We start from the raw sequence: 288,358 nt of genomic DNA on the forward strand, positions 1-288,358 counted from the left end.
ATCCAGATGTACCAGATAGCAAGGAGCTCATGGTCTGGTGGAGGAAATCATATAATCAAACAAATGACTTGATAGAGTGGTAAATACTGTGGGAGAATTATGTACAAGGGGCCTAGTGAGCACAGAAGAGGAGGTGCTGGACACATTTGGGAGGGCTGAGGAACAGCCAAAGGAGGCTGATTTTGACCTTTTTTAATTGAAGTATAGTTGATGGGCAATATTATACTAGTTTCAGGTGTGCAACAGAGTGATTCAGTATTTTTATTGATTATACTCCATTTAAAGTTACTATAAAATATTGGCCCCATTCCCTGTGCTGTACAATACATCCTTGTAGCTAATTAATTTTATACATATAAGAAGGCTGAATTTTTGAAGGGCAAGAGGGAACTTTTAGAACAAGGAACCCCATGAACAAAGGCCCCCGAGCCACGAAACCCCATGGCCCTGGGCCTCTGGGGAATTAGAAGTCATTGTGTTCCACACTTTGGAGCCTGGAGTACAAGACAGAGGGTGCTGGGCGTTGAGGTTGGAGATTTCAGCAGGACCAGGTCACAGGAGGGCTTTGCGAGTAAGTGTTGGGGATTTGAGCTCCACTAAAGGTATGTAAACACAAGACACAAATCTCCCTGCTGATTTGCCCTGAGAATGCCCCGCTCGTTACCTAATCCACTGGTTTAGACTCGATTTTCTAGGAAGCTATGGTATTTCAAAGGAACTGCCTGATCCTTTTCTAGACAAATGTCGTGCCTTTTGGAAGTAGCTTTCCTCTCTAAGTAATTTATACTTTTCTTACAATGTTTCAAAGCATCTACCATATGGTATTTCTCCCAAGTGAGAGATTATTACCCCCTTTATTTGGGGGGGAGTTGAAATGAAGTCATCTGTCCCCTGGAGTGACAGCTGTGTGGGGAGGTGTGCTCTCGGGGGCAGCAGGCCGGTGCTCTGAGCCCTGCCCGGGCGCCTCCTCCGCAAGAGGCTGTCCCCTCTTGGCCGCCCATCGCTCCCTTCCCTTTTCCCTTGCTTCCCAGTATATAAGAGCATTTTTGCCACGATGAGCTCTGGCCTTGTTCTGAATATTTTAGGTGTCAAACATCCTGTTTTTCTCTGAGTAATGTGACCCTGTCAGTGACCCACTGCATTTCAGAATGACATCATGGGATTAAACTGAGAATGGTGGAAGAGGAGCGATTATGAGCATCTAGGGACCTCAGCTTATCCCTTTACCTTTCAGCAAGTTGGGAGATGCTGAACAAGAAGTCTGCAAATGCGCGATGGCATTGCAGAGGGCAGAGGTCACCAACTCTGGACTGCGGGCCAAATCCAGCCCACAGAGACAAGCCGGTCTGAGCTGTTTCTGCAAATAAAGTTTTATTGGCACTTAGCCATGCTCACTGGTTTGCAGACCGTCTGCTTTGGTGCTGCCAAGGCGGAGTTGAGCCTGTGTGACAAAGCCCACATAGCCCATGAAGCCGAAGATAACTACTCTCTACCCCTGACAGGGAAAGTCGGCCCAGCCCTGCCCCGAAACCCTCAGGGAAAGCGCATCTGACTTTAGTGGCCTCTCCCAGCCCCTGGCCCTCCTCCCCAAACACCTAGCACCACAAAAAAGCAGAGATGGATTTTTAACAAGCATATCAGCGCTTTCATAGTTCTTAAATGACATCAGAACTTTGACATTCAGTAACTGAGTGTTGCCCTTACAAGAAGTCCCCTCGGGAGACTGCACACATCTTCCGACACGGCTGCCAGCACGCGGGCCATCGAGCGGGCTGCTCCTCGGAGCCAGGTTATGCGACACCTGAGACAACTCCCTTCACCTTTTTTTGGACCCAAAGCAGTACAGCCTTGTTGGAACATCTGCCTCATGGCCACAGATCAAATGTTGACCGATTCTTTTTTTCAAAAAATTCAATCTAGCACTCAGTTTATCCCAAGGAATTGGCTGCAGGTTCTGAAGGTAATTTCCTAAAAGGTGCTCCACATACGAGGTCTTCACAGGCAAGATGGCCTCACCCACGGCATTGGGAGTCAAGGTTATATGATGGAAACACCTTTGGGGATTTTGCTGCATGTTTTCTGCACTTGGGCCATTTGATTTCTCAAAAACTGACACACTCAGCGGGCAGCTCTCTCCTCCCTCTTTCAGGACTGCTTCCCCACTGCAGACGCCTTCCCCATCTGTCCCCCATTTCCCCATCTCTTTTGCTCACAGTGGATTTCACTGTGGTTTGGTACATTGGACCCATTCGGCTAAAAACAGCCTGGGCTCAGGGTTAAGGGCGTCCTTTGCTCAGTTCCATTTCTCACAGCCAAGTTTGGATGGGAAAGTGTCCCGGGGGTGCCGGGATGTGGTGTGCTGTGGGTGGGCCGGGGGTTGCTGGGAGAGCGTGGAGGCAGTAGGCATGGCAACCCTTGGTGGTCCCACTCGCCTTCCAGACCGCGGTGTGCTGGGGCGGGGGGCGGGGTCTGGTGCTTGGTGGTTTCTGCAAACCATGAAATGCCTACTTATTGCTCCACATTTCTGCTTTCTCATTTTCCTTTAAGCTCATTCTGGAACAGGGATAGTGTGTGGCCAGCCCTAGGGCAAAAAGATAACCAGTTAAGCAAGTTGCTTTTTCTGTTGTCCTTTCTTTCTTTCCCCCACCCCCAAGAGCCACTGCCTCCCACACAAAACGTCTCCATTTCCTGAGCTCACAGTTGCTTCGCTGACTTCCGCACTGCTAGAGCTCAGGCACGGGTCTCCTAGGGGACTTTCTCAGATCCAGGTTTTTCCTTCTACTTCTCATTAAAGTAAACGCACTTGCGTGCTGGAGTGTGATCCAGTGGATTACTGAGAAGCAGGGAGGATTAGGCTGGAGCCACAAGTGGAAAGTCCTCCTGGATTCACATCCCACCCCGCCCGGCCTCCAGGGTAGGGCTGGCCATTTCCAGTTGACGCTCTGTTAACAAACACTCCATTGCGGGGATAGTCTGGGACGCTCTTTGGATCTTCTGAGATTTTCTTGTTCCAGGGACCAGAATTCTTTTTTTAATTTATTTATTTAATGGCGATACTGGGAATTGAACCCAGGACCTCATGCATGCTAAGCATGCGCTCTACCACTGAGCTATCCAGGGACCAGAATTTAAAACAGCCCTGGGTGAGGAGGGCGGCCTGGTCCTGATGTTTTAGAGTCAGGCCTTTTGTGTCAGGGGTCCCCGGGAGAGCTCATCGCACTCCCCAGAGGTGGTGCGGAGAGAGAATGCTGGTCACACCATGTGTGTCTGCACTACAGGTTTCTTCATTAACACATGTGGCCTTGGCACATATGATGATCTGGCCCCACTGGACCCTTTCAAGGGTAAGAATTATGTCTTCTATTGTTTGACAACATCACACAGGGTCCCTTCGACCGGAGGACACATCGTATGCACTGAATTACCTACAACAATATATGAAACAGCAAGCAAATGGGACTTCGGGGCATTTGGTTTTACATTTTGGGTCCTAGTGTCTACTCTGACAGTGCTTAATAATCGAGTGGTCTTTGGGTGTGAATCCTCTAAGGGTCGAATCCCACAGGACTTCCATCAATCAGGCAGCATTTGAGGGAACTTGTGCTTTGTTCATAAAAAGTCTGGCATAAAAAGTCTGGTCCTTGGGAGGTGTCCAAACTGGCATGGCTCGCCACCAAGGGGGGAGGGGGGAGGAGGCTCTTCACGAGAGAGTGCTTTAGTTTGCAGTTTTAAAAAAGGAAAGGAGGTGGCTTCAGAAATGTTTGTGGGACTGCTCAGAACCTCGATTTTGATGCTGAGTGAGGGGGAAGTTCTGTTGGCCAGGCCTCCATTTACATTTGCTTCTTAGTATTCACAGAAGTGAGGAGCTCAGTTTAGTAGGTTGGACACGTTCCTGTAGCCAGAGCTTCTGGAGGTGGAGTCATGACTTTCTGTTCTTGCTGTTGGCCGCCTGAGGGTGGAGGACAGGAAGCGGGGAGGTGAGAGGGTTGAAGACAATTTGAGGCAGGGTGGAGATGGAATGATGGAATGCAGGGCTGGTTGGCCAATAGTCCTCTTCACTGCCCTCCAGCAAAGCTGAGACTGTTCAAAAGGGCCATTAGACATCCAGGCAGTTCAGTCCTGCCCTAGGTCTCTTCATTCGCCAATGGTTGGCTGATTTTCATGATTATCCATGTGACATCTGTGTACCAGGTCTCACTTGTCACCAATTAATCAGCCTCCAGCACCTACCAGAAGTTCTGAGAAGCCACCCTCTGGCAGCCCCTTCCTTTAGCAGGCCATGGGGGGCCCTGGGAGGCTATTTTTCCTTCTTTCCATACCAAAGATCTGCCCCATTTGGAAATCAAAAAAAAAGAGCCTTCCCCAGCATCCTCCTCTCATGAGTGCCCGAGGCAATTCATGCTGGAGAATGGAGGCCACAGTCCTTAGGGAACCACTGATGCCCATCTAAGGCCCCAGCCTGTGAGGAGGCTACACAAGCTCCTCTCTTAGCTTACAGCTTCCTCTTGAGAATTTGAGTCATTCATTCATTCGTTCGTTCATTCATTCATTCACTCATTGGTTCATTCATTCAATTCATCCAAATGTATTCAGCCCACATTCAGCCTACTATTTGCCAAGCTTTAACCTAGGTGCTGTGCTACAATGTGGGGCAAAACAGGCCAAGGTTCCTGTTCCCATGGAGCGGCTGGTCCTGCTGGGGGAGACAGGTGATGAACAGACAGAAGGGAAACACACAAGCAAGGACAGTATCCAAGAGCAGCGAGTGCAATGCAGAGAATGAAAGTAGGGTGATATGATAGAGCGACTGGGTGGCTAGCTCTGCTGGGGTGATCAGGGACAGCATCCATGAAGAGATGACCTTGAACCTGAGATCTGAAGGATGAGCAGCCAGACTTTTAAAGACGAGGGTGAGGAATATTCTGGTATAAGGATGAGCTGGTGCAAAGAGCCTACTACGAGCTAGCCACATGGCATACAGAAGGGCACAAAAGACAAGAGGTCCCTGCACTCCAGAGCTTCTAGTCCAGATGGAGAGACAGAAAATAGGCAGTGACCATGCAGTCAGATCAATGCTATGACCAGAAGAGTATGTAGAGAGCTCTGGAAACAGACCAAGGACACCAAGGGCTGAGTGTGAGGGTCAGAGTAGGCTTCCTGGAGGAAGTGGCATTTGAGCTGTGACATGAAGGATGAGAAGTCAGCCAGGTCCACAGGGTGAAGGTGAGGTGGGGAGAAGGAGGGACAACATATGTGAAGGGCCCATGCTCCCAGTGCATAAGCACATCTGAGGGACCAAGAAAAATTCACAGAGTTTGAAGGATGGGGAGGAGTTGTGGCAGGGGAGACCAGAGAGGTAAACATGGACACGTTGTGGATTTGGGATTTGTATTCCGATGACAATGGAAGGACCATTAAACAGTGTTGAGCGGGGGGGAGACATAATCCAATTTATGCTTTGAAAAGACCCTTGAACTGGCTGCAGTGGGGGGACTGGACTGTGGGGGAGCAAGAGCAGAGGCAGAAAGATCAGTTAGGAGATGAGTCCTGCCATCCAGGTGAGAGATGATGTCGGCTTGGCCGGGATGGCAGATGGAGACAAAGTGGATGGAGTCATGAGATACTTAGAAGGTAAGACTGACAGGGCCTGATGAGGGATTTCCAAATGAAGGGGGGTGAAGAAGAGAGAGGAATCGATGGTGCCACCTGGGTTTTTGGCCAGAGTAACTAAACTATGCTGGTGCCATTTAAAGAGATGGGTGAGAGAGAGTCTGAGATCTGGTGATGGGGTGGAGGCAAGATGAATAGCTCTGTTCTGGCCATTTGAGTTTGAGGCAACATCTAGCAGGCAGATGGAAGTATGGGAGTCTGGAGCCCAGAGAAGAGTCCTGGCATGGGAAGGGCTGTCAGGAGGTAGATGGAGTTGTGGTGGTGGAGGCCATGCCAGTATGCCAGTGGGGAGGCAAAGCCAAGGGAAATAGTCAGAGACAGGATGAAGGCGGAGACAAGGAGAGGATCAGAGACTGAGCCCTGATGTCCTCATGGCCACATTTAGAGGTCAAGCAGAGGAGAAGGAGTAGCTAGTCAGATGGGGTAAGCCCAAGGTATCTCCACAGCAGCTGAGACAAGAAAGTGTTTCAGGGAGGATGTCTCATGTTGCTGGCAAGCACCGAGGCGGAGACAATGGAACAATTGTGGACTCGGGTGCAGGAGGTCACGGGTGCCCTTGACCGGAGCTGTTTCAGTAGCGGCCAGGGGCTGTGGCAGCCTTATTGGAGCCAGTGGAGATTAAAAAAAAAAAAAAGGAGGGGGATGTGAAAAGGTGGAGATAGAGCCCGGAGGAAAGGCAACATTTTGCAGGTTGGCGGGCAGCCCAAGGTAGCGTTACTCTTCTGCTGTCTGGGAACGAAGAATGAAGCCTCAGTGGGCTGTGTGGGGGCGGGAGGGTTCACTTGGGTGAATTCTAGGTTCATTCAACACATAACACCCAACACTCTCCCAAAGGAGAAGAAAAGTGGCCACACTACCAAAATTGAGGACTCACAACTGGTTTCTCTCTGCACTTCACAAAAACCCCCTTCACAGAAACCCTCATCACCAGCTGACACGGGCTCACCCTTCCCCAAATGCATTCTGCTCACCCAGCTTTCCAAATGTTTCCTAAAGGGCCCTCCTGTCCACTGAGAAGGCGGCACACTCATGGTAAAAGTCATTCGTTCTTTTTTTCATGATTTTTCAACTGCCTCTTATTAAGTGCACTGTGGGCGTCCTGAGAATAAAGCATGGGACAAGATGGAGTCGCGGAGTCTGGATTCTAGTGGAAGAGGCAGACAATAAGGAAGAAAATAACTAGATAAGCATGATCTTTTCAGACAGCGATGACTGCATTAAAGAAACACAGCAGAGTAACGGGATGCACGTGATGGGAAGGGGAGGCACCAGCTGCCAGAGTGGCTCATTGGACCCGAGCGTCCAAGAAGAGTTCTCTGAATGGGAGACTTCCAAACTGCCAACAGAGCTGCACTTGTCGCCTTCCCCCCAGTAGCAACAACATCTGCTGGGGCTGCCACCACAACCACAATGTCTTCTACTAATACGTCCATGGCCACTCCAGTGTCCACCCCTAGCCTCTCAGTTCCTTGACCCTCTTTCCTCCAATGATTGTGGCAACCCCACCCCCCACCTCAGCTGCTCAATTCCATGATCACACCATAGACCCTTGTCATTAGTTTTTCTACCCAAATCTTCAGTGTCTCCTTGCAAGGCTAGATAGGAGACTAGCACCTCCTATCTGTCCAGCTCCCCTACAACTATCATTTTCTGGTTTTTGGCTTTTTGGGGGGTTTTCTTGGTGGGTGGTAATTCAGTTTATTTATTTATTTATTTTAATGGAGGTACTGGGGATTGAACCCAGGACCTTGTGCATGCTAAGCATGCACTCTACCACTGAGCTACACCCTCCCCCACCTCCCAACTATCTTTTGACCCATGAGACTTGTCATCCATTGATCCTACTATTTTTTCACTGTCCTTCACCCCATTGATGCCCCTTCTCCCCTCCTTACAGAGTTTGCATTCCATACTCCACCACTGTAATCACTCACTTGTATGTGCTCCAACGTCCCGCCCTTCTCACACCTCTGTACTTACTTGGCAAAACCCCAAACCTGGTTAAGCTCACCTCTCTCCCCTCTCTGCACCTGCAGCTGAATGCTGGCTGAAGGAAAACACAAAACCATGATATCTGGTCTCACTTTAAATTCAAGACCACTAACCACAAGTGGGTCCTTGGAGTTGCCTGGCAACCAAACTATTTTTCCTCAACATTCACTCTCACGGAAGCCCATGTCCCATCTACTCCTCTCACCTCAGACCTCTGACATCTCTTCCCCCATTTTCAGTCTCAGTAGGTGACCTAGTTTTCTATTTTATTGAGAAAATAGAAGCGAGCCGCAGATAAAAAGGAATTCCCAAAGCTCCCACAAGCGTATCAGTTACATTGGAAGAGGTATCTGTTTTCTATCTAAGGGTAACTCTTCCATTTCCTCCCTAGATTCTCACCTGCTATCACCTACTCAGAGACACAGCTCTGACAGTTCCCTCCTCTCTTCTAAATCTGCCATTTCCTGCTCTACCAGATCATCCCCTTCAGTGATCAGACAGGTCTCTTGACTCACTTCCTTCTCTGGCAACTGCCCCATTTTTCATTTTTCTTTTTCATTTCACACTAAAGCTCCTTGAAAGAGTTGTCTATACTCACTGCCTCTAAGTTTTCTCCTCCCATTTGTATCCTCCCTCCCTCCCTCTCTCTCTTGCTCTCTCTAGTTAATCTATCATCCATATATGAAAAAGATGCAGAAATATGGTTAGCAAGGAATGCACAAAGTTCTAGAAGGCAGTGGAAATGGAAACTGTACCAAGTTAAGACAAAATTTCCTCCCTTGAACAGTGGATCAGTACTAGCATGCAAGAGGAATATAAAAATATTGTAATAAAAATCTAACCTTGAGAATTCCTTGGAATGTAATTCCATGGTTGTGATGAGACTTCCTGAGATATACAATCAGAATTCCAGTTGTACCAGCAAAAATTTCTAGACATCATAGGCCCAGGAATGTATAAGCAATACTTTAAGATTCTTCTATTGGATTTTTTTAAAGGCTATTTTTTGCAGCAGTTTTGGGTTCACAGCAAATGCAGAGGAAAATACAGAGATTTCCCACATACCTCCTGCTCCCACACATGCATAGGCCCCCGCCATTGTCAATACCCTTCACCAGAATGGGACATTTGTTACAACTGATGAACCCACATTGACACATCATTATCAGCCAAAGTCACTGCAGAGTGAAGTGAATTGCTCAGACTCACACATCTGGTAGGTGCTAGAACTCCAAGTCAGGCTTCCATAGGGTCACAGTGTGGCAGCTCTGGCCTCCTTTCAAGCTGCCTTGTCTCAAAAGAGTATTATGCTACGGGTGTATCTGGACTCTCAATGCCAACATGTAAATGGGACCAAAATAATGACGCTTACATTTTAGAAGCTGTCCACAAGCAGGCTGTGCTCTATGGGTTTATTTTTCTTTCCTGGTTTTGCATTTTTGGAGCTATAGCCACAAAGGACCAACATGGTCCTGCTCAGACTCCAGAGCTGACAGAACTGATGCACGCATCAGTGGGAAAGAACAATATGATGGGAGTGGGGGATGAATTCTGTTCTGGAGTGAAAATTGTCTACAGCAGAGCCAATTTATCATGTCATATCATCACTGAAATCATCACCCTGCTGCCTGCCAGCCCATCACACGCTTTGCTTCGGTGGCTTCCTTACTGCTGTTTAAGCAAAAGAAATATGCTTGCTTCTAGCTTTATTTGTTTATGTAATATTTTATACTGCTTTAGTAAGAGGCTGTGTTTTAATAACATTATGTACTTGATAGATAGTCACAGATACTTGTGACAACATTTTTGCAGCTGTGTAATAAAAATAAGCATTGCATTCTGGACAGGGTCAGATTGACGAATACTGGCTGCCATAGTCCTTTAGATTTGATATCAACTCTCCTAAATTAAATACAGTTAAAGCAAAACCACTTTATTGTGAGCAGAAAAATCTGGTGGATTTTCTACATAGGTGGACTTAAGTTTTTGAGGGGCAAGAGGAGTGCAGTTGAAGAGAATGTTCCCCAAAAGAGCCATACGGTGTTTTCTCTGCTGCTTCACAGAGGCAAGATTTTCAAATGGGTGGCCCTGTAAATGGACTAGAGAGTCTAGACAGCAACTGAAACTGATGTCTCGCTTCTGAAAACAAGATGCTGGGTGTTGACATTAGCTGGGTCTTATAAGAGGCACCTCAGGGGAGTTACAACAAACTTACTTTCTATTTCTGGTCCATTTCTAGTTAAAATGTGTGATACTTTACCTTGACTGGCATCCTTACTGACCACTTTTAAGAGATTGCAAATGGATAATAATGACTGAACATGGGTCAGCATGTTTCCTGTCTTGTTATCTTTGCGATTTCACCTTCCTTCTGCTCCGTGCCATTCTTGGCTTCTGTACATCTGGAAAGAGGCAGCACACAGCAGGAGGCCCCTGAGCACTGTCCAACCCGAAGTCACGCAGCAACTGCTTAAACTCTCCCATGACAGCCAGCTCTGTTTCTTTTGCAAAGCCCCAGACATCAGACGTCTCCTTCTTAATACAGAACCCAAGTCAGTTTCACCATCACACCTACCGCAGATTCACCTCTGCCCTCGGGAGTGAACAGATTGCCCTCTTCCATATACCAGCCCTCCCAATATTCAAAATACAAGCCCTTCCATGTTCCTCCTTAGTTGTTTGTCTCACGTTCTTCCATATATGGCACAGTTACTTCTCATTAGCATCCTAACTCTTGGCCTCTGGTTCCTCTTAAATTTGTCAACAGCTTTCAAAAAGTGTTGCATCTGGTCTCTAAATCTAATTCCAGTCACAAAGAAAAGAACTCATTGGACTTTTGCTCAACTTTAGATTGTTGTCTTAGTGAGAAAGATAATTCCAAGGCTTTATTTTCCTAGTTAAGAGTTCTATCTCTGACCCCATTTTGTCCTACATGACAGAATTAAGACCCACAGAGATTTGAAAATGATGGGCTGGAACCAACAAGATGAAATATAACAGAGACTTTGCTTCTGCTAAAGCCGCTTAAATTACATGCACTTTTAAAATTGCCATGTCACGTGGCTGATCATATAGAACTTGTGGTCAACTGAAGCCCCCAAGTGTTTCTCCATGGTGCCAAATCAGGTCTTCCTCATGCTCTATTTTTAAATTGTTAGACATTAAAGATCATTTTGTTGGTTTCAACTCATTCTCCTAGCCTGTCCAAATCGTTTTATTATTTTAATTTTTTTTATTAAGGTGTTACTTAAGTGCATAGGTCTTAACAGTACAGCTTGATTGATCTTTACGTGCATGTGCGTGCAAAGACACACACACACACACACACACACACACACATACACACACATCCCTGTAACCACCATTCATATCAAGAAACAGAACATCACCAGCAACCCGAATGCTCCCTCGTACCTCTTTCCAGTCAATAACTCCCATCCCAAGGTAACTACTATCCTGTTTTCTAACAGGATTAGTTTTGCCTGATTTTGAACTTCATATAATTGGAATCATACAGAATGTACTCATTTGTGAATGGCTTTTTTGCTCATCCATTATGTCTGTGAGATTCATCTATACTGGTGCATATAGTAGTAGATTATTCTTTTTCATTGCTAAGTAGTAGTACATTGAATGCACGCACCTCTATTTATTAACTCATTCCCCTGTTGATGGAAAGTTGAGTTGTTTCCAATTTCAGGCTAATACAAATAAATGCTGTTATGAACATTCTTGTACATGACTTTTGGCAGATAAGTAGATTTATATTAGGTGTAAAACTTGCTCAGTCATAAAGGACTTGTATGTTTAGCTTTAGTATATGCTGTCAAACAATTTTTAAAGGTGAATGTGGTGATGTGGGTCTGTGATGGCTATTTTAATGTGTCCTTGGCTAGGCTACAGTTCCCAGTTATTCAATCAAAGACTAATCTAGGTGTTGCTTCTAAGTATTTTGTAGATGTGATCAAAGTCCATGATCATTTGACTTGAAGTAAGGGACATTATCCTAGATCATCTGGGTGGGTCTGATTCAATCAGTTGAAAGGTCTTGAGAGCAGAGCCAGGGATTCCCTGAAGAAGAAATTCTGCCTCTGGACAGTAGCTTTGGCTCATGACCGAGAATCCTAGACTGCCCTTCCTATTGGTCTCCTCTGTGGATTTCAGACTTTTCCAGCCAGCTCCCACAATTGCATATGCCAATTTATTTCAATAAACCTCAACATATATTTTATACTGGTTCTGTTTCTCTGAAACCTTACTGATACAGATTTTGTACCAGGAGAGTGCTGCTGTGACAAATACCTAAATTTGTGGCAGTGACTTTGGATGTGGGTAATGAGTGGAGGCTGGAAAAATTTTGAAAAGCATTATACAAAAATCCTACATTGGCTTGGACAGACTGTTGATAGAAACATGGATGTTAAAGATTCTGCCAGGGAGGTATCAGGAAGAAGTCAGGAGCATTGGAGAGAAAGCCTGTATCATCTTAGAGAATTCATATGTCATCACAAAGAGAATGTTGGTAGGATAATTTATCCTCTTCATTTTTCGAATATAGATACATTAAAATGTAATTCTAAAAAATGTTCAAGTGGTCCACAGGAAAGCAAGAAAAAAAGAAACAGAACAAAGAGAAAACAATAAAGTGGCAGACTTAAGTCCTAATATATCAATAATTATATTAAATTTACTGAGTCTAAATATATCGATTAAAAGAAGGAGAATGGCAGAGTAAATTAAAAAGCATAACCCAACTGTATGTGCTCTACAAGAAACCAACTTCAAACACAGCATAAGTAGGTTGAAAGTAAAAGGATAGGAGAAGATATATTGCACACTCATTAATTTTTTAGAAAGTAGGAGTGGCTATATTAATATCATATAAAGTAGACTTCCGACAAACAACAAAAACTTACCAGGTAAAAGAGGAAAATTACATAACAATGAAAGGATCAATCCACCAAGAAGACACAGTGACCCTAAATGTGTATTCAACAAACAACAGAGCTTCAAAATATACAAAGCAAAACCAGATAAAACTGAAAGAAGAAATAGAAAATCCACAATTGCAGTTGGAGACTTTAATATCCTACTCTCAGCAATTGATAGAAAAATTAGGTAGAAAATCAACAAGGATATAGAAGAACTCAACAACATCATTAAGCATCAGTATCTAATCGACATTCATAGAACACTCCACCCAATAACAGCAGATTACATCTACTTTTAAAGTGCCCGTGGAGCACTCATCAAGATAGACTCGATCTCTGGCCATAAAACAAACCTCAACAAATTTAAAAGAATTCAAATCATACAGAGAGTGTTCTCCAGCCCCAACAGAATCAAACTATAAACCAGCTAGAAACTAGAAATGAACACAAAGATAACAGAAAAATCTCCAAACACTTGGGAACTAAGCAACATAGTTCTAAATAATCCATGGGTCAAAGAAGGAGGCTCAAGGGAAATCAAATAAAACATTGCACAAAATGACAATGAAAGTACAACACATTAAAATCTGCAGCACACAACTGTCGTAGTGCTGAAGGGAAAATTATTACAGTAGATTCATACATTAAAAAAGAGGAAATGTCTCAGATCAGTAAGGTAAGCACCGTTCAAATTGAAATGGAAAGGCAAGACCTTAGAAGAGCTTAAAATAAATTTTGAAAAAGACTGAAGTGGGAGGGATCGTTCTGCCACCCAGCGAAAGGCTTACTGTGTCGCTGCCGTAATCAGGTCAGTGTGGTACGGGTGGAGGCATAGACACACAGACTGGTGTTTAGCTGGAGTCAGGCAGGTGTTGTCAGAAAGGTTTTCCGTTCCATTAGGCCACCTTTCTCTGGTCCTTTGTATCAGGAGAGCAGGGCCTTCATGGAGATTTTCTTGTCTGTGCCTATTCGTGGTTCCCGGATACAGGCTTTCCCAGCCCCCGTCCCGGCTGTACGGGAGGCAACGGGAAACCCAGAGAATGCACTGCCTTGTCATTCTTGAAGTCCTGAGGTCTCTAGCCAAGTCGGCCTTCTTCTTTTCACCTTTTCGAGTCTTCATATGTTTGTTTATGTCCAGAGTTTTCTCGTTGTTAGAGAGGCTTTTCCATCTTGATTGGACCAGGAAATCAGATTTCTTTCTAGGTCTTTTTGAAACCTGATTCTGGCATGCAGGGTGTTCAACCATCCCTCCCAAGCTGTGTGCCCCTTTCAAAGTCAGTGAATTTGCCCTCTAGTCTTTCTTCCAGTTACTGATATGAAATGTTGAGCAGAACAAGGGATAAGGAGTCTGTCCTGGTTTCTCAGTGGTTGTGCTTTATTCCCAGTGTATTTCTGGCTTCCTACAGTTTTCTGACTGACACCCCCAATTCTACATATTGGCTCCAATTTGTCTGTTCCATGATTATCCTGTTCCTATCAATTAACTCCTGGTCCAGCACAAAATAGCCCTGCCAAGTAACCACCATTTACAGGTAAAATATATTTTAAAAAAAGCTCTTGCTTACATGAAGATAATCTGATGATGGTGGCTGTGTACATTAACATGTGGGAACACCATTTGACTCAGAGGATTTTCTTCTCCTTCCTCACCCTTCTCTTCTCTGAACTCCAGCCAGACCTGGAGCATAGAAACAGTCCAGACTGCCAAGGAATGCTCACAGGGGATGCATCTTTTTTTTGTCTATGATTATTTTCAAAATCTGTCATTTATGATGAATTACCATATGCCAGACACTGTGTTAAGAACTTTGCTTATACTGTCTCTAATCCTCACAGTAGTGCTAGGAAGTAGAGACTAATACTATAATCATTTTTTCAGAGGATGGAAGTAAGGCACAGAGAAGATAAGTAACTTTCCCCAAGTCACACAGTCAGGATTTGAACCCAGGTCTCTACAAGAGATCCCAAACTCTTCTTCATGATGTTATACTGCCTTCCCTAATGACTTGGCAATAAAGAGATTTAATCGTTGACTTGGCTTAATAACCAACCCAACTGGCTCTACTAATTCACCCGAAGCCATTGTCTTTCATTGCTGCCTTAGGGTGAATGATAGACTTATCAGGGTGCCGTGGGGCCAAGTGCAGCCTGGGGCTAAGGATGGGAAGGGGGCTGGCTGGAGAGTGAGACAAGCTCAGGTTTGGGGTTTTTTTTTTTTTAGCACTGTAACATTTTTTTTGTATGTTTCAACTTTTTTTTAACATTTTTTATTGATTTATAATCATTTTACAATGTTGTGTCAAATTCCAGGGTAGAGCACAATTTTTCAGTTATACACGAACATATATATATTCATTGTCACATTTTTTCGCTGTGAGCTACCATAAGATCTTGTGTTTATTTCCCTGTGCTATGCAGTATAATCTTGTTTATCTATTCTACAATTTCGAAATCCCGTCTATCCCTTCCCACCCTCCGCCCCCTTGGCAACCACAAGTTTGTATTCTATGTCTATGAGTCTGTTTCTGTTTTGTAGCACTGTAACATTTTTTAAATGTATTTTTTATTGAAGTATAGTTGATTTACAATATGAGGTTAGGTGTGCAACATAGTAGTTCAAAATTGTTATAGATTATACTCCATGTATTGTTATTATAAAATAGTGGCTGTATTCTGTGTGCTGTACAATATATCCTTGTAGCTTATTTATTTTATACATAGTCATTTGTACCTCTTAATCCCCTACCCCTATCTTGCCCCTACCCCTTCCCTCTCCCCACTGGTAACCACTAGTTTGTCCCCTAACCTCGCCTGTCAGTAACAAGCTGTTTGACTTTGGTGGAATTACTTGGCCTCTCTGAATCTCAGTTGTGTCGTCTGTCATTGAGAGAGTTGGAATATCAGAGGGTGCACGTGGGTGTCCTGTGGGCTGAGTAAGGCCGACAGATTCGTTTTGTTTGGGTAACTCAGTGTTACAAAAGAGTTGATTTTAAGCACCTGTAGGTGAGACACATGCTTTCCAGATCGGTGCAGGCTCCGCCTCGCTCTCAGTTTTCCCCTTGGTGGCTGCACTCTTAGTTCACCTGTCAGCTCCCAGAGGCATTTTAGGTTTTGGTCACTGGCCCGGCTCCTCCTCTCAGCTTCCTGAAGACATGTCCAGCCCTAATCTTCCATGGATGTTACGTTCATTGCAAAGTGAGTAAGTCTAGCCTCGCAGGCCCCGCCTGATAAAGGGGAATGAATACCAGATTAGGAATCAGAAGGGTTCTAGGCCCGCATCCGCTGGACACGGACACAGCTGGGCGATCTCAGGCAAGCTAGCTAACTCCTCTGATTTTGTTCACTTATGTGTGAGGTAACATGCCCCGCTATGCTCACAGTGCTATTGTGGAAACCAAATCGTACGAATAGTATGAAGATAACTCTGAAAACCAAGCAACCACCCAAATGTGAAGGATTAGTAATCAGTTACTACTGCTCTGCTGCCAATAGACACCAGCACAGCAGTGCTGGCTGATCACAGTGAGTACCATCCCGATGCACTGCGGCGTCCATTCTGATGGATCAGTACCTGCATCAGGTCAGTTGTTCAGTATTTTGAGTATCACCCCAGTGGTTGCCTGGAAAGAGACAAGGACACCATTGTCTAAATACAAACCTGTTGGATATAGTTTATAATATTTCAGTGCAAGAATTTATGCACACCTAATTTGACTTGCTCTTTCTTCTGTGTAAGGTCTGAGGCATTTGAGAAGGGCTAGGACAACATTGTAAAATGACTATAACTCAATAAAAACATGTTAAAAAAAAAGAGAGAAGGGCTAGGATTCTGGACAAGTACGGGGACTCAAATGTGGTTGAGGCTCACGAAATGTCAATGTGGGCTATTGAACATAAGTGAAGCTCCCTGTCAGCCTGAGTCCACGATCTTCTTTATTTTGGAATGTGGTCCTGTTCTAAGGCTCAGCAATGCTGCCCACCACTCTGCTGACTCGTGCTGTTCCAGCCACTCTGGCCTCCATGCTGTTCCTCAAAAATGTCCAGCGTGATACATTCTCATGGCCTTTGCACTGGCTGTTCCCTCTGTCTAGAACACTCCCAGATACCTGCATACCATGCTCCCTTTTACTTCATTCAGGTTTCCCCCCAAATGCAGCATCTTCTTCAAGACTCCTTTCCTCACCACCCTCAACAGACACCTCCCCATCCCTCTCTCTGTCGCCCTAATCAGCTTTATTCTCATGTAAAGGCTTTATCACCACCTGACACGTGTATTTGTGTATACGTCTCCCTCCATTAAAAAGTGATCTCCAAGGAAGCAGAAGCAGAGATGTCTCCTTTGTGAGCTGCTGTATCCCTGGTACCTAGAACAGTAGGTGCCCAATAAATATTTGTTGAATGAATGAATGAGTAGACAGTCTAGCTGAGTAGAGTGGTAAACCTTCAATTACAACGCAGTGTATTCAGTGTTAGGCTGTGTTTTTACCGGGTGTTTAGGGACCCCTAGTCTGCTGGTAGGTGGAGTTGGAGTAAGAATTATTAATAAAAGCTTCTTGGAGCAAGTAACATCTGAACAGAATCTTGAAGAATGAATAGGAGTTTCCAGGTCTAGAGGGTGGGGGAAGGATTATCCAAGGAGATAAAACAGTGCTGTGAAGTCATATAGACCAGAGATCTCAGAAAGTTCAGTAGTTGTGTGACAGAAAGGAAGAAGTCGGGGAGAGAAGGAAGGATGGAGGGAGGGAGGGAGAGCGAGAGGAAGGGGTGGAGGGGAAAGGAAGAGGAGGGAGAGAAAGAAGGAAGGAAGCCCATACTTTTAAGAAGCTCAAAATGTAGTACTAGGAGATAACCAAGTAAACAATTGCAGTTTGGTAAAGCCAGTGGTAGAGATAGTTTCAGGATCCTGTGGGTACCCCTAGGGAGAAGTCCTCCTCCTGTGAAGGAGGCAGGAGCTGTGGAGTGAAGGCAAAGGCTTGCCAGAGAATCATTCATTTGGCAGACAGAAGAGAGCAGGCCCGGCTGAAGAAGTTCCATCAAGTCTTGCAAGGAAAGGAGCGGTGAGCGAGCAGCAGCAACGTGGGAGGATCAGAGTGCACTCTGCCAGAGAGGAGAGCGGTGTTTGGAGGCGTGTAGGCATAGAGACCATCAGCACCACAGTAAGGGGTCTGGATGGTATTCTAAGAACATTGGAAGCCATTGGGGGAATTTAAGTAGAGAGAGGGGAGAATGTTGCAGATCTACAATTAGCTTCTAAACCAATCATTTCTAGCTTCTCTACAAGAATCAATTGAAAATCAGATCAAGCCTGGAGCCGGAAGACCAGTTAGAAAGCTGCTGTCAGTATCCAGGTGAGACTTATTACGGTGGCCTGGACCCCGGCTACTCAAAGTGTGGTCCAAGACCAGCAGTATGTGCATCACCCAGGAGCTTGTCACACGTGCAGAATCTCAGGCTCCACTACATACCTGTGCAATCAGAACGCACTTTATAATACGATCCCCAGGTGACTGATGTCGTATTAAAATTGAAGAAGCATCAGCCAAGACTAAATAAGGATGGAAAGGAGGGTACAGGCATGAGAGAGCTATTAAGATGGAATAGACAGGACCTAGCATCAGATGTAGTGATCCTTTCAAAATGAACATATTTCTCCAGCTGCTGACATTTCCATTTTTTCATCCGCTAGAGCACCCACTGACCGCGTGCTGTCTTGGACTGGGTTCACACCACAGCTGAGGAGCCAGTCTCTTTTTGGCTGTGGAACTATCTGTAGACAGAAAATTGGTTTCTTTACAGGAGCCCCAGCAGATGGCCCCTGATGCAGCTCAAAATCAATAAAATATAAAATAGAACAGTGTAGGATAATTCCACATTTTTTTTTTGTTTTTGCCAAAGCAGATTTAGACTCCAGCTGTTTCAATCATTTCTTTAAGTCTCTTCAAAGACAACAGTTGACTTTCATTTAGAAACATTGGAGGGGAGAGAGGAATTGAATTACCTTGAGATGTTTTGAAAAGTAAAATGTGATCTCTTTATTCTAGTTGCAAAGGACAAAAGGTATCCTTGCCCTCATTGTGGCTACATATCTTACAAGAAGGAGTTCACGGGGTTATAGAACTGTTGTTTAAAATACGGGGAATTGGGGGGGGGGTTGATCTGGAGCATCCTTAAATGCTGGAGGGTCCAGAGAAGAAACCCTCCCCATGAATAATGATTCCCATATGCCATTTTAAGAAGGAAACTGACTTCACCCATGAGTCAATATGTTTATTCCTATTAGATTAGGATGACAGTTACTTCAGCTGCTGACCTCTTGTTTCTTTGTCCTCTGAAAACTCCAAGGAAAGCTGTTAATTAACGAAAAATAATACTCCTCATTAGACCATGGCAGCCATGGTGGAAAAGCATGGGACACCTTACTAACTTCGTTGGGAGGAAACTTATTCAGACACTTATTTAGCAAAAATCTGTTGAATGCCTACCAAGTTCAAGATACTGCGCTAAAAGAGTTCTTAGCTGCAATCAACAGAAACCAACTCTGGTTAACCTAAGGAGAAAAGGAATTCAGTGGCAGGAATTCAGGTAGCAGAGTTGACAGGAAGGCTGGTGAGCCAGGCTTCGACACTGTCTGAGACTGCGGGATGCTCAGGGGTCAGCGTCCCAGCCAAGCTCACACCCCAGGAACGGACTGGACACTGCATCCTGAGACTGTCACCATCAACCACCACCAATGACCACTTGGATGCTGCCATTAGAAGGAATTTGGAACTGTCCCTTGCTTGTTTGCAGCACTGGCTCCAGATTCAAAGTCCTGTACAAGAGTCCTAGGTTGATTGAGCCTAGGGGGGACAGGGGGAGTGGTAATGAGTGCCCTGAGCTCTCTGCTTCCACATCTGATTTCCAACCAGAACTCCCATTGCCTAAACTCAACCAGAAATCAGCCAGCAAAGGGGCTCTGGGGATGCTGTCTACAGGGATCAGCTTTCAGGGTCAGGGAAAGGCTGATAATGAAATGGGGTAAGAGGTAGAGAGGTAAAGGGAATAACCAACACACCTTCTGACTGGTCACTTTGCTTCTACTCTTCCCAATGCCCCAAATCTATTCTCCACAGAGCAGCCAGAGTGATCCTAAATAATGCAAGTCATGCCTTGGGCCTGTTTAAACCCCTCCAGTGGCTTCTCATCACACACACACAAAATAAACTCCAAGCCCGCCACCATGTTCTATATGGCCCTACCTCTTTGACATCATCTCCCACCACTTTCCCTTTGCTCACTAAGTTCCGGGCATGTGCCAAACTCATTCCTATCTTAGAGTCCTTGTATTTGCTATCCCTCTGTCTGGAACATTTTTCCCTGAGCTCACTGCACGGCTTCCTAATTATTCAATTTAAAACACTCCTTAGAAGCTCCAGTGGCGCAATTGGTTAGCACGCGGTACTTACATAAAACACTCCTTAGTCCAGCCACTTTCTATCACATGACTTTCTTTTATTTCCTTCGTGGTGCCAAAGGATTTTGAGACCACCATTCAATATCTGAGTTTCATTGGAGATGCTTATGTACTCATCCAAGTAGTGATGTCAATGAAGTAGCTGGATATATGAAGTCTTTTTGTTGTTTTTTCAGGCTTTAGGGCTTTATTTTTTTATTCTGATTGAATTTTAATTTCATTTTTAGTTTATAAAAATTTATTAATATAAGTTTAGTGAATTATATACCTCTGCATAGCCAATACCTCTATCAAGACATAAAACATCTCCATCACTTTTGAAAGTTCTTCCATGCCCCTCCCCTGACCCAATGTTCTGATTTCTATCCTATAGATTAGTTTTGTGTGTCGTTGAACTTCATATAAATGAAGTCATATGGTGTATACTCTTAAGTTCAATGCCGTATTTTTGAGATTCAACCATGTTGTTGCATATATCAGTAGTTTGTCCCTTTTACTGGAGATTAATATTCCAGTGTATTAATTTACCACAGTTCTCCATTTTTCCTGTTGGTGGATGTATATTTTGGTCCTCCACCCCTAGTTTTTAACTATATAAATAAGGCTGCTGTAAGCATTCTTATTTGAGTCTTTTTGCAGACATATGCTTATATTTATTTTTGATAAATACTCAGGAGTAAAATTATATGGGAAGATATATGTTTATAAGGATATGCTACATAGCTTTTCAAAGTGGTTTACCATTCTATATTTCCACTAGCAGTGCATGAGTTTACCAGTTGCTCCACATCTTTGCTAGCAGTTTATGCTGTCAATCTTTTTTATTTTAGCCATTCTAGAGAGCATGAAATTGTATTTCATTGCAGAATTAGTTTGCATTTCCCTGATGACTAATAATATTGAGAACTTTTTTTTTTAAATATTCTAGCTGGAATTCCATTAAAGCCTCTGGAACTCTTTTTTTTTTAATTTATTATTTAGTGTTATTATCTTTTTTGCAGGCGGAGGTAATTAGTTTTACTTATTTATTTATTTGATGTAAGTACTGGGGATTGAACCCAGGACCTTGTGCATGCTAGGTATGTGCTCTACCACTGAGCTATACCCTCCCCACCCCCAGAGGCTTCTCATGTGTTTATTGGCCCTTCATCTACCTTTTATTGTAAAGTGTTGAGTCTTTAGCCCATTCTTCTGTTGGGTTTTTTTGTCTTTTGTCTTTTATCAGTTATATGTATTGTGAATATTTTTCCCAATCTGTGGCTTGACTGTTCATTTTCTTAATGGTGAGTTTTGATGATAAATTTTTAATTTTGATGAAGTTTCATTTATCCTTATTTTTTCTTTTATGTCAGTGCTTTCTATGTCTTATCTAAAATACTGTTGCTTATCCCCAGATCATGAAAATATTCTCCCCTATATTCTTCTAGAAGCGTTATAGTTTTTAACTATATCTAACTGCATTTAGGTACATGATGCATCTCAAATTAATTTTTAAGTAAGCAGTGAAGTAGGGTCAAGGTTCATTTTTTTTCCTTAAGAATATCTGTCTGTTCCCAGTACCATTTGTTGAAAAGAGTGTCCTTTCCCTATTTAGTTGCCTTTGCATCTTTGTTGAAAATCAAGCATATATAAAACGGGCTCTCTACTCAGTTCCATTGATCTATTTGTCTATCTTTATGCCAATACCACACAGTAGATTTAGAGTACGTATGTATTAATTCAGATAGTGTGCATCATCCAAAGTTTTTCTTTTTCAAAATTCTTTTGGCTAGGTCCTTTACATTTTCATATACATTTTAGAATCAGCTTGACAATTTCTACAAGAGAAATTTTTGGGATTATAAATGGGACTGCATTAAATCCATAGATCAATCTGGGGAGAACAGACATCCTAGTAATATTGATTCTACCAATCCATCAACATGATGTACCTCTCCATTTATTTAGGTCTTCTTTAATTTCTTTCAGCAATTTTTTTTTAGTCTAGAGAGCTCAAATGCCTTTTATTACATTTTTTCTGGGTGTTTGAAGTTTTTTGGATGCTATCATAAATAATAATGTGTTTTAATTGTTCATTTCCCACTTTTTCATTGCTAGTGTATAGAAATACAATTAATTTTGTATATTGGCCTTGTGTCTTGTGACCTTGCTTAATTTATTAGCCCTAATGATTTTTTTAGATTCCTTAGATATTTTTCTATACACAATTATGTTATCTGAATAAAAAATTTACCTCTTTCTTTCTAATTTATATACTTCTTATTTCTTTTTCTTGACTTATTGCACTGGTTAGGGCCTCCAGTATGATGTTGAATAAAAGTGATGAATGGACATCCTTGCCTTGTTACCAATATTAAGAAAAAGTACTCAATATTTTGCCAGTAAATATGATGATATATAGATCTCAAAAAGAATACTCTGGCTACCATCTGAAAAAAAAGGGCTCAGTGGATAAGAAAGATAGTGGATAAGAAAGATAGAGATGGAAATTTGTGATTCACAATTTTGGATAGTATTTAAAGTGTGAGTCCTGAGGAATAATGATATTTAGAAATTGGGTAATAACAAAATAAGAATAAATCAATAGGAGGACTGGAAAAATGAAAAAGATGCCATCAGAAGATCAGAAATAATAATAGATATTATTTATTTTTTATTTTTTAACATTTTTTATTCATTTATAATCATTTTACAATGTTGTGTCAAATTCCAGTGTTCAGCACAATTTTTCAGTCATTCATGGACATATACACACTCATTGTCACATTTTTTTCTCTGTGAGTTATCATAACATTTTGTATATATTTCCCTGTGCTATACAGTGTAATCTTGTTTATCTATTCTACAATTTTGAAATCCCAGTCTATCCCTTCCCACCCTCCACCCCCCTGGTAACCACAAGTCTGTATTCTCTGTCTGTGAGTCTATTTCTGTCCTGTATTTACACTTTGTTTTTGTTTGCTTGTTTGTTTTTGTTTTTTAGATTCCACATATGAGCAATCTCATATGGTATTTTTCTTTCTCTTTCTGGCTTACTTCACTTAGAATGACATTCTCCAAGAGCATCCATGTTGCTGCAAATGGCATTATGTTGTCAGTTTTTATGGCTGAGTAGTATTCCATTGTATAAATATACCACCACTTCTTTATCCAGTCACCTGTTGATGGACATTTAGGCTGTTTCCATGTTTTGGCTATTGTAAATAGTGCTGCTATGAACATTGGGGTGTAGAAATTATTTATTAAGTTACTATTTACCATGAACTATTCTAAACACTTTTCATGTATTATCTTATTTACTCTTCGCATAAATAGAGAAAGAGGGGGATCCAGCAAAACACACTGATGGAGAACCTTGAAGAAATTCCAGATGTGAGATGTCACAGGAACCAAGAAGAGAGATTGTTCTAAGAAACAATGACTGACTTCTGGATATCACTGACAGACAAAATAATATAAAGACTGAAAAAAATGTTCCTTTGACTTGCCAACATGGAAGTTGGCTGCCTCAGGGAGAGTGGTTTCAGTAAAGTACAGTCTGGAAGATGGATTGGAATGGGTTGAGGAGTGGATGGGTGCTGAGGAGGACAAGGCAGTGTAAGAAGATGGTTCTTCGGAGAAGCTGGGCTGTAAAAGGGTCAGGAAAAATAGTATCTGATGGAGAGGGCTATAGGATCACAGAGGGATGTTCATGCCCCCAGGGCTCCTACAGCACTGTCCTTCTCACATTTCTTCCAAATTTGCCTTTATCCATACTATTCTTTCAATTGAAGTATAGTTGGTTTACAATGTTTGTTAATTTCTGATGTATAGCATAGTGCCTCACTTATGTGCGCGTGTGCGCGCGCGCATGTGTGTGTATATTCCTTTTCCATACTGTTCTTTCCACATGCAAAGTTCTTCGTCCACGCTTCTCCACCTGGCGAGCTCTTATCCTTTAAGATTCATATCAAATCTCCCCTCTGTGAGGACTTCATTAAGTCACAGTAAAGTGAGCCACTTTCCCCACCTTGTCCCTAGGTGCCATGTACACAATTCTATTAGAACACCCAGTGTGTGGATTATAATGTAATCATTTTGTTTACCATCTGTCTCCCCTATTGAACTATGCCTTCCTCCAGCACAAAGGGCAGGTCTTACTCATTTTTGCTTATTCCTTTGTTAAAAATCCTCCATTGGAAATGAGTGACTGGTTACACAGTTGTGGTCAGCTTGTGAGAATTCACCAACCTATACACTTAATACATAACAAAAAGGGTTTTTTTAATGCACAAACAAGAAGAAAATAAAATACTGTTTCCCTTCCCCACTGTCTTCAGATTAAAATGTAATTACTGATTCAAAACTGTGCTAGGTTCTCAGATGATCCCAGCAAGCACCTTGTGACCTCCCTGTCCCTTTCCAGCTCTTAGTCTGTGCTGGCTGGGGTCTGGAGAGATCAAACACATGTCCTGCTCTGGGACTGCAGTTTCCAAAATGGTCAAATCCTTGCTTGGCTCTGTAGAATACTTCACAAGGAGTTTAAAAATGCTGGATAAACAAAGAGGATGAATTTATAAATGTTTTGGACTGCATGTTACAGTTCTGTTAATATATTCTGGAAAATAGCAAGGTCTTTTGCAACAATATCTTCATGTTTCACTTTCTGCTTGTGAGCAATTATCTATACATTCCTGTTGGGCCACATGCCATTAACCAAAGTTCCAAGAAACTGATTTCTGGACCAATGCGACGGCATGTTCTACCTACTTTTTCAAGGTTCAAAACAAACTTTCATACGTTGCTCCAAAAATAAAGGAGCAAACATCTTATGTCTTTATTTATAGCATTGGAGTGTATTACTCACACTTAATCTGTGTTTAGCAATCTGAAATGTGGCCTGAAGGGTGTTTGAATTCCTGGAGCCCTTTCACATTTCCGGACTTCAATTGAGTGAGACGAACACACTACAAGAGTAGCCATCTGTAAGCAGGGAAAATCAACCCATATTAAGCAATTAGAATTAGAATATGACTTGTGTAACAGTCCAGTTTTGAAGTCTAGCCCTGGCTAAATGTCTGACTTCAGCTTAATTGTTTAATTTCCCTGCTTCTTAAGCTCTCCATTTTATAAAATGAAACAAATACTATAATCTTTAGGATTAGTCATTTGAAGGACTATGCTAACAATTGTAGAGCTGTTTGCTAGGAGAGAGTATGATTACTCACATGAATCACTTTATTTGAAGGAAAGATAATAATTTTGTTCTCTGATTACAAACCTCCTTAGGTGTTCTTATGTAGAAGTCTTAAAGAAAATATAGGGACTTAGGGAACTGTACAGTTAACATAGGTGAATTTTACAGCATGTAAATGACACATCAATAAAGCTGCTTTTGAAAAAACTTCACTTGTCCACTTCAGCACAATGTCCCCAATCTAATAGGACCCACGAGAAAAATTTCTCTCAGGTGTCTATACCAGGAAAGGCTGGGCTTATCCTGAGCAAAACTATGGTTTCTCTCTACAATACGAACTTGGTCTTGCTTCCTTCTGTCCTTTGTCCACCAGGCAGCCCAGATGGAGGTTTGAGACCCACTTGTAGCATTTCAGCATGCTGTTTTACCTTGACTCTCAGTTTTTATTTTTTTTCTTACCTGTATTTTCCCTCAGTCATGAACTTTATTGATTTTTTTTCATCCCGGTATAATACATGGATTGACATGACCCCTATCACATCCTCTTTGGAAGCAGGCAGCACATAACTGACCAAACTACTACCCTAGTTACTTATTAGCAGAGGAAGGCAGTACGAACTTAACAAATACTACTTCATGTGAAGAACACCATCCTTAACTATTTTAGAGAAAGTGGAGGAGGAATGGACTCACGCTCCACTTGGTTTACCAGGTTACTTGGTCATAATAATCTCCAAGAGGAGGTCTGCATATTACCACTGTGTTCAAATGTCTAGTTGGACATCTGTGAAATTTTTGAAGCCGAGGCTAATTTATTATGCTTTCAGACTTTTCACATTTCTCACTGACAACCTGTGCCCATCTGCCCGAGGAAAGTTTACAGAGGGAGAGACCAGTGTGGACCAGAAGGCCAAGGAACAGTAGACTGCAAGCAGCTTTTCTCTTTGCTCAGGGCATTTAGAATTAGAACCCCGCTCCTCAGCGTGGGCTGGAGCCGGCCCTTATCTGTCTCTCCAGGCTCTTTTTCTTCCAGTCTGCCTTTTGTTCACTAGGTCACACTGGCCTCCTTTCTGGAAATGACCAGCTTTTTCCCATCTTGGAGACTTTAGATTTTCTGTTCCCACTGCTTGGAATGTTCTCTCCTCCGTTCTGGGCTTGGCTAGTTCCTCCTCACCCATGGGGCCTCCGCGGAAATAGCGCCTCCTGGGAGAGGCCTTCTCTGACCACGCTTTGTGTCTTTCATTGTAACCTCCAATTAGGGTAATCCTTTTGTTTACTTGTTTGTAGTCTGTTCCCCTCACTACACTGAAAACTTCTCAGAGCGAGGCTGTCTTATTCATATGGAAAATGTTGACCCTCCATAGTAGTACAGCCCACCCCGCTCCGCAATGACTTTTCCCACGCCTCCCTATTCATCCCCATCATAGCACTCCTTACAACCCGAAATCTTCTTTTGTTGTTTTCTACTTTACGGTCTGGCTCTCCCTACTAGACTGTGAGCTCCCTGGGAGCAGGGAACGGGTCTGTGTTATTCGCTTCCACATCCCCGGTACCCAGCACAGGCCCTGACACTGGATCAACGACAGAGCCTTAGCATCTGTGTTTAGGGCAGAACACCACGGTCACCTCTTCCTGAGCACTGCATGCTTTTAACTGTCTAGTCTAAAATTGCAGTGGTGTTGGCTGTTGATTCCAAAGGTGTCTTAGTCTAGGCTGCTATAACAAATGACCGTAGACTGAGTAGCTCGTGAACAACAGAAATTTATTTCTCACAGTTCTGGGGGCTGGAAGTCCAAGGTCAAGGTGCAGAGAGATTTGGTGTCTGGTGAGAGTTCTCTTCCTGGTTCACAGAAAGCCATCTTCTCGCTGTGTCCTCATATGGCAGAAGCGGCCAGGGAGCTCTCTGGGGTCTCTTTTGAAAGGGCACTAATCCCATTCATAAGGACTCCACTTCCATAACCTAGTCACCTCCCAAAGCACACCCCATACCATTGTATTGGGGGTTACGATTTCAACAGATGAATTTGGGGAGTGGGACATAGAAACATCCAGTCTATAACAAAAGGAGCAAGAATAAATGAGAGGTGATCTTCCTATTCCTGTTGTGCACCTAAATCATGGAGGACTTAAGCACAACCTTTGAATGGTATCACAAGAATGCTGAAATGCATAAGCAAACATTTAGGAGACTGGAAAACTATTTGTGTTCCTTAGAAGCTGTGCTGTTGAGAAACATATTTTATGCTTTGTGTGCTCTGTGAAAATACAAACAGTCCCTCATTTTTGAGCATTCTCCCAGCTCTTAATTTTTAAAATCCTTTTCGTGTTACAGAAGTAGCAATGAAAACAAACCAGAAAAATCCAAGCTACATCGACCAGCTGACAAATTCCCGAGATCAACCGGGTTAACTGTTACAAGTTGGAGCAAACTGGGAGGTTCCAAAATTTTGAAAGAGATCTTTGAGGTGGAGGAGCTGTTGAGGGTTGTGGTGGGATGGACCCTGCTTCACACCTTGTATCCCACCGCCGCTAACATTATTCTGGTCTTTCTTGCCTGTATCATGTGTCATGCCTTGGTAACTTGTATTCATGCAGTTAACAGATCTTTTTTATTTTACAGTTACAGTATCATGTCATACTCAAATAATAAAACTCTAAACTTAATTGCCTAGGGATTTGCAAACACTGCACATGGATGAGTTGATTTGGTCTATAACCTGCCCAGCAATTGCTGAGATGGTGGGGTTTATACAGAAATCTGCCTTGCTTGTGTCTTTTACCACTGGTACTTTTGCTTCAAGTTAAATCTTCAGAGTTCCCAGAGGATTCAGGAAGTGGGCTTGCAGACTAAATGTACTCTCAGTTGTTTTCAGCTGGGGCGTAACCAACATCTCTTTCGTATTTTCTGATATATTGATGCAGAACTCGCGTGGCATTGCTTATAGACAGTTGTATAGCTTGATACACTACTTCTCAGGCCCTGAGCCTCTTGAGCTATTGCTTTCTCAAATTCCAACTAAGTCCTTGGGGACTCTGTACAAAATTCTGTTAAAATACCTTGTTTGAGAATATCCAGATCATGATATTTCACCTCTGCATGTGATCCTGGTCTATTTGCTAAAGATAAAGAGAATGGAAGCTTGGAAACCTGAAAGCTCTTAGGTCCAAATAGAACAAGCCCTATCCACCATCCCCACTGACCATTTACATGGGGATACACATGGCGGCATCACAGATCTTCTCTGTGCTCCTGTAGCGAGCTGTCACTCTGCTTTCCGTAAGATGAAGTGGGTCTCACTCTATTCTGTCTTTTCCTGGAACAGGAGGGACAAGAGTGATGTAGCTATTGTTTGGTTGTGGTCTTAGGGAGCATTTGTTTTAGAAATAAGCATCACCTTAGGAATCAGAAAGAATGCAATTTGGCCTTGCAAAACTATGTCAAGATTTATTCATTCCTTCACTCAACAAATATTTATCGTGCTCCTACAGGTGCCAGCCACTGTGCTAGACGTTAGGAATACTGCAGTGAACAAAATACACAAGGTCCTTTCTCTGAAGGAGATGACATTCTAATGAGACTCCTAACAGAAAAAGGTCTTCACAAATATGGATGCAATAAATCTGGTTGAACACTTGTTTGCCCGACCAGCCTAGTGCAGACTCTTACCGCTTGCCAGAATTATCACACTATCCTTCTAATTCAGTGTCAGCCCTCTCCAGGTCAAACTTCCTAGCACATCCTGGGCTAGATTTTTAAATAATTGCATAATTTAAAACGTGTTCATAGGAAGGAGGGTATAGCTCAGTGGTAGAGCACATGCTTAGCATGCACAAGGTGGTGGGTTCAATCCCCAGGCCCTCCTCTAAAAATAAATAATAAACCTAATTATCTCCTCCCCAAAATATATGTATTCATATATGAAAATTATAAAAAATGAATAATTCAGAATCAAATATTGCATAATGAAAAGCCACAGTCCCTCTACCCACATTTTCTCACACCCTACTTCTGTGCCACAAAAGCAAGCAGTTAAATACTTTAAGTTGTTTCTTCTAGTAATTATGACTGCATTTCTTTAAAGTATGATTTTATTGGTATTTCTAGATTCATCCGTTTCAGACATTACCTATTGACTTTTTATTGTGCTAGAAGATCACTAAATAGATGAATAACAATCTTACACTATATAGTAGTGTTGTAATTATATTTTAAAATAAAACAAGCATTTACATCATCATCACAACTATGTTAATATCATTTATTGTGGAGTCAAGTAATAGGATTTTTTTTTCTGTCTTGTAATATTTTTTTTTCTGGAACCTCTAATTACCTTGTATTTTGTTTTCTTTTACCTTATGTATCATCCACATATCCTAAATTCTTTATAACTTCTCCATATATTAGATATTCCATCAAGTCCTCTTTTTCACCCCCAGAAATCACCTTCCTAGGGTCTCCCATCTTCCCACACTGGTCTACACTTCAGGTCTGCTGCACAGCTGTCATCCCAAAACTTCCCCATGCCATTCTCCCAGGTGGGATCCGGTGTCCTGAATCCCATTTCTTCTCCAGTCTTGTTTAATTTCCTCCCTTTGCTAGAGCATATCTTCCAGTAGTTCCTAAGATGCGCACAAGAGAGTTTCTGATCCTTTGCTTTTGCAACGAGTTCGTGGTTGAAAATTTAATTTTTCCTCACATTTTTTATGACATGGCTCAACGACCTTCTAGCATCTAGTGTTCTTGAGCAGTCTAACACTGCGCTGATTCTCCTTTGTATCACACGTAACTGCTTTTCCGGAAGGTTTCAGATCTTTTCGTAAATCCCTATTGTTCTGATCTTTCAGCCTCCTCTGTGCTGTGCTGTGCTGGGTGTCTTCAAGTCATGAGCTTTTCTAGTCCTTTTGCTCAGATCTCCTGCTTGAGAACGAGAGGTGTAGATGGTGCCATGTAATTCAGGGTGAGGGTTGGGCAGGAGGAGGGGACAAGGGTATCTGTCTAAAGCACAGTTCTGCTCAAGTAACGCCCCTGCTCAAAAGCCTTCATGCTTCTTTCTAGCCCAGTGAGGCAAGTCCAAAATCTTTAGCATGGCATTCAGTGCCCTCCAGGATATGACATAACCTACCTGTCCTGACTTAGGGGGTCCCTAAACCATGGTTTTCACCTCCTGGCCAACTGGGGTAATTGACATGTCCTAAACACAGTAGGTGCTTCTCCCTCCCATTGTTTCTGCTGTGCATTGTTACCCCCATCCTGCCCTCCCCACCACGCACAGCTAGAATGCCTTTCTCATTGAACTACTCCTGTTAAGATCCCCCTCCCTTTCAATGCCTCAAATGATGCCACCTCCATTAAGAATTGATCTTATCCTCATCAGAACCTGTGGTACCTCTCCGGGTTCAGGCTTCAGTCTCTTCCATGTGTTATTGGTGCACATATACTGTACTGAAAACTCTTTGTGACAATACCGGTGTAAAATGTAGGGTTTTGGGCTCCAAAGTCACCTAGCACACTATATGGCATCTAGTAGATTCTCTATCAATATTTGTGAAATAAATAAATCTGCGATCTTTGGAAAGGTAGAAGAATAACATCACATTTTAACAGCTTTATTGAGATATAATTCACATGCCAGACAATTCACCCATTTAAAATGTATATAGTCCAATGGGTTTTAGTATATTCATAGAATTGTGCAACCATCACCACAATCAGTTTTGAAACATTCTCAACATCCTAAAAAGAAACACTGTAGCCATTAGCAGACATCCTCCCCTCCGCTGCAACTCCCTGCCCTAGGCAGACACTTACCTACCTTCTGTCTCTAATTCTGGACATTTCATACGAAAGGAACCATACATATGTGGGGTTTTGTGACTGCTTTCTTTTACTTAGCGTGTTTTCAAGGTTCATCCATATTGTACCACGTATCAGTACTTCATTCCTTTTTATTGACGAACAACATTCCATTATATAAATATACCACACTTTATCCATTTATCCATTTAACATTTGCCTTATTTCCACTTTTTCGCTATTATAAATAATGTCCCTATGAACATAGTATGTATAGCATGTGTTCACATGTTTTCATTTTCTTGGATGTACACCTAGGGGTAAAATAGCTGGGACATGCGTTAAGTCCACGTTTAGCTTTTTGAGGAACTGCCAAACTATTTTCCAAAGCGGTTGCTGTTTTTCCACGAGTAATACGTGAAGGTTCCAATTTTTTCACATCCTGGGGAATACAAGTTATTATCTGTCTTTTTGATTATAGCCATCCTAGGAGGTGTGGACTGATATCTCGTTATGGTTTTGATCTTCATTTCCCTAGTGGCTAAAGATGTTGAGCCTTTATTCACGTGCTTATTGGCCATTTCTATATTTCCCTTGGAGAAGTATCTATTAGATCCTTTGCCAATTAAAAAAATATTTCTATTTGTGCAAAATACGCAAAACATAAAATTGACCATCTTTACTATTTTTAAGTGTACAGTTCAATGGCATCAAGTAAATTCACATTGTTGTGCAACTATCATCACCATCCATCTCCAGAACTCTTTTCATCTTACAAAACTGAAACTCTGTACCCATTAAACAACACCTCCTCATTCCTCCTCCCCTCAGCCCCTGGCAACTGCCATTGTATTTTCTGTCTCTATGAATTTGACTACTCTAGGTACTTCACATAAGTGGAATCATACAATATTTGTCTTTTTTGACTAGCTTATTTCACTTAGCATGATGTTCTCAAGGTTCATCTATGTTGTTGCATGCATCAGAATTTGCTTCCTTTTTAAGGCTAAATAATGTTCCATAGTATGTGTATACTACATTTTGTTTATCCATTCATCCATCAATGGACACTTGGATGCTTCCACCCCTTGACGGTTGTAAATAATACTGCTATGAATGTGTGTATACAAATATCCCTTCAAGAGCCTGCTTTCAGTTCTTTTGGGTAGATAGCCAGAAGTGGAATGGCTGGATCATGTGGTAATTCAATGTTTAATTTTTTGAGGAACTGCCATGTTGTTTTCCATAGTGGTTATATCATTTTACATTCCCACCAACAGTGTACAGAATTCCAATTTTTCCACATCTTTCTCCAACATTTGCTTTTTCCTTACTAAAATTAATTTTCACTTAATTTCTTTCTAGTTTTATTGATATGTAATTGACATATAACATTGTATTAGTTTAAGGTGTACAACATAATGATTTGATATATGTACACATTGCAAAGTAATTAGCACAATAAGTTTAGTTGACATCCATTACCTCACATTGTTTCAGTTTTTTTCATTGTGATGAGAATTTTTAAGATCTACTCTGTCATTGTGGTGTTGATTTGCATTTCTCTAATAATTAGTGATTTTGAGCATCTTTTCATGTGCTTATTGGTCATTTGTATGTCCTCTTTGGAGAAATGTCTATCCAAGTCTTTTACCCATTTTTTAAAATTGGGTAGTCTTTTTATTACAGAGTTGAAAGTGTTCTTTATATATTCTGTATACGGGTACCTTTCCAGATATATGATTTGCAAATGTTTTCTCACATTTTTATGTTGTTTTTTCACTTCATTGATGGTGCCCTTTTGAAGCACAGAAGTTGTCAGTTTTGATGAAGTCCAATTTATCTATTTTTCTTTTTGTCCCTTGTACCTTTGGTATCATATCTAAGAAGGTTTTACCTAACTCAAGGTCATCAAGATGTACTCCTATATTTTCTTCCAAGAGTTGTATAGCTTAGCTCTTACACTAAAGTCTTTGATCCATTCTCAGTTAATATTTGTATATGGTGTGAAGTAGGGGTCCAAGTTCATCCTTTTGCACGTGGATATTCAGTTCTCCTAGCAACATTTTTTAAAGGCACTGTTCTTTCTCCATTGAGTTGTCTTGGCACCCTTGTGAAAAATTAATTAATCATAGATGTTTATGGGTAAATTTCTTGACTCAGTTCCATCCCATTGTTCTATATGTCTATCCTTATGCCAGTATCACACCATTTTGATTGTTGTAGCTTTGTAGTAAGTTTTGATATGTGAGTCTCCCAACTTTATTCTTCAGTATTGTTTTGGCTATTCAAGAATACCTTTGATTCCATATCAATTTGAGGATAGGCTTTGCCATTTTTTTTTTCAAAAAAATCTGTTAGAATTTTGATAAGGGAGTGCATTGAATTAGTAGATAAGTTGAGGAATATTGCCATCTTAACAATATTTAATCTTCTGTTCCATTACTGTGGAATATCCTCATTTATTTAAGTCTTCTTTAATTTCTTTGTACAATGTTTTGTACTCTTCAGAATACAAGTTTTATACTTTTTTACATTTTATTCCTAAGTATTTTATTCACTTCGATACTATTGTGAGTGGAATTTTTCTTAATTTTATTTTCAGATTGTTACTGTGACATTTTGAATAAGAGCTAAAAATTCACCACAAGCAACCTCTAAGTTAAAAATCAAAGATGGTTCATATTTTTAGGTTGCTGTTTTCAGGGTCCCAATGTTTTACAATGGTCTGCACAGTAACAAAGCTTTTAAAATTATCTCATTAGTATGTTTTGGTAATGCGGAACTAATTGACTTCACTAGTGGATTTAATATTATAAAAATTCCAAGCCAGCCCCATCCTGAGAAAAGTTAATGTGAAACTGCTTACTTGCCTGCTAATAAATTATTTAATATGCTTCTTGAATGAACAAGTATTTCTATATAGTTTTTTTTTCCTAGAGGACATGGGAAATTCCTGGGTGCCTGTATGAATCTCCTTTCTTTAATGAACTGAGAATCTGATACAATGAAATTAAACTTTTTTCACAGACCAAGTTCAGGACTCTGCTGTTAAAGTTCTGGATGAATTCTGGATTTTGCACTAGAGATAATTTCACACCAAGCTCTCACCTATGGAGGTTAGTCTCTCCATCTCTCCTCCACCCTGGCTTTAAGACATCACAGCCAGCATACTCGCCTCTCCTTAGGTCTTCGGCTCCCCTTGCTCTGTGCTTAATTAAATAGTGAACAACTTCATCAAAACATCTAGTGTGTTGGTCAGAACTCAAGTACACTGTGAATATTAGTTTCTTTCACTTGAAACAATGTCTTCTTTTGATCTTAAAAAGGCTTCTATGCTAATGAGGGGTTTTCAGTGTTTACCCAGATTTTGTATCAACTTTTAAAAAGAAATTTCATAGACTGGAGGCATTTGAGAAGTTGGAAGGAAATTTAGAAAGCCAGGACAGGGTCCATGAGCCAAAGTCAGCCTGTAGACATGTTTTATTTGGCCCCTGTGGTATTTTAAAACTATTTCGATTAGTTGCCAACATTGAAAAATCAGGCAGTTTCACGTAAAAATCTGAATTTCTGGCTTTTCTTGAAGAAGTGGGTAAAGCTGGCTGTGTCAGGCCCGCACAGCAGCATGGCACATGAAGGGGCCACCAGGCGCGGGTTGTCAGGTCCTCCCTGCGTGACCCATCTGGCCCCAGGTGACCTTTGAGTCTGTGACTCCTGAGCTAATTCCAACGCCTCCTGACATTTAGAGAAAAGCTTGGAGAAATCATTACTTGCTCAAAACTAGTCAACCGCTAATGAGTTATCAATTCCTCACTTTGTCTTGACTCAAATGCCAAGAGGATTATTCATAAACAGATGAAGTTAGGGAAGGGCTAATGATTCTAAATGTTCAAAGGGTTTTCTTTGCTGGAATGGCATCTCTACAGATGTGTTTGGGCTTTTAAAATATAACTAAGTGACAAAGGCGCTCAAATGAGCCACAGCTAAGCAAAGATCAGTTACATCGAAAAACAATAAAATGTGCTCTGAATCATTACTTTTAAAGCCTGTCTCCCAGTTGAACTCTGACCTCCTTTTAAAAGTTTTCTTTCATTTCTCTCCTCTTCTTCTGAGCCCCTAAGATGTACTTATAGACCCAGGTAACAAGCAAGTTAGAATTCAATCTTCCGTTCATGTAACAAATATTTATTTGAGCACATGTGAGATGCCAGCGGCTGTTCTAGGCACTTGGGCTGGCACAGAGGACAATAGACAAGAGTCGCTCGTGCAGCTTATGTTCTAGTGGGAGAAAGAGACAACAGGTAAATAAACAAGCCCAGTTCTCATAGTTCTGGGCACTATGATGATAGAAACACCGGATAATGCGACAGCGACCCGGAGGTGGGTACCGTATCCACAGGTGGGTGGGTACTATACCCAGAGGGTAGTTAGAGACTTGATGACAAGGAATCATCCATATGAGGAGGTGGGGGAAGATGGTTCTAGGCAGAGAGAAAAGCAAGCACAAAGGCCCTCAAGTGGAAATAAGCTTGATGTGTTCGAGGAAGGGAAAGGCCAGTGTAGCCAGAGCACAGGGAAAGAGGGGGACCTGGTAGCACCTGAGATGGAGGGGGAAGGCAAGGGCCAGGCAGGTCATGGCAAGAGGTCTTGATTTTACCCAATTTTAGAAGCCATTGGAGGGGTTTCCATGATATTGACCGTGCTTATATTTCTTCAGAGTCTTCCTCAGCAGACCGCACCACGCTAGGCATTTAGTAGTATGTAAAAAAATACTAATCAATTCATTGGCCAATTGATTATTGAGTCAGAGACCCCAGACAATCTTCTAGAAGCAGGCTGTCAGTGGGAGAGCCTGGTCCAGCAGGGCTTAGGAACGCCCTCTTTGCAAGAGCCACTGTCCCTAAGGAGAAACCAAGGGGAATAAAGCATGAGTTCTTTAGGCTTTACATCTCACGTGGTGTCATGAGAATGCTGTAATACCTCTAGGGAGAGGCGAACAGACCTGCAACTCAGCCCCACAAATGAGAAAGGAGACGTTGTAATTGGATGTCATCAGTGTCCCTCCTCTTGGGTATAAAAGATAGAAACAGGTCTCTTCTAAGAAGGGTAGTGACCAGCTGGGGCTCCAGTGTTTGGCTGTGGCCAAGCCTCTTAACATCTGGCCCTCAGAGGACTGTGGGTGGCAGTGGCTGTGTGTATTGGTGTGTGTGTGGTGGGGTCAGGGGTGGCCTTTGGAATCTGCTCAGACCTTTGAAACAGTTCAGAAGTTAAGACAGAAACCTCCCAACAGAGATCAGAGAGACCAGAGCTGCTCATATCTGATCATTACTAAATCATATCTTGAATAAAAACTAAAAGGGTTCCACCAAGAACTCCTTCCGGCTGGGGTCTCAGAGTTCTGAACCTTCCATTCACTAATTTATTAAAAGTGACAGGGAGAAGGGAATCTTGCCAATGTATGATCAAAAATCCCCTCCCCTACAAACAATTATGTAAGTCAACAGTAAATCATGGTCCAACATTGCTTAAAAAAAATTACATGCCACGGTGAGGAACACATAGATGAAAAGAAGTCAATCTATGCCAGCGTAGTGGAGTCAGAGTGCCTGGGCTTGAATACTGGTCACCTCTCTTAACGGTGTGACCCTTGGCAAGTTGCTCAACCTCTCTGAACCTTCAGTTTCCTCACCTATTAAATAGGATAATAGGGTTACTGGAAAGACTCAATGAGACTGTATATGTATTGAATTTGCAGCAATTAACAATGTGCTTTCTGACTAAGAAAAAGTGATGCCTTAAACCAACGATAATTTCAGTCACTGTCTCCTACTTAATAGCCGTCTTCATGGTGAGCTTTGTAGCAAAGCACATCTTACTCATTTCCCAAATATAGACCTAACTCCACCGAGAAAGGCTCTCACTTCTAAATCATTCCAGTCTAGAAAACAAGTCAAGAATTCATTTGCCTCTATTTTTGTTCAATTTCGCCAAAACCCTTCATCAATAAACAACATAAATCATCTAGCTCTTCAGAATTCAACTGCTGTTAATAGTCTGCCAACTCTAAGCTCGATTTAAACCCAGGCTGAGAAAGCTATGTGTATTCGTACCATAAGCATATATATATTTGGACTAAGAAAATAATTACATTGACATGATTTAACCCCAGACAGAACAAACCTCCCAAGCCTAAGCTGGCGCTTCCTCGCTGGGTCTCTTTGGCCTTCTTCAGCTCTCGGAATTCTAAAAAGGGAACATTAGGCTACGATGCCTATGTCCGCATCAAAAAAAAAAGTTTTACAGTTATCAGTGGCTTTCAGTTCTGAAATAACAGAAAAATGGTTGACTATTACAGTTAAATATTCTGAATAGGTATGTGCTTTTTTGTGGCACTGCCTTTTCACCAATGATATCGTTTGCTCTGAAACAGTGAACAACTGAAAAATTAATGGATGAAAAGTAATGTTTAATTAACTTGTTTTATCAGACACCATGTCCACCGCTATATTTAGCAAGTGAACTAATAGAGAAAGCTGCTGCAGAATTAGTCAGCACATCAGCCTGTTAAATATCAAAGAGCAGAGGAGGACTTTTGTCTCAGTGTTGAACCAGAGACTGAAAATGCATCTAATTTTAGCATTTCCAGAGAAAGATAAAAAGATGTGATACACAATAATCAGGAAAAATGTCACACACACACAGCCTAAGTACACGTTCATCAGAAAAGAAATACCCAGAAGACAGAATTCATCATCACAAGTAAATTCTTTGAAATAATTTACCATTAAAACAAAGACTCCCACCTACACAAGAGGTCATAGGGACTAATACAGAGTATTGAGTCAGTGGCAGGGTTTTTTCTAGAAGCAGTTTTATGTGGTCTACTTTAGTATTCAAGGACTCCAGACTATCATGACTGCAATTGAAGGGAAGAATTACAGGAATAAAGGAAAAGCTTTCTTTTCAGGGTGAGTTTTTATTTTCTACAGAAAAGCTTCTTTTCTTTTGAGAGTGTGTATCCAGGTCCAGGGAGGGGAAGGAGAAAGTGGATGAGAGGGGCACTCCAAGTCATCCCAGCAACCCGAATATATTTTAATGGTTTTATTGTATTATGAAGGCAAAGTTCACATTCTTAATAAACATAGTGGAAAGGAAAAGAAAGGGAGCTTTGATTACTTATGATCATTTCCTTAGTTTATTTTGGTATCCCAGAATTCTAGACCAGTGCCTGGCACATAGTAGGCCTCAATAAACAATTGTTGAATAAATGAATAAATGGTTTCATGTGGAGATGCTGAAGTGAGCATATGTATAAGTCTCCTCACATTATTCCAAACACATAGGAATGATCTATGAAGTCTTTAAAGATCTACTTAAAAATACATAATGATCAAATGTGAGAGGAAAAATGGCATAGACATAAACTACAGTGGTAAGACATGGGCAGCTGGGGCCAGGACTTCCAAGTCCATAGAGGAATGGGGCCAAACATGCCCAGAATGTGGTACAGGACTGGATCCAGGATCCCAATGTGAAGCCATGGCCTACGACCATTCTCCCTGCAAGCAATGGCTAAAAGAGCTCCAAGTACCCACCGGGATTGGGCCAGGATCTCCTGTTTGCCCCAGGTAGGAGATGAAGCAGAGAAACTCTAACATGAGACCTGTACCTGGGTTTGTGCCACGTGGATATGGGCATTAGAACTGCTAAATCCTGCAGGAAGGAGCCTTGAGCTGAGCTGCTCGTTAACTCAAGGAGCCAGACCTGAGGCAACTGAGAAACCACCCCCATCAGGGATGGGCACGTGGAAGAAACTCCCTATAGAAGACTAGCTCCCAAACAAAACTGTGCCATTTATGGGAAGTTGGGCAGCATGAAAAGTGGCCAACCGACCCAGTATTGGAGGAAATGAAGATAACGGAATGATCTAAAAAGAACTGTGAAGCAAGGTCGTGTAAAATCTTCAAAGACTGTATTATATTTGCAAGACACCAAATACCATATATGGTATGCTACCTTTTGTGTAAGAAAGAAAGTGAAATAGGTATAAGCTAATGTCTGAAAATGTATTTTGCAGGAAGGATAAACCAGAAATTAAGGAAACTGATTGCCTAAAGTGAGAAGATGGGAGGCAAGAGAGGGCAATGGGACTTCACTGAGTGTGCTTCTGTATATTTTGTCTGTTAGCTACATTAATATTTTACATATACAGGAAACAGAATTGAATTAGTATGAGAAAAAACTAAAGTTCAATATAAACAAAAAAACTAACCTGAGTATGAACTCATGATTTTAAAACATATGTATCTACTAAAAAGGGCCTAGGGGCAATGACATCCCAGTTGCAATGAGCACACAGTGCCTAGATCTTATATTCTAAATACCACATGCGTTGGTTTGAGTTCTCTGCAAACAGGCACTGGGATGGAGTTTGAAGTACAAGTTCTTACTAGGGATCAATAAATGCACAAAGATGGGGAGAGGAAGCAGGATTGAGAAGAGGAAGAAGATTGCAAGCCTGACAAACTTCAATCAAACCAACAAGGAGCTCTGAGCTGGTATTTTGCTCCAAAATACCTTTCCTACATCAAAGTGAAAAGCTGAGCCTTTATCCCCCTGTCTCACTAAGTCTCTGGATGTGGGCTGCCCCAGGAAGGGCATGTCCATGGGTGAAGCAGTTTTGCAGCTGAGGCAGACCCCGAAGGAGCTGACAGCTGGAGGCTGCCCACTGACCACACTCCCTACGGCTGATCAGTAAGTCCTTTCCTACAGGGTGATGTGGACAGCACATCTCCCTGTCTACCATGCTGTTCCTCACCAAAAGAAGCTTGATCTCCTTGAAGAAGTGGCTCATTCCATGTTCAGGGCAAGGAATTTACAAAGTGAGCCTGGAACATCTTATGTGAAAGAGCAAAGAAATGCCCCAAATTTAATAGACTTTTATAGAAAATAAAAGACGCAGGAGCTGGCTAGAAGGGGCCCCCACTAGCTAAATTTCAGATAATGTCAGTATCAGAATGAATAATAGCAGAAATGAATTACAACACATTGAATAATAGTAAAGAACCTATGAGTCCACACTAATACTGGAAAGACAGGTCAAAAGAAGTGGGAGGAGAAGGGAAAGCTCTTATTTACAGGATAATTCCGACCAATAAATGTAGAAGAAATGACAGAACTAGAAAGTCATTTTATAACCACCACACTAATGACTGATTCAGGCAAAAATCATCAATGGATGCTCAAACTATCAGATGAAAGCATGTTGAAGACTAGGATATTCACACTGTCTCAGAATATCACTTCACAGATTTCTTATTAATTACAAGGGGAAAAGGAACCCTTACAATGGAGAAGTATGGTGGAAACCACCTGAACCAAGTGATCAAAACTCCCATTTACAGTGATGGGACAAGCTGATGTCGTGTACCTTCTGATGTAACGCACTAAGAACACATCACTTACCCTGTATTCCTGTCAAAATATAAACAGTCAGACAAATCTAAATCGAGGGGCATTCTAGAAGAAAAACTGATCGGGACTCTTCAAATTGTCAATATCATGAAATTGAAAAAATAAGGCTGGGAAATTGTTCTAGATCAAAGCAGACTAAAGAGACATGACACGCAGTGCTGGATTCTTGATTGGGTTCTGGATTTAAAACAGCTGTAAAGGATATTATTGGAACAACCAGGGAAATTTGATGATGGATGCAAATTCAATGATATTTTTATAACAACGTTAAATTTCCCAAGTGTGATCATTGTAGTGGGGCTATATAGGCATACACCCTAGTTTTTAGAAAATGCATGTTCAAGTATTTAGGGGTAAAGTGTCATATCATATGTAACCACAAGTACCAGACAGTGCAGATAGACAGATAGACACATACATATATAGATGGATATAGACATCCACACATAGATAAAGCAAATGTGGAAAGATAGTAACAGTTGGTGAATTTTGGTGAAGGGTATATGGCTTTTCATTATACTGTTGTTGCAACTTTTCTAAATGTTGTCCATATTTCAAAATAAAAAGTTGAGGAAAAGAAAGAATATAAACAAAAACCCCACAAAATTTCCAAAGATAAAAAAAGAGAAATTAGCATACATAAAATTATGTATTTTGTATTTTCAAAAATAGTAGATTTTGAAATCAGAACATATGATCATAAATCAATTGAAAAAAAGAAACCAATTGAATAAAGAATAGAAAATCGATACAACAAAACGAAAAGATGTTTCTTTGAAAATATTAACAAAATCGAAGGCCTTTATTTAGAATGACAAGGGAAAAATAGAGAAGACTCAAATTCCTAAAATCAGAAATGAAAGAAGTTACATTACTGCTGACCTTACAGAAATTAAAAGGATAATAAGTGAATACGATGAACAAATATAGGCCAACAAATTAACCAAGATGCTATAGAAAAATTCCTAGAAAGACACAAACTGATAAAATTGACTAAAGAACCAGGAAACCTGAAAAGTGCTATAATAAATAAAGAGACTGAATTAGTAATTTTAAACTTTCATACAAAGAGAAGCCTAGGACTAGATAGCTTCACTGGAGAATTTTTATCAAATATTCAGAAAAGAATTAAGACCAATTCTTCACAAACTCTTCCAAAAAGTGGAAAAGAAGGAAACCCTTCCTGACTCATTCTGTGAGGCCAGTATTGCCCTGATACCAAAGCCAAATGAAGACATCACAAGAAAGAAAAAACTATACGCCTGTATCTCTGATGAATATAGATGCCAAAATCCTCAATAAAATACTAGCAAACTAAAGTTAACTATGTATAAATATATAAATAGTATTATACACCTGACCAAGTGAGATTTATCTCAAGAATACCAGGTTAATTTATTTAACATCAGAAAGACAACTACCGTAAGACAACATATCAACCGAATCAGTAGAATTGATAGAGGATATCTACATCAATGGAATAAAGGACAATACACTCAATATACTCAGAAAAAGCATTTGACAAAATCCAACATCCCTTCATGATAAAAAACACTCAACAAACTAGCAAGAGAGAGAAACTTCCTCTACAAAAAAATCCACCACTAACATAATATTTAATGGTGAAAACCTGAAAGCTTTCTCTGTAAGATCAGCTACAGGATAAGGATGTTCATTCTTAGCACTTCTACTCTGCTTGGTACTGGAGGCTCTAGCCAGTGGAATCAGGCTAGAAAGAGAAATAAAAGGCATCCAGATTGGAAAGAAAGAAGTAAATCTATCACTACTTACAGATAACGTGATCTTGTATGTGAAAGATCCTACAGAGGCAAGAAACAAACCTATTAGAACTAATAAATGAGTTCAAGAGAGTTGCAGGGTAGAAGATCAATACGTACAAATCAACTGTAATTCGATACCCTAGCAATGAACAATCCAATAGTGGGCTTAAGAAAACAATTCCATTTATTACAGCATCAAAAGGATAAAATGCTCAAGAATAAATTTAACCAAAAAAGTATAAAACCTATATTCTGAACACTAAAAATACTGTTTAAAGTAGGCTTAATAAATGGAAAGACACCCCGTGTTGATGGATTAGAAGACTTAATTTGTGAAAAATGACAGTACTTACCAAACTGATCTACAAATTCAACGCAATCTCTATCAAAATGCCACGTGGCTTTTTTGCAAAGATTGACAAGCATCATTTGTCGTTAGGGAAATGCAAATCAAAACCACAGTGAGACACACTTTACACACACCAGCATAGCTATACTAAAAAAGACAGGCAGTAACAAGTGTTGGTGAGAATGTGAAGAGACTGGAACCTTCATATTGTTACCAACGGGAGTTCTTGGCCTCCTTAATCAATAGAAATTGACAGGAGGTCAGACGGAAAATTCAGGCAAGGATTTATTAGGACTCGTGCTGCAGCGGGAGGGGACGAAAACCGGTAACTGTTTCCCTTGCTCACTCCCTGAGGAGGAAGGGGGGTGAGCTGGTTCCTTAGATGGAGTGAGGGTAGGGGCGGGTCCAGGTTCGGGCGGGTCGGGTGGCTTGGGTGGTCTGCCCACCCCCTTGGTGGTGCTGTGCACAGGGATCATGAGCAGTATCGTGTTTCTGCTCCTGGTACCCTGCTTTTGCTCCCTACACCTCAGAAGTGGCAACTGGGTTTTTGATCTTTTTGTATCTTACTGTTCATAACTCGCCCCAACTGCGCGTGCGCAGTTATTTTTAGTCCCTTATTGGTTTCTTTGTATTCTGTTGCTCCCTCCCAGTGCAAATGTTGCAGACCAGGGTCCCAGGTCCCAGGTTCCAGCCTGCCTCAGTACATTACTGGTGGAATTGTAAAATGGTGCAGCCGCTTTGGAAAACAGTTTGGCAGTTCCCCAAAAGTTTAAACAGACTTACTTACCATTTGACCCAGCAATTCCACTCCTAGCTCTGTATCCAAGAGAATTGAAAACATATGTCCATACAAACAGTTGTACACAAATATTCATAGCAGCTTTATTCACAATAGCTAAAAAGTAGAAACAACTCAAATGTCCTTCAACTGATAAATGGGTAAACAAAATAGAATGGACAAACAAAATACCCATGCAATGATCAGAAATAAAAAGGCTGAACCTTGAAAACATTATGCTAAGTGAAAGAAGCCAGACACAAAAGGGCACATATTGTATAATTTCATTTACATGAAACATCCAGAATAGGCAAATGCCAGAACAGGAGAATGAAAGTGGATTAGTGGTTGCCAGGAGCTGGAAGGGAGGATGGAACATGACTGGGGAAGTGACTGCTACTGGGGTTTGTTCTGGGGTGAAGGAAATGTCCTGGAATTATTAGATAGTGGCGATGGTTGCACAACTCTGTGAATGCTAGAAACTAATGAATTATAGACTTTAAAAGGGTGAATTTCATGGTAGGTGAATTATACCTCAATTAAAAAACAAACAGGCTTTATTAAGGCTATAATGGCAGTTATATTGTGATAAATATATCAAATCAACATATTGCAATATACAAATGTACCAAGTCAACATGTTCTATGAAACAAAACAAAACAAAAATTGGAACTAAAATCACAAACCACAAAAACACCAGACTTGGGGGTGGTGGGGGGAGAAGTTGTTTGGGAGAAGGATAGAGATGCTCATTCCATTGGACTAAATGATCTAAAGAGAATGTATAACCTCTAAAATGATGGTGGCAGGGAGAGAAGGAGAGGAATAAATAAAGTCATGATGTTGAGTCAAGCAGATAAACAAAAATAAGTTGCAGAATGATACATACTAATGGTGCCGGTAGTGTACGTTAAACATAAAATCAAACCAAAACCAACTCATAAGAGTGGTTGATTCAGGAGAGAGAAGGGGGTAGGGCTGAAGGCAGTGGCCAATATTAGATACTTAACTGTAATATTTAATGATCTAATTTTCCAAAAGAGAGACTTAAAGTAACTATAAAGTGTTAACGGGTGTTAATTCAGAGTGGCAGGAGCATGAGTGTTTGTAATATTATTCTTCGTACTTTTCTTATTTAAAATGTCTGAAAGTTTAAAAAAAAATACAGAGGAAATATCCTGAATTCAATTTTCAGCTCACTTTTATTGATTTCATGTGTAATTTTGAGCAAGTCATATAACTTACTTTCTAACATGATTTTTAGACTGTAAAAAATTATCAGTCATATTTGTGTAAAAATGGGCATATCAAGGTGAAAAGGTGGAGAAGGAATTTAATATTTGCTGAATACCGACCTTACATTATACTAGGTTCTTTACATGTGATATGTAATTTAATTCCATCCTCATATTTATCCTGTGATTTAGATAATGCCAGTCCCAAATTGCAGATGTGGAAACTAGGATGAGGAAATTAAGTCAAACTAGGTTATGAATATCACTGGGGATATGCAAAGAATTGCAAGGGGTCCATAGGCACATTCAGTTGTACGGAAATCAATTTCTAGACGTTCAACTTCCTACCATGGATCTCCGGAGAACACTGTATCTCCTGCAAGTGGCTGCTCCTTTCCCACCCTGTCTTTGTCAACAGCTCTTCTCTCATTTTACAAAAGAAAAACATTCCTCTCCCCTACCCGCTCCCCCCCCCCCATCCTGCCCCCTCGGTCACTAATCTGCCTTTCTTAGGATCTCTGGGTACCTAAGAAAGTGACCAGCCAAAATAAGGGTATTGGTGTGGAAAGATGAATGACCCTAATTACTGCTTAACAAGACCTTTTGCAATACAGGTGGTTTCTAACTCTTGGCTTTCAACAAAATTGCTGAAGGATCTCATGGAATTGTCGGCTAACAAAGCATTAAAATTAATTTTTGATGATAGATCACAATGGGATTTTGGGTACACAACTCAGAAGAAATACAAAGAATTGTATGACAGTGCTGTGAGAAAAATTCTCATTTCTTTCTAACACTTTCTGTGACCAAAGTTTCTTGGTGTTTACATTTTTAAAAAGTAAAAAAAGAATAAAATAAAATCGATACTGAACCCTATGTCATTCTAGCAATAAGTACCATTTATACACAAATGCATGAACTAATTAAGAAACACCTCATCCATCTTTAAGATACATTTCCAAAACATTTTACACTGTATACTTAAATTATTTTTCAAATTTTATAAAATAGTTTTTTAAATCAATTATGTATTAAAGATAATTCCATGCAGAAAACTTTTTTAAACCCATAGGGCCTTATGGTGATGGGAAATTTTAAAACTTCAATTTAATTGCTCCGGCTATTGGTGGGAATGTAAATTGGTGCAGCCACTATAGATAACAGTACGAAGGTTCCTCAAAAATTAAAAATCGAACCACCATATGATCCAACAATTCCATTTCTGGGTATTTATCAAAAAAAAAAAACCCCAAAACACTAACTCAAAAAGATATATGCATCCCCATGTTCATTGCAGCATTAACTGCAATAGCCAAAATGTAGAAACAACCAAACTGTCCATCAATGGGTGAATGGATAAAGAAGATGTGGTTTTATATATACAATGGAATATTATTCAGCCATAAAAAAGAATGAAACCTTGCCATTTGCAACAACATGGATGGACCTTCAGGGTATTATGCTAAGTGAAATAAGTCAGACAGAGAAAGATAAATACTGTATGATCTCTTTTCTATATGGAATCTAAGAAAGAAAACACACAAAAAAGCTAATAGATACAGAGAATTGATTGGTGGTTGCCAGAGGCAAGGGGATCAAAAGGTAAAAAGAAAAGATTAATTTTAATTTATGTTTATATGTTTGTTGCAGAGAATTATAGAGAGAGATCAAAAACCGATTTATAAGCATAAAATGTTATATTATGACAGTCTGTGGGAAAAATGGAATGGAGATACGAGTTTAAGGAGAAAAAAGGAATGACATAAAATTTCCGAGTGTTAAAGATATTCATCATGTATTTTTAAAACAGCCGATGGTGGGTATGAAATGACTATTGTATTCAGATTCAATTGGACAGACTCAAAAAGTGATGTAACCATGTTATTTTAGAATGTCAATATTTCCTCTATACTAGAAATAACTTCCTTTGTAACTAAACACGCAATGAAAAAAGTTTAGGTATCAACCTACAATATGTGAGAGGGTAAATAGGTTTTCAAAATTATTTTAGGGAGCATGTGAGCAAAACGTTTTGCTTTAAATTTTTTTGTTATTGTTTTTAATCTCTTTTATTTTTCTTTTTACTATAGTCACCAGAAAAAAAAGTTTGAAGACACCTGAGTTTATAACTTGCCCTAGGCCATACAAGCAACAGGTGGCCAAACTCACTAGCTACACAGCAGTGATGAAGGCAGTTTACTTACTTCAAGGAGCTGGAAACTTCATAGGGGAGATAAGCTGTCTTGACAAAATCTTTAATACATTAAATGTAATACAAGCAAGAGACATTTATGAAAAATGCTATGAGAAAAGGGAGAGGTTATTTTTAGCTGGGGTATCAGAGATGAGCCTGAACAGATTCTGGCATCAGATAGATGGGTCTTTGTAAAATGGGTACAATTTGGACCAGGGGAGAGAGAAGATATGAAGGCTTAATTCATCCATCCATTCATCCAAAAACTATTAACTAGACACATACCAACCAGATACAATAAACGAGCCTTGAAAATATCCTGATTGGTATAAACAAAGTGTAAAAAACATCTGGGAGACATCTGGGGAATTCTGAATCCTAACTGGGTATTTGTTGACATTAAAGGATTTTAGTTAATTGCTTTGAGGGACAGTGAGGTGTGATAATGATATTGCACTCATGTTTAAAAAGAAAGAAGAAAGTTTTTATCTCTTAGCAATATTTACTTCAGTATTTCTGGATGGAATGATACGATGTGCTGCATTTGCTCTAAAATAGTCCAGGGTGTGTGTGTGCGCGTTGGAGGAAATGGCTAGGGGAATGTAAATGAAACAAAATTGGTGTTGATAATAGTTGAAGCTGGGTGTTGAGTACATGTCAGTTCATTACACTATTTTCTCTATTTTGCATATGTTTATATTTTATGATGAAATATTTGTAAACAAAATATTAATTTAATGCCTATCATGTTCCAAGAAACTAAACATATAAACAGGAAAGTCACATCGCCTGCCCTCAAGAAGCCTATGATCTGGTGGGGCAAAGAGATCCCCGGAATCAACAGGTTTGTAAACGATTACCTGCCGTACTCACAGTTATAAACCACTTGCCATGGGAACACCTAATTCTGACTGAGTTGGTCAGGGATGACTCAGAAGAGGAGGTATGGTTTGATGGTTTCACAAGTAGGATTTACAGGACTTGGTGACCTATTGTAGGTGGAAGAAGGAGTCAAAAGAAATGGAAGTTTTAACTCGGGCACTAGGTGGGTGGCATGACATTAGTGAAGAAAGGGAATACAGGAAAAGAAATAGGTCAGGGTGGTGGCAGGCATCAGGAAGATTCCTATGGAATGTAGAGATTTCCAGGAAGTCATTGAAACTGTGTTCTAGGCAGAAGGAACAAAGGTCTCCAAGAAGGATGCACAGGGTGTGTTTTAGACCCTCCTAGACCCCAGGCTGATGGCCCACAGGGTCTGAGAGGAAAGAGGTGGGAGGTAAGGCTGGCCGGAGAGGTAGACGTGCTCACTCGGAGCTGGGCTCCACCAATGCCACCATGTGTGATGATCGTGAAATGGGGCAGCTGTCAGTATGCTTGAGGCCCCTTGTGGAAGGAGACACTTGAACTGCGTGCGTTCCTTTGATAGGGAAAACTCATGAAGATGAAAGAGTAAGCATCACTTTGAAAAAAATCACTTACTAGAAAGAAGCAGCCACTTTGGACGACCATAGTAAAAGTGATTAACTCTCTTTCATTGTTTTGGAAGTATGGTGTAGTAGTTTGGAGTAGGGGCTCTGGAGCCATGTTGCTTGGTTTAATCCTGGCTCCAAAGTTGCTTAACCTCTTTGAGCCTCAGTTTTCTCATCTGTACAGTGGGGATAATAGTATCTAATGTGAAGAATAAATAAAATGATGCATGTAAACTGTCTGGTATATAATACACATGTTCAATAACTTAGACTCATCAGTCATAATGTACTTTTTGAAGAGAAGGCAAAGGATTTGATTACTTCATATGCTGATAAATGCTTCATATTTCCTTCCAAGGATGCTTTAAATTCTGTTGAAATCTAAGACTCTTCTTCTCATGCCTATTTCATTACTCAAACAGAAATGAAAAAGATCAGATCTGAGATCATACCATCTGATTTTCGTCTGTTTAATTTGTTTTTGCTTCTTGATGCTGAAAACATTAGCAGAATGTAGCACACAAGTTCACAATTTGGGCAGCCTCCTTCCTTTTATCCATTTTGCTTATTCTGCAATATAGTCCCCCACATATTTTAAGTGGAACAATGTGTTTCCATGAGCCATAAAAGTTGAGTTCAAATCCAAGGAGATGAAGTGTTAAGAGGCAGACAGGACTGGCCTAGGGTGTAGACCAAGCGTGGGCAACGCGGGAGATCTGTGCCTTGCGCCTAGTCTAGGAACACATCCTGGATATTTGCAGGAGGGGGGAAAGAAGTGAAGGAGGTGGGAAAGAAGATGGGGGGCAAAAGAAGGGGGAAGAAAAGAAGGAAAGATGGAGAAAGGAAGAGGGGAGGAAGAAAAGGATCTTATGAAGAATGAACCACAGCTAACACTGATGAGTGCTAAAGGATGGCCAGAACTTACCCTGGGAGAGGGCCTTTCATCTGGAGTCCTTGATCTTGGATGCCTCTTGGCTATCTGGGTGCCAGACGCTGGGCTGGTACTCTCTTCCAGGAGTTGCCTGCAGCAGAGCTAATTGTTTAGAACCTTCTTGGGATCAGGGTGGGGCTGATCGATTTCTTTTCCTAGCAAGTATGAAGCCAGAGCCTCTCTTTCCATCCAGAAGGACCAAACTTCAGTGCTTCTGAGCGCTTGGAATGGGAAAAGGAAAGGGCCACACTCCTGGTGCTAGGGGGAGAGGAGGGAACCTTGCAAGGGCTTATGTTCTCTCCTAAGGGAGGCCAGCGACCCGTTTGTGCACCACGGGGGAAAAGAGGAGTCATCAGACAGGATTTGTCTGATCTGTACGTGTATGGCTGGCCGCCCCCTACCCAGCCCTCTGATCAGCATACACTATCACGGTCCTTACCGTAGAGAATGCTCTTCAGCAGGTGTAGGGCTCATCCTCCTCATGGGACCTGGCTGTCACTTCCTCTGGGCTACGCGGGGGTGACTCCATTAGTAAGCCTTCTTTCTCATCAGCAATCCCTTCCCTACTGATTATTCCTAAACACTCTCATCTCTCAAATTAAAAAGAGAGAAAGGAATCTTCCCTTGTCCCTACTTGTCTCTCCCATTCCACTCCACTTCCGTTCCCCTTTACAGTGAAAGGTCTCAAAACAATTGTCTGTACTATGCTGTCTCCAACTCCAATTTCCTCTCTGAACCTGTTCCATCAAATCCTTTCACTTCCCTCCACAGGCACCACCCTAATCTAAACCACCATCATCTTTGATAGGGACTGTTGGGAAAGCATCCTCACTAGTTTTCCTGTTTTGATCCTCAGTCTCCTTTGAACCTTTCCCCACATAGTAGACCAGGTGGTCTTTTAAAAACACAAATCAGACCTGGAATAATACTAAGCAGCAATAAAAGAGAGCAAACTATGGATACACACCATTTGGATGACTCTCAAGGGAATTAAGCTGAGCGGAAAATAACCAACCCCCAGAGTTTACATACCGTATGATTCATTTACATAACATTCTTGAAATGACATTATAGAAACAGAGGACAGATGAATGGTCACCAATGGCAGGGGACTGGGGGGACTGGGGAGGTGGCTGCGGCTACAGAAGAGCAACAGGACAGATTCTTGTAATGATGGAACTATTTTGTATCTTGATGATGGTGGTGGATTCATGAGCCTACCCGTGATAAATCTGTAAAGAATGAAATACACTCACGAGTTTAAGTAAAACCAGGGAAATCTGAATAAGATTGGTAGACTGTTTTAAAGTCAATATTCTGTAGTTTTGCATTGGGGGAAACTGGGTAAAGGGTACATAGGATTTCTCTGTATTATTTCTTACAAATGCATGTGAATCTACAATTATACCCAAAGAAAAAAGAAACATAAATCAGATCATGTCATGCTCAGGGGGAAAGCTATTCATTCACTTGCCTCCTATCGATTTTGGAATAAAATGGTCTGCACATTGACTAGGATGCGATCCACAATCTGGTCCCTGCCAACCTGTCCAGGCTGATGCTACTCTCCGCAGCTCTCCTGGTGCCAATCACAACCGCCACCTCTTAGTTCCAAGGCGGCAAGATTTGCCCCCTCCTGGCTTCCACACGTCTGTTCCCTCTTTCTGGAGGGCTTTTCCCTGGCTCTTCCTATGATTACTTCTTTCATAACTTTCAGGGCTCAGCTTAAATGCCACCTCCTCCTTTCCTAACCACACAATTTGCACCCTCTCCTTTTTCTGCACAGGCCTAATCCAAATGTGATTGATTATTTTCTCACTTCCTGATTGCACCACTAAATTGCAAGCTCCCAGGGAAAGGTGGATGGTGTTCTGCCTGACCCGTTCTGTATGCCCAGCGCCCGGCACAGTGCTTGGCACACGGTGAGGGCCCGATAAACCAAATGTTGAGTGAATGAATGAGTGGCCACGTGCCGCTTTACCATCAGGGCTTTTCTGAGCGACGTAAAACCCTCTGGATGGTAGCACTAGGCTCATGGATGGAGCTTCTTTCGTTCCCTCCGGCTGGTGACTAAGGGAAGGGTCGCCAGTGGATCCTTCGGCGCTGCTCAGAACCGCGGGGTTCCCGCAGTATGAGGCAGAATCGGGGTACATTCCGGACCTGGGTGCCTTTGCAGGGGGTGCGCAGGTTAGAGGAGGCCCCTGATGAGGCCACCTTCGCTTGACTCTCTTTGTTGCTCCCATCTCCCGGCCCGGCCGCGGCTGCCTGCAGTGACTCGTGACTCCCCGCCAGCCTCGAGGGCTGCGGCGCGAGGGAGGGGAGCTCCAGGCGCCCCCAGCCCTCCCTCCCCTCGGGCTCCGGGGAGGGAGCCGGCCACCCGGGTATACGCTCGCCACCGCCTCCTCGCAGCCACCTTCCCCGCGCGCCCGCGCCTTGCAGGCAGCGGGCTGCTCCCGAGGCGGGGGCACGTGGCCGCGCGGGGTGCGTGGCGCTCCCGCCCCGCCCCGCCCCACCCCGCCCCACCCCCGGCCGGGCCAGCTCCCGCGCGCGCGCTCGCGCCCCGCACCGCAGACCCCGCGGGCCGAGCCCGGGCTGGCGCGCGCCCCGCCCCGCCCCGGGCCAGCCGCGCCCGCCCCCGCGCGCGCGCGCCCTCCCTCCCCACCTCCCCCGCGCGCCCCTCCCCGCCTCCCCCGCGCGCCCCTCCCCTCACGCCCCTCCCGCGCCCTACATCCACCGCCCAGCGGAGGGGGCTCAGTCCGCAGCCGCCGCCGCCGCCGTCGCCGCCGCGCCTCGGCTCCGGTGCAGGCAGCTGCCGCCGCCGAGACAGCCCCGCGGGCGAGCATCCTCAAGCAGTAAGCCCGCTTTCTCTCCGCGTGTGCGTGCGTGTGTGCCTCCCGCCCGCCGGGCCCGCGTCCTGGGAGAACGGCTGCCCTCCTGCCCCGCCGCCCCGCCCGCCCGCCCGGCCTCCCGGGGCCGGTACCTGCGGCCTCGGGCCTCGGCCGCCTAGCCGGGGGTGGGGGCTGTGGGCGCACCGGGTTGCGGGACGGCCGACCGCGGGGTCCCCTCCCCTCCGGTGCGTGCCTCAGTCTCCCTCGGGCTTTCGCCGCCGGGGTGGCGGGCGGAGGGGACCGAGAGCGCCGGGAGGTGGGGGGAACGGGCAGGAGGAGGGGGGTCTCCCTGCTTTACTCTGCGGAATGTTGGGGAGTGGGGAGCGAGAGAAGGGAGGCCCTCGGTTTTCACGCCGAGGATGGCGGGCAGTGGGGGGGTGGGGCGAGGTGGGGGCACCTCTCCGTTTTCTCAGCGAGGATAGCTTGCGGGAGCGGATGAAGATGAAGTGGGGGGCTCCCCTCGGTTTTCCCTTCGAGGATGGCGGGGTTGGGGGAGGGAGGGAGGGAGGGGAGACCTGCCTCGGTTCGCACAACGGGGATGGCGGGGGTTGGGGATGGGAGGGAGTGGAGGTGAGGGGGCTCGCCACGGTTTTCTCGACGGGGATGCTGGTGGGGAGGGGTTCAGAGGAGTGGGGGTGGGGTTCAGAGGGAAGGAAGAGGAGGGGGAGGGCCCGCTGTGGCTCTTCTCTCTAAGGGGATGGTGAGGGGTTGGCGAATGGGGGTGGGGAGAGTGGGGGAGTTCAGCTCCAGCGCGGAACCTAGAGAAGCAGGAGGAAGATTCTATCACGTGAGTTAAGCCTTAGAAGGTGGATTTTTGAAACTGCAGGGTGTGACCTTTCGTCTCCAAAAGCATGAAATCCCTCCGAGGTGCCGTCTGTTCTAGGCTCTGGGAGAGAGGTTTCTGCTTTCGAAGTTTCTCTTTCTCTCCCATTCCTCGCGGCCTCTTAGGCATCCAGGACTAGGTAGAGGTTTGGAAATCAGCAAGAGAAGACTGTGTGTGGTTCGTATTCAGTGCTATATATATATATATATATATATACATATATATATATATATACACATACACACACTTTTTTTTTTGCATTTGGGACTGTACGAGTTTCTCAGGTTTGTTTTGCTTGCCCTTTACAATAAAAACCCTGTACCAGCGAGACCCCTTGGGAAAAGAAGAGAACAAGGTTTATTAAGGGGACTCCAGGTTTGGTTTTTGAATTTCCTGAAGTGCAAGTGATACGTCATTGTAGCATTTTGCTTGGCTTTCAGAAGAGGTAGAAATAGGATAAACGTATGTCTTTGCTGGAAGTCCCCTATATTCGTTTAAATTATTCCATCGGGATTATCTGAGCCCCCTTTGATTTGAATTTGGACTAGATCCAGTTTTCCTAATTGGAGCCATCATTTTGTAATTGCCTGTAATTCTTCCCTGGGTTATCAAATCTATGGCAAGCTTATAGAGCAGCAGGAATAATTTTTTTCCGTTATCTTGATTGAGACGGTTTTAATGTAAATTTTATGTTGTTCATTGGAAATGTGAACATTTGCAGAATAGCATAAGTTTAAATTATGAGCCCCCTTGGAATTTTTCAGAGCCTTTCCCTCCTCAGCTCATCTCCAGGAACACAACCCTCCCCATTCTTTACACTGAAGAAGCAAGGGCTTCTGGGATGGTAGCTTCGCCTTTGGAAACTCATGCGTATTTGCTTCAGAAGAATACCTATTGAAAAGGCTTAGGCCTTTAATGTGGTGAGGCTATACGTGCTTTCCTATTTTGGTTACATACAGTGCCATTCTAGCCTTACCTTTAGTCTCTAAAAGTGCTTATTTAACGTTTTTAATAGCAAATATAATCTTTATGCATCAGGAAATTGGTCAGGTCATGATTTGTGCAAACCACCTGCCAGTAAGTATACAGCCTAAGACTACCGTATAGATTCTGTAACCGTATATGGTCTTTGAAATTCTAAGCTACCGTTCCCGTATTGAATTTTTGGAGGAAAGGTTTTTTTTTACCTCCAAGTCTAGATTTTTGAGTGAAACTTAAAAAAAATTGTGTAAGATTTAAATTGGTAAAATTCTTCTTGTATGATACCAGTAAATTGAAGCTAATTTAATATGTATCAAACTAATGGACCACTTAAACAAGATAATTTATTTGTTTACTGGAAATGATAGGCTAGAAATGCTTTAAGTGGAAATAGAGATTTTGGTCTCAAAGATGGATGAGAATGTGTTTAAATAAACACTATTCTTTACACCATTTCTAATGTTAATGTGCTACTCATTGTATACACAAGCAAGGATCAAAAATGATAAATTAAAAATACGATTTAAGTCTGACTTTTTTTCTCTTATGAATAGAATGCTGGGAGTGGTGGAATCTTTACAGAGAAGCATGTGATGGTGGTGGGCTTTAAGTTTCTCTAGACAAAAGGAGTAAATGGAGTGTCATTTACCCAGCTTTTTGTTTGCCCTGTGGGACTGGAGGAGGGGAAAGAGATGAAGCAATTTCAAAAATTAACAAAAATCTGATCAGATAGCTTTCTAAACATTCTTAAAGATTTTTCTCATATCCATTTGAAAAGTAAATCAAGCCTCTGCCTACAAAATGGACCCTCACCTCTAAAGTTTTGACATTTAAAAAAATAAGCATTCATTGAAGGACAGCCGCTAACCATCTGAGGCTGAAGGATCCCTGTCTTCCTGCTTCCCACGTCCAGGTTCCCGTTTTCTCCTCTGGTGCCCGCAGATTTGGCTTTTATAACCTCGTGGGAGCAAAACAAATGTCTGTGCTTGCTTGAGCTTTAGGCCTTATCTATCTGCTGCTTTCCCCAAGTTTTGTCTACAAAATTCTTTGGTTAATTGAACTTTCCGGTTGTTTGGATTTGGAGTAAAAAGGAGTAGACTCTAATTGATTTCTCTTAAAAGATCTTTTCAGCTCCTTTTGGATGAGAGCAAAGAAAGGTTTATTTATTTATTTATTTTGTCAATGGAGTACTTAATTAAGCACAATATATGACCATTTATTTACTCAACCAACATTTACTGAGTTACCGCCTCAGTTGGAAGCTCTGCTAGGTGCAGGGTGCCCAGTGGGTAAGAAATGGCTCCTGCTTTCTGGTGTGGTTATTGAAGTGAACATACACAGTAAGTTTGTTGTGAATAATCAAGAGTTGTCCACGATCTTCTGGACTGGAACATAGCGCTTTGTGTGCAGTGAACATGCTTCACCCGTGCAGACAGGGGAGCCGGTTCTTCCTAGGGTATTAGTCACTGCATGAATTCCATCTCACCTTCCCAGCTAAGAGATACTTTGTCATTTTGGGTAATTACATAGTTTATAAGTCATCTTAAGGTCAGTGGGCTTTTAAAATTTTATGTAAAGTAAATAGGACGTAGCAGATTTCTTGATTTTAAAGTTCAGCATTTTGTATCACTATATAGAGTAGTGAAAAGGCACCCAGGCCAGCATTCCTTCCTGTGGCTTAAAGCAGTTTCTGACGGCAGATTGGGCCAAAATATTTGTCTTCCTGTGGTCAGCTTTGAATTATGGACACTAATGAATGATGGAGCCCAGAGGAGCGGATAACGCTAAATGGTAGGGTGAGGAAACCTTTGTCCTCCTGCAGGGCTGCCTCACGATACCTATGAGATTTCCCATCTGTGGATCGTGCTAGACCAGTGGTTTGTAACTGGGGCAGTTTTGCCCCCTAGGGGACATTGAAAAATGTCTAGAGATGTTTTTGGTTGTCACAGGTTGGGGTGTGGCCAGGTGATGTAATTTCCTCTACAAAACACAGTGAAATAACTTCAGGAGAGTAGACTGACAGTGTCTTGACATGACCTAGTAGTTGGCTGACTAGTCTTAAAAGTGACTAGTTTCTGAACATTGACCTGAATAATTAAAAGACCAATAAAAAATACCCTTCATGGTGCTTTCTCTGCGCCCGGTATTATACATGTTGCATAGTCTCTTCAATTTGTAAATGAGAAACCAGGCCCAGAGAGGTAAAGTAATTTGCCCTAGGTGTCACAGCTGGTCAAGGTTGGAAGGAGACACAAAAATTAGGTCTGTGTTACTCCTCAGAAGTTCAGCATGTCGTACTATCTCCCTTGTGACGCACTCCATTCAAAATCTTACTTAACAAAATTAAAATTACCACATGTCCTATACACCATTGAGCTTGCTGGAGAGTAATTAAAACCGTAAACGTTAAATTTGATCATACTTGGAGTAAGTGGCCAGGAGTAGGGGGAGAAAGGGAACTGACGTTACTTGAAGGCCCACTATAGCTCTAGAAAATACGTGAGTTGAATTTATACCTGTGAGGTCATTTGATCCTCATGGCATCTCTGCAAAGTGGTTATGGTGTGCGGCGCACAGTGAGGTTGGTGTGGGGTTGCTGAAGCGGGTGAGTTGGGGAGCCTTCTGCAGAGAGGTGAGTGGGACTGGTCCTGGGTGAAAAGTGGCTTCATAGGTAAGTTGTAGATGATGGATTGTATTTAGGTAGAGAATGGAGAGGTGAATTACTATACATTCCTCACCTGATAAGAATTGGGTTCACCATGGAGTTTGTTCTAGAGATCCGCCCTAACTGAGCCTGCGTTGTCATTTTGGAGAACTTTATTTTCTATCTTACTTGGAATTTTCAAACACTGGTCTGATGACAGTGAAGCTGGAAGTTCCCTAATTGTGTTTACATCCTTTCTGTGGCTTACCTTCTACCTTTTTTGGACTGTTGTATAGAACTTAGCAATGACAGCATTTAGTTTTGTAGTCTTTTTCTACATTTCTGCAATTTAAACATTTGTTTTTGCTGTAGAAGTTGTTTTTATAATAAACGTCATCAGATTCATCCTTGTGTTTTCCATATGGGGGTGTGTTTTGTTTTGACAGCTAAATATTTATTTTAACTTTTGATGTGTTGTATTTTAGAGCATAAAAAGAAGAAGAAGAAAAACCAGCCCAATAGCAATCAAACTTTGTCAGGCAAGCATTTTGTGTGTGTGTTGGTGGGGTAGAAGTTCCTCATGTTTCATTTCATTTACTTTAAATTGGAAAGGAATTTTCACCATGATTCTCAAGGTCCAGGATGCTGGGGGAAAAAAAGAAATGCTATTTAGATAAAATTTACGTTTTGATTTCCACATAGGACTGTGAGCCATAGATTCTAATTGTAATACTGATGTGCTGATTCCGACTGCAGCAGCCAGCCACTTGGGCCATCAACCACTGTGTGTGGACATGCATTGTGATGCTGCCCTGATTTTGTACCACCTTGCCATGATTTTAGAGTAGACTCAAGAAAGATCTGATAAAATTTGCAAGAATGCACTAATCCTTTTGAAAATCTGTTATTTTAATGATAAGAGAGGTACTTCTTCATTGTAGGGAAACTCGGGAAATACAGACAAGCCTGGAGAAGAAAATAAAAATTATTTATAATCCACTACCCAGAAATTAGCAACAGTGTTTTGTATTTCTTTTAAAAATGCAGTGATTTGTTTTAAATGGTGGATTCAGAGCCTATTGCAAAATCTCCAGCTTATAAGTGTAGTCTAAGTTTAAAAAACTTTTTTACCAGAAGATCTTATGAATTATTGTTGCATCTCTAGGTGGCAATTATGGTCACGAGGAATGAAGTGGGAGCTGCACCCAAGAGTAGAGAGTTAGAGAACCATCCCGTGGCCTCCTCATGTAACCTCCTTAAGATTCCTCCTCCTCCAACTTGAATAGTAGAATTTCAATGCTAGAAGGGGCTGTCCGGACCCACTCCCCCTTCAGTTTACAGAAGGGAAAATCGAGGCTCAAAGAGATCGAGCACCTGATCCAAGGTCACGTGATGTATTAATGTCAGAGTTCCAGTTTGAAGTTTTCGGTCCTCCATATGTAGGTAAGGTTTTATTTTCTAATTAAAAACTTCACAGCCAAGAAGTTTTTGTTGGCCTGTCTGTCAAAAGATCAAGTTATATGGTAAAAGTATGTTAACTATAAAAGGCCAACTTTTTCTTAATTTCAGAAAATGCTCAGAATAGTTATGTGCAGGTATTTATGATGTTATTTGCTTTACTGAAATCGAACATTTGTGGTGGGGAACCTCTTCTGATCTCTAGCCTTTAGTTTCATTTCTTCTAGCCGAAGAGGCAAGTTTAGGTACCAAGGTTTATCAAATATGCCTAAGGTCACAGACATGCAAAACGACTTGGTTAGAGTCTTTATGCATCCTAGCCTGGAAGGCCCCGGTCGGAGCTGTTGCTGCATGAAAGTATTTTCTCCCTTTCTATAGCGAGGTATCTGTTAAAATTGTGGGGAAGAAATTTTAAAGATTGCATTTGCTTCCAAACTTAGGAAATTAAATTGTAGCAAATGCTGGCACATGCTCATGTGCACTCACAGGCAGGGTTGTCGTTTTTTAATACAGCACTATTAAAAATAAGTTCCTCCACTTTACTCCCTTTCTTTCTTTGCCTTCTTTATTCTTTCTGTAGCTGTAGGGGGTCACTCTTTCTTCGTGTCTCTTTTGCCCATGTGTCTGTTTCATTCTTAGGGTAACTTTTTTTTTGGTCCATTGCGCTCTGCCCACTTTCCTTTTTCTGGGCTCTCAGAGTCATCATGTTCGTCTTCCCCTTCCCCGGTTTGCCAGTATTCCAGTTACCCCAACCCGGGCCAGGTCCGTTTTTCAGCCTGGGATAGGCAGGGAAGCTGCTCTCCAGAGCAGGGGTCGGGTGAGATCTGGTGTCACTTGATACAGAAATGTCACTGTTAGCATTGAATTAAACAAATACATCCAGAGATTACAGAGGCTGCGTGCGTACACATGTAAACCTGCGAACGCAGAATTGTCCCTTCTCTATGGCCAGGGCCCCAGCCAGTGCTAAAGCTACATGAAATAGCGAATATGGATACTCACTGCCAAGGGCTTACTATTTGAACAAATGAGAAAATTGTACCCTTGCCTAGGGGTGTGTTCTTAAATAGTTTTTGCTCCTGTTCCTCATTATTGCCTGCTAATGAGTATGTGCACTGTCAGCGAGCCGCCAGCTCTTCCCAGCTTCCTGTAGTACGTTGGATTCACTTCTGAACACGGCTTTCGTCTGTATTTAAACCAATGAGATTGCTTGCACTTCATTTTGGAACTACGGTAGGTACGAAATACACGGATAGAAGATACGTGTGTACTTTTTTTTTTAATGCAGTGAAACCTAGAAAAAGGAAAGAGCGATCAAAATCAGTCTTGATTGACGGTAGTCTGTTTTTTGTAGGATTTATATTTTATTTACCCACATAAAAACTCGGGATCTTACTATATTCGAGACAGAAAATGTTCCATAGTCATTCTAATCACAAGAATTTGAAAAATCCACAAAGTATCCACAAAGTTTTAAATGTACTTTTAATACTAAGGAAATGGTAACTGAGAATGTAGACGTTTTATCATCAAGGTTGTTTTGACAAGGATGGCACAAGACTAAATTTCTGTTACTCGATTGATTAACAAGTTTTGTTGCTCACTTTCAGTTTTAGAGTGCAGACGAAGCTGCTGGGTTCTGTCAGATGACAAATGTGTGATTTGTTCAGAAGACATTAAGGATTGGTTTTTCAGTGAATGTCTGCCACGTCGAGTATTATACTTTATTCTTGTTCGGGAAGCTAATTGCCAGCGCCTGCCTATAGACATAATCAGGCATCTGCACTTCCATGTGACCGGGCAAACTGAAGTAACAGGTGTTCCCCCCAGGTTTTATAGAGGCTAAGGAGTACACATAGGCACGAATTCTAAATTCCAAAAACATTGATATCACTAAGCCATAGTTGTGGATTTAGACATTTGAATTAACAACATTTTATGTTTTTTAATAGTTTCTAAGAAATACTCTGTAAATAATGGTAGTTTCAAATACTTGAAATGTTTTTTTTTAAAGTCCCCAGGAAGATGGCTTCTAGAAGCTAGGGAGTCACTTGAAGTTCCTTGTCAAGATTCTACATCTCCAGATGCCAACGTCAGTTCAGATTTTCAAATTCCAGGCCCTTCCCTTCTACGCCACAGGTGACAGAGTTTTCCAGTGTAGTAAGCACACCTAAGTACACCAAGGAAAGAAACAAAACAGCCAAACTACTAAGAGGTGAAAGTTGATACTTGCATCTACAGATAAAGCAGTTGGCCTTTGTTAGAGGAGCCACTTTTAAAATGTCAACTTTTCTTCCCAATTTATTAAGGAATAATTAACAGATATAATTGTATGTATTCAAAAGCCTGGTGATTTCATATGCATAGACATCTCATGGAATGATTATCAAGGTGATTTAATATCAAATTTATTGAGTGTCATCTACATACAGTAAACTGCATCCACTCAAGGCATACAATTTGATGAGTTTTGACGGATTTGTAGACCCATGAAACCACTGCCAGCATCAGGAGGTGGAGTATTTTTGTCACTCCCCCAGAAGTTTCCTCATGCTTCTTTTGCAATACATTCTTCCCCTGCCCCTGCCCCTGCCCCCGCCCCCGGGCAGCCCTGGTCTGCTTTTGTGTGAGAGCTGCTTTCTAACTTAGAGTGGAAAGTTTGTGACTTTCTCTATCCAAAGACCAGGTGTAAGTCTAAAACACAGTCTAAAATCATATTGTAGAGAGAGTCCGGGTTTGATTTCCTACAACTTCTTCCCCAGTATCTAAAGATGAGTCCTTAAGAATTTTGCCTGCAAGTAAACCACAGCCTCCTGACTGTATAGTCTCGTTACATAACTTGGATTGAAGGGAAATCACAGCCAAGAGAGAAACAATTTGCCGAGGAGGTAATTAGGCTTGTTTGTTTATTTTTAGAAGAGGTACTGGGATTGAACCCAGGACCTGGCGTATGCTAAGCATGCACTCTACCACTTGACTTATACCCTCCCCCACCCGAAACAATTCTGATAAAATAGAAAGGCGGTGTATGTTCTTCTGAAGAAGGAGATACAGTGAGATGTCACATCCCCCCAAGGACAGAACAAATAAAGTAATTTGAGCTCTGCTTCACACTTACTCATAAAGTTAAAATGAAAGGATGAGAAGAAATGTTTTGCACGTATAGATCTATACCTCCAGCTAGTGTATTTATATAATCATTCTTCAGGAATAATCCTATCCCTAGAGCCTTCCAAAAGATTTGAAACAGGTTTCAGAGGGAATTTTCAGTCGACAGAAGGTGTACCATCTTCATACACTTAGGTGCAAAGCCCGCTTTTAACCTGCCGAGTGTTGCTTTCCCATTGATGTATTCAGTTGAACAAATGATAAGGAAATTTAAGGGCTGTAGTATTGAGATGCAATTTGACCCTTCTTCACTCACCCTCTCAAAATAATTCATGTCACTGTCCATTTATATCTAGCTGGCTGTCCATCCCATTGCTGTCACTCTGTCCTGCTCTAGTCCCCACCTGCCACTCCTGATTTCTGCTGTTTCTGCCCTCTTCTGTCTTCCTTTCCCGGTTTTCTTCCTCCTCATCTTTTCTGTCTCCTGGTGCCGCTCCTCTTACACTGCTCTGCTTTCCCAAGACAAAGCTGTTTGTATAAACATCTCCAGACTGAGTCATCAGCAAACTAACTCCAACACGTCACATACCATATTGGAGGCTGTTTCTCTTACTTTTTGTTTTGTGATCCAATAATTTCCTCAGACTGCTTTTCAGTTTGGGGCCACACTGGAGGTTTGAGAGTTGTTGAAAGGTTGGTTTTCAGATAATCAAAGTTGAATATGTTATTGGTGGTCTTGGAAACCATAAATCATTAAAAAGAAAGGAATGATTTACATTACAGTGCACCTATGAAACTACCTTTCACAAAGCTGAAGCAATTAAAATTGTTTTGGGGTAAGGTGATTTATTGTTTCTTAGAATGTACTGTAAAATTTTTTTTTTAAAAAAACCTTCAACATTTGTCAAAATCTATTGATGCACAACACAGAGTGAACCATAATAGAAACTTTGGACATTATGTGATAATATCAGTGGTGGCTCATCACCTGTGAAGGTAAGTTACAATAATGTAAGATGTTAATGGTAGAGGAAACTGGGAAGAGGGTATTGTGCAGGTGTGTGGAAACTACTTTCTGCTCATTTGTTTTGTAAACTTCCCGCTGCTTTTAAAAAATCTATTAGTTAAAAATAAACTTTCATACATATGGGATTCAGAATACAATGACTATGTTAGGTACTTTTTATTATTAACTTGTAGATAAAAGTGCAGTATTCATTTTTAAGTACTAGTAAAGTAAGAGAAGTGCTTAGTCATGAGTCATATAACTTGTACCACTGGCCCCCTGAAAAGGGAAAGGATGAGCTGTCAGGAGAGCTGCCCAGTGCTGCTCACCACTGTCTGGTTGCACAAGAGTTGCTGGGCCGGTCAGTGTGAGCACTGGGTTGGGACTTTCTTTGTCTGCCACCATTGGGGCGTTGTGCCATCTTTGTGGTGGAATGGAGACACAGACTTGACAAATTCCCTGCCCTACAACCTAGTTAGCCCTCTTTTTGATCCTTGCATTTGTGGTATCAGTAGCAACAGTGACAATTGGTGAGCTCATGCCAACTCTTGGAGCCAGTATCCAGGTCAGAGTTTGATTGCTTTGGGCCAGAGGCTATCGCATGGCTTGTAGTAGCATAGACCTGACACCAGAACCTCTGGGCAGTTACTCAGCAGGGCTGGTGGATGGTAAACCCATGTGAAGAGATTAGGTCTTTTAAGGTCTTCTTGTAAATGGTTTCTGTATATTGGAACTGGGTGATTATGAGCAACTACAAATACATGCTGCTTTCTTGAGTTGGCTGTGAAAACAGAACATTCTATGTAGGCATTAGTAGGCGGGGGTGGGGATCAGGCCTGAGAGGGACGTAGAGACTGAAGGAGACAAGCTAGTGTGGGGATGATGTTAAAGTCATTGGAACAGAAGAAACTGCCAGAGCGTACAGAATTAGAACATAGATGAGGGCGGTCACTCAAGGAATGGGTGTCTGGGGACGTGGCTGTTCATGGAGTGTGTCTGTCAGGTCTGTGATTAGACCCAGGGTCAAAAACTTCGTATAGTTACCTGAAAAAATATCAGTAAAGAGGGAGTGAGTTACAGAGTTCACCTACTTAACTTAGTAAATTTTATTTTGTATATCGGAAGAAACGTTTTTGTGTATGGATTTGTTCTGTACATGCATTGTTATACTTGTTATTAGACAAGCTTTCACGTATTTTTTTCTTGAGTCACTGCTTGATTGGTTGACTGTACATGTGATCCTACCTCTATTGGAAGCAGGAGATTTTCACAGGGGGAAGAGGAACGGGGGAACAGAAATAACCTCTCCCTGAGTCCCAGTCCGTGATGGAGGCCGGGGATTCCAGTTAGGCTGCAGGATCACAGGTGCCTGTGGGCCAGTGGCGAACCAAACGGTGACACTGCCACTGCATTCCTGGTGGTCACCTTCACAACTGCCATCACGTTCTGCGAGCTGTCTTGATTGCACGGCAGTCATGTCTGTCATAGAGACGACTAAAGTAATGGTCTGACCACATCATCGTGTATTTGCACCACAGGTGTAGACAGGCTCGGCCGGTCAGTCTGGAGGCCTGGCTCAGTCCTGGTCCTCCCGACCAGGCTGCTGGAAATAGCTGGAAGGCCTGCGGAGGTGCCGTAGCGGTGGCAGGCAGGGCGGGTGTGTGACACCATCCTCGTGTCCCTCGCTGCTCACCCAGCTGCTGCTCGCTGCCCTTTGGCTCCTCTTTGTCCCCCTCCCCTCTGTCTCCCCTGTACCCTTAGTTCAGTTACTTGTGAATTTTCTGTTAAGGAACAAGGAAAGAGGGTCTCAGCACTAAAAAGCTGGGGGACCCTCGGCTGAAGCAGTCAGACTCCCGGAGCAGTGCCCTTCAGACGAGCTTCCTTCGCGGCCAGGCTCCCCCGGCTGTGCAGGCTTGTTAGGGGTAAAATGGAACTTAGGGTGCTTTGTAAAGTTCCTGACAGGCGACTTGAAAGTTGATTTGTGTCACCCTGTAGACTTACCATTCCTTCCACTTTTAAAACCCCTCTGATTTTTCTCGATGTGTTTGTTATTGTCGTATAGCAGACGCTGGCTGCGGGCGCGCTGATGTGGAAGGATTTACTCTGTGGCTAGTTGATTGGAGCAGGGGTGCCCTGTTGCCAGCGTGTAAGGAAGCAGTTCGTGGAGTGCTCTACCCAGCTTATACAGTAGGAGTCCGAGCACTTCACCAAATGTAGTCAGCAAATGTTTATTGAGTGCATACTCTGTGTGCAGGGCCCTTTGCTAGATGCTGTGGGGCATGTTAAAAACAAAAGCAATCTCTTTGAGCGAGGAACATCTATTCTAACTGGAGCCGCTGTTAGAGACGCATTAAGGATGTTGTGGAAAGAGTCCTGAACTGAGGGGGAAGGGAGAGAGTCAGGAGTTTGGAATCCTAGCCCAAGTTCTGCGAATAACCATCTGGTCCCTTGGGCAAATTACTTGCCCTCTCGGGGTCTCAGTTTATAGAAAGGGAATCGGGCTGGATAATCGCTAAGACATTCTATAGATTGGTTCATAAACAAATGGGTTAAAAAGCTAAATAACAGTAGAAGGCAGTAATAGATTCCAGAAGATGGTACTTTCTCTTTTGCCAAATCGAGTATACATCTGATTGTATTACACATATATGGTACATACAGTTGTACTGTGTACTTACACTAATTACAACTGGAGACCAGCATTTCTCAAAGTGGGGTCCTTGGATCAGCAGCATCAGCATTACCTGGGAGCTTCTTAGAAATGCAGATTCATGGGCCCACCCTAGACCTGCTGAATCCAGAAGCACTGGGGATGGGGCCCAACACTGTGGTTTAACAGTCCCCCCCGCCCAGCAGATTGTGATGCTCACTAAATTTTGACTACAGGCTGTGGGAATTTGGGGTGGTGGTTCTCAAACTTGGCTGCACATTAGATTCATCTGGGGGAACTTGGGGTGCAACCAGACTCCCCAGGTGCAGCCAATTTGAGAATCACTGGTTTAGAGGAGGGTGGCATGTGCGAAAGCACCTGCTATTCTCCAGTGGTGACAAACCTCCGAGGCGGGGAGTCAGCCAAAGCCAGAGTTGAGTATGGGGGAGGGGAAAAGTGGGTTTGAAGATGATTGGAAGGCCTTGGATTTCATGCTAGAAATTTGGCCTTTAGATTATAGTGGAGGAAGGTTTTGGGGAAAGGGAGTGATACGTTCAAAGTGGTATGTTTGCAAGATTATTTTGGCAGCTCTAGGGAGCACATGCATAGTCAAGAACATCTATGAAGTAGTCTAGGTGTGAAGTAATCAGGGGCCCCATTACAACTGTAGAAGTGAGATTATAAGGAAGAAAAAGTATGAAAGCTCTTCTGCAGGACAGATGGCCAGGATTCGGTGATGATTGTGGGGGTCAAGGCAGTGTTAGAACAGTCTTTGGCTCAGGAGTTCCTCTCTTCTTCTGGGACAGCCAGCGCTTTCCAGATGCAGCTGTCAGGATTGTCACGTTCTATGGGTCTGAACTCATCCTTTGTCCCTCGTTGCTTTGATTTAGGAGTTCTTATTTGGGGGGGCGGGTATTCCCCAGTGAGTTATAGAAAAACACAAATTATAGTCACCCATAAAGCTACCCACGGTCATCATAGCAGGGGAAAAAAATCCTGTTTCTCTTGATGAAGGAATGCTTGGAGTTGTGGGAAAGTTATAAACTTGGCAATGACTAATTCAAACCTATCAGTCAATTAAGTGAATTTTTACTTTATCATTTGTTTTATTTGGGAGCTGTTGTAGTAGTCACTGAAAGAACATCAATCTCCATATTTTTAAAACAAAACAAAACAAAAATACCATTGAACATTAGGGCAAAGGACAAGAATTTCAAGATTTTACCTTTTGACTTTAGCAAATATTTGCAGCTCCATTTTTCTTGCTGGATTTCACCATTTGATTTTTTTTTTTTTGCATTCCTGTTTGTTCCTCATGTCCAGCAAGTTTTGTTTTCTCTATTCTGTTATTGATGGCCTTTTTATTTGTAAGTATTCTTAATGGATTTTTGTTTTTCTGCTTTTCTTTGGGCTTATAAAGAGCAATTAGCCAGCGGTTATGTAAAGATACACACAGAAAATACCTAGTCTTTTTTTTTTTTAACATTTTGACTTCTTTCATCCATTTCTTCCCCCTCAACCCTGCCTCTGGCAACCATCAATCTGTTCTCTGTATCTTTGAGCTTGCTTGTTCTTTTTTCAATTTTAGATTCTGTATAGAAGAGAGATCATACAGTATTTGTCTTTCTCTGACTAATTTCACTTACGATGCCCCTAGATCCATCCATGTTCTTGCAGATGGCAAGATTTCCTTCTTTTTTATGTCTGAGTAGTATCCCATTGTATACGCATGCACCACAACTTCTTTATCTATTTATCCACTGATGGATGTTTAGGTGGTTTCCATATCTTGGCTGTTGTAAGTAGTGCTGCAGTGAATATGGGGGTGCAGATATGTTTTTGAGGTAGTTTCTTTGAATAAATACCCATAAGTAGAATTGCTGGATCATATATTAGTTCTATTTTTAATTTTTTTGAGGAACCTCTGTACTGTTTTCCATGGTGGCTGTACCAAGTTACATTCCCACCAACAGTGCGTGAGGGTTCCCTTTTCTCCACAGCCTCTCCAGCACTGGTTAGTTGTGGTGTTCTGATGAGAGCTATTCTTACGAGTGTGAGGTGATATCTCTTTGCGATTTTGATTTGCATTTCCCTGAGGATTAGCGATGTTGAGCATCTTTTCATGTGTCTGTTGGCCATCTGGATGTCTTCTTTGAAAGAATGTATTCAGTTCTCTGCCCATTTTTTAATTCGATTTTTTTTTGGCATTGAGTTTTATGAGTTCTTTGTATATTTTGGATGTTAGTCCCTTATCATATGTATCATTTGCAGGTACTTTCCTCCGCTCTCTAGGTTGCCTTTTCTTTTGGTTCGTCATTTTATTTGCTTTTTTTGTTTTTTGTTGTCCCACTTGATTATTTTTGCTTTTGTTGCAAAAGTATGCTTGATGTTTTAGTACTCCAGTTAAAAAAAGCACAATTTTTAAAAATTTCTTATCCCTCCTTTGTGACCAAAAATTCTTTAAATTTGCATCCAGAAATGGCCCATTGAAAGAGCTCCTTAGTGCTTATCCAGGGCCTGGGGGGGCGTGCTGCTCACCTTTCCTCCTTTTGTTAGTTTACAGGTTGTGTCATATCTGGAAGGAAAGACCTTTTATTACTAGTTTGGAAACTTATAAAGGCAAATTCGGTATTTTAAAGGGTTACATATATTTCAATGCAAGGTTTAACAATGGCTTACCTTTGGTAATGCTGCACTATTTGTAGTTTTCTGAGGGAACTAGAAAAAGAAATCTATGGAAGAATCTAGACAGATCACAACTTGAAATGTGTAGTTTATCTAGAAGATAAGATACCTTTTAAAAATATAACCTATCTTTTCCCAGGTAGGATAAAGAGTCGTCTGTTTTCAAATTGTGAAGAATATTATATCATATAAAAATAAATGTAGGAACTTATGTGGAAAAATGATCTTCTAGACATAGTATAGAGTATATCATACTCAGTCTTTAATATAAGGACACAAAGGTAGATTTAGTTCTGTTTCTATAACATAATATCCTTTTGGGTTTTATTTATTTATTCAGTTAATGTGTTGTTAAAGATTTGATGATGTTGCAGATCTTAATGATGTTGAGATTATTAAAATGAGGCATCTTTCATCTGAACTGTTTGTTTATAACAATAAATAAATTTGCTGGATAAGAGCTACTTTGTCAGTCCTTCTGCTAAAGTGGCCATCTTGTTTGTATTTCTCCCTGCGTTTTACGGATTTACGTATTTCAGATGCGTTTTGGACGATGCATATGCCAATGTTTCTGAAGATCATAGTAGCGTAAACATCTGAATGGAAGCAGGATAAATGAGTCTGGGCTGCCCGCCCGGTACCATCACAAGTGTACCTCATTAAGAAGGTATTTGGGGTTCACTGCTTTCTGGTTTCTGAGGTAGGAGAGAATATTCTGAAGGACATGATTAAGGCATGGTTACCATGACAATCACATTCAAAGAATTTAGAGGAGACAATGAATCTGTGGGGCTCATCCATTTTGATTGATTCAACCGGTCTTTTAGGTTCATTCAGACAGCTGCTGTCTCTGGGTTTTCTTTTTCCACATAATTCACACAACTGATTGGTGATTTGGGGGTAATTGCACCTTGGCTGTCCGTAGTGATAGGGTCGCCGGTGTCTTGTGACCAAAATACGGTGGCTAGACCTGAAGGAGAATGATTGTGTATGTTAAATGTCACTAGGACGTAGCTGCTGGCTTCTGGAGTAATATAAATGGTTTGTCTAATTTCACTTATGAATTCTGTCAGGGTGGGATAAGATTAACGTGATTTATTTTGCAGCATGACTGACCCTTAAGTGTTTGGGTTTTATTTTGGATTACTTTGCTGTCATCACATTTTACCCACTGTCTTTGGCTGCTGCTCTGTTTTTCTTCTTTGACTTGCGCAATATCGCCAACACGATTTGTGTCATGTCTGGTCAGAGCCACAGTCGCACACAGCACATCTGAAAGTATACACAGCTCTACCTGCCGTGAGGGCCTTTATCCTCCCAACCCCAGCTAAATGTTAAGTGGCACACGCTAGCACCGACAGCAAAGCGAAATGGAGATACAGATGCTGTTAAAATCTTGCTGTACGTTTTTCTCTTTCTTGGTGGGCTGGTTTTAATGGTGAAACCATGAACTCTGGAACCAGACTCCTCTGGCAGGGGCCCAAGTTGGACCCCAACCAGGGAGCTCTGCCTGCTCAGCCTTTAGGCCTTTCTCTCTTCTGCCCTCTGGAGGGCGTCGGGGAACATGACATGCAAGGACTTCCTCTGGAAGGGAGAGCCTGCATCTTTGAGTTCTCTAACCTCCCCTGGCCCCATCAGGCTCCTCAAAGCCTGAACTTGTAGTGGTAGGGAGCAGACAGAGAGAAGGCAGGGAAGGGGTCTTAGGGCGGAAGCTATCCTGGTTCTTTAGAGAACAGGGTTACTTCAAGTAGAGCCCTGGATGTATTGAATCCATCTCCAGGAAAAATCGGTTCCAATGGGGTGGGTAAAATGAACCAGTATAATAGTAAGGCTAGAGGGTGATGGGTTCAGGTTTGAAGTTTTAGTTGGGCTGGATCTAACTAGGGGTATATTTGGGGCCAAGTATCTGTGGCAGCATATGAAGGCATTATCCAAGTTTGATAACAATTTCATTCTGCGCCTGCAGCAATAGTCATGATAATTATATATCTGATATTCAGCTAGTACTTTTCATGTATAAGGCACTAAGCACTTTACAGGTGCTGGCCCCTTGCCACTGTCAGCCTGTCTGTGAGGTAGCTGACCATTATGAGGCACAGAGTGGTGGTACAGCCAGTGTAAGGCAGGGCCCGCATGTGACCCCAGGCCGTCTGACTCTGGCACCCTTGCTGTGAACAGCTGTGCCATGCTGCATTCTCTCTGCAGCTGCATGAAAGGGTGTGGCATCTTCTAGAAACAGTGAGTTCCAGATGAGTGGGGTGTGGGCGGTGGGAAGTGAGGCTGAGCAGAGCCTTTTGTAGATACGTACCATGTCAAATCCTGGGAGCTAGAGAAGAAATAAGGCATTTCTGCCTTTGCCACCAAGAAACTTCAAGTCCTGTAGGACAAATGAGGCATAGCATGAAACCAAGGGTACATTATTCATATGGTAGAGTAACAAAATATTATCTCTATTTAAGTACTGGTGGGAAGAGGACTACAAAGTATTCCTTGGGGGCTAGTCACTTTCAAGCATTCGTGTTTGAAAGTTAACTCTTTGTTGCCAGCACTGATCTGCCTTTCTCTGGGCTTTTGACCTGGCAGACAAGGACCCTGTCTCTGTAGTCGGCAGACTTGTCCATTTTGAGTTTGGAAGAGATGTCTTCAACTCTGACAGCTGTTATTAAGGTCTCTAAACAGATGAACCCACTAGTCTGTTGAACTAACTGGACCAGCTGCTTATTTTTGTTTAAAAATAATCTCAGCGGGGAGGGTATGGCTCAGTAGTAGAATGTGTGCTTAGCATGCTCAAAGTCATGGGTTCAATCTCCAGTACTTCCATTAAAAAAAAACCTAATGATAAATAAATAAATAGACTTAATTACCTCCCCCTGGTAAAACAAACTAAACTTGCAAAAAACTCTCTAACCACTGTTTTCTGGATGATGGGCCTGGAGCTGATTGGTTGGGGGCTGGGGGCAGTGATGAGCCGGGTTATAATCCTTGGTTTGTGTCTGCCTTATTTCATCTGATGGATACTTCTCGAGCGCCTCCTGTGTGGCAGGCACTGTTCTGGCCATGGGACCAGAGCAGTGAACAGAGCAGACGGGGCCCTCTTCTGGGGGAGCTGTCTTTTTCTCAGATTTCATTTGCTCGTGTACATTTCACAGTTGATATAAAAGTGCCTTTGGTGTGAGTTTCAGGATTTGACACATTGGGGATGGTGCCATGATCACACTTCCTTTCTCCCTAGCCCTAGCCAGTCCTTTCTGAATAATTAGGGGCGGGGAGGGTGATGATGTCAGCGTGCCCGTAGGGAGGCCTCGTGGGGAGGCCTCGTGGGTGCAGGGAGGGTGGTGTGTCAGGTGTACTGTCTTTGTGTCGGCGGCAATGGGAAAAGCATAAGGTATACCTGTTTCCTAGTCATGCAGAACCATCCACGAGGGGATGAGCCTGCATCCTAATCCTGTTGTTGATTGGAGATAACTTCAGCAGTCGCAAGGCACCTCATCTCCATAGCAACACCTCTAAATATTACTCTGGTGACTTGTGCTCTACATTCTGTCTGGATCTGAGCCCTCTTGTGGCAAAATATTCTAAAGATGTTAAAAGAGGGGGGAAAAAGTCTCAACTAATAAATCTATTCTAAACGACTGAGTCATTTGTTTTGATTACCCGGGTGATTGCCAAATGTTAATTTAAAACTGAAATAGGCCATGAGCTCACCCTGCTAACAATGCTGAGTGTTTGAACTAATACAGCTTGATAATGAGGGGCCGGATCCACTGCTGGGCGAATGTTATATGATAAACAGACATTTGGGGAAATATGCAGAACATCTTGGCAGTTTTCCTTTAACTTTAAGGGTTGTAAATACAAAGTAGAATGTGTTACCATGAGCCATATCAAAGGAAGGTGACTTTTTTTTTAGAATATCTAACTCTCTCCTGAAAAAGTAACTTTGTCTCTTGATTCTCCTTTTTTCTTCACGTAGGCACGTCAGAGGCTGCGTTGTCAACTGTGTCCAGCCCTCACTGAATATCCCATTCTCCACACATCCAGTGTGAGGTGAGTCTTTCTAATTTCCACGAATTCCGACACTGACCTCCAGCCTTCTGGTTTGTGATGTCCACGTTGACACTGTACAGTCGACTTAATAAGCAGGTTCATTTTAATTGACCCAACCAATATCACAGCTTACCCTAGATATTAGCTCTCTGGGGAACGCCTCTTCCGGAGAAAACCTCACATTTGCTCTTAATTTGGGGGCATGAAAAGTGTGCCAAGCACAGCAGCGTGGTCAGAATGTCTGCTTGAAAACCCCGGCACGGGCAGTAGGGAGCAGGAGAGCCGCTTGGGCGGAGGGAGGAGAAGGGAGGGGAGGTGGCTCTAGGCTGACCCAGTCAGTCAGGGCTCAAGATCACCCTTGATCAGGGATCTTGAGCCTCAGGGTGACACGAGCCGAGGTGTGGGGCTGCCACCTCACAGTCTGCTCATCTTGAGCGTTTCCATTGGGTTTCAGTAACGTGGGCCAGGAGATCTTTTTCTGAGGACGACTGAAGTTCCCAGTGCTGCCCTGTGGGTGTGAGCAGCGGGATGGGCGAGGCTTTCCACGTAACATGCCCTGGACGGGCATCCTCTGGCCTCTTTTCTTTAGCCTCGGCGGCCTATGGATGCTCTGTGATGATTCCAAGTTACTGATTTCTCTCTCTTGAGAGATGGGGGACATTCATCTTTGAAAATAGTGGAAGGAGGGACTCTCCAAGGTGGTTCCTCCAGGAGCACAATGTAAGGGCCGCAGCCTTTCTGCTCTCTGGGCCTGGATCTCCACGTGCTTATGAGACATTTCCAGTTTCATCCATCAGAAGGTTGCTGCATGTCTGCCTCCCCTGCACCTCGCCCCGCTCCATACGCAGTCCCTCCGCACATTCCGGGCGGGGCCTTCTGTTTCGGTTAGGGTTGATGCTCACAGGTGGTGAGAGGTGCCTTGATGTGGAACTCTTCAGGGATTTTGAAATATATATATTCAAATACCTAAATATATTAAACCCTAAAAAATGAAAAAAGGGCAGCTTTTTAGAAGTGTTTAATCTGAATTTGATACATTTCATCAATTACAGTGGTGGTCGGCGTTCCTTCCCGGGTCCTGGGGCTTTAAACTGGCCCTGTGACAAAAGCTTCAGCAGTTTCTCTCAGCTGCCAGCCTCAGTCATCTCTTCCATGTTCCGGTTTAAGCCCTGGCATTGCTCCCATCCACAGCTTTTACCTAAAATAAGGATTGTTTTCAGACTTTGTTTTCTGATGATAAAAGCCTGTCTTTAAATAAAGCCTCAAGTCTGACCCCAGTAGAGACACTAAACCAGAGCTGCTTGGCTCAAGGAGGAGGCCATGACTTGCTCCTCCTCTGGGGAACCCTAGGGCAATCAAAAAGTCATGCTCCATCTAAAGAGCAGAGATTTTTAGCTCTGTGCCCTTTCACAGCTCTTACTTTTATTTTCCAAGGAAACAGAGACTAGATTGTTTAAGACCACATACAGAAAGGTAAAAAAACATCCTCCCATCCCCTGAGTTGGAAATGCTGGCCAGGTGAAACTTGTCCACTCCCATGTGTTGTTTGCCCTTAGTAATTCCACAGCAATCTGCAACCGTGACAGATTTTGTCTGCAGAACACTTTGATAGAAACTGTGTGTACAAGATTGTATTCTTAAAGTGGAACATTTTAATTAAAGTGGTTTTGTGATATTACGAATATCACAAATCACGAATGACGTCTTTAATTTGACCAAAACTTAGCATCTTTGGGTTTTCTTCTAGATCAGTGAGTTTCTCAGGTGAGTTAATGAAATAGAATCTATTAAGTTCTGTTTCACCATGACAGAAATATATGGGATTGGTGTAAAAGAGTTCCAGAGTCACAATGCAGTTGTGTCTTGTGATCTTTCTTCCTTTCTTTCATTCATTCATTCATTCGTTCAACTCTGCTATACACTAGGTCAGGAGTGTAAGAGTGAGCAAAACAAAACTAGCGATGCATTTTGGTCTGGTACCATTCTTCAAGTGTAGGACATCCCTAAACTGTTTTCCCTTTTGCAGATGAGGAAACTTAAAGTTGATTTTCCTTTTTTAATTAAATTACCCAGTATTGAGTAGACCAATATGAGTTCAGGGGTGCAAATCGAGGTCCCTGTGTCCAGCCCGCTCCTTGGGCCTGTGAATTATGCCACCTCTGAGTGAGCACGTGCAGATGATAAAGGATGCTGTCATTTCAGGGCTGCGGCTGGGCCTGGGATCCGAATGCCTGCAAGACGAAAACAGATGTAAACTGTGTATTTCACACTCCATTTTTTAGAAGTTTATTTGGAAAAATTGGATAGTTTGGGAAGACAGACTTTACAGTTTCCACATGAGAATTTTTTTAAAATGAAAATGTGTCCCATTTTAGGTTTAGTACAACATTTATCACAGGTAAACTTTATAATTCATGAACTTGAAATGATTCCATTTGGCTACCCTTCAGGGATGGATTTCTTTGGAACAGAAACTTGAACACAGCATAATTCTTAATGCATCGTTGAGCTGGGTACTCTTAAGTGTTTCTGTAGTAGTGACAATATTGTTAATTAATGAAACATTTACTTCACATCTAGGAAATATTTGTATCATTGACATATGGTCACTTTCATTATTGACTTGGCAGTTTTTAATATTCACAAAACAGAATTTTGAAATGCAGTAGCCATAGTGATTTGATTTGCACCATTCATACTGATGTGACCTCTCTTCTTGGTGCACTAGGAGAAAGCGTGGAAATCAGCACAGATGGGTCACACAGGCTTAAAGGGTTTGGAAATCATCAGTCCAGAGCCAAGGTCTCAAGCTGGTGGGCTGGATCTGGCACACAGGGGTGTTCTTTTAAAATTCTGAGTGAATTGCCAGCATTTAAAATTTGAGAGATTTCACTTTTTAAAAAAATCTAGATTTTTAGCTCCTCTTGAAATATCAGAAGATCTAGCAGCATTGAGCCTGCATTCCTGTTGGGCAACATGAGGCTGGAGCCAAATAGCTGCTAAAGATAGCTAAAGATAGAACATGAACTCTGAAACTTGCCGCAGTCTCCACCACTCTCTGTTATCTCCTTGACACTAAGGGCAAGGGTCGGGTGGCATTACTCATTGTAAGACCTGCTGGGCACTCATGTGCATGTGCGTTTTCAGCCCCTTGTCTAGATGAAATTGCAACTGCAGGGTTAGAGCCATCTTTCCTCTCAAAATATCAGTATGTGAATTTTCAGGTGCATGATGCTGGATGCTGTTCATTTTGAGGGGATGCCTTAAAAGGGTTGAGGGTAAACATCTGAAGGGAGGGGTACCTTCTGATGGTGCCTGGTTCAGAGAAGGAGCATCAGCAGAGGTTGGAGGAGTCCTGGGGTCTCCGTCAGTGCTTCTCAGCCTTCAATGTGTAGATTCTGATGCAGCAGGTCTGGGGGCAGGCCCGAGATTCTGCAGTTGCAGCAAGCACCAGTTTATACCTCTGCTACTCTGAGGACTCACCTCTGAGTGACAAGGGGGCTCTTACCCTGAAGTAGTCCTAAGAAAAAGCAGTCATGCAGTGATGGGTCTAAATATCTTTTCCTTTGACCTGAGAAAGAGAAGGAGATCATAAGCAGGCTAATTGGGGATGAGTTTTCATGATAAACCTGACATCACTCCTAGCTGTAGTGGGGGTAACTTAAAATCCATCATTTTTAATACAACACAGTGTGTATAAAAGACAAGTCCAACTTTATTTTTAAATCTTGTGTTAAGTGCTGCTAAGAAAAAAGCTAGATATGTTAAAGCCCAAATTTAAATTTTACATTTTATAATTATAGGATATAATTATAGGATATATTTGTGAGACTCGTGGAAAACTTCCAAGACCACAGAAAATAAGATAATTATCAAATTCCTGGAAATATGATAACCTTATAAACTATAAAACGATAGAACAAGTCAGAAAGGAAGAGATCAACAGTAAAATATATAAAAATTTGCTAAGAGAGATCAACAGTAAAATATATAAAAATTTGCTAAGAGTAGATCTTAAGTGTTCTCACCACATGCAAAAAAGGTCGCTGCAAGGTGATGGATGTGTTAACTTGACTGCGGCAGTCGTTTCACCGTGTCTATTCGTGTCAAGCCATCACATTGTATACCTTAAATATCTACAAGTTTTGTAATTATCCCTCAGTAGAGTTGGGGAAAAAAATGATGAAAAGGAAAACATGCCAGGAAAAGTTTGTGGTGAATTTGACAAGATCATTAGTTTCTGTATTATGCACAGAGCTCATATAGGTTGGAAAGCCTGGCAGATGGTAGATGGTCCATAACTGTTGGCAGAATGAGTTCTCCAGTAGGTAGACAGGTGGAAACGTTCACATTGTATCACAGGTAAATAAATGTATGGGAAAATGTTTGGCCTCACTGGTATGCAGAGACAAGCTTCTTGAAACAGCAGTGAGGTGTATTTTTCATCTATTAAATCAACAAAAACAAAAAACCCAATGCTAAGACGGTTACCTTGGAACCAATAAACACTCATTGCTGGTAGCGTTGTAACTTGGTGAAAAGCCTTTTGGAACATTGTTTGGCAGTAGATGGCATCAAGTCACACTTGATCCAGTAATCCTATCTGGGGAAATATGTTCTAAGAAACAAGTTCTAAGAAAAGAAAAAAGCTGTGTTATGGGAATTCATCACAGTTATTTGTAAGGACAAAAAATTAGAATTTAAATATCCAGCATTAGAGAAATGGTTCATTTGTTCAACAGATAGTTTTGGTTAAGTAATTTTGCTGCATCTGTGTAGTGGAATTCCATGAATCTGTTCAGAATTATAATTTTGATGCCTACAGAGCAGTAGGAAAGAATTTGTATGATACAGCCTTACTGAAAAGTGCAGGATGCAGAACTGTATACATGTGCTGTGGTTAGAAGCTTGCAAGGTGACAGGTACACACGGACAGGAACTAGAAGGCACCTGGGCAGATGTAAGTAGCCCTGTGTTTGAGGCTTTACTCGTGTTGTTGTCATCCTGTGGTTTGTACATTTTAGAGGTTGAGTGGCTTAGCTTTTAGCCACTTAAATCAACTCCACGTTGCAAGCAGCGATGTTCCGAGGGTGACATGATAGGTGTTTAGTAACTGTGAGTGAGACACCACGAGATGCCTGCGTCGAGCCTAGACGTGGACATCAGATGCCGTAGCTCCTTCTCGCTGGCTCGGCCCCACCATTCCGAGCCCCCATTTTCCTTTCTTCTTCCGTTTCCGGTGATTGGTGGGGAGGCATCTTGGCGTCCCACAGGGCAAAGTGTAATGTCTGTGTCAGAGCTTTCCATGAACCCCGCCCACTCCCCACTTTCCCTGCTCTCTGTATACTTCTCTCCTTTAATTAGGTCACTTACTTCATGTCTGTTTTTCTTGTTTGACATGGTTTCCTCTGGCTGTAGCGCCACATATTTTCCCCATATGTCATTGCCTCTGCAGCTTCGTGTTGCAATCGCTTTTCAAGGGGAACAGAGAGCACATTACCGGGGCGGGGGGGTTGGGGTGGCTCTTGACTCTTTGCCTGCCCTTTGCCGGCATGAGCGTTCCTATTTCTTTTGGGCCTAGTTCTGTTTGGTTTTGTAGTCTTCATCGTCAGTTATGTTTGGACTGAGAGATACTTAACGTAAAAATAATGGTAAGTCACAGAGATGTCTGGCAAAGGTGCAGTCCGTTTGTTAAGGTTGCTGGTTTATTTATCTCCCCTGTCTCTATGGTGACTAAATCCGGGGCTGGGATTTAATGGACTTAACTTTGACCTCTGGTACATCTCCCAACTTTCCCAGCCTCTGATACAGAAGGAATTCGTTTTCACATTAAGAGAGAAACTGCCTCACTTAGAGAAAGGGTCCTAATTGGACTCTTGAAAAGTGGTATCTGCAAAGTCTTCGATTCTTATGCTATCTTCGATCAGAGCTGATGTAGCACTTGTGGAGAAAGCTGAGAAGTCTTTCAGATAGACGTGCACACATGCTTATGAAACACGCATACACACACATGCAGCATTACCAGTGGCCTCAGGAAATAATTTTCTTTTCAGTGAAAATAAAGCATGGTTTAGTTAATGTGAATGAACTTGTCTGTGAGAACTTGTTGTAAGAGAGTGTTTTCTAAGAGTATTAAATCAATGGGAACATTGATTGGATATTATAATTTTTTAATTAAAAAAGTCTCCTTTATCCATTCCAGTATTCTAAGTTTAGATAGAAAGAAATATCTGAACTATATTTCAGACGTCAAATATATTACTGTGCCATGGAGGTCCACATGGCAAAGGTTAGGTTTGACTGGGATTCCCATGGAAGAAATTAGATTTGGACGTAGGAATTCAAGCCTGGTGTTGTGTCCACGTGCAATTGATGGGAAATGAAGACGTGGATGTCTGACCTCTCAGGTAGCTAGAGCCAAACCATTTTGAACTTCAGTTGGTTTAAACGATCCTTTAAAACGTTTTATCCTCTTCCATACGATGCTGTGAGACTTACAGGGATAGTCCAGTTTTAGAAAATTTAATAACATATCCAAAATAAAGTCAGTGGTCTACTTGATTTAAGGCTAGGGTACACTGTGTTAGTTTCTCTATTTGCAGGTCCTTCCATCTTCTCCACAAACAAGCTCACATTTGTGAATTTTCTTTTAAAACCAAAACAAATGATTAACTAAAGGATTGTATAACGGCTGAGACAATGGAAGCAACTGAAATGACCTTATACCCTTATTTCTTAATAATATTAGTGTTCAGGTTTGTCATCAAGTTCAGTTCCAGTCCAGTAGGAACTTGTGAATCCTTAGTATTTTTATTAAGACTTTTTAACGTCATAAAACTCAGTGGATGTGGAAGTTGCTTTAAGATTTTCTCCATTGTCACCTTGTGTATTAATAGGACACATACTTGAGAAGCCAACAACAGATGTGAGACCAATGTTGGATACTCTTTCAATTCTGGGTTGCAAACCTTGCTCGTGCGTCTTATAACTGAGAACTTCGAAACTCTGTGAGATTAAGTTCAGAGCTAAATCATACAAGTTTTATTGTGTCAGTACGTAAGCATTGCTGAGGTCAAAGCTGTTACAGAAATCAAAACGGTAAGGTATGAAGCCCTCATCAGTGCTTGAGGGAGAGCGGTCCTTTCCCCTCTTTATTGCCATTGTCATCATCCTTATCATCATATCAGCCTTGTGCGTTGAAAACCCAGCGTGGAGAACTGTGCTACCAATAGTTATAATTTATTTCCTCATATCTTTAATTGTGAATATTTGAATTTTGTTCAAACAGCTCTAGGGGTCAAATCCATTTAAATTTTAAAAGGATGAAGTATATAAAAATGTATTTAGAATAGTAGCTTCGTTTTCCTATCCTGTCAGCCAGGTAAGCCTCACGCTTTGTATAGCATCTCTCGCTGAAGGATATGCATTTATTGGGTGAACAGTTAGTTTCTGTAACAGTTCCTCACCTAAGTAGAAAAGCGGTGGTCCTTAGGTAGTTTGCTGAGCATTTGTGGTCTTTGCAGGTCTGTGGACATCTCTTAAACCATGTGATATGTGTGTGTGTGTGTGTGTGTGTGATATGAACATTTTTATACCTTCTTCAGGGCTATGAATTAATAATTTAGTTAAGATATTCCACATGTTTCTCAAAACTAGTAGACTTTTTTCTGTGGATTCTGGTGAGGAATTTGTGTACTTAGTTGTGAGTGTACGTGGTTAAGGGGCTCACAATCCATAGTGTCTTTCGCTCACTAAAGTGGTTCAAGTGCTCACTAATTGGGGAGGATGAGTTCCACCCTTGGCATTCTGCTCATGTGATGGGTCTGAACCTGGAAGCAGTGCAGCATGTTCCATTGTTTTTAGCCCATCCTTTATGTTCCCAGCTGTGTCCTCTGTATTGTCAGTCCTCGTAGATTTGACACAGGATCTTGACCCAACTCCTTTGGTCCCCTCTGGGGTGTTCTCCAGTTTTGTTACTGGGACAATCGAAGGCACAAATAGAGCCGGAGATTTGGTTGGGGTCACTGTCCTAAATTGTACTCTGCTTCTCCAGGAAGCTCCTTGGAAACAAGAATTGCTCCTTGGAAACAAGAATTACTGATGTTTTCTCTGGTGTCCTCCATATCATTTATTGTTTATGCTGTAGGCTTTTGCTAGAGATACAATGAATTGAATGAGAGACATTTTATCAATTACAAACCATAGCATTACCGTGGTATTACATAGGACAGTCTCAGGATCTTCGTTTGCTCACCCCTCCCCCCCGCCCACCGCCCCATTCCTGTAAAATCAGTATTCCTGACATCACGGGGGCATATTCTCAAATAGAACAGCCCCTCCTACCCCATACCTTATAGGATGGCATCATATTTTTCCAACATTTAATTATGAAGTTTTCAGGCAGGCAGAAGAATTGAAGTTATACAGTGAATACTCATTCCCCAGCACCCCGGTTCTACAATTAAACATCTCACTAAATTTCCTTTACCACATAGCCCTCTGTCTGTTAGTCCATCTTCATTTCTTGGATGCATGTCACAGTAAGCTGCTGACATCCATGCGCTGTGCCCCTAAACACTTGAGCATGCATATCAGCATGTGGTTTTGGTTTTGACATTTTTAGACCTGCTAACAGATTTGCTGAGAGTCTGTCCTGAGAAAAGATGGTAAGTCGAATGTGAAATAAGCTCCATTTTGAGACTCGCCGGAGTTTTTGTATCTAATGACCAGCAAGTGTACAAACACTTTAGATCACTGCCCCTTTTTTCCTGCATTACACGGTCACATTCTGTGTATTGTTGAAACTTGAAAGGCCAGCCTAGGAAATAGAGTTGAGTGTCTTTGTTTGTATGAGTAAGACTGGAGAGTTGGGGCTGAAGATAGTGGGGCAAAAGGTTCCAGTTAGATACTGTAAGAGATGGAGAAGGAGATTCAGAATCTGAAAGTTGCCAGCTTGATACCACCGCTTACACAGTGAGCCTGGAGAGGGTGTAGAGGCTGTTTATATTACATAAGGGTTATGGATTTAATAAACATCAACATTACCAATATTGGTTTTCACATTCTAGTCCGTGAAACCCTAGAACTCACAGAAATACTTCAGAGGTTTCACCAACATTAGAATTAGAGTTTTTAAAAGTGTATTGAACTATTTGACAAACACTAATAAAATACACCAGATGTACTCAACTGGCTTTTGTAATAAATTTTAACATACTGTAGAACACTTACTGATTGACTTCAAGTAAAGGTTATTGAGGTCAACTTAAAATAAAATTCTGAATAACACTTATCTGCCATCCATCAAGGCCAGGATAATATTTCTGTTGTGGGAATAAAGACAAAAGGTCTTCAGTGAGACCATTACACTAAAGCCATGGTGTTAAGGCATTGACCTGTGAAAGCTGAAGTTACGTTTTGGTTTCCAGTTACCATGAGCACTTACCCATCTGTTATATTTAGATTCTTTTTTTCTGGTACCTTTAGGACTCTGGAAACAGATGAGTATATGCTTTCAACTTGAAACAACCATAAAAGGGGAAAGGTCATCAGGAGGCCCTCAGGTGGGGCTGTGGGAATGGATTAGGGAACCTTCCAAAGGGCTCTCTCTTGGCCCATAGCTCACACTGCTCCGTGTGAGTCTGCACACGTACGGGGGCAGTGGTGCAGTTCCTCAGGAGGTTGTCGGAAAGGCTCTGGCCAGTTTCTTTCTCAGAGGCCGTGGTACTCACTTTGATCCCTTCACTCTGAATTGTACCACATCCTGTGCCTGTAGTCTAAGCCAGGACCTGCTTATCTAGAGCTGCAGTTGATTTTGAAAATGTTTGCTTATCTATATTTTATTTTCTCCTAACATCTTTTTAGGAAGATTTTCAAAGTTGAAATGGTTTTGTCATGAACACCTGCATGCTCGGCACCTAGAGTCTGCCATTAACATTTGACTCTTCTTGTTTGATCACATATTTAGCTGTCCCTCTATCTATCCATCAATCCACATTCTTTGGGGAAGCATCATTCAAAAGTCCACAATCAATGCTGGAGAGGGTGTGGAGAAAGGGGAACCCTCCTACACTGTTGGTGGGAATGCAGTTTGGTGCAGCCACTATGGAAAACAGTGTGGAGATTCCTCAAAAGACTAGGAATAGACTTACCATACGACCCAGTCATCCTGCTCCTGGGCATAGATCCAGAAGGAACCCTACTTCAAAATGACACCTGCAGCCCAATGTTCATAGCAGCACTATTTACAATAGCCAAGACATGGAAGCAGCCTAGATGTCCATCGACAGGTGACTGGATAAAGAAGAAGTGGTATATTCAGCCATAAAAACGACAACATAACGCCATTTGCAGCAACATGGATGCTCCTGGAGAATGTCATTCTAAGTGAAGTCAGCCAGAAAGAGAAAGAAAAGTACCATATGCTATTACTTACATGTACAATCTTAAAAAAGGCAAATGAACTTACTTACAAAACAGAAACAGACTCACAGACATAGAAATTAAACTTATGGTTACCAAAGGGGAAAGAGGAGGGTGGAGGGATAAATTAGAGTCTGAGATTAGCAGATACTAACTACTATATATAAAATAGATAAACAACAAGTTTGTCCTGTATAGCACAGGGAACTATATTCAATATCTTGTAGTAGCCTATAATGAAAAAGAATATGAAAACGAATATATGTGTGTATATGTATGACTGAAGCATTGTGCTGTACACCAGAAACTGACACACCATTGTCAACTGACGATAAACTGTAAAACTGACTTCAATTAAAAATAAAATAAATAAAATTAAAAGACATATTTTGGGGGGAAGCATTTCAAAGTACATGTGATAGATTTCACCAGTTAAATAATTTCATATATTTTACACACTTTGAGTCTGGCTTTTTAAACATTGCACAAATGTGCCTAAATTGGCATAGAGTCCTGTGAAAGAAGATACAAATGCTTTTTACTGGGGAAAAAAATTAGGAGTCTTACTTTAAAAGTAGCAGATTTTCTGGAATTCTGGCATTGAGTTGGGAAAGAATACTGGCTTATTTTTAAATCTGAACTTTTTCGTGACTCAGGCATTGCTGATTCCTGATGTGGGGGGGGGGTATACTTGTAAATTTTGTTTTCATCGTTGAGACAAGAACCAGATAACTTACAGCTCTTACGGAGAGGCAGCAGCACCTTGAAAAGTGTTACAAAATACATCAAGTGTTGGTCACTCTGACAAAATCTATTACATTTGTAAGACAGAAGAGCAGTTAACTGAGAACTAAATTGGTCTACGATAGATTCCGTCCCAAACCCTTGTGTCAGGGTATTAAGTGCAAATTATTTAAAAATTTAAAAAACCCTCTTGGTACAGTTGGAGCAGTGAGACCCTGTGGAGATGAAGGATCTTAGAGCGCAGCTTTTGCCCCTTTTGATGCAGAAAGCACTCCCTAAGTTCCTGCAAAGCTGTGTTGTCGTTCCCTTTATTCTCAGTCCCCAGAATCGTGTCCAGACACTCGCCCTTGGCCCAGGGGGTTGGCTGGATATATTTCCTTCTGGAAGTGTTCGCTCTCACTCTTGAGTTAGCTGGCAGGAGCTCTCTGGAAAGCATTTCCAAACAGTTTTTCTCCACTCCCTGTAGGGGCTAATCCTATAGTTTCCACTTTAATTCCAGCTGCTGTTGCTTGGGTAGAAGAAGATCTCTGCTGTGTTCCCAATCTCTGGACCTTCAAGAAAATTTAATGTTTAAGAACAAAAAGTTAGTATAGAAAATCTTTGGGGCAGGGATTGGGTGGAGGATATGGGTGAAGAACTGGGTGATTAGATATATTTTAAACATGTCAGTAGACCATGAACTTAAACAATTATGTGTAGGGAGTTGTAAAAAGTTAAGCAACGCCCTTGGACAGACACACTACTCTTTAAAACCCGTAAAAAGCCCTTGGCACCATGGAATGAAAATGTCCTTTGGTCTTGGAAGAGACCATTAGGTTGCAAAGGTTTTGATTCCTCTACTACTGACTCGCTCTTTGATCTCGAAAGGTGGCTGACTTGTTCTGTGATGGTTTTGTAAGCACAGATAATAAAACGGATGTACCATCTATAGTATAATACAGACTTTGAAAACTACACCTAGTTTCCATTATAGGTGAAGTTTTTGAATTGTAACATTAATCTGATTTTTTAATTTGAAAACAGTTGTTTTGTGTATGAATACTTTATATTCTGTCGTTTGTGTGAACGGTACCACCCTTAAGTAAATGGTATTTCCACAGATGAGTTAGAAGGGTCACTTTCTTACTGCAAAACGTATGTTTAAAACACACAGAAATTGATTAGACTATGTACCTATTGCTAGCAGGAAGATGGAAAGTTTTCTGGATTTACGATTAGGACAGGTGACAGTGTGGACTTCTATTCTTAGTTTGACCTTGTCCCCTCTCTTATGGCAAGACACTTAATATTTTTAACGTCTCAGTTTATCCATCTATAACACCTGCAGTCTTATTTCATGAAAACAGTACCTGGTTTGTATTTGATAGCATTTGAGGACTTGATGTAGGAGGCATTGAGGTTCAAATTACTGTGTAGAAATTATTTGTATGTTGAATGATAATCTTGACAAATTACTAATTACTACATTTAGAAAGTTACCACTCTGGAGGGAATTGATATTTGATATTGTTGTCCTGTGTGGTCTAAGTTACCATCATAACAGTAGGAAAATAAACCCTATCTTGGCTGTGTTACAAAGGGATTAACTCACTTCTTCAAGTTGTTACTAAATCTCTAGCCCTTTAGACAACAGGAATAAAAAGTGCTCCTTGTTTTATTTAATTTTTCTGGAAAAAATTCTTCTAACTAACCTTGGCTTATTTTTTTCTGTTGTTGAGAGCTTTCCAAGTTACTCTCTTTGTAAGGAATGAAGGATAAACCACGTCAGTTTCTTAAAGCAACTAAAATTACCCTCTACAAATAGCCAGAGGAGTATGCTTTTGATTTTTAGATCAAAGCAAAGAACCAAGATTATGTGGAGCTTGCTTGTTATACATTTGTTCCCAGCTACTTGTGCCCTTGCAAAGAATGAAATATTAGCTAAATATCAAGAGGATTAAATAGCTAGACCCCAAGTAAAGCTAAAATACCCATGGGACTGTTTTCTAAATTCTGTTTCCTTGGAAGTTTAGGCTTAACATGAGGGAAGGACATTCCGTGGCGTAGCAACTGTCAGTGTTTTCACCACGATCTGCTACTAGATTTTACAGTGTGTGGTGTATAAATGTGTTTGTGTTTATTGTGAAAATTTTGTTAAATCATGTGAAAAATGAAATCCACTTGAAAAATTTGAAGACACTATCTACTTAGGTACAAAGCCTGATTTATATATATATATATGATTTATATATATATATATATACACACACACGTATTTCTTTTACAGAGCCTTTATTTTGGTATTACTTTTTAGTTCATACAGTTCTTGGACACATGATTTGATTCGGTTCCTAAAACAATTCTATAGGGAAAGCAGGACAGGTATTCAAATCCCCGTTTTATTGATGTGGAAGAAAAACGAACTTGGCCTATGAACAGGTCAACAGAGGCAGAGAATCTATGTGGGGTTTTTGATTCCACGTCTATGGCTCATCCCTTGAGTTACAAAACAAAGAAGCCAACAAAAAGTTCACTGTTCTTTTCATTAAATAATGCAGAACTTTTATACTGTTGTCTCCATTTATTTTCACATAGTTAATTTGTAATTGGTTTTGCATTTGCTAAAGCTTTCCGAATTCAGTGTCCTGTTTCACAGCTCCTGAATCAGTCTCTTCTCTGTACGTTTCCTTGTTCGGTGTGATGATTTGCATAGCTTTTACTTAGCATTTATTTGGGACATTAAATGAGTAGACAGTTTGAGGTGAATTCGCATTAATTCGGTTTTGTGGCGTTTAATACTCCTGGCCCTCCAGGCTGAGTGGCCACAGCACAGTGACAGAGGAGCCCTGCTTCAACATCTAACAAAAACCCCCATTGACACGCTTTTTAGTGTTTTGCATGTATTATGCTGATTCATAAACATTAGCCGCTCTTCCTGAAGCCTGAACAGTTACTTTTAAAAACGTTCCCTGTGAGATTGGGGTAGGGGCGCAAGTGACATTTCTTTTTCTCGTTTGTCCAGAGAAACGGGGTGTGATAATCTCAGTTGGTAGATCAGTGACAAATGGCTTCAGTTAGTTTTGCGACCTTTAAAAAACGAGTGGGCATTTCAGAAAAGACTTGACTTTTGAGACGACAGACATCAAGCTACTCTTCTGCTTTAAAGGAGGAAAACTTGCAGGCTTCGTTTAAAGCTCTGACGCGGACGGAGTTGAAAGCCCCCTGACGGACTCCCGCAACGACGGAGGGGGCGGTGTGCCTCCAGGTGCGGGTTAAGGTCAGACGGGGCACCGGGTCTGCGGCAGCCACGTGGCCTTGTGCCCAGCTTGGGTTGCCCCGTTATAATCCTAGGCTGAGAAGCCACTTTTCATTTTTTGTAAGTAGATAAAGAAGAGAACGTGAACATCTGAGAGTCAAGCGCCATGTGTACTTTATAGCCTTCCAGCCCGATGACGTGAGGACAGCAAGTGCCTCCTTCCCTCCGAGAGGCGTCGTGGGCCTGCCTGGCACTGAAGTCTGACTCAGTTTATTGTTTTGTAACTCACTGGCCAGGCATTGTGGTTTGGTGCAAAGAGCACCAGACTTGGAATCAAAAGCCACTTCCTGTCTGAGTGGCTTATTAGCTGAGGGTAACCTTAGCATAGTTGGCATGGAATTTCCAGATGGCATCTTCTCCGCGGGAGCAGAAATAATCTGCCATTTCAGTAAGCTTTGCTGGCTGCCGCTTGATCCACTGGAGATCCCTTCATCCTTCTCCTTTTTCTGTCTCGCTTTCCTGGTTCTTCAGTGCAGCTGACCCTTGCTGGGTGTGAGAGGAAGGCAGTCTGATTCAACTCATGGATTACTTTTATTTAACCGATTCATTCCATCACTTTAAACTTTATGTATTTCTTATAGCATTGTTTGCAGTAACAGACTGGAAACAACCTAAATGTCTATCGGTGAGGAGCTGTAAATTGTGGTATATCTACACAGTTGAATACTATGTACATGTTACAAAGTGGAGGCTCTTTGTGTAGTAACAGGGAAAATTCTAGAAAATACATTAAATTGAGAAGGCAAAGTGTAGAAGAGTTTGTATAGTTTCTCACCATGATGTTTTTAAAAAGGGAAAAAGAAAAAAATGTACAAAGCTTCCTATTTTTCATATGCCCAGTATCTCTGGAAACATAAGATGACACCAGTACCATTGGCTACTGATGAAGAAGGGGAAACAGGTGCCTGGGGATGGACGGAGGGGCACTTTTCACTATGTACTCTTCTATACTTTTTCAAAAATAGATATTTTTAAAATAAAATAAATCCAGACACAAAAAAGGATTTTCACAGCAGCATTATTCATAATAGCTAACAGATAGAAACAATTCATGTCCATCAGCTGGTGAATGAATGAACAGGGCGTGGTGTGTCCATACGGTGGAATATCATTTAGCTGTGAAAAGGAACGAAGTCCTCACACATCTGCAACGTGTGTGAATCTTGAAAACACACTAAGTGAAAGAAACCAGCCACAAAATGTCCAGAATAGGCAAATCCACAGAGACAGAAGGTAGATTAGTGGTTGCGGGGGGCTGAGGGACAGGGAATCGGGAGTGACTGCTTATGGCAATGGGGTCTGGTTTTGAATGATTAAAAATGTTCTGGAATTGATAAGGGTAATGGTTGCACAAATTTATGAATATACTAAAACCCACCAAAGTGTACATTTTAAAAGGGTGATTTTTATGTTGTGTAAATTGTATGTAAATAAATAGAATAAAAAACAACTTGGTGAAGTCATGAACATGGAAACTTTAAGAATGACTGTGAACATACAAAATAAGGAACAACTTTCTTAAGTTTCCACCTAAGAAATATTTCCGTTGTAAGACGTTTGACGTGGTATCGCTGATAACACTGGAGGACTTTGTGCCCTTTAGCTCCTTTCACTGACACCTGCCAGTGATCTTTTTGTTTTGTAGGGGAATGTTTTTACCCAAATGAAGCCCTGACTGACAGAATTTTAAGTAAAATAAGTGAACAAAGGATTGAGCTATTGTGGCGACAGGTCTTCCCCAGTCCCTGTCACAAGGAGTGAAGGTTACGGGAGTTTTTGAAAGAACCTCCAAAACTTTTGGACCAGTCTGCCCTTGGTCTCCTCACAGCTGATGTCAGCACAGCCCCTGCCCCTGTCCTGCCTCCCCGATGAGCCAGTGAGCTTCCCCGTTTCTTTCCTGGTATTCTCCTGGGTCACGCCAAGTCACAGGGTTTAAGGAGCCCTTCCTAATACTAGGGGGTTAGCTCTGCAGCTCTGGGGTGAGATTGGTGCACCTGACAGGGCAGCCTCTCCCCCTGGTTGCTCACTGAGTGTTCACAGGAGCTGGGCCGTTGCGGACTGTTGCGCAGCAAGACACCTGCCGTCACAGCATCTGGCCCCATCCATGGGCCAGTCAGATAACAGTCTCCTGCCAGTCTTCCCAACTCCAAGTGCTGTGAGCCGACCCCATCTCGGGGTGGGCATCAGAGTTTGAGCACAGTGTCTTTGGTCGGGGTTGGGTAGACAGTACAGACCGAGGTGGGGTGTATGGCCCTCCCCTCTGGGCTGTCCTGCTGCTGGAGGCGGGTTCCTCTGAGTCCCTGGGACTCTCAGAATTGCTCTCTGCTGCCCCAGTCGTTCCCAGGCCCATAATCCTTGCAGCTGGGCTCTTATCTCTTTTCCACATGTCCCCTGTGAATTGGTAGTAAACTTGAAGCTAAATTCCTCTTTTGCAGGAATCTGCTGCTTGGGACATCTGCATTCTTAGAATGTAACTGAATAAATAATCATACATTGTGCTTGCTGTTGCAAGTACTTACCACTGTATTTCTCATGACAGCCCTGTTCAGGTAGGTACTTTTGTTACCTGCATTTTCGAGATGAGCCAATTGAGTCATAGAGAAGTAAGATTTGCTTGGTCACAACCAGTAAGTGGTGGTGGCAGGATTTCATTCTGGACATCCTGGCTCCAGAGACCATGCCCTTAGCCGCTCTGCTGTGTCCCTTGGAACTTTATAAAATAGATAATCCCATGTTAAACTCGGGCAAATTCCATGTTATTTGTCTTAGAACAATTTTGGTTGTTCATATAGTCTCGTATAAAATTAAGACTTGAGTTTCTTTCGTGGAAGCCTTCACAAATAGTTATGGCCCAGTCTAAAGCATTTCATCTGAATTCCACGAATGCAGTAGAGTCATCACCAGTGCTTTGTTTGGTTTTCCATACCTTAGACAACCTGGTCTTGTTTCCACTCGCGCATTTCTTCTCTTAGATTATCACACTGCTGGAAAGTGAACCCGAAGTGTTGGGGTTTGAGGTAAATGTGATACAGTCTTCCCGAGCGCGTGACCTTCAGTGGCTTCTGCCACTCCAGCCGCAGACTCCTGCCCGGGCTGTGCTCGCGGGCTCCGCGTCCCCGTCGTTCTGTGTGTGCACCTGCTGCTCGGCCTCCCAAGCTCCGAAGGCAGTGGCTCGTTTCCGGGGGCCCCTCTGCTCCCCCAGCAGCCGGGCCCTTGGCTCCGCATCAGTGCTGCTTCCCAAAGGCCTCGCTGTGGCGGGAGAACCTACAAGGTGGTTCATCCACAGAGCGTGCGGCCGCCCCTCAGTCTCCACGGCTGGGACCCAGCGCCCAGCCCCTGTCAGTAAGGAGCAAAAGTCAAGGGGCCGGAGCCCCAGTTCGCATACACTGCAGGCTGTGCAGCGTGACTGGGCACCGAGCCGCTGGTGCCATGAGGAGGTCATCCCCGTCTCTGGGCCTCGGCCTCCCCGTCTGAGAGGAGGCGGTAGGACTGGATGTTCTCCAAGTCTTTGCGAAGGTGGAGACCCTGCTGTTGTGCTCTGTCCTCCCCACGCTCGGACTGACAGGGAACACGAGCTCCCCTTCAGGGCTGTCACAGCCACACACGACAGGGTCACACTGGCCTTTACTCTGCTCTGGCCACTGAATTTTCCCATAACACTGCCTGTCTTCACAAACAGAATGGCTCTTTCCACAGAAAGTTCTTCGTGTTTGCTGTTTTAGGTCTGAGTCTCCGTGGACCCACCCTCCTGGGTCCACCTGCTTCACATCCGGGTTGAGACGTGGCTCAGGCAGACCAGTCATGGTCCTCGGGGGGGCTGGGCAGATGGGGACCGACCGAGTGAGGCCTTCACCTAACATCCCTTCAGTCCTCCAGAAGGCCAGTTGCCCCTGCCACGCAACAGGCAGCTCTACTGCCTGACAGAAATCGGGGCTTTCCAGCTGACACCCAGGTCACGGCTTGGTGTCTTTCCTCCTCCTGTGCCCCCACTGCCACTTCTGTGCACCGTGACCAACCCCACAGAACCACTCGTGTGTTTCCAACCTGTACCCTGAATTCTGGGGCTCTCTCCTGTTTTGGAGTTGAAAACACCAGTGCATACTAAGTTAATGTAGTAATTCCAGTCCTTTGACAGATGAAGACAGAATACATGTTACTAATTGAGATCTCACACCCAGAAGCAGGGCTCGTGAGGTATCATGGTCACATCTCTGGCCAAGGCGGTTGGTCCCAGGTAGCAGCGTTAAGAATCAGGAGATGGCGGGTTATTTGGTTCGCTGTCCTTTCTTGTTGTGGGGGTCATGGAATGTTTAGCTGTCAAGCTTGAAATGCCCATAACAGGTGGGCTTGGTGAATGCCAGGACTTAGCATGATTGAGAGGGTGTTTTGAGTCACGGCACATGGCAACATGGAAATAAAACAGATATATCACAAGTGGGTGGTAGAAATAGACTGGAAGAGAATTTTAACACCTAAAATATGACAAAGATTTATCCCTGTGAGCTCAATTTCATGAAACATTCATTTTCATCTAATCTGATATTTGTCCTACATATTTCCTTCCAAAAGTCTTTCTGATTTGTTTCTTTCTTGTATCATTTTCTCTTTAGTCTCTCTTTTAAGCATCATTTCAGATATATACTTTAAATTTGAGGTCGTGATGGTTGCTTACTTTGAAAGCCACTTGTTCAGTGTTGTCCTGATGGTGATTTCTGGTTAGAAACCCACAGAAACATCTGCTGGGGTGGTTCCTCCATCTTGGTGAGAGTCTAGTGGCAGTACAGGAAGGGGCAGACTCTGGGGACAGGAGAATTGAAAACTGTTACTAATCATGGAGTGACATTTTCAAAAAGCAAATGGCAGAGGCCATGGCACATGTTTAAATGCTTAATCTCTGAGTATCACAAGGAAACTTTTTCAGCCCTGGTGAATTGTGAAACTCACAGGTCTTCACTGGACTGAATTAGCATCTTCAAGGCACTTGGCTGTTCTCAGGGTCTTCTGTTTCATGAATTTTCTCTCATTTGTAACAGGTCTTCCCCTTTCATAACCACCCTTTCCACCACCCTTTCCTTCCCTCTGAAATTCAGAGACCCTTTGCAGGGGGAAGAATTCCAGGTTTGCTTTTATTTGGATCTCACATAAGATAATCGGCCCTCATGTGGTTGGGGAGGGTGAGGCTCGTTTTAGTCGTTGACCGGTGTGCCCTGCATGGTGACACTTCAGCAGTGACTTTGCAAAATATGGCTTGTCAGTAAGAAAAAGTACTCTTCCCACCCTAAAGATTGACAGGAACATGAGATGGCTGAAGTTGCACTAGGCTTTTTCTGGCAGGAGCACATAGGACAAGAAATACTCCAGAGGGCTCAACATTGAATCACACCAACCATGGTGCATGACCGGGTGGCTTAATCTCACGGTTGGAATCCCTCAGATTGTTGGTGGAGGGACGGTAGCCTGACAAAGTTACGCTGAGAAAACGCTTGCAGTGTATCAGTTTCTTAGTAGTTAGGCATGAGGAGAAGAAGAAGAATGTAAAAGAAAAATGAAGATGAAACCTCTGAAAGAGCCACGAAGACTCCGCTCCAGGTTGTCCCCAGCCTCTTGCCTCCGGCCGTGACGAATGGCCAGGAGTGATCTGAGGCTGTTTTCAGATTTCTTCAGTAAAAGAAGACTACGGTAAAGAAGGGTGACCCCGAGCCAAGCTGTGAGCGTGGAGCTCCCAAGCTGTGGGCTAGCTGGGTCACTGAATTTGCCGTGTTTGACCCTTAGGTTGCACCACTTTGAACCTTGGAACGGTGATCCTCCAGGGGTGTTTCTGAGGTCGGGATTCTGAGGTTCGACTGCAGGGCAGGAATCCCAGTGAACATGATTCCACCACAACCTCACCATCAGCCCTGTTTCTCTCGAGGCTTGACAACTGGGATCCCATTAAAGGGACTTAGCTACTGACATCCCAGAAGAACCTGGTTATAAAGTGGGAGATAACAGTACTCCTCTTTCCCGCACCATCTCTGCCTCCCCAGCCCCCCATTACTTCCCTGACCGCCCAGAATCACCACCTCAGAGGGATCGCAGCCCCTTCCCCTTGCATCCCTCTGAGCCATCCTTCCACGCTACCCTGCCCTGCAGTGTCCCTTCCATCTCTCCTTTCTGCTCTGGGCCCACTGTCCTGTTTGCTCTCATCCAGCCGGTGGCCCCGCCATCTCAGCCAGCCCAGCACGGTTCCCGTCCAGCGGACTCCCCTCCTGTGAGAGCCGGGCCGCTCTCAGCCTCCCCTGCACCGACCGCAGAGTGGCTTCCTCAGCCCACGCCACCCCCGCACCGTCCTGCCTCTGGAGCAGCTCTGTTCTCGGACCTTTGCTCACCTGGTACCTTTTCTTGGAATCCCTCTCCCCTCCTCTGTGTGCCACCATCTTCCTCATTCTTCAGGGACCAGGTCACCTGTCATCCCAGCCATCAGGTCTTGTCTGATATGCTCTCTGCCTGTGACAGACCTCAGTGCCACTTTGTACCTGTCTGGTAGCCTCCACCTACCGTGCTGTGGCTTGCACGGGACTCACTTTTGTGTATTGATCTGGGTAGACTGCGAAGGAAGGACTGTCTTTTATTTCTTATTCAATGGAGGCGCTGGGGACTGAACCCGGGACCTTGTGCGTGCTGGGCCTATGCTCTCCCACTGAGCTACACCCTCCCCTCGTCTCTTACTCTTTGTGACCAGCAAAACTGTATTCATCTTATAAAATAAAGGAGTGGATGGGGAGGTGGTATCATCTACAGGTGGAGCCAAAGGTAGGTTTGGTGCAGAATAGTTGGAAGACAAGAGTGTGTAGATAACCTCTGAAGTGAACGGTTCTTAGAAGTGTGCATGCAGGAAGGAGCTTAGGCATTTTGATGCCCAGCACTCACTGAAGAATCCTCCTCATGTTGACTAGAGTGGGAGAGGCTGGAAGGCCTGAAACATGGCCTTCAGACGCTGAAGAGATTTGTTCATCAAACACCAGCCAGCTCCACCGGTAGTATGTAAAGGCGCTGTGTCAACAGTGCAGTGATTATTAAGGACGTTATCACACGTCGTACTGTTAAGTGTGTAACGAAGGTGGCTCAGTTGCTGATGAAACCAGTGACTGTTCCCGTGTCTGCTAAGTAACCGTCAAGGTTTCGGAAGCACTGATCAAAAAGACACGACAAACCTATCAGCTCTTCTGACTTAGAAATTGATTTTTGTCACCTCACAAAGGGCCTTCTCTGTTTCGGTTTTGTGAAAGATGCAGTTTTGTGACTCGAGGACAGGGGCAGTAGGGACACATGTCAGAGCAGGCAGTGGTCCTGCCTCACGAAGTTTCTAGGAAGGCAGGGTTAACCTAGTCAGTATGAATTGTGGGATAAATGCTCCCAGCTCACACTCACTTGTCAGAGTTGACTCGTTAATTAATGGTCAGAAAGTAATTGGCTAGTTTTTGTGTTTTCCCGTGTGTTCCAGGCAAAATAGATTTAGGTTTTTTTGGCTAACTTCGCAAGTGGTCAGCCAGCTAAGAAACTACTCTCCTTGTTCCAAGAGGCCACCTCCTGATGTGTGGCAGGAAACCAGGATTGACTTCCTGGAGGAGAGCAGGAGGGGCGTTTAAAAATACCTTAGCTCTACCTAAAAATATACCGCACTAAAATCCCAAACTTAGGGTTTGTAAAGGTTAATCATTTCATAAAGTAAAAGCATTTCCTCTGGGTGAAAAGTTTAAGTTTGCTTTAGGGGTGCAGCATTGTTCAAGTGGGCCAATCTCCCTGCGTAGTGCGGCCAGCCTAGATAAGAAAGAGACCAGGGAGGCAAGGGGCGAGCACAGTGCCATTTCCTTTCTTTTCCCAGGCTTTTCTTTCTTTTTTTTTTTTTTGACATTAACATCTCATAAATCTGCTGGTGACATCCTGCCTTTCGTTGTTATGTCATTTCCCAGCGAACTAGAAGTTACTGACAGTTTCAGCTCTCTTTTAGAATGACTTTTCATTAAACGTTTGAAGAGCATAAGAATCTTGAAACTTTCATCCATCCATCCATGAATCCATCCATGAAGCATGTATTGCTTCCCTGCTGGCTGCTGTGAGTAAGTAGGAGGACGAGTGAAGCCCAGCCCTCGGCCGCAGGCTGCTGGGGAAGATGCGGGAACAGGCCTGGAACCAGCGATGCGCGCTAGACAAGACAGCGGTAGTGAGGTTCCCAGCCCGCTGCCTGACCCAGAGTCAAGGCCGTCTACTTCCCTTGCAGTTCAATGGTGGAGCCATTTTAGGGTTCCAGGTGGAATTGTGTTTCGGTGTTATGAGGCTTCAGTCACGCTTTTTGCATCTTTTTAATTCATGTTTTCAGAAAATAGTTATTGTGGGGAACCAGTTGGGAAGAGGGTAGAGAGGGCGGGGCCCGGGAGCATGGTTGTGCTGAGAAAGTGCTTGGGGCAAAGACTTGAAAGGAGCAGAGGAGCGACCATGGAGGCTCTGTGCTGCGGGAATTGCTGGGGGACCCCAAGGTGGGGGCATCTGGAGGGCACAGGGCCAGCGAGGAGGCCGGAGGGGGATGGGGCAGGGCTAGAGGGCCCTTTCCCAAAGCTCTGTCCTGACTACCGGCCTCCAGCCATCGGATAGCCAGTTGAGCTGTGACCACAGGCCAGGTCGCCATGGTTTTGTGGATGTTTTTACTTTTATTGACCCTGACAGTGAAAAAAAGAGCTTGTGTTTGTGGGACAGAGCATCTCCCCGGACATAATAGGCAGCGCGCGTCTGTCTCTCTGTCCTGCCCTGCTCCCTCTGCCTCCGGGAGATGTGAGGCTGGAATGGCTCTTTCCAGTATTCTGCTAATCTCTGGTACAGTCCCAGGAACACAGAGATCATGCTCTCCAGCTCTACGTTCGTAGAGTCTCCTCCCTTTTAATTACTCTGGTAACGTAAGTCTCTCTTATAGTTACTTTTATCATTCGCAGCACAAAAAACGAATTCTTCAGCGGACCGAATGCAAGCTCTTGAGGCATATAAAGTGGACTAATGAGGGTGGCTCAGCGTTAAGGTATGCCAGAGCTGAGTCCAAATTTTATTCCGGTACAGGGATCACTTTCTATGTGGCCTCTCTGGCTCTGGAGCTAATTTGGATGCTGAGTAGCCCCACAGGTATTTATATGTAGTGTTTGGTATTTTTACTGGGTCCTATTCTTCTCCCTGGGATCACCTAAAATGGTTAAGAATTTTCTAGTGGGATTAAGGTTGTGATCTCTGGGGAGGGGTGGGCCATCTGCTCTCGGTTATTTTTGTGTTAGCCGCTTCCCCTTAAATGTATGTTCACAACTGAGCCACAGCCTTATCAGCTGGGGTCGAGGGAAGATTGATACTAGGTGCTGCTCCTGAACTTGGTCTCTGAGCCATGGCTTCCCATAGACACTCAGGTAAAAGCTTCTGTTCTTTATCTTCTGTCGAGCACAGTTTTATTCAGGCAGTGAATCCATCCTTTGTCGATAATTTTGATGAAATGATTTTCGTCTTGTCTAAATAGTAAATAAGTCACAGCTTGTCTCTGTTCTGTCTTTGCCTTCTTCTAATGCCGTTTCTCAGACAAAAGATTATCCTTACCTCAAATGAAATCAGCAGTTTGAGTGGCTTATTTTTTTAAATATTTAAATATATTACTGTATTGTACATTTTCCAGGACATCGTATGAAGCTGTGAAAGACTGTGTGAGAGGAAAGAGGTTTTCTTTGTTGCTGTTAGGAATTTTTTTTTGTTATTTGTAAGATACAAGTCTTCATTTTGACAGTGCTTTAAGCGGAATTTAAAGTGTTTAGAAAAGGTCAGTCGAATGTTGAGCTGGAAGGAGGAAGATTTAGAACTAATGAAATTCCATACTGACATAACCACATCTTCTTTTCTGAACCATGTTTTTAGTCTTCCTGAAGCAGTGATCCTTTTGATATGAGATATAGGTTCTTAATTGTTCTTACCAGAAAGGGGGGCAAAGTTCAGACTCTAGACCATGATTACCACTTGTTTTATAACCTGACATTGAGGAAGCCCTTTGGCCATGGACAAGACTCCTCAGGACAGGAGCCGAAGGACTGAAGAGAGGCCAGTTTCCCCACAGAGCCCAGTTCTCCAGAGTCAGCCTGCTGCCCCTCTCGGCTCCGCAGCCAGGAATGTCGCTGTGGCCCTGTTGCCCGCTGCCTGAGTAACAGCCCTTTCTTAGCAACCGGGCACTTTGCCCCATCTCCCAGCTGTCAGATTAAGGGACGGAGTAATTATCAGCGGCAGTCTTTTGGAAGAATTATTTTCGAAAACTTGTAATTGCGTGTCGATGTATTAACAATGGGAATACTTTGGGAAATTTCTGTTTTGTTGCTTTAAAAAACAAATGTGCTGCAGTGGAATGTCCTGCTTTGAGGAATCAATACGCAGTGTCTTCCTTGTTCCCAGGTGTTCAAGAGCTGGGAACCCCCCCCCCACCAGAGCCATTTTACAAACATGGCCCCACATGCCCAAGGTTGTGGTCATTGGCCAATATCCCCGGTCCCTGGGTGCACGCAAACTAGTCAGCTGTACCCCTTGTTCCTGTGGACCTTGAATGTGTGTTAACTGGTGAAGTAATTCTCCATTTTATTTACTAATTAAATGACGGAATAGGGAAGTGTATTTCAAAGGGGACACATTTATGACACGCCCAACCTTGGGTTTTTAAATTGTACCAAATCCCGGTATTATTCTTAGATATATAAATCCAGAGGCTATAACTGTGACTAAATTAGACAAATTTCTGACACCTTCCAGATGATTTTGAAAACCAGAACTGTCATCTTGTGTTGCATTAGGTTCCTAGGTCCACAGAAGCAGATGAGAGAGGGGACCTCCCAGAGAGAAGCCACTGTGCCCTGAAATGGACGAGCAGGGAGGTCACAGTCCGTTTTTAGGGACCGTCCGCATACTGACGGGACGTTTCAGGAACAGGACCTGACCATCTTGTGATGGGACACTGACAGTCTGCCGAGCTCTCTAGGTTCCTTCCTTTACCCTCTGGCCTTTCGCAGGGAGTGTGACCCTACGCCCTCCCTGGGCAGGGATGGATGGGACCAGTGGGCCGGCAGGACAGGCACTGGGGATGCTCCAGAAGCAGCCGAAATGTGGTCAGAAGGCCCAGTCGATGGGGAGACGGGGCGTTTAGCGCTTCATGTGACCACGAGCGACCACCGGGCCCACGTGCGGTCCCCAGGCTCAGGGACCTGAGTGTGGCCTTCTGCGCGCGGTCGGTCTGGAGGGGAGGGCCCTTTGTGACTCGGTGTGCTGTGTCCACCCCTCTGCCGCACAAGCCTGCCTGCTGCGTGGTCACACGCCGGGTGACGAGCACAGTGGTGTGCTGGACTGAGCGGTTAACAGACCAGGAATCACCCACATTTTCCCCCATTTGAGTTGCAGTTCATTGTTTACACTGGACAGTATCCCACTCGGGGAAAGCACCTGGTTAGAAAAATGCTACTTAATTGTAATATTCATTTTTTTCCTTAAATTTTCTTATTTTGAGCCACTTGGATAGGAGGGGAGGGAAATGAATATTAGCAAGAAATACATGAGAGAAGGTATATAAAACAGAAAGAAGATTATTAAAGACAAATTGGATCCTCCCTGATGAGAGGTTTCTAGTAAAAAACCAAATGTTTCAATGTTATGTCTCTTCTATGTGTATGCGATTAAATAGAAAGCCAACACTTTTTATTGAGATACTGAGGTTTCTGTAGGCCCCTACCACCATGTTGAGTGTAGTTCAGGAATTTTCTGAAAGAGGAAGCTTGTTTATTAAGTAAAGAATGATGTGTCTTTTGAAATAGGCATAGCAAGAAAGTCAGGCTACCATCTTGGAATAAATACTAAAATTTGATCACCCTGTCACGTCTCCAACTGCATTCTAACTGGCTGAGTCTATAAGGAGCGTCAGTTAGACATCAGCACCTTAGGGTCACAGGAGCTGCCCCCCGCTTTTCTGAAACAAGTCTTTGTTTTAAAATGCTTTTAATAAGAGAGGTTTTAGAAGCTTAATGATGGTGACTTATCTCCACCTGTCAGTCAGCGGGCACCAGCTGTGTGACCCATGTATCCGAGGCCTGGGATCAGGCCCCCTGGGGCTCCCAGGGTATTTTCCAACTTTCCTATGATAGAGAAACCTCATTGCCACACAGGGATGAGGGCACACTGTGAGCTAAGAGGAGTCTGAGAGCTGTCCTAGGGCAAACGCGTCCCGGGCAGAGACAGGCAGGGAGGCAAGCAGATCATGGCAACGGGTCAAGGCGAACATATCTGGAAGTTTTGGAAGGTTAAAAGGTTTCATATTTCAGGTACTTAGAAATTGCTAAGGGGATACAAAAAAATTCACCAAGAGATAAACACAAACACCTAAGTGTATGTGATTCATGAAGAGTAAAGAATGCCCCAAACGAGAAGGGGAAATGCCATCTTCCGTTTTCCCTCTATTCTCTTATTTCTAACAAAGGGAGAGAAAGGAAAGTAGAGCTTTTCTCTCCTAGTGAAGTCACATCTTAACTGTAGCTCGTTTTGGTGGAGCCTACAAATCAGAGTATTTGCTGCCTGTCTGTCTCAGTTTTGTCATTTGTAAGCTGTTTTCTTAGAGTTGTTAATCTCTTTAGAGATAAGTAGTAACAGAACATTTGCTCTGTGCACACTGTCCATATTTTATGCGAAGTGAGGTGGTAACTCTCATCACAGGAACACATTACTCCGAGTCCCCCCTAAGCACACTGTGTGAAGGTTTGAAATAGTTTGGGACCAAATAATTGTAAGGTTAGAAAAACACGAGGTAAGCTCATTCAGGTTGCCCAAAGTTCCACTTAATAGGATTTATTGCAAAAAAATACTAAAGTTCATGAATTCGAAGTTGACACTGTTAACGTGCTTTAGGTATTTCCAGCCTGTTTACTTCTTAGGCAATGAAGCCTCCATTCCTAGAAGTGCCTATTTTATCTTGACAGATGAGTGTTTCCACACACATGAAAAAGGCTTGAGTCAGCTGTGGAAATCTGTTCCTAAAGGATATGCCCTTTGCAGTCTGTCTCTCCGTCTGGATGGAGACTCTTTGGCTTTAAGCACACAGTGCTGGGGAGTATGGGATGACCCCACAGAAGGAAAAAGCAATGTTCCCTAAAGCTAGGGCTCAAAGACACCAAGCGGACTGTCCTTGGTGGTACCGTTGACCGGGGGTCACTTTTCCTTCTGCTTGGTTTACAACCCCGCACGGTAGGCGTGATGGAGTGGTGAACAGCGTCACCGACTCCATCTTCAGCACACTCGGGTACTGCCATGTTCATGGTGAGCCATGGATTATGTTACCATCTGGATGCCTAGAAACTCTGAGCGAGTTGTGTTCTAAAACTATGAAAATAACCAGTGCAGAGCTTGGCATTGGTAAATAATGGTTGGAAAGTGCGTGGTTTAAAGGTGGGAAAGACTTGGCAGGTAAGATCTGTCTGGTACTGTGAACTGCAGTGCCTTTCCTTCTCTCCAAACCCTCTGAAAACGTTTTAAATAGAATTCACGGTGTTTTCTGGTGGTTTGGTTTTTTGGTGGGACCTGAGGACTCAGAAATCCCACAAGATAGACCTCTCCTTAGGTGGGTCTCTGTATGTTACTTTAATATAGAAATATTTAGAATCAGTTTCTTCCTTGAACGACCTCAAAAGAGAGTGCTAGTAAAATGAGTAGGGTTCAGACGTTTATTCTACCTAGAGACTGGGAAGGGGGAAGGAGGGATTTTCAAATAAGGCCCAAGATAGTCTCTGAAGGGCTAACCCAGCCGTGGTCAGTAGCCACGCTGGAAGCCAGTGCTGTCTGATCTTACAAGGGCTGGTTTCCTGCCAAATGGCATTTAGGAGCCACTGATAATTTAATTTCCTGGCACTTACTGTTACTGGAGATTTATTTGGTTTCTCTGCACAGCTCTTAACAAGAAAGTAAATCTTTGTTGAGTGCACAATTTCAATATGGAAAAGCTAATAAGACAAGGATTTTATGTGACATGTGAAAGAGCAGCAAGAGTGAATTAAGGAGAGTGATTTTCAGCGTTCTCTCCTGTGACAGGCACTCCTTCCTGTACACACAGGGGCTAGACGGTTGAAAGGCTGCCTTCCACAAACAGCGCGTGGTCCAGGGGGAAAGACGCTGGTTTCATCGTGGCTCTGCTTTTCCTTTCTAACCCAGTTATGTAGAGGAACAGCCCAGTTTACTTTTTGGGGCAGAAGTGCCAGTGAGAACCAGTCTGCAGTCTCAAGAAATCTCTGAACCATGACCCAGCTGTCCCCAGCACGTGTCTTTGCACAAGGATGTCACTGCTTTGCTTCAGTTGTCAGTTGCGCGGAGAGGAGGGTCTGGGGGTGGGGGCTGCTTGCCTGCCCTTGTCTGGAGGCCGAGTGCTCAGACACAGGGTGTGGTTTCCTTAGCTCACTCTGCTGTTTGGTTGCCTATGGCAACAGGATCCAAACAACTTGGACATGTGTTTGTATAAAAAAACCTGGGAATGGGACCCAAAGTGAGAGTCTGGGGCCATTCAGTTAGTGGAAGAGCTGCGGTGAGTACTGGGCATCTGGTCCTTTCTCTTACCCCCTTCTTTCTCTCTAAATTACTCCTGGGATGTTTGCTCGCACAATAACCATGTTTGTGAGTAGTTAGAGAAAATAGTCTCTGTTCTCCTGTTTCCTGGGCAAATTAAATAATTGCTATCTATTTACTCGTGTAAGTTTCTTTTTCAGGGAGAGAGACACAAATTAGCATATGTTTACAGAAGTTGAGAGCTAATAGAAACTCACATTTGGCACCTTTTTGGTGGCAGGATTAGCAGAGTGCTTCTTAGTGCTTGTGATTGCAGGCGCGTGGGACGGGGGAAGGGGACTTGTTCATCTGAAGGCAGTGGAAGGGGTTCTTACAATCATCAGCCTAACACTTTTTAAAAGTCATTTTTCCCCCAGATTACACTTTCAAATTGCAGTTTTTAAAACAGATGTCCTAAATCGTAACACGTCATTTTACTATATTGATCTTCACTTGCATGAATGAAGGGGGATTTGATTTTGGCATGTCACAAAACTGCATGTCACTGTGACAAATAATTCACAGTTGCAGAACTGACCAGCACCCACATAGTGTGCCATTTTAATAAATCCGCTGTGGCCTGATTGCCCAGGCATCAAAATTCAGGAGACTATCTTGGGTAAAATTCTTTAGGATCTTTTCAGGGATTAAATAGTGTTCTATGAGATTTAAAATAAATGCAGACATTTAGAATAAATTAATAAGGATTGCTTACATGCCTAGCATCGTCTAGGGTCAGTTTCTGTTAGATGAACTGAATTTTGCAGCTAGGAAGAGAGTGATGCCTCCGGAGGATGCTGTGCTGTGCTGTGCTGTGCTGTGCTGAGAAAGTTACAGAGGAAGGGTCAGAGGCTGGTGGGACGGTGCTGCCTCAGTGTTAGAACGCGGCCCTTTAAGCAGAGGCTCTGGGCCGCTCCCTCCCGCCAGCCCCCTGGGAACGGGCAGGCGGAGCGGCTTTCCTTCCGGGAGCTGCCGCCTACAGACTGCCCACAGCTGCATGTCTTGTGTGTGGACTATTCGCACTGTGGCTCAGAACCACTGCACCCGCCAGAACCCATCTGGCCACCACAAGCTCCAAGCCATCTATCCTCCTCCCTCACCTCCCGTGTCCCCTGGAGCGGCACAGCGGGACGTCCCAGCAGGACTGTCTCCCCGGCCCTGGGGACTCCCTGGCTGTTGGTCTTCTGGCCCCTGGGGAGCTCCACTCGGGGCGCCTTCATCACAGGAGTCCCGGTGAAGGATCTGTGGCCCTGGCACCTGGGCCAGCCTCCCCGGGAGCCCCTCGGGCTGCTCACTGACCTTTCCGTGGGTCATTGGTTCTGCCCACGTGTCCCCCGCAGGTCCCTCCAGCTACAAGGTGGGCACCATGACTGAGAAGTTCGATTGCCACTACTGCAGGGACTCCCTGCAGGGGAAGAAGTACGTGCAGAAGGACGGCCACCACTGCTGCCTGAAGTGCTTCGACAAGTTCTGCGCCAACACCTGCGTGGAGTGCCGCAAGCCCATCGGCGCTGACTCCAAGGTAGCGGCGGGGTGGGCCCCGCAGGGATGGGACGGGGCCGGCAGGCTTTTTCTGCAGAGAGAGAGAGAGAGAGAGAGAGAGAGACATGGCCCGGCCACCCTCTCATTCCTCCTCCTTGCCCAGGTGTCCCTGGTTGGCTGATGGGGGGCGTGGACGGGATGCCAGCCCCCCACCCCGGGTGTAAGGGACTGTGTCACCTTCATGGGCAGCCCCGCTCCTGCCCTGGTGCCGGCCTCACTCAAAGAGCCCACCCCCTCTGCTCGGTTCCCAGGAGGTGCACTACAAGAACCGCTACTGGCATGACACCTGCTTCCGCTGTGCCAAATGCCTTCACCCCTTGGCCAATGAGACATTCGTGGCCAAGGACAACAAGATCCTGTGCAACAAGTGCACCACGCGGGAGGATTCCCCCAAGTGCAAGGGGTGCTTCAAGCCAATTGTGGCAGGTACTGGCCACACTCAGCCCCAGGGCGGCCAGGGAGGAGGCCCTGAGGGCAGGTGTGACGTGGGGTGGCTTGTGGTGATTGGGCCGAGGCCGCTGTGAGCCGCTTCTAGAGTTCAGCATATATGTGCACGCATATATATACCCGTATATATGTGTACACGTATATGCTTGCACACACGCACACACTCGGCTACTGCAGAACATGGAGAGAACGGTCTGTGGCAAGAGAAGGAAGTGAACAGTATGTAGCACTTTCTCATGTGGGTAGAGTAAGTGATCGAAGCATGCTTCCTCCTTAGGGTGTGGTTCCAGGTCAGGGAACCCCCGTTGAACCTCTGAATCCGCGGAGGGGCGGGGGCGGGCAGTGGGCATTCAGGCAGCTAACCTGAAATCACTGTGGCTGGGGCCCCTACCGACAGAGCCTGGGTTGGCATGACCGACCACGAGGAGGACACGGTAGAGAAACCCCCACGGGGAGGCGAACCGGAAGTGTGAGGCCAAGAACTGCAGGGCCTGCATTCCCTCTCCTCGGGCTGGGGGCGCCCAGCGGATGCAGCCCCCTGCAGCGCACCGGCCTGGGCCTACCCCCTCGCTTCCCCCCGCAGGAGATCAGAATGTGGAGTACAAGGGCACCGTCTGGCACAAAGACTGCTTCACCTGCAGCAACTGCAAGCAAGTCATCGGGACGGGAAGCTTCTTCCCTAAAGGGGAGGACTTCTACTGCGTGACTTGCCACGAGACCAAGTTTGCCAAGCACTGCGTGAAGTGCAACAAGGTACGTTGTCAAGGGAGTTCTGTGCTGACAGTGTTTCTAGAAGCGTTTGACAGTTTGCAGAGCACTTGCACACACACTATCCCATTCCATCCTCACGACAGCCCTGCGACGTAGGAATTATTATTCACGTTCTACAGATGAGGAGGCTGTGGTGGTAGAAATCAGCACCCAGGCCACGGCAGGCTGTCCGGGGGCACACTGGCTCTGGAAGCTGGCCTCCTCCACCTAGTGGCTGTGTAACCTCGCACAGGGGCCCGCCTTCTGTGAGCCTCAGTGTCTTCATCTGTAACTCGGGGATAATAATGGCCCCTGCCTCCCATGGCTGTTGTGGCGATTCAATGAGATATTGTAGACCAGAGCGCCCAGCACAGTGCCTGGCACGTAGTAGGCACTCAACAAAATGGTTGTTGAATCTGAATCCGGTGCTACACTCCCTGGTCTAGGCCATCACATCTGGAGGAATCACTTACCAGGATCAGCCCTGGCATGCCGAGTGCTTTGTGTGTGTTACCTGCTCTAAGAAGCTGGCTGGGCAGCGTTTCACCGCTGTGGAGGACCAGTATTACTGCGTGGATTGCTACAAGAACTTTGTGGCCAAGAAGTGTGCTGGATGCAAGAACCCCATCACTGGTAGGCTAAAGAGTCCTTGCTAAGTCTGCCAGGCTAGGTTTTGCGCATGGTAACCATCTCTCATTTTCCTACGTCGTCGGTTTCATCCACAAAGGCCCCAAAGAATGCCCTCTCCCGCTGTCATTGTGGTCCCAAAGGCCCCCAAATAGTTTGGATTCTCCCCCAGGCCAGATTAGCCTTTGCACCACAGAACACTTCCTGACTACTGCCGACTAACTAATGATGCTGCTGGAGACCACGAGCCTGAGACCCACGGCCACGGGCAGGCACTGCGCGGGGATGCTGGGGGGAGGGGGTGGGGGAGGGGAGAGGAGTGGGCTGGGCTGGGGGAGGGGAGGGCAGGGGAAGGGGGAGGGAGGCTGGAGAGCGAGAAGCTGGGATGACAGCACCCCGTAGCGTAGCGGAAGGCTAGCTCAGAGGTGCCAGTGGGCAGGTCTTTTGCGATCAGAAGCCAAGCTAATCACTTCATTCCTCATCTCGCGGCCGCGGTCCATGTGCCCTGGGCCCTCTCCCCCGCCTCCAATTTTCCCATCTCCCCGGGGAGCCTTGAAATGTACATTTGAGAAGACTTTTGCCATCCTCAGGGAAAAGGACTGTGTCAAGAGTGAGCCACCCAGTCTCTAAAGCTAGGAAGCCCCCAGTGTGCCACGGGAAACGCTTGCCTCTCACCCTGTTTCCCAGCGCCAACCTCCGGGGCAGGCATCCGGGTGGAGAGAGGACTTGTCCCTCGTGGGTGGTGGTTCTTTATAGAAAAAATCGAAGCTTAGCAGCTCCTCGAGGCCCGGTAAGTGCACACCCCACCGACAGCCCAAGTTTGCCTCCTGGTGGCCACTTTGATGCCATGGCCCTGACCTAAATCAAAGACACTGGTTGTGCTGGGAGGTCGGTGCGCGTCACAGGGCGATGGCGGTGGCAGGGGAATGTGGGTTCTGGAAAGAAGGGGAGCCCTCGGCTGAGCTCTGGCATCTTCTCAGGTCCCGGCGGCGTGGGGGACAGCGTGCGGTGGAGCGGGGGGCCGGGCGGACGCCGCCCCATGTGCTTGTTGGCTTCGTGAACGGGCAAGGCGGTGGCCTGGCTGCCACCTGTGTCCACTCAGCTGTCGTTCTTGTTTGCTTTTGTTTCCTCCACAGGGTTTGGTAAAGGCTCCAGTGTGGTGGCCTATGAAGGACAATCCTGGCACGACTACTGCTTCCACTGCAAAAAGTGCTCCGTGAATCTGGCCAACAAGCGCTTTGTTTTCCATCAGGAGCAAGTGTATTGCCCCGACTGTGCCAAAAAGCTGTAAAGTGACAGGGGCTCCTGTCCTGTAAAATGGAATTTGAGTCTTCTTCCTTGTGTCCTCACCCTCTGCCCTGCACCACCCATCGGGCAAGAGCGGCCTTTCACCTCTTCACAGTTGCTCCTTCTGTCTTTTCTCCCATTTTACAGTTATTACTCAAGTAAGGGCACACAGCGATCATACTAGGATTTAGCAAAACGCAACTTTGCAGCAAAGTTTATTTCTCGACAGCTGCAGTTAAAAAAGGAACACTTAGCTAGATTGACTCTTCTGCATGTTTATCATAGAGCAGAAAAGTGCTGACCATTTAGCTGCTTAGTGATGTAAGCGAGAAGCCTAAGAGATAAAGCCCCCACTGAGATGCGTCTCGTGGCTCAGCTGGGACCCACCGTGTCGTCGTCGCACGACACCCAAGAGTTGCAGCGGCTGCTCCAACTCGGCTGCTCACCCTGTTCTGTGAGCGGAAAGAACTTACCGAATTGCATGGTTTATCTTCATCAAAACCTTCCTTCTGTTCTTTTGTGCTTTCAAACGACTAATACGAATTTCCAGAAAATTTAACATACGAATTTAGCCGTAAGTTCTAAACTGACCTTTTCCCTGTACTAACGTTTGATCTCCCCCGTGTGGCGTGTTTCCTGAGCGTTCCTACTTTCAGGCACGGAACATGCAGGTGATTTGGAAAGTGTAGGCAGATCTGAGAAAACGAGCCTGTTTCAGAAGAACATCGTCACAGCAAATACTTCTGGAAGCGTAACAAAACTAACCCAGCTGTCCTTCGTTTTTTTTTAATTAACAATCTTTTTGTTTTAATTAATAGCAACATAGTTTATGGGTTTGGAGACTTGCATGAAAATGTTTTAGCCCCCTCAGATGTTCCTGCAGTTTTGAAATTCATCCTACAGAAGTTAACCGTAAAACTCGAGAGGGGTAGGTTAGCAGGCGCCAGGCCTGTCATTGACACGGATACAACGACATTTCCAAACAGCGCCAAGTTGAATCCCTTGTAACATAGTAGTTGTCTTTGTCCGTGTGTTAAAGAGGCCCGCCAAGTCCCTTCTCTTGTGATTCTTAGGACTGTTCCTCAAGAGCTTAGCTGGATCTCTGGGGCAGTGGGGAGGCCGCCGTCCTCACAGGCAGAACCGGATTTCCACATAGTGCTTACCTGAGATGCAGGATCACCCACTGACTATTCTATCCACATTGTTATATGACCTAGTATAAGGAGATGACATCAAGAGTACACATGTAATGACAGTACATATTAACATTCTCGTAGGAGTGGTTAGAGAAGCTGATGCCTCATTTCTACATTTTGTCATTAGCTATTATCATCTAACGTTTCAGTGTATCCTTACAGAAATAAAGCGGCATATGAATAACTTGCCTCCTGTCCTCTAATTCTGCCTAGTGGAATTGCTCTGAGGTGTTACCTGCTGATCCACAAACCTGAATGACTCTTTTTCCCCTTCCTTCAAAGACATACTCAGCTCAGTGCAATTACATGGAACATAGGAAGTAAAAACAAGATAAAACAAACCTATAGCAGCCCTTGGAACCAGTTAAATAACAACAAAACCCACTTTGACCCCAAATATACATTTCCCAGGTGTTCATATCCCTTAAAAGGAGCAGACTGATTTCCTTTGGCCGGGGGTTTCGGGGTGGGAGGGGGACTGCAGCTGAAGTGTGTCATCAAGAAATCATCCTGTCCCTCTCTGGTTGGCTGCCCCTTTCCTGTGCCCTCTGGAGCCGAGCCACGGTGAACACTGACGTGCCCTCCACTGTCGGGCCTTCAGGAGAACTCACTCCCCCTTGTGGGCAGTGCTTGTTTGGGCCCATGCACCTCCATTAGGGGTGGGGGGCTCAGGGCCAGTGTGGGCAGAGGTGGAGGTAACTTCCAGATCACGGCCACACCTCTGGGGCTCAGGTTCCTGGGCAGCCAGCCTGCCGAGGCCACATGGTACCTTCAGGACTGGAGGCCCAGTGAGACAGGTGTCTGCTGCAATCACCTCAGATGGGTGGGTGCCCAGGCCAGAAGGGCACCCAGTGAAAGTACAGTCCAGTCAAAGGCAGTTGGGAGCAGAGGGTGCTCATGCCCAAGGTGAACAAAGCAAAGGACAGAACCCTTTTGGGGCTAACATTTGCCATGTTAGGAGTCAAAACCTGTCTGCAAGAAACTGAGCATTTTTATGCATGGGAACAGCTCTGTGTGTGTGTGTGTGTGTCTCTAGAAATCAGCAGCTAAAACCCTTAAAACAATGAGAGTCTGGTTGTCTCCTGCCGGGGTCCCAAGGAAGTAGGGGTTGTGAAGAATTGAGTTGATGGCCCTCTGCTTCCCAAGGGAGCTGGGTGACAGGCTGCACCAAGGGACCAAGGGACAGAGCACAGGGGGAACAAGCCTGGGAAGGAGAAGGGACCCCAGGGGAGACCTCAGCATGTCTCCAATGCCCCCAACTTCTGCTGGTTCTCTACCGGCAAAGCCTGGACCTTCGCGGCATCCGAACCTACCTCTCCTCTGACCCTGCTACTCCCTTCCTGGTCCTCCTCATCTGGCCGAACTAGTTCTTCACCCTCCAGGCCACCGAAGACTCCACTGGCCTTTCAGCCTCTTCTCCCTCTTGATCTGCCCGAGATGCTACGCTCCATCACTTGCACCGTTCTCATCCCTCAACCCTGTCACCCTTCGCTTCCCTCCCTACTCAGCCTGCAAAGCCTCGGCCCACGCCAGGGTTGAAGAGCTCTGCAGACAAAAAGGCGCACAACTGCAGACTGCAGGCCCTCAACTGTGCCTGAGGTTCCCTGTGTCACCCTCCACCACTTCCTGCCACTGCCCAGCCACCACCTCCGTCCCCCAGCACCAGGCTTGCCCGAGACTCCTGCCCTCTGAACACTCAAGCAAATACTGTACACATCATATCTAGTCCTCACAGCCAGCACTGGCACTGTTGCCCCATTTTCCAAATGAGAAGACTGAAGGTCACACAGCAAATAAGTGACAAGACACTCCCTGGGCAGACATCTACACCGACTGCTTAGGACAGCGCGCTGCCAGGGAACCGGTGAGCCCCTCAGGGCAGAGACGAGGCATCACAGTGAGAGCTTCACGCACAGCACTCAGCGCTCCACTTGGAGTGACAACCTGAGACTCGGGAGGGAGGAGGGAAATGTCTACTCACCAAATTTTCAGCAGAGATCTTTCTCCCTCTCATAATGAAGGGATCAAGAGTATCAGAACATACCTCCTCGTGGGTAACTGGGCAGGTTCTGGAGCCGCACCGCCCAGCTTCAAATCCTGGCCGTGCTGCCACCTTCCAGTTATGACCTTGGGCAGGTCAGCTAACCTCCCTGAGCTGCTTTCCTCATCTGTAAAACGAGACAGAATTCCTGTCTTGCAGAATCACAGGCACGTTTCATGATGATGATACAAATGCTTATTTAACAGGGCGACCAGATACCCAAGAAAATGGTAGCAACTCATTTACTTTTATTTCTAGCACCAAAGACAGTATGTTACTCACCATGCAAGCCACAAGACACTGTTCCCACCCCAAAGCAGTAGTGGGTGTGGCTTTAGAATCAGACTTGAGTGTAAACATCAGGTCTGCCTCTTTCTAGTTGTGTAACCTTGAACAAATGTCAATCTGTCCTCCTGGGTGAAAATGAATACCCACAGCTCACTGGGTTGTTGTGAGGGGTTCGAATGATACCTATAAAGCACCTGACAAAGAACTAATCAACGTAACTAGTCACAGTCGGGAAAATTCTTAGCTGCACCCCGCCTGGAAACACTGGAACTGGATTGGTGGGGAGGGAGACGGAGGGCAAGGCGGCCTTTCCAGGATCTGCCTCAACTGACCAGGCCAGCAGGGTGCAGGGAGTGGGCACTGAGACCCGATGAAACGTGCGGTCTGACTCCAGCCTTGTGCTTGTGCACCAGCTGCTGCTGCCCTTCCTCGTCCCACCCCTCAACCCTCTGGCTCCTGCAGTTAGTGACTCCCCAGAACTGGGGAGCCCTCAGACATGGGAGTGCAGCCCCCCCAGCTGCTAGATAGGAGGGCTCAGAGGGACCACGATGTGCACAGACTCACTGGGCAAGCTTGCAGCCACCTCAGCCAGGATTTGGGTCTTCAGACGCCACCTGGCATCCCTTCCAGTATTCCGCACCGCGTTTCTGTGGTTGTCGAGGATGGGACCTGTTGAAAGGCTTCACTGCACTTGTAGTGCGCAGGATGACACAGGTGTAGGAAATGGACTGATCTTGAGTCCACTGGTAGAGGCCAGGGACCTGTTCTTCAGGGGAGTGGCTACCAAGAGACTATCCAGAAAGGAAGGGAAATTTGAGGTGACCACTGTGTCCCATGATAGGTTCAAGGACACCAGCCTAGGGCAAGAGGGTAGGCCGAGTCAGTGTCCATCACCTTGGCGGTGTCAACAGGCGGTACTTCAGGCTGTGTGCACACCATGGAATATCCTAGTTCAGCCGCTCCAAGGGGTGGCCCAGCAATACGGAGTGTCAAGTGGGGACACCTGCCACTGATCTCCAGGCACCAGATGCCAAACACTGGGGATAAACAAGGGCCGCACCTTATTAAACACAAAACCTAGTGGCCATGTTTCCAGGTTAGAAACTAAGTATTACAGGCAGATGAGAACATTTGTTCAGCCATGCATAGTAACAGTGATGTCATGCAGAGATGCGTATGTAACAGCGCAATTACTGCCTGACCGCGCACCGCACACTCAGACTTTAAAAAGCAGATGTTCCCCTCCTGCATGGCCAGCACCAAATGTGAGGTTTGAAAGAGCTGGGGGAGGGGGAACATGGATTGACTGCTGACAGGGTACGGGTTTCTTCTGAGGGTGATGAAAACATTCTGGAACTAGATAGTGGTGACGACTGCACACTGTAAATGTACCAGTACCACTGGACGGTGACTTACCTGAATTTAACCACAGTAAAGAGGATAGTTTAATCACTTGGCCTCAAGTACAAGTCAGAGCCGTCACAAAGAGAAACACGCACTGGAACAGGTACAGGAAAATCAGCTAAAGTTTGCATCTTCCTGTCCCCCGTGGAACACTCACATCATCCAGTGGCTGCAGCAGGGCATCAAAGGAGCTGATTACTATTTATCGAACATACCGGTTACCCGTGTTCATAAGTTGGAGAATTGGTGTCACCTTTTATACCACCACCAGTACATTTTTTATTATTAAAATGAGAAGAAAACTTGCTTCATTTGCAAAGTTTATTTCGTAGAGCACACATATGAAAGTGTAACAGTGTTTCAGCATGTGACGCTTGTGCAGAACGGTATCAGAAATTCATCTGTCGGCATGATTGTCTCTGCCTTTTATGTAGAAGACCTATTATATAAAAAGTTTTTGAATCTAAGGTACCAAGCTCTAATCGCTAACAAAGGTACAGCACTCTGAATTGCAAAGAATTAGGGAATCAAAAAGAATAATTACTTCCTTTTACTAATTCAAGACTGGTGGCTAGAAAGGAACACAATTTTGTGATGCACCAGAAAACTCATTAGCATTAGGACAACTAATTTGCATTCAAGTTTTAGTCAATTGCTGAAGCAGGATTCCATGGATTTCCAGGAATGTACATCCTGTGAGTACGTGTGTCCGTGTACGTGTGCACGCGTACGCTGTGTGTATCCGTGTACCTATCACCAGGACTGAAGAATACTCCTCCTCCTGTACTCGCTTGCAGCCAGCGCCTAGAGAAAGGCAAGCGTATTTTGGTTCCACATCTCAAGCCTGAGTTTATAGTGAAGGGCAGGCCTGGAGAGCACAAGCAGAAAAAGATTATACACAGTAAACACCTAAGAGGAATTAGGCAGACCCCATCAACAACAGTCAAATACTGCCTTATGTACACAACAAAACTACTCCTGTTTCTGTAGATAAACCTCAACACGTACTTCCGAAGGAAACACTGACAAGAGCAGGAGAAATGCTAACTGTCCCAAGATCATCCCTTTTAGGACTTCCAGCATTCGGGGTATCAGTGCCTATGCACTAGGCTGGCAGACTATGGCAAAGTTAAAAATATACATACATAATGGTAAAATGTGACTTACTATATTTTGCAACCTTGTCTACGGCCATGCCACCCTGAACGCGCCCGATCTCATTTATATTTTGCAACCTTCTTGTATTTGTATATTAAAAACAATCCAACAAAACTCTTGTGAGCAGTCTTGAGTCTTTGCATAACCCACTATGTTCTCAAGATCAAGCTTTTTATTGCTAAATTAATGTAATTGTTATATGGAAATTTCAAATATGTACTTATAAAAATTATTCCTTTGGTAGAGATTCCATCAGAAACTCAAGAGTTAGCATTTTATAAAGACACCCTTAATATACACTCAAGCATGTCAGAGACAAGTCTCAAAACACAAGAATGAGAGACAATGGATATTTTTATAAGAAAACACAACGACTCTTCACTCAGGACCCTTGCTTGTGGGCAACAGTCAAGATGACATAAGCATCTCCTCAGATACGTTAAGATGACATTTTGATGTTTTCCTTTTGTACTTGTTTTTGAAGGTCATTTTCTTTGCCAGTTTCAAGAAGGAGGTGGAGACATTTTGAGAGATGGGCCTGGAAGTCAAAATCCAGAGGGGAGGATAGATTCTCTTGCAGACAGGATAAGGTTTACATATCTGAGCAGAGGGAAAAACAAAAGATTAGTAGAGAAGATGCTGGTGCCACAGCAACGGGGCTCCGGGTCCCACTCTGGGTGGGCCTGGGACCCTCAGCAGCCCCCGTGGAGTCGCTGACATATTGGTGCTCTTACAAATGTCCCCATCCCACAAACGGGCCCAAGCTGCCTCTCAATTTCAAAGAGAGCTTCTTGAGCAAAGAACTAAACAAAGGCCTTATGGTTTTGGAGTTGAAAGAGTAATTCCAAAAAACTGACTAAGCCTCTGCCCTGTTATCTGCGTGCTGTAGAGCAGCCGGTGGACCAGGAGCGCAGAGGGATCTGGGGTTTGAACGGAACCTGCTTTGCATGTCTGGCAGGAAATGCGGGACATACAAATTAGAAGCAAGTCATTTACCCTCTCAAAACTAACTTAATGGAAAACTCCTGGACATCAACCTAGATTTTAGACCCACCAGTCTTCTCCCTCACCTCCAAAGTTACACAGTGCCAAGACAGCTACAGGACAGCCAGAAACGGAGGAGGGTTCAAGGCCAACTACCTCTCAAACAAAGTGATGATGGTATGAGGCCTTACCCGACTCAGTAGAAACAGATTTGTTTCTTTTTTTGTTGTCCACAGCCAGCTGAGCACTTAGGCAGGATGTCACAGAACCTTTCAGGTGGCGTTTGTGGCTGTCAGGAGGGATACTTGACATAGGTGGTTCTGTCTCGCTGGTGATGTCAGTAACCTTGTCACAGATCCACTCCTGTGCCTCTGAACGTGAACTCTTGGAAGGTCCCATGGTGTTGCTGGTTTTGGCCTTTCCAGTTTTTGCTGCTCGGCTGGTGGTTCTTTTGGTGGAGGATCTAGAAAGAGGTATGTTGGTTAGAATCCTGACTATTCCCAAATCAAGGCTTTGTCCTGAAAGGAGCTGTATCCTTTTAATTCTAAGAAATGCCTTGGAAGTAAATGAACTTTCAAGAGTCATAGCATGGGAAGGCTGGAAGGGACTCTGGAGATCACAGAATACACTGGTTTCCAAGTTGTGTCCTAGCAGGTCCTAGGGCCCCACAGGAAGACTAAGGAGGGGCTAGGAGCAGCTCAGCATGCAGGGCTCCGGGAACCCAGTCCCTGCTTCAAGCTGATCCAGGAAACAGCCAGCAAGGTGGAGTCAGTAAACTGACATGGGTTTACTAGCTCCAGTGCTCTCTCCTCACCTCGCTGCCTCTCAGCAGACTCTTGTTTTCATGGGCTTTTTGTACGTTAATGTCTTTTCACACAATCCCCGAGGAGCCTCCATTCCCAGGAATCTGTTCCTGTTCTTCCAACCTAATCTCTGACCCTCAGTTTCCCCATATGTACAATGAGGACACTAATATCAAACCAGAGTTGCAATGAGAATTAAAATAGGTAAAATGCCTGGTATACTGCAGTCACTCAATGTCCCCTTCCCTGATTTTATGAGACAACACTAATCAGTGTGAACAAAAGCAGTTTGGAGTCAGGTGTATCTGGGTTTGAATTCTGCTTCTGCCTTCGAACAGTGAGTGAGATGTTGGGCAAATAAGGTCCATAATCTTTCCATGCTTCAGTTTCTCACCTGTAAAAATGGGGGCACTCATCCTTACTAAGCAAGTCTATTGTGAGGATTAGTTTGCTTCTATAAGTCAAGTGCTTGACATAGTGTTTGGTACCAACTAGGAGCTCAGTCAGTAATCTCACGCACCATTCTAAGAATGCCAATCATAACCCCTTCAAGTGCATTATGCTGAACTCTCCCAGTGACTCACCTTGTACTCTTTATCTGACTCAAAGGATCTTTCACACTTTTATGTCTAAAGGTTTTCATGTCACAATTAAAAACTGTTTTTGTCTCTTTACAGATGTGGCTAGAAGTGGCATCTAAAAACTCCAGCTTGCGAGTGTTCTTCACATTTTTAAAATGTGCTTTCGGTGTTGTGGATGGATCCATGCCATTTATAAAAGCTAGCAGGGGAAAAAAAAGAGCCACAAAATTAAAACTGCAATTTTAGGGGGAGGGTATAACTCAAAGCGGTAGAGCACATGCTTAGCATGCACAAGGTCCTGGGTTCAAACCGCAGTCCCTCCTCTGACAAGTAAATAAATAAACCTAATTACCTCTCTCCGCACCCCCCCATAAAAACCTAAATGAATAAACCTAATTAAAAAAACTGCAATTTCAACAACAAAGACAAGCAAAGTGAAGGCTGTGACCCTGCCAGGCTGGAGCCGGGCATCTGCCTGAAGGCAGGAGTTATCAGGGGGCAGAACTCTAGAGAGGCAAGCCCACTTTCTGGAACCATGGCCTGGGCTGCTGGCCAGGATACATGGCCACCCTGCCGTCCAAGCACAGAGGGCCGCCTTTAGGGAAGTTGCCCTCTCTCCTTTGCCAAGGAAGAATGAGGGCACCACACTCCCTGCCGCTTGTCCAAATGAGCCTCTTTCTTTAATCTTACCCGCAGTGCTACCTCCTACCTTAACCTACCCCCAACGCCCTAAGGCAGGGCCTACACCCGCCCTGCTCCTACTGCTATGTTCTCATTGCACTTCGGCCAAACTTCTCTTAATGCGATCAGCTTGTGGCAGCATCACTGCTCATGTCTGACTCCCCAGTGGCTGCGGTTCCTTGAGGCTGAGGGCCGTGCATCCCTACTACCTAGCAGAGTGCCCGACTTGAGTTCAATATCCGCTACCGGATAAAGGGTGGCCACACGGCCAAATGCTGCTACTGCGGGCATAAAGTGGTCCTCCTCACCAAGGAATGAATGCGACTCAGCAATGCACCTGAGAGGGCTCTCAGATCATGACATGATTTTCATTTTTCCCAGTGAGGCGGAAGGTGGCATTCTACCTATGGTGGGTCATGAATGCTGCGTGAGGTCCTGAGCTACAAAATGCTAGTAAGCCTCACACTGAGCTGAGAAAGAGCTGCCATCTGTATAGTCTCTCAGCACAACTTGAAAACTAACAACAGGCGTAGCAGCAGCTAATATCTACGGAGAGTCAGGCACCATTCTTAGCGTTACATGGACTCTCTCACTGCAATTTCATGCCCACTCTAGAAGAACAACATTAACTTCCCCTTTTTCAGACAGGGAAGCTGGACAGAGAAGTTAAGTGACTTGCTCAAAGCCACAGAGCTCAGAGCGGAGTAGCCCCTGGATAAACCTAGACAGGCTAGTTTCTAGACGGTCACAGAACTCAAAAGGCGAGCAAACCAGGTGGACGCATGTCATCAAAGGAATCGTCATCACTTTCTGGCTCGTCCTCATCGTCCGCCTCGTCCTCCTCATATGCATCACGCTGGATGCTGGCTGTATCTGCAGCCTACAATGCAAACGGAAAGTCATGATTACATCTAATAGTCAATCATCCTGACTCAGTTATTTCGAAGAAGACAGACTTCACGCCTGGATTGATGGTGAATTTTTTTTTGAATTTTTGTCATTTCAATTAAAAGGAAAAAATATTAGCCTCTTTGGCCCCAAGAATCTACAGAGGACAGGACAGGTGGCCCTAGTTGTGTCTCTCAGCTACGGAAAGACACTCGAGAATGAAAGACTTCCCTGAATAAGAGTCAAGGGACAACAGCTTTGGGCCGGCATGCAGGCTCTGCCCACTCGAGGTCCTAACTAAGCCGAGGTGTGGCCCGTTGGTAGATAAGTTAAAAAAATTCTTGGCTGCTGCTTGAGGCACAACCTCTCAGGCCAGTGGGCTAAATGATCTTTGACATGACGACTCCCAGCACTTTTCAGAAACGACATTTCTATTCTAAATTTTCAAAATGATATGAAGGACAACTGGGCAATTGTAAATCAGCAAAATACCAGAGACACAGACTCTAGGGGAGAAAAGGCCTTAGATACATGCAAACCATCGAAAGACAGGGCACTGGGGTAAACAAATACTTATCATGAGACAGACCCTAAAGCACTAACCATAAGGGGAAAAAAGCTGCCAAATCTGAGTTCATTAAAATAAACTTCTGTTCATCAAAAGTTACTGTGAGAGTGTGAGGCAAACTACAGCATGGGGGCCGATACCTGCGATGGCTCAGAACCAGAGCAGGTAAAGATTCTTACAGATCAAAAGGAAAAAGGCAGGTGACTGAATAGAAACAGGAGCAAAGGACTTAAAAAGGCACTTCACCAAAGGAAGTCAAGTCTCCAAATGGCCAATAAGGTACCTGACTCCATTAGTCATCAAACAATATTGATAAATTCAGCGATGTGAAAATCAAGAACTTCTATGCAGCAGCAGAAAGCATTAGGAAAAGGAAAGCCACAAACTGGGAGAAGATATCTGGAACACACACAACCAAGAAGGTATAAATACCTAGAACATTTAAAGAACTACCAATAAGGAAATAAAAAAAGACAAGTCAGTCAGAAAGTTTTAGGCAAAAGACTTAAACAGGCGCTTCAGACAAGAAAAAAACATGAACGCTAACTGAAGATATGAAAACATGTTCCATCTTTTTAATAATCAGGGAAACACCAATGTGATAGTTTTATTTCATTACCACCAGACTGGCAAAAATTAAAAAGTCAGCAAGAATGTGAAGCAGGAATTTGTACACATTGCTGGTAGGAGCACACAGACTACCTTTGAGGTGTTCGAATCTGGCTTTCTCGTCCGCTTCATAATTTCCTCAATTCTCTAAAGGAAAATAAAAATTCAAACATGAAAACAGATTCAAAACAAAACAGCGGTCCTGAAGAAGTTGATCATTTCCACGTTCCAGAATCGGACAGTATCAGTGACTGCTCCAAAGCCATAGACCCCGGGCCAGAGGTTGGGTTCCTTCTTTTACTCCCAGTTTCACCATCATCTAGAAAACACTGAGCAATGACAGATATACTTGTTATTGTAACACAGAAATCCAAATGACTTCTCACTCGTGATTTGCAGACTTAGAAATTCAGTACTTTGACTAAGCACATACTGCAAACCAATTAGAACTTTGGAATATGATTTTGGCCTGAACAGATCATGACTGAAGCTGATGTTAATGAAAAGAATGCACCCCAATGATGCGACCACGTCAGAGGTTTGGTTACTAAAACGGTGGGAGGGATAAAAGCCCCCCCCCCCGCCACAGTGTTCACTTTCTTCCCTGAAGGCGAGGAGAGCTGCAGGCCTCCTCACGGTCACTGATCTCCTGACAGAGGGGCCATGCAGCACCTTGGCCTGGTCCAGAGCCTTTCCTTGCTCCCAGATGAGCCACGTGAGCTGCACTGTAAGGTCCTACCTTGCAAACAGCCCAGACCTTGGCCTCTCAGAGGCCTGCACCTTCTGCTTCTTCCCACTCAGTTGCCACAACTTCCAGCCCAGTTCAGAAGAAACTCTAACTGCCACCAACCCCCACCATGACCTGAGTGGTTCTGTGGTTCTGCTCAAAGGAGCTTCGTTCCCAAGGGTTTGCTAAACTGAGGCATAGTGCCATTATAATGGCACCGGTGGTCCATGAGAGAGAGGTATGATCCATAACAGACCTTTCTAGAGAGAAGTCAGCTTCTTGGATAAGAAGTACAGAGGAAAAACAATCAGGGCTAGCATATCCCTTATTTGTGATTTCCGACAGTTTTAGACAAAGAATCAAATCCCCCCAAAAAGAAAAACTACCTTTTTTCTTTCTAATCTCTCCTGCAAATTCTGTAACATAATTCTCTCGTGCTCCTTCTTGCGTTTGTCAGCCTCCTCCTGAGCTTTTATTTTGGCGTCGCCTTTCTAGGAAATTTGTATAAAAATATCATTTAACCTCAATACATCTTAGTGACATCACAGAACACCAGTTTAAAAAGTGAAACAGTAAGACATTATCCAGAACAAAAGAATGTAACCTTGTGATTGAGAATACTCATTTATTTCATTCATGGATCATCAGTTTTTAAAGCATCAGCAAAAATGTAAAAACTAGGCTATTATTTTGAGGATTTAGAAGCCATGTTTCCTCCAGGACATCAGGGTTCTCAGAGAACTACCGTTTCAAAGTATGTGAGTGACTCTATGTAGTCTTCCACTGACACAGGCAACAGGAGCCAAGTCTTACCCTTCTCAAAAGCATCGAGAGGATTCATAAAGGTACATTCTCAAGGAATGCAAATACATACAATCATTTATGTGACACATGTAACTGATACACCAAAAACTGGAATATAAATTAGGTTATCATACTAATTCAAGCTGAGTACAGTCTGAGCTCAGTTTTTTTTTATTTAGGGATTTATTTACCTGCTGATTTAAATGTACACAAGTGAGACTTTTTTTTTGTTTTTTTTGAGGGGGGGGATTCGGTTTATTTATTTTTAGAGGCGGCACTGGGGACTGAACCTAGGACCTCTCTCATGCTAAGCATGCGCTCTATCACTGAGCTATATCCTTGCCCCTCAAGTGAGACATTCTTTATTGATGGATTTGATGGCGTTGAATGTTTAGAGGTATTCATCATTTTTATCTTATTTGTTAGGCGGTGTGCAGAGGGGTGCAGGTGTAAGTGTCACCACAGAATGTAGGACTGGGAAAACTCATAGGATGTTTCATCTGTGTGAGTGATTTGAATTTCCTGAAACCAAGCTGTAATATTATTTACGCAGACAAACTAAAGGACTCCTAGCCTGTAATTTGTTGCTTTCTGCTTTTGTTTCACTTGGAAGACATTCCAGGATTTTGCCAAGGGCGGTTGAGAATGACTCACAGCGATATTGGGTAATAGCTAGACTCTAATGTAAAAATGCAACCAGAGAATGCTGTATCTGCTCCTTTTCTATCTTGGAGAAACAGATTTTTGTTTTGGGTTTCCACTGAATTTTAGAATCTGGTTCTCATCCCTTGAGAAAGTGCAGAGCCAGCAAACCTGGAGTTGTACTTTCTGGTCCTCTGGATCCTGACTTTCTTCCTTCTTTTTTATCTCCTTTGGTTGCTGCACATCTTCAAAATTTGAGAACTCTTCTTCTGGGCCTTCATCTGCTCTCTTTGCTATGCCTTTCATTTTCCTGATGACACAGAATATTTAAATAACTCTCAATGTGTGTATTTTTATAGTGAAACTGCTTGTGTGTAGTACACAATTTATATTTACACCAGATTCACCAAGTTTTCTCTGTTGTTACTACATCGGATTTGTATAATTTCATCTTTTTTAAATGGGGGAAACTAGCCCTTGGGAGTAGAAAAAAGATTTCTATCAAGTAGTGGCCAACTTTGCATCTTAAAACACAAATGGGCACGCGCACACACAATCAGAGAGATCATCAGTCCTTCTTAACTGTCTTAGACATACGCTCACACCGAATCGCGCACTGGGGTGTGAGAGCGGGAATTTAGAGAAGGGTCTGGTGGTGCTCAGTGGAGGAAACCCCAGCCCACAATGAGCAGTATTCAGGGCTTTTAAAATGCCAAATTAGTTCTGCTTACACGAAGCAATGAGTAATATTCTTCAAATTGTAATTTTCTTTGCTATTCACAATGTCTCCTCCTCCTTTCTCCCAAACCCGTAGAAAGGTACATAGAAAGCACGTAATTATGATTCAAAGACACTTAATACTTAAAAACAAAGTCAGGACTGTAGTTATTCTTTGCAAACAGTAGACAGAGTTCGCATCACAGAGCCCCAAATCCAACGGGCCTTGCGATCAAGGGTAGAATGCGTACAACTATACGTGGTATTTGCAACCTATGGGTCATTAGACATCTAGTAAAACAGGAGGGAGTATCCCTTCCAGGTTTACAAATTTTAAACTTACAGAAACTTTTGAAACAAAGAAAGGGACTGCCACCAGTGAATACCAACAGGAAGAGTCTTACATGATCACTCGGGTACTACTGCTGAGACCCAGGACCCTGGAACGAGTTCCGGTCTCTACACGCTCATTTACACACCAGTGTCCTGTCTGCTTGAAATGCTCCCCACACTAGTTTAGAAGGCGCCGAGTCATTTCTGATTCACACTGGCGATAAAGTCCGTTACTCTGAGAATTTATAATACATCTAACTTGAGCATAAATTCTGACTTTCAGAATATGGGCCCCAGCCAAGATTTATAGCATAGAAAGGATGATTTTGTGCCAACCTTTGTTCCATCTCTTTTTGTAGTCTTTCTTCATCTTTTTCTTTTTGTTCGCGAGCAAGGCGTCGTTTTTCTGCCAAAATTTTTGTTGCCTCCTTGGCACTCATAGGCCCTGGTGTGCTTTTATTACCAGACTCTAGTCCAAATTAACATGTAAAACAGTTAAGTTTATGGAACATACTGCCTCTAAGTCCAACAGCAAGACCACCTACAGTATTTTTTTAAAAAAATCAAATACGTCCATGGTCTAAAATTTATAAAAAACAGACTGTGATTTATGCAACAGATTTTGTTCAAAACTGCAACTCCCTGCCCCTCCGTAACAGAAGTAGCATTTTGTTTCTTTTTAACAACTGCGTTTTCCAAAATGAAATAATGTACCCTCATTTTGGTTTAGCTGTTTTGAGATACCTGACTAAATTGCCTCATGGGAAAAAAAATTAAGATATATTGAATATAGAGGAAGCACAAGCTTATGCTCGGTCCAAATGAAGTGCACAAATCTTAAATATTCGATTAAACAAAAATATATCCAGCATACATTTTGAAAATTGTGCATTATTTTTACTAAATAATTACTGTTTAGCTAACCATTGATAATAGTATGTTACTATGTTTGGTTGATCATAAAACGGCTAAATGTATTAGATAACCAAAGAAAGCAGGACTATCAGTAAAATAAAGTGATCACATGGAGGCATATTGTATTTCAGTCATGTCAATAATTTCTTTTTTAAAATAAACTATACATCAAAATGAGGATTTCAAGACATCTAAAATAATTTATAATAAAAAGGTTGCTTCTGTTACAAAAAATTCACTGTGGAATTCCTTCAAAAAGCAAAATTCCCCAGTGTATTTAAAATTAAGTTATGTCCATGGATATTAAAAATACATATGAGTAACAGCCTAAAATGGAAAAGAATCTGAAAAAGAACAGATATATATGTGTGTAACCAAGTCACTTCACTGTACACCTGAAACTAACACAACACTGTACATCAACCATACTTCAATGTAAAAGAAAAAAGAATGCATGTGACCAGAAAAATACCAATATGGTACTTTCAGGAACCCACATACTGGCCTGACCCATGTTATGGCCTATGTATGGAAATGGCCCTACAGCTCCTGATGGAAACCCGCTCAGCCACAAATGGCTGGATGTGCTCTCTCCAAGGATGGAAAATACCTTAGGGCCATCCACGGTCAGAATTGCAGGGAGCGCCTAGACCACGGCGCTCATCCAACCCGTACTTCTAACATCAGTTCCAAAAATGGGGGTAAGAGGAAGTTCCGGCAAGAAAAAACAAGCAGTGTGCCAGCGACTGGTGAAATTCTCTTTATTCAGAAGAAAGCTCGCTTCCTGAAGTTCTCTGAACTGGGGAATAAAATGAAGCTGACCATTCCCAAACTCCGTTGCAGAAATTAACTTCTTAGTGAATGTTCTTACCTTCACAGATCGTACCATTTTGGCTCGCAGCCTCAGAGTTGTTAGTGGTGTTAGAAATGGCTTCACTTTTCATTCCAATAGTACCTGATGCATTTTGTGCAAATAGGGTACGCGGAACAGGAATTACTTTATAAGAAAAAGGAGCCTGTGTTGATGGTTTTGAAGTGACGGGCGAAGGTGATGGGGGGCGATTCTTTTGGATTTGCCTCCTGGGAGAAATGAAGGAAGTCTGTTATGATTTTGTAACAAATACATGCTAATTTTTAGTATAGCATTTCATAAAACATAATATCTGGATATTATAATATAATGACATTTTATAGACAAAGGTAAATCCATTTTAAAGGTTTTTCCCTTTATATTTACATTACCATGCATACTACACGTTGCTACTGAAACACTGATGTGAAGTTTATGCTGGTAAAATACCTATCAGGAACAGTTGCAAATAAGCTACTTACTTATTAGCATTGATGGGGGATGGCGGACGCCACCTGCTTGTCGGAGAAGATGACCATTTATAACATGGGATCTGCGACGGTGGTAGGCGCTTCTTGGTAATAGAGTTTGAGGCCTGTTTGTCCATTTCTGATTTCTGAACAGATCAATACAATCAGATAAGAAATTACTAGCATTTACCTTTTGCAGCTGGCTTTTCAAGAGAAAAATATTCTGAGTAAAATATAATCATAGCTCCTTAAATTCCAAATTTTCCTTCCATGCATGAGAATTAGGTACAGAGATATGTTCTTCCAGACTAACAATTTATATTACACAGTTTAAGCAGGTCATAGAAATAATTAATTTAAAAGAATTCTTTTGCTTCAAAACTTGGTTTTTTAAAAAAACCTGCAGATACTAATTACTGTATATAAAACAGATAAACAAGTTTCTTCTGTACAGCACAGGGAACTATATTCAGTATCTTGTAGCAACCTATAGTGAAAAATTTGAAAATAAATATATGTAACTATATGTATGACTGAAACATTATGCTGTACACCAGAAATTGACACAACATTGTAAACTGACTATACTTCAATTAAAATTTAAAGTTTAAAAACCTAATTTTATTTTTAAATCCTGAGGTTTGCAAATAGTTCTCAAAAAAATTCCTTCAGTTGGAAACATAGTTCATATAAATTGCTATATTTTGTCTCTTATACTAATTTTCCAGTTTTGGGGGGAATCTCTGGTACAACATATATCAGACAATTTTAAATCATTACAATGAATTTATTATCTCACAGAATGCTATAAATAAGAAGTTGCTTCTGTTGTGAAACTTGACCTATTGAAATCTATACAACTAAATATACAGATTTTAATAGAAAATTTGTCAATGAAAGGCACCCGACAAACCTGCGGAGGACAGTCTTTTGCTTTCACCATTGTCACCTCAGGGGGCGCCTCCACACTCTCCTTCTGAGGGACGTCCAGGTTCTTCTCGGCAGTTACTTCCAGGCCCCCCTCGGGAGGGATGCCCAGGCTCTCCTCGGGGGTTACGTCCAAGCTCTCCTCTTGAGGGACGTCCAGGTTCTTCTCGGCAGTTACTTCCAGGCCCCCCTCGGGAGGGATGCCCAGGCTCTCCTCGGGGGTTACGTCCAAGCTCTCCTCTTGAGGGACGTCCAGGTTCTTCTCGGCAGTTACTTCCAGGCCCCCCTCGGGAGGGATGCCCAGGCTCTCCTCGGGGGTTACGTCCAAGCTCTCCTCTTGAGGGACGTCCAGGTTCTTCTCGGCAGTTACTTCCAGGCCCCCCTCGGGAGGGATGCCCAGGCTCTCCTCGGGGGTTACGTCCAAGCTCTCCTCTTGAGGGACGTCCAGGTTCTTCTCGGCAGTTACTTCCAGGCCCCCCTCGGGAGGGATGCCCAGGCTCTCCTCGGGGGTTACGTCCAAGCTCTCCTCTTGAGGGACGTCCAGGTTCTTCTCGGCAGTTACTTCCAGGCCCCCCTCGGGAGGGATGCCCAGGCTCTCCTCGGGGGTTACGTCCAAGCTCTCCTCTTGAGGGACGTCCAGGTTCTTCTTGGGGGACACATCCAGGCTCTCCTCCGGAAGGACATCCAGGTGCTCCTTGGGAGGGACGTCCAGGCTCTCATCGGGGGTCAATTCGGGGAGCAGTTCTAGACTGTCCTCAGGGTATGCTTCCAGGCTCTCTTCGCTCTCCTCGGGGAGCACTTCCAAGCTCACCTCAGGAGACGAGTCCGTGATCACTTCAAGGGATGGGTCCACGTTCACCTCAGGGGATGAGTCCGTGCTCACCTCAGGGGATGGATCTACACTCATCCCAGGAGACGAGTCCATGCTCATGTCAGGAGATGGATCCATGCTTGCCTCAGGTGATGTTTCCACACTCTTGGGGTGCACTTTCATGCTCGCCTCCACGGGTGCTTCCATGCTGGTCTTGGAGGACCCTTCCAGACTCGCCTCTAGGGATGCTTCCACACTCGCCTCCAGGGGTGTTTCTACGCTCGCCTCCAGGGGTGCTTCCACACTTGCCTCCAGGGGTGCTTCCACACTTGCCTCCGGGGGTGCTTCCACACTTGCCTCCGGGGGTGCTTCCACACTTGCCTCCGGGGATGCTTCTATGCTCGCTTCTGGGGGTGTTTCCACACTCGCCTTGGGGACTGCTTCAAATATCTTTGAAGATATTTCTGCTTTCTCCTGGGAAGGGACTGCCACTGTTGACTTGCAAGGCACTATGGTACTCTTCAATTCCACACTGCTCTGGCTACGCAAGGGCATGTTTACAAGCTGGATTATACTGTGGATGCCTGCAGGTAAATGAGGACAGAGAATGAAATCCCATACAGGTAGAAATGACAAGACAGAAATGTACTATGTAACAGTATAAGAACAAAAGCGAGTGCATTTATTAGGAAATCAGAGGGATTAGACACAACACGGAGTGTTTAGTGAAATGGATCACAGACATAGGACAGAAGCATCACCAAGTTGGTATTTCAGAAGCACCACCAAGAAAGGCCCTGGGAAAGCAATAGTCCGCTCCAAATGAAAGTAAGATGCTTCTCAAAAGCTGATGTTTGCAATAATAATAAATTAAATTTCTATTTCAATCACACTATAGTTCAGAATGATTTTCTAGAAAATTACAAGACCTTTAACACTTCCTAAAAGTAACGTAAATAACGTCACCAGGGCCAGAGATCTTACCATCACAGATGATTACGTAAGACACTTTACATATGATTGTTTTAAACTAGAATGTAAAAAAGAACATTTTCTCACCCATACAGAAAATTGTAATAAGACATTAGTCAGACTGCATCTCCAAGGTCTCTTCCAGCTTCAACAATCTAAATATTTTTAGCCTAATAAATGCACAAAAATTATAATATCCAGTACCTGCTAAGATGGAGGAAAGTGATAATACCAATGTTGGGAACCAGGCAATGTCGTACACTGCTGGTGAGAGTGTGGATTTGTAAATGCTCCCTGGGAAGCACTCTGGCAATAATGTATCAAGAGCTATTCTAAAAAGTATACACTCTTTGTTCTAGCAATTTGATTTCTAGGTTATCTTTAAGACAAAATCAGATAAACAAATGAAAATGTATATATGAGGTTACTTATTATAGTATTGCTTATAATATTGAAACAATTGAAAATATAATCTAAATACTCAACAGAAAATTTGGACTAGACTAAGGCAGTCATTAAGAGTAGTAATACTCAATTTTCAGACATAAAAATGGTATATACTGAGTTTAAACAAAAGCAGGTTATAATCCCATTTTATTAAAAAAATATAAATGCAAAAAAATTCAGTTATCAGTGGATATTGATAATAGGGAATTATATTTACATTTTTCTACACTAAATATTAATTACTTTCATAATAAAGAAAGCAAACATTCTTTAAAAGGCATTTGGCGGGTGCTTCCTTAAGACTTGGTAAGACTTGGTAAATACAAGACTTGGTTATTTTTTCAGTCCCTCACTTCTGGTGGAGAAAGCATTTTCTTTACATACCTGCATGTGCCTAAACAGTCACTTATTTAACACTGACAGTTTGTGCTACAGAAAATGTAGTTAAGTATAATAACTAGATTTCTATTAGCTATAGAGATTTAAGACAAAATATTAAGGTTTTTGATGGGGGTAATATATTAAACTAAAATGAAAGTAAGTAGAATTCCTTATAATAGTCTCGGGGGAGACTGGCAGAAAATAATCTGACAGCACACATATAGCCAGGCATCAACAAAGTCCGGAATTCAAACCAAGAGAAGTAACGCTGCACTGCGACAAAGTCTACGACAGTCTATTCTGATTTGCTAAATTATATGAATACTGACCGGAAAAAAAAAATGGGGGTGGGATATATTCTGGAAAGGAAAAAGTGGAGGGAAAAAAAGGAGGAAAAGGATGGGAATAGTGAATTAGAGCTCTCCATTACCGAGGACCCCTTACTACGCAGAGGCACGTCTAACATGACATGGAACCTATACGTGAGAAAATCCACGTAACCCTGAAGATTTGTTTACTAACAATCTTTATATTCTTAACTAAAAGCTAAAGAGCCACTTAATGTTATTCGTCCACATTTTAAGAAAAAGAAAAAGGAGGGTGGAGTAGGAGACTCTCCCTTGATACTAGGTTTTTCTAAATTTTTAAAATCCAATACGTTTTACAGTACTGTGATACATTCAAACACAGGTCAAAAACCCCACAGCTTAAAAATCTAACAACCAAACTCTCTATCTCATCCTATCCATTAAGCAGATAACTGCCCTACCATGCTAGAAATCATAAAATAAATACTCAACATAAAAAAGTTAGGTAAAAATCACTCATTTGCAAAGTACTGATTCACATTATTTTCATGCTTTACTGTAAAAAATGGAGTGATGCAACCTGCTTTTTAAGGACATACTAACACTTTCAGACCTATGCCTGTTACCTGAAATATTGCTTCCAGAAATTAATAATGAAGCAGTACTTTTGCTCCTGGCTACTGACGGTTTTGCTGGGATAAGCAGGTGACTGATTAAATTATTCTCCCAAAGACTGGTATGCACTTGACAAACTAAATGATGAGAATAAACAAAAAGGATTCAATCTGAGGTCTCACAAATAAATGTAAAGCAAGAGAGAGCAATGTGAACTGCTATAAACTGTAACTTTCCCAGACTAAAAGTAGAAGCAATGAGAGCCACACATACAGAATAGGACTGAATACTGCCATCTGATGGGACTGCTCTGTTAGGGAAGAGAGTACCTGAATGGAGGGGCAAAGGCCCCAGCGTACCACAGTAACCCCAATACAGGACTCTAGGTAATGTATTTAATAGAATCATACCCAATGTATGGAGTCTCCCCAGAGGAACTCACATGTGGAGAAAGAAGAAAGTTGTACATGACAAAACCACTCTGACATGGCTTCCTACAGATACATGCCACTGACAGTCATATTGGTCAAGTCCATCGCCAAAAGCTCCAAGGGACTGAATGAATTATTCTGTTCAAGTTGAATCTTGTTGCTCCAATAAATTTTTATGTTTATAAGGTTCCCTGTGACAATGACATTTGTTGTAACAGGATTTGACCTGACTGATTAAGTGGAGAGTTTTCTGTAAGTGAAAGGTTCAGTATGAAACAAAAGGGAACAGTCACGTCTGAGAGAGAAAACTTAGGGGGGGAAGGTGTCAGAAAGAAACAACTTTAAGTAAAGAAGTACTTCAGTAATAATTATGAAATTTTGTGTGTAGTCATCAGCAGTGAAAATACGCACAAAGGACAAATGTGGATGATACCGTGAAGCCACAGAGCAAAGCTTTGAAGTTCAAAACATGGCCAGTAACTTAGAACTTCTACATGCGAACTGATGAAGTTTGAAGGGAATCAGGTGCTTCAGGACAAATCTGGCTACACCAACATTCTGAGATCTAGTTCCTCAGCTTCATTATAGACCCCTTGCTCACATGATGGCAGAATTATATGTTTCATTTAAAGAGGCTCTTCTGGCTTCAGCCACGTAAGCATGGCACCAAAGTACATTTTCAGTTAAAGAAGGGATATTATTTTGGCTTCCAATTTTTTGAAATGACTTTTCAAACAACTAAATGTTGACATAAACACTTGAAAACCACCATTTAAGATCAATACTTAGAAATAACTAACCACTTGTTTTTGATTCTACTTCTTCAGGTTCCGCAGATGAATGCAGTTTGCTGCATCTTCTATTCAGAGATGAGCTTCTCTTCTTTTCTGTTGTTTCTGGAGATCAAGGGCAAAGGAACATTATTTTTACAAGCTGTATAAATACATTATTTCAGGAGTGAGCCACTCCTTTTTTCCAAACTTTTTTTTAAATCTTCTCTACTCTTACTTGTAAGAATTTACTTAAATTTCAAATATTATGTAGAGAGATTTTTATATGCCCAAACTTAAAACTAGTTTACTCTTTATCTGAAATGAAATAAAATTACTTAGAAAACATTAAAAATTAAGAGGGAAAATGCCTGACACTAACAGACAACTTCAAAGTTACCAAGTTAGGAATATACGATATTTAATTCTAGACATAGTCCATAACATCTATGACTAAAGTAGTTTATACTTTAGTTATAACTAGTTTTTTTAAATAAAAGTTATCATTAACATTCATAGAAGTTACAATTTTAGCAACCCAAACCAGTCAGTCATATGGGAAAATCTCTTTTATGTAGACACTTTTCCATTTCACTTGAAATACTGATCAGAATACTGACAAATGTCTGTTTAAAGAATAACTTCTCTTTTGGGGACCTATAAGTTAAAGTACATATTGACAATATAGCATCATTTGAAAGTTCTTGAATTGATAATGTAATTGAACAGCATGAACCACAGCAGTGTAATTGATGTGATCACGTGATGGAATCACCTATCCCTTATTATCACGCTGCAAGAAATGACAAAACTGAGTCAGCAATGTGCAGAAGAAAAACAGGCTATTTGAATCAGCCAAGATTTAAAATAGGGCTATTTAAAATATTACAGGTTAGATTATGAACTTCATTTGAGTTTGAAATGTTCATCTCTCTGGACTGAACAGGTTTCATTTCAATTTGAAGGTAATCTACTAACAATGCTGATTTTACTATCCCTGGAATCACTAATAACAGCATTCATCATTTCAGAGTGTACAATATACTTTACCTTTAAGCAAGTTATTTCAGCGTCTTCCACACATACCTTCTTATATTAAAAACTAGTAGAGAAATCATTTAAAAAGTTACTTGGAATTGCTCCTTCAGTGCAATTTAACTAATTATTAACCTGAAAGTCATCACCTATTCCTTTCTCTTTACATGTCTCATTAATATGGCAGGTACACATATTAATGAAAGCACACCAGTGTTTGTGTGCTTTCATTAATAATAACAAATCGTGAAACAAGGATTTATACTGATGAAAATACAAAATTGTCATGACCATCACTATTTACTATAAAACAACGTGGTGCTCTTCTGAAATAAGTCTAAACGTTCTACAATCTAAAGAATAAGTGGTACTGTAAAAATACACATAAAGAATTGATTTCATTGATTTGAAACTCAGAAGACATGAAATAACTACTTACTCTTGTCAACTGAATTCTGGACACCTGTAGATGACACAGACACTTGTTTGTGTAAACCAGAAGTCCCCTGCTCAAGTTTCTCAGTAGATATAGAATGTTTATTGGCTGAGAAAAGATACAATATTTACTGTAGTCTTATTTTAAAATGCATCATTAGCTGAAACAAAATGAGTCCATGATATAGTTCTATGGAGCATAAACATGCATTAATTAGGTACACAATGCTCATTGTTAGTCATTCCTTACAAACTATGCCAATTTACCTTACATTTTATGAAATTGTGTAGGATTATGTCCATATATAGGAAAACTTACAGTACATAGTAAACAGGACAATTTACTTTAAAAATGCTATGTAAAGCTTATTAACTATTAATCATTCTTATACCGATCAGAAGTTTAAATGGTAAGATTCTGGATACAGTGGCTAAAATAAGATTACTACAAGCTGCACCTGTTTCTTTTGCAATCTCACGTGACACAAACTTAAATGCATGCCAAAGAGTACAAGGCAGCGTTTTCATTTAGAATACAAAGCTCAAAACCCTGTTGTAAATGCAACCGTATACAAATAGCCAATATTTACATATGAACATGAATCAATTTTAACAGTTGTTAATTACCAGTTTTATTCTCAGAGTTTATTCCCGTACAGCCCTCCCACGACCATCTTTTTTGACGATCAACGTGGCTGCTCCGTTCCAATGTACGATAAAGGATGGCCTTGAGTCTCTCCTATTTAAAACAGATGACAACAAATTTTTACATATGCATTATATTGGTTAGTATAATTTTGATCTGTGGATTATCAAATACCCCCATCACCAAATTTTTGTATCAGGCAAAATTTTTTTATAAAATGTAAAAGTTAAAAAGAATTGGAAACATCTCAGGTATCAATCAATATTAGTGCTTCTCCTGAATAACCAGGTTTTAATCTTATGGACATGAATCGAGGAACTGACTGTGCTTCCCTCTGTGCTTTTATCATTAGGAAATTTAGAACCAAATGCGTAGCCTATTTCTAGCAACTACACAAAGACTGAGTGGCACATTTTGGTGTATGCTAATCAGACCATATGTTTTATTATTTCTTATATTAATATCCCTCTCTGCTTGATTCCCTAAAGCATTTATTTTATCATCTGGTTGAAGTATGTATTTTTAAAAATTATACCTTAAATTCTTTATAGAATGAGGTGGGAAAAAAGTCAACTAAAACATGCAAGAGAAATCTATGTCAGATCATTTATTATTCCCACATCTGTAACATTTTAAATTCTGGTGTTAACTAATCAAATTTGAAAAAGAGAACTGATGTACTTGTCTTGACCTCAACTTCAATTTAAACTGTGCAGGATAACAGCTCTACAGATGTAAATGCCACACTGCGGCAAAACACCACCACCACCAGAAATGAGGTGCACCGTTTTCTCTTCTCAGCTATTTCTCATCCCTGTGCTATGACACGCTGTGGACCACATTCAGGTGAGCAAACCAACCTGAGGGCTACAAGGTTTTCTATTCTTCCCTGACAACAAGCGCTTCATAGCAACATCATCGTTATAATGCTCCCAGCCTTTCTCTGAGCTCAAGGAGGATAAACATACTAGGAAAATGGAGAGCTATCCAGATCCTGAGGAGAAAAGCAACTTCAGTTCTTAAAATTCATCTAATGGTAGTACTTCAAAGTTATATTTTCTAACAGAAAATAGGTTGTTTTAAACTACTTAGAATGCAGGAAGTATAACAGAGACTAAAAACAGCAACTAATCTTGCATTATTAAAACATTTCTGATTCTTAAGAATTCTATCCCGCTGGGTCTAGATGCACTGACCCTCTGTGCTCTGCATCTGTGGCTCACGTGTAAGCTCCGGCCGTATCTCCTATGTGTTGCCTGTCCACACTCACCCCTCCTCAGCACGACCAAGTTTGGGGTTTCCCCTGCTCTACAGAATTATTCTCTTCCTCTAAGTACAGCCTACTCACAGTGTCCCATAGTCCCTGCTCTGCCTCGGACTCCCCATGCTAGCTCTCTGGGACCGGCTCTCTTTTGCCCTTTCTCCTGGTCTGGTGGCCTCTTCTCCTGCCATGTCTCTCTGGCTCCCCTTCTGTCTGCTGTGTCACTTTGTTGCATCTTCTTTTCTCTGTGTTCTCTCTCTGGCTCCTCTTTCCCTAAAAGGGTCTTTTTTTTTTCCCTCTCAGTGCCTGGGACTCTCTTTCTCCCAGGAACCCTTCCCCACTCTGCAGTACACAATTTTCTATTTTACTTTCTTTGGTTCTGTTTCCACCTAGTTCATTCTCTCTCTCTGTGGCCTTCATTCTCTTTATCACAGAGAAGGAAATTAAGGAGAGGTTTCACAGAAGAAGATAGAGAGTGACACAAATTCTGAATGAGAGTTCACCAAATGCTGGAATGTGAAAAAAAGAGCATAAACCACAGAAAAAGGTTCAGAAAGTCAGAGAAGGTGCTAGTGAGCCACGGACAGGGAAGAAACAGCAAGGAAACAGTCCTCGAATGAGGAAGACCCATGAATGCGGGTAAGGGCTGGGGGTAAGGCATTTGCAAGAGCAACTTTACGCAAAAATCAGACAGAAAGGCAAGCACCACAGAGAAGAAGGCTCTTGGGGAGACACAGAAGCAAAGAGAAAAGGAGAGAAAAAGACATTTAAAAATTAGAACAGGAAAAAGAGAGGGAGATACAGACACACGTTCAGAGAGATCAACAGGCAGAAAGTCCAAAGATGGGGAGAGAAAAAAAGAGAGAGGCTAAAACAAAGAAAGCAGAAAGAAAAGGGCAGTGCCTCAGGCAGACAAAGGCCAGGATCAGACGGACAGCCACAGACTGACTGAGGCTTACTCAGGGACACTTGAGAGTCACTGGAACAAAGAAAGAACGGCAGCAAGAAGGAGACTCGTGCCACAGAGAACGTGCCAATGCAAAAGGAGTCAAGGACACTCAGTAAAGCAGTGGGATGACCTACGGAGGAAAACTTGGTGTCAGAGAGACTCATACCGACTGAGACAGGTAGCCAAACGCCTACATATAAAGAGTCAAAGACCACCTGACCGAAGACGGACAGAATGGGAGAGAGAGGGCACAACGAAGGCAGTGACTCACACCAACAGAGTGCCAAGGACACCAAACGGAGTCCAGAGAGGAAAAGAGAGCAGCAGGGCCTCAAAACAACAGAAAGAAAGGAGCTCGCGGGGGAGAGGGAGAGCGCACACAGGAGGAAGCCAGGGAACCCCCGGGAGAGCGCCAGGGCTCGGACCGGCTGGGCACCCCCCGGCACTCACATGACAGGGGTTGTGAGAAGTAAACCGTCAGATGGGGGCCCGTCAGGGAGGGCCTTTTGCGGGGACAACAGTTTCTGGTAGGAGAGCATACCGCTCACCGCTCACTGGCACCCTGGGTCCCAGGCTCTGCACGTCGACAGGGCTCTCTTCCTGGATTAGCAAGGTTCCTCTTTACCTCAGCTCCTGAGCCTAAACTCAGGGGTCTGATCAGAACAGGGCAAGGAAAGAAGAAAGGAAGAACTGGGATTGGTTTCCCTTCCACAGGTGGGACCAGTAAAGGCAGAAAAGGGCTAAGAAAAAAAGTACCCCAGAACCAGGCAACACAGCGTATCTATCATCCGATTAACAGGCTAGAAGAACATGTACCCTTTCCTCCTGAAATTTTTCTTTTCTTTTTCTTTCTGCAGATATTCTCCGCTGCTCATCCTTTTCCTTCTGCTCTCTCAGTCTTCGTTGCTTTTCCTCCATCTGTTTTTCATATAGGATCTTAGACTTTCTTTCTTTCTCAAGCAGTTGTATTTCTTTATTAGCTGAAATATTCCAAATGCAAGGTATAAGAGCCAAGAAAATATTTCAGTTTTCCACATTACATACAGAGTAGGAAAAACTTAATGTATTTTATTCTCTTTCTTAAAAATACCATAATCTATGCTAATAACTACAGATTTATTATATAAGTGAACAGAGATGGCCATGAAAGAATCATTTCCACTGGGTGTTCATTTAACTCCCAAGAAGTGAATTGGCTTAGATGACTCTCCTCCTGTCCAAACTAAAATTTCAAATTCAGAAGAAATATTTTCTTCCGTGTGATGTTACTGCTGACTTGAGCTGAAGTCAAACCCCACCAGATTAACCTGCTGTACATTAAAATAAGAATTTAAAAAACACACATATGGTCAGAATATATGTTTTTTTCCCCCTTCTACTAGGACACTTCATTTCAAAGGCCTCATCTAGGCAGACCACATCAAGACGTCAGTTTGACCTTCATGGGCTCAGGCAAATACCACACTACTGAACAGCATGATGTTTTCCTATATTCAAATTTCCCCTCACTAAAGCCTGGAGAGCATCTATGCAGTTGTAAAATACTCTTGTAGAGCTACAGGAAGAAACACCTCCTTGCCAAAACAAAGACAATTGCTATTCCATTTGAATGAAGTTGAGCACTAGTTTTGCAGTGGATTTACAAGACCAGGTGAGAAAAATACATAGTTGAAAATTTCTCTCAAGGTGTAGAAAAAGATCGTTCTTTAAGATCCTAACTGATACAAAGTTATACTTGAGAATCATAGCAACCAGTGAAAGATATCATATCTATGTTAGGATTATTAACGACTTCACTTTTGTTTTTAGAATCATTTTTACTGAAATCCCATTTTGCTTGTTTGTACAAACACTGAAGAAATTTTCATACCTTAGTTTTCAGAAAATAAAAGCTAACAGAAACTACTAGTTCAAAAATTAAAAACAATTTGGTCAAATATTTTTCATAGGCCTTCTTTATTTAATTTAGTTCAAGCTTTTAATCCAATATAGCACATACTATTAGAAAGTATAATCTATCATACAGATTAAAAAGTAAGTAAAACCACTTTGGAAACAAATAACCTTAACATATAATTCACTCATTTAACTTTTTTTAAAAAGTCTAACACATACCATCTTCCTGTCTCTTTTTCTCCTCTCTTCGCTCCTTCGCTAATCTTTGTTTTATATCATTTTTAAGCACAGATCCATCTATTACTAAAAAAATAAATAAATAAAAATATAGTTAGGCATTAATGGGATATCAAACTTTAATGATATGATACTTCGACATCTATCAAAGCTTTCTAGAAATTATACCTGGTTTAAATGCTGACTTTGCCTTTGAAGACTGAGGTGCAAGAGTGCTAAAGCCACTCTGGTTTCGTCTTTCTTCAGCAATTGCGTTAGCAGCAGCGACTAAAATGCAGGGAGATAAAGGAAAAGGATTAGATATTAAGCATACAAACAGCCAATCCGGGGTGGCAAAGCACAGCCAACTGTATCTTTGATGATAAGACAGTATCTCTTCTAGAAGGCATAAATCATGACAGATTACTCTGGGTCAACAACAAAGACATACTGAGTACCTATGATGTTCAACAATAATTTAACGAAGAATTTAAGTGTTTACTGTGGCCGTGCCAGCCTGTGTGTGCAGCTACAGAGTGGTTTGTGGAAGTCACAGCACAAGCTTGTGGATGAGTAGGAGCTAATGATTAATAGTTTTCAAAAATGCCTCAGACAAGACATTACACCAAGTACTAGAAAAACTGAGCTGGCAAGGAACTGGAAAAATTGTTTTGCCATAAAGTGGGGGAATTTAGAAAAGAAAAGATTTGGAATTTATGGATCTGAATTTGGAAGTTAAATTGTCAACAGTGACAGCCTCAGAGATTCGGCCAAATATGAACGAATACATTTTACATTACCTAGACAGGGGCTTTCTACCCTGGCTGCAAACTAGAGTCACCAAAATTGCTTTTAAAAAAATTAGCAATGCCTTCCCCTCCCCGTCCCCACACTGCGAGAGTGGGACCCAGCCTTTGCAGTTGCTAAAAGCTCCATTCTGATGCACAGTGAAGGTGGAGAAACACTCGAGGAGTTTCCAACTTGATGGTATTATTCTAGGTGGGAAAATGTCGAGCAAATAAATATAAATTATATAATATAAAATATATATGTCATGTGTAAACAGGTAGAAAAGTGGTAAGTAAACTTCAAAAAGGGTGAAATATAAGATTATGGGGGCATAATTTGAGGGAAAGTGAGAAAAACTAAAATTCTAGGATGATACACACACAAGTTATTATTGAGGAATTCCCAATACATTAAAATAAGAATTTTAAAAACACACCTATGGTCAGAATATATGTTTTTTTCCCCTTCTAACAAAATCCATATATGGCTGTATCTAAAATGCCCCACAATACTGGGCATCTTCAGGCAGGGGCTGGAGAATAGCACTGAATTATGACCCTGTGGATACTGCGTACAACTCTGGTTTCTATATTTCAAGAAAAATGTGCACAGTTGAAGATGGGCAGTCAAAATAGGGGAATAGAGGAGCTGTGGCTGTATTCGGAATGAATGGACTTTGAGATGTTAGTTGCCACTGAGGAAAGGTATCTGGGACCCATTTTACAGAGTAACCTTGAAAGGTGACATCACAATTGCTGCCAAAGGCACTGCCATTTTAAAAGGGAAAAAGGATTTTTTTTTTAATCCCAGAGACCTAATAGCTCAGATAATCCATGATCTAGCTTAAAAATTACTCTTCTCAGCTTCCTCAGTAATTTAACTACCAGCAGTTTTGTGGACCATAATTATCCTCTGAATTTGAGTACTAGTGTATTAAGAAAAAAATTCTTAAATATAGACTATAAATTAATTAAACCATCCTACGTATCTACCTCCCACTCACAACGTATCTATGTGAGCACAGAGAAAACAGCATTTGGTTTTCCCACTTTAAAGTCCTACGGAAAGTCCGTATTTTGGCACAATACAGTTGGCCATAAGGACAATATCTCTCAAGATGTACAATTTTACCAGATTTAAAGATCTTATTAATTAGAAGTAACCTTAGAAACAGCTGTGGTGGGAATAATGAACCAAATCATACAAAGGTTATAATATCAAATTTGATTTCTAGAGCTTTATATCCAAATTCCTACTGGCAAGAAATACATTTACCAAAAGGACAGGTTCTAAAAATTATTTAAAATGTCCAGGCAATTCGAGAAAGCCTTTATGTATGAACTTAACAGAATGAACATTCAACTCCATCCAATGAGGGAACTTACTTACCATTCACTTTAAGGTAACAGTAAGGTGCAGCAGAGTATTTCTATAGTTCTTATACTAACTCTCAAATTAAAGTTAAAAGTTATCTTTTGCCTGAAGACTAAATAAGAAAATGTGTAGAGTTTATTACTAAGACTGAATTATGAATCTTAATCTGTATTTGTAGTACTTTCCTAAAACCTGCCATAACAAATAATGTGTATCATTTCACCATTTACCAAGTTCTTTTCATTTGTATTACCACATTAAATTCTCATAACACTCCTATAAAGGGTATTACTATTTTCCTCACTTTTTTTTTTTTTACAGATGAAAAACCTGAAACTAAACTTAACTTTCTAAGATCACACAGCCAGCAATTGGTAAAGCCAGAACTTTATCCAACTGTAGATTATGAAGCAATTTTATTTTGAAATATTATATAATTATCAAGACTGTATAAAACCCACATCAACCTTTACATGACTTAGTTTAATAATCCCACCTCAGCCACTTCTAAGGTTACTTCTTTTTAAAATACCACAAGGAAGGAATTAAGATCTAAATGCATAAAACTGACTGAATGATAAGTAAATGAAATATATGGGTTTTGGGTTAAAATATACTTTGGAAACACAGCAATGGAAAAAATTTTAAATAAAGCACTTACCATGTATTTTTTAAAGAAAGTACTATCATGCTGCAGCTAACAAACGCCTAACTTTAGAGAAAATGTGTAAAAGACATTACAAGAAGAAAATCATTCCCTCTGATGGGGAAACTTAACAAACTCAATCAGCCTAGCTAGCTAGCTCAATAAAAGCCTCAGAATGAAGTGAGTCCAAAACAGGTGCCACTAGGATGCCAAACTTAAAGAATGCTTCTCACTTGACAGATTTTCAAATGATGTCATTGAAATTTTGAGGCCCCTTCTGGACACAAAGTATTTTAGCTCATTACTGACTTCAATATAGTAGGACATTTCTGCTTCTCTCCTGAAACTACCCGCTTCCTCAAAACACTCACAAAGATCTGTATCACAAGAGCTCTGCTCCACTAGGGCAAGCTCAATGCAAGAAGGAAGAACATTTTTCCACGACAGCTTACTAGTTCAAGAATGGTAATAATCTTCCTAAAGCCGCGCCCAAGCACAATCACCCCAAAATGCTTAATCCTGTGAGATGTCAATGATACTCATCCCAGTACTTACTCAGCAAAAATTCTACACTGTCTGCCACAGCTGGTGCTCCTGAAATCACTTGGAGTTCAACATAAAATCTTTAGCCCCCACCTCTCCAAGACTTTTCTTCTGTACTCATTAGAAACATTAGATCACATAAACTAGTATTTTTTTAATAAGGTAGCCAAAGGCAGAGATTGCAAAAACTGACCGAAGGTTTTTATTATAAAGAGGGCTGTGGTTACGGCAGAGAACAACCGTACCATGAAACTAACTGCTACAGATTAATACAGTGCTACTCACTATTATCTGGGTAACAGAATGAAAAGCAGCAATTGCTACAGTCTTATCTTGAGCTCCTGCTGGATGCAGCCTGCAAAGTGCTGGCTGGGGAGGTCAGCAGCAGGTTCTTTTCCAGCAGCCCAGTCCCTGACCCTTCCTACAGCTGCTGGCCCAGTCTTGGATCCACCTTCACTCAAAGCCAAGCAGTTGGAAGTCATGTGGTCTCCTGTGGATCCATTCCACCCATACCAAGAATCTCTCTTCATAGCTTTATGACAGTTTGCACGTGAGAAAATATTGAGGAAAAAAAATAGGAACCCAAAGAAATCTGCAATCAGGGAACCACAAATATAAGGTACATTCACAGAATTCTGCCTAAACAGCAACAAAGTCTACTCACTGGTATTTGGATAACAGAAAAGAAGTGGCAGAACATTTCACTGACTCCTTGTCCCCATTAGGAAAATGCTGAGGCCATGCTGAGACCAAGTTCTAGTCAAGTTGGTCCTCTCTGAAAGTTTAACATGTGACGTTTTCAATTCCTAATATGAAATGGACATATGAAATGGGCAGCAAAGATGTCAACTAGGGTTCTGGGTTAAGCCCCTCCTTTTTTGGGGCATCATGGCTTTAAGCTTTTGGTTTGAAATACTGTGAATTCAAGCAACTGTCCCATATAAAACTTTAAAATACTTTTCGACTTTCAATATACAAATCTTTGAATTTATTGCAAAGTCCCCCTCTAGGTGAACCATAATAAGCCAGAGACCAAAAGAAGAGTTTTTCTCCCTATGGATCGATGAAAGTGTATTTGCTTCTGACACCTCCAGAGAGTTGATTCAAAGCGTTCTGAAATAACAAAGCCTTCCAATAGTAGCCAGGCTAAAAATTAATTCTCAACTGCAAATGAAAAAAATCCTTAAGGATTTCAACAAAATCAGTAAGACTGTTTTATTCGAGCTCATATAAAAGGAAACCAGACTGAGAACAGGCTAAAAGCAACCTCCCACAATCGAATACTACCTCTCTCAGGCAGTGGACAAGTCTCTTGGGCTAAGCAATGCGCTATCCAATTTTATAAAATCAACGATTTGGGGTGGGGGGAAGGGTACTTTTTGGCGATGGGATCAGTTTAGGAGAAAGCACTTTGAAGCGCTGACTCCCATTCAGCTCAGCCTGGGGTCTGCAAGAGGTCCCACGGAAGATGACATCTTGGCGAAGTCATGTGCTACAGGAGGCAAATCCGGAGGAGCCGAGAGCCAAGTTTCATCCCAACTTTCAAAGCAAGACCCCCCCCCAAGGCCCCCTCGTCACCGGCCCTTGACCGGGAGGGTGCAGGAAGCCAAGCCTTGGGAGAGACAAGGACTGAGATCGTGGGAGAGGACGAAAGCGCGAGCGCCCCGGGCCGCGGGAAAACTTCAGGGCTGCCCCGGGCCGCGAGGGCTATCCCAGCGCCCGCATATCCCCCGGCAGCTGCGCGTCCCGTCTGCGAAGGCGTCCACCGCCCCCACTGGCAGGCGAGGCTCGGGGCCGTCCGCGGGGTCCCGGGTGCCAGGCCCCTGCCCTCCCGCCCCAGCAGCGCCCGTTAGTTCTCTCGCTCCCCGCCCGCGGGGGTGCGGGCGCTGGCGGTGGCAGCTGGACCGCGGGCTGCGGGACTCAGGCCATTGGCGGCGCGGGCCAGCCGTCTCCCCTCCCGCCCCCGTCCCGTCCCGTCGCCCCGTCGCGTCCCCGGGCGCTCTGGCACGAGGGGACATCAGACCGCGCGCGAGGAGACTCCGGAGTAAAGTTTTCCGGCGCGGGCCATGCCGCTCCAGAGGTCCCTGGGGCCGCGGGAACCCTGCCTCCCGCGCGCGCCCGAGCTCCCCCGGGAGCCGCCGGCCCGCTCACCCATCCGTTCCCGCAGCCCCTTCAGGGATGTGCTGCCGCGAGCGCCAGCCCGCTCCGCCATCTTCAGAGCCGCCGAGCTGGGAGCCGCTGCTGCTGCCGCCGCCGCCGGGACCCCAGTGCGCAGGCTCTGGCGCGGCCGCCAAGGGGGTCGGGGGCGTGGCTCCGGGGGGCGGGGCGGGGCCCAAAGAGACGCCGCGGCAGCCTCAGACCCGCAAACGCCGCAGCGCTACTTTCCGGGACCACCTTGTGTAAGGAAACCGTCTTCTACGTCCCGTGCTCCCCCCATACCCTCATCTTGGAGGACAGCCAATCATCAGCTGGCTTGGCTATCCAACAGTCCTTTTTCTTTTCATCACTTCTACCTAGAAACGCAGTACATTCATTCTTCATTCATTCGTTCATTTAAGGATCACTTCCTTAGTGCCTCTTGGGTTCGCCTGCATTATGAGTTTGCTAGTCTTTGAAAAACAACAGAAAGGCCCAAGTTGGGCGAAAGGTTGGGAAAGAGGTTCCTGTGAGGTTCTAGGGGCCTGATCACGAGTAAAAATTTTTTAAGTTGTTGACAATAAACCATGACACTGTTAGGTCTCAAAGTTGTGTGAATTACCTTTCGGGTGTTCGTGGATCTTTAAAGTGAAGGAGAGGACTTACTGGTGTTAATCTCTCCAGATAGATACATATAAAATACATCAATAATTAGTATCAAGAATGCATAAAGATCTAAAAATACTTAAGAAAAAGACAACCCCCCAAAAAGTGAGCAAAAGGCATAAACAGGCCTTTCACAGGAGAGAAGACACAAATGGCCAAATTAGCATATGAAAAGATGCTGAAATTCTTTAGCACTTGAGAGAATACAGATGAAAACCACAAGATACCATGTTACACCTACAGATTTGTCAAAAATGAAAGAATGTACAGTAAGTGTTGGTGAAGACGTAGAAAAATAATACTATAAATCAACTATACTTCAATTTAAAAAATACTAGTACAGAAAAAAATTGCCATTATAGCACGTGAAGCCCTGCTCCTACGTATATACAGACACCAATGCATTGCATGATGTACAGGAGATGGTAGCCGTGACTATTATGACACTCGTGACTAATCATGCATGCGCAAGGCACATACACATATACACAGATTCAGCTTTGATGAATTTACCTGGAACTTACAAACAGAAGATCTAGAAAAATGCATCACCTTTGTAGTTTTTTGTAAAAATGTCGAAAATGTTGAACTCACTGTTAGATGTTGAACCCATCTAATAATGAGGAAACATTCAAACAAATCAAAACTGTGGCATATTCTGCAAAACAACTGACCTGGATGCTTGAAAATGAAAGATTAAAAACAAACACCAAGAAAGTGTTTCAGATCAGAGGAGGCTAAAGAGATCAGGTGTAAGCATGCATGATCCTCGATTAGAACCTAGGTTTGCATTCATTATTGGGACAACTGGGAAAATCTGAATATGAACTGTATATTAGATATTATTGTATCAAAGTCAAATTTCTTGGGAGTGAGAATGATATTATGGTCATGTAGAGAAATGTCCTTTTTCTTAAGAAGTAAATGCTGAAGATATTGGGGGTAAAGTATCATAATATCTGAAACTTACTGTCAAGTAGTTCACAGGAAAAAACAGAGCAACTATCACAAAATGTCAAAAACTGGTGAATCTAGAGGGTTACATAGATGCTCATTTTACTCTTCTTTCAACTCTTCCGTGGGTTTCTCATTTTTCAAAGTAAGTTGGGGAATTTTTCTGAAATCTAGAAAGATTGTCTTCTTTAAACATCACCACTTTGAAAAGTGAAATTTGATTTGGAATTATATATATGGGGAGGAGCCCTCCATATCGTTGCAGCATTTAGAAACTCTAAATGCCTTAATCCCGCCCAGGTGAATGGGGAAGGGGCAATAAGAGGTCTACAAAAAAACAAATACAGGCAGCATATGCTGGGAGTTGGGTGAGTAATTAAAATGGGTTCCAAGAGCTCAGAGGGATGAGAAATCACTCGTGGTTGGGGTGACCAAAGAAGCCTTTGTGGAAGAATTGGCACGTATTTCGCACCTGCTGATCAAAAGAATGCAATGGCACCTTAATTTCAGCCTCCCCTAAGGAGCTGAGTGAGGCAATGGGCCCATCTGTGGCCAGATTGTACCATTTTTCAAAATAAGCTGGAAATCTGGATTTTAATGTAAAATCTCTTATTTTAAAAATGATAAGAACATTAAAAGTTTTGAAAACCACAGTGCAGGACAAATGAAATGGTCAAATAGCTAATCAATGTTCAAGTTTCCCAATTACCTCATCTTTTTACATTGAATAAAAACCCAAACAAGGTCCACACATGGCATTCATTGATATGCCTTTTAGGTTTCTTTTAATCTATAAATAACCCTTCTTTCTCTGAACCCTCTTTGACAGATCACTGTGAGTTTTCAACTCATTCATTCATTCAGTAGGTAGGTCATTCAACAGAGCTTTTTTGACCATCTACTCTGTGCCTGGCAGGTTGGAAAAAAAAGAGAGCTCTGTCCTACAGTGATTCTAAATGAATAATTAGACCTCAGGGTCCCCTTCGATGTTTCCTTGTGGCTACAGCAGCTCCCTAAGGAGCCCCCACGGGACTGTTTGTATATTTCTCAGAAAAATACTGGAGCTGAAAGCTGCCAGCTTGGAGAGAGTGAATCTATTCTGGAGCCAACACAGACTCAGAGCTGGGAAAGAACCCAGGCTGCTCAAGTCCTCTCCTCCTGTATTTGGAAAGCCTGTTCCCCAGTGAGCAAAAAAGAACTGGAATCCTGCACACTATTTTTTTCCTACTTGGCTATTTTTTCCCTTAAACCTGACACCAGCAGGAAACATTCACAAACCACAGTCATAATAGGTCTAGGAATTGTCACTTTTTTTTCTGTTAAAATATTGAATTCACATGTAATAAACACTCGGTGGACTTATCAAGTCCAACAAATTTGCATTTAAACAGCTGCCACCACAGCACTGTACTAAGAGTTCTAAGCTTCATGGCCGTGAGATGGCTGTTCCTCTCCATCGTGAACTAGCTGTCAGATTCACCCATCACACACGCAGCGGAGTCAGGCCTCCGGTTTCTCATTCTCTCATTTCTGACTCTTGCCTCGCATCTGTTGCAGCTTGGCTGTGATGCAGGGGGAAGAGTGATGTTTCATTCTGGACTCGTGTCTTGCCAAGCCGACTCATATTTTCCTTTCTTTTCCCAAATCTGCACTTTTCTTCTCTCCTAAGTTACGGACTTACCTCAGGCTCTGGTCATTTCTTGCTTGGTTGATGGCAGCCTTCCCAGCTCTGGAATTCCTGCTGCAACACCTCGGGGTCCCCCTGGCCATTACCCTTCAGCACCCCTCCCCCTTCTCCTTCCCCTTCCCTTTGCACAGAGGACCGTGGGTGACCTTGCTCTCTTTCCTGGGGTGGGGGGTGGGGGGCGCTGATTCTCATGACCTGAGCTGACCAGGGTGGGGGCTGGAGCTTCTTAGGAGAGGAAGAAGAGGCCATCACTGTCACTTTGGATCAGACAAACCTCAGCGGGGAAGAGTGTGGTGATGGCCGTAACAATCTGTTTGGAGCAGTAGGTATGTCTTGGATACTTACCGGTACATAGTAAGAGCTGTCATTTGTCCAGTGCCTGCTCACAGGCACAGTGCTTAAAGGTTTATGTGGATTATTTAATATAATCCTCAGCACCACTTTATGAGAGAGCTTTTGTTAGCATCCTCATTTTACAGATGAGGAAACAGTTAATTTCCCCAGGGTTAGTATAGCTAGGAAGTAGCAGGACCAGGATTCAAGGCCATGTGTATCTAGTACTCCTTACACTGTGTCTCCCGGTTTACCAGCTGATGAGCCCCTAGTCTGCTCTTAATTCCTAACCCATGTCTTCCACATTTCCACCGATCCAGTCCCCACACTCAGCCTTTTCAGTGTTGCACTTTTGATGATTGGGAAGGTCTTCCTACAACTACATCTCTTAACTCAAGTATCAGTATAGCAGTCTCTTAAGTCTTTAATTGAATTGACTCAAACTACTCCATAAAAAAATTGAAAAATGGGTGTTTCATATATATCTGGCAATGGAGATACATATGACTCCTGTTAAGCAGTCTTCCTTCTAGAATAGCAAGGCTCAGCAGAGCCAAGCACTCAGGACTGACTTCAAAATACCTCCGTAAAGGAAAACGCGCCACATCTATCGCGCTGTTTATCCTTCAATGAATATGTGTTGAATGAAAGAGCACAAAAAGCCTCCACAGTACTGCAGGAGGAAGAAATGAAAATATTTTCGATGGCCACCAGGGTGTTGAAAAGGTCTAGACTTAAAATTATTAAAGGGCAAGAAAATGTCCTCATTTTTTTTCTTGACTTCAAATAAAGTAGAGCAAACATGGGCTGTGCCTTCTAATTCTAAATACAGGGCCTGTAATATAAAGGAAGCTTCTGGGGATGCCAAAAAGCATAAAATAGCAAGAATGCCCTTTAAAGACACTTTAGAATTTCTAACAGAGCTAAAAATTGGTCAAATCCAGATGGGAGAAAATGAAAAGAAAAGAGAGAAGTCAGGATGGTTTGTTAAGACACAGATTTGCTGGGCTCCGTTCCCAGAGCTTCTGATTCTGTAAGTGTCATTAATTGTATAACATATACCTCTAAGGAAATGTACCAAATAATGTCTACTGTGATGTCAAGTATAGCTGAGTACTTAATGTCTTTGATGATGATAAATATTAAAAATTGGTAAATATTAAAACACTGATGATGATAAATATTAAAAATTCTAATACAGATCTAGTGTTGTACACATCCTGATACTTAACATTTTTTTTTTTTACTAAGGGCAGGCAGATGCTTTGCCCTAGGGGTCCTTGAAAGCCAAGGTCTGGCCAAGGCCTTGCTGGTGAGCATCACCATGGAGGGAGGGGCATCACGACAGGGAGCTGCAGGCAAGGCTGCCTGAGAGCATTTTGTACCACAATTTCCTGTGACAGAGTGTGCTACAGCACACTACATACACGGTTTTCCTGCTCTTGGCCCTCCATACACAGGACAGTCCACATACATATGCACCTATGTTTTCAAAGGACCTCGTTAATGGGGGGAGGGTATAGCTCAAGTGGTAGAGCGCATGCTTAGCATGCATGATGGCCCTGGGTTCAATCCCCAGTACATCCTCCAAAAATAAACTTAATTGCTTCTCTCCTACCAAAATGAAAATAAATAAATAAAAAATAAAAAGGACCTCATTAGATGAATGAGGGGGAAAGTGAAATATGCAAGTCTTTGTGACCCAAGATTGGAATGGTTAGACAATCCTGTCCCTAACTCGGCTCTTCTCCAGCCACCCTTTGCAAAACTCAGCTGTTTGTCACTAGGTTGTTACAGTTGCGGAGTTGCCTGCACTGTTAAACCTCATTGTTTTCTCATGGCCAGCTCCTAGATCTATTTAGAGAATGTGTCCTTTGAGAGACAAAAGGGCCTGAGAGGACAAAGGAAACCACTGTGCACAGTCTTCATGGCACGTGGGTCTATCAGAACGCACACGTGGGCAGCCAAGAGCCAAAACAGGCTTCCCAGGGGGTTCTCATCTCTGCATGTAGCTGGGGTGAAGGACTCAGCAATGCAGAGTGAAATTTCTAAGGGTCAGCCCAACAGCCAGCCCCTTGAAAAGAAAACTCTCCAGGGTTTTTCAGAGAAGAGTCTTGGGGTAGATGGGGAGGAGGAGAGAAAAAGAGCAGGTTATCCTTGAGGCCAAGTCAACAGACAACGTTTCTCTGCTTTCAGGAAATACAAATATCCTTGACTTTGCTTTGCTTTAGTTTCCAGATATTACCGTGGAGGACAGATCATGGAATGTGAGAGCTAGCAAGGAACTTCAAGGCCACTAAGTTTAGTCCCCTCACTTTCCCCTGAGGCTCAGAGAGGCATGTTGACTCAAGTCCCCACAGCTGGAACCCAGGTCTCCTGACGCCCTATCTCATGCTCTTTCCTCTACACACACGTGAAAGGCTGTGCAAACAATCTTTTGGAAGAAGAAGAAAAAAAAGTGAGAATTGCTGATCCAGCGCTGGGAACCATTATGCAATCCAGCTGGAATTTGACCTATATCCTCCCATGAAACTGAAACGGACGCGGGAGGGAAACAGATGGAGATCCCGCTAAGTTGTGAAAGGCATACTTAAAGGATATTTAACAGCCGTGATTTTTGTAAAGGATCCAATAAGTTGGCCCCTACCTGCTGCTCCACACTCCTGTCTCACCACTTCCTCCAAGGAACCCTCTTCTGCAGCCCCCGAACCAGGCAAACCTCTCGGCTTGCGCGGCCCTCTTATATCTACTCTTCCCGCACCTCACAGAGGCATGATTCAAATTCAGGATAATCTGATTCCAGAGTCCTCAAACTTTCCAGAGGTATGAGGAGCCAGAGGAAGAGAGGGCCGCTCTGGGCAGTGCCTGGCAGCCTATGCCCGGACTAAAAGCGTGCCAATGTGGAACTGCGATCTGAATCTGGGAGTAGCGGTGAGGATGGAGGAGATGGCTAAGCACTCGTGTAGCCTGAGAGGCTCCATGGAAGAAATGACTCTTCAAATCAGGCTTCATATTTATTGGATAGTAAATTCTTATCTGTGTTATTCTCAGAACTCTGCCAGTGCTTTGTGAAGGGTTTGTGTTCAATATGTTTCTGTTGTCGATATTTATTATTATGCTTGGGGGTAATTAATTCGACTGAAACTCATCCAGGAGGAGCTGTTCAATCTTATGGAACCTGTTCTTTTCTCTTTCTGGGAGGAGGCATGATATGCCAAGTTCTGGTTCCTTCTGGATGTGTGCACCCTGAGAAACTGTAGATGAGACTGCCTTCAGAAAGAAGGTGTGAGAAATAAAGCACTGATTGCAATTTTAGTTCTGTAGAAATATTTGGGAAGCCTGCTTGGTGGTGTTTTCATGATTGAAAACGACCCCACGTGTGTGCTTGACAGGAACATGGGCCGCAGCAGGCCTGACATATGCTTTTGCCCATCTCCATATGTTTCATTTATATCTTAATCCACAGCCTGCTGGGAAATAGCTGGGTAAGATCGCACTTCGGGGACCACTGTCAGTTGGTCTCCTGCTATTTTCTTAGCCGACGGTATTCACACATCCTCCACTAGGAGCTGGAATCTGGCCCTGGGCCTGTGGAATTGCTATAGGGCTGACTGCAGGGGAAGGAAAAATTGAAATGTAAAATGACTTTGTTCAGACGTGAGTCAGGGATGTGTTCGCTCTGTTTATAGGAGGAGGAAATGACATTTGAAGAGAATTGTGAAGTCCCCCAACCTGCCCTCGGCCCGTTGCCGTTGCCTGTGGGAAAAGAGCAGGGGCTTTGGAGCTCCGTACGTCTGGGCTTGGGTCCCGGTCCTGCCACTTAAACACTCTTTCACCCTGAGCCGCAAGTTTCCTCATCTGTAAAATGAGGATCATAACAGTTGCTTAAAACTGTTTTATTGATCTTCAAATCAGATGATATAAAGGGTCAGGTATGGTGCTCAATACACAATGTGAGCTCAATATAAAATAGTAGTAGTAACGATAGCTAATATTTTGGAGTGCTAACAAAAGCTAATATTTACTATGTGCTAGGCACTTTTCTCATTGTCTCACTTATCCTTTTTTTTTTTGAAGTTTTTTTTTTGTTTTTCTAGCTATGAGGTCAGTAGAATTATCCCCTAAAACACCGAATATGATTAATAATGCTAACACACCACACAGCTCAGACTGGGATAATTCCATACTTCCTCATCTCGTCCTCACACCTCCCCCGACCCCCCACTGAGTTTTCATTTGTGGCCAGACGGCTGGAGACGTTTCACCAGGTGATGGAATGAAGACAGGAGGCCAAGAGAACAGGCATTTTGCAACCCCAAAGGGGTCTGCATTCAGAGACAAGAAATCACATTTTTATGCAAAGAATACTAATTGTAAGTATCTGACAAAGGGGCTTGTTTGGGGGAAAACAAACACAGGAGTCATTCATATACTTGAAATCTGTTAAAATCAGAATACTGGGGCTTCACAGAGGGCCAGTACCTTTTGTGTTCCTGCTCCCCACCCCCCTTCCTTCCCTGCTCCCCTGTCTCAGGTCGGGACAAGGTAGGGCTGATTCCCTTCAGGTGCAGGCGAAGCCTGAGGTGCAGTCACAGACCCCCTTCCCCCTCCCCCAGGCACATCTCCTGGTGGGGAAGGCACGAGGCGGGGGCAGATGTGGTCCAAACAGATAGACTGCTGCCACTAGCATGCCGGCAGTGTCCTCATTTCTTACAAACAGAACTGGCCTTATTGGAAATTAGCTCTTGCAGGAAGAGAGCATCTCTCTTGAGAGTAAGGCAGAAGGTGAAGCGGCTTCAGATAAGAATCCGAATCGGATTCAAGGCAAAACATGGGCCTTGAAGGTCTGGGGGGTGGGGTGGGGTGGTTAACTCACGTCACGTGACCACACACCCTGCTCCACCCACTTCCGAAGGCCGGCGGGCACTTGGGGGAAGCACCTCCTGGGAGAAACTTATTGAAATGCTAACTGGAAACCAAGCAGATTCTAGTTTCCGTTTGGCCTCCGGGAAGCCACAGCACAGAATTTCAGCATTTTTCTCTCACACTGTCTGTGCATGGTCCCAAATTCTTTCTGCGTCTGTTTCCCCCTCCCTGCTGTCTCTGCCAATTCTCTGGGTGTGGTAGACAGTCTGGTCCCCAGAATTCAGGGAAATATGAAATATCATACTATAACCTTTTGGATTGTGTCTTGTTTTAAAATAGAAAAGTCACTTATATTTTTCTCCAGTGGCAGTTTACATCACGTTTCAAAACAACCCTTTTGTTAAGGGACACTTCAGGGTAGGCCAGAGACAGAAAAACTCAAATTAGGAAAAAAACTCAGGTAAGGACTTCTTTGACAGCTCAAAGACACTCGATTTGGAGTGTCTGTAAATTTCGTTGTAAAATCTAGCCAGCTTCCCTCTTCATTTTACAAAGGAAGCAACTTAGAAGAAGTGACTCATCCAAGGTCACACAGCTAGTAAATTGCAAACCCATCTGTTTTCAAGTCCCATTTTCAAAATGCCATTACACACGATCCAAATTATAATCCCAGTAGGGAGCATTTTTATGCATAACAATTGACAAGATGATTCGTTGTTGCAAGGATTCAATGCAGTAACGCTTGTAAAGTGGCAGAACGAAATTAAAATGCTTTGTCCATTACACATTTTCTTTCCTGGATATTCATAGCCACATAGATTTTGAGTTTACATAGTTGTAATGTTTGTATCTAGACCACATCTTGATCTCTTTTTTTTCACTTAACGCAGACTGCAGACTTACTTACCTGCAGACTTACCTTTTAATGCCCAAAGAATATTCCATCTGGTCTGTGGACTCTACTATTTTGTATACACTCTATCACTGGTGAACATTTGGGTGGTTTCCAGTTTTTCACCGTTATACATAGCAGGGCTTGGAACAACCTTACCTACCTTGCCACCTTCCCATCCCCTATGCTAAAGCTGGTTTCTTTAGAATGTGTTCTCAAGAATGGAGTAAGACACACGAAGAGATTTCAAAGCAGGTTGCTCGTCAGAGAAATACCACGTTTACTGCATGTGTGACCAGTGACGGGAGACTATCATTGACAGAAAAAGTGGTTTAACTCTTCTGTCTGGGCACAGAAAAAGGAACCTGGGGATTCTTGGCTGAAACTTCATATCCTGCCCCTCCTCACCCCACCCTTCAACCTTTGGCAGTGTTAGTGCTTTCCTGGCTGTTTTCTAACTTCCTCCTTCTGCAGAGAATCTTGGAGCAGAAGTGACCATGCTACTATAGAACAAGATGAATAGTTCTGTATTAATATGAGGCAGAATCTAACAAAAGCCACCCAGGGAAGTGTGACCATTCCAAGCGCTTCATTAAATAAAATCTTGGGGATTCACCTGTGAATTCCCATCATGGCCAAGAAGATGATTTTGATTTCAAAGATACAAATCTAACTGCGGATCTATGTATCCAGGTATCCATCTATGTGATTGAATTTGAACATCTAGCCCACTGAACTTGCAGTGTATGTTCTGACTTTTGTCACAAATTGTCAATGATTAATACTAACAAGTTACATTTTGGAGTGTGAAGGCCCTTCGCTTCCATGCGTCATCCCATTTAATCCTAACAACCACTTTTGGAGTGGACACTATCATCCCCATTTTACAGATGAGGAAACTGAGGCTTAGAAAGATTAACTTGCCCAGAGTCACATACCACACACCAAGGAAGTGCCAGAGCTGTGATATGAACTCAGGCCTGTTTGATTTTAAGGCATCTGTGCTTGGTTTTCTCCTGCCTCCCCTCCTCCCCTCATTTATGAGATGGTGAGTTATCTGCCCTACTGACTTCAGGGTTGTTTCAAGGATCAAATGGGAGAAAAATCCCAAAGTGCCTTGTAAAGAGTAAACAAAATATTGTATAAATGTGTAGGCATTTTATTAATGTAAGACATGGTCATCACGTGGATTTAATTTAGCTACAGTAATTCTCTAGGACTCTACACCATTCCCTGGCCCAGCCCTAGGCTTTCTGGAGAGACTGAGTAGTTTCTATTTTAAGAATGATTTCTGCCAAGTGAGTCCCCGGTTACAGTTCCATGATGATATTTACAAATGTGATGCTCCCCCCCGCAATAGACTGTCAGGAGGAAGATGAGACTCACCTTCATGCGTGCTATCGCTTTTGCTGGCCTCATCCATGTTTCAAAAGTAGTCCAATGGACTAGCCGGGGCGTGGTACCCCAGGTCTTGTTGCAGTGAGCAAGTCAGGATGCTGGAACGTAACCTAGGGAGTCTCACATCCTCTCCTAAGGGAGAAACCTGGAGTTAGGCACAATTCACCTTAATATCTGAACCAGAGACTGCTGGGAGGCTGTCAGCGCTGAAACAGGCTTTAGATATCCTCTCACCGGACACCGATGCCTCCCATTTCTTATTTCCTGACTGTAGGTTCTTGTTTTTGTTAAAAATCCCTTCACTGTCCCCATGGGAAAAAGAGAAGGAAAACCGTGTATGTCATATGTTGTATCAGACTGTGTCATGGCAAACTGTGGAACAAAATGCCTTTGGGCATACCTATGTGTGACACACCTGCCTGTCTGTGACACCCTGCCTCCCTGAGTGTGCTCCCTCCTCGTCCCTTACACGCGTGGTCTCTAATTCTAGTAAAACTCTATGAGGTCGATACTATTACTATGCCCATATTATAGATGAGGAACTCAACCTGCCCCACCCCGGGTGCACAGTTACTAAATGAAACTATCAACATATTCACCTCCCAAAAGAAGGAAGGGGGAAGATATTGGGGTGGTTACTGAAGAGGCCTGAGTTCCAGTTCCCACTGTGCCACGACCTACGTGTATGACCTTGGGTAAATCACTCCAGTTCTGTTCCATCCTCTACAAATTAAGGGCTCCTACTCATTGCTTTGGCTCTTTCCTGGCTTTGCGTTCTATGCCTTTTTCTGAAATCTCTACCATAATTTGCTATTGCTTGTTATGGGAATGAAACCTGTTTAGTTGCTCAGGAAAATAGAACCACTAAGTATCAAGGTCCTGAATCAAACCTGTAGATGATAGAGCTCATCACAGACATGACCATAGAAAGGATGCTTTTGCTATTTGGCAAAGCTGAGTGTTGCTGCCACCTAGTGAGGAAAAGGCGCGTTGCTTCCAGGCAAGGTCGGCTCCTGTGCTGGCCTAGGGAAAAGCGACCAGAAATCATCCAGTTGACCAGATCGTTCTGGGGATTTCACAGATTAACTCTTACAAGGTTTCTGCAAACCAATCTCTTTCCCTTTGACTAAATGAAGTTGGGAGAAGAGCTTCTCTGGGCATTACTATTAAGTAGATGTAATGATGTGTACAGACTGAGTCTTTTCCCGTGGTCCTCTCCCTCTTTTGGCTGGAATCCCAGAACCCTAGAAGGTCTGAGCAAGAAGGAAGCATCCTCAGAGAATTTCTAGGACAACCTATTTCATAGCACAGAGGAAAGATATTTTGGCCAAGGTCACACAGGTAGTTAACTTAGGCAGGGGTGACAGGAGACTGGTCCCAGAACTCTGAAAACTGATCTGATAAAATCCACCGCAAATGAATGAGATTAGAGAGTTGTAAAACCACCACCATCAGAGGCGAATATAGCTCCTGGGCCTGGAGCAATATTAGGAGATGTTAATCAATGCTATTTGCATATTTAAAGGACGCCTGAGGGTTCTGGTGGGAAGGAATGGGTAGTTGGGCGGAAAGCTGGAGTTGCTGATGCTGAGGGGAGCTTTAAGCACTAGAAGGCGCTCTCTGTGCTGGGAAGAAGGAAGGACTTGTTCCCTGGGACTCCCAGAGGCCTCTAACCACCTATGTTCATCTTGCTGAGAGGCAGCCCACCCTTGGAGTGGCTCCCGGCGCACCAGGCGTAATCTGCTAGAATGTATTTTTAAAAATCAAGCTTTTGCTACTTTTATTATAAATCACTTGCAATAATCTCATAGCCCCAAGTTGAAGTAGTCAATTCTTTGCACAGTCAACAATCTTTAATGACGATGATGATGATGACAGTAGTAATAATAATAGTGGCTGATATCACCAAGGGCATCCACTGAGTCAGGGCCTTTGCCTTTATTATCTCATTTACATCTGACACAAGCCCAATGAGATAATAATTATGATCCTGATCCTCATTTTTCAGCTGAGTAAGCTGAGGGTCAGAGAGTTTACCAGAGTCCCACGGCTCTCCTGACTACCTTAGCCCTTAATCACAGCCCTATACCACCCTCCTTCCTGGGACCTTGGCCTCCCAGATGTGCTAATGTCGGGAAGCAGGAGGTGCGCATGCGTACTCTGGCTAGGGACCGTCTACATTTCCATCTCTAGGAGAGGGTTCCCTTCTTGCCACGTGCAGACCCTGTTGTAAATTAGCACAGAGGCATTCTAGTAATACAGCCTCTCCTCGGGGAATTGATGCAGCGGCTTGGTAGCCCAGTTGCCTGTAGGGGGAGAGATTACCTCGGGAAAATATTTTCCCTAATTTCCAACCAATTGTTTGCTGGATGGGGGTGGAGGGGGAGATAGACTGTAGGAGGACAGGTGACTAAGGGGAAGAATTTGTGATTATCTGTTGTTTCAGCTCATCAGAACAATTGCTCCTCTCTATTAACAGGGATTGTTAAGAATAGTTAAGTGATTCAAACCTTCCTTCCTCTTTCATACAAAATTCCCTTCAGTAATAAGCCTGAACAGAATTATTCATTAAAAGGGATAGATTTCCCTCCACTGTTTGTTTTCAAACACGATCCTCTCTTCCTCCAATTAAATTATCAGTTAGGTGAAGAGTTTCCATGAACAAGAATCCATCTATCACCTATTACAGATGTATCTACGTGATATGAACAGAATATGCACAACAGTAATTTTACTCTTGCCCCACCCCTCCCCATTTCTGACTTTTTTGGGGGGGTTCCTTAGGCTAAGGATGCATACTAAGGCTTATATAACATTTTGTGCTGTCTCTCTCTCTCTCTCTTTTTGGTTTTAAGGCAGAGAATACTAAACAAAGGCATTTAGAAAATGTCAACAGGAAATAGTTGAACACAAGCTGAGAATGCTGTTAAAAAAGAGGAAGTGAGTGGAGGAAGTTAGTCGGAGACTAGTCAGAGACTACAGACAGCTTGGTATTGGGTCATCAAAAAAGATTCATTAAAAAACAAAAACAAAAACAAAAACAGAGGCCTCAGCCCATGCCTAGACTCCACGCAGCAAGTATGGACTAAAATAATTTTCAGCTATTTCTTGAAATAAGCTCAAGGTGCATGTAGACCAGAAGTTGCCCTCCAGGGGTTGAGATTATGTCTTTTATGTCATTAAATTCTCCTAGATTGTCTACCCTCGTTTTAGTATGTTTTAGATACTCGAGTATTTAGTGAGTCAGAATGAACTTTGTAATCAGGTTCCAGGCTTCAAGAATCAAGGTGCCTTTTTTTGGGTTAAACAGCCAAAGAAATAAGAAACTACAGACTTCATTTCAGAGTGTGAAGAGGAGACTAAGGATAGTAAATGTTCCCATCTCATTGTATATGAATCACAAGTGTAATAATGCAGCCGGCAGTGCATATGGGAGGTTTTTCAGTGACTTGTTACAGCCGCCTTTTAATTTAGCTGTCCGCCTATACTGTTCAAGTCATTGAAATCTTTTTTAATTAAAAAAAGAAAAAGAAAACTAGGGGAGGGTATAGCTCAGTGGTAGGGCTTGTGCTTAGCATGCAAGAGGTTCAGGGTTCAATCCCCAGTACCTCCATTACAATAAATAAGTAAATAAATGAACCTAATTACCTCCTCCCACCAAAAAAAAAAAACATAAACAAAGAAAACTGTCTCTGAGTGTGTGTGTGTGTGTGTGTGTGTGTGTGTGTGTGTGTGTGTTGATTAATCCAGAGAAGATAGTATTGAAAAGAATTTTTAGATTTAGGGCAATTCCTACTAGCGGAATTCAGTGGTCACTTACATGGTGTGGTGTGTGAGAAGTTTGCAAAGAAACCCGTCTCCCTAGCTCCCCCATGCCTTTCTCCTCAAGCATGTGACTGGTACTTAAAATCTTGAGTGGGGATGTAAGGTCTTGTCTCTTGATGGCCTCTGTTAAAATCATGTATTTGGGAAGAAGGGATTAGAAACCACCTGAAATCTTGGTAAAGAGCAATTATTCTGCGCCAAGCATAATGCTCACGTGAAAGGCTCACGTGAAAAAATGCTCAAACCTCCTTAGTCATTAGGGACATGCAAATTAAAGCCACAGTGAGATGCCACTGCATACAGATCAGGATGGCTAAAACAAAAACAAAGCAAAACCAAAACTGACACTGTCAAACGCCGATAAGGATGTACAGTATTTGGACCTCTCATATATTGCTGGTGAGATAAGACATCTTCATGGAAGCAGGATGAAAATGTGTAATAATTTGTTCTCTTGTCTGGAATGGAGGTTTTCTTGTCTGGGGCTACAATAAAGTATTGTTATAAACAGGTCCTGACAGGGGCAGTAGCTAAAAACGGTAGTGGTCAAGTGTTATGTGCTGACTAAATCATTCCGGAGTAAAATGAAGAACCCTGGAGAAAGGCTTAAGTTCGTTATCTCAGCCTGAAGCCTGGTCCAAAGAGGGGAGTTTCTTTGACATTCTTTCTATTAAAGTTATAGGGTCTCTGGAGGGCAAGTCTTATTCGGTGCTCCCTCTAGTGACCGCATCATGCTGCCTTTTAGTCCTTGTATTTATGTACAAATTTGCTGTGTTTCAAATAAGTCCCAGCACCCTGAGCTTCCCAGGACTGGTGACTGTTGGAGAACATCTGATAAGGAGAGGCATGTGGTCACAGGGAATTTACTGTACCTTTCACAGTCAATACTGATTACTTCCCCTCATTGATGGCTTCTGCTTTCAGCAAGAGTAGGGCACCTCCCCAGTTCTGTCACTTCCCCCGACAACTATGAATTACATATAGTCAAGGTTACCAACTCTTATCTCCACCTGACTCAAATCACCCTCCTAGCCTGGGAGCTCTGGGCAGCTTACTAGACAGATGTAGGTACAGTTGTGTTTGCCTGATGGCCTGCCAATTTGGTTAAAGTAGGCAAATAAATATGCCTTTTACCTCTGGAAGGAACCTGTCTGGAGTGAACTGAAGTAGAGAGCATCAAATAATCTGAATAAATATACATTGTGTTACACAGGGCAACTAAATCAAGCTGAAGAGTAATCTAAAGTGATGACTATTATATGTACACAAGAGTCTGTGTTGTTATTACACGCCTGAATTGCTCACGTAAAGGTCATTTTTTTTTTTCGGAGTAGAAAATGGCTGATGATTGTACTGTCAGTGGGATTGCCATCTGGTTGATTTTGTTCCAGTCAGTTTGGCTGAACACCATTGATCAGAAGACAATTCCTCTGACTGTGGTCATTTCTAATTGTTCTGACAGAATTGATGGAGGATTTTTTTCAGCCGTGGAAACAGACTTGTTTTTGTATGGTTTTGATATTTAGGAATTCGGAGCACTTTCAGTCTATAAATGATTCAAAAGTCCCATTCTTTTTCTTAGATAAAACATACATCTGCCTGAGAGCTGAAAGTTTATAATATGTCACCTTTAATTTGTATAATTAAATCAGCAAACACTCTGAACATGGTTTTCCTCTTCACTTCAAGTCCTGCATCCTCTTGGGGTTGACTTTCATGTCTATATCCCTTTCCATCCAGAATGTTCTATGACTCCCAGTATCTCCCAGCACTTACAGGGTCTGTTCAAATGAGGAGGTTTGAAGTTTACCAGAAGCTTCATTTTTTTTTTAGCTTTATGGTAAAACTCTCTCTACAGAGCATCTATCTTAGCTTTGAGTTATTAAATCATTAATGTGTCTTCCTCCCCTAGTAAGGTAAGTTCTCTGAAAACAGGGACCATGTGTAATTTTGCTGATCATTAAATCTTTAGTATTTAGTGTGGTGTCTGGAATAGAACAAGCATTCAATAAATATTTCTTTGCCTAGCCCAGAGCCTGATGGGACCCGGTGCTGGGCTGAATGAAACAGAATAGAGAAAAGCCCTACTCTTCCCAAACTGGCTGTAGGCAGAATGTTAACCTTCAAAGAACCAATGTAAACAAAAGGATCTGGGGAGATTTATGAGTGGGGAAGTGAGGAAGGAGGCAAATCGCATGCTTAGGTTGGCCTAGACTGGCCTAGACTGGGAAGCCAGGGGTATGAGTGTAAGTGGGGCTGGACGGGTCACTCATTAGTGCTACCATTATCCCTCCAAGCCTCATCGAGGATGAGCAGGAGGCTGTACCAAACAGCAAATAGAAGGGGAAAGGCAGAACAAACCAGAAAGCAGTCGGTGAGCATCACTAGAACGACCTAGTAATAATCATAATAACTGCCATTTGCCAAGTTTCAAGCCCTGTGCTCGATATTTTCCCGTACATTATCTCGTGTTTTCCTCATTATCAGTCTGTGAGAGAGAGAGCATCTCCATTTTGTGCTGTGGAAGTTAGGACTCAAGTCGGTTCAGTATTTGACAGCTTTGCCACATCCAAGGCCTGCGCTTTCTGAGTTCACAGCCCGAACTCCCTTTTAACCACTATTAGCTAGAAGAGGATTCTAGAAACATGCAGAGGCTCCTGTGAGTAGGGATCAAAGTAGCTTCCAGCGTGGACTTGGGTCAGTTGCTAGAGAACCAGAAGAGGTTTCTTGCCCATGGGGCAGGGGACCTGTGGGAGCAGGATTTGGTTTGAGTTGTGAGCAGGGCTGGAAGCAGAGTGGGACCAAGGAAGGGCAAGGCCAATAAAATGAAAGGGAGGTATCCAGCACCTGGGAGAGCTCCAGGTTTGCTTCTCAGTGAGGCGATGCTGGACCTGCCAATGCTACTGACCCTCTCATTTGCTCAGAGCTTCCCCAGGTCAAACAAGCTATTCAGCACTGTGACTGGGTGGCATGGGCTACTGCGGGGGCAGCTCCTAAGTGGAAGAAATGTGTTAAGGAGATGAGACAGGCACCAGACTTCTCAGTGGTAGCCCACCTAAGCCCCTGAGCCTAGACACTGCCCTGAGTTCTTCAGCAGGGAAACAGCAGTGACAGCCATGAAAACAGGCAGCCTCGTTCATCTTGGCATTGAGTTATAGAGCACATCATCATTATAGAGGGAATCAGTAACATCTGTCTTTCCTGGCCCTTATTTAACTTATTCGAGTTATGAAACCTCTCTGTGTTCCCACTCTGTAACTACTGTAAATGATGCAAAAGAGGAGTGAGAGACTGAGACAGAAAGAGTGAAGGAGAATTAATTTACCACTGGTTGAAATGAAAATGTACTGAAGTGTAATGGAATTTCATTAACTTCGGAAATGATGATGAATGCTGTCCAAATAATTCTTACTAATGCATAATTCACAGCTGAAAATAGAGCCAAACTCTCCTAAAAAGCACATCCATTTATGCCCCCAAATTAATTTGGTGTGTTATTCAGGATGGTTGACAGGATAAAAGATCTACTATGAAATGTAATCATCTATTAAGATTGGGAATCTATGAACCTTTCGAGTTTAGTAGATGATGGTAGCTGATAACAAGTGGCATCTTGAGAGGCAGACACCCACAGTCCTCATTCTCATAATTTGAATCTCCCCAAAGACATCATTTCAGACAGAATCACAGAGAAGATAGGATGAGCTTTGAGATCTCCATAGCAACCATGACCCAATTCATATATATCCCCAAAGCAAATTAAAATCAGTTTCAAAAGACTCAAATGGGGTCAGGAAAAGGCCCATACCTTTTCTGACTGGAAATGTTTTTACATTATATGTTTATATGGTATAAAAATTATATAGACCATATATTATGTACATTTACATATAATTACACAGGAAGACTTAAACATTCCTTTCCCATTTTGTGTAACACTCTCTATCCTATTCCACAAACTCTCAGCGACATTTACCTCTTAATGTCTCAAGACATAATAATCCCTTCATTTAAACTCGCTTATGCTTTTTGTATACTCAGGAGAGTGGTAATGGGGGAGAGACCTTTTCACCTTTAGATCTAACACAAACCCCCACGTGGTTGGCAGACAGAAACTGTTATTAAGTAGGAGGATAGCTATTGGTCCAGCTCCCACCAATGAGAACATGTAGCTTCAGGGACCAGTTGACACCTCATGATGGAGGGATCTGACCCCCACCCCACCCTGGCCCCCACCCTTGGGTCCCTTCAGCCAATTAGAGAGAACCTTGGTCAGTCATGTGAATAGCAATGTCAGGGATGACTTCTGGAACACTCTGAACTCCATTACCAAGGTGTATTGCAGTGTGTGGAGGTGGGGGTGTCATAGGGGAGCATGACCTTCCAAGATCACCCCTATTTGTCTTTATGACCAGACCTTATGGTTTGGGGTGCAGGGGTGGTAAACAAGAACACTGGCTGCTGACACAGAGTATATGATTAAGTTGGAGGCAGCCATTGGGCCAGCTTCCACCAATGGGAGACCTTTTTCTTGAGAGGCCACTTCACAATGGAGGCATCATGGCTGCTCCCCGCCCCTCCCCCATGGGTCATTCAGCCATTCGGAGAGCACCTTGTGCTACCATGTGATGCATGTAATGGCAGCACTCCATATGATAGGCCATTAAGAGCAACAGGGGTGGCCTTGGAAAGTAGTAGTCTCCTGAAAGACATCCACTTTCACTCTCCAGACCTAGTCCTAGGAGAAGGACTTGAGAGGGTGGCAGAAACCATCCCTGACATCACTTAACAACTCAATGAAAGGTGCTCTCTGATTGGCTAAAGGACCCATGGCAGGTGGAGAAGAGGAATGATGCCTCCTCTGTGAGGCATCATGGCTCCTCTCCCCTCCCTTTACCCTCCTCTCACTGTGGGTCCCTCAGCCAATCAGAGAGCACCTAGTGCTGCCATGTATCATATGGGGTGCTGCCATTAGAATCAAGCACATTGCCTGCTGATACAGAGGCTTTAACCAAGTCAGAGGCAGCCATTGGGCCAGCTTCCACCAATGGGAGACCTTTTTCTTGAGAGGCCACTTCACAATGGAGGCATCATGGCTGCTCCCCGCCCCTCCCCCATGGGTCATTCAGCCATTCGGAGAGCACCTTGTGCTACCATGTGATGCATGTAATGGCAGCACTCCATATGATAGGCCATTAAGAGCAACAGGGGTGGCCTTGGAAGGTAGTAGTCTCCTGAAAGACACCCACTTTCACTCTCCAGACCTAGTCCTAGGAGAAGGACTTGAGAGGGTGGCAGAAACCATCCCTGACATCACTTAACAACTCAATGAAAGGTGCTCTCTGATTGGCTAAAGGACCCATGGCAGGTGGAGAAGAGGAATGATGCCTCCTCTGTGAGGCATCATGGCTCCTCTCCCCTCCCTTTACCCTCCTCTCACTGTGGGTCCCTCAGCCAATCAGAGAGCACCTGGTGCTGCCATGTATCATATGGGGTGCTGCCATTAGAATCAAGCACATTGCCTGCTGATACAGAGGCTTTAACCAAGTCAGAGGCAGCCATTGGGCCAGCTTCCACCAATGGGAGACCTTTTTCTTGAGAGGCCACTTCACAATGGAGGCATCATGGCTGCTCCCCGCCCCTCCCCCATGGGTCATTCAGCCATTCGGAGAGCACCTTGTGCTACCATGTGATGCATGTAATGGCAGCACTCCATATGATAGACCATTAAGAGCAACAGGGGTGTCCTTGGAAGGTGGTAGTCTCCTGAAAGACATCCACTTTCACTCTCCAGACCTAGTCCTAGGAGAAGGACTTGAGAGGGTGGCAGAAACCATCCCTGACATCACTTAACAACTCAATGAAAGGTGCTCTCTGATTGGCTAAAGGACCCATGGCAGGTGGAGAAGAGGAATGATGCCTCCTCTGTGAGGCATCATGGCTCCTCTCCCCTCCCTTTACCCTCCTCTCACTGTGGGTCCCTCAGCCAATCAGAGAGCACCTGGTGCTGCCATGTATCATATGGGGTGCTGCCATTAGAATCAAGCACATTGCCTGCTGATACAGAGGCTTTAACCAAGTCAGAGGCAGCCATTGGGCCAGCTTCCACCAATGGGAGACCTTTTTCTTGAGAGGCCACTTCACAATGGAGGCATCATGGCTGCTCCCCGCCCCTCCCCCATGGGTCATTCAGCCATTCGGAGAGCACCTTGTGCTACCATGTGATGCATGTAATGGCAGCACTCCATATGATAGGCCATTAAGAGCAACAGGGGTGTCCTTGGAAAGTGGTAGTCTCCTGAAAGACATCCACTTTCACTCTCCAGACCTAGTCCTAGGAGAAGGACTTGAGAGGGTGGCAGAAACCATCCCTGACATCACTTAACAACTCAATGAAAGGTGCTCTCTGATTGGCTAAAGGACCCATGGCAGGTGGAGAAGAGGAATGATGCCTCCTCTGTGAGGCATCATGGCTCCTCTCCCCTCCCTTTACCCTCCTCTCACTGTGGGTCCCTCAGCCAATCAGAGAGCACCTGGTGCTGCCATGTATCATATGGGGTGCTGCCATTAGAATCAAGCACATTGCCTGCTGATACAGAGGCTTTAACCAAGTCAGAGGCAGCCATTGGGCCAGCTTCCACCAATGGGAGACCTTTTTCTTGAGAGGCCACTTCACAATGGAGGCATCATGGCTGCTCCCCGCCCCTCCCCCATGGGTCATTCAGCCATTCGGAGAGCACCTTGTGCTACCATGTGATGCATGTAATGGCAGCACTCCATATGATAGACCATTAAGAGCAACAGGGGTGTCCTTGGAAGGTGGTAGTCTCCTGAAAGACATCCACTTTCACTCTCCAGACCTAGTCCTAGGAGAAGGACTTGAGAGGGTGGCAGAAACCATCCCTGACATCACTTAACAACTCAATGAAAGGTGCTCTCTGATTGGCTAAAGGACCCATGGCAGGTGGAGAAGAGGAATGATGCCTCCTCTGTGAGGCATCATGGCTCCTCTCCCCTCCCTTTACCCTCCTCTCACTGTGGGTCCCTCAGCCAATCAGAGAGCACCTGGTGCTGCCATGTATCATATGGGGTGCTGCCATTAGAATCAAGCACATTGCCTGCTGATACAGAGGCTTTAACCAAGTCAGAGGCAGCCATTGGGCCAGCTTCCACCAATGGGAGACCTTTTTCTTGAGAGGCCACTTCACAATGGAGGCATCATGGCTGCTCCCCGCCCCTCCCCCATGGGTCATTCAGCCATTCGGAGAGCACCTTGTGCTACCATGTGATGCATGTAATGGCAGCACTCCATATGATAGGCCATTAAGAGCAACAGGGGTGTCCTTGGAAGGTGGTAGTCTCCTGAAAGACATCCACTTTCACTCTCCAGACCTAGTCCTAGGAGAAGGACTTGAGAGGGTGGCAGAAACCATCCCTGACATCACTTAACAACTCAATGAAAGGTGCTCTCTGATTGGCTAAAGGACCCATGGCAGGTGGAGAAGAGGAATGATGCCTCCTCTGTGAGGCATCATGGCTCCTCTCCCCTCCCTTTACCCTCCTCTCACTGTGGGTCCCTCAGCCAATCAGAGAGCACCTGGTGCTGCCATGTATCATATGGGGTGCTGCCATTAGAATCAAGCACATTGCCTGCTGATACAGAGGCTTTAACCAAGTCAGAGGCAGCCATTGGGCCAGCTTCCACCAATGGGAGACCTTTTTCTTGAGAGGCCACTTCACAATGGAGGCATCATGGCTGCTCCCCGCCCCTCCCCCATGGGTCATTCAGCCATTCGGAGAGCACCTTGTGCTACCATGTGATGCATGTAATGGCAGCACTCCATATGATAGGCCATTAAGAGCAACAGGGGTGTCCTTGGAAGGTGGTAGTCTCCTGAAAGACATCCACTTTCACTCTCCAGACCTAGTCCTAGGAGAAGGACTTGAGAGGGTGGCAGAAACCATCCCTGACATCACTTAACAACTCAATGAAAGGTGCTCTCTGATTGGCTAAAGGACCCATGGCAGGTGGAGAAGAGGAATGATGCCTCCTCTGTGAGGCATCATGGCTCCTCTCCCCTCCCTTTACCCTCCTCTCACTGTGGGTCCCTCAGCCAATCAGAGAGCACCTGGTGCTGCCATGTATCATATGGGGTGCTGCCATTAGAATCAAGCACATTGCCTGCTGATACAGAGGCTTTAACCAAGTCAGAGGCAGCCATTGGGCCAGCTTCCACCAATGGGAGACCTTTTTCTTGAGAGGCCACTTCACAATGGAGGCATCATGGCTGCTCCCCGCCCCTCCCCCATGGGTCATTCAGCCATTCGGAGAGCACCTTGTGCTACCATGTGATGCATGTAATGGCAGCACTCCATATGATAGGCCATTAAGAGCAACAGGGGTGTCCTTGGAAAGTGGTAGTCTCCTGAAAGACATCCACTTTCACTCTCCAGACCTAGTCCTAGGAGAAGGACTTGAGAGGGTGGCAGAAACCATCCCTGACATCACTTAACAACTCAATGAAAGGTGCTCTCTGATTGGCTAAAGGACCCATGGCAGGTGGAGAAGAGGAATGATGCCTCCTCTGTGAGGCATCATGGCTCCTCTCCCCTCCCTTTACCCTCCTCTCACTGTGGGTCCCTCAGCCAATCAGAGAGCACCTGGTGCTGCCATGTATCATATGGGGTGCTGCCATTAGAATCAAGCACATTGCCTGCTGATACAGAGGCTTCAACCAAGTCAGAGGCAGCCATTGGGCCAGCTTCCACCAATGGGAGACCTTTTTCTTGAGAGGCCACTTCACAATGGAGGCATCATGGCTGCTCCCCGCCCCTCCCCCATGGGTCATTCAGCCATTCGGAGAGCACCTTGTGCTACCATGTGATGCATGTAATGGCAGCACTCCATTTGATAGGCCATTAAGAGCAACAGGGGTGGCCTTGGAAGGTAGTAGTCTCCTGAAAGACACCCACTTTCACTCTCCAGACCTAGTCCTAGGAGAACTACTTGAGAGGGTGGCAGAAACCATCCCTGACATCACTTAACAACTCAATGAAAGGTGCTCTCTGATTGGCTAAAGGACCCATGGCAGGTGGAGAAGAGGAATGATGCCTCCTCTGTGAGGCATCATGGCTCCTCTCCCCTCCCTTTACCCTCCTCTCACTGTGGGTCCCTCAGCCAATCAGAGAGCACCTGGTGCTGCCATGTATCTTATGGGGTGCTGCCATTAGAATCAAGCACATTGCCTGCTGATACAGAGGCTTTAACCAAGTCAGAGGCAGCCATTGGGCCAGCTTCCACCAATGGGAGACCTTTTTCTTGAGAGGCCACTTCACAATGGAGGCATCATGGCTGCTCCCCGCCCCTCCCCCATGGGTCATTCAGCCATTCGGAGAGCACCTTGTGCTACCATGTGATGCATGTAATGGCAGCACTCCATATGATAGGCCATTAAGAGCAACAGGGGTGTCCTTGGAAGGTGGTAGTCTCCTGAAAGACATCCACTTTCACTCTCCAGACCTAGTCCTAGGAGAAGGACTTGAGAGGGTGGCAGAAACCATCCCTGACATCACTTAACAACTCAATGAAAGGTGCTCTCTGATTGGCTAAAGGACCCATGGCAGGTGGAGAAGAGGAATGATGCCTCCTCTGTGAGGCATCATGGCTCCTCTCCCCTCCCTTTACCCTCCTCTCACTGTGGGTCCCTCAGCCAATCAGAGAGCACCTGGTGCTGCCATGTATCATATGGGGTGCTGCCATTAGAATCAAGCACATTGCCTGCTGATACAGAGGCTTTAACCAAGTCAGAGGCAGCCATTGGGCCAGCTTCCACCAATGGGAGACCTTTTTCTTGAGAGGCCACTTCACAATGGAGGCATCATGGCTGCTCCCCGCCCCTCCCCCATGGGTCATTCAGCCATTCGGAGAGCACCTTGTGCTACCATGTGATGCATGTAATGGCAGCACTCCATATGATAGGCCATTAAGAGCAACAGGGGTGGCCTTGGAAGGTGGTAGTCTCCTGAAAGACACCCACTTTCACTCTCCAGACCTAGTCCTAGGAGAAGGACTTGAGAGGGTGGCAGAAACCATCCCTGACATCACTTAACAACTCAATGAAAGGTGCTCTCTGATTGGCTAAAGGACCCATGGCAGGTGGAGAAGAGGAATGATGCCTCCTCTGTGAGGCATCATGGCTCCTCTCCCCTCCCTTTACCCTCCTCTCACTGTGGGTCCCTCAGCCAATCAGAGAGCACCTGGTGCTGCCATGTATCATATGGGGTGCTGCCATTAGAATCAAGCACATTGCCTGCTGATACAGAGGCTTTAACCAAGTCAGAGGCAGCCATTGGGCCAGCTTCCACCAATGGGAGACCTTTTTCTTGAGAGGCCACTTCACAATGGAGGCATCATGGCTGCTCCCCGCCCCTCCCCCATGGGTCATTCAGCCATTCGGAGAGCACCTTGTGCTACCATGTGATGCATGTAATGGCAGCACTCCATATGATAGGCCATTAAGAGCAACAGGGGTGGCCTTGGAAAGTAGTAGTCTCCTGAAAGACATCCACTTTCACTCTCCAGACCTAGTCCTAGGAGAAGGACTTGAGAGGGTGGCAGAAACCATCCCTGACATCACTTAACAACTCAATGAAAGGTGCTCTCTGATTGGCTAAAGGACCCATGGCAGGTGGAGAAGAGGAATGATGCCTCCTCTGTGAGGCATCATGGCTCCTCTCCCCTCCCTTTACCCTCCTCTCACTGTGGGTCCCTCAGCCAATCAGAGAGCACCTGGTGCTGCCATGTATCATATGGGGTGCTGCCATTAGAATCAAGCACATTGCCTGCTGATACAGAGGCTTTAACCAAGTCAGAGGCAGCCATTGGGCCAGCTTCCACCAATGGGAGACCTTTTTCTTGAGAGGCCACTTCACAATGGAGGCATCATGGCTGCTCCCCGCCCCTCCCCCATGGGTCATTCAGCCATTCGGAGAGCACCTTGTGCTACCATGTGATGCATGTAATGGCAGCACTCCATATGATAGGCCATTAAGAGCAACAGGGGTGGCCTTGGAAAGTAGTAGTCTCCTGAAAGACATCCACTTTCACTCTCCAGACCTAGTCCTAGGAGAAGGACTTGAGAGGGTGGCAGAAACCATCCCTGACATCACTTAACAACTCAATGAAAGGTGCTCTCTGATTGGCTAAAGGACCCATGGCAGGTGGAGAAGAGGAATGATGCCTCCTCTGTGAGGCATCATGGCTCCTCTCCCCTCCCTTTACCCTCCTCTCACTGTGGGTCCCTCAGCCAATCAGAGAGCACCTGGTGCTGCCATGTATCATATGGGGTGCTGCCATTAGAATCAAGCACATTGCCTGCTGATACAGAGGCTTTAACCAAGTCAGAGGCAGCCATTGGGCCAGCTTCCACCAATGGGAGACCTTTTTCTTGAGAGGCCACTTCACAATGGAGGCATCATGGCTGCTCCCCGCCCCTCCCCCATGGGTCATTCAGCCATTCGGAGAGCACCTTGTGCTACCATGTGATGCATGTAATGGCAGCACTCCATATGATAGGCCATTAAGAGCAACAGGGGTGGCCTTGGAAAGTAGTAGTCTCCTGAAAGACATCCACTTTCACTCTCCAGACCTAGTCCTAGGAGAAGGACTTGAGAGGGTGGCAGAAACCATCCCTGACATCACTTAACAACTCAATGAAAGGTGCTCTCTGATTGGCTAAAGGACCCATGGCAGGTGGAGAAGAGGAATGATGCCTCCTCTGTGAGGCATCATGGCTCCTCTCCCCTCCCTTTACCCTCCTCTCACTGTGGGTCCCTCAGCCAATCAGAGAGCACCTGGTGCTGCCATGTATCATATGGGGTGCTGCCATTAGAATCAAGCACATTGCCTGCTGATACAGAGGCTTTAACCAAGTCAGAGGCAGCCATTGGGCCAGCTTCCACCAATGGGAGACCTTTTTCTTGAGAGGCCACTTCACAATGGAGGCATCATGGCTGCTCCCCGCCCCTCCCCCATGGGTCATTCAGCTATTCGGTGAGCACCTTGTGCTACCATGTGATGCATGTAATGGCAGCACTCCATATGATAGGCCATTAAGAGCAACAGGGGTGGCCTTGGAAAGTGGTAGTCTCCTGAAAGACATCCACTTTCACTCTCCAGACCTAGTCCTAGGAGAAGGACTTGAGAGGGTGGCAGAAACCATCCCTGACATCACTTAACAACTCAATGAAAGGTGCTCTCTGATTGGCTAAAGGACCCATGGCAGGTGGAGAAGAGGAATGATGCCTCCTCTGTGAGGCATCATGGCTCCTCTCCCCTCCCTTTACCCTCCTCTCACTGTGGGTCCCTCAGCCAATCAGAGAGCACCTGGTGCTGCCATGTATCATATGGGGTGCTGCCATTAGAATCAAGCACATTGCCTGCTGATACAGAGGCTTCAACCAAGTCAGAGGCAGCCATTGGGCCAGCTTCCACCAATGGGAGACCTTTTTCTTGAGAGGCCACTTCACAATGGAGGCATCATGGCTGCTCCCCGCCCCTCCCCCATGGGTCATTCAGCCATTCGGAGAGCACCTTGTGCTACCATGTGATGCATGTAATGGCAGCACTCCATATGATAGGCCATTAAGAGCAACAGGGGTGGCCTTGGAAGGTGGTAGTCTCCTGAAAGACATCCACTTTCACTCTCCAGACCTAGTCCTAGGAGAAGGACTTGAGAGGGTGGCAGAAACCATCCCTGACATCACTTAACAACTCAATGAAAGGTGCTCTCTGATTGGCTAAAGGACCCATGGCAGGTGGAGAAGAGGAATGATGCCTCCTCTGTGAGGCATCATGGCTCCTCTCCCCTCTCTTTACCCTCCTCTCACTGTGGGTCCCTCAGCCAATCAGAGAGCACCTAGTGCTGCCATGTATCATATGGGGTGCTGCCATTAGAATCAAGCACATTGCCTGCTGATACAGAGGCTTTAACCAAGTCAGAGGCAGCCATTGGGCCAGCTTCCACCAATGGGAGACCTTTTTCTTGAGAGGCCACTTCACAATGGAGGCATCATGGCTGCTCCCCGCCCCTCCCCCATGGGTCATTCAGCCATTCGGAGAGCACCTTGTGCTACCATGTGATGCATGTAATGGCAGCACTCCATATGATAGGCCATTAAGAGCAACAGGGGTGGCCTTGGAAGGTAGTAGTCTCCTGAAAGACACCCACTTTCACTCTCCAGACCTAGTCCTAGGAGAACTACTTGAGAGGGTGGCAGAAACCATCCCTGACATCACTTAACAACTCAATGAAAGGTGCTCTCTGATTGGCTAAAGGACCCATGGCAGGTGGAGAAGAGGAATGATGCCTCTTCTGTGAGGCATCATGGCTCCTCTCCCCTCCCTTTACCCTCCTCTCACTGTGGGTCCCTCAGCCAATCAGAGAGCACCTGGTGCTGCCATGTATCATATGGGGTGCTGCCATTAGAATCAAGCACATTGCCTGCTGATACAGAGGCTTTAACCAAGTCAGAGGCAGCCATTGGGCCAGCTTCCACCAATGGGAGACCTTAGTCTGAGAGGCCATCACCGCCTCACAATGGAGGCATCATGGCTCCTCCCCCTAGTCCCCTGTGGGTCCCTTAGCCACTCAGAGCACCTTGTGCCAACATGTGAATAGTGATGTCAAAGCATGTATCTCTCCCTCTGAACAGCTGTCTTGGGGCATAAATGCAAATATAGAAGGCAGCTATTTCCTCAGAAGTCCCTGAAATCTCTCTTGAGTCCATTTCCTCCCCCTCATCCACTTGAATCCCCACCCACTGTCCCTACTGCTCTTCTGTGATGTCATAGTCTCTTTACATCACAGTAACCAGGTAACCCTGGTTACAGACACTCATCCCTGCCCGTTCCCATACCTAAGTGCACTCACATTCAGACACTCCATTTACCTTATTATCCAACAGATTTTCTAAGACATACCTCTAAGTTGTTTTCTATACTTCAGTACCTTTGAAACCTGTTGAGTGATTGAAAAGGAGATCAGTCTCCTTAGCAGGCATTCAGGACCCTGTGTGATTTGGTGCTGTTCCCCCTCCAGCCCCATCCATCTCCTAAGGCTCCTCCCCTTCATAACTGTGCTCAGTACTTTACCCAGGCCTGGTGTAGGGAATAGAGCTTGCCCTTGGCCCAAAATGCTTGTTACTTCATCTTCACCTATAAAAACGCCACTTATCTTTTAAAGTCCAAGCCCATTATCTCCTTTGAAGCCTTGCACCCTCTAGTTCAAATGCTCCTTTGGCTGCTAGTTTGAATTGAGACCTGGCATCAGAACTGGATCCTTACCTTGCTCCTGGACTGGGTGACCTGCTTAGAACCTTTAGCCCTTCCCCCTCTGTCTTTATTTAAAATGTGTTTAGATGACTATATTGAATGAATCCTTGTAAGCTGTCTCCAGATCTTTTTGCAACACAGAAAATAAGTTAATAAAGAGTAAATAAATAGTCTCTTGGAGAGTTTCACCTCTGACCCCTAGCTGGGTGACCTCTCTGCTACTTGCTCTATGTTCCCATCCCTCCCAGTACCTTGTTCTTTTTCTCTTATCAGGTAGCCTGCTGCTTCTGATGGGACTTGATAGCTGTCAGCTGCAACTGCTCTCCTGGTGGGTGGTTGGATGTTGGTGATTTTCTGAATGAGAGCCTTGCCACAAGGGTGGGTTTCTGATGTCTTCGTCTAGGCTCTTCTCCAGAGTCTGAGCTGTCTCTGGGGGTGACTCTGCATTATACCCTGGCCCCGCCCAGACTGCATGATTGTGTGCTCATCCACCTATTACAGTCTGGTCTGAATTGTGACATCAGTTGACCAGGACTGGGTTTTTTATGATTATACCTCAATTATTGAATACTTTTTAAAGTAGAAGAGACATTTATATATAAGCACAAAGACTCAGACAATAACTGTTACCACTGATTTTTTTTTCCCCAGAATTCTAGATGCACAAGCCCACTTCCCCTCTGGTTCATCGAGTGTGAATAGGCACTAGGAATACGGCTTTAGCTCCATGAAACCCATCAGAGGCCTACTGCTTATTTCAGCCTTTGATTAGACCCAGGAGCAACACATATCCCTCTTGTTTAAGATCTATAACAGCATTAGCAAAACGTGAAAACTTCAGTGAGCTTAGTTCTAACTAAACTTAACCCTTCTCCCTGCTGTGAAAACTCTTTTATTTAAAAAAAACATACAATGCTCATCGATTTTTAGCTTGTTACCTACTTCCTATAAAGTGTTGCTGCCTTCCCCTTCCAGCATCACTGTGTATTGTTGCAACAGTATAAACCCAGCCTCTTTCCTTTGCTTACAAAAGGAAACCATATAACCTCTGTTAAAACAAACAAACAAACAAACAAACAAACAGAAAAAGTATCCATTGTTGGGGCCCAGGGCAAGCCACCCTGAAATACGTCTTAATGGTATATTGATTATTTTGAATTAAAGTTACTTAAGAATTGGTCAGTACAGGAGGGACACGCTGATCCTCCTCTCTGTCTCCCTAAAAGCAGGAAATAAATCTCCGGTGAAAGGTGCACTCCCTGCATCTGGAGGTAGAAGGCTCCCTTCTCACCAGAGCTGGGGAATTCAGCTGAGACGCCTGTGTAAACAAACCCCTTTACTTCTTTCATTGACCACTCCAAGCCCAAACTCTGTTTTCAGATTCTTCACTAATTGATCACTCCAAACCTAAGTTTCTTTGTCCTGCCAATTCTTCACAAATTTATTGTTTCATTGTGCAAAAAGTAGAAAAGATGCCTGCTTTGGCTACTTCTTGAATCCTATTTCTATGAGATCTCCACATGTACAAATTAAAATTTGTTTCTTTTTCTCCTGTTAATCTGTCTAGTGTTGATTATGTTATTAGTCCAGCCACAAGAACTCAAGAAGGGAAGAAGGGTAAATTTCCCCCTCTCCAACACCATACGATGAACAGAATTTATGGAGACTTCCTTGAGTAACACTAATTTAATTGTGTTTGTTAAGCATTCATATATACAAAGTAAAACCAAAATTGACAAACAAAATATGCTATCACAGACTCAGATTTACTCTTAAAAAAATAAACCTCTCATAGACATTAAATCAATTCAGATGGCTTGACTGGTTGACCTCACCTAGACTTACCAACTGACAAAAGATTAAAGAAAATTTTTGTATTGGTAGTAAGTATATGGCTTTAGGCTAATCTGACTTCAAAATGCTTTGAAGCAGAGAGGCTTTCTGACCTCGATAGAAACACTTATGAAAAGGGACAAATTAAAGAACTTTTAGATGCTGTTCGCTTCAGGAAATAGCTGTAATAAAGATGGAGCATCATTCAAAGCACAGGGACCCAGAATCTCATGATAAAACCTGAGCTGACCGCTGTTCTAAACAAGCAGCTTTCACCAAGATAATTGCTCCTGTAGTCCCTTAGAAAGGAGAGGCCTTAGAGGAATTAATAGATTCCTCTAAGATTGTTGTTAACTGTCAGAAATTGTTGTTAACTGTTGTTAACTATCAGAGAGAAGCCCTGAATTTGGAGAAAAGATACCTGGGGAAAGCTGCACAGAGAGAATATTTGGTACTCTCAGTATAGCTAACTGGTAGTGCCAAATCCTTTAAAATTGATTTTAGCAAGAATTCTTCATGATTTAGCAGAAGCAGCAGAGATAAATTGGCCATGATGTTGTACTAACATTGGTGGGTTAGGGTAACTTTTAGAGATATTGTCAAAGATGTTTCCAAAATGTGTCCTACCTGCTAACAACACAATCCTGGTTAAACTATAAAGGTGGGTCACGGTCAGGAACCGAAGCCTGGAGGGTCCTTTGAATACCGCCATATGAACTTTATACAAATGTCTCTGCAATGAGCTATACATACATCTGGTTATTGATTATTTTCTGGGTGGGTTAAAGTTTTTCCTGTCTGAGGGCTACAGCCCTCGGTGAGTTTGCTAGGCCTGCTGTAATCAGATACCACGGGCTGGGTAACTTGAACAACAGGAATTGGCTGTCTCATGGTTCTGATGAGCTCGTTTCAATGTAACTAATTACATCCGCAAAGACTTTATTTCCAAAAAAGAGCACATTCTGAAGTATGGGGGTTAGGACTTCAACATATCAATTTTGGAAGTGCACAATTCAACTCAGTTTTCCTAAACTGTGGAAAAAAATAAAATCTTGATCTCATTTTTTCCCAATCTGGGCCATTCCAATTTATCTCTGTAGTGACAGAGGAACTCATTTTACCAGCACTGTTGCTAAGGAGCTCTGTAAATTTCTCCCTTTTACCCAGAAACTCCACTGTCCTTATCATCCAAAGTCCTCATAAAAAGTAGACAGAATTAATGGGATACTAAAAGTAAAACCAGCAACGCTGTCGGAAGCCCTGTAACTTCTGTGGCCTGAGGTATTACCACTAGCTGTAACGTCCGTAAGATCAACCCCCTGGGGAACCCACAAGTTATCTTATGAATTAATAAGGGTTAATAAAATAATAAACCTTATGTGTTTGGGAATTGCTCTCTCAGCCTCAGTTTTACCCTATTACAAGCAGATAGGATTAGTTAATGTGAGGGACTCATACGATACCTCTGGTTTTATCACCAACAGGTACCAGTCACATTTCCAAACTGCCTACCTGAGCAGCCTCTACCTACTCTGCAACCTGGAGATTTTGTCTTCTGGAAAAGGCACCGGAGAAAAACTGGTCTTGCGCCTTGACAGAAAAGACCTTCTCAGATACTGTTAACTGTCACAGCAGCACAGCTCCAAGGTATACATCCTTGGATTCATGGTTCTCAACTCAAAAGATATATTGTCACTAGAAAACAAACTTATCGTTACCAGGGGGGAGAGGGGCAGGGAGAGATAAATTGGGAGTTTGGGATTAGCAGATACAAACTACTGTATACAGAATAGATAAACAACAAAGTCCTGCTGTATACCACAGGGAACTATAGTCACTATCTTGTAATCACCTATAATAAAAAAGAATATGAAAATAGGGGGTATAGCTCAAGTGGTAGAGTGTGTGCTAAGCATGCATGAGGTCCTGGGTTCAATCCCCAGCACCTCTTCTAAAAATAAATAAATAAATAAACCTAATTAACCCCCCAAAAAATCTAAAAAAAGAAATATATATAAGTGTGTGTGTGTATATATATGTGTGTATATATATATATCTGATTCACTATGGTGTATACCAGAAACTAATACAACATTGTAAATCAACTAACCTTCAATTAAAAAAAAAGATATGCCACTTCATCCCAATTATGGGCATCCATTCCACTTGCAAGCCTGAAACTTTGGATTCTTAGAGATCTTCCATTGACACAATACTGTAAACTGACTGTGCTTCAATATATATATAAAAGAAATCTTCCAAAGCCTGTTGACTTGAGGTGGAAAGCTTCTACCCAAGATGACAGGACAAGCTGCTGACCTCAAAAGTGAACAGCTTCTGCCCAAGATGACAGAACAAGATGAATTTTCTGAGTTTTTTGGCACTCTTTTCTATTCCTTTATTCTTCCACTAAACTTGCCTATTATTCTACTTTGATACCCTTTAGAACACTAATGTGACATCTCATCTCCATTCGATTATTTTTGCCTCCCTATGTCTTCTTCTACCACTCAAGAAAAAACCCAAAACTCTCTTATGTGTTTTTCTCATAACCACTGCTCTGAATTTAACTGACTGCTGGATCTATTACCCCTTACCTAACCCTGCTGACAAAAATTTAATAGCTGCTCCTTTAAACACTTCAGGAGGTAGATTCTCTTTTGAAGATCCCTTCTGTTTTCCTTATAGCGTTAATCTCAATCTTTAGTCTTGTAAAAATTGGACCTTGACCTCACATCAACAAAATGCTTCTGCTGAAGTTAGTTATTATAAGCCTACCAGCAAGGCCTAGTTAACCAAGAATAGACATGAATATTGTGGATATTCTGATCGCAATGATCTGTTCATTCTCTTCAACTTGCTTTGTAGGAACCGCTAAAGGGATGGGTCCATCTTGAGAGAAGCAAATTGGCTCACTCTTATTACAGTAAATGATAGTTATATTCCTAGTACAGTCTGTGCTGCACTCAGTACTACTTCTTATGTGGACGTCAGTCTTATACTTTAAAAAGGACATCAGAAGCCTCCAAAATGAGGCAAACATAAGTTATTCAAGGGAACTTCCAAGAAGAGTCATTGAGTCCTTCTTTATGCCTACACTATGACCTGTAATTCCCATAATGGGGATAATTCAACTAAACAGGGGGTCTGAAACTTGTCTCTACCCCTAATGGAAGTTATAAATGGCACACTTCTGCTCTGGAAGCTCAACAAACTCATCTAAATTTATTAGCTAGAGTTATCATGGATAATCACATAGCCCTTGATTTCCTCTTAGCCAGCCAAAGGGAAGTTATTGCTATAGCAAGTATTACTTGTTACAGTTATGTAAGTACTACAGGGCAAGAAGAAGAATTTGTGACCAGGCTAAAGGAAAAAGCCACCTGCTTGTCTAAAACAGACTGGATTGGATTCTGGAACATGTGTTCATTACCTGGGTTTTTTTCTAGGCTCCTGACCTCAAGATCTGTTATTGACCTGTTTCTGATTATTGCTTGTGTTACAGTTGGCTGATACAAACTGTCCAGGGTCTCTTTATATTTACTTCCTACTGTGTGGCCATTTTCATATCAGAGAATGTGGCAACTCATTCTGCAGCAAGCAGGAGAAACTAGCCTCAGTCCAAGTACAGACTACATTTTCTACACAACCTCCTGAGCAGCAGTGGGGAAATCTGGATATCATGGAGTCATGCCCTGCAGCCTGACTTCATCTGCCATGGGCCAAACAAGAAGGAAAAGAAGCGACCCCTCACAGCCAAGAAGTGGTCTGATGCTCACAGCATGGGCCCGGTGTTGGTACAAGCTGGCCTGGTACTCACAGCTACACCATGTTCTTCTCCCGGGAGACATAAACAGTCTTACAGAACACCAGTGTCAGACAAGGTTACTTGAAGATCATGATCAAGTAAGACAAAACAAGGCCACTTCATAGTTTTGTCTAATCATGGACAAAAACAAGGTCACTGCCCACCCTACAAAACGCCAAACATCGCCCTCTCCTGGCTAACCTGAGTGACTGCTGCCTTACCAAGTCTACCAATACTAGCTTTACCCTCACTCTAGTCAGCCCTCCCTATAGATAAGATTTGCTGAGATATCCAAATGATAGAATTGTTCCCACTTTCTGAGAGCATGTCATCTAAAGCGAACCCTTGCTTTCTTAAATGCTCCCCAAATTACTCAAAGCCCAAATCTTATAATAAATCTTTTCCACTCTTTTTTTTTAAATAAAAAAAATGTTTTTAATTGAAGTCTAGTCAGTTTACAATGTTGTGTCAAGTTCTGGTGTACAGAATAATAGTCATACATGTACATACATACATTCGTTTTCATATTCTTCTTCACTATAGGCTACTACAAGATACTGAATATAGTTCTACTCCCTCTTACTGAGACACCTCATGGTTCCTCCTTGGTGTGTGTTCTCCTTTGTTGCAACAGGTAATAAATTCAGCTTACTCAACTGCAGCTGTATTCCTGGTGGTCTTTGGCTGGAGGGCATTGGCACTAGAGAACTTTGATCGGGACCCAAGAGCTTCTGATGACACTCATCCCCAAGACCTTGAAGGAAATATTTCAGAAAGCTAGACCTTTGCAGGAGAGCTAACTGAAGGCATCTTACACAGACTTCCATCTGGCTTAAAGGGTGTGACCTATCTGGATGACCTTAGCTCACAGTCAGATAACAAGAGGAAAGAAGTCATTATTGGGCTCCAATAAGATTTGGAGGACACTAAGGGAAGGGGCATGTTCTTACAGCAGAAGGCTCAAAGCTCAACTGAATGTCTTCCAATTAGCCAAGTCTACCTCCCTCTTCCCTGTGTCTCAGGCCCCTTTGAACTCTGACCTACCCATATTCCCAGGGTTGTCTGAGCAGACCTGTGCTCTCCTGGAAGTCCTACTACCCTTGTATAATCTCCAGTATTCCAGTCCCCCAGCCTTGGGGATTCACTTAAATTCTGAGGCCAAGCCCTAGTGAACCTGAGCTTCCTGAGGCCTCATTCCAAGAGTCTAGAAATGTGACTGAAGGAGAGGCACTATGTTCCCATGATGGCCTTGAAGGGTGAGTAGAAAATCACCAGATGGTCAACGGGAAGGGGAACAGGCTTTGGAAAGGATATTCTAGGCAAAGGTAACAGCATTTGCAAAAGCATAGAATAAAACAGAATAGTGCCTTTGGGGAACTCTAAATGGTTCACTATAGGCAAAGAATAGAATTTGAGGAATGGGAGCAGTGAGGGATGAAGGGAGAGAAATCCACAGGGACCAGGCCATGGAAGAGCTTTCTTTGCAACACCATAGGGTGTTAACGTTATAAATTATATTATCTGTTGAAAAGTTTTGGCGAGTCACATGGTCAGGTTTGCATTGCAGAGAAAGAAGTCCACTCTGTTAACACCAGTGCATCTTCCTGCTTTCTCCTTAGTGCCTTTGAGTCCTTTTTTAGCCCAGCAGTCTGAGTGATCTTTTTAAAATATGTCAGATCATGTTATTTCTCTACTCAAAGCTCTGTCAAGACCCAGATCTTGGACTCTAGACTCGATGATCCACTAAATGGAATCAGGGATCCCAAGAGAAATGGTGGATTCCAGGTCTGAGGTAGGGAAAATGCAAGATAAACCTGGAGTATCTTGTGCAAGAAAGTAAGGAAGTGCTCAAAGACTCATAAGGATATATCAAAAGTACACAGAAGCCACTTTGAAAGAGCGCCTGTTGGACAATGTTTCCCCTCTAGGACAATTTGAGCATCAAAATAGTGATAGTAACAGATTGTAATCCACCAAATAAAATAAGAATCCATGAGTTCATATTGATAAAAATGAACAAATGAATTAATATGGGAGAAAGGAAAACTCTTCCTTTCTGTAGAAAGCTGACTAATAAATGTAGGAAAAATGATGGAAATAGAAAATTACCATTTGGCCACCATCAGACAAAAATAAGCAATGACTGCTAGAACTACTGGTTGAAGGTTTGAGGAGTACTATGCACTGAATGTTTATGTCCCCCCCAAATTCATGTATTGAAACCTAATCTCCAATGTGATGGTATTAAGAAGTGAAGCTTTTGGGAGGTGATTGAATCCTGAGGGTGGAGCCCTCATGAATGGGATTAGTGCCCTGATAGAATAGGCCTCAGAGAGCTCCCGCACTCCTGCCATGTATGGACACAGGGAGAATACAGGAGTCTATGAATCTGGAGGTGGGCTCTCACCAGACACCGAATCTGCTGGTGCCTTGATCTTGGGACTTCCCAGACTCCAGAATGGTGACACTTAAATATCTGTCATTTATAAGTCACCCAGTCAATGGTAATTTGTTACAGCATCCTGAATGAACTAAGACAAGGGGAACAGGGTATTTACACAGACTCTATGATTATTTTCCCACAGGTCACTTACAAATTAGAAGTGGAAAAAATGATAACTTTTCCATGGAGAAATCTGTCAGATATCACCTTAACCAAGTGACCATAGTTAACATCCTCAATAAGGGGACAAAATTCCATCATGTATACCCTGATAGATGCACTAGGGACACGACATCACTTCTGTGCTCTTCCTGCCGTAAATATAGGACCTGAACTATGAGGAAAGATGAGACAAGCCCAGATTGAAGGACATTCTATAAAATAGCCGCCCATACACTTAAAAAATGTCAATGTCATGAAAGTCAAAGAAAGGCTGAGGAATATTTCCAGATTAAAGGAGACTAAGAATTAAAGACAGTTAAAAGCAGTGTGTCACCCTAGATTGGATCCTGGAGCAGAAGGAAAACTGCAAGAAAGGACATTAGTGAGACAGTTGGCTAAATGTGAATATGTACTATATAAAAAGTAATATTACATCAAGGTAAATTTCCTACTTTTCATAATTTTACTGTGGTTATGTAAGAACACTTTGCTCCACAATACCTTAACTGGCATTCTCCTAAAAATATTACATGTTGTTAATGGGTGCCCACATATATAGCAAAAGTATGAAAGTATGCACAGAAATGACACCCAGCAGGGAATTGGTTGGATGGTAGTATTAAAGGTAGCAATCAAATATAATCAAAATTGTCGTTTAAAATCTCTTAGGAAGTCACCAACACAGATGATTTTTCCTTCATTATTGTACCCTTTCACGGTTTTTTTTCCTTTTCCTTTTTTTCTTTTTTTAAGGGGGGAGGTAATTAGGTTTTTAGTTATTCACTTATTTAATGGAGGTACTGGGGATTGAACCCAGGATCTCGTGCAAGCTAAGCATGCATTGTACCGCTGAGCTATATCCTGCCCCCCTCACCCTTTCACTGTTTCTATGGTTGAGCTCTGAATTCAGTAGCCAGCTTGTGGTTGGGGGCCATGTTGTATGCAAATCATCAGAATCCCAATTGGCCTGGTGGAATGCTCACAGCAGGAAAGAGGAGAGGGAATGATGACAGCCTGGACCTTCACCTAATTAAGGGTCTATTCTATTGTCAGAAACAGGGGCAGAGTCTCACCAAGCTCAGCACTCTGTGTGGGAGGACACTTAAATCAGCAGAGCCATATGGCTATCTAGACCTTCAACTTTCCAGGGATGGATGGCTCGTAACATCCCGTGATAGCCTTTCTTGGTGTTTATCAACTCCTACCGTCAATAATCACTTATTTATGTTTACCTCATATCTCCCAGTGCAATTTCAATCTATTTTTCTATTACTCTGTAGATACAGAGAACAGATGGTCAGTGCTCTCCTTAATAACCTTCCTGAGAATGGAAGATCACCACTGAAGCTCCTCCTTCTTAGGTGGCACTATTCTTGACCAAAGGGTTCCAAACTCTTCATTGTTTTGCATGTTTCACTTTCTAGTCAATTATTTCATTTGCACTACATTAGATATTTTGAAAACAGTGTTTTTCTTTGAAAATGTGACACATACAGATGATTTTAATTCTAACAGTACAGAAGCATATGCAGAGAAAAGTAAGTTTCCCTTCCACCCAAGACCTCTCAGTGTCTTTTTCTAGAATCAGCTATTCTCACTAGAGTCTCCTTCTAGAGAATTTTCTTACCATAGCCAAGTATATATAAATTCATTCGCCTCTAAATTCTTTTTCAATTCAACAAATGTTCATTAAGCACCTACTATGTGCCAGGCCCTGTGCTAACTCCTGGGGCAGAGCACGAGGAGAACAGAGGTGTGTTTTTCTGTCTTTAGGGAAGAAAGGCATAGTCATTCATTCATCACATCTCCATTGAGTGCTCTCAAAGTATGAACCACTGCAGAACTTGGAACCCTTGCCCTTCCACAGCTCAGAGTGTATGGAGTTGAGAGGCAGCCCAATGAGCAGGCATGGTGTGAAAGATAAACCACTGCCAGGAGAGCATCAAGATGATCCTTAGCAATTGCCCCACATCCCCTTGTAAGCTGTGTGGACCCATATGGGGAGCAGGCCTCAAAAGCCAAGCAGAAAGGAGTGGAGTTCTCGGCAAAAGCAGCAGCACTGGAACCCTTGCCAGGCCCTGGGCTAAGCCCTTTACACACACTGTCTCATGTAATCTTCACAGTGATATGAGGTGAGTACCTTTATCCATGTTTTACAAATGAGGACACTTGGGGCTCCAAAGATGTTAGGGAGCTGGACCCAAAACACACAATTGAGGTTCAAACTCAAGTCCATCTTTTGCAAAGTGTGGGCTCTCAACCACTATCTTTTTTTTTAAATTGAAGTACAGTCAGCTACAATGTGTCAGTTTCTGGTGCACAGCACACTGTCCCAGTTATGCTTATACATACATATATTCATCTTTACATTCTTTTTCATTAAAGGTTACCACAAGATACTGAACTGAATATAGCACCTTGCTCCATACAAAAGAAACTTGTTTTTTTTTTAAATCTGTTTTTATATATAGTGGCTAACATCTGCAAATCTCAAACTCCCAAATTTTTCCCTTACCACCCCTTTCCCTGGCAACCATAAGATTGTTTACTATGTCTGTGAGTCTGGTTCTGTTTTGTAGATGAGTTCATAGTGCCCTTTTTTTCCCTTTTACTTTTAGGATTCCACATATGAGTAATATCATATGGTATTTTTCTCTCTCTTTCTGGCTGACCTCACCCAGAATGATGATCTCCAGGTCCATCCATTTTGCTGCAATTGACATTATTTCATTCTTTTTATGGCTGAATAGTATTCCATTGTATAAATATACCACAACTTCTTTATCCAGTCATCTGTCGATAGACATTTAGGTTGCTTCCATGTATTGGCTATTGTATATAGTGCTGCTATGAACATTGGGGTGCATGTATATTTTTGAATTAAGTTTCCCTCTGGAAATATGCCCAGGAGTAGGATTGCTGGATCACATGGTAAGTCTATTTTTAGTTTTTTGAGGACTCTCCATATTATTTTCCATAATGGCTGCACCAAACTACATTCCCACCAGCAGTGTAGGAGGGTTCTCTTTTCTCCACACCGTCTCCAGCATTTATCAACTGTAATCTTTTGGATGATGGCCATTCTGACTCATGTGAGGTGCTATTTCATGGTGGTTTTGATTTGCATTTCTCTGATAATTAGGGATATTGAGCATTTTTCATGTGCCTACTGGCCATTTGTATGCCTTCATTGGAGAATTGCTTGTTTAGGTCTTCTGCCCATTTTTGGATTGGGTTGTTTGTTTTTTTCCTATTAGGTTGTATGAGCTCATCTACCATCTTGATCACAGTTTCTGAGCTTGGGAGTGAGTAATGGATGACTCTGATACACCCCTTCCTTCCCCTTGTCCCCATGGAGAACCTACAAATAATAGGTTGACTCAGCCTCTTTTTAGAGTGACTTTTTCCATTTAAGGTGTGAGGTGTAAAGGAAAATGCATTGGTCTGGGAGTCAGGAGCCTTGGTTCTAGCTCCCACTCTGCCTCTCATAATCTCTATGACCTTGAGCAAGTCCATTCTACCCTGTGGACCTCAGGGTCCTGATCTTGGGAGGGCAGAGGGCGGCAGAAATCATCTCTGGATGATTGATGGGATTTGATCTTTCCATCATCCCAAAAGGGCTGTAATGACACCTCTGGGGCAAAAACTACATCCCCTATCTTGAGAATGACATAAAAGCAGTTCAGTAAATCTACTTATATTTGAGGTGATGTGAAGAATGGATCAGCAGTGAGGGTAAATAGCTAGCTTCCCCTTTCTGACAATGTGAGATGTCAATATGTTAACACTTCCTTGGCCTCTGCTCTCTACTCATAGTTCTGAACCCCACTGCCCCCTCTTCCCCATTTTCTCAATAAAATGAAATGAGCTTGAGTTAAGTAAGCAAGTACCTGTTTAGTAGAGCCAATTTAATTAAAGCCATAATCAACTAGCAACTGAAGAAATCATTAGAGAAAACTGGGGAAGAGCTCTAAAATTAATAGGATATTGCAGGTGTGTAATAACCTGAGAACTTTGCTCATGTTGATTTCATGCTCTGGAGAGCAGCCCCATGACGTGCTACAAGCCACGAAAAGAGGATGTGCCCCGGCCAGGAAGCCCCATAAAGCTAAGAGCAGAGAGGCTGGTCTAGTCCACAAAGGAAGGTGACTGAGGCATGGCCAGCAGATAATGAGCCTCCTGCTTTTTTGCTCATTTCATTTTACATCAAACGTGGGGATTCAGAGATCAGATCTGGTCTTTGGAAAAGCAAATCCTTCTTCTGGACCCCACAGTGACACAGGAGTGGGAAGCTAAAGGAGTCCAGTTCTCAGGTAAGTGTCTTCCTCTCTTCTTTCTTTCTTTCCTTTTCCCCACTTCCTTTAAATTTCTTTAAATTATAAAAGCAACAGAGATTCATCATTAAAAAAAAACCCAAATTGCATATAATTGTATGAGGCATAAAAGCCCTTAACCTCTTCCCTCCCTTTCTCTCTTTTCCTTTTCTTCCTTCCTTTCCTTCTTTCTTTTTTTTTTCAATTATGAAAGTAATGCATGCTCACTGTAATCAAACAGCACAGAATGGTATGAGGGATGCAGGAAAACTATTTAATTCCCATTTTTCCTTCCTATCTCTCTCTTCTCCTTCCTTCCTGTTTTCCATCCCTTCCCTTCTCCCTCTTCCCTCCCTCCTTTTCTTTCCCCTTTCCTTCCATTTTCAAAATTACTTAGGTAACATATGATAACTGCCAAAGAATCGAGGAGTACAGAATTGTATGGTATATAAATGAAAAGTCCTCAGTCCCCACCCCCTCTTCCCCAACCCACCGTTTCATGCCTGATAGACATATTATAGACTTACCTTATTCCTTTTAATGGCTGCATAGTATTCTGTAGTGTGAATGCCCCATGATTTATTTATCAGGTGTGAGGTAAGTTTATGAAACATACCTTGGAATTGTTATAAAAGTTTAGAGGAAATGCAAGGAAGGTACAAATTGGATTGTTTGCTGCTGAAAATTCTATTTTATAGATAGCAATCATATCCATTTCTATAGCACTTTATACTCTGAAAATTGCCTTTGAAATATCACCTCATTTGATCCTCTTTTAGAGCAGCTCTGGGAAATAGGCAGATTATTATCTCCATTTTTACAGATAAGGAAACTGAGGCCCAGGAAAATGAAGAAACAGAAATACAGTCTCAAAGCTAGTTATGGATTCTCAGCCTGGTCCTCTTACAGCACTGTAAATTTAAGCTGCATTTAATCTTGCAAGTCATAAAAGATTTAGACATTCTTTTACTTCTAAGCTTGTAGTTTAGAAAATCCATCCAAGTCATACAAATTCCCTTATTATTCTAATGAGAGTGGCAGTAGAACACTTGGTAAATATGAAGTGCTTTATTAATGGCTGGCACTCATAGAGAGCCCAAGACTCATTTGGTTTCCTAATTGGTTTCTGTTACTTTAAATGTAAAGTGAGTCTATTTGCTCCCAATCCTGTTTAGAAGTGGAAAGAAATACAATATGTTGCATTATTCTATGGGGAAAAATGTTTAAATCAGTAGTAAATCATTCAGAAGTGTATTCTATTTAAAATCAGAAAATGCCCATCAGCATCTTACTGCCAAGCTCCTGTAATACGTTTCCGTGGGATTTGTAGTTTTAATACCATTTTAGTTGGAGAAAGGGGGACTCCCAGTGTGTCTCCCAGATCAGCATTTTTAGTTATGATTACTTAAGGAGAGAAGCTGGGTAGACATAATGAGATGGTCAGATTGGCTTTATAATTTGAAATGAGATGCTAAATCGATCTGCTTTAAAATTAGAAATGATTTGATGAGTTACTTTTGTCAATAAGATCTTGCATAATGCTTCTTCCAGAAAGTTCAGGATCATTAAAGCTGCCAGTTGTTGGGCTGAAGTTGTGTGCATTATGGTTGAATACATCACATTGTGTAATTATGCATTTAATGACTGTCTTCCTCTCTGGGCTAACAACTGCATCATGAGGGCGAGTATCTCTGAGTTGTCTTCCCAGCGCTGTATTTCCAGTGTGTAACACAGTGTCCGGCACAGAGTAGGCACTCAATAAAATGTGTTAAACGGAGATGCAAATAAATCCATTGGTGAGGTTGTAGCCAGGCTCAGGCAGGCGTCTATATTGTGGCTGGCTGACATGGCTTTAAGCAGTAGGGAAAAGCCTAGCGTGGGATGCAAAGCAGTATGGTCACACGCACTTGGAAATCGTTTGTTCTGAATCTGAGCTGGGCATATTTCTTTCTGAACACAGGTTTAGACAATGAAAGAACACATCACATATCAGAGGCTTTTTGGATTGATTCTCATGTCGAGTTTGATCTTTCCGTCAGGTAAGAAAACGTATTTTTATTATCTCTTTCAATAGCTCATGTACAGTAGGTTACCGAAATAAGCCATTTGAAAAATTGCTGGTCCATATGTCTGTAGGACACGCTGTAACTTCAGTAAATGAATCCATTCACTCAGGATTACTCACGACTGATGGAGACCTGGCCCTCAAGTATACAATATCTTGGACTACTATCTTTGACATTTCTTAATGAAACTCTGAAAAGCCATTTGGTGGCTAATGCACACCTAACCAAAGTGTTGCATTTTCTTTTCTTTTTTTGGGGGGGGGGTAATTAGGTTTATTTATTTATTTATTTATTTATTTATTTTAATGGAGGTACTGCGGTTTGAACCCAGGACCTCATGCATGCTAAGCAGACACTCTACCACTGAGCTATATCCACCCCCTGTGCTTTGCATTTTCTTAGGCTGTTTTCTCTTAGGCATAATGCTTTATTTAAAGCTCCCAGGGGCATTACAACTGAAGTAGCTAGTGATTTGGAGACTTGAGAACAAGGTTGTCTTGAAAGACTACAACCCCATCCGTGTTAAATAAATTCAGTTGATGACGTTGCTCATTTAGCACATCAGTCTTTAGCTGAAAGGCCACACATGTCAATGAGTGACAATTCCTTGATGAAATAGACCTGGGGTTTAATTTGAACAACCCTCAGATTTGAGAGCTAATCTTCTGGAAATATACCAAATCATCATCACCATCAACAGCTAATGCTGACAGGTGTGTGCAAGTCCTGATGGGAAACCATGTTTCTTATAACAAAGTTGAAATGGGACCTATGGGGACCTATTTGCTGAGTTAATAAATTAATGCAGTTAATGATGGTGGTGGTGTACGTGGCACAAATTCTTGGTGGATTTTTTTGGGGAAAGGGCATGGGGCATGGATAAGAGGGATCTAGGAACAGAGGGATCTAGAAGTCTTTACTGTATCATGGAAGGAAAAGTGGAAGAGTGTCTGATATTGAAAGGTGAGAATGGGTTTTGTAAGGAATGTCATTGGTCAATGAAAATTACGATAGATGTGCAGATTTTAAACCTTCAGAGGTCACTTTAAAGCAGTCCCAGGTTTTCCAGACTGAATCTCAAATCCCCGAGTCAAGGAAATAATTCTTTTAGGTTATCAAACAATTAGGTCTAATTGTCCTTTGGCTGGTGAGAAATTCATCATTTTCTTTCTCAAAAAAAAATTTGGTTCTTGAAACAATGGTTCACTCCCCTTCAGGCTCCAGACTGTGAAGGTCATTATGGGAGAGCAAGAGCCAAGCCTAGATCAGGCAGAGGGTGATTCAGATGCTGTAACTGGACGAAGCCAGAGTGTGGAGCAAAACTATGTCTGTGGAGGGAATACCAAGGGTCAGGAAAAGCAACCAGATCCCTCATAAGGACTAAAGGGTGAGAGCAGTGCCAGCAAGAAGGGAGGAAGACTGAGATCAGGAATTAATAGTTGCAGAATGGAGCAGGGGTAAGGAATAAAGCAGAAATAGCCTCTCACCTCCCTGCTTTTACTCTTGCTCTGCGGTAGCCTGTTCTCAACACAGCAGCCAGGGCAATCCTTCAATGGGTCAAGTCAGATCACGTCACTCTTACTGGAAACTTGCCAATAGTTGCCAGTTGGCGCTCAGTGACACTGGGGAGGAGTAGGTAATTCCTCTGCTCTTAATCCAAGAAGAACTCTTGGCAGGCTACATACATGGTCAGCAAGCTGCTTACTGGAAGAGGGGACGTGTTGGTTACCTCTGTGACTGGTGACTGGTGACTGGTGACAGAAAGGAGGCTCAAAGTTGGATGCTTCTATATATGGCAGGTCCGGTTTATCTAAAGGTTAGTTGGTTACTCACTAGACCAGTTGGAAGTAGAGGCAGTGGATGGCAGTAACTCCGGGTCTCTGTGGTTGTCCATGTTATGGCCATGGTGATGTGGGTAGTGGAACTCCCCAGGATCAAGCATCTATCTGCTATATCTACTCAGCCATGAGTCTGCTAGACGAGGACCTGGTCTTCATCTCTTCAGTGCTCCTGGACATTCTTTTGCAAGGATCGGTGATACTAAGAGCCAGAACACCTTTTGCTCAGGTAAAGGTTTCATATAATATGGAAATGAGCATCTGCTCCCTCCCCGTTTATGACTGAGTAATGACATCTCCTAGTTGAGGCAGGCATGGTGTACCCTCAGCAGGATGCTCACCTTCAGAATGAGCAGATTCTCCACAGTATAAATACAGCCAATGCCTTGGGTGGGCCCCTTCCCCGACATCTGCTCTGCTTCCTCTCTCTCCTCCAATAGGAGATTTCACCAAGTGGTTAACTGGGCCTTGAGCCTTATGGAGTATTATGAGTTGAATTGTGTCCCCCAAAATTAATAGGTTTAACTCCTAACCCTCAGCACCTCAGAATGTGTTCATATTTGGAAATAGGTTGATACACATGTAATTAGTTAAGGAAAGATGAAGTCACACTGGAGGAATGTGGGCCACTAATCCAGCATGACTGGTGGTTCTTATAAAAAAGGGACATTTGGACACAGACAGGCACACAAGGAGAAAGCCATGTAAAAACAAAGGCAGAGATTGAGGTGATACCACAGAAGCCATGGAACACCACACAGTGCCAGGAAACCAGCAGAAACTAGGGGAGAGGCATGGAACAGATTTTCCCCTGAGCCCTCAGGAGGAAACAACCCTGCTGACACTTGCTCTCAGACTTCTAGTGTCCAGAACTGGGACAGAATTTATTTCTGTTGTTTGTGGTACTTTGTTGCAGCACCTGAGCAACGAATACACTCAGACACTGATGTGTCTGATGATCAGGGTCCCTGGATCAGAAATCTTGGATAAAGTAGAGGAAAACAGGTCACCTCATGGGGGAGAAATGGTGACCAGGTCATGATCACAGTGCTGCACGATGGACGAACACTATTTGTCCACTCCACCTAAGGTGGTGCAGGGCAGTGCACCTAGAATCTCAGCCCCCTAACCTCTGATACATTTTCACCTTTCAAGGAGAAACTTTGCCAAGAGAGGACAGAAAAACAAGTATAGAATATATCTGATGATTACTAATGCTGTCTTCAGAAAATAAAGGGACTTTACTGACAAAAAAAAAATCATTTGGAATGTCTGTCTCTTGGAGTTCTAAGCTTTTTACTCACTAACTTTTAAGATGAATGCATTTATTAATTTTGGGGTCTGATAGGGAGAGGGAATGCTCTCCTGATCTTTTGCCAAAAGTTCTCTAAACAAAGGGCAGGGCCAAAATTCATTTTGCAGTTCAGAACCTCTTATCTTGTGTAGGATGCTTCACCCACATCTCTGATACTTTTGTACTAAGGACAGCTTTCCATCTGTTCACCTGTCAGCCTCCTCAGTGCCCTAATATAGGGCAAAACCATTATATTCAGTAAATAGTGATAAAGGACCTACTATGTGCCAACCATTATGCTCAGAGCTGGAAACCGGCAGTAAGGGCCAAGACCCCAGTTATGCTACTATGCTGAAAAATCAGATAATACAAAATTCAGGGCATTCTGGGAAAACCTGGCTTTGTTAATGGTCAATCAATTCAATTCTGCTTAAAAATTGCTTAAGATTGGCATCATCAGGCAAAGCAGCTTTGGAATTTAGCAAAAAGTAAAATAAAATTACGTATTGAGTAACTATTGTGGCAAGAGAATTATTTTCCCCCAGGCTTTGCCAGAGAAAGCCCTGGGGCATAATCTCTCCCTGTATCTGTCTGCTAGAGTCAAAAATTGGTAGCTGGCAGATAAGACATCATGAGAAAAGAAAACTACACACCAATATCCCATATAAACCTAGATGAAAAAATTCTTAACAAATTATTGCAGACTAAATCCAGTAGCATATTAAGAGGGTTATCTACCCTGACCAAGTAGAATTTTTACCAAGAATGCCAAGGTGGTTCAACATATAAAAATTGATCTATCAATGTAATACACTACATTAATAGATTGAAGGGGGAAAAAAAACATGATCATCTTAATTGATGCAGAAAAAAGCATTTGACAAAATCCAATGCCCTTCATGATAAAAGCACTCAACACACTAGAAATAGAAGGGAACTTCCTCAACCTGGAAAGGGCATCTATGAAAACCCCATAGTGAGCATCATACTTAATGGTGAAAAACTACAAACTTCTCCCTAAGATCAGGAACAAGCCCAGAATGCCCACTGTCACCACTTCTATTCAATATTAAGCTGGAAGTTCTAGCCAGAGCAACTGGGCAAGAAAAAGAAATAAAAGACATTCAAACTGGAAAAAAAATGAAGCAATCTTTAGTCACAGATAATATGATCTTACATAAAGAATATTCTAAAGAATCTGAAGAAAAGATATTTCAGCTAACAAACAGATTCAGCAAAGTTGCAGGATACAAGACCAATGCACAAAAATTAGTAGTATTTCTATGTGCTAACAGCAAACAATCTGAAATGAAGTTAAGAAAACAACTTCATTTACAATATTATCTAAAAGAACAAAATATCTAGGGATAAATTTAACGAAAGAGGTGAATGACTTCTCCACTCAAACCACAAACATTGCTGAAAGAAATTAAAGAAGACCTAAATAAATGGAAACGATCCCACATTCACATATTTAATATTAAGATGGCAATATTCTCCAAAGAGATCTACAGATTCAATGCAAACTCTGTCAGAATCCCAATGGTCTCTTTTACAAATATGGAAAAGCCAGTCCTACAATTCATATGGAATTGCAAGGAACACTGAATAGCCCAAACAACCTTGGGAAAAAAAAAACAAAGTTGGAGGACTCACACATCCTGATTTCAAAACTTACTATAAAGCTACAGTAATCAAAACAGTATGTTATTAGCATAAGGACAGACATAGATTAATGGAACAGAATTGAGAGTCCAGAAAGAAAGCCATAAAAGTATAGTCAATTAATTTTCCACAAGGGTGCCAAGACCATTCAATGGGGAAAAAGAGTCTTTCCAGCAAATGCTGATGGGAAAACTGGATATGTAAACATATATCCATGGACACATGTATACATGCAAATATATGTAAACACATGTAAAAGAATGAAATTGGACCGCTGCTTCACACCATATACCAAAATTAACTCAACATGAATGAAAGATCTAAATGAAAGAACTACAACTATAAAACTCTTAGAAGAAAGCATAGAGGTAAATCTTCATGACCTTGGATCTGACAATAGATTCTTAGAAATGACACCAAAAGAACAAGCAGCAAAAGAAAAAGTAAATTGGACTTTATCAAAATGAAAAACTTTTGAGCATCCAAGACACTATCAAGAAAGGTAAAAGACAGTCAACAGAATGGGAGCTATATGCAGGTCACATATCTCATACGGTCCTAGTATCCAGAATATATAAAGAATGCTTACAGCTCAACAACAAAAAGACTAACAACCCAGTTAAGAAATGGACAAAGCAAACATACACATGGCTAGTAAGCACATGAAATGATGCTCAGTGCCATTAGTCATTAGGGAAATGCAAATCAAAACCACAATGAGATGCCACTCATGCTCTCTAGAATGCTTTTTTTAAAATTCTTTTTTCTGGGGGTGGGTAATTACATTTGTTTATTTGTTTACTTATTCATTCATTCATTCATTCATGGATATGCTGGGGATAGAACCCAAGACCTTGTGCATGCTAAGCACACACTCTACCATTGAGCTATACCCTACCCCCAGAATGCTTTTAATACTAATTTTGAAAAAACAGGAAACAACAAGTGTTGACAAGGAGTGAGAGAAGTTGGAACCCTCATATGTTGCTGATGGGAATGTAAAATGGGGCAGCCCCTGTGGAAAACAATCTGGCTACTCAATAAGTTAAACTGAGAATTACTATATGACCCACTTCTAGGCAGATACACAAAAGAAATGAAAACATGTGTTCAAACAAAATAAATAGCATATATGTTCATAGCAGCACTGTTCATAACAGTCAAAAGGCAGAAACAACCCAAATACCCATTAACAGATGAATTAATTTTAAAAATGTGGTCTATCCATACAATGGAATATTACTCAGCCATAGAAAAGAATGAAGGACTGACACAGGCTACAACATGGATGGACCTTGGAAACATGATGCTAAGTGAAAGAAGCTAGACACAAAAAGTCACATATTGTAGTATGATTTCATTTACATGAAATGCCTAGAACAGGCAAATCCACAGAGGCAAAAAGCAGATTAGTGGCTTCAAGGGGCTGAGGAGAGGGGCAAAAGGGGAGTGACTGCTTGATGGGTACAGGGTTTCCTTCTGGGATGATGAAAATGTTCTGGAACGAGACAGCAGCGATGGTTGTACGCCATTGTGAATGTACTAAATGCCACTAAATTGTACACTTTAAAATGATTAAAATGGTGAACTTTATGGTCTGTGTATTTTCTCAGGACGAATACAATTGTGCCTGGCACTCCTAGGGGCTGTAACATTGCCGTTTAAATGAGGTTTATGATAAGTTTTTCCTAACATGGAAAATACTTACGTCATAACGTTAAGTGAGGGAAGCAGGGTATCACACTTTTCATACACTATGATCTCAGCCACATGGAAACAAGCAAAACCCATGCACAGAAAAAGAAAGAAAAAAGCAAAGGAAATATTCTGAAGTGTTTAAGTTCTCTGGGCGGTGGGGTTCTGGCTGACTTCATTCTCATCTTTTTACTTTCTAATATTTTCCATTTTTTCTTTTAAAAAGCATGTGCAGTATCACTTTTTTTTAATTGAAGGATTTACAATTTTATAGTTGTTTTAGGTGTGCAGTATCACTTTTATAAGGAGAAAAATACCTCTTTTTTAAGTGGGGGGAAACAGTCAATGTAATTTTGAATAAAAGGAAACAGGAGAGAGGCGAAGAGACACCGAGGAGCCAAATCAAGAGAGAACACGCTTCAGGGGAGCAATCACGTAATTTGAACTTGAAAATTGCCAGGGAACAGATGGCCGCGTCCAAGCAGACATCTGCAATGGATAGTTAAATCATATGCAAAGACACAAGTGGCCTTTGAAGCAGACCCTGGAGAGGCGCGGCAGACAACGCTGCCCGCCCGCCCGGCCAAACAGAAAGGCAAAGCTCCTGCCCCGCCTCGTCACAGCCCAGCCTCCTCCCAGCCCTGCTGGGGGTCTGGATGTGCTTGCACGCACGTGTGAGGGTGCAAAAGAGGTTGTGGGAGAAGAACGAGGCCTCTAAGAGCGACAAAGGCCAGCATGCAGCTGACATTTACCTGGGTCTCCGCGGTTTGGAAACTTTCTCACCCACGTGACCTAAACGTTATTTATTGCGTCAGTTTCATACCTAACGTCCCTGCGAGGCAGGTGATTAGTACTCCCATCTTACTGTGAGGGGCGAGGCCCAGGGAAGCGGCCCGAGCTTGCTTATTTAACATTCATACAGCGCTCACTATATGCCAGGCACAGTCCTGAAAGCTTTCACATGCATTCATTTCCCATGTTCACGCAGCTAGGAAGGGGCAGACCTGGGACTTAAATATGGCCTTTTGGACTCCACTGCACTACACTTCTGCTCAGATCTAAGCAGAACTTCCCTCTGCCTGCAGGACCTCAAGAATGGCCACAAGTCATTTTTTTCTTTCTACCTACGGATCGATCTATGTATCCACCCATCTTTATTTTTCTGATTATAAATGTAAAACACAATTTATAAAAATGCAAATATCACTGAAATAAGTAACATAGAAATTAAAAATCCCCCCTCAATCTCAAACCTAGAGATACTCATTCTTAACTGTTTGGTGTGTTTTCTCCCAGATTTTTTTCCTAGTGTATGCTAACACACACATTTTTCTCTTACTTTTTAAATAGAGTAATACTATATTTATACTTATGTAACTCCCATTTAACATAATATTAAGCCTTGGAAATCTCCCCATGACAGATCTACCTTGTTTGTTTTACTATTCCATTGTATAGAGGTAACAATTAACTAGTCACTTATTGATAGACACACAGATTTTCCTGTTTTTTCTCAATTACAAACAATGCTGCAATAAATATCCTGTACTTACATCTTTGTACACATGTATATTTGCCTAGAATAAATTGATAGAAATGTAATTGCCAGGTCAAAAGCATATACACAATTATATACAATTAAAATTTTCATAGATATTGGCAAATTGGCCTTCAAAAAAAAAAGACTGTATTAATCGGTACTCCACCGGCAGTGTTTTAAAGTGACTTGTTTTGACACACATTACTCCATATAAAATAAACAACAAGGACCTACTGTATAGTACAGGGAACTATATTCAATTTCTTGTAATAACATTTAATGGAAAAGAATCTGAAAAGAAAATATATGTTTGTATATGTATAATTGAATCACTTTGCCTTGCACGTGAGACTTACATTCTAAATCAACTACACTTCAATAAAAAATTAAAAAAATAGAATGACTTGTTTCCCCATAGGCTTGCCAATGCTGGGTATTATCAGTCTAAAGTGTTATCATTCTAAAAGGTAAAAATGGTATCTTATTATCATTCCAATGTGTGTTTTAAAAACAGTGAGAAGCCATCTTTTTATATTTCTGATTTAGGAAGTTTCTTCTTCATGTCCTTTGACAACTGGTTTTATATTAGCATATTGCAGACGGTAGAGGCCCTTGTAGACTATGTGTGATTATGATACATTCTCTTTTAAGGGACAAATAAGCCCTGGAGATTAAAGCTCATCATAAAACCCATTCTTAAATGTTGTATATGATGTCATTTTGGAGGGCTGAACAGAAAAGCAATGTTAACCAACCATAATTGAGACTTGGGTTTCAGACCAATTATTGCCTTGTGAGATTAACTCTTGATTTATTAGCCACATGAATGATGATAAAATAATATAATCACAGAAGCCAAGGACAGAAATGAGCACTAGAAATAGCTCCCTGGCAGGTGGATGCTATGAGTTCTGGCACCTGGGTGCGTGTCTGTGCAGGTGAGTGTGTGTGTAGGCAGACACGTATTTGTTTGCTTTGGGAAGATGTTCAATGGAGGAATGGAGGGAGAGAATACTGTAGGGCTAGGGACTAGCTAGAAGCTTTCATTTGGGGACATCTCCCAGAAGCAGGGAAGTTGTCACTGCCTGTCAGCCTCTGTAGTGTGCGGTCAGTTTTACAGTGGCAGTCGCAACATTACACCCTTAATTCAGAGGAAGGTTGGCGTTCCATTCTGCCGTAAAGCTCTTTTTGGTCTGTCTTGGGTAGTGCTGGGACTAGAATTAGGCTGATTTTCGGCAATCCTCAGATATTTCTCTAGTGGCCTGTGTTGTGAGGTTTGCAATGGTGATAGTATCACAATTCATCCATAGATACCTATGAAACCAAGGGCACACTCAATTTAAATTTTCACAGACATTGCCAAATTGCCCACCAAAAGACTGTACCAATGGACGTGTCCTTCAGCAATGTTTTACAGCATACATCATCTCAATCTTCAAACAATCTCGTAAGGTCAGTAGGTAGGAGTGTTATTTGGCATAGATGAGAGAAGTGGCCCTTAGAACTGTGTATGTATATGATCCTGTAGCCCTGAAATCCCATTTTACTGAAGCAAAGGTTGAGGCATCAGGAGGTTATGTTACTTGCTCAAAGTTACCCACTTTTTGAGCGTCAGAGCCAGGATTCCAACCCAGGTTGTCTGACTCCAGGGCCAATGGTAACCAGGCCCATGGCCATCTTGAGCCTCTTAAAGCTACTACAGCCCCCTTAGTGAGGAAATGGAAGGAGGGAATCAGGATACACCCCGGCAGGGCTGTTGCTCCCAGTCCTGAATGCAAACAGAAGCCCCGCAGCTTCGCTGTTGTCCATCTTTCAGGCCCCTGTCAGTGCCTCAGTGAGAAGCAGTCTCCAGAGACAGAATAAATCAGGTAATTTGGCTCAGGAAAAGGCATTGGAGAAATAAATTGCTGTTGCACCGTGAATATAATAAGGCAGTTAGGTAGATGGAAATAGTCATCTTTTTATTATATGAATGAGGATCATGTGCAGCAAATTTTAAGTACAAGCTGCCTTTTCCTTGGTCTCCCCCCTACCCCCACCACTAACCACACACTTCTAACTGCCTCCCCAAACTGTTCAGTTGGTGTGTGCTCTGGGAACACTAAACTAACTTTTCATATTAGCCCAGGCAAAATATAAGTAGGAAGAAGCTCTTCTGCCTAAAAAAGGTCACATGTCAATGTCAAATAGAGATGATTTTTGTATATTTACTATTTTGGCTTACTTGTACCAGTATTGATTCATAATAATATTGTACAACCTGGATTTGACTATATGGCTAAAGAAGATGATAAAATTGATTTTTTTTTGTTACTGAAATTTCATTTGTTTTCTCTTTTCCCTTCCCTTCCCCAAACATGGGCAGACGCACTTTCACTAAAAGGAAAAAGGCTGGACTTTTATGGAGGAGCTGACACCTATGTAAGCCTGGCTACCACCATTCCTGAACTCAGTCGATTCACCGTGTGCATTGACCTGGTATTTGTGGGTGGCAAATCAAGTGGTTGGATGGCCTTCTCCTATATTACTAATAACACCTTTCTGGGTAGAGAAGACATAGACCTTGGACTTGCAGGAGACCATCAGCAGCTAATAGTGTACAACTTGGGCAAGACCTTTTACATCCATTACCAATTGACTCCATTTCAATGGCACACAATATGCTTGATATGGGATGGTGTGAAGGGCAGATTAGAGCTCTTCCTGAATAAAGAAAGGATACTGGTAATGAAGGATCAACCACAACACTTGACGCCTAATGGGACTCTGGTTCTAGGACATTTTCTCAAGAAAGGGGACAACCAGGTTAAAAGCATGGTTCCTAGGTTCACCAACAGTTTGTACTATTTTCAACTCTGGGACCACATCCTGGGAAATGAAGAGTTTATGAAGTGTTTGAGTGGAAACGTGGTTAGTTGGGAAGAAGATGTTTGGCTCGTCAACAAGATCATTCCAACTTTTGACGTGAGACTGCGCTGCTGTGAGTAACTTAAGAATTGTCTTCCTTAGCAAGGGTACTAGTGACTTGGTACTCTTCTGCTCACTACTCCAAATAACCCACTCCTAGACCCAGGCTCTGTCTTCCTCGGAGGGGCTCAAGGTTGCCACAGTTTTGTTGTCTACTTTTTAATATAGAGCAAATAGTACTTTCTGCCTTGTGTTTTGATATGATTTCAAACTTGTAGAAAAAATTGCAACAGGAAAAAGAAGCTCTGTATAGTCTTGCCCAGCTTCATTGACTGTGACATTTTCCCCACATGTTTTATCATTCTCCCTCTCTCTTTTTCTCTTTCCCTCTGCACACACACACACACACACATATTGTTTCTTAATAATTTGAGATTAAGTTGCAGACATAATGCCTCATTTCCCGTAAATATCTGTGTGTAATTTCCTAAGAAGAAGGACATTCTCTTCTATAACCACAGTACAGTTGTCAAAATCAGGAAATTTAACATTGATACAATACTAATATCTAATTCATAGTCCATATTCAAATTTAGCCAATTGTCTTAATAATTTCCCTTTTTCTCACTTGGTCCAAGAGCCAATTCAGGATCATGCATTGCATTTAGTTGTCTCTTTAGATTCTAATCTGGAAGGAATCCTTAGTCTTTCCTTGTCTTTCATGATGCCAGTTTGTTCCATTACCGGTGATGATAACTTTGATTACTTGATTCGATGATTGCTAGATTTCTCCGCTGCAGAGTTACTATTTTTTTCTTTGTAGTTTGGAATAGGTAATTTCCAGGGAGATATTTGGAGGCTGCGTCAATATCCTGTTTTTATGAAACTTTCACCCAGTAGTTTTACATCTATTGATGATTCTTGCCTCAATCACTTATTACTATGAAGCTTGCAAAATGATGATTTTTAAAACTCCATCATTTTTTCTACATTTATTAATTGGTATTCTATTGTAAGGAAGAGTGCTCTCTTCTTGCACATTTGCTTATTTATTCCTTCAGTTGTTTATGTGTTTCTATCAGCATAAACTCATTGATTCTTATTTTATTCAATGGGTTACAATCTGTTACTGTCATTTATTTTCATGCTCAAACTGGCCCAGATTTGGCCAGTGGGAGTCCTTCAATCTGGCTCTTGTGTCCTTTTGACACCTTCCAAGAATTTTTCGAGCCCTTCCTTACTTTCTAGCACAGCAAGATGTTATGGGCTCATCTTGTACTTTTCTCACTCAGCCCAAGAATCGGCCCAAGAATTTTACCAAAGAGCCACATTCCTCCTTTCAGTGGGGAATAGTATTTATAAACCTATTCATTTTTTTTTGAAAGCAATGATGATGTTGAAGAACTGTTTGGAATGGAATTCTTGTAAGAAAACTGGGTTTTGGAATTACACATGTAATCTCCTCCTCCTTTACAGTTTTTAGGAGGAAATACAAGATTGTTTTTCTCTCTGCAACCCCACTCTTCCCTCAAATCCAATTTTCTCCATCAGCAGCAGTCCTGAAGCCTGGGTAAAGTCAGTGATAATAGCATCGAGACAGGATTATTTTTCTCATTTTTGGAAATATTCACTTATTCTTGGAGGAATATTATTTACTGTTCTTATGGATTTGGGAAGTGGGTAGCAAGAGAATGGGGACTGCATCCACGCCTAATAGGTGTGCTTTCACCAACAGTCTGGATTCTGTTTGAGTTAATGGAAGAGGCACATTCAGGGGGTTTGGGGGTTTCTGTGTTTCTTTGAGACCAGAGTAATGCAAAGGAACAGGAAAGCTGCTCCTTTGAGTTACTACCTGAAGGTATTTGGTTTTTCTATTTTCTAAAGCCTTGAAAATAAAAGAGAAGAGTCCCAGCTGGCTCTGATTACAACACTGAACTAGGGACTAGTAGGTTAAGACTGGACCACTCACTCAAAGCAGTTTAAAGTAACTTTATCTTTGATCTAAGGAACCAGAAGTATGGCTCCATTAAATCCAAATGCTTAGCAGTTGTCTTTGAAAACCTAAACTGGCCAGTGAATTGCTGCGGCCTTTCCTACAACTTTGCTGGTAAATGGCTAAATTGAACTGATGTGTTAAAGTGTTAGACAACCTTCATTTATTTTGCCCTTTTGTACACTTTTTTTAGTTTAAATTTTTCTATTGAAGTATAGTTGCTATACAATAGCATATAAGTTACAGGTATACAATATAGTGGTTCACACCTTTTAGAGTTTATACTCCATTTATAATTATTATAAAATATTGGCTATATTATCCATGTTGTTTCTGTACACGTTTTAATGTACACTCTATCTTCTTGGTCTGATTAAATCCTGGTAGGCATAATATACAAATAATACATACAATACAACAAACAAGCAAAAGTACTGCCTAGCTCAGGGAGCTATATTGATACCTTGTAATAGCCTATAATGAAAAAGAATATGAAAAGTATTATCTATATCTATACATAACTGAATCACTGTGCTGTACACCAGAAATTAACACAACATTGTAAACTGACTATACTCCAATTAAAAAAAATCCAAACAAGTAAAAGAAAACACAACCTAAAATTACAGTCAGTAAAAGGAGTAGAGAATGTTATTTCTACTATTCGGGGTTTCTTCAAATGTTCTTTCCAAACCTTTGACCAGGGGTTTCTAACCTGAGGTCCAGAATGGCCTTGACGGGTGGGCAAAGCCCTTGAAATTGTCTGCACCATTCTAAAAATGCAAGGTGGATTTGTTTTTCCTGTGGAGAGTCTATAGTTTTCATCATATTCTAAAACAATATGATAATTGCTGCCTTTGACTAAGTTCTTGCCATTATCTCATTTTATAGATGAGGAAAGAGATGCTCTGATAGGTTCAGTAAATTGCTTAAGGTCACCCATCAAGTAAGTAGTGGAGCTGGGATTTGAAGAAGAATTTGTCCGGTTGCAAAGCTCATATTCTTTTCACCTACACCTTGCAGGATTACCCCAAGGGAGTCTGGAGTCCCCAAAAGGTTAGGAGCCACTATTCTAGAAGCTTCCTTTGAAGGGAATTGCTGCTGCTGATAACCCACCTGGGGAAATTAGGCTACCAGCTGTAGTCATTACCTGCTCACCACTGCACATCTCAGGATTTCCTCTGCCTCCATCTTGCTGTATGACCTCTGGGAAAAAGAAGGCAATTATATGAATAAATAGGAGGGCTTTCAACATGTCTAGCTTCAGCCTTTGCCTAATAAATTGGTATTTATGGTCCACAGAAGGATTATGACCTTTAAAAATAAATTTTAATGAGCATATTGCTAGGTTACAAATCTCAATAAATCTATTTACACATAAATTATATATTATGTATTTATATATTCATGAGAACAAAGTTTTTGGGGAACATTTGCTGAAAACCATGATCCCTACCTGAGTTTAATAAACAAGTATTCACTATGGATGGAGATGTCGCAGGCGTGTTTAAACGGACCAGTGATAAATAATAATAACAGCAAAGGTGCTAGTCATTAGTCATTTAGTTTTGGAGTAGTTTTCAAGCATCTTTTGTTTATTTTAAAAGGTTACAAATGGAATACACATGGTTGTGAATAAAATAAACTCAAACAGTACAAAAGTACATGACGTATAAAGTAAAACATGCCCTGCATCCTCTCCACAGAGGTGTTTTTTTTTTTTAGAATTTTTTCTTGTGGATTTATAATAAGTGTGTTTATGTATGCATGGGTATGTATGGGTATGTATAGTTAAAAAACAAAAATAATATACGCATATGTACATACGGTTCTACAATTTGATTTATTTTAACTTCCTATTATGATGGACATATTAGTACATTTATATCCACCTCATTGGTTTTTAAGGCTTCATATATATATCCATTGTATAGGTGTACTATGATTTATTTAACTAACTTACCATCAACGGGCATTTAAGTTGCTTCCAAATGTTTGCAGTTGCAAATAATTTTCTTGTACTCACATCTTGGTATAGGTGAGCTTGTAATTTCATAGAACACATTAAAAGTACAACTTCAAGAGAAAAGGATATAAGCTGGTATAATTTAAATTGATTTACCATTTTTGCTAGTGATTTTATTAATTTAACTATTCAGTAAAATGGATTTTTAATGTAAAAATAATAGACATGCATGGTCAAAATTTAAACAGTGCATAAAGATATACATGAAAAGTAAATGTTTCCTTTCTCTTCAATTCCTTATCCCAAGTACTTCTCCCTAAAAGCAATAATTGTTAACAATTTTTTATATATCCTTGCAGAAACAATTTAAAACTTGAGTTTGCATGTAAATATTCTTTTTCTTTTTCAAAGTTGGGATCATCATTATAGGCATAGTCCTCTGTCTCTTTTTTAATATTTAATAGTATATTTGGGAGATATTTCCATGTCAGAAATACAGAGCTATCTGATTATTTTCAGTGGACTTTGAAGGTGTTTCCAGGTTTTAGCTGTGACAAAAGACTAATGTATTTTTAAAAGGAATGGATGGTGACAGGAATTTCTTGAAGTGACTGTTAGGGACTGATCACAAGCTAAAATTCCTCTCTAGGTATGTTGAACATAATTTCCTAATCTCCGCTCAGACGCATGATCCTACAAAGAATTCATTCTGACTTGTGAAGACATGAAGACGAGTCTTTCTAAAGATTAAATTAAGTGAAATCACTCTTGGTTATACATTTGTGAAATTCCTTCTTGGAAAAGAGTGAAGTAATGTGAATTGAGTCCATCCTGCAAAATCAAAACAGAGGGTCCCTGTATGTGTGGAGCTATTGATTTGCTGAGATTTATTAATTGATCTAATGCTCCAGCTGCTTTGAATTACTTTATACACGAACCATTCTTAAAAATATGCAGAGATTGATTATACAGTTTATGTAATTCCTAAAGCCTTTGTCTGGCCCGCTACTAAGCCCTCTACTCAGTTGTCAGCTCTGATAAGAAAGGCTCCATCATGATGGGCTCTTGTAGGTAAAAGGCAATCTGATTTTGCCCCTGTACATCAATTCTCTGTACTATCCTCATTTTTCATCATGAAAGATAAGCAAGAGCTGTTTGTAGTTCCTTCAAAGCCCCTTATTTGTATTCTCCTGCACAGGGTGACACTCTCCTGTAGATTCAGAGATGGAAGCGCTAGCCTGTCTCTCTCCCAATCACAGGGTTCATTTTTCATGTCTTTGCCTGGAAACCGAATACAGACACCATTTAAGAAAAAAAATTTTTCTTGTCATCTTAAAGATGTTCATTTCATATTTTTTTCTACCCCACAGGCAGATGTGTCTCTGGCAGTTTCTGGTCACCAATATCTCTCACAAATCTAATAAACACACTATGAATTATACTTCCAGAGGTCGTGATTGAAAGAAAAACCAGATGCAAAATGTGGCTAGAAAAACGCAGAGATTTAATATGAGGTGATATACCCAAATCATAAGCAGAATTTGGTACCTTAGCAAATGTTCCACTTAATATTCTGTTGGCAGGTACATCTGCAACAAAACGCCTCATAAATATTCAGCTACTCTATACCTCTGTCCTCCAGCTCCCAATGGTTACAATAATACAATTTTGTCTAAAGTGAAGGAGCAAATGGCAATTAAGCCCACAGGCCCCTGTGGATTAGCATGGATTATCCCCACTTTATAGTACAGAAATAGTAACGTTCATGCAAATTATTTGTGCAAGTGATCACTTGTTCACAAATGGGAACACAACCAATGTGGCAAAACACGTTTGCAAGCCCTTCAAAGATGAAGGCCAGACGCCACGGCTTCTGTGGTCCCTTCAATACAAATGGATATTTAGTAATCGTTCAACTACCTGCACAGTGTGGGTTTTTGCATTTGCGTTTTTTAAGTGAAGTTTTTCTCCAGATAATTGTAGATTCACACGCAGTTGGCGATCCCTTGTATACTTTGCCCAGTTTCCCCCAATGGTAACATTTTGCAAAGCGATAGTGTAACAATCAGAATATTGATACGGATACAGATTTCTCTTATTCAGATTTCTCTAGTTTTACTTGTACTCACTTGTGTGTGTTAAGTTCTGTACAGTTTTGTCACCTGTGTAGGTCTGCATGTCCACCAACACAGTCAAGATACTGAATGGTTTCAACACCGCAAGGATCCGTCAGGTTGCACTTTAATAAACACACCCACTTCCCTCCCTCCCTTTCCCCCCACCTCTGCTTCCCATATCTCTGACCTTGGACAACTGTAACTAATCTGGCCTCTGTTTCTAAAATGTTGTCATCTCAAAAATGTTAGTAAATGGAATCCTACACTATGTAACCTTTTAGGATTGGCTTTTTTTTTTTCCACTCAGCATCATTCTCTGGAGAGTCATCCAGGTCGCTGTGTGTATCCATATTTCATTTCTTCCCGTTGTGAGTGGGATTCCATGGTGTGGATTTATCAATTTGTTTAGCCATTCACCTGTTAAAAGGTATCTGGACTGATTCTAGTTTTTGGCTATTACCTAAAAAACCCTGCTATGGACATTTGTGTACAAGTCTCTGTGTGAGTGTAAGTTTTCATTTCTCTGGGATAAATGCGCAAGTGTGCAATAGCTGGGCTTCATGGTAGTTGCACATTTAGTTTTATATAAAACTGTCTGACTCTTTTCCGAAGTGGCTGTACCATCTTATATTCCCACCAGCAATGTAGAAGTGATCCAGTTTCTCTGCATCCTCACCAGCATTGGGTGTTGTCACTATTTTTTAATTTCAGCCATTCTGGTAAGTGTATAGTGATGTTTCACTGTGGTTTTAATTTGCATTTCCCTGATGCCTAATAATGTTGAACATCTTTTCCTGTGATTATTTGGCATCTATGTAACCTCTTCAGTGAACTGTCTAGTCATGTTTTTTACCTATTTTTTTAAATTGGATTTTTTTCCCTCTGGAGTCTTGAGAGTTGTTTATATATTCTAGTCTTCTGTTGGACACATGTTTTGCAAATATTTTCTCCTAATCTGTAGATTACTCATTTATCCTTTTCATATGGGCTTTCACAGAGCAAAAGCCTTTAGTTTTTATGAAGTTCAATTTGTCAGTTTTTCTTTTTGTGGATCAAGCTTTTGGGATCAAGTCTAAGAATTCTTTGTTTAGCGTTAATTTTGTATCCTCCAACCTTACTGAACTCACTTTTAAGTTCCAGGAGGTATTTATTTTTAGGTTCCTAGGAATTTTCTACATGGACAATCACATGATCTGCAATGCCTTTTCTTTCTTTTTCTTTTCCTACTGGAATACCTCCAACATTCAGGGCTACGTTGAATAAGCTGACGTCCTTGCCTAGTTCCCAGTCTTAGTGGGAAGACATTCAGCCTTTCACCATGATGGTTGATGTTAGCTGTAGGTTTCTGGGTGATGTTCTTTATCAAGTTGATACAAATACCCTTCAGTCTTAACTTGCCAAGAGATATTTTTCATGAATGGATGTGGGATTTTGACAAATGATTTTTCTGTATCAACTGAACACGTTTGCTAGCAACTGTAATTAATTGCGAGACTTAGAGTTTGGAAGAATCTTTGATTCCTATGGATCCTGGTTAAAAAGCTACTGACTTGAGATCGGATTGCTTTTACTTGGGATATGAGCGATTAATCAAGGAATATTGTTTCAGGGCATGGCTGTAATTTGGGATCCCCACTGGCTTTCAGTGCCTCCCTCAGCTTGCAAGGGCGCCTTCGTGTTTTGGTTTAGCACCGTAATGCTCTCTTCTAAATTTTATGTCTCACTGTTTATTTCTTTATTTATTTTTGTCTTGTGGGGAGGTAATTAGGTTTGTTTACATACTTATTTATTTTAATAGATGTGCTGGGGATTGAACCCAGGACCTCATGCATGCTAAGCACGCACTCTACCATTGAGCTATACCCTCCCCCTATGTCTTACTATTTTGAGTGATTACTTTCTCTTGAGCTGTTCAGCATTCGCAGAACTTGACTTTCATTATCTGAGTTTGTTAATCTTTGGTTCTTTTAGGTAGAGTCTCTTCTTTCTTCGGGGTTTGCAGTGGCTTAGTGTAAATTGAGGGCATGCACTTATGGCTACTAGATGGGTACTAGATAATTGAAACACGAGCACCCACTGTCTTATTTCTTCTCTACATCGTTCACCGGTGGAAATCTCATCTTCTCAACACTGCACCTCTCTGGGCCTAATCTCTAAATAAGGGGAGGAAATACAGTCTTTAGGACAGTTCTAAAATTCTGTGATTTCATTAAGGAAGCCTTGAGTCTTTATCAATAAGGGTTTAGAGGGAAAACTTGAGATAGTAATCTCTCTGAGAAAAAACCTTTCATCTGAAAGATTCAATGGGAGGTTTGCTGAAATATACAAGTCCAGGCTTTAGGTAAAAATGAAAGTTGCGTTATTTCCTAAGAGGTATCTGGTACTGAGAAATGTCAGCTGCTTGGCAATTTTGTTCAACTCATTTTTTTTCTCTTTTTCTAAGTCTTGGGCTTCTTTTTGAGATGCTTACTGAAAGTGTTAATAACAATTAACAGCTATAGCTCATCGCTCTCTGGATAAAAATATCATGCCTAACTCCCATTCTCTGTATTCTAAAAGAGTTTCCCACTGCTTGTTATGGATTTGTCTAACAATGCTGTTTGAAAACTGCATCAAAGAAGATAACTTAGTCTTTTGTGGCATTTAGTGTTTTATTGTTTTCTTAAAAAGTGAATGCAGCTCAGTCATTAATTATTTGTAAGGGAATTAGAATTGTGAACTCTCTCTCAATAATTAGTGCATTCGTGGGAAGTGATTCAGGCCCCGGGATGCCACACTCCTCAAATGTGATACAAGTGACACTTTAACAGGTTTGCTAAGCCAGTTGGCTGTGGTAAAGCCATCTGCAAAAATGGAAACCAGGATCCTGAAATTCTCCTTTTACTTGTAGTTATGGACAAATTTGAAGGCAGAAAGCTTGAAAAATAAATATTTTGCTGCTGAAATATACTGGTTTCTTGATACAGCCTAACAGAATGTGAATCTCTGGTCATTGAAAAAAGTACTTTTTATATAACTTTGAGTTTTCTCTTTATAAATGTGTGTACTTTTGTCATCTCAGTTGCAGGTTTCTGACTGTCACTCATTCTACTTGCTAATGATCACAAAATCCCAAAGAATATCCCACAGACATCTCAGAATTCCTACATATGCAAATTAAAAGTAATTTTAATGCTCAAGACAGTGAAACAAGCTCGTAGATTGTCTACACCATAATTATTCCTGCACCATAGATATTATGCTTCCCAGGTAGATAAATTCAAAATGCTAATTTCCCAATTGTAAATATGCATGATTTCATTTTGGGCGATTTGAACTGGAGAAAAATTGTGACTCAGTCTTGAATTTTACTATGCACCATTTTCACTCGGATGTTCCACCCATCATTTCAAATTCCACTTTCCTAAGCCTGAACTGGATGTTTTTCTTCCAAGTGAGGCTGCCTTTCCAATTTTCCTATATCTATGAATATCAGCACTTTTCTCCAGGTGGCCCAAAAGCAAAAGTTGAGTTCTCTGAGATTTCTCTGTCTTCTTCATCTCTTATACATCTTTGTAACAGAACCTGTCCCCATGCTATTCTCATCTCATTCCAAGCCGTCATCATTTCCACTTGTTCAGTAAGCCTGTAAATATTTATTGGACATCTACCACGTGCCAGGCTCTGTGCTAGGCACTAGGGATACAATGGTGAATGAGCAAAGAAAGATGAGGTCCTTGTCCATACAGTGTAGTGAGGAAGACAGACATTAATAAGCACACACAAATGTAACACTGCAGCTGTGACAAGCACTATGAAGAAGGGGTATGTGATGTCAGAAGAGCCTAGAATAGATTGGTTTGACCTAGTTATGGAGGCAAAGGAAGGCAGTCTTCCCTGAAGAAGTGATGCATGAGCTGAGATCTGAAGGATAAACAGAAGTTAATCAGCTGAAGAAGGGTGGGAAGATCATTCTATGAGAGGTGACAACACGCACAGTGGTGTTGTAGTAAGAAAAAGAATGCCAAGTATTGGGGGAGTAAAACAGGGCTGATGGGCTGAAGGCCAGAAAACAAGGGAGAAACTTAGTACAAATTGAGCCTGGAGAGGTAGATAGGGACCAAACCATGCATAGCTTTATAGGCTCTGTTACTCTGTTAAGAAAGTTTTTTTTTTTAAATCCTATGAGTAATACAAAGCCACTAAAGGGAGCTGAGTTTGTGAAGGTGGTGTGTGAGATAAGATTGAATTTACATGTCAAAAAAAGATCATTCTGATTGCATTATGGAACAGGTTGGAGGGGCCCAAGAGCAGAGGCAGAATCTAGTTGGGAAGCTACTGTAGTACTCCAGGTGAGAGACTGATGATGGTTTGGTCAGAGCAGTAAGTGATAAAGATGAATTTGCAGCATCATGGATGGACCTAGAGATTATCATGGTAAGTGAAGTAAGTTAGACAGAGAAAGACAAATATCATATGATATCACTTATATGTGGAATCTTGAAAAAATGACACAAATGAACTTATTTACAAAACAGAAACAGACTCATAGACATAGAAAATGAAATTACGGTTACCAAAGGGGGAAGGAGGGAGGGATAAACGAGGAGTTTGAGATTTGCAGATACACGCTGCTATATATAAAAGAGACAAACAAGGTCCCACTGTATAGTACAGAAAACTATATTCAATAACTTGTAGTAACCTACGATGAAAAAGAATATTAAAAAGATTATATATAAAAATGTATAACTGAATCACTATGCCATACACCAGAAACTAACACAAGATTGTAAATCAACTATATTTCAATTAAAAATAAATAAATAAAATTTTCAAAAAGATGGAGAGAAACAAATGGAGTCAAGAGATATTTAGGAGATAAGATACACAGGACAAGATTATGGGTTGGCTATAGCAGGTGAAAGAACATGAAGGAGACAGAGGGAGAAGGTTTTGGCTTGCACAATAGAATGTATGATGGAACCATTCACAGAGGGAATACTGAAAGAGGACCCAGTTTAGAGAAAGTTCAAGTTGGGGCATACTGAGTTTGAGATGTTAATGAGATATCCAAGAGATGGTGTCAAGTGAGCAATAGGTTATATAAATGTGGAGCTCAGAATAGAGATCTTGTCTAGAGATAGAACTTAGAGATTTCTCTCTGTATAGGTGTAAACTGGAATCCAAGGCATGGAAAAACTATAGAGTGAGAAAAAAAGAGGTGCTAGGACCAAGCTTTGGGGATCCCTAATATTTAATGACCAGTTGAAACAGGATGTGTCTGCAAAGGCAATAACCAGAAAGAGTGGCCAGAGAAGTAGGAGAAAAACCAAGAGTGCATTACATCATGGAAGTCAACTAAAAGAGCATTTTAAGAAGGAGGGAGTGATCAACATTAACAAAAGCTGTTGGAAGGTCAAGTAAGCTGAGGACTGAAAAAGTATGCATAGTATTTATCTACATGGAGGCTATTGGTGGCCTTAGTGAATGCTGTTCAGTTGAATGATGATGGCAGAAGACTGATTCCTGTGAGCTAAAGAATGGGTCAGAGGAGCATGGAGACAGCCATTATAGATAAACTTTCTTTAAAGAAGTTTGGGTGTGATGGGAAGGAGAGTCATAGGGCAGTACCGCAAAGGGATGTAAGGTTTTAATTTTTTATTTCAAGAGACTGGAATATGTTTTAAATCAGGAGGGAAAAGCTCCTTAGGGAAAGGAGGGATGACGGTTGGTGTGAGCTTTCTGAGACGGTAGCACAGCTAAGTTGCTATCTGATGACTTCCATTGTTTTTTCCTATGAAGTCAGAGGTATGGCTACTTGACAAAGATGAGAGGGTAAAGTTTGAGAGTGGGGAAGATTTTCAATACTTATTGCAGAGTGTAGAGGCATACATTGACCAGATAAAAGTAGTAGGCTGGATGAGGAGTGTGAAAAGCTTCTTTGAAGTTTGGTGATCATGAATTTATAGAAACAGTAATTCATCCTCCTGTGTGACTGTGGCGGCTCTAATGCAGATATGGAGGCAATGGATCGTTGGGTTAGCCTACAGTTGGTGGGACTGCGGTTGGGGAGAGGACTTTATCAGTGCCTTAAAGAGTCTCCTTGCCTTCGGTTTCTTCCCATCCCTACCCATCATGTACACTGCCACAAAATTCATTTCCTTTAAAGACTACTTTTTATCAACTCATTCTCCTTGCTCAAGAATTTACATCTTTCCAAATGGTGTAGTCGTTAAGAGCATAGATGATAGATCTTGGTCTGAAATTCGAGTGTGAATTTGAGCAATTCATGTAAAGTTTCTGACAGTTTCTTCAACTCTAAAATGTAGGTAATTGTAATATTTACCTTATAAAGTTGTTAGGTGCATTAAGTGAGATAGCAAATTGCATAGTTCTTGGCTTGTAGTAAGTACAGGCAAGCTGCTGTTTTGTCTTCTCTTAGCTGTCTCTCCGCCCTTCCCTTCAGGTCTCATCCTAGTTGGACGTTCTTTCTCACCCTTATCCAACAGAGTCCCTCCCACCTAGACTGTTTCACAACCTCCATTATTCATTGCTACATGTGCTTGCCTTCTGTACCCAAACTCCATCATTTCTCAAAAAGCCTAAGTCTTCTAAGAGAAAGCTTCCTCATTAGCTTGAAGCCAGTGCACTGATCTCCGATGATACTTTAGAGACGTGTGAAACCTGAGTATATTCCATTATTCACTTTATTATAAACTATATTATTTTATTGTGTTTTTATTGTTTAAAAAATATTATGTTATATTTTGTCTAAAAATATTTCAATAATGTAAGACTTTTCCAGTAAGCATGTGAGCTCTTTAAAGGAAGAAATCATGCCATAAACTATGCAGTTCTCACAGGACCTAGAATAGAAGTCACAATATTTGTTACATTTAATTGGACTTGAATTGAGACATGAGCTAGGCTCCAGTAGTCTTCAAAGTGGGGTGCACAATTCTAGGGGTACTCAGACAATACATTAGAGTGCAAGGAGAAAATATTGTGAAACTTCTATTTATATTTATTTTTTATCATGTTATTTTGCCATTTATATTTTGTGTATATTTATAATGTACATAACATAAATTTATTATATATATTTGTATACGTTATTGATAAATGTATATACATCAATGGCATATGTTTAAGAAATTTTAATCTTAAGGTTCCAGATCAAAACATTTTCGATTGATAGTATTGAGACGAGTGATAGAGATTTGACAACAGGTAATCATTTTTGAGCACTTACTGTGTGCCAGATGCTATGCTAAGTGTTTTACATGCATTAAGTCAATGCTCCAAACAATTTTCTAAGGTCTGTGTTATTATCTCATATTACAGAGGAGGAAATTGCTGCACAGTGAGGTTAAGTAACTAGTCCAAGATTACATAATGAATAAGTGAGTGAGCCAGGATTTAAAAATACATCTATTTGAATCCAAAGCTGGTCCTCTTTTTTGGAAGATTTTAATTACACAATCCAATTTCTGGAATAGATATAGAACTCTTCAACTTACCTAGTTCTTCTTAAGTTAGTTTTGATAAATTGTGGCTTTCAAGAAATCGGTTCATTTTCCAAAGTTAGTCCTCCTAATCAGTGTACTACTCTAGCATGCACCCCTCTTTTAGGAGTGCCCATATTTTTTAGTGGAGACATTATGGAATGGATGTCCTACTTGTTACTTAACCAGGACATTATGAGAACCATATATAGATTTTGGAAAGTGGAATATCATCTTAAGAAAAGCTAAGTACAGTTGACCCTTGAACAAAGCGAGGGTAAGGAAAGTCAACTCTCCTGACCAGTGAAAACCCCAACACAATTTGTATCTGTGGTTTCTCCATATTTACTCTTCTATATCCAAGGATTCAACCAACAGTGGATTTAGCACTGTAGTACTTACTATTGAAAAAAATCTGTGTATAACTGGACCCACACGATTCAAACCCTGTTATTCAAGGGTCAACTGTAATCACATGATTTGATTTATATCTGATACTTCTTTCCTTTTAAAAATATGAAAAAAAATTATAGAGCTCTTCCTTAAAGAATTGTCTCCGACCTCTAAAGTTGAATCCAAAATAACACATGCTTGGTAATTTTTCAGTTGTTTATGAAAATATAACAATTCAAGAAACAAGTACAACTCTTTCGCAACAAATAGATTTGACAACTCCATCCCAAGTTACTGAACTAAAACTGCAAAAGACTGTCTATTTTTCCACAATGACGTCTAAAAGCATGCCTGTATTTGCAACCGATTATACAACTAGATCGTATTCCAATACAATATCTCCACCTCTGGAAACAATGACTACACCAAATTCTTTAAAGACACCCATAGCTGAGACAGCTACATTTGCAGCAGACATTTTGCCTACTTCAGCAGCCATTGCTTTGTCTACCAAGAGTACTTCCATTGGCCCTACTACCAATTCTGCGAAAATAACTAAATCCACATCTTCAGAGAGCACAAGGACAACAAGAATGGCTGAATCCGTTACTACTGAGACCTTTCATCCAACTGTAGCTACTAATTTCCTGTACACATCTGAATTTACCAAGAATTCAACTGTATCCAAAACTTCAGTAACTGGATCTCAGTCGGCTGTTATGAGGACAACATCTTTATTCTCATCTATTGAGTCCACATCCATGCCTACAACATCTCGGCCCAAACACAAATCCACAGGTATTGGGGCATCTACAGCTTCTGGAAGTGTACCTTGGTGCACCGTGAAACAGACCTCAGCTACAACTACTCACATTGGGACTGCATCAACACTGCCACCTGAGTCTGTGCTCATCTCTACAGCCACTCCAGTGGATTCTGTATTTCCTGGAAATCAGACAGCATCTATGTTGGCAACAACTGATATGGAAATACCCTTTACAGTTTTTCCTACTAAGTCTATTGAGATGACACCTGCGTTAAGAACAGCTGAAACAAAATCGACATCTATAAATTTCCAGGATGTCTCTTCACCCAGAGTGGAAGATACAGTATCTACCTCCACGCCAAAAGAGGCCTCTTCTATAGCCCTTTCTTTCAGGACATGGTCTCCATTCACCAGAGCTCAGAGTGTACAGACAGTTATTGATGCTGAGACTACACACACAGCCTTGACTCCTGGAGTCACACTTGCACCTATGGTGGCCCAAACTATGCTTTCCCCCACAATCACTGGGCCAGTATACACCCAGAATACACCCACAGGTGGTGAGACCATGCTTCCTTTGATTTCCACTGAATCAGCTTCCACATCCAAGGCATTTCAGTCTGGTCCCACATCAATAACTGATGAAGATGACCATCTACCTTCTACCAATGAGATCACTTGGACTTCCAGGCCGGACCAGACCCTGTTGACATCAGCATTCCATGGGAGTACTTCTAATACAGAACATGCATCCACAAATACTAATACTATCATCCCACCAGAAACATCCACAGAGAATGAGGCTACCACTACCACTGATGCTACCACAGACAGACATACAACAGTTCTATCCAATTTGACATCTCCAAGGTTTGCTAACTTCTCCACAGTTACTGGAACCACAACTGTAACCAAACTGCCTGAGTGTAAACTTACCACTTTACTACTAAAAACCACTCCTACGTCCACAGTAGCTGAAAATGAACTTCTTTCAACACCAAGGGAGACAGTTGTTCTGCCAGTAGATATAGTATCTACCCTTGCTGACATTGAACCGAATTTTTCTACTGAGGAGAGTGCTTCTGAGAACACACAAACAGAGACAAATGGTATAATTGCATTTGGAGAGACAACAGACCCTGTACCAGAGTCTGCAACAACAGAAAGATTCAAGACTCCTGTGACAAGGGAAGAAACAACTTCCCACTATCTTACGGGAAAATTGACTCCAGCAGCTACAACCGAGGTTTCTCCATTTGCAACAATGCTGGAAGCAACAGATGAATCTGTTTCCCCTTTTCTTGAGCTGACTGCTCGGTTGGATAACAAAACTGCAACTACTGAGGTGAGAGGAAGTTGGTTTTCTACAAAATTGGTAAAAACCACACCTAAGAGTTCATACAATGGAACTACAGAAATCTTTAATTCCACCCACATCTACACAGCAAACTGGACTTCAGAGACTCTACCCAAGGGGAATCCAACTCCATCTCCCACTTCTGGGAGCACACAGTCACTTCCCAAACCCCTGGATGCTTCCACCACACTGGGGACGAGTTATGTCACTATCCCTACAGACAGGACAGCTGTGTCCTTGTCTGCTGGATCCTTCCCTCCACAGCCTGCAGCTAGCCATTCCTCAGCACCCCTTGTGCCTAGTACCCATATGTTCTCCCTGCCAGTTCATGTCTCTGCTGTTGCCTCTATGGTGGTGTCTGAGGAGACTAAGGCTGTCACGCCTGAGCCTTCTACACTGGCCAGGGCTTCCTCCACATCTCTGCCCTCAGATGTCTCAACTGTGTCATCAGCTGTGGTGACCACAGCATCGGTGCCACCATTGGATCAGACTGCTTCCACCACCAGCGACACCATACCTACCCACAGAGACTCTCTTCACACGGCTTCAGAGGCCACAGTGATCTCTGTCAGGATGACACCCACACCAGTGCCCTCTCTGACAGAGACTCTCATCCCCTCGCTGAGACCTCCCACTCCTGTGGCAACTAAGGCTGAGACCACCCTTCTCTCCACCTCAGCTGACACAGTAACCCCTTCCAGACCAATACTTGCCTGCTCTAAATCTCCGCCTGACAACACTCCTGTGGTGTCCTCCACTCATGTGACCTCAAGTCTGTCTACACCATTAGCAACCCAACCCATATCTCAAGCAGAGGAGACTTCTACCCATGCTCTGAGCTTTCCATATACTTTCAGTGGTAGTGGAGATGCTGGCTTGGCTACTGGCACCACAGAAACTTCTGTTGTTGATGAGACCGTGCCCTCACACATCTCTGCCAACAAGCTTATTACTTCAGGAGATGGGTACATCTCTCAACCTTCCACACGTCTTGTAAACACACGGGTCCCCACCCTATTAGTGACTGACGATTCTACCTTATCCTCTAGCAAAGAGCAGATGACCACCTTCCTGGGAAAGACCCCTAGAACTCCAAAGATGACAGACATGCCCCCACCAAGTAATCTTTTTATTTCAGTCTTCCACACTACATCATCCTTAGAAATGACAGATACAGGATTTTCTGAGACCACAGAAGTTTCCAGTCATCAAGCACATTCACATTCAGGGATTCCATTTGTGACTCCACCTAACAGGAGTTCGGCTTCATCTCCCACTTCTGGGGGTACACAGACTATACCTACCTCGACTTCAAGGAACACAGTAGATGTCCACGTTTCAGAAATGTCTACTGGTCTTGGGAAAACAGCTCTCCCTACACAATCTCTGACAATCACCTCACTTTTGTCTCCTGAAAAAGAAAGCCTGAGTGTCCCTTCAGTATATATCCCCAGGACTGAAGAAACAATAGTAAGCCCCACCCCTGTGACCCACCCTTTCTCACACCGCCAGGATACTTCATTTGTAGAGCCTGTAACTTCCAGGACCACCAGAATATCAAATTCTATAAACATCAACGCAACTCGTTCACACTTGCTTTCACCTAGGACACAAGCTGATGTGTCTTCGGTTGCCTCTTTCATTTCTGAAAGCACACAGACCTCCCCCCAGTCCCTGTCTCTTTCCACAGCTCGGCTCTCTAGTGCCAGTCCCACAGCTAGCTGCCCTGACAGGGTCGCTACTGCCCTTTCCACTCCGAATGTACCCGCAGCTCTCCGTGGGGGAAGCTCTATGGCAACGTCCATTCGTATCTACCAGATGTCCCCACTGCCGGTTCATGTCACTGCCTTCACCTCTAAAAGAGTTTCGGACACTCCCGCAGCACCAACAACTAAATCTTGCGAAACAGCACACCCGGATTGTTGGAAAAGTTCCTCTGCAGTCACTTCTGGGCCTATGTCTGAGATGTCCTCAGTGTCAGTTCATGCCTCTTCTCTCTCACCTCCAGCTGTTTCTTCTGATGCTTCCACAATGGTTGGATCGTTTTATACTTTATTGTCTGCAATTACCCCTAGGACTTCCAGGACCACACAAACATCGGCATTGGATGTCACACCTGGGACATATGCTGGACCTACTTTAAAAACCACAGTGGTTTCCTCTGCTTTCACTTCCTCAGAAATAACAGAGGTGTCCTCCAGGATCACACCTACATCCTTTTCCTCCTCGACAGAGCCAGCTTTTCCCTCTGTGAAAACCATTCCAACCACTATTATGGCTGAGATAGTGACTCCATTCATAGGCACCACTGCCTCCTCTCTACTCAGTTCTAAGAACACTGAAGCTATTTCTTCCATTCCAAAGACCACATTTTCACCATTTCTATCAACAACCCAACAATTACCCCAAGGAGATGAGGCTACCACTCTGGGCATATTATCTGGGATTTCTAACAGCTCTCTAGCTACTGTGAACAATGGTAAAGTGACAGCTCTTACAAATACTTATTCCAGGCCTGTTGACTCTGAAAGTGTGCTTTCATCTACTCCTTCAGAAAATCTCCATACTTCCTTGAATATTCAGGTTTCTCCATCTTTGACTAGCTTTAAGAGCACTCCTGGACCCACAAAAAGTGTAAAAGCCACCATTTACCTTTCTTCGAATACGGAAAAGACGACTTCTTTGTCAGAAAATACTTCAACGGCTGAACTAACAAAAGGTGCCATGTCTGTGAACACACCTGTTTCATACCCTCCATGGATTCCATCCAGTACAACTCCACCCTCTTTGACGTCGCTTCTTTTTTCACCTCATAGTCCTGAAGCTGAGTTCTCCTCTCCAAAGACTTCCCTTCCTCCTACATCTCAAATGGTTGAATTTCCAGTTCTGGGAACAAGAACCTCATCTAGTAACACCCAGCTTCTGCTTACGACTTCCTGGAACACACCTACAGCTCAATTTTCAATTTCCACCACTACTCATATCCCAACACCTAGCAAGATGGAAACAGAAAGTTCTTACCTTGTTCCAGAGACTTTGTCAACTCTCACAGCCTCTCAGACTGGTCTTGTGTCTGGAGATGTTATGGCAATGTCAGCAGTTTCCACAACAGGAATTCTTCCTACCTTGGGGGTGTCTGAGAGCCCTTCATTGTCAATATCTTCAAGATCTATCCTTACTACTTTGGCTGACATTAAGCACACATTCGAGAAGACAACCACATCTGTAACTCCTGGGACAACGCTCCCATCACATCCTTCTGGTGCTCCTTCAGGATCTATAATTTCAAAGGTTACTACTTCACCTATGCTGACTTGGATCTTATCTAGTCTCCCTTCAGGTTCCCCTCTGGCAACTATGTCAAATGCTCCTCACATGATAACTTCCTCTACTGAAGAGGTGCCAAAATCCACAGTTCCGACTTCTGACATAACACCAACACACCCGTTCACTAACATTACAATACTACCCTTTGCTGGTTCAAGTGCCATACCCACCAAAACTATCCCTACACCTGTAGTGGGCAGTCTCACTACTGGCTTCCCAACTTCTTTCCCTATGTCTATAAAAATCACAGATGACAGTGCATACATTTCCAAGTCCCCCGAAGAATTTTCCAGAATCACTGTGACTGCTGACTCCAGGACTGTGTCTCAACCTCTATTCTTTAGCAGAATGAGTAAGTCACCTCCTACAATTGACTACACCCTATCTATTGGTTCCATGCTTCTCCCTAGCTCTACAGCAACGTCTGCATGGAGCAGAATCCCAGCGGCATCAGCATCCCCTAATTTAGTTCTTCCTAAGCCCACACAGGACTCCCTTCTAAACACAGCTGCCATGACATCCACTGCTCCTGGAGCCTCATTTCCACTTATACCCACTGGAGTAACACATCCTTCTACAGCAACTGTGTCTTCACTACCCTTTTCGTCTTTTGAGACAACCTGGCTGGACTCCACACCTTCCTTTTTATCTACGGAAACTTTGACTTCACCTATTGCCGCTATGTCCAAAGGTATGTTCCACGATGTGTGTGGCATAACAGAATGCGTGCATAATGGGACATGTGTTCTCCAAGATAGCCAGTTCTCTGACAGCAGAAAGGGAAAAAGAAGGTACAGGTGTTTCCAATCTTCAGACAGTGGGTACCTTGTCCAAAGATAGAATTCTCTAGCCGTGTTGCTTACCTTTGCTTTATTGAAATGTAATGCAAATGTACCTTTTCACTCAGTATGACATTTCTAAGCCTTCTTTCTTTCTTTCTTTTTTGCAGGTGGGGAGGTAATTAGGTTTGTTTGTTTGTTTGTTTGTTTGTTTATTCAATGGAGGTACTGGGGATTAAACCCAGGACCTTGTGCATGCTAAGCATACGCTCTACCACTTGAGCTATACCCTCCTCCCCAAGCCTCCTTTCCATCCTTTTCTTCCTGATGCTCTCACTCTGACTCTGCCAATGTGAACATGGATCAGGACCCTCATCCCCTTCCCTATAAGAGGATTATATGCCCTTACATCTGACATGTTGACCACATACCAGAATACACCGAAAAGTATTCTAGTTTGCTATTTTTGAATTCCTTTCATGTAGGTCCAGTCTCTACCTCCAGCTGGCTCCAAATGCTCATCTGTGGCCAAGGAGTATTTGGCTTCCAAATTATTCAAATATGGGATAGATACTCATTCAACTTTTAATATTCCAAAGTTGAAATTTGATAGTACAGATAAGAGAAAGAAGGAAATAAAGAAAACCCCAAAATAATAAAGAAGGACACAGGAAGAAATGAATATTTTCTCAGTACAAATGAACTTGTGAGATAATGTTCAGCTTGGCCATTAAATGGACTGGAAGTCTGTTGGCCAATGAAAACCAACATTTGGGGGATTTGTAGATTGTCTATCAATTGTGTAGAAGTCAGGGAACAGCCCAAATAATTAAAGCAAAAATCCGATGGTACATCCTGGTTTGCTTTTTGTATATGGACCTGAAGGTACTGGTTCTTGAGCCTGGACCTAAATTAAACAAAGTTTAAGAATGAGACTTCATTATTTGGTTTCTTCAAACTGAAGAGCATTTTAACCAAACTTACAGAAATTAAATTTCTTGAACTAAATCGATGAAATTAATCTCCTTATTTTTAATTGCAGTTTCCTTCTACAATACTGAAATGAGCTTGTCTGTCTTTGATGAAAAGCCAAGGATCCTTATCACTGATGTTGTAAAGGAATTTGCAGAAAATTGGGTAAAATAATCTTTTGAATATTTATGGTACATATAAAATATGTGAAAAAATATATATTAAAGACCAAGTAGATTAAAACTAGGCTGCACTTTTCTCTACCCATAATACATTTCACAGAAAATTGGTTCTGATTCTTTTTGTTGCTGCAAATCTATCTAATCTGTAAGCGACCCCATGAGGATGTATGCAGTCTCTCTTTCATAGTGCCAATGCTGAAAGCTCTTATGGGATGTTATTATTTTAATTTGTTTAAAACTGTACATTTCCTTGCACCGACACAAATTCTGGGTCTTTGCCAAATTTCCCTTATTTGGGGGATGTAGGAGAGCAGTGATAACATAGTCTATGCCATAGTACTTAAATATTTTTGTTTTCTGCATTTTCATTTCTTTTCTCTCCTACACAATAAATGTTTTATTTATTTTTACATTTTTCTAATAATAAGAGCAATACCTACTGTCTGTAAAAGAATTCAGATGCTGAAAACTGAAACCCAGAAAGTAAATGTCCTTTCTGTTATCCCTTCTTGTATTAATTCCTCTTAACAGTCTGCAGTATATTCTTTCCGATTTTTTTCTATATATATAATAGCATTGATGCATGTATTTTTTTTACAAAAATAATTGAGCTCATACTAAGTACGCTATTCCGCAACTTGCTTTCTTTTCACTTAACCATGCATCTTTAAGCGTATTCATGCTGATAAATATAAATCTACGTCATATAGATTAACAAATGTGTAGGAGGTCACTAGATGGTTGTAATGTAGTATTTCTTTTTTATTAAAAAATTTTATTGAGTTATAGTCAGTTTACAATGTTTTGTCAACCCTTGGTGTCAGCATGATCCTTCAGCCTGTGTTTCTTTTAATCCAAATATCCTTTGGTGAACATTCGGGTTGTTTCTATTTTTTTCTCTATTTGAAAACAAAGCTGACAGTAATGCCGTTGCAATAAATTTGGGGGACGCTTAAGTATTTCTATAGGATAAATCCTAGAACTGAAATTGCTGGCTCAAAGGACATGAATATCTCACATTTTAATAGCTATCACTAAGTGGCCTCCCAGATAGGTGATACCAACTTGCATGCGCACCAACAGTAAATGATGTCTGTTTCCCTCCTCCCCATCAGCATTTATTTTCAAATGTATACAGCATGATTATAAGTGCTTGAGAATGGATGGGTATATTCATCCACTAGGCCTACCATAACAAAATAGGATGCATTGGGTGGTTTAAACAACAGACATTTATTCTCTTACCATTCTGGAGGTTGGAAGTCCAAGATCAAGGTGCTAGCAGGGTTGGTTTCTGGTGAGGCCTCTGTCTTTGGCTTGCAGATCGCCACCTTCTTGTGTCCTCACACATGGCCTTTTCTGTGTGTGTGCACACAAAGAGAGCAATCTCTGGTGTCTCTTCCTCTTTTTTGAGGACATCAGTCTTATTGTATTAGGGCTCCACCTTTATGACCTCATTTAACCCTAATTACTTCCTTAAAGGCCCTATTTTCAAATACAGTCACATTAGGGGGTTAGAGCTTCAACATATGAATTTAGGGTGGGGGTGGGGTGGGGGACACATTTCAGCCCATAACAATAGGTAAAATGTACATTGAAAAGCTGAGTGGAGTGGGAAGGGATAAACTGGGAGTTCGGGATTTGCAGATACACACTACTATATATAAAATAGATAAACAACAAGGTCCTACTGTTTAACACAGGGAACTATATTCAACATTGTGTAGTAACCTATAATGAAAAAGAATATGAAAACAAATATATGTATGTACATGTATGACTGAAACATTATACTGTACACCAGAAATTAACACATTGTAAACTGACTGTACTTCAATAAAAGATATGGGAAAATTATTTGAAAATAATTTAAAAAAAAGATGAGCAGAACAGTTGGAAATGTTGAACCAACTGACATAATGAACAAAGCTTAATGATCACATCATCTCAGGTTAACTTTGCTGGATTAAGAAAGACACACAGAAATACTATAACTGATACGTTTTGTCTTTTACAGTTGAATTCTATATTTCAGGACAGTGAATTTGCTCTTGCTAGTTTGGCTGTTCAAGTTAAAAGCAGGTATGTGAGTCTGTGGGTCTGTTCTTATTTCGAGAGTATCTCCTTTGTTTTTGTCTGAGCTTTAGAGACTGCTGCATCTTTAATTGTATCTTCCCTTCTGAGTGAAGGTTCTCTTCGGAATGAGGAAGAAGTTTGTATTATTACTGGAGGGTATAAAGCCAATGGGAGAACAAAACATAAGAAAATAAATAGGGGAAACAGTGGAATTGGACTCAGTTACTCCTAATGCCCCCCTTAGCTTTAAAATGTTATGATTCTGTGACTTAGAAAAAAAAATCATGCCTTAAAGGGATGAAAGGCTAGGGCTGGCCAATGCGTGAGGATTTATAAGGCCTTTTATTTTTGGATAATGCACTTTCAGGAATTAGAAATTCCAAGGGAACTAGAAATGTTTAAAGTGAGGAATACTGACTAGTTCAAGACTTGCCTGGGGCACAGATCTCGAGAGGTGATTGCAGTGAAACTGGCAGGCATTGAGTAGTATCAAGAAGACCATGACAAAGGCAACTGGTCATCTGAGGACTATTTTCTCTGCTCTTGCCCTGCACATATACTAGTCCCCTGTTAAAGGAACATCCAGAAGAATCCCTTTGAAAAATAGGCATGGCTCTGGTATACCATGGTTGGCTGATTTTTAAAACATTAAACATGACTGCCTGTCTTCCATACACTGGGATTTGGTTTCTTTTGAATGTTCAAATATAAATAGGTTCAGGAAGGTTCATAGAAAGTAATAGAAGTAAAGCCATGATAGGTTATTAAAAGAAAATTGGAAATGTCTGGCGTGTACATTCTTTAAAAAACAACTGTGTCTATTATTTTTCCCTATTACAAAGATGATATGTGCCCATTGCAGAATCGCAGACCTTTACAGAAATGTATAACATGGATAGCAAAAATCTCCAGAAACTTCCCTTTCCCCGCCTACTTTAAGAACTCTGGTTAACAGCTTATTTTGTATATTCTCCTAAATTCGTTGCCATGCGTTTACTAAGAGAATGGGATCCTACTCGATATACTGTTTTACAACTTTCTTTTCTTGCTTTAGAACACATCATAGACATCCTTTGAGGCCAATATATATAGATTTAGCTTGTGCATTTTAATGACTGCAGAAGATTCTTTTATGTGGGTGTGCCACAGTGTATTTATCCAATTACTTAGTGATGGACATTTCAGTTACTTCCACCCTTGTACATATATCTTTATTCATCCCTGCTGGTACTCTTATGGGGTAAGTTACTGGAAGTGTGATTGCTAAGTTAAAGGCTTGCCACCATTTTGGTATGCAAATCATGACCCAGCTCTTTTAAAGTGTCTTCTTGGAGCCCTAGTATTGTTCAGATCCCAAGCCGGGGGATTCTACTGTTCTGCCTCAGAGTTCTCTTTCTCCTGAACTTGTTCCTTCATGTATTTGGTGTTATATTTAATTTTCCTATGCCTTTTTGATGCTTTTGGTACAGAGACACTACCAAGGAAGAAATAATCATGGACCGAACGTTTGTAAGTAATTTTTCAAAACAAATATACTTGTAACCCATCTTAAACCTGATTAGATATAAGTGAATAGCTCTTCCATCCAAGTGTGTATTATCAGGCAAGCTTCAGTTGTGATAACTGAGGGTCAAATTACATTATTTTCTTTGGAATCTGCATAAGAAAACCATCCTCAAACAACAAGGTCCTACTGTACAGCACAGGGAAATATATTCAATACCTTGTGATAACCTATAATGGAAAAGAATCTGAAAAAGAATAGATATGTATAACTGAATCCCTTGCTATATACCTAAAACTAACACAACTTTATAAATTAACTATACTTTAATTTTTTAAATGGTTAAAAAATAAAAAGAGAAAAAAATCCAAAAAAATTAAAATAGACAAAAAATTTTTAAGTATATAATCTATAAAAGTTTAAATTATATAGACTATGACCAACAAGAAAGTAAAGATTGTTTCACTAAAAGCTATGAAAAGAACTTCCTTTTACTTTAATTAACTATTTGAAGTTAGTAAACATTTCACAAGCCAAATGTTACCAATTTTTATAATTTCAAGGAGTAAAATAACTAGATAGGTGCTGTTTTTTAAATAGCAGTTATAAAGAATTTATGAAAGAAATCTTTATTATTTAACCAATTAGATAGGAAGAAATATAGCTTTCTATTTATTTTATTGAGTGGGAGCCCCTGTAAAATTAGTGCATTAAAACTATAATTATTTGTAATAACAATTATATTCTAACAAACTAAAACTGTAATTTAAAGTCAAGAAAAAAGAAAACCATCCACTGCTTTTCTGAACTATTCATATGGCAGTTTTCTGAGCCACATTTTGTGGGCTATGGGAATGTGGAATGATTTGGGGATTGTAAATGGCAAATGGAATTTCTTGGTTGTTGACATCTTGTTAAAAGAAGCCTGGTTTTTTCCAAGAGTGACACAATTGTTTGTAAGACTGGCATTCACATAATATATCTACTTTTTTATGTGTATAGATTTAAAATCAGAGTGTGATAAAACTATCTCCATCATCTGTTCAGTGCCTCAAATCTTTACAATGTTAGACTCTGAAAGGTTTAGTAAGCACATGGGTTTTAAGGTATTTAAATCTGAGATAAATATTTTGACTATACAAAATACAATCAAGCCTACAGTGCATTCCGAATTATCTACCATCATTTAAAATATTTCCTGTAAATCCCTGAGTCGGAATTTTAAAAGTTAATGCATTATAGATAACATGACATAACTAAAATTCTTCTCAAACAATAAATATAAAGGTCTTTTGGGGATAATGTGGTCTTCAGAGTCAGGCTGCCTGGGTTAGAATCCCTGCTCTTCCACTTCCTGACTGTGAGACCTTGGACAACTTAATTAAACTCCCTTGCCTCAGTTTCCTCATCTGTCAAATGGGAATAATAATATTACCATTCCTCAGAGAGCTCTTGGAAAGATGGAATGAGGTAATTTACATAAAGTGCTTAGCACGGGACATAGAGCATAGTAAAATCTTGGTAGTGTTTAATATTGTCATCACCATGCTTAGATCCCAAAAGCTTTGATTCTGCTTCCAGTTCTGTGACTCGTCAGCTATAGGATATTGGACAGATCATTTAAGTTCTCTGAGACTAGAAAATGGAGTAACAATCCCTGCATTACCCACCCTAGAATGTTGGTGTCAGGACTAAATACGTTGGTGTTTTTGAGAATTGATTTGTAGGTGGCAATGGGTGACATGAACGTAAAGTGTAATTAAGATTGTGGTTGTTAACGATAAGACCTGTAGTCAATTGTGACATTTGTTTAAAGATTTCAGTGACTATGTACTGTTCTTTTGCGTTATTTGGAACAGAGAGAAGGGCAAGGAATGGCTACAATTTCCCATGTACCATACAGGTAGGAGCTGAGTTTATTCATAGCTGGTACATTTTGTTCTGATTTTCCTCCCATTTAATTCTGCACATGCATCCTTTTGGCCAGAGTTGTCAGAAGGAGATCAAAGTACCTGGTGGTTATTTCACAGATGCTGTAATTGGGCTCTTCCCTTCATGAAATAAGTTGTTTTGGTTGGTCACGGCACAGCCTAGCAGCCTGCCTGCTGCCTCTTTGTAGTGAAGAGAAAATGGGGTCCAAACTGGTCATAATTTGGGGATGGGGGAAATAAAGTGTTTGTTGTCGTCCACAAAGTCCATGAAAGACGGGAGCAGGGAAAGTGAAAAACAATGGAGAAACAGCTTTGGTCTGGTTCAGACTTGTGGTCCAGCTCCTCCCGGAACACTGGCTATTGCTGGTCTGCTTGATGTAACCCAAGAAGGACATATCCGGGTAGAAGGCTCATGGAAAGGTCATTAAAACGTTCAGGGTGCTAAGAGGAGAGGGTCTGTTGCAGCAGATGGAGAGGTTTTAACAAAGAAGATTCCTCTTCAGACTGGAAAGATGAAAGCTGAGAAGAGATAAACTACAAATGGAGTGGGTAGGATAAGCAGGGACCTCACCAAACACGGGTCAATGGAGGGGGAGGCTTCGACTGGACATAGAAATTTTGAGTAAACACAGGCATATCTAACTTTCAAGGGCTGATAGGAAATATGGAAAATGTGTTCTTCAAAAAGATGTCTACAAATGGGAATGGAGAAAATGTATAGGTAAGTGTGTGAATCTGAAATGTGCTCTGCAATGAAAGAGTAGAGGAATTTAGAATGTTTGAGAACTGTGCTACAGAGGTGGAGGTTAAAAACAGCTCTATTCTATTTCTACAATATATCTTTTAGTGGACAGAATATTCAGAAATGAAATATTAGGTTTTTGTGACCTTGGCTAAGCCTCAGTTCCTTCATCTGTAGAATGGGGATAGTAATAGCACAATCTCATAAGGTTTTTGTGAAGACAACATGAATTAAGAGGGGGGAGGGTGTAGCTCAGTGGTAGAGCATGTGCTTAGCATGCACAAGGTCCTGGGTTCAATCCCCAGTACCTCCATTAAAAATAAATAAATAAGCTTAATTAACCCTCCAGTAAAAAAAAAAAAAGAAAAGAAAAAGAAAGAAACTGTCACTTTAAAAAATTAAAAAACATGTGGAACAAGAGCTCTACAAATGTTGGCTACTATTATTATCATTATCGTCATATTATTCTATTATAGAAACAGGCTTTCTGCAGAACACAGCTTTATAGATTAACTGAGCATGTACCTCTTTGCCTTATTACTAATGATGGATAAATTAGAGACCAGAAGGATAAAAGGTTTTCTCTGAAGTAATATATCCTGAGTACTCCATCTTCTCTATTAATTATCACAAGCTCCTAGAAATCATAAGGCTAGTCAATTTCAACATAACGCAAATGTTGCTGACTGTTCTTTTGAAAATGGGTTTTGAGTTGTTTGTTTTGGATAAGAGAAAATTTATCAGAAGACTTCAATATGCTGTCTTCTATCGTTTCTTAAGATGTGCCACTTAATAGCTGTAAAGTACCTGGTATTTATGGACTACCAATTAAGTCATCTGCACAGAATTACAGCATCACCAGCCAAGACATACTCTGTGGCCATAACCGCAACATCTTTCTTTCTTTCTTTCTTTCTTTCTTTTTTTTTTTTTTGCTCTGCTTTTTAGCTGTGCTTGTCAGGTCATCATAAAGGCCAACTCTTCCTTAGTGCCCACCGAATTGATTAGCAGGATCAAAAGTAAAATACATGGCAACCTCACGCATGGAAACTTCACACAAGATCAATTGACGTTATTAGTAAAGTCTGAACACGTTACAGTGAAAATACTAGGTAATTTGGGGGGGGGGGTCCATATGAGTTTACTCCCTATAGCTCAAAATGCATACATAGTAGAGACCCCGAGTTCAGAGGGGAAACAAATTGTCTTTGTGTCCCCTTTCCTATCCTCATAGCTCACGTGCCCTGACAACCTAGAAAGGTAAGAACTTGTTAAAAAAACAAACTGAGTACCAGAGGGGTTACCAGAGAGCAATTGATCGGCTCTGGATCGTAGCCGTGGCCAGCTCATCAATGCAGTCGGAAGACCTGGAGAGCTTCCTCATTACACACAATAGCTGCCCAATAGATATTTGTTAGTTTATTGATTGATTCAACCAGCCTAGTCATCTTGGAAAGTGATCTGGGAACAGTCCAGAATTTCTCTCATGGGCATTTTCTTTTCAGATTAGCAAAGCTGTAATGGTAAAGAGAAAGTCTGCCGGGCTACTCTGCATCCTTCCCATCGCTGCCAGCATTCTTCCTATTCCCTAATAGACTGAGGGGGAAACGTGGAGCTAACCCAGATAACACACAGAAACCTGTAGAATGCACAGTCCTTGGCAACAGATGTGTTAAGTAGCAGAGGGCAGGCTGTGATTGCGAAAGGATAAGTGGGAGATGGGAGGCAGAGAAGTGCTGAAGCCGCAGGCAGAGCCCACCATGCACACGGTGCTAATGAAGATGTCCTGAGAGGGAGAGAAAGGCGCCTTTCAGCCTCACTCCGACAGAAGACTGGGATGGCTGGGCAAGGCTGGCTGGCCCGCTTCTCTGGCCATTTTGTCAACACCTGATGGAAACATTTCCAGCATCAGGGTCACAAATCCAGTAGTGAGTAAAAACTGGGACCTTACCACATAAACTTAACCCAGGTCACATCTCCCTTAAGATGACTACCCTTGGCAGCAAAACCTTGCCCTCAGCACCAACATCCACACAGAGCTCCCTTGACCATATTGGTGATGACAAATACATTGAGTTCACTAGAACCAGATCCACCTGAGTCCGTTAAGAAAGGAGAAACTATCAGAAATAGGGGCCAGCCTTTAGTCTCCTGTTGCTGCACCTCAAACTATTAACAATTGCCCTCAAAAGGAGGGCAGTTGGCAGGTGGAGACTCTGAATTTTTACTCTACACCCCTTTGTATAACTTAATCTTTTTTCAATGCATTTTTCAAAAACAAAAAGCAGAAAAACTGGTAGTTTTAATGCAAAGGATCATATGTGAGGTTGTACTGGGAGCCTTATTTAAAAAAAAAAGACTCCATTTAATGCTGTTTTCAGCCTGGTTTAAATTACCTAGTGGAAGTTTCCCCTTTTATTTGCTGATGTTTATGTACAGGGTGATAATGATGAGTCGTAATGGATGTTCATGAAACTTTTAAGTACCTTTTGCCCTTTCAAATGGGCATACATTTTCTCTGTAGAGCCGGGAAAGTGCAAAGCCGAAGAAACAGCCTCTAAATACAAAGGGACATATAAGTGGCTCTTAACCAACCCTACCGAGACAGCCCAAACTAGATGCATAAAGAATGAGGCTGGAAACGCCACTAGAGTCTGGTATGTACCATCCAAGATTTAATAGTTCAGATACACAAAGATCTGCTTAACTGGGGGCATGTTTCCATGTCATTTGTCTGAAGATGCTCCCTCTCTCCCCCTCTACTGCCCAACTGTTTGTCTTTCTTTCTTGCTTTCACCTTAAGAACCTGCTTACGCATGCACATGCAACATAATGACATTCCAGGAAAATTTTCAAGAAGACAAAGGAGAAATCCCATCGCCTGAACAGCACTGCTTTTAGATTGTCGTGTTTTTCCATCTAGCCTTTCACTGTATGCCTTTTAAATTTTGTGTAGTGGTATTCACCGTCCTTATAGCAATAATGTCATTTACCCTTTCACTCAATGGTTGAGCAAACATTTTCCATGTTTTGCATTCATCTTAATGACCATTTCAAAAAACTACCTCAGAAGCTATCTCCTTGATGGGCCATAGTAATTTACTAAATCACTCTTCTATTGTTGACTGTAACATTTTCCTTTTTCAAATCATCAGCCCCTCTTTTCTGACTCTCTGCTAACGGTTTATGCCATTAACTTAAGTGGGCAGGCCAGAGGGGCAGCACGTTTTCACAAAAACTTTAAAGCTCGCTTTTGGAAGGCGACATCTTGGACCAGGTCCTACCTCTTCCTCCCTCCATCCAATCACTTCGCAAGTCCTGCAGCTTTTATGGTCACAGTCAGAGCTCGCATCTCCCCTTTCCTTTTCAACCCCACTGCCACTCCCTTGGTGCCACTATTAGAGAAGTCTCTTTGCCTTCTGCCCACTACCCCCAGCTCTACTTCAAACCGCCGCCAGCGTGATTTTCCTAAAGGCTGGCTACCACCATGTCAGTCTCGCACTCCAGCTCCATGCTGCCTCAAGAATTAAGTTCAAACCCCTAAATAAAGTACTTAAGACCCCCAGGCTCCTTTCCTTATCGGTACTCCAGCCAAAAAGGGCCATTGCCGTTCTGCTCTTATGTCTCTTTCTCTGCTTGTGCTATTTGCTTTGCTTGATTAGGGCCTGGTGGGTAGGGGGTGGGGGGGCGCTTCCTCCATCTCTGCCCTTTTCATGCCCAGCTCAGCTCAAAAGCGGCAAATAGTTTTGTGGAAAGACCCCTGTCCTAGGTTTTTGGTGCTTGCATTCATTCGGGATTCCAAATCACTTGATTTGGAGAGAGAAAGGGGCCTCACCTAACTTTGCGGTTGACACTTAATGCTTTGGGGTCCTTTATTTGGCAGGGAGAGTTAGTAAAGTGAGGAATACATGATTTTTTGGAAGATAAGCCTGGACAGTTTGAAAATGGGCACAGCGTTTAACCCTAGAATTGCACCTTAACAACCAGCAGAGTAATAGAATATTCTGTTGCCCAGGGGTCCACTGAAATTTTTAAGCAATTCCAGAAGACACTTGAGTGTGGGAAGCTGTTAGGACAGTATAGTTTCTTGACCTGGGAGACCCAGAGACCCTTCCAGGGTCCCTATGAGTTGGAAACTTGTCATCATAACACTAAGATATGACTTGGCTTTTTTTTTTTTTACCATTCTGAAGTAAACTGAATTTTCTAACAATGAGTGGAAAACAGCTGCCCATGAGAACTTAGATGTCTTATTAAAGAGATCCATGTCTGTTTCTAATGTATTCAGGAATGATAATAAAGATGATTTTATTAAACAAAGCAAAACAAAACAAGTTGCAAATAAGTTCTCCTTGCTTGGTGGTTCAGTTGATTCAGTTTCGTTTATACAGTTTTTCATCTCATATCTTGCCTAATAAATGTAGTTATATCAACAGTCTCAAAGCACCAAGTTACAAGCTCCTCAAAGGACGAGACCCTGCCCTGTTTGTCTACAGAACCTACTACCAGGCCTAGGACAGAGAAGGTTCTCCATAAATGTTAAGTGATTTGAAATGTGCTGGCTTGCACTGGATGGAGCATAGAGAAGGGTGGATGGTGAGGCCCAGTGAGGTCAGAGATTGCTATACTAACTGCCTCGAGTAAATTCACATGCTGAGATAGAGACCATAATTTTAACAGGAATTTCATCTTAAGATGCGGGAAGAAGCAAAACTGAGGGTAGGAGTCATGTCCAGAGGGGCAGCATCTCTGCCTCAACTCTCGGTCCATGCCCCATCCCAGGCTTTCTCGCCTGTTTATACCTCTTGCATGGGGACCCTAGATTCACTCGCTCCCCATGAGTAAAGTTTTCTTCACTGCACAAACACTGGGCTCCCACCTTTGCAATATCTGCAGGGAGGCTGCGGGTGGGCAAAGAGGAGGCCTGCCAAGGACACAGCATTCTCCTTTACCACTCGCTTTCAGACTATTCCGGCCTCATCTTCCAACGATGAAGCTCTCTCCTCTCTTTTTCAGCTCAATCAATATCAACAGCGGCAAATCTCACTGGGAAAAACCAAAGTTTAAGCAATGCAAATTGCTTCAAGAGCTTCCTAATAAGATTGTGGATCTTGCTAATATTACAATAAGTGACGGTAAGACTGTTCTGTACACAGTAGAAAAATAACGGAACCTCAGTTAGTTTGTCTACTTGACCTGAGACCAGACAGAGTACAGGCAAACGTCACGTAGGAAGATCTACCCAGCAACAAACCAATTTCAGAGAGTAGGTAGTTAATGATGGTGGAGGTGGGAGTGGGGCATGAGAAGTTAGGACTGTCAGTGGTTTTGCTTTATAATGCTTATATGTATAATTTTGGGCTACTTACGATTTTTTGTTTTATCTCAATTTTAAAAAATGTTTTAATAGATAATACTTTACATAGTTCAATACTGAAAAAACAGAAAAGGGTATGCAGTGAAATCTTTCCTTCCCATTGCTGACCTCAGTCATTCAGTTAATATGCCCAGAGATATCTACGCATCTATAAGGAAATGTGTGTGTATTTATATGTATACACTCTATCCCTTTTTGTACACAAAGCAGAGCGTGCTATACACGCTGTTCCTCACCTTGCTTTTTTTCTCTTAACAAATACTGCAGAAATTATCATATAAGTATATGAAAAGCTTCCTCCTTTTTTCCACTGTGTTGTATTAACCACATGAATATGCCACAATTGATTTCTTTAACCTGCTTCCTGTGGATGGGTACTTAAGCTGTTATTATACTTCATTTAAAAAAAAAACTGCTGTAATGGATATCATGCTTATGTCATTTTGTAGGGTATACTTGCAGCATAAATTCCTAGAAGTAGAATTGCTGGGTCAATCATTCTTCTGATGATGTCAAAATGCTCTCTGTCCTTGGAGAAAAAAAATGCTGTCTGTAATAGTTGCACCAACTTATACTCCCACTTGCAAGGTGTGAAAGCCTCCGTTTTAGAACATCTTCACCCACACAGCATGTTATCAGACTTTCGGATATTTGATGATTTGAGAAGTATACATTTAAGTCTTTTAAATCCACTTTGAGTTGATTTTTGTGTGTGATGTAATATAAGGGTCCAATTTCATTCTTTTGTATGTGAGTATCCAGTTTTCCCATTTGTTGAAGAGATTCTTTTCTCCCTATTGTGTATTTTTGACATCCTTGTTGAACATCAGTTGATGGTATACGTGTGGATTTACTTCTGGGCTCTCTATTTTGTTCCATTGGTCTATATGTCTGTATATATACCAGCATCATACTGCTTTAATTACTGTAGCGTTGTAATATTTTGAATCAAGGTGTGTGATGCCTTTGTTCTACTTTCTTAAGATTGATTTGGCTGTTCAGGATTTTTTGTGGTTCTATATGAATTTTAGAATCGTTTTATTTACCTCTGTAAAAAATGCTATTGGCTAGACTAGTTCAGTGAAGTCTATTTCCCCTGAAGTGTACATCCTTTGATGCTGCTCCATAGAAGATGCAGCCTTGGGAAGGTACACATTTTCTCAGACCACCAGGGATGACTGTGGTTCTAGCCAAGTCCCCTCTCTAATTTCCCCACTAAGATTCTGGCTGGTCTGCCTCTACTGGTGTCACACCCAGCTGGTAGCCTCCTAATTTATAGTTGATTTCTGTGTTGTTTTTGACAAAACCCTGGAGCGTACATTGCTCCACAGTTTGATCCAATGAAAGTCTGCCCCCTTGTCAGGGAAAGAATATTAAGTCTTTGAGGCTTTCTCCGACCGTCTTCTGGGAAAAATATCTGTCCTATGGGGCAACAGCTTGGGGGTGGCAGCGGTGGTGAATATGCCCTTCACCAGGTGCCTCACTAGGGTCTCCCGTCTGGAGCAGGAGCTGTGTGTGCCCAGTATAGATCTTCCACAGCCCAGAGATGGAGAGGTGGGAACCGCTAATGTTCACTTGCCATCAAATCCACTCAGAATAGTTCTTCCACCCAAGGGACTTGGGGGAGATGGCAAGTGCCACTTGGCTGCCTGGTCCAGTGGAACAATTCTTCCACAAGCAGAGCTTGGGAGGGTGGGGGGGGGTGGGAGCACTTCCGAACTCAAAGGCCATGGCCTCCCACTGCACTTACCACGTTTCTGTAGATTTTGTTGAATAAATGCTTCTCAATCTGTTGTCAGATCTCCCATCAATCTCCAGAGGCTTTGAATGAATGTTTTTTTTTTGCTAATTTTGACCAGCACAATAGATGTTTGTCTTGGTGAACTTTTCCCCAAGCCTCTTTTTACAGCCCTGACCCTGAAAATCCCGTTTTTTTTGAAGTATGCATATAGGTTTTCCTCCCAGAATTTCAGTTTGTGCACACCTTGTCAGGCACAACTCTATTGCATAAACTGAGTTCCTCCCATCATGAATAGTTGGAAATTGAGGTACAGGCATTCCTGTGCTTTGCAGAAGAGCTAGGGAAGAGCCTTGAGGCAGTGAACTTCTGAGACTTGTCTTTTTGCAGAAGATGGAAATTTGAGATCCTTGCCAAGGAATCTCTAGAAGAATTAGAAAAGCAGGCACAGCTCTGATGTTTCTAGATCTGAAATCACGAGTCAGGGCACTAGAGAGGGTTGCAGCTTGGAGTGGGCGGCAGGACAGAGAAGTCTGTATTTCCTGCTGACTTCCCTCTTTCTGAGTGACACATTTTTCTTAGACATGCTAATAGAATGTTCTCTCTGGAAGAAAAAATTAACAAACAACCATAACAACAACAAAAGCATTGCACTGGGTTGAGATTTTTAGAAACTTAACTGTCAGAAGTCATTTTAGTAAAACAAAATCTGCAGAGGAACAGAACAGTTGGAGGGTGGCCATAACGTATATAACTGAAAAATAAACTATCACATTTACTAGCTTTGGAGGAATCTTTCTCTTTTTCTCGTAGGTTAGGAGCTTGACAAAAAAATGAATACAGTGGGAAGGAAAGAAAAATGTATTCACATTGAAATAATTTTTCTTTAGTTTTCAATCTTGCTGACAAATATTAGCATGGTTGGAGAAAACTTATAAGAACCCCCACTTAGATCGTCAATTCATGTAACTCCTTAATATCACAGTTAGAAAACGTACCCTTGTTTCAAAGTTCTGTAGGTTCTTTGTTGTGCTCTGTTTTGGTTGCCTCCAAGTTACTGAAGATGCAGCGCACTCTGAAGTTGGCTAGAACTTTTCACAAAACTGTCTCCTGCCTGTGTTCATCCCACCATCAGGGCAGCAGAGAGTGTGGCTGAGAGAGAACAGTGTAATTCCCAGGATGCCAGGTAGAAGGCCTGCACAGTACAGCTGTTCCAACCCCCAACAGCAGGCAGAAAAGGGACAGAGGCACAGATGCTGTAGTAGAAAGTGATACTGAAGAACGCTAGCTTTGGAATCAAGCAGGTCCGGATTGAAATCTGGCTTAGAACCTCTGTGTCTTGGGGGAGGGAAATAGCTCCGTGGTAGAGTGCATGCTTAGCATACATGAAGTCCTGGCTTCAATCCCAGCACCTCTATAAAAAAAGAAAGAAATTCTGTCTTAATTTCTTAATCTGTATAAAGGGAATAATATTAGTACCCACAACATAGGGTTATTTTGATAAGTGGATTAAAAAAAGTGTATGTATAATGCCCTGCTGTGGTATCTTGTCTCCAAAACACCCACCATAGATTCACTCCCTCCTTGTCCACTGGGAGTTAAATCACGGCTGGCTTGTGACTGCTTAGTCCAACAGAAGTGGGCAGTAGTGATACTGTGACAGTTGTGGGACTAACTTTTAAGAAGACTGGAAGCATCTGCTTCCTTTCTCTTAGTATGCTCTCATTTGAGATTCTTCCTGTCAGAACCCAGACGCCATGCTATAAGCAGCCCAAACAGTGGTGTGCTGGAAACTGTTTAACAGCCAGCTCTACTGAAAAAAAAGGTAATAATTTGTAGCATTTGCTGATTTCTTTGGTGTAATACTCCTCCCATGGCTGAATACAAACTTCAACATGTAGTCAGTGAACTTCAATTTGGTAAAAGATGCATGGATACAGTAGATATAAACAACCATAAGAGCATAGATTATTAAAATGTAGTAAAATAATTAGGAAGTGATGAGCTTTGAGCATCACCATTGTTTTTAATATAACTTATTTAATTGTAAGTTTATATAATTTAACATTGAATAATGACTCACAAAGTTCCTGAAAATGTGACATTTGGTTCTCACAAGTTGATACAAGCTGGCTCCGGCACACCACCAGCCAGTGGGAAGGGCCATGTATAGGAAAGAACTTCAACTGACCCAGGGGACCTTCAAATGCCAACAGCCCCCACTGACCAGCCCATCAATTGCCAGCCATGTGAGTGAGCCATCTTGGACTTGCATCCCAGCCCAGCTTTCAGATGACTCCAGTCCCAGCTGCCATTTGATTAGACCTGCATGAGCGGCTCCATGACTAGCTGAGGCTAGTCAACACACAGCACCCTGAACGATAACAATAAATTGTCTTACGTCATTAAGTTTTGGAGAGGTTTGTTACACAGCAGTAGAGAACCAGAATACTGGCTTATAGAAATTGCTCAATAAGTAACAGATGTTATTATTGTTTTGATTGTTGTAATTACCGGCAGACAAATTTTAACCATTTCAAGCAACGGGGATCTATTTATTCTACAACTAATAAGGGAAGATTCCTTTGATTGCTTTTGCTTGGGGACTTAGAATTTTTACACAATGAGAGTAATTTGTCCCTGAATTTTTCTTAAAAGTCATGTGACTCCTGATGAAAAGTTTGTAACTACTTTCCACAATATAGTTAGTTTTCCATTGGCCTGTTGTTTACTTTCATTCTGCCACAGCTGAGACTGCATGAAGTGAAGTCATACCACTGAAGCCCAAAGAATAATGGCTCCAGGTAGGCAGCTCTGGCTATCCCATTTACAAGAAAGCCTGAACAATTTAATAAGAGCAGTAGAGAGATCTGTGAATGAGCACACTCTATTTTTCTTTCATCCCTAGTCTTATTGTTTTCTCAGTTTCTTTAACTGACCAGAAGATAGATGTAGTATGGACAAAATATTAATTTAGAAGCAATTTCAACTTATTCAGGCTTCTCCCTTCCTTCTGTCTCCTCAGAGAGAACTCTCTTTGCTGCCTCGGGTCCTGCGTAAGGCATTGTTGGGCAGATTGGAGTAATGGTTGAGGAGAGAAAATTGAGAGGGTCTCAGTTAAGATTGCTTAATTTACATTGACTAGGACAGAGAGTTGTTTGTGAGGTGGGGGACGACTAAAGCAAGAAAATGAGAGGAAAAGAGGAGAAACAAAAAACACAACAACCTGTGTGGGCTATGTTGGGAGTAAAGTTGTGCGGGGCTTGGGGCAGGAGAGAGATTTAGGGCGATGCCACCAACTGTGGAGGACATTGAAAGAGAAGGAGAAACAGAGGAAGAAAGAGTCGGTTATTTGTAATCTAACCTGGGTTAAGTGTGTTATAAGTGTTATCTCTCTCTAGAATTTTTCTCAACCGATTGTATTTTTTGATTATTTTCCATTGTATTTTAGTTATTGGACTTGAATGTGAGTGCTTGAAGATAGGAAGGCACCATGAGGGAGCCCAGCTTTTTATGGGTTATATGGAACTAGAATCTAATTTTGCTTAATTTTGTATTTGTTTAATGAAGGTCTGAACTTTAAAAGTGGATGACTGAAACCAAAAACTATTTTAAAAAATCATTTATGAGATATAAGGATATTTGGGCACCGGCTAGATATTTGATGACTTTGAGTATTATTATTAACTTTTAGAAGATACGATACTGGCATTGTGGTTATGACAAACAAAGATCCTTTGTTTTACAGATGCATATGGATGAAATGATATGATGTCTGGGAATTGCTTTAAAATCATCTGGGGTTGGGGGAAGGTGGGTGGGATTGTAGATAAAACAAGGTTAGCTCTTCCACTTGTGGAAGCTAGGTGATTCATAGGGTATATGGGGATTCATTATACGATTCTTTGTACTTTTGTGCATATTTTAAAATTTCCATAATAAAAAGTGAAAAAAGTGGGTGAGTTAATAGCTATTGTTCTTACTATCTAGAAAAATCTAACTTAAGTTGCTTTTTTATTGGTTATGTGGCTCATATTTGCTATTGTTCTGTGTGTTGCTGGTTCTTGACAGAAAAATATAATCACCACCCTTGATTATGAAAACATAGACTGAGTGCTGATATTTGAGTACAGTTGGGATCTACTTAGTTCAATCCAATACTCAAAAGTCTTAATTAGAATCTAATTGCAAGATAATCTTTAGCAACAAGAAAGGTTTCTCTGGGGGAGTATTTAAAAAAAGAATTTAATGAATAAAAACTTGACTTATGTGCTACTTTCTGGGACTCCATCGACTGTAGAAATTGAGGCCCAGCATTTCCGTCTGTAAATTTTGTTAACTCGGTGTGTATTTCCATTTCACTGCCTTTACTTTTTAAAGGGAAGGAAGCAGATCAGCATGGCCTCAAACTAGGTATTGCAGGTTTTACGTTTCAATTTTCTTTCCCCAGAGAATGCAAATGATGTTGCAGAGCACATTTTAAATTTAATAAATGAATCCCCTCTTCTGGGTGAAGAAGAAACAAAGATTATTGTTTCTAAAGTATCTGATGTTTCACAATGTGATGAGATAAGTATGAACCTAACCCAGACTATATTACAAATAATCGATGCTGCTTTGGGAAAGCAAAACAATTCATTATCTGATCTACATGAAGTAAGCAATGAGTAAGTACTAATACTTTGGTAAAATAAATTTATTTCAAAATATTTAAAACATATATTATTAATTCCTTTGCATACCATCATCACCAATTTTAAAGGTCAGGTAGCTCGGCATTGACAGCCCAGTTAGGACAATACAATGGGGTCATCCTACTGAAATTCCAATTGTGAAAGAATGCATTCAAATTTTAACTGAACCTTCATGATAGCAACTTTCCAAATAAATAGTTACCCCAAACCAAACCTCCAATTTTTTTCCAGTCGTGGTGCTCCCCCAATATTCCCCATTTCTATAAAATGCATCCACTCAGTGCTCAAGCAAAAAACTTGAGAGTAACACTAATTACCTCCCTCTACCTCACAGCCAAACAATAACCAAGGCTTGTATGAGTCACTGTACATAATTTTTGTTGTTATTGTTTTTAAAGTGAATATAAATATATATTTATGTATAATTTCAACTAATGCAAAATTTTGTGTTTTCTTGAAGTATAGTTATTTACAATATCATGCTGTGCATCATTTTTTAAATCCCTTAAATATTCCTGAAATGTGTCTAATTCTCTCCATTGCCACCCTAGTCCTAGCTCCATTTCTCTCAGCTGATCTTCTACAATAACCTCTTAACTGGTCTCCCAGTCTCTGCTCTTGCCTCTCTATGGTCTATCTTCTACATAATTGCCAAAATGATCTTTTAATATATATATTAGATCATATCATTCTCTTGCTTTTAAAACCACTCAGTGGCTTTCCATCACATATAGAATAAGATCCAAATTTCTTGAGGCCCTGCAGGATCTGACTTTACATAATATATCAATTTCACTTAATCCTTAAAACAATCTTTTAAGATGAGTACTCACATTAACGCAGACTTTGCAGGTGAGGAAACTGAAAGTCAGTGAAGTCATTTGACTTGCCCACACAGAAATTGGAGGAGCTAAGATTTAGACCTCAGCCAGGCTGACTCCAAAGTCTGTGATCTTATTTACTAATTTCTGAGCAACATAAAGATAGTGATTAAAATGCAAAGAAAAATTTCACATTGAGGAAACCTTATAAGGAGGATGAGTTTTACATTAAAAAGCTAGGGATACTATTCTTTTCCTGTCATTTCTTGCAGAATTCTGAGGATAATCGAGCGTGCTGGTCACAAGATGGAGTTTTCTGGAAGGACAGCAAATCTGACGGTGGCCAGACTGGCTTTGGCTGTCCTGCGGGTGGACCACACATTTGAAGGCATGGCCTTCAGCATTCGCTCCTTTGAAGAAGGCACAGACCCTGAGGTGAGTTCAGCTCCTTTGGTCACTTTTGGCCCTGTGACCCCAAATCATCTCAAATGCCAGTTTATTATTAGTTACCATTTATAGAACACTTATTATATGTTGGGCATCGGGCTACCGTTTCATCTGTACAGATAAGGAAACAGAGAAGTTAAGTAATTTGCCCAAAGACACACAGCCTAATGGCTGAGCCAGGAGTCAAAGTTATGTCTGTCTGGGTTTACAGTCTGGGCCCTTTCCCCTACTCCACACTACCTCAGCCTCTGGCAGGCCATAGGCCACCAAACCTTGCTTCAACAGTTTGGGAGAGCAGCATTTTTAAATTTATAGTTAAAAAAATTATAAAATTTACATACAGGGAAATGCACAAATTCTAAGTATACATTCTGTGATTTTTGACAAATGTGTACATCTGTGTGATTCAAAGCCCTATCAAGATATAGAACATCACTATCACCCCTAGAAGTCCCCTCATGCCCATGGCAACCACTGTTCTGATTTTTTCATTTTTACTATAGTTTTGCTTATTCTATAACTTTATATAAATGGAATCATACAATATGTACTCTCTTGTGTAAGGCTTCTTCTATGTACTATAATGGGTTTTTTTTGAGATTCATTCTTTTGTTTCTACAGTTTGTTCTTTTTATTGCTGAATAATATTCCATTATATGGCTTGTACCACTGATTATCTATTCTCCAGCTGATGGACATTTGGATTGTTTCTAGTTTTTGGCTATTATGTTTAGTTCTACACTGAAGATTCATGCAAAAGTCCTTGTGTAGACATATGTTTTCATATATCTTGAGTAAAATACTTAGGAATGGAATTGCTGGCTCATAAGATGTATGTGTAAACTTGTAAGAAGTGAAGATGTATGTTTAAATTTGTTTTCTAAAGTCAATAATGATGTGGAGTGATTTTTGATTTTTGTATTGACCATTCATATATCTTCTTTGGTGAAGTATCTGTTAAAAAATTTTCAGCCATTTTTAAATTGGGTTGTTTGTCTTTTTATTATTGATTTGTAGGCATTTTTAAAAACAAGTTCTGAACACAAGTCGAATATATGTTTTAAAAATATTTTCTCTGTGGCTTGCCTATTCATTTGTTCAGTGGTGTCTTTTGATGAGCATAAGTTTTATTTTGATGAGGTATAATTTATCAGTTCTTTTCTTCTGTGAATAACAACATATGACTTGCCTATGAAATCTTTGCCTAACAGCAGGTCATGAAGATACTTTTTCCTTTAAAAGACCTATGGTTTCAGTTTTTTACTTTTAGGACTACAATCCTACTTAATTGAATTTAATTTTGTGTACAGTGTGAGGCATGGTGTGGTGTATGGTTTCGAGTTAATTTTGTTCCATTATTGAAGACTTTTCTTTCCCTTGGCTTGCTCTGGCAATGTTGACAAAATAGCAAATACTCTCGTAAATGCAGGTCTACTTCGGAACTTTCTGTTTGGTTCCATTAATTTTTTTGTAGATTCTTAGGCCATTATCACACTATCTTTATTCCTGTAGTCTTGAAGTCAGGTAGTGTGAGTCCTTCAACTTTGTTCCTTTTCAAGATTGCTTTGGTTATTCTAGGCCTTTTGCACGTCCATGTGAATTTTCAAAACGTCCTTATCAATTGGTATTAAAAAAAAACTTGCTGAGATTATAACTGGTATTGAGTTGAAGCTATTGATCAATTTGGGGAGAATTGATTTGGTAGGATTTGGCCTCCTGATCAGTTTGTCAATGTCTGATCTATAGGAGTAATCCCTCTTTCATTCTTGATAATTTCTTTTTCTCTCTTCTTTTCTTGATCAGTATAGCTAGGGTTTTTCAACTTTGTTTATCCTTTCCAGTAACCAGCTTTTGGCTTTGCTAATTTTTTTGTTTATGTTCTATTTTGTTGATATCTGCTCTTTATTATTTCCTTCCCTGTATTTTGGGTTTTCTTTGCTCTTCCTTATCTAGGTTCTTAAGGTAGATTCACAGACCATTGACGTTAGATCTTTCTTCTTTTCTAATTTAGTTATCAAAAGCTATAAATATCTCTCTAAGCACTCTGGTAGTCTACAAATTTTGATATATTGTATTTTCACGGTCAATCAGTTCAAAATATTTCCTATTTTCTTCTTTGATCCATGGATTATTCAGGAGTGTATTCATCAAGTCGCAGATATTTGGGAGAGATCTAAAATATATTATTGCTACTGATTTCTTGTGTATTTCATTTTAATCATGGAATGTACTCAGTATAATTTCAACCCATTGAAATTTATTGAAATTTGTATTATAGCCCAGTGTATGATCCATTTTTGTGTTTCATACGCACTTGAAAAAATATGTGTTCTACAGTTATTGAATATATTGTACTATGAATATCAGTTAGGTCTCAAGGTGGTTGGTAATGTTCAGATCATTTATATCTTTATTCATGTTTTTCCTTAATTGTTTCCTAGTTTAGAGGGATGTTAAAATCTCCAGCTTTGATTGTGAAATTGTCTATTTCTCCCTTTAGTTGTGTGAAATTTTGCCTTGTTTATTTTGGGGCTCTGTTATTAAGTGAATATACATTTATGTTGTTTTGTCTTCCCAATAATAATTCTAATCTTAACCTATTTATGAAATAGCCCTCTTTATTTCTGATAATATGCTTTGTCTTTTTTATCTGATTTTAATATAGTCATTTCAGCTTTCTTATGCTCACTGTATATATATATATATATATATATATATAAATATATATATAATGTTTTTATCCACTTACTTTCTATTTATGATATTTATATTTAAAGTGTACTTCTTATAAATAGCACATAGTTTGTATTTCACTTTTTTGTCCATCCTGAAAGTATTTGCCTTTTAATGGAGTGTGTAGTCCTTTAATATTTAACATCTTTTTTGTTATGGTTAGATTTAAGACTACTATTTTTTTTTCTATCTGTCCCTCTGTTTTTTTTCTCCTTTCCTATTTCCTTTTTTGTTCATTTAAATTTTTTTTTATAATTGAATTTTTTTAGTGTCTCTTTAGTTATATCTATTTGCATTATTTTTTAATGGTTACTCTACAGATTACAATATGCATCCTTATATTTTTGCAGTTTACTTAGAGGTAATATTGTATCACTTCATGTAGAAATGTAAAATGTAGAAACTTTAACCATATTTATCCATCTATACCTTCTGTCTTTTATGTTATAGTTGTCGTATATATTGTAACTAGGCAGATGAGAAACCCCACTAGACAATGCTATAATCATTGCTTTAAAGAGTCCTATGAAATTGAGAGAAAAAAGTAGTCTATTCTGTTTATTTAGATATTTATCATTGTTAATGTTCTTTCTTTCTTCCTAAAAGTCAGCATTCCATCTGGTAACATCTCCCTTCAACTTGAAGAAATTGACTTAGTATTTCTCATATTTTAAAGTCTGATGGTGATGAATTTTGTTAGTTCTCATCTATCTGAAAATGTCTTTATTTTGCCTTTATTCTTGAAGAGTATTTTTGTTTACTAGAAAATTCTGGATTGGCAGCATTTCCACCCCCTACCCCGCAGCATTTTAAAGATGTTGCTCCATTCTCTTCTAGCCTCCATGTTCTCTGATCAGAAATCAGTATTCATTTGAATTTTTACTCCTCTGTGATATGTAGTGTGACATTTTTCTCTGGTTGCTTTCAATATTTTCTTTGTTTTTTTTTTTAAAGTTTGACTATTATGTGCCTAGGCATGTTCTTCTTTTTATTTATCTTGCTTGTGGTTTGCTGAGTTTCTTGAGTCTGTAAATGTATATCTTTCACCAAATTTGGGGAGATTTCCACCATTATTTCTCTAAATATTGCTTCTTCACCATTGTCTCTCTACTCTACTTTTGCGATTCCAGTTACATGTATGTAAGATTTTTTGATGCTGCCCCACAGCTTCCTGAGATTCTGCTCATGTTTTCAATCATTTTACTATCTAGCCTTCTGATAGTATAATTTCTATTGATTTCTCTTCAAGTTCACCAGCCTCTGTCATCTTCATGTTATGATTGAACCTACTCAGTGCAATTTTAAAATTTTAATTTTGTACTTTCAGTTTTAGAAAGCCCATTTTGCTCTTTTCTTCTTCTGTTTCTCTGCTGTTACTTCCTCTTTTTGCATTAATTGCAAACATATTTCTTTTAAATACCCAAGCATAGTTATACTAGCTACTTTAGGATCCTTGTCTGCTAACTAATATCTGGGTCATCTCAAGGTTGAGCTTCACTAATTGTCTTTTTCACTTGAAAATGGGTCATATTCATTTTCTCAACATATGGGATAATTTGGGATCCTGTCCATAATTTTGTGAATGGTATATTGTGGAGACTTTGGATTCTACTATATTTCTCTGAAGATTATTGTTATTGTTATACCAGACAATTAAGAGTCCATCTCTTGGATGGCAGCTCAAATCTCAGTTAACTCCTTTATCCTTAGTTGGAGTCTGTCCTGTACATATGCGGTTCAGAGGTCAAGCAGAAATTATACTCAGGATTTTGGCTTCCCATTGCTAGCTCTTTCCTCTCAAAGATCTCCTCCTGAGCTTCCAGTAGCTGAGGTTACACTGACCTTTGTTTTCTGCTTCTTCATGCCACAAAGACTGCAGGTTTTCTATCAGAATTTTGAGTGTCCTTCACAGTGTTTGTTTCAGCTGCCGTCTGGCTAAAAGTTCTAAGAACAGGTAACTCACCTTGTGATGTCACCTTTTTCCAAGTGTCTACTCTTCTCCAGAATCTGCCTGCTTTTGTTCATTTGCCAGTGTCTTCAGGTCATTGCTATTTTGTGAAGTTGTTATATGCAGGAGGGTTGAGTCTATTAGGAGCTAGTCAGCTGTACTGGAAGCAAATGCCTTCTCACTGCCTTTTGTTTATGTGTAGGGTTTTTTTTTACAATTAATCATTTTATTTATTTTTTCATATTCTTTTTCATTAAAGGTTATTACAAGATATTGAACATAGTTTCCCATATGTGTAGGGTTTTCTATTGTAAATCTTGGTGGAGAAAAATAAGCCAACCAACCCCAATGACATTGTTGGTGCCAAAGTGCTCATATGTTGAAGCTAAATCATAACCCATGGCTTTTGGGCTCACAATTCATTTTTAGAAATATTACAAACTTTCATCTCCCCATGATATAACCAGCTAAATAATAGTCCCTTGAAAAGTAGCATGGATAATGGGGAAAATGTGGGTCCAAATCACATAAATCTTTGTTCAACTATATCTCAGCTGTGTGACCCTAGATAAGTCATTTAACCTTTCTGAGCTTTCATTTCCTGGTATAATACAACATTCTTTTCAGAGTTAATAGGGAGATTAAATGACAGAATGCATGTAAGGATGCTCATATACCCTGTTTTTCCTGGGATAGTCCAGGTTTATGACTGTGGTTCCACTGTAATTATTGGTAACGCTCTCTTCTTCTCTCAAAAATGTGCCGGTACTTATCAAATGCTATTACCAATCTAATCAGCAAATTCTTCTGATACTGAGCCTCTAATTCGTAATGGATAATGCCTCACTTCCCTGCCCCACTTTTTTTTTTAATTGAAGTATTGTTGATTTACAATGTTGTGTTAGTTTTTGGTGTACAGCTTAGTGATTCAGTTATACATATATTCATATGTATTCTTTCTCATTATAGGTTATTACAAGATATTGAATATAGTTCCCTGTGCCATACAATAGGACCTTGTTGTTTATCTATTTTATATGTAGTTGTTAGTATCTGCTAATCTCAAACTCTCCATTTATCCCTCCCACCCCTTTCCCTCTGGTAACCATAAGTTTGTTTTCTATGTCTGTGAGTCTGTTTCAGTTTTGTATATAGATTCATTTGTGTCATTTTTTAGATTCCACATATAAGTGATATCATATAATATTTGTCCTTCCCTGCCTGACTTATGTCATTTAGTATGATTCTCTAGATCCATCCACATTGCTGCAAATGGCATTATTTTATTCTTTTTTATGGCTGAGTAGTATTCCATTGTCTAGATACACCACATCTTCTTTATCCAATCATCTGTTGATGGACTTTTAGGTTACTTCCATGTTTTGGCTATTGTAAATAGTGCTGCTATGAACATTGGGGTGCATGTATCTTTTTGAAGTAGTTTTCTCTGGATATAGGCCCAGGAGTGGGATTGCTGGATCGTATGGTAACTCTATTTTCAGTTTTGTAAGGAAACTCTATACTGTTTTCCATAGTCCTGCCCTACTTTTTAACAAAAGCATTGTTCAATAAACTGTGAGACAAGTGCCTATTTACATTGTACTGGTTCCTTTCTGGTCCCCCCTGCCCCAGAACTATATGGGAGAAGGTGGCCTGCCTTTGAAGACTAGCCTTTATTTCTGAGAATTGTGGCAAATCACGTTATTTGTCAGTCTACTCTTTCTACCTCTATGAATACCCAGGTGGAAGCAGATTGAAGGGAGAGAAATTGAAGGATAGTATGAGAAAGGAAAAGGTGGTATGTGTGTGTGTCTTGGTCTGTGCCCCTGAGTCACATCTTGGCCTGTGATTTGAGTGCACATGGTGTGCATGTGTGCATGTAAAAGGTGTAGCATAGCTGGTGGAGCTAGTTCCCACCCTTCAGCCCCCCGTGTGGTGCTACGGGGCTGAGGCTGGGGGTAGAGTGGGAGGTGGGGAGGATTTTGAGTTGATGGGTGATGACTCCAGTTTTCATTTTCTGGCTTTTTCTTTTTTGGCAGATTTACCTAGGTGAGGTCCCTCTGGGGAGGGTTTTGGCCTCCATATATTTACCTAAATCACTGAGGGAGAGAATTCCTCTTAGCAACTTACATACCATCTTGTTTAATTTTTTTGGCCAAACTTCACTCTTTAAGGTAAGTTCTTGCCTCTGGTAACTGTCATGAACTGACAAACAGTGACTCACTGTAATTACGTACTCTTGCTATTTTCACAATGTTCTGTTTATTTTAGAATATGCTCTCTGATTTATTCCACAAGTCTCCCAGCACAACCCCTGGCCCTCAACATGAATCAACGTCTGCTTTAATGATGTTCCACAATTTTTTCATTTTCACAGCTTCTCAGCTTTAGAAGGGACCTTAAGGATTATCTGGTGACCAAACAGAGGCCTCAAGATTTTTCCAGACCAGAAAAGAACAGCGAGTCCTCCTGATGAAATGTCATTTCGGCTTGTCAGTTTTTCCCTCCCAGATCTTCCCTGGCTCCTCAAAGCCAATATGCCCATCTCTCAGGGCCAATTACTTGAAGCTGAGTGGTGTCCGAGAGGACACTTGCCTACAGATATTTTTGCTCCTTCCCACCACCTCCACAGAACCTTCTCTGAGGGCTCCTGTTATTAAAACAGAGAGGCAGTATGATGTGGTGGTTAACAGCATGGACTCGGGCCAGGTGCTGACTTCAGTGCTGGTTATGCCATTGTCTACCTGTGTGAACTTGTGAGCAAGTTACTCAACCCCCATGTGCTTTAGTTTTCTTCTGTGTAAAACAGGAAACTGGTAGTACCTCACTGAGATGCTGAAGGATTAAAGGAGTTAATACGTAATACTAATTAAAGTGCTTAGAATATTGCTTGGCACATAATAAGCCCCATACAAATGTTTGTACTGCTTTTATTATTTGCCTCTCTTGGGGCTCTGCCTAACCCAAAGCTCATTTTTTTCAGCCTGCTCTGTCTCAGTCAGAGTTTGCAGGACGTTGTTGATGATGATCCCTATTAATTGTTAGTATTTACACTTAATGTCTCACCTGCTTCTCACAAGAAACCAAGACAAAGAGTGCTGTGGTTTGAATGTTTGTGTCCACCCCAAATTCTTGTGTTGAAATCCTATCCTCCAACGTGGTGGTATGAGCAAGTGGGTCCTTTGGGAGGTGATTGGGTCATGAGGGTGGGGCCCTCATGAATGAGATTTAGTAACCTTGTAAAAGAGGTCCTAGAGAGCTCCCTTACCCCTTCCACCATGTGAGGACATAGTAAGAAGGTGACACCTATGAACCAGAAAGTAGGATTTCACTAGAACCCAACCATGTAGGCACCTTGATCTTGGACTTCCAGCTTCCAGAACTGTGAGAAATAAATTTCTGTTGTTTATAAGCCACTTAATCTGGACTTTGTTATAGCAGCCCTAGCAGACTAAGGCAAAGAGGTTAAGTAATTTTGCCCAGAGTCACACAGCTAGGAAGTGACATAGCTAGGAATGAAACCCAGGGCATCTAACTCCAAAGTTCAAGTATTTTAAGTGGTCCATACATGAATGCCCTAGGGTGTTTGCATTTTGTAGAGAGGTTATCCAAATAAATGAATTTCTAATGGTTAAATGTTCACAGTTATTGGAGGGGCGGGGCGGCTTATACTGGACCAGCTTAAACATATCACATACTAACTCAAATACAACACATTATCTCCAGCTATATCTGTAGGGTGTTCCATTCTCCTGGAATTCTGTAGCAGCTCCCCTTTCTATCTCAATTATATTTGTTCCTGTGGGGTTAGCTCAAATCCCATCCAGGAAGTTTGCCTGGAGTTTGTGAGCCCCTGCTCTCCTCCTCACCCCTTGCTTGTATTCTTGTCTTACACCTCTGCCTCATTTCTAGATTGATTTTCTCAGGGAGGTTGTGGGATGTCATGGCTCAGGCATGTTTTATTTTCATGGCAGCTAGCCCTGTGCTAACACGTTTTCAGTAGCTATATATTTATTAGACCTTTTTAATGGAAAAAATTAGGCTGGACCCGGGACAACCCAGTTAATGAATAAATATTTTAATGAAAATTAAGAATGTGGTTCATAGCACTCAGATCCTTTTGGTAAACTTATAATTTCTTTGTATCATCTCAGATGCCATTGTTGTGGTCTTAGTTTATCTCCTTTCTTCAGAGAGCTGTGCTTGTTGTGTAGAATAAAAGCTAAATTTGTTTTGCATAGATTTCACACCTAATAACTAATTTTTATTCACAAACACCTTCCACTGAAAGAGATTAAAGATCTTTGCCAAAATTAGCCTTTAGACGTCATAGTGCCAGATGAAGAAAGATTGGAACTAGCCCACCTCAATTTCAGAAATGGAAGGGTCCCTATAACTCATTGTGTCCCATCTCCTCATTTTACCAATAAAGATATTGAGACCCGGAGAGGGGACGGGACCTGCTGGAGGTGACACAGTTTATTCGTTTATTCGTTTATTCACCCAGTTATTAATCAGTTAGCAAATATTTATTAAATTCTTGTCTTATGTGGTGCTGGATGGGGGGTTTCTCACATGGAATGGGGTGACCCAAGGCTGGGACCTGGGTCACTGGTGGTTGGGGAGTGAGCACTTACAAGAGATGCTACTGTTTAACTACCTTTCCCCGTGAGTTTCACAGCCTTGCTTCCACACTGCTGCTTCTAACATCTTTTGATTCAAACCCTAACTGTCATTACAGCATACTACCTTAAAATCATTGATAAGACACCACTCTTGGAAAACACATACCTCCTCTTCCACTCCTCCACTAGCGGGCAGTTCTTGGGGAGAGGGACAGAGCACGAGGCAAGTACGTATGGCACAGGGGCTCTGCAAGCACAAGGGAGGGCACCTGCCCCCAACTGGGAGACTAGGAAAGGCCTGCTGTAAGAGAGGTGTCAGCTGAGACCCAAGGTTGAGTACCAGCTAGATGAAAAGTGGTGAGGAGGAGGAGGGAGGAGTGTTTCAGGCAGGGGGAACTGCTTCTGCAAAGGTTCAGAAGTGACATAGGTACAACATGAGCCTAGAGCCAGAGGGCGGAAGAGTGAGCAGTGGTTTAGTTCCTTTCCCTGCATGGCTGCCATTTTGCAAATCTGGAAACTAAAGCCAGAGAACAAGTTCATTCAGTCCTGGGTCACTGTGTGTGTGTGTCTCCTCCCTTGGCCTTTTCACTACAGACAACTGCATCTCTTAGACTGAGTTGGGAGGGTGGTTGGGTATCATCTGGTCCACCTTCCTTCATGTCATCAACATCCCAGAAAGGGGAAGGGACTTTCAAGCAACAGAAGGGCTTGGGCTAGGACGTGGGCTAGGACGTGGGCTGGGACGTGGGCTTTTGACTGTCAGGCGGGACCCTTTCTACCGTGTCTTGCTGCAGACCCTCCTCCTCTCGGACTGCCCCAGGGGAATCCCTCTGGGAAGGGAGCACTGCCCCGTCAGGCTGGCTTTGGATGAACAGAGCTGGTCAGGGATAGGAAGTGGGTAGCTTCCTAGTGGAGCTCCAGGCTGTGGTCACAATCCCTCAGTTCTCAGCAGGTGCAGGGCTCAGAAGTACGAGAGCTTGGCACCTTCTAAAAGTGGCCCTGGGGGCTCCTCAAGGGACATCGTCTGGGCTCACCTCCTCTGGGCCTTCTCAGCAAGTCCTCAGAGGAGCTGCATCCTCTCCGTCCTGTCTTGCCCCTGCCCCGCCTCTCGTCTCTTGGGGCGTGCCCCGGAAACGGCCCTCTCCCAGCTGCCGCGCCTCCTCGAGCCGTGGCCCGGGCTGCTCTGGCCCTGTTAATTAGCAAGCTGCGCGCCTCGGTGGCTACATTCTAGTTCATTTCTGTTACACAATGTTTATTAAGGATCCCTGCCCTATCAGTCACTAGCTGTGTGACTTTGTGCAAGCTTTTGAGCTTCCCTGAGCCTCAGCTTATCTGAAAAAATGCCTATATTGTTTCAGTGAGGACTGAAGCTAGTTTGTGGGAAACACTTAAGAAAGTAACAGGCTTACTGTGGTTGCAAGATAAGATACCTGCCGTGCGCTGAGCCACGTGGGGGACACCAAGACGCACAGTGCCTGTGCTCTGGCCTCTGAGTTCATGGTGGCCTAGGGAAGGAGACTTGTTCCAACCTGGATGTTAATCAGCCTGCTTCCATCTCCAGGGAGGATGGAGCAGGTGGAGGCTTACAACTAATCCATGATGGGTTTATGTTCCTTATAAGGAGGGGCTCCCTAAAAGCGAGTGAGGATGGGTGAGGATTAGAACCGAGGTAGGCTGGGAGATGTCAGGGTCTGGAGAGTTATCAAAGTAGGCAATAGCTGCGCTTTGTCGCTAGGGCTGTACTTTGCTGCGGGTGAAAAACCAATGCTTGTTAGATAGATACGTGGATGTGTGGATATATGAAAGAATTGGTCTAGCTTGGTATGATTTAGACCTAATGTAAAGACAGTAGATGAGCTAAATTACCTCTAAAAATTCCTTCTTAGCTTGTGATTTTATTTTCCATATCTCTGTCCCTTATGCTGTGTGGTACTTCGAAATTCTAGACTGATAATTAACATGCAAGAAATTAGAAATTTAGGACCTGAATGCCTCTTCCTTGTATGTTTCATCTGCAGACCAAAAACGTTGCGAAAGCATTGACCACGTATGTTGTGAGCGCCAGCATTTCAGATACGTCCATTCAGAACTTGGCAGACCCAGTGGTTATTACTCTGCAGCATATCGAAGGAAAACAGGTACCATTTCCATTTTTGTCTCAGAATGAAAAAGCCTCAGAACCGCTCCATGATTTTCCTGTTAAAAATAATTGGCTAGTTAACAGATGGGCTTCTAAGACTTAGTGAAGATTGTCCCGTTCCAGGTAGCAGAGGTGTATTGTAATTGGGGCCTTCTAGAAATAACGCCTTAGCCTAAAGGGCTAACAGTGAGCTTCCAGCACTGTAACAGATTGACAGAGGAGTGGCTGTGGGGCAGTTGGATCTTTTGGTTGCCCCATCAATCTAAATGACATTTAATTCCGTTTATTTTTAAGTGATGCAAACAACTTCATTCAAAATAACTGAACATTTTTCTTTGAATTTCCATGAAATTCAAGCATTAAAATATGTATCAATTATCCAAAGGATTAAAACCATAGTCATATGGTATAACATAAGGTATATATTACTAAATGATCAAATTTAGCTGTGATATAAGAATGAATTAACTATTCCACTCTTTGATGCTAATGTATGTCCAGTGTGAAGTCTTAATAGCTTCCTTCATTCCCAATCTACAAGACCATATGGTACAGCATATTTTTCACAGGTCTTAATTCTAGAAGGGAAGAAGGAAGAGTGGGAGAGGGAATTTAAAAAAAATAGATACTAAATGAAATATGTTAAATGGGTAAGATCTCTTAATTCTGGCTGGGACCACAGCTCTCCAAGCATGCCCCATAACCAGTTTCTCATTGCCCTCCAGTTCCTTGGAGCTTGAGGAGCTGGTGAGTCCTCAGCAATGCTCAGTAGGCCTAATGAGAAGGCAGGTCAACCTTGTACCCATAAAGCTTGATCGCAGCTGTGAGCCCCCAGTTCCAAAGTTCCACAAGAAGTACCACCCCGCAGACCTGAACTGACCATCTGCAGCCTCCTCCTGGACTTTGCACCAGGAGAACATGGCAAATCCTTACGTCACCAAATATTTTTAAAGGACACGTACCAGATCACCACGCAGTAGTAACATGCTGTTTTCACCCTTGTGACCCCTAAGATACTTGAAACTAGACTTAAAACCAGCTCACAAATGGTTCGTGTGTATGTGTGTCTACTGTTTGAAAAAAAAACATTGAAAAGAAAACACTTGTGTGTGGCTGTCATTGTATGGTAACTATCACAAGGAAAGGTATTAACCTCTGAGTTTTTTTTTCCCCTTAGAATTACGATCAAGTTCAGTGTGCCTTTTGGGACTTTGGGAACAACAGTACGTATTTTTCTTAGCAAGCTTTGTCTTTGGCTTTCAATGAGACTTTGCCCCTGACCATTTTCCTATTTGGCAGTTAGATGAGTCGTACTGAAGCTACTGTCTTATCAGACCTTACAGGGAACTCTGAATGACCAAGATACCAATACAAATTTCATATCTAATTAAGGCATGGGAGTGTCTTATTTTTTTTTAACTTTCTTTTTGAGAGGAGACTTATTTGGGAGATGAGAAAAATCACACATCAGCTAGCTGAAAGAAAGAAAATTGGAAGACCCAGTGGAGAGCAGCCTTGAGCTGTTTGAAGCAAGTTGAGGGATGAAGATTTGACTCTTTATCTGTGCTTACCCACGAGATGCGACATGGCTACTGTCTCCTTCCCTTTTTCTCTCTTCTCTTCTACACTGACCGTGTGACCTTGGGTAGTCCATTTATTCTCTAGGGGCCTTGGGGAGTCCATTTACTCTTTTTAATCTTTTCATTGAGGGGATAAGCCTTCCTGGTTGGTTTCTAAGGGCCCTTCCTGCTTGGTTAGGTATGTGTCTTTGGGGACAATAAGAGAAGGGGTCCGGGAAATGGATTGCTGAATGGGGTCCTCTTAAAATGCCATCTCCATTGGTATCTTTGGGGATATAGGCACAGCTCAGAGAATTCCTGTGCAGAATCAACTGCCCCTGGAATGCCAGGAGTGGCTTTGTGACCAGTCCTTCCACCTGTGGAAGCTCTGCCTGGGACGGTTCCTTTTTCAGTATCTTTGGAATTCTGGGAGAAAAGGGAAATCCCTTTCCCATTCAACTCGCTGCGATATGGGGATACTACTGCTTTCCTATAACAGAGCTAGCACTGTCCTTTTCTGGTCCCTTCCAAGTGGCCCAGGGTAAGATTCTCAGAAAATGATTAGCTTTGTCCCCCACAGCCTCAATAAGTTGATCTGCATTTTCATTAATGCCAGTTTCTGGGCTCCTCTCAGGTCTCCTTTTGCCCACACCCCTCTGTCCATAGGTCCAGAACTTCTGGAATCTAAGGTGTTATCCCAGATGGACAAACTTTGACCACACTTAGCTGTCTGCTCTAGGATAAGCCCTCTGGCTAGTACTACCCTGGAAATTTTACTCTAAATCTGGTCTAGTACCCAAGATCGACAGGTTATGGAGGTATGCAGGTTGGTTCTAGAACCCTGAATATGAATATGCTCAGGAGTGAGAAACTAGGCAGGTGTCAAGTAGCTCAGAGGCTTTAACTGGCCCTAAGGAGCACCAGACCATGATCTGGCTTAAGTGCAAAGCACTAGAGACCATTTGAATTCTGGGTTGAGCTCATTGTTTCAGATGTTTATTCCAGTCCCACCGAGGAAGCTCACGTGTCAGCCTATTTTCAATAGCTCATGTCCTTCAAAAAGTTCTAGATTTACCTGTTTCCTCTTCATGCTACTTGAAAAAACAGTCCTTACTTTGACATTCCATCATGATAGCAGGATTGTTGTTCATCATTCGAATCTGTCCTAATCTGTAGGAATATGGTTCAATAACAGGAAAAGTGAGAACAGAAGTTATGCCATTCATGATGTCCCCAAGAAGTCAATTTAGCCTATTAGACTTAACTTGATTTCAATATTCAATTATGCCTCTATCTTGCTGTCTTAACAAACAGTACTAATTATAGCACACGTTAAGCATTTCTTAGAAAAGCATAATTGCTTTGCAATTCCTTTCTCTCGCTTGCAGATGAGCAAGGTGGATGGAATGCGTCAGGCTGTAAAGTAAAGGAAACAAACGCAAACTACACGATCTGTCAGTGTGACCACCTCACCCATTTCGGAGTCTTAATGGTGCGTTGTCTCTTAATCAGTTCTTGATAGAATTTGGGCAACTTTTTATTAGATTACAGACCAGGAATATATGTATGAACTAAGTTATGGAAAAGTGGCATGCAAGTGGGAAAGAGCCTCCCACCTCGTTCATGCAAAGTAGAGCAGATTGAAACAAGTATTTATTTTTCTCCTTATAAAATTAATGCCTGCTTCTCAAAATTCAACCATTACAGAAAAGGTCCCTATAATCCTCCTCCCAAGAGATCACCACCTATAACATCCTTCTGTATATCCTTTCAGATTCCTTTCTTATGTGTATATTAATATATGTTTTTGTTTTATAAAAATGGGATCAAATTACTCATGCTGTTTTTACCGCTTGCTTTTCACCTAACAATATATATCGGACACCTTTCAGGTAAATACACATCCATCCACTAAAAATTTTTGAAATACTTTAATAGTATTCCATTGTGTGGATTTAATACAATGAATTTAACCAATCCCCTATTTGTAGGCATTTTAGTTGTTACTATTTTTCTCCACTATGAACAATGTGCAATACGTATTTTTATCCATTTATCTTATAACACTGGTGAAAGTATTTCTGTAGGATAAATTGATGAAAGTAGAATTGCTGGGTTAAAGGTCATTAAGATATTTAATTTTAATAGTTATTGTCAAATTGCAGTGTAGGAAAGATGTACTTTTTTAATACTTGCTATACTTAGCCAAATAAGAGTTCTCTGATTGATTTTCATATCCAGGCTCAGAGCCTCAGAGTCCTTGTTAACCCTTCCATCTCCTTCATTTCCTATGGTCCCCCATAATATTGGGACTTGATGAGTTTTCCTTCAAAATGGATCTCAAATGTGTTTCCTTCTCTACATGCCCCAAGTACTTTCTTAGCTCTCTTAAATTACTTTATCTTATATATTATATAACAGTATTTGAATGTGTTGTGTATGAATTATTTCTCCTCCTAATGGTAAGCTCCTTGAGGGGTGAGAGTCTGTTTTATATTTCTTTTTTTTTTTACCATATGTGTTCAACAAATAAGAGGTGCTCCATTGATACTTATTGAATTGTAAGATTTTGTTTACCACCCTCCAAACTGGTTAGAACATTACAGCAGGAGCCAAAAGAGTAGGGCTCACAGTCCAGCTCTGTCACTAACTGGCTATGTGATCTTGGTCAGGTTGTTTCACTTGTTTGGACCTTAGATTTATCTTCTGAAATGTGGAAGATTGGAGTAGACCAGGGTTTCTTAACCTTGGCACTATTGTTATTCTGGGCCAAATTATTCTTTGTTGTGCAGGGCTGTACTGTGTGCTGTAGGATGTTTAGCAGCATCCCTGGCCTCTACCCACTAGATGCCAGTAGCACTCTCCCTAATTGTGACAACCAAACGTCTCCAGACATTGCCGAACGTCCCTGGAGGAGGGGCAAAATTGTGCCCAGTTGAGAACTACCAGAGTGGACCAGTGCTTCTTAACCTTTTATGGGTCATGAATCGCTACCACTATCTGATGAAAGCTATGAACCTTCTTCCAAGAACAATACACACATATATTCAAATAATTTTGCATACAATTTCAGGTCTTTTATGGTCCTCAGGTTAAGAAATTACTGGTTTATGTCATCTCTAAGGTCCATTTTGTCTCTTAGTTTTATGAAAATTATTTAAGGTCTAAGGAAAAGGAACATTTTTTTTAATGTTCTGTGCAGTGTTTTGGGACGCTCAGTTCAGATAATGATTCAGTTTGCATCCCAAATTCACATCTATTAGTTTGGTTATATTTTAAGTGTGGAACATGTTAATGACAATAAAACCAAGGACTAAATGTTCTTCCAGTGCTGTTGACGGCTCTCCATGCCCTGTACACAGTAAATTACACAAGGCATGCTCAACAAAACTTATACAGTCTTATCATATATCCATCCACATACTCTGGTTCTATGAGAGCTATCACAGAGATGCTGTACATCCTGGGAACCTCCTGTTTGTGAGCACTGAAGGGTTTTACCACAAACTTGCCCTGGCGAATGTATAAAATACAGCACATTACATTCCCTAGGATTTATCCAGGTCTGCAGTGGATGCAGTGAATGAACGGATATTAGTGCTTATAACATACACTGGATGTGGAATCTCCTCCATCTTCCTGGGAGTTGCAATGGTGACATACATAGCTTTTCAGTAAGTTCATAGACTCTTGCTCTAAGTTTATTTAATTTGATGGATGCTATTATCATTGTAAACTTGTTAATTTCACAAAAAGTTCATATTCATCACAGTAAGAAGAGGTCAGATTCATTAGATTATGAAGTGGGCAGGTTAAAAAAAACAACAATCAAGGCTCCTCTGGAAAAAATATTGTAATTGGATTTTTAAAAAATCAAGAGGTTGGGGGAGGAAAAGGTTTCTCTAACAGGATACAAAACACTAACCATAGAGGAAAAAGTTGATAAATTAGACTTCATTAAAATTAAGAATTTTTTTTCATCAAAAGATATCATGAAGATAGTGAAAAAGCAAACCACAGATTGGGAGAACGTATTCACGAGGCATATATCTGACAAAAGACTTGAATGTAGAATATTAAAAAAAAAAAACCTCCTACAAGGCAAAAAGCAGAAACAGACAATACAACTAAAAATGGGCAGAAAACTTGAACAAGCGCCTCACAAAAGATGTCAATGCCTAGTCCTAACCCCTGCCCAAATGGCTAATAAGCATATGACAAGGTTCTCAGAATCATTACTCATCAGAAAAATGCTAATCAAAACCATAATTATACTTCTGTGCATCCACCAGAATGGCTAAAATAAAAATACTGACAATAGCAAGGCTCAACAAGGATGTGGAACAAGAACAAGTGGCACAGACGCTTTGGAAAATTCTTTGGCGATACTTACTAAAGATAAATGTCCATCTAGGTGCTGACCCAGAAATTTCACTCTTAGAGAAAACTAAGTGCTTATGTCCACCAAAAGATATGTACAAGAATATTCACAGCAGCTTCATTCATGGTGGCCCCAAATCAGAAACAATCCCAATGTGCATTAACAGTTAACTGGTTGAATGGCTTGTGGTATATTCGTAAAATGGAACGCACCACAGCAGTGAAAATGAATGAACTACAGTCGACCCTTGAACAGCATGAGCTTGAACTGTGCGGGTCCACTTATATGCAGATCGTTTTCAATAGTAAATACTGTGGGACTACATGATGTGGGGCTGGTTGAATCCAAGGGTGCAGAACCTCAAATAAAGAGGAAGGATGACTATAAGTTAGATGTGGATTTTCAACTGCTCATAGGGTCCGTGCCTCTAATTCCCACATTGTTCAAGGCTCAACCGTACTTCTGTACAATATAACATAACATCTAAATCTCAGAGAGAGTTGAGCAAAGTATGTGAGAAAAAGCAAAGGATTTGCTGTGCGGTTCTTTTTATACGAAGTTCCAAGTACAGGCAAAACTAAATCTAAGGGGGTAGAAATTGGAATATTGGTTACCTCTAGTTGGGGTGGGAAACGAGTGGGAGAAGGAATGAAGGAGTCTTCTTTTTTTTTTTTTTGAAGGAGCCTTCTGAGATGTTGAAAATATTCTACCTCTTGATCTGGGTGGAGGTTCCTCAGGTGTACTCATTTGTCAGGATTCATTGAGTTGCACTCTTAAGATTTGTGTACTTTAATATCTACCTCCATTAAGAAAAAACTCCACATATCCAAAAAGTGAAAACTGTAAACTTTAAATCAATAAACATTTCATAAAAATGAAAAAAAATCAAAGGGGAAAATTTTTTTTTTCATTTAGAAAATACTGGGTCCATTTCCACAAAGTATAATTGTGATCACTTAATGAAACTTGAGGTCTTATTTCCAAGATGCTGAATGTCTGGATCTTTGGACATACCCGAGTAACTACTTGAAATGGTTTCCATGGTCATCCTGCTATTTGGCCATATGTAGATCTAGCCTTGAGTCTGCTGAAGGAGTGATAATAGAATTGTATCCAGAAAACTCCCTCCTTCCTTCGCTCCAAAAGAGAAAAACAAAACAAAACAAGACAGGAAAAAAGAGGCTGCTTAGCTGAGAGATGCTATTACTCTGTGTGTTAGTGAAGGTCACCATATTTAGGATACTTCAACTCTACCTGGAAATAGTGTGGGGGGCTTGGAAATTCAGTGCATATACAGTAATATGAGTAAGTTAATTTTAACAGGCAGTTCTTTTATTCTTTGACGTATTATGCAGATAAAACATGGCAATGCTTGATCAAAAACAGAGACCCTACCTAACCTGACTAAACATTGTGCCTTTCCCTTTAGCAAACTGCGAAAAGATCATCCTTCCAAAATTCTGATCAACCTGTGCACAGCACTACTGATGCTAAACCTGGTGTTTCTGCTCAATTCCTGGTCATCGTCATTTCCACAAGCGGGACTTTGTATCACAGCAGCTGTGGCTCTTCACTACTTCCTGCTTGTTTCTTTGACTTGGATGGGCCTGGAGGCAGTCCACATGTATTTAGCTCTAGTCAAAGTCTTCAACATATACATTCCCAATTACATCCTTAAACTTTGTCTGGCGGGTTGGGGTAAGTATCTCTGCCATCATCCTTGATATCTCTGTTCCCTGCCTCCTGTGTCTGTCTAATTCCAGCTCCATTAGACAAAGTATTCGGGACCAAATTCTGCTATTATCATAGGTAAGGAATTAAGGATTGCCTGACTGGTGTTTGGGTGGGCATTTCTTGTTCTGCCTGTATTGTGCTATAAATTCAACTTTTAACCTCTGTTATGAGGAATTGGTCCACAAATATTTACTGAGCCCCTGCTTGTGTGCTGTGCTACAGGCTGGATCTACAGTAGTCAACCTGTCAGATTTTATCCTTCCCTTTACTGAAGTTACAATCCTAACAAATACTCATGGCTATAACAGCCGACACTGAGGTAGCACTTCCATGTGCCCAACGCTGTTCTAAGTGTCTCATTTAATCTAAGTGTCTCATACTCATATATTCTTTACAATATCTCGATGGGAAAAGTTGCATCATTATTCCCATTCAAGAGATGAGGACACTGAGGCACAGGGAGATGAGGTAATTTGCCAAAATTTACATAGCTGGTAAGTAGCAGAACTAGGCTTTGAACCAGGGAGTCTATCTCCATAGTGTGGACTTTGACCTCTATGATCTAGTTATGTTGTTTAAGGGCCAGGGAAAGGACTTGCAAGGTACGAGAGGATGCTGTCTCCAACACACCCTGATTCGCATCATGCCACATGACTGTCACCATCACTATGGCCCTTATAGAAGCCAGAAAGGAACTCAGCATGAATAGTTCCTAATTTAAATGTCATTTCATTGGCTTGCTTTCCTGTATTTCTAACTGACGTGGTCAACTCAGCTCCTCCCTTGCCTTGCCTGTTTGAAACAGATTTGGGGTTCAGAAAATGTGTTGGATCCACAGGAGATGTGTATTAAGTGGGATGGACAGAATACCCAGGCAGGGAGACTTTATCTTCCACTGCCTTTGTGAAGACAATAGCTTCCCAATTAGCTACTCATCCTTTTAATAGAGCTCATTAACAGACTACGTGCTTTATTTGGATACACAGTGCTATTATCCATATTAGTGTGGGGAGCAGAGACAGACAAATACTAAACAAAGTGTGATTTGAAAAAATGGTTGTAGTATTCTTGGAAATCCATCAGAAACACAAAGCCAAAAGCCGACAGTACACTTCCCTCTATGCCCGGTGACCCTAGCCTCGAATCAACTGGAAGACTGAAAAATGTCATGGAAGAGGCTTCATGAATAATCCAAAATGCAGCTAACCCACATCTGGCTAACGGCGAAGGAGCTGGAAGTAGCACTCACTCCCCGTCATCATTCATTCTCGGCTTCCTCCTCCAAGCCTTCCTCCTGCACTGGCTCCTTCCACGTTGGTATTCCAACATCCCCAAGGCTGCCTTCTGATCTCTTTGATCTTCGATTCCACACACTTGCTGGGGTGCAGGGAGAGGCGGGCAAGGCTAAGGCTTGGTACTTGGAGGCGGAAAAACACTTGGAAAGTGTCAAATACACACCCAAGCCGAAGCCAAAGCCTGACCAGCACAGCCAGTAAAGATGCAACAAGCCTCTTTCTGATTCAGTTGCTTACATATATAGACGGTGAAAAGAAGAGTAGCTAAAGGTGCCAGCTCCCGAGTCCTTGTCCCACACACTCTAAAGAATGACACCAAAACCAAAGGGAACAGATGGCTGCCTCACGATTGTGGGATTCCCTGCTATGCGGTTTTATATTGGGCAGCTCTGTTCCAAGGGGGCCGGGTGCCAAGCTCCGCACAGCCTCAGAACCTGGCAGGGGGTGGGAAAGTGTCTCATCCCAGCCACCCAGAGTACAGGGAGATGCGTAGGAGAGGACCTCGGAGCACCTCCTCGCAGGCCTGCCCCATCTTCCTTGCAGAGGGTCAAGAGGCATTCTGCCAAAATTCAGCTCAGCTGTGGTTCAAGTCTTTGCCTGCTGGGCCTCTGTAGGTACCTGCAGGGAGGACCAGGGAGCCACTGCGGAGCCAGCCTGTGACAGGGAGTTTTGGAGCCTTTCAGTATTAGACAAATCCAATCAAATGTAAGGAAAATAATTATTAGCGTCTGTTTAACGTTTGAAGTTCTGTCTCCCTAGTGCCAAAGCACCCTATTGAAAAGGTTTTATTCTTTTATTGAAATCCCTGTCCAAGGGGGTAGATTTATTTGCCCACATTTTTTAACAACCAGTAGGGATCTTTTCTGTTTTAGTTAGCAAAGTGTAAACATAGCTTGGGGACTGTCTCACAACTCTCTTTCTAAATGCACAGACTTCATTCCTCCCTGCTGGCCTCCAACAGGTGTTTTTTTTTTTTCCCACATCTACATAGCGCTGGGCACTGTGTTAGGTGTGTCGTGTGTGGATCCGAAGGGATCGTCCTGTTAATCGCAGAGTAGGACAGTGGAGGATTTTTTTCAGATTTGGCACTCTGGGGTTTGAAACTGCTTTGGAAAGTATTTTACAAAGCCCCTAAAGTACGTGCGGGTGTAATGCTCCTCGTTTAGGAGAAATACATTGCTAGGCGTAAAGAAATCATGTAAGTTTTGCAAATGTCCATGTAATTGGATTTTGAAACCCTGTGTCTATACTCACGTCACGTTTGACCACTTTGACTGAACTGATTGCTTTATTATACTCTGGCTGAATTGACTGGTCGTTAAGCGGTCGATCTAGTCAAAATGTCAAACTAGTAACGAGTGTGGCAACAGCTCCCCTGTCAGAAAAGCACTGAAGGCTGCAGCTGATTGCCTGTGCCCTTCCTCCAAGGTGACCTAGACAAAAAGATACCGGGAACTAATAGGCAGTATTGAAAGGGAGACAAATTGGCAGCCCATCATCTGAGAAGAAATGCTTTATGTGAACTTGCATTCCCACGTACTAGATACTTCTCTTGCCAAGTTGATTTCTTTTGGCACTTGTGCTATTTTTAATAACCAGTGGGTGTTGTATTGGAGCCATTGGCATGCTGTTTAGTTTAGCAGATTGGAGAACTCCTAGAAATGTTTAACTTGAAAGAATTCATAAACATTTTGCAAACAATGGTATTTTGATGTCGCACATCTGTGGCTCATTTAAACAGTGTCTTAATGTATCAGCACCCACAGTCATCGATCAGGATCTCTCCCTGCTTCCTAATGGGATGCCTTTGGCTTGCTTCCTGACTCTAGGAATCCCAGCGATCGTGGTGGCGATCATACTCAGTGTGAAAAAAGATCTGTATGGGACTCTGAGCTCAACGACTCCATTGTAAGTACCAGCATCTCTGCTTCTCAGATGGTGATGCTCCTGACCACCAGGATCTGGGGCTTGGTCTTGACCCTGACTTCAGGGAGGAAATCGTCCTCAGCCTTTTTACCCTAACACACTCATGGGCACACTGATACAATGGTTAGGTGTCTGGGCTCCGCATGACCTTGGGCAACTTTACCTCTTCCTTCCACTTCCTCCTCTGGAAAATGGGGATAATAATATTTGCTCTCAGTGTTGGGTGCAAATCAAAGTGACATCATGTGTATCAAGTGCTCAGCATGTGGCCTGTTCCATGGTAAGTGCTACGTAATTATCAACTTTTATTTATTTGTTTGTTTGTTTACTTATTACTATTTCTTGGCTGCTAAAGAGCTCTCAGATTTATTAAATGGGACTATAATAATGATGTCAATATAATGCAAGTAAACATGATAAAGCACATCTATGTTATAGACATCTGGCAGCTATTATGATTAGAAAGCTAATAGAACGTAGGAGGGGTGGCCACTATAAAGAAATACTGAAACAGGTGGGAAAACACTTCCTGTGTTTCAACAAGGGTCTCGCCTGAAGAAAACTCCACCACATTCCTTTGTAAATTGGTTCAGCTTTGTTGTCCTGTTGTTGCTTTCTTTCCTTCTTTTTCTTTTTACTTTTTGATGTATAAGTCCATCTCTTTGGCTCTCTCACCGACAGGCATCAGAGAGTAGTAAGCCATTTACTTCGCTCCACCTCTCCAGAACCTTCTTTTACAGGCCCGTAGATAGCACATAGTCCTTCAGACTTTACAACCTCATTTCACCCTTGGGATCGTGTTTTTACTTACTCGTATCCATTCTCTGTATCATAGCCTCTCAAGCTCTTTTTCGCTGTAGATTTCCTCTCCCACTGGGCTGGAATGCAGGGGTCTTGCCGCCCAGACTCCTCCGTCTTTCATACTGAGATGACAGTTTCCAGAGGGTCACAATTATATTGCCCTTGCCAGCATACGCTTTCTAATTATAATTTGTTATCCTTTCTTTCTCTCCCTCTTCTCTTCCTTTCCTTCTCATCTCCTCCTCAATCCTCCCTCCTTGCCTATTTAGTGACTTAAAGTATCCCCAATGTCTATCTAATGGCAAGTCTTCTTCGAAGATCAAAATCAAAGCAAAATCAGAACCAAATCAACTCTACTCCCCCTGAAAAGAGCCCTTTCATATGGGAATTGGTTAGTAAGAGGCAGACTGCTCTAAGAGATTTTAAAAAAATAGTTCTATTTTGAAGAAGTAAAACATGCACATGGTATAAAATCCAAAGGTACGAAAGTGTAGAGGATGAAAAGTAAGGCCCACTCCCAACGCCCAGCTCCCCAGTTTCTGCCCCTTGATGCAACTCTTTTTTTTTTTTACCAACTATTGAATTGGTGTAGATAGTCTCTTGTTATCCAAATGGTAGATGTACACTGTTTGATACTTAATATGTCCTGGAGGTGATTCTCTATCCAAACATATAGCGCTGCCTCTTTTTAAGAGTTTTCTGTAGCCCTTCCTAAGGCTGAAAATGATACTCAGGGAACCTTAAATATTAGGCTTTATTAGGGAAACTGAATGCTTCCCCACCACCCCCTCCCGACACACACAAACTCCCATCTATGAAAATATCCACACCAACGTGAACAATATGACCACAGGGATTTTCCTGGTTCTAGAAAAGAAGTCTCAGCTAAGTTGACACATGGTTAAATTAGTGAAAGCTTGTCTGTGTTCAAAAATCAGCAGTAATAACTGCAGTAATTGGAGATATTATTAGATGAATTATCTGTTCATATGAATCATTGCATATTTCTTCTTTAATAGAAATTGTAGAGCCATTACTCAGTCCAGTGGCCAGTGTTGCCTTTTGTAGTTCAAGCCTCTAGCTGTGGTGGGAGGTTGAAAATAAACATCATATTTTAAAGCAATACAGCTGGAGCTGCCCTCTTTTTGTTGCATTTTCATTAACTCTGATGAGCTAATCCTTGTTTAATAAAGCATTCAGAAAAGCCAGTCGTTGTCCCTGTCCTTTGACTGTGATATTTATCATGCAAAGCAGAATTTAGTCTGCAAATAAAAGCCACTTTGGGGGGAAATACATAATCTGTTTTTCTGCCATTGAGGAAGAGAATAGCTTCCCAGGAAGCTGGACTGAAAGATTTCTGCACATGTAAGGCAGGAATATCCTCTAGGATTTCCAGCTTGAAGCTGGGAAAAACCCTGGACTGGGGCTTAGGAGATTGGGGTTCTGGTCCCAGCTCTGCCCCCAGTGAGCAAGAGTGAACTCTGTCAAGTTGGTTTACACTCTAGGCTTAGATGTTCTCATGTGAAATGAAACTGACTCAGTGGTTTTCTGAGTCTCATTAAAAATATGAGTTCAGGCAGGTGGGTATAGCTTAGTGACAGAGTGCATGCTTAGCATGCACAAGGCCCTGGGTTCAATCCCCGGTACGTCCATTAAAAATATATATATATAGAGAGAGAGAGAGGGACTGGATAAAGAAGTTGTGGTATATTTATACAATGGAATACTACTCAGGAGTAAGAAATAATAAATTAATGCCATTTGCAGCAACATGGATGGACCTGGAGATTGTCATTCTAAGTGAAGTAAACCAGAAAGAGAAAAAAAATACCATTTGATGTCATTTATATGTAGAATCTGAAAAGAAATGATACAAATGAACTTATTTACAAAACAGAAACAGACTCTCAGACATAGAAAAGAAACTTACGGTTACAGAAGAGGAAAAGGGTGGCAGAGGGATAAATTAGGAGTTTGGAATTAGCAGATGCACACTACTATACATAAAATAGATGAACAACAAAGACCTACTGTGTAGCACAGGGAACTATATTCAATATCTTGTGATAACCTATAATGAAAAAGAATATGAAAAGGAATACATGTATGTATATGCATGACTAAACTATTATGCTGTACACCAGAAATTGAGGCAACATTGTAAACTGATTAGACTTCAATTTAAAAGGGAAAATGCAAATATATACATATATATATATATACATATATATATATATGTATATATGTATATATATATATATAAGTTTATGTTTCTCTACCTCACAACTGCCTTCTCTCCTTGGTCTCTTACAGTTGTTGGATTAAAGATGATCCTATTTTTTACATCTCAGTGGCAGCTTATTTTTGCCTCATATTTCTCATGAATCTCTCCATGTTCTGCACTGTTCTTGTTCAACTGAATTCCATGAAAACCCAAAGCCAAAAGACTCGGCGGAGGATGATCCTGCAAGACCTCAAAGGCACAACCAGCCTGACATTCTTGCTTGGCCTCACCTGGGGGTTTGCCTTTTTTGCCTGGGGACCTGTGAGGATCCTTTTCTTGTATCTTTTTGCCATTTTTAATACTTTGCAAGGTAACCATTGCTTCCCTGTACTTTCTGTGGCTAGCTAGACAGCCACCAAAATTTTTGCTGCTTTGGAAAAATCTCCCCTTTTGGGAACTCAAAGGAGGAAAAGATACTCCAAGAGGCCTCTCCTGTCAATGACTGACCGGCAGCCATTAGAAACACTGGCCAGGTGTTGGGGCTTCATTAAATGAGCCAACATGGAAGGAGAGAGTGCTATCTAAGCAGGAAGCCTGCATGGGTGGATGCAGAGTCCAACGGGAGATCTCCTGAGAACTAAAACCAAAGCCCCATAGATTCAGCATCAACAGAGCCAAGCTGTCTCTGTCAGACATGCTTTATGTCAGTCAAGCACCAAGCATTCCTAGTTCCTAGTCCCGCCTACAAGGTAGGATGTACCATCTCACAGAGAGGGTGTTTTTGGAGCTCTGAGTCTCAGACTCAAGTTACATAGACACACACACACACACAAACACACACACACACACACACACACACACACACGACCCAAATATTCAAAAGAAGAATGCAATGAAACAAGTGAACAGATTAGCCATTAAAAAGATAGTTGGCAAGTTTGCAATTCTGGCTCAAGGGGGTGGCCCTGTGGTCAGGCATGAGAGAATGATGCCTGTGATGAGGTATTTCTGAAGGAGGGATGCACACATAAAAATACAGGTGACAAAAACCTGACGTCTTCCTTCATGCCTGTGTTCTAGTGAGTAAGCAGATCAATCTGTTATTGGAAAGAGAAAAGGAAGGCTGTCAGGCAGAGAGGGAGAGCTGGCAGGCAGCTCATTGGAATTCACAGAATAACCTTGAAGTCTGAGAACTAGCTAAACTCCACGCGGGAAATCATAGGTGCTGCTTGTCACTGTTGCCCCTTGGGCCTGCTGCAGCTGGAGGAGTTTTGCCTGCTCAGAGGCTGGGCTTTGCTCTCATCAGGCTGCTGCACTCCCTTCCAGGTGGCCGCTGCTCAGAAAAAGAGTGAACGCTGTTGGCTTCATCACCATTCTTGTTCAGTTACAAATGGAGATAGAGCCCTCGGGAGAGGTGATGAGACATGTCTTCCTGTTTAGCCTCTAGATCACTGCCTCTCCTCTGGAATCAGAGAGTCTCAGGACCAGGGCCAGAGAACCCAGATCTTCCCAATCCAACCTCCCATTGAGTCACAGGAAGTCACATGCCTCCACCCAAAACTTCCCAGAGACAGAGAGCTCCCCATTCCATAAAGCAGAGCATTTAATGCTTCTTTTTCTTCTTTCTTTTTTTAAATTGAAGTATAGTCGATGTACAATATTACATAAGTTACAGGTGTAAAATATAGTGATTCACAATTTTTAAAGGTTATACTCCATTTATAGTTGTTATAAAATATTGGCTATATTCCCTGTGCTGAATAATATATCCTTGTAGCTTATTTGTTTTATACATAGTAGTTTGTACCTCTTAACCCACTATACCTATCTTGCCCCTCCCTCTTCCCTCTCCCCACTGGTTACTACTAGTTTTAACATCTCTTTTTTTAAAAATTGAAAGATATTTGACATTGTGTAAATTTAAGGTGTACAACATGCTGATTTGACCCATTAAATAGTATAATATGATCACCATTGTAGCTTCTAAACAGCTCTGAATCTTATCTGGGTCATCCTTTCCTGACGGGAGGGAAGAGAGAGACCACAATGTCTTTTATTACCTAATCTTGGAAGTGACATGCCATCACTTCTGCTATAGCATCACTTCTGCCATATCCTATTGGTAGAACGTGAGAGGAGACTATATAGGATGTGAATGCCAGGATGTGCAGATCATTGAGAGCCATCTCAGCGGCTGGTGCCCATTGCAGACCTGATGCCTCAAACTCTAGGATGGACAGCAGTCCAGGAGGAAAACTGTGGTTGACATGAAATCTTGATACAGACCTTCTTATCATCACTTCCATTGGGAAGGAGGCCAGAAAGCTGACCTCAGAAAACCAGTAATGGCCTTGGGGTTCCTTAGAAGGAGTATTGATGGTGACAGGAGTACACTTGAGTCTAGGCATTGGCAACAGTGCGTGAAAGAAGCTGAAAAAGACTGCCCTTCTTCTCTCTGTTTAGGATTCCTCATTTTTGTGTTCCACTGCGTGATGAAGGAGCGGGTCCGCCAGCAGTGGCAACTGCATTTTTGTTGCGGGTGGTTGCGGCTGGATAACTCTTCTGGTAAGACGCTAGTTTGGATAAGGTTTTAAATTTTGCAGGTTTTACAAAACTGATCAGATTAACTTGTCTCCTGACTGGAGTTCATACTGCATCAGTGTCAAATGGAGGCTGTTTCCATGTCAGGAAAATGCTTTGTACTTTTGTATAGAGATGAATGAAGTCAGGTGAAGGATGTGACTTGGGCCATATTTTAACTCAGCGAAGCTTCTCTTTTGGCCCAGATTCCTTGGACTGCTTGTCCTTGCTGTCACCTGAGTCTCAAGTCAGTTAAAAGAACACTGAGTGCCTACTGTGTCCTAGGCACTGGGTCACAGGGGCTTTCTGTCCTGTAGCCAACAGTGGGTTGAGTGGAGTGATGGTGGAGGTGGAGAGAACTTGTCAGTATCCCTAAGATGCCCAGCTGGTGGACTGCCCAGATGGACCGATGGCCCTTCCTGCACAGTGAGAGATGTAGTGGACTCTGGTGTTGCCTCTGAGAATATCTCAAGTCCAGGCAAACTTATTTTCTATGCATCAAAAGGCTCTTCCATCCAATTCAGGTAGCTTCGCTCAGTCTATTGCCTTTAGGGAAGATGGTGCTTGAACCGGAAGATTCTATGAGTAGCACAGAGATCCTGCTTCTTTATGCTGGGCTTGTCAGTAACCTGCTGGTCCCTGTGCTGGGCTCTAGGGAAAGCAGGTATCCTTGGTGCATGAATTGGCTCTGCCTGTCCTACACATTATAGTTCGAAATTCTCACAACTTCATAGAAAATCTGACCCTTTGAGGTACCCAGAACGCACACTGTGTACATTGGGCTTTATATTTTTAACAGGATTGTCGAGGTCACATTTACCCATTTGAAGTGTAGAATTTGATGAGTTTTATGTTTTTAACTGTTTTGGGTGTCATTTCAGATGGTAGCAGCAGGTGTGGGCTCCACGTTGGGCGGAAACAGGAAAGACTGAAGAAAACCTTTGAGCACAGCTTGCTGCCACCATCCCTCAAGTCATCTGCAATTAGTTCCATTTTCAAATCTTCAGGCTCCGTGCAAGGCACTCCTTCAGAAATAAGCTCCCCAAATGGTAAGAGAAAAAGCTGTGCTGTCAGCACGTACATCCCAGAGGTATTGAATTAATGTGAGGCCACAGATGTGGTCTTGGGAAATGATTCCTCCTCAAAACTAAATGCACGTGTGCTGGTGTCGATCTGGGCTCACGCTTGGCTCAGAAATTTGCACAGAAGCACCTAGTGAACTTAGTAGGTACAAATCAGTGGGTTATTAGGTTAATGGAGGACAGAAGAGACTAGAGGTCTGGAGGTGAAAAAAAAATCATGGGTAATTAGAATTGTCACAGATTGTTAAAACCAGACAGAACCTTATACAATATCTAGTGCAATCCCCGCCTTCTGCAGATGAGGAAGTGTAAACAGGAGAAAGAGAATACCTTATGGATAGTCACTCAGCCCATCAGCAGCAGAACTGGAGCCAGAACGCAGGTCTCTTGGCTCTAAGGCTAGTGCTCATCACACCCCATCCCACTGAGCTGCACATCACTCCCAGATGCTCACTTTCTTCCAGAGGAAGCCAAATTTCTAGATACAGAGACAGATGTTGAGGTGGAGATCGGTGTTAGGAGGGAAAGTGTAGGGCAAGGATTTGTCTAAAGGCCTAAAGTAAATAGAAAGGCAAAATAGAGCAAGAACTTAAGAACTTCAAGGTGATTCTGCAATGAGTCCCTGTTCTGTGCTTCCAGGTGGACCATAGTGTAGTGGCCTTTGGTTGCCTTTCTTAAAGCCCAAAGTAGACTCCAGGTCACACACAGAACATATTTGGTGGCCTGGCTGTAGTCATTCTCCCACCATCTCAGTGCTGGTGGTAGAACCACCTCATTCACTTGTAGTTTTCATTATATTGGCTCCATACAGCAGTTCGACTTCCAAGGGTTGCAGCCAATCTGGAAACAGTATAGTGGGTGAAAAAATAAAGAGCACCCAACTTGGAGTCAGAAGGCTTTGGTGCAAGCCACTAACTCTGTGACCTTGGGCACATCGCTTCCCTACTCACAGCTACATCCCCTCTACCTTGAACATGGCTGGGACCAAGATGGATCACCTCCAAAGTGTCTACCAGCTGCAGGACTGTATGAGGCAGCACCATTTTCTAGTTAAGGTGCATTGACTAGTGTTGGAATCTCAGTCTTTATTGCTGCATGGGAAAGTTGGTGCCTATGAAGAAAATCTTTCCCTGGCCACAGGCATCCATTGGACTCTGGCCAGCCAAATTGTAGATATGTTGGTGCTCATATGGAGGCACTGGGGGGGGCATGGCACACAGAGGGCATGAGTTGTGGAAGTTCCTTAGTAAAGAATAGTTGGGGCTGATTGGGAAATATTTTTGCAAGAGGGTTCGTTAGTCTTGGCTCCCTCCTGTCCCCAGTGGGTATCATTTCATTAACAAATATACAGCCCCGATGTACATATTTTTTCTTTGAAGGAGCAGTAGCAAATACCATGTCCAGGATTTTAATGTCATTGGACCAAGCTATAGACCCGGAGAGCTCAGGGAGATGCTCCCCAGTTGTGACAGGAACTCAGCCTGTGGGGCAGGTAGTCCAGCTACATGGGCCATAGGTTCTAAAAGTGCAGTCTGGATGCTGCCATCAGACATATGGCAGCCATAAACTCAATTCCATTAGCGCCAAGTGAAAAATGGCACCCTCTGTACCACAAGGCACTCTCAGGCTTGAGAAACAGGTAAACCTTAGAGCAAGAATATCAGATTCATAGGAGATACAGATGGGTGTGTTACAATTTTATGTTGTCTCTTCCTGAAGGCTTCCAGTGTTTGTCCATGAACAGCCTCCCCTAGGTTAAGGTTACTGTGAACAATGCAGCCCACTAGTCACAGGGCAGGAGGAACATCTGTACTTGTAATTGCCTCCCAGTGCCATCAGGATGAATTAATTCACCCCAGATTTAGCTTAAACTATCCCAGGAAAGCACTGCAACTTGAACTTCCTTTCTAGTTCTTCTACTCATTCCTTCATTTGATAAACATATCTTATGATTCTACTGCGTGCAAAGTCCCTCCTGCCACAGCTGAAAGCACTCTTTTTTTCCTTTAATGCAGATAACTTTGATGAAGATCCCAACTGTTTCTCTCCCTTGAGTTGTGAAGCTGTACCTAATTGTGTGAGAAGACTATTACCTGTGGAAATCAAAATGAATTCCATTGACAAACAAAGATTTCTTCACTAAATCCTGGCAGAGATACCCACCTCCCCCTACCCTCAGATTGGGGAAAATGTTGAATTTGTGAAGCCGTCTGCTCCAACTTTGTATTCTAAATATTGTTTTGGAAGAGGCAGAATGAGATAGCATTTAGTGAATATTAAAGGCAGAATAATTCTATTCATTGTAATGTTTGTTTCTTACTGTTTTTGTAGGTAATATTTGAGCCTATAGTTAGGATATATTAGAGGAGAGCTATTTACAGCTTTGGAGATTTTGTTTCAAAAACTCCAAGTGTCCACATCCTGAAAGAAAAAAAGATCAAGATCAGGGTTATTACTGCCCTGAGAGTCAAACAATTTCAGGGGGCCAAAGTTTCCAGGCACCCAGGTGGCCGGACACCCAGAGCAGAAGCAGACAGGAAGAGCCACAAGGTCATACCTCTTGGGGGAAAAAAATGCTGGCCTATTGGCCTGTAATGACGAAGCACTTGAAATCCCTATTATTCAAGTCACTCTTTTGATTGAAGCCCTTTGTTAAAATGTCAACATATTTTGTGAAAAAGGTGGCTCATTAATCTACAGACACCCACAAATTCTTTAGTGGGGTTGAAGTACTCAGCCAAGACTGTGCCTGAAGGCGCAGCAGGCTGGGTCCCGAGTAAGGGAACAGAGCAGGACTTGTCTGAAGCTGGCAGGAAAGGACAGGTCAGGGTGAGCAGGACAGTAGGGGGATGGAGGAGAGAAGGGTCACCCAAAGGCAACAGAGTAACCCCTGAAGATGAATTTTGCCTGCCTTAGGCTCTGTGGCTAAGCACGATGGGTGGCCTTCTTCATCCCATCCCAAATGTCACCATAGCTTCCCAGCCAGGCAGGATGTTCATATTCGGCCTTAGGTAGAAACGAGTAAAGAGATGAACATTCTGGAAGGATACACAAGCAACCAGTATCAGTGGTGGCTTTCAGGAAGGGGAACTGGGCATCAGGGGACAAGGGAGGAAGAGGGATTTACTTTTTGCCCTATACCTCTTTGTATCTTTCGAATCTTGTACTGAGAGAGTGTACTAACTCTTCAAGAAATACATACATGAAAACAAATAAAGACAATTGGACCCTTACAATGAAAAAGAAAAACTCCTGGGTTTCAATACCATAAATCTAGTCCCCATTCCTCTAGTGAATGTGTATGCCGAGGTGGGCTGTGGAGACAGCAGAGCTGAGTTCAAATCCCAGCTCTTGTCAGAGCTGTGACAGATTCCTAGATGTGATACTTGAAGAAGTAATAATAATAGTACATTTATTCTAGAGTTGAAGTGAAGCTTAAAGGAGCTGAGCACTATGTATTTTCTAGCACAGTGCAACAGAGTACGTCTTAACCCCTTTCTCTTTCTAACTCCCACCCACTCACCTCTCACTCCCTCATGGCCCACCCACCGTGTCTACCCCATTCAAGGTATGACACTGGACTCTCCAAGCCAGATTAACATTAACTACTAAACACACAGGAGCACTGGTGCCAGTCACTGCTACGAGGCTCTTAGACCCCCATTTGCCCCTCTACCATCTCACGTTACAAAAGAACTTAGGTGGGCGCTTAGACCCCTGGATATCTGCCTCAGAATCCATCCTCTTGCTTTTGAAATGTTCTGATGTAATCCCACATCCATTGTTCCCTGTAGGGCTTTATGTGCATTTTTTTTTGTAGGGGAAAGTGAGTGATGGAGAGAGAAAGGAAGAACGCAAACGATGATCAAAGTGTTTTGAATGGTAGACAATGTCTTTGAACTGACAATATTAAGTCACCTTCATTGAAAAACAGATTTAGGGACAAGACTTGGGTGGAATTAGCAAATCTACAAATATATTCATTCCGCAAATGCTTTGATTTGGGAGGATCATTTCTGGCTATGAAAATGCCCATGATTGTATTTATTTTCAGTGAGTAATAGGACTCTGATTGTTCAGCTGCATTGGATGACTCTGGTGTGAATATTTTTAAAAGACCCAAAAGAAATAAATAATAAGCGATAACTTCAAATATTGACAAAAAAGTTCATCTCATCTAAATGCATAAGAAAGCTACAGATGTTTCCTTAACATATGCGGTCCTATGCAAATGATTATGTAAATTAAACAAAAAGTTAGGACTGGTAAATTCCCAAGTTTTCAAGATTTACTTATGTGAACCTAGTATTCATCATCAAAACAAGGCTGAAGGGTTGTGCTTACACCCCATATCACTTAGATGGGAGGGGAGGCAAGACTGAAGGATGTGCTACATTAATAGGGGGGAGGCACTCAAATCAGGGGACATGTTAGATAGATGGTCAGATGGATAGACAGTTTTCACCTTCAAAATGTTAGCCGGCTCATCCATCATGCTTAGTTGGTTATAGGCAGCAATGGGACTAGAAATGGAAATGAATCCGAGTCGCAGTGAATTTTGATGAAGGCCTAGTTCATGCAAGAAAGACTTTAAAAAAATCCTCAGCCCACAAATTCCCAGAGGAATGGAAAACTCTAGGGCAATTATAGGGGAAGAACAAAGACCTAGTGTAACAGGCTCCATCAAATCTTCAGACCCTGGCCCTTTCAGGGGCAGAGATAGAGGGGTATACTTTACAGTGGATCAGACTTCCCTAGTCGGTGGACCTGAAAAATCAGGTTGTGAAGACTGACAGCGAGCTGAATTGGCTCTAGCGGTCTTCCACCCAGAAAATATTCTCCCAGTCCTTCTCCCCGTCCTTTACTAACTAGCTTCAGCATGGTAGTGTAATATACCTACTCCTACTCCTCTGCACCTTGACTATTTTAATACTGTTGTTGTTTTACATTAAGCAATATACCAGAATATGAACAGCTTTTTTTAAAAAGACTGCATGGTATTCCATTGTATGGCTATACCATAACTTTCTATTTAACTATTTTTAATTGAAACTATATAGCACAGGCAATGCATTCAATGTCTTGTAATAGGCTATACCATAACTTTTTAAAAAGAATCCCTAATGATGGTTTCCAAAGTTTTGCTATTTAAAAAAGTGCTGCAATAAATAGTCTCGTACATGTCAAAAAAGAAAGGAAGGAAGGAAGGAAGGAAGGAAGGAAGGAAGGAAGGAAGGAAGGAAGGAAGGAAAGAAAGAAAGAAAGAAAGAAAGAAAGAAAGAAAGAAAGAAAGAAAGAAAGAAAGAAAGAGAAAGAAAGAAAGAAAGAAAGAAAGAAAGAAAGAAAGAAAGAAAGAGAAAGAAAGAAAGAAAGAAAGAAAGAAAGAAAGAAAGAAAGAAAGAAAGAAAGAAAGAAAGAAAGAAAGAAAGAAAGAAAGAAAGAAAGAAAGAAAGAAAGAAAGAAAGAAACTGGGCTGTGGACTTGAGGTTGAGGAATATTTCCTAGTTGGGGCTAGTGGCTGTGCAGCTAGTGAGTGGTAGAAAGTTACCCCTCTCTTCTCTGCCTCCTTTTGACCCAAGCCCAGAAGCGTGAGCAAGTATAGTCTTCACGGAGGTCTGACATTCTTTTAAGCTGTTTATCTAACCAAGTACAGCATGCTGGTCATTACAGGTGCTTCCTCTGACCCCGGTTCTACAATAAACACCATAGAAGATGCAATGTTGTATAAGCCACGGTGCTACCCCCAGCAAACTAGGACTGGCCTTTGGTGGGGGGAGGGTAATAAAGCGTCCACGCCTGTAACAAATTGTCCCCAGTAATAAATGCTAACTCTTCCAATTGTGTGATAGAGATTGTTAAGCATAATAAACGGTAGTCACTTAATTATGAGTCTAATTCCTCAAATACTAATTAAGCATCCACTACGTTTGAGGTACTGAATAAGACAATTCCTATAATTGCCTGAGGAGACAGGAAACTAAATGTGCAGCTAATAAAAAGAATAAGTTATATCAATCTGATGTATAATGTAACGATATCTGCAATATATTTTACACTGAAAAGCAAGTTGCAAAACAGTACATACAGTATGATAAAGAATGTGTAAAAACAAAACTTTGTGCGTGTATGCATATCGGCAGATATATGTCCCCAGAAAAGTCGGTAAGGATACACGCTTTCACGTTAACAGTGGTTTACGCCTGGGGAAAGTGATTGGTGGGGACTTTCACTTTTTATTTTATATACTTATGGATTGTTTTAATTTTGATAAAATTAAAGCAGCTGTACTTTCTGTAATCGAAAATTTTAGTAATGATAAAAACATGTGTCATAAACAGAAAGAGACTCACAGACAGAAAACAAACTTATGGTTACCAAAGGCACAAGTGGAGGTAAGATAAATTAGGAGTTTAGGATTAGCAGATACACACAGCAGTACTACATACAAAACAGATAAACAACAAGGTCCTACTGTATAGCACAGGGAAGTATACTCAATACCTTGTAATAATTTATAATGGAAACAAATGTGAAAAAGAATGTGTGTGTATATATAAAATATATGCATGATTGAATCAGTTTGCTGTACACCAGAAACTAACACAACACTGTAAGTTGACTATACTTCAATTAAAAAAAAATATGTGTAGTGCTTTGAAGTTTCCCAGGCTTGGGAAATCAAATGACTGATGATGCCATTCACTCACTGAGATAGTAACAGTGGCAGTGATCATAGGGGAATTATTGAGAAAGATGATAAATTCAGTCATGGGTATCTAATTTTGAGATGGGACATTCAGGTGTAGATGTCTAAAAAGGAGTTGGAAACGTAGGTCTGGAGCAGAGAGACGTGGATAGGGATGGAGATAGAGATTTGGGGGAGATGGATGGCAATTAAAGCCACTATAGGAATCAATGGGATTACCAAGGTATAGTATATAGAGGAATAATGGAAGCAAAGAGGCCCAGAAATGAGGACCACCAAGGGGCAGACAGAAGCGGATAAGCCTGCAAAGGGTATCTTGAAGGAATGGCTAGAGAGATAGGAAGGAAGTTGGGAGCATGAGGTATCATGACAGCCAAGAAGAGAGAGGTTCACAGCAGAAAAAGTAGTGACAATAGGCTGGTGAGAATGAAAATATGATATGATAAGGAGAGAAATGTGTCTTTTGGTTTTAGTGACAAGGAAACTTTGGTGAGATCCAGGAAGCTGAGTGTGTATGGGGGCAAATATAGCTCTTTCAATAAATTTCATTGCTACGTTGCTGGAGTTGGGGGTAGAGATAGAGGTCACTGGAGGGGATCGAGGTTGAGAAAGATTTTTAAAAATAAAGTATTAAAATAAAAAAGACTTGAACACATTTACATGATGATGGGAAATAGCTAGTAGAAGTACAGAGACTGAAGTATTGAGGGGGAGAGAGTACAATTTAGCCAACCAAGCGAGAAAGGAGGGGACAGGGAGCACAATGGAAGGATCCCTCTTAGACAGAAGGTGGGGCACTCCGTTGTAATAAGAAGGAAGGAGGAAAAGGTGGGTGTGGATGCAAGCAAATGTGTAGATTTGGTAGTAGGAATTTAAGGGAGCTCTCATCTGATAGCGTCTATTTTCTCTATGAAGTAGGAGGTGATGTCACCTACTGAGAGTGAGGGGAGAAGAGATAAGATGGAGAAGGCTTAAAACTGCTGCTATGGAGAACAGTAGGAAACACTGTGTAGGGATACAGAAGAGTTTGGAGGCTTCCTTTGAGCTTCACTTGAGGTGAAAGACCATGGTCTGCATCACTTGGGGGGATTGTGTGAGTTCATTTCCTGGGAGTGAGCATAGAGGTGGAGGGTCAAAATCTATGACCAACTGGGTTAACTGATTCAAACAACTAGTCAATTCAGTGAAGAAAAAGTGCTAACATAATTACTTGGCAGCACACAATCCCAGATCGTGATTATTGCCCCAGCTGAAGCATTTGGATTGAATTCCAACACTTGAGGCTCTATAGCATGCTGGAGAAAAGGAGACCCTAACACGAGCGCCTCATCATTCTAGTCACAGCTCAGAAGCAGCTGCCTTTCCTATTCGCACCCTCACCTACAATTCGTTTCTAAATTGGAATGCTTCTTTTGCAACATTATTTATGGTGACAGGGAGTCAGAGGCAATCTGGCATTCATCACCCAGAGAGCAAATTTTTTGGCCTGAACAACCAGAAGGATGGAAATACTGCCTACATCTGATGAAGGGCTTAGCTACTGACTACATCAGATGAAAGTAGAGGTTGGAGAAGGTTTTCCGTCTTTATCATTTGTTGTGGAGAAAGATCAGGAACAACATTTTGGATATGTTGAGATGTCTATTAAAAACCCCAGTGGAGATGACATTGAGTAGCAACACGAGTCTAACGTTCAAGGAAGAAGTCAGGGCTGGAGGTACACATCTGGGAGTCGTGGGTGTAGAGACAGAATGAGACTAGATGAGACCACCTGGGGAAGGAGCTGAAATAGAGAAGAGCTCTGGGGACTGAGTTCTGATGCCTCACAGCATCAAGGAGTCAGAGATGGGGCACAACCAGCAAAGGAGACTAAGGGGTGATCAGTGAAGTTGGAGGAAAATCAAGACAGCCAGGTGTCCTGAAAGCTAAGGAAGGAAGTGCATGAAGGAGGGAGTGATTCACTGTGTTAAGTGCTTCTATGGGCCGGGGAAGATTATGACTGAGAACTGACCTGTGGATTGGGAATGTGAAGGTTGTTGGTAACTTAACTGGAACAGGTTTTCCAAAGTGTTGGAGGCAAGAGCCTGATTGGAGGTAGCATGGGGGAAAAATTGGAGACAGGGAGTAGAGAGAGCTCTTTAATGATATTTGCTGTGAATGGGAACAAAGATATGTGTGGTACATGGCAGATGATGCCTTAGGAATGGATAGTATTGCCTATCTCTCAACATTAATGAAAAAATTAAAGAAGATTCAATAAAAAAATTTTGAGTACTGAGATATTGCCTGTAACGTGTCTATCATGTATTTGGCATTCAGTAAAAGGTAGTTTTTGTTTTCATAATGTTTGCACAGTAAACATTATAAAATTAAAACAGAATTAAAAGCATATTCTAATACCTTTTAAAATAATACAGATTTTTAGTGTCTTAGATCCACAGATGAGTCATTGTGTGGGAGAACAAAAAATCTCAGAATAAGTTTTGCTGTAGAGCACATCAAACCACGTCTTACAAGATGACCTCCAAAGAACACATCTGCTGAGTTTTCATCACATTTGTGTTCCCTAGGATGCAGTAATTATATGTAACTACCAGAGGCCTAGGGAAAAAAGCTTCTTTCAAAAACACAATCTTCTCTCAAAATGGGACAAGCAGCTCCATTAGCAGGCGTACCTGTTGAGTGTGACAAGGCCATAAAGTTGCCCTCCTTTTTTTCCTGTATATACGTTATTTTTTTTCCTCTCTCATCTCCTAATTGCCAAGTTAAATGTCGCAGAAGTAAACTAACATCTGAGAATTTTCTCCTGTCCAAGCCAATACTCCTTCTAAAATCTTTTTAAGATGAGGAACAAACATTATTACATAAGTTACAAGTTAAGGAGCCTGAGCTGACCTGAAAAGAGTTTAGTTGTGAAAGAAAATAAAACTTAAAAACGAAGTTAACATGGCACATATGCATTGGTATGAATGATAGTTAGTGTACCATATGTTAATCAGGTGTAAGTGGTGAGTTGTTAGCATGAATGATTCAAATTAATTATTCTTTCACACAACCAAACCTAATTGCGTCTTTCCTCTTTGCTAATGTTCTAGGCACTAATATTTCTATTAATGATGCTGTTCTTCAAAACATCACGTTCTGCCGTGTTTATTTGTTAATTCCTTCCTGTTTCAAAGGAAAGGTGTTCTTCCTTTCTAAGACACACTCTTCCATCACCTCCTCAGGGACCTATCCTCCATCAGTTCCCTTTCGTCCATTATCCAAATCCGTCCTCTGCTCATAATGCCCAAATCTCTAGCATACTAAAATTCCTTCCCCAGAACCTGTCTCTCTGAGTAGCCAGCATCCTATTCTTTTTTCCTACACCAAACCCCTCATAGTCCCCATTTCTCATTTTTCAGTCATTTTTCCCCCCCTGGCAAGCTAGCTGCTTCTTCCCTTGCACTACTAAAACGGCTTTGGCAGAGATCACCAAGGACCTACTAACTGACTAATGTAATGATTTAAGGGCTGAGAGGCCCTTATCCTCTTCAACCTCCTGTAACATTCCAAATTATTGACAACCCCTCCATCATGAAACTTTGTCCTCCCTCAGCTTCCTGGACCCCATTCCGTCCTGGCTCTTGTTGGGTTTTCCCTGGGTTCGCTCAGTCTTCTCCTCTTCTTGCTTTGTCTCCCTAGGAGAGAGAATTCACTTCTATAGCTTTTGTTAGCAATAAAATGCTTGTAGATTTCATGTCTGTATCTCTTGCTCAAACCTCTCTACTGAATGCCAGACTTATATTTCCAGCTATCACCGGACAGCTGTACCTAAATGACTCAGAGACACCTCAAACTCAGTGTGTTCACGCCCAAACTCATTATCTTCATCCCCTCTGCCCCAGCCTATGCTATTGCCCCAACTAGAAATTGCAGAGTCATAGCCTGCCCTGAAAAGTCCACCAATGTTTTACACTAAGGAGTACAGTCTAACTTCCTTATATGTCTGCGATGTATTTCTTATATTGTAGAAAATGCCATCTGCGTTCAACCTACAGTCTATGCAGGCCCCAAGCCAATTATGCTGCATAACTGAATATTCATGCGAGGAGGTTCTGGCATTGATGAGCTGCAATGTGCTTTGTTGTAGTAACAGAGCCCAGATGAGCCCCTTTGGGTCCCTGGTTTGCTGGTCTATGATCCCCTCCATTTGCCCCTCCCTGGAAGTGTAAGGCAGATTATAAAACATAGACTAATGACCGGATTTCATTCAGGGGACTCCTGCCTTATTTGTGCAATGAAGATCTGTCAGAGGAAAATGCCCATTATCTCACCCCAAGCAAAATGGAACCCCAGCGCCCTCCACTCAACCCATTTGGAGAGAATGGATCTGATTGCGGTTCGCTCAGCTCATTGTTAAGGAGTATTCAGATTTAACAAAGGTGTATTTTAAGAATATCTCCATCTCATTGTTGCATTTTTCTTTCAGACAAGAAATCTTAGCATAGTACAGTATTTCTTAGACCTTTCCCTCATTTCTCCAGCCATAGCCCAAATGCAGATCTTAACCACATCATTCCTAGGCAATTATAAGGTCTCTCCACCTCCCATGTTAGTCTGTGTGATTCCTCTTTCCAAAGCCATTCACTTATTTATCCAGTCAGCCTATCAGTTCATCAGTCACTTAACAAGCATTAATTAACAGTTGTGCATGGGCCACTGTGCTTGGCCCTGGAATAAGGGAAGGAGAGGGGGAAGATATAAACTAAACCTGACTCTCACAAAAAGTCCACAATTCAGTGAGGGAGAAAAAACTTCTCTGCCTGGAGAGACACCCTTCTTGCTGTGTGAGCAATTCCTTGTGTTTCAACTCTCCTCTCAAATATCACAAGCAGAGGCGTTTACTGCTCCTCTGTGCTCCCCCAGGGCTTTATTTATTGCATTGGATTGAATATTCTCTCTTATCTTGAGACAGTGACCTGCCTGAGAACAGGGATTATGAGCTCTAGACGTGTAGGGCTTAATGCATCAGCGATGGTGCAAACAACGTGGAAGGGAGTGACACAGGAAGAGTACAAGTTCCTGCCACACTGAGTTCCGAGCAGAGCGCCTCTGTTGGAGGGCAGGGGCTCTTCTTTACTGAGTGCCCTCTTCTGTAGCCTTGCCAGTCCACGTATAAGCACTGATTCGCCTGTCTCCAACTCCCAGAAATCCCATACCTGGCCCACCTCCTCTTTGTAGCCTGGAGCTTCTTAAACATAAATACGCACTGTGCACACAAATCAGTTGGGTATCTTATTACAATGCAGATTCTCAGTCAGGTGGCCTGGAAGAGGCACTTGAGATTCTGACTGTCTAACAAGCTCCCAGGTGACACCCATGCTGCTGGTCCAAGGACCACACTTTGAGTAGCAGAGACTCTAACCAGCTTTCCCTATTCTCAGGATTTCGAGTCACTTAAGTTAGGGCCACCAGCTACGGCTGTGTAGAAACGCCTGGCCCCTGGGCACCCAGCAGAAGAAGATAATGAGGGTAGAAAGCTAAACCGTGCTCACCAGACCCTGAACCCTGGTACTGGCCACATCTGTTGGGAGGAAGGGCTACTTCTCACAAAGACTCTGTAAATTCCACACACTTCCTAGACCGCATCCATCAGAAGCGAACACCTTTCTTTCTAATTCGTACAAAGCTGTCATATGGTCTAGCAGCCTTGGTCATGAGTGACACCCTGGCCCACTTCACTCTTGTAACTTTTGCTCCTTTCTGACTGTTTACTCAGGTTGCAGATTCCCTATACAATTCGATTTTGCTCTGTCACTTCCAAGAGTGCCCCTGCATTTGCTGATATGTGAGAAGCCACAGGATGTAAAAGAGCACTATACTCTTCATCACAGAACTCAGGCTCCAGCCCTGGGTCCTTTTTTAACCCACTTCATGATGTCAGGCCAGGCACATAAAGCCTCTGAGCCTTGGTTTCATCATGTAACAAGTGAGGATTGGTAAGACTTGCTGTTCTGGCTTCTCTAGGTTATTGTGAGGATCAAAAGTGATAACCTAGGGGAAAGCCCTTTGTAAATTGTAAGATTCTGTACAAATGTTAAGAATTATTATGAAAGGGTTGGGTGGCATATCTCTAAATCCCTTTGTAATTCTCCCCAGCTCTGAAGCACAGTGCCTTGCACATGGCAGCTTCAGAGCATACTACTGGTCGACCGACTGACTCCAGAAGAGTGCACTCTCCAGATTCTCTCTCACAAACCCAGCGACCTTGGCGCATGCACTGTGCGCCAAACTTGGAAGGAGCTGTAATTCAAGTCACCTGAGTCAGCAAGAAGATAACATCTTTCACGCAATCACAGTGGTTTAACGGGAATTAGGCCGTACAGAAACACCAAAGTGAAGACACCAAATTCCAAAAAGTTGCTTTTAAGAGTAATCTTTCACTGATAATTTTTTTTCAGATTTGCAAGATTGACTCACCTGTTTATATGCTAAAAAGAACCCCTTTATTTTGATTTCTGAATACTTTCTCTCCTAGTAGTCAAACTTATTATGAAATAAAACATTTTGATAATTGCTTTTTAATATGATGAAAGGTTGGAACCTTTTCCAATGACAAGGAAATGAGAGAATATAATGGAATGATGTCTTGTAATTTTTATAACTTCCAAATAGCAATGAGAGAGTCGTTCATTTATTCACTGAAGTTTCCTTCCAGAATCACAGAACTACTCCTACACAGCAATTAGAAGGGGGAGATGAATGTTTAAGCGTTAGCTATAACTTGTCTTTCTGGGGAGGAGGGGACTAGGTTTAAGCTGTTGGCAATGGGAAAAGGTAATTAACAGATAGAAAATTTTAGTTATTACTTCCCTAGGTTCTGAAAAGATTTTCTAAATTGAGAAGTTAAATAAACCATCATGGTAATTTACAATGGTTTTCTCTAAAAAAGGAAGTCAAGGCAAATAACCTAAATGTTTGCATTTTAAGAATTAACCTTTGCTTTCAAAGTGTGGTTTTTGGAGGAAGGTTTCTTATCTATCACTTGTCAAAGTCCATGGCTGAGCAACTCAGTGGGTAGGGGCACAGAGCTAACAATTCCAGATGTTCAGAACCCTGTAGGCCTCTCAGCTTCCCTCGTTCTCAAGGTCACAGCCAACCGTGCCAGTGTGAGTCACAACTCATATAGGGCACTGGGCAAAAGAGAGTGGGGAAAGTTTCAAACAGAAACTCTTGGATCCTCACTCCTGGATAAACAGCAAGTTTTCTTTAGGCAAGGAGAGATTTGTAGGCCCTCATGAGTTATTTTCTCAGTTGCCAGAAAGGTCAGAAGAATTTCAACATTCAGTTGCGGTAACTTTTCTATCGTCCTAGTCCACTCCTCTTCCTCCTTTCCTGACGGAGTTGCTGATTTTTCTTTCTTATCTTTCTTTTAGCTTACCTGGGTATATGTTGTCTCTATCTCTCTGTCTCTTAGTTTCTGTCTCTCTGTCTGTCTCTCTCTCTCTCTCTGTCTCCCTCTGTTTCTCTCTCTTTCTCTCACAGGAAAGCCCCTTCAGATCTTCTTTAGATGTTGATGGCTGTTAGATGTAAGAATAGTTGATTCACTTAACAGCATATCCCAGTGGGCAAAGGTTACTTCATCTTTTACCTTGAATCTTCATTTTTTTTTGACACTTCTCTTCTTCATCTCTTCTTGACATTTGTTTTCTCACCTTTGTACTTCACCAGTTAGTGCTGAGAAAAGAATAACAAAAAATTAATGAGAAAGGACATGTGTGTTAGTATCCAGCATATTCGATCTCTTCCAGGAGTGTGACTGTTTTACTGAGAATTGTGTGCTTCTGTCAAGAGTGCAAAAGCAGAAAATGGGTTTTCAAAGATCGATACTTATTTCTCATTGCTTTAAACCAAGAGACAAATTGTTACAACAAAATCGCTCACTTGATGTTCTCTTCAGCAATGTACTAATTTTCCATTTGTCCTAATCTAAATATGTGTGACTTTCAAGCCACGTCAAGTCCTTTTTGGAAAAAGATGGTGTGTAAATAAAACAGGTAAGTGTTTTTTGCCTTGTCTGCTGTTCTAGTGTTTTCTATGCCCCGGTTTGTCTCCAGAATTCATTCATTAACTCCTCATCCAACAGTCATTCATTCATTCATTCAATAAACATTTAGCAAGACCCTCACTTTGTACCAGCTCCTTGGCTAGGCCCTGGGGACACAAAGATAAATAGGACAAAAATTAAGAAAAAGAAAGTGTCTGTCCTCCAGAATTGCCCCCCTAGAGCTTACACATTAGTAGGAGATGCAGACATGTTCACAAATAACCACAACTCACAAAGGGCACTGGCCAAGAGAGTGGAAAGGTTTCAGATAAAGCCTCACTCCTGGGGAAATAGCAGGTTTTCTTTAGACAAGGAGAGATTTGTAGGCCCTCATAATGATAATATAGAGGATGTGATCACTAATTTTAAGGTGCAGAAGATGAGGTAGGCTTTACAGAGAAGGAGGGTTTTAAGTAGATCCTTGAAAGATGAATCGGCTTCTTTGGGCCAAGGTGTAGAAGAAAGGTATTCCAGGCTGAGGGACCAGCATATGGGAGACCTTAGGGATGTGGAAGAACTGGCTGTGTTCACGTGGTTAGCTGTGGGGAGGATGGTGAGAAAGGAGGCTGGGAAGGAAGTATGAGCATTCAGAATGCGAAGGTGTTTGTAAGGACCACTCAGTACTCAGGGACCTTTTCAATCTGCTTCCAACCTTCTTTCCATTCTGTTCCCATTGTTCTCTCTCATTTTCCACCCTGCTTCTGCTGTATAGTGACTGCGCTGGTTTCCTTAGCTTGATTCTCAGTACCCACTAAGGACTTCTTGATGCCAGAAGGACTGGTACATCTGCCTCTTTCTACTCCTGGCTGCTTTGAGTAATTCTCCATCTGAGCCTCCAGTCCTTGGGATCCAAATCCAACCACCTTTGGCCTGTATCCTGGTTAATTTTCTGCCCCCAGACCCGACTGACCTACACTCACAAGGAGGGGCAGCGAGCAGTGTATACAGACAGGAATTCGGCTAGCAGAATGGGTTTGGGGGCTGATTACTAGTTTCCTGTGCAGCCTGACTTGCTGTGGCTAGAGGCTGGCGGCGGCAGGGGGGAGGGGGCGGTTCTTGCACCGTGATCACCTCAAGAGGCGAATAAGACTGCAATTAATTTGACATTTTAGGAAACTGAGTTTTGAAATCTCAAATTTCTAAACATAGGGACAGGTATCACATCAGCATGGCACCAGTGAGTGGCTTCTTAGAAAAGAAAAAAAAGGAAAATGTGGATGTTTGAGGAGCAGTACAGATGGCCTAATTTTCATCTGAAATATATTTATTTGTCCTGAGTCTTTCAGTTATATTGGGGGTGGGAGAAAATTTGGAGACACATTAGTGATATCTTCAGGCATTTCAGTGTCATAATTTATGTTTTACCCGTTGTCATTTTTCCTCACTTTCTTTTGCCTTTTTTCCAGGTTAGCAGAGTGAACAACCTACAGTGTGGGTTTGGGTACGGCAGATCTGCATTTCAATTCAGGCTCTGCCGCATGTGAGATGTATGACCTCAAGTAAGTCATTTAATCTCTTGCAGTCTTCATTTCTTCTTCTGTAATATGGACAAGGAAGGGAGGATGGGAGGAAGCCAAAGAACTGAGATAAAGCGATGGAGTAGTGAATTGGAGGTCTCAATGAGGTTAAAGAATGTAGATGTATCTGGGAGAGAGAAGCAAGATGGCGGAGTAGTAGGACGCACGTAGCTCACCCTCTCCCACAAATACACCAAAACTCACATCCACAGACCCACCCAGCCAACCAGAGCACCTGCTGAACTCCGACAGAACATCACCCTCTTTGAAAGACAAGGATACCAAAAATTTGGTAGGAGAAAAGGAAAAAAGAAAGAAGAAAAAGCAAAACAGTGCGGGACCAATCCCGCTGGGAGGGAGCGGCAAAGGAGGACTGGCGCTCGTTTGCTGGGTCCCCCCTCTCCACCGGAGAGGCCAGCGGGACGGAGTGGGAGCCTCTGAGGCTCAGATCCGCCCTGAGCACCCCTTGACCGACAGAACTGAGTTAAACGGGCACAAAGTGTCCCCGCGACACCCAGCCCGAGATGCAAGCCGGCAGCTGGGGCCAGGACAGGCCACCTGAGCCCGGCAAAGGACTGGGGCGGCTGCACTGAGGCAGCCTGGGGGGACCGCCGGGTGTTGCACACCGTGGCTGGGAGGGGATATGGAGCAGAACAACCTTGGTCCCCCATAAATAGTGAAAAAAGCAAAGCAACACAGCTGATGTGTCCTGGGGGGAGGGGTGCCATAGCCTTTGTTTCCTCAGACCTGTGCCACCATTACTGGCACTTCTGGTGAGAAGAGAGGCAGGGCACAGCCACGGCCGCCACCTCCTCCTGTGTGCAGTGCCCGGGCGGGGGCGGGGCCGAGCCCTGAATCTGCACCCAGGGGCTCCACAACCTCCTAGGCAGGACTGAGACTTGTTTACAGCCCGAGGCAGATAGGATCTTTCTGCCCTGGCACCTCAGAGAACTTCCACCACCAAGACAAACAAGGAGCTGAGATTGGCATGGAGCAGGGCTGGGGCCATTCTGTGGTCTTCCCCGAGCCTGCCTTCGGAGCACTGACCCGAGGCAGAGTGGGCAGCTGCACAGAGCAGCGGAGTGACTGGTGCCGGGAAAGGGTGGGCAGCCACCCGCCTTCCTGGTAGGAATGCAGCAGCTGACCACGGTGCTGAGAGGGGGATCCACCCACCTGCCTCCCCCTGAGTGCAGCATCTGACTGCGGCATCAGGAGGGGGAGTGACCTGCTCGCCCACTGGGTAAGAGCTCAGCTCCTGACCCAGTGTTAGGAGGGGGTGCGATCTGCTAGCTGACAGCCACTGGGAGCAGCACAGACAAGGGCGCCAACAGAAGGCCTCTGGAAACAGCAAGCTGAGTACATGAAACAGGGCGAAGACACAAAGACCTCTCAATAAAATCATTAAGAGCACACCATCTCCAGGAGAACTATATAACTGATACTCCTTAAGCCACAGTGCCAGAGAGATATGAGCAATATGAAGAAGCAGAGGAACCACTCCCAATTAAAAGATCAAGAGAAATCCCCTGAAAGCACGATCAAGGAAATAGACATTGATGACCTACTAGATCAAGATTTCAAAAAAGGACTGATCAAAGTACTGAAGGAACTAAAGGAAGTAGTGTTTAGAGATATAAAATATATCAAAAATGAAATTGAAGCTATAAAGAACCAAGTACAATTAGAAAACTCATTTGCTGAGATGAGAGCTGACCTACAGGCTGTACAAAGCAGGCTAGATAATGCAGAGGAACGAATAAGTGACCTAGAAGACAGGATAACAGAAAGCACCCAATCAGAACAGCTGAGAGAAAAGCAAATAAAAAATAATGAAAACAATATAAGGGACCTATGGGATAATATAAAACTTGCCAATCTACGCATAATAGTGGTTCCAGAAGGGGAAGAAAGAACAAAGGGGATTGAAAAGGTATTTGAAGAAATCATGACTGAAAACTTCCCAAACCTAAAGAAAGAATCAGATATCCAAGTACAGGAGGCTCAGAGGGTCCCAAACAGGAAGAACCCAAACAGACCCAGACCAAGACATATCATAATCAAGATGGCCAGAGTCAAGGATAAAGAAATGATCCTAAAGGCAGCAAGAGAAAAATAAAGAGTGAGTTACAAGGGAACCCCCATAAGACTCTCAGCTGATTTCTCTACACAAACACTACAGGCCAGAAGGGAGTGGCAAGACATATTCACAGTCCTGAATGAAAAAAAGATGCAGCCTAGGATACTCTATCCAGCAAGGCTATCCTTTAGAAGGAGAGAGAAAGAACTTCACACACAAGCAAAAACTAAAAGAGTTTAGCAACACTAAACCCATGCTAAAAGAAATATTCACAGGTCTACTCTAAATAGAAAAGAAGCAGGATGCTACAAAAATGAGAAACTTATAACTGGAAAAGAGATAACTGCCATGAATTACAAAAAGAATAAACACAAAATTGTAAAAGAAGACATCTAAATCATTAAGAATGGGAGAGGGAAGCAAGGAAAGCCACTGTGGAAAACAGTATGGAGATTCCTCAAAAGACTAGGAAAAGACTTACTGTATGACCCAGGAATCCTGCTCCTGGGCATATATCCAGAAGGAACCCTACTTCAAAATGACACCTGCACCCCAATGTTCATAGCAGCACTATTTACAATAGCCAAGACATGGAAGCAGCCTAGATGTCCATCAACAGGTGACTGGATAAAGAAGAGGTGGTATATTTATACAATGGAATACTATTCAGCCATAAAAACTGACAACATAATGCCATTTGCAGCAACATGGATGTTCCTGGAGAATGTCATTCAAAGTGAAGTAAGCCAGAAAGAGAAAGAAAAATACCAAATGAGGAATCTAAACAAACAAACAAACAAAACATAAATACAAAACAAACAGACTCATAGACATAGAATACAAACTTGTGGCTGCCAAGGGGGTAGGAGGTGGGAAGGGACAGATTGGGATTTCAAAATGCAGAACAGATAAACAAGATTATACTGTATAGCACAGGGAAAAATATACAAGATCTTGTGGTAGCTCATGGTGGAAAAAAAATGTGACAATGAATATATACATGTTCATATATGACTGAAAAATTGTGCTCTACACTAGAATTTGACACAACATTGTAAAATAACTATTACTCAATAAAAAAAGTAAAGAAAAATAAATAAGTAAATAAAAGAGGTGACCATCAAAAAAAAAAAAAAGAATGTAGATGTGTCTGAATCCTAGCTGAGATTCAAACCTGCATGACTCTCCCCCTACACACATCCTATTGACAGAGCCAAATCCTAGCCCCTACCCAGCCAATTGGATCCATCATGTAGCAATTGTTATGACATTCATATAATGGTTGATACAGTGGAATATTCTAAATTCACTGGATAGTTACACAGCCTTTGGCTTTAGCTATATAAACACAAGGACTAAAGACCCAAGGACCTTCTAAAGTCTACTGTGGGTGGACCTTGGAATGGTCAAATCCATTCAGGTTGTGCAAGTGTTGTTTCCTAATGTCCCATCAAACTTTAGGACAGTCACAAAATTTGGCTCTGAATCCTTGCTCAGTTTTGATAACTGAAATTGCCAGACTCAATTCCCTGCTTGGCAGTACACTTTGAGGAATCACAGGTTCTTCCCAGGATCTGGGCTAGAGAGCATTTGATTGAGACCACTTTGGGTCCCAAATGCATTCTTTGATCACATCAAAGTCAAGACCAAAAACACAAGTATGTTCTCTCTCTCCCTCTCTCCCTTCCATCCTTCCTACTTCCTTCCTTTCTTTTTTCCTATCTTCTTCCTTAGAACAAGTCCTCTGTCTCCGTGGGGCATTCCCCTAATCCCCAGCCAGAGGTTCAGGCACTCTTTGCCTTCCTACTTTGTCTCAGAATTTTAATCCTAGTACGGGAGACTCAATTTCTAAATCCGTTTTGTGATTCTTCTCAGGAGGCCCAGAGGTCACCAGACAGATAAGAATCCTTTTCTTCCGGCCTGTTTCTCAGAGTTTCTGATGTGATTTTGCGGATTAGGTTCCTACCATTACTCTTGCTTCACTTTTCAAAAAACTATCAAAATACCAAGAGATTCTTTTTAAGCCAGTTCCCTATAACTGTATGTTGGCCAGTTAGTTGGTTATAAAGTCCTTGTAAGGAGAGTTATGAACATGGATTAGCACATGATCTCTGCCAGTGGACAGATCTGGGCTCTGCCACTCACTAGGTGTGACCTTTGGTAAGTGCTTCACATTCTCCAAGTCTCAGTTTTCTCATCTGTAGCATAGGGCTCATGACCGCTGTGAAGGTTAAAAGAGACCATGACCCATGTGTAAGACACATTGTAATTGCTCTACAAGTGTTTTTCATTATTATTCTGAGCTCTACAAGAGCAGGGATTTGTTTTGTTTTGTTTTGTTCACTGCTGGACAGTTTGGTACATAGTAGACACTCATTAATTATTTGTTGAATTATTCAATTGTGTCTTATATTGTCTTCTGTAATTCTCCCAGTGCTAGGTACATGTAAATGTCTATTAATATCAAGAATCTTGAAATAGCATAGCTATAAAACCCTGAAAGATCAAGACTAACATTTTATTTGATAGCTGAGGAGACTGAGGTTCAGGGAGATTGAGTGAGTTGTACTAAGTTTTCGAATCAGTGAAAGGCAGTGTGGATAGTTAAGAGCCTAGACTGCAAAGCCAAGACACATAGGTTCAGATTCCTACTTCTACTTACTAACTCTGTGATTTGGACAAGTTACTTTACCTCTCTGTACGTCAGTTTCCTCATGTGTACAGTGAGGATAATGAATAAAACACTTAACTCATAGAGTTTTTATGAGCATTAGGCAAGTTAATATATATGCCTGGCATATAATACATGCTTCATGTATTAGCTATTATTATTTATTAGTTATAGAGTTAGGAGCCTTCCTACTTTCAATTCAAGATGCTCGCCAGTACATTGGTTGGTTGAGTTAGGTATTTGTCCGCTGGAATGAATTTCTCCAGGTTTCTGGAAAGTATAGAATTTTTCTGTGATAGGCAGAGCAAGTTAGCCTGCCTCAGATCTTCAAGCTATGTCTGGTGGCTTTTCACTGTAATATTTAGATGGCAAATGCACCGCTGTTTACCTTGTCACCTGGAATGGGTCTATGCACTTTTCTTGGTGCTGAAAATGTGTCTTGTACAAATACTTTTCAGGGTCTTCATCATCTTTTAATTCTTAGTATCTGGCACATATTTGAGATCAGTTAGACATTAGTTATTTGTTGAGACATTTTAACCTCCTTTAGATCTTTTGTCATATGATCGTGCAGAAATAGCAGGTGTCAGTAAAGTTTTTCTGTAAAGGGCCAAATAGTAAATATTTTAAGCTCGTGGGCCACACAGTCTCTGCCACAGCTACTCAACTCTCCTGTGAAAGCAGCCACAGACATAAACAAATGGGTGTCTCTGTGTTCTCATAGAACTTTATTCACAAAAACAAGTGACCGGTCTATGCATGGGTTGTAGTTTGCCAACTCCTGGTTTATACAGTAGCAAGAGATTTAGAGACAAAAATGGATAAAAGCCGTAAATCTAGTTAGGAACATGTACTCAAATGAATTTTAAGCATTTAATTTCCATTAAGTCAATGAGCCAAGGTTTAAAGCATAAACAGATTCATTTGAATTCTAAGCTTTTCTATCAGATGTTGTCTGGACCTGTTTTATCCATGTTGGTAAATGAATCAAGCAGCAAAGACCAAAATGAAATTAACAAGATACAAATTACTGTGGAGACCAAGAGCGCAGTGGTTTAAAGTTAGTGCTTATTAATCCTTTGGGGTTCTTACACTTTTTGAGTGCCAGTAGGTGTAGACCATAGTAGTTGTTGACCGACTTAGGACATGGTTGGTCAGGGGCTCATAGGGACAGTACGGCACTCCCGGGGGGTCCTGCTTGCTCTCTGCCTATTGCTTCTACCCCCAAATCTACACAATAAAGTCTCTACGTTTGCTTTTTAGAATGTTGCAGAAAACAATGGGGCAAGGGTACTTATTCATTCATTTGACAACCAACTGAACATCTATTCTATGCCAATGATTGTGAGTACCTAGAGGAGGAAGCTGAAAGGATGAAAATATGCACGATCCCTGCCTTTACAGAACTCCCACGCTAGTTGGGGAGACAGATCAGCAAATGGGCGATAACACTTGCAATTGAGTGTGATATTGTTAGTGTCATTGGAAAGCATCGAGTTGTAGAGTTTTAAAATCATATACTGGAGACTTACATTGGATTTTGAGGATGTTCTGGAGACTTACATTGGATTTTGAGGATGTTCAGAACTAGTAGCTAGTTAAGCAAAATTAAATACTAGTATAATAGTTAATTTTATATGCATATGGATGTGCTTTAAATCCTATCTCATCCCTAGAAATAATATACTCAGAAAATAAAGACTTTTTCTCATTTGGTTAGCTTATGAAGTAGCCAGTAAAGATTCCAATTTGTTTGACATTTGTCTGGAAGGATAACAAACCAAAACAGACTTGGGGAGAGGCAGAGTCCTTCATTCTCTAATTATCAATACTAAGCTACACAGAACTTGGTGCTGACAATAAAGCAGAACTATCACTCATTATAAATATGTCATGACTAAACCCTATCTGATGTATTTGGCATAGGAGAATAATTGGAAATTCTGTTTATGGTCCTATTTACACTGCTATTGTCAAAATTAATGATTCACCATAAGTGAAAGGTTTTACCTATATTCATCACCATCAGCGCCTGTGACTAAATTAAAATGTGTTTCTATTTCTACAAACTTTGATTTTCGTTGCAAAGCCCCAGACTCAAACTTTATGTCCCAACATTTATGACCAATAGCTTAAAGTCTTCTTTAAATTGACAAAGCCTTGCTCTCCAAAATAAACATTCATTTTTAATAGATTTTATTAACTACTGAACAGATAGACATGTGTAGCACACGTCTAAGGAATGACAATGAAACAAACTCTGAAGTATCCACCGTCAAGAGACAAGAAACAAACATACATTAAAAAAATTAACTTAACTTTTGTATAAGTAATGCGTCACATGCTACAAATTCAAAATTTACAAGAGGGTAGACATACATTGAAAATTCTGTCTTTTCTTATTCTTTTTATGGCTGTGTAGTATTGTATTTATAGATTTAACATCAATTATTTAACCAATAACCTGCTGATTTATATTTTGATTGTTTCTAATGTTTTGCTGTTATTTTTAAAAATGCTGCAGTTACTAACCTTGGGTGTCAATCATTTAACACATATATGAGTACATCTGTAGAATAAATTCCCAGAAGTAGAACTGTTTGGTCAAAAGGTATGCATATTTTGTTTTCTCTTCTGTTTTGTTCTAGGCATGAGTATTTTTATACAGAGAAAATATATGCTTCTACCAGCAATGCGTGAGAGTGCTTGTTTCTCCATACTTTCATGAATAAAATGTGTCATTAAGCTTTTTCAATGTTATGGGTGAAAAAGATGGTATCATGGTAGAATTTAAATTTGCATTTCTCTTACGAATACTAAGGCTGAGTATCTTTTTTCTGTATGATTCCATTTATATGAAGTTCTCCAAGAGGCGAAACTAATCTATGATGGCAGAAATCGAAGTAAAGGTAGGGGTCAGAGAAGATAGACTGGGAAGAAGCAGGAGAAATTCATTCAGGGCAATGAAAAGATTCTGTATTTTGATAGACAGTCGGTGTGAATGCAACCTCGGTTTAGATAAAAGGTAAGCACGTAAGCAGCGCACACAGTGTCTGGTTTGTAGCAGGTGAGTGTTAAGTGACTGCTGAATGGAATGACCTCGCCCTAAGTGACGAAGATGTAAGAGAATGGATTCGCATAGGACTTCTTGTTGGTTGCACCGCCTCCCACGGACAGGAACTAGCCAGGACCCTAGAGTTGCACTTAGGATCTACCTGAGCATCTTTTCATATGTTAATAGCCATTTGTTTTCGCTCTTCTGTGAACTATTTGTTCAACTTCTTTACCTATTTTTGGAGGCTTTTTGGTCTTTTTCCTATTGATTTGCAAAAGCTATTCAGTTAGAGAAATTTGCTTTTTATCTGTTATTAACCCCTCTTCTCCCCAGTTCATTTGTCTTCTTACTTTGTTTAGTGGTTTCTGTCATGCATACATTCTTTATTGTTGTGTAGTCAAATGTATCAATCTTTTCTTTTATGGTTTTGGGGTTGTCTGACATATTGAGAAGGTCTTCTTGACTCCAAGAGTAAAAACAACAGACATTGAAACAGAACCATGATTCCTGAGTCTTTGTGCTATAGAGTGTAAATAC

At 42.2% G+C, this 288,358-nt stretch overlaps 3 protein-coding genes across 12 annotated transcripts; 2 read left to right on the forward strand and 1 right to left on the reverse strand.

Moving 5' to 3' along the window:
• The first annotated feature begins 51,927 nt into the window (after positions 1–51,927).
• FHL1 (four and a half LIM domains 1) lies at positions 51,928–106,625 on the forward strand. Of its 8 annotated transcripts, none has more exons than XM_072955968.1 (8): positions 51,928–52,080; positions 71,445–71,518; positions 101,933–102,114; positions 102,386–102,560; positions 103,165–103,334; positions 103,778–103,964; positions 104,549–104,748; positions 105,095–106,625. In XM_072955968.1, the coding sequence occupies exons 3-8, from the start codon at positions 101,959–101,961 to the stop codon at positions 105,176–105,178; spliced, it is 972 nt and encodes a 323-aa protein (XP_072812069.1). In that variant the 5' UTR covers positions 51,928–52,080; positions 71,445–71,518; positions 101,933–101,958; the 3' UTR covers positions 105,179–106,625. The 8 variants fall into 8 exon arrangements, with proteins under 8 accessions (XP_072812069.1, XP_072812072.1, XP_072812071.1 ...); XM_072955971.1 differs by lacking the exon at positions 51,928–52,080 and adding an exon at positions 52,283–52,301; XM_072955970.1 differs by lacking the exon at positions 51,928–52,080 and adding an exon at positions 52,866–52,903.
• A 3,856-nt stretch (positions 106,626–110,481) lies between these two features.
• Positions 110,482–168,871, reverse strand: MAP7D3 (MAP7 domain containing 3). 3 transcript variants are annotated; one of them, XM_072956039.1, is made up of 20 exons: positions 168,697–168,871; positions 168,095–168,131; positions 150,277–150,420; positions 134,194–134,292; positions 134,008–134,091; positions 132,709–132,872; positions 129,664–129,775; positions 129,041–129,145; positions 127,597–127,692; positions 122,818–124,226; positions 121,917–122,050; positions 121,456–121,664; positions 120,006–120,138; positions 118,791–118,929; positions 117,560–117,664; positions 116,540–116,593; positions 115,153–115,261; positions 113,704–113,899; positions 112,508–112,779; positions 110,482–111,932 (listed from the first exon to the last, which is right to left on the reverse strand). In XM_072956039.1, exons 3-20 carry the CDS (start codon positions 150,311–150,313, stop codon positions 111,925–111,927), a joined length of 3,465 nt encoding a protein of 1,154 aa, XP_072812140.1. In that variant the 5' UTR covers positions 150,314–150,420; positions 168,095–168,131; positions 168,697–168,871; the 3' UTR covers positions 110,482–111,924. The 3 variants fall into 3 exon arrangements, with proteins under 3 accessions (XP_072812140.1, XP_072812138.1, XP_072812141.1); XM_072956037.1 differs by lacking the exons at positions 150,277–150,420; positions 168,095–168,131; positions 168,697–168,871 and adding an exon at positions 139,508–139,617; XM_072956040.1 differs by lacking the exons at positions 110,482–111,932; positions 112,508–112,779; positions 113,704–113,899; ... (2 more) ...; positions 168,095–168,131; positions 168,697–168,871 and adding an exon at positions 139,508–139,617 and having other exon boundaries at positions 116,571–116,595; positions 117,561–117,664.
• Positions 168,872–192,006: 23,135 nt separating this feature from the next.
• ADGRG4 (adhesion G protein-coupled receptor G4) lies at positions 192,007–265,849 on the forward strand. The gene is given in 23 exon segments (XM_072955931.1): positions 192,007–192,040; positions 193,468–194,082; positions 208,179–214,106; positions 215,237–215,331; positions 217,366–217,430; positions 218,894–218,933; positions 220,752–220,831; positions 222,550–222,713; positions 224,126–224,258; positions 226,618–226,736; positions 233,167–233,383; positions 234,504–234,666; positions 241,399–241,533; positions 246,003–246,122; positions 247,302–247,347; positions 249,072–249,175; positions 251,236–251,357; positions 253,494–253,762; positions 256,923–257,001; positions 260,134–260,414; positions 262,508–262,609; positions 263,506–263,673; positions 265,722–265,849. Coding segments are annotated over 23 exon segments (9,207 nt in total).
• The last annotated feature ends 22,509 nt before the right edge of the window (positions 265,850–288,358 follow it).

Source organism: Vicugna pacos, chromosome X (genome assembly GCF_048564905.1).
Source record: "Vicugna pacos chromosome X, VicPac4, whole genome shotgun sequence".
Taxonomy (NCBI): domain Eukaryota; kingdom Metazoa; phylum Chordata; class Mammalia; order Artiodactyla; family Camelidae; genus Vicugna; species Vicugna pacos.

What these genes read in the sequence shown, in the direction of transcription:
- FHL1 (XM_006212143.4), top strand. Translation starts at nt 95,380, where the DNA reads ATGGCTTCCCATAGACACTCAG. An exon ending in ACTGCGTGAAGTGCAACAAG is followed by an intron (nt 103,335 to 103,777) that starts GTACGTTGTCAA and finishes TCCCTGGTCTAG; the next exon opens with GCCATCACATCTGGAGGAAT. An exon ending in TAGCAGCTCCTCGAGGCCCG is followed by an intron (nt 104,749 to 105,094) that starts GTAAGTGCACAC and finishes TTTCCTCCACAG; the next exon opens with GGTTTGGTAAAGGCTCCAGT.
- MAP7D3 (XM_072956037.1), bottom strand. Translation starts at nt 139,568, where the DNA reads ATGGCGGAGCGGGCTGGCGCTCGCGGCAGCACATCCCTGAAGGGGCTG. An exon ending in CCAGAATTCAGTTGACAAGA is followed by an intron (nt 127,693 to 129,040) that starts GTAAGTAGTTAT and finishes CTTGATCTCCAG; the next exon opens with AAACAACAGAAAAGAAGAGA. An exon ending in TCCCCCATCAATGCTAATAA is followed by an intron (nt 121,665 to 121,916) that starts GTAAGTAGCTTA and finishes CATTTCTCCCAG; the next exon opens with GAGGCAAATCCAAAAGAATC.